Source organism: Heterodontus francisci, chromosome 4 (genome assembly GCF_036365525.1).
Source record: "Heterodontus francisci isolate sHetFra1 chromosome 4, sHetFra1.hap1, whole genome shotgun sequence".
NCBI lineage: Eukaryota > Metazoa > Chordata > Chondrichthyes > Heterodontiformes > Heterodontidae > Heterodontus > Heterodontus francisci.
Window position 1 is genome coordinate 186,817,672 of NC_090374.1, and position 288,358 is coordinate 187,106,029.

Genomic DNA, 288,358 nt, shown 5'->3' on the forward strand with positions numbered 1-288,358 from the left:
ATATATATATATTTTTTTAACCATGTGCCTGTTTTTCACATAGATAGAGCTGCTCATTATTCTGCTATTAACACTCTCTCTGGACTAATGCTATTCCAGGACAGCTTTGTTACTTAATCTCTCCTGCCCACTGCCCTATCACACACCTCTCCTTTTGTTCTCTTCCCCACCATCACCCCCCCACTCCACCCCACCCCACCAACCCCCTCACTTGCTTAAAACCTAATTCATTTCTAACCTTTGCCAGTTCTGATGAAAGGTCACAGACCTGAAATGTTAACTCTGCTTTTTGGGGTGGCACAGTGGCGCAGTGGTTAGCACCACAGTCTCACAGCTCCAGCGACCCGGGTTCGATTCTGGGTACTCCTGTGTGGAGTTTGCAAGTTCTCCCTGTGACCGTGTGGGTTTTCCACCGGGTGCTCCGGTTTCCTTCCACAGCCAAAGACTTACAGGTCGATAGGTAAATTGGCCATTATAAATTGTCCGTAGTATAGGTAGGTGGTAGGGAATTGAGGGAAGGTGGGGATATGGTATGAATATGGGATTAATGTAGGATTAGTATAAATGGAAAGTTGATGGTTGGCATGGACTCGGTGGGCCGAAGATGCGGCCTGCCCTGCTGAGTATTTCCAGCATGTTCTGTTTTTATTTCAGATTTCCAGAAGCTGCAGTATTTTGCTTTTATTTCAGTGAAAATTTTAAGTTGTTGCACGTGCCTAAAGGCATGAAAGATACTGGGAGAGAAGGCAAAGCTGAAAAAGCAACTCAGTAGTAGTAACTGGGTAATGATTCGTGGGATGTATGCAATGCTGCTCCCACAACCCCCATATGCCCCCAATGTCAAAGGGGCATTCTGAGGACAGTCTGAGCTTTTACCATAGGTGCACAGACTGCTGTCATAAAGGCCCGGGATGCCATAATTCTTCAGGATGGAATTGGATAGAGGGAAGCCTGGAGAAGGGCTTTACTAATCTCACAGCTGTCAACCTATGCCCAGTAGCAGTGGCATGGCTGGAATAGGGATAGATAATGGTGCTATTTCTCAGGATAGGAATATATTGAGACCCTTCTGATGCCACATGACCTAGAATGCTGAGGGAAGTCAGGGAGGAAATAGCAGAGGCTGTGACCACAACCTTTTACATACCCTTGGATAGGGAAGTTTTGTCAGATGAATGGAGGATTGTCATTGTGATACATCTTACACCTTTAAACTGATTTCAGTGTGGAGCACAACAACCAGCAATCCTGAACATCATTAATTGGAGTGGGAATGGAGAAAATTCATACGTATAATCCCATATATTAAGATATAATAGTTACATATAACTGTGCACATATTGCAAGATACTACTGGAAAACATAATCAAAGTGTGGGGGCAATGGAGGCGACCAGCAGAGATCCGGCCTTCTGGATCTACATTCAATTTTTTGATTGGAAGCACTTACCTTATGCTAAAATAATGGACATTCTTAGTTGTGATTTGGTTCTCTTGGGTGAGGTTTACATTAAGTGGATTTCTAGGAAAGAGCGCAGCCTCTTTAATAGCATTTGCAATTTTCACACTTATTAGAATTAGAGCACTCAAATAAGAACAATTTTCTTAAGTGCAGAGTAGTAAATATTTACACAGTTATAAACTGACAGCTATAGTTTGTACTCCATAAAAATGAAACCTGGTGTGCCATAAACACCAGAGTATGCCAAAATCCTCAGAGCATTCCATTGCTGTCTCAGATCAAGAGACAATACTGACAATGTCATCACTATCTAAAAGCATTAACTTCTACCAAATTGCAGGTACTTGCAAACAGCCTGACAATGCATCTCCTTAGACTTCAAAGCAGCATTATAAATAATTCATGTATAATACTGAAATCTGCTTTAAGTCAAATATATTAAAGGTAGAACCAACATTATAAGGGGCTTTTACCCCAGTTCACATTGTGCAAAGCTTTAGGGGCTGGAAAGGGCTTTGATGATCCTTCCAAAATGAAGCTGTCAAAGTTACAGGTTTTAAAGGATATGCTTGACTTATAAGCAGCATTATGCTTTCAATACTATAGATTAAGACAGCAGTAAATGTAATTTGATCATTGAAAATCCCTAAAATCTAAAAAATTCTCATGAACTCAGCACACCAGTTCACCAAATGTCTGATCTTTACATAATCAATGTTAAATATTGTACATTTTGTTTTCAGCTATTTAGAGCAAACTTCCAAACAGTAATGGATCAATCCAGTAATTAGAAAATGGATGTAGAACATGCATCTTAGTAGTACTTTAATTACGGGACTCATTGCAGTTGACAGAGGAATCTTTATGTGTTTTAAATGGCTTTGAGATGTTAAGCAAAACATATTTTCACCCTTTTGTTCATCAAGCTCTCAATGGTTGTACAAACTTATTCAAATTCAAATCAGTCCCAATAACTGTAAGATGGAACTAATTCACTGAATCATCTAATTATCTTTTTAAAAATTCTTTTATAGTTATGTACATTATCAGGAGGAGAATAGGAGACACGTCAAAGTGATTGCAAGACTGTAACCCAATTAAAGGGTTCAGAAACCACAGGAGTGAAGACTGTCCAGTGTATATCCATCATTTGAGCTTTCAGTAAATTGCCTCCTTCAAATTCTTCCATGGATGTCTATTGTTTACAAATATCTTACAAATAAGTCATTCACATGGGCTGGATTTTATGAGCTCGCAGTACTCCAAAAATGGCGGCCCACACCAAAGACCCACCACCATCTCAAGCGTGGCAGCTTATTTAAGTAGCCGGGATGGGCGCCAAGCACGTGGAGGGGGTGGACTGTCCGTCCTCAGCAATGGCGTCACCTGCGCAGGTGTTGACGCCATTTTTAAAGGGCAGTCAGCCCTACCGGCTTATTTAAATAATTACAGACATATTGAACGAAATTAAATAAATACATTTCTTTTGCCCCTTTCCCTTCCCCAATAACAATTACATTAACTATTTGCCCTTCCTCCCCCAAAGCTGCACCTTCCCACCATCCCCGACACCCATGACATTTATTTGACCCCATCCCCCCACATTTGATAAACCCTATGTTACAGCTCTCACTTTGTCAGACCACTTCATCCTGAGTTCCATGTTACAGTCTCCATTCAACTGCTCTTCTCTCTTCCTTTTATCCATTTGCCACCTGACTGCTTTGCCCTTAGGCCCATACCTGTGAGCAACACGATAAGGGTACAATCTTGTGGCAAGATCTTTTTCAATTTTGAATCTCTTTGTGTTTGAACAATGGTAATCAATGTTGATGCAAACTGCCAGCTGAAAGTCAATAATCCTTGATGACTATTATATTGCAGGACTTTTACATCTTTGGGCAGGATTTGCAAAGCCTGCTGACAGCAGGATTGGCAGTGAGCTTGATTTGAAGATCGCGTTCTCGGAGGTAGGGATTAGGTCCCGCCGTCTCTGGACAGTGATGCAACTTTCAAAGCGACGACAGCAGGGAGGAAACGGGTCGGGTGGTCGTCTCCAATTAAGTGTCTGTTAAGCTAATTAAAGAGCTCATTAAGAGACTTGTCAGGAGCAGGAAGCTTTTTTAAAGGCTGGGAATGAGGAAAACGCCATGAGGGGAACATGGCAGTGTTGAGGAGACGTGAGCCCTGTGGAGGGACATGTAAACTATGGAAATGTGAGGGCTATGGAAATGGTTGTTTAATTTAAAGCAGATGCAGCAAATAAAGCTTAGCTGCTTCAAATGGACAGAAATTTATAGCCTTCCCCCCCCCAAGGACGGGAACAGAGGCAGGGGGCCATAAATTATGTCGAAAGGCGAGGGGCGGAATGCTCGTCACCTTCCTGATGCCTTCTAATTTAATCCAGGAAGGGCAAGGCCAAGAACATCCTTCCCATCCCAGGCCAATTGAGGCCCATTAAGTGGCAAATTAGTGGACATTAAAGGTCTCTTCCCACTTCCACTTCAATTTAATTGAAGGTGGAAGCTCCCGCCGCCATATAGAGACACTGCCAGGTAAAACCTGATGGCCTCCTAGCAGGGTTGGGGTGTTCATCTTTTGGGGCAATCCTGGGCTCCTGAAGAAGGGCCCCACCCCCCCAGAATCAATTGCCATTCTCTTCCCCTGCCAGGAAGACCCCCCCCCACTCTCACCAACCCCAACCCCTACCCTGTTGCCAGGGCCTGCCTGAATGGCCCCGGTGACCCCAACCCCACCCACCAGTCCCAGGGACCTCATCAATATTCTACTCTTTTTGTACTGCAGAGCCTCCTGCAGTACTGGCAGTGGCCACTGCTCCCAATGGCACTGCCAGTACTGCAGAGCTGCTGGCCTTCCGATTGGCTGGCAGCTCTGGAGGCAACAGCTTGTCCCTTAAAGGGACGGCATCCTTGCCCGCATGCAGTTAATTGCCCAGCAACAGTGGAGTAGCAGCGGGGGTCTAACGGAGGGCCGAGGTGGGGAACAGTAAAACAGAAAGACTCCAAGTCACAGACAGCTGAGCAAAAGGAAAACCTCCTGTGTCCCTCAGTGTCTTCCTCCATTATGTTTAGCCTATCCAATAATTTTGTATGAATTTGAAAATCAGCCAACAACATTCTAAAGCTGTGCCATTAATCATTTACTGGGATCGATTAATTCTGCACTTGCTTTTAAGGCTGACCAACACCATAATGGTTTCGTTTGCATTTCATCTTTGGGACCAAGGTGCTAATCTATCCAAAGTGACTGGTTAACAACCTCAACTTTTACCGACTAAGATATTCGAAGCCATTCGAAGGAAGCTTTTCCTTCCCCCACCACCCCACAAAATGTATAATAAGTTACTAACCCACAACTAGTAAAAATATTAATTTGTTGTTCAATGTTTAATCAAGTGAAAACAGAAAGGATTCACCTGACCTAAGCTGTGAAATTGCAGGCTTGTTGTATTGCCTCCTTTTCCAGGAAATGTTAGTCCTGTCTACAGTTTATCATCTGATTCTAGCCTTTTGGGTCCTACAGTTTTTCGATTGTTACATGAAATGAAGAGAAAAGGAATTGCATTTATATAGCATCTTTCATGACCTCAGGATGTCCCAAAGCACTTTGCAGCCAATTAGCTACTTTTTGAAGTGGAGTCACTGTTGTAATACAGGAAACATGGCAGCCACTTTGTGCACAGCAAGCTCCCACAAACAGGAATATGATAGTCACCTGTTTCAGTGATATTGGTTAAAGGATAAATGTGGCCAGGGCACCAAGGAGAATTCCCCTATTCTTTTTCAAAGTAGTGTCATGGGATCTTTTACGTCCACCTGAGAGGGCAGCTGTTAAAAAAATATTAGTCGAGAAAGTCCCACGTGCTGGCTGTATTTGTGCAAAGCCCAACAAATGTTCAGCTCCGACTTGAAACATGCTTTCAGTACACACTTGTATTGACGTAACAGGATTTCAGGGAGTAGTGGCCTTGAGTAATGAACCATTAAAGCTGAAATGCCGTGGATATTTTATTCTGGGCTGCAAAATGTATTTTTTTGGACACTTAGCTGACTGGGACCAGGCAACAGTATTTTTCATTCTTTATTGTCTTTAAATGTTACTTTTATTAGATAAAGTGTCAATTATCCACAGGCAAATTCAATATCACACTTCATGACAGCTCTAGCAGGCACGCTACCTTAAAAGTAACAGAATATACCCAATGGCACCTGGGTGTTGTGTTGCATCAATCTTTGTTGGCTGTTTGACATTACTCAAAAACAACAACTTGCACTTATATAGCATAGGTAAACATCCCAAAGCGTTAAACAGGAGTGTTATCAAACAAAGTTTGACACCATGCCACTAATGAGATATCAGAACAAGGGACCAAACGCTTGGTTAAAGAGGTAGGTTTCAAGAAGCGTATTAAAGGAGGAGAAAGAGGTAGAGAGACAGAGAGACTTAGGGAAGGAATTCCAAAGCTTAAGGCCTATGTATCTGAAGGTACGGCAACCAATGATGGAGCGATGAAAATTAGGAATGCTCAACAGGCCAGAATTGCAGGAGCGTAGATATGTCGGACGGCTATCGAGCTGGAGGAGGTTATGGAGATAGGGAGGGAGGGATTTGAAAACAAGGATGAAAATTTTAAAATCGAGGCACTGCTTAACCAGGAGTCAGTGTAGGTCTCGCAAATGTAATGAAAAATAAATGCACTGTGGCAAATGGAGTGGACTGTACAACTAATATGTTTTGCCTTGAGATTAAATGCATTTGCATTACAAAATGATGCAGCCCAGACACAGTCTATGCCTTGCAGCAATTGCAGCATTTTATTTTGCATTAAATGCCAGGGACCTGCTCATCGTAATTGTGTCGACATTAAAGGTCACACTGAGGTTTCAAATGGATGTAACTCTCAAGGTAAATGTGGTTTTATCTGATGCCACAGCTCAGTTGGCCAGCCCTTCACAGCAGCTGTTGTTTCAACCCATACTACATTAGCAGCTCCTTCCCAGTTAGCCGAGGCCTCATTAAATGAGTGGATTTTCCACTCATAACAGTGTTGAAAACAACTCAGATCTACTAAATCAAAATCCCTCTGCCCCCAGAAATTCAAGGAAAGCACTGTGACACATTAAGTAGCTTTATATTCACGATTGCCCGACACAGGTATGCAGATAAGGTCATGCCCCACAATGCTCAGCATATGAGCCTTCAAATTGGTCCTTTGTACTGGGATTATACAGATGTGTATTTACTACCTCTAAAAGCACTTAAGCGTGTTACATACGTTTTCATGTCAAGTGACCTGGATGTGTTCCAACTGCATCAATGAGGTTTGTGTACCAAAGTTATGTGATGCTGGCTTAAATCTGGATGCACACCATTCAAAATAACAGGTGATATTTTCCTCAAAGGCACATCTGGCTTCTGTTTAACAGTGCTAAGAATATTTTTATATGCTTCCAAACCTGAGTTGTGGAGGGTTTCGTTGCATCATATGTGTCTTTTAGAATGATATAAAGATATTGAGCTGTTAATGCTGTTGTACCATTCCTTCCTAGTGCAACAAATACACTTTCACCCCTTGTCTTGCTGGAGGGCTGTTGTTATCCTCTTGAAGGAATCGCCTTCTCCCCGATGGCAAAACTAAAAGAAGAACGTGTAGTGTAATGTAAGTAAATATCGGGCAGGGAAAGATTAGCCCCACATGATGGCTGGGGCATCATGACCAGATCCGTTCTACCCATCCACCCCACCACCTTCCCTCCCATTCCAACCTCTGCAACCATTTAGTCTCCTGGAAAGAGACAAAATGACTTCAAAAGGAAATTGGATGGCTACTTGAAGGAAATGGACTTGCAGGACTACAGGGATCAAGCAGGGAAGTGGGACTGACTGAATAGCTCTGTGGAGAGCAGGCATGGACTCGATGAGCCAAATGGCCTCCTTCTGTGCAGTAAATGACTCTATGACGAAAAAAATCATCCTCTCCGACACTGTCAGCTGATCAAAACCAGTTCAGGAGATCACATTGACCATTTGTTATCTGTGAAACCACTTACTTATTGTACGATGCGATCTCTGCCCCAGTCAAGAACCAGACCAGCCTTCTCATTTGAAGGAATGCAAAGAGTTAGCACCCACCTCACCAGCCAGCAATGTACTCCAGAGGCGCACTACACTCAGAGAAAAGGAGAACTGCCTAACAATCAGCTTATTCCTACTATTGCGTAGTTTAAATGCAGGTCCCCTGGTCCTCTCCAATATGTCAAACTGGAACAATCCATCAACAGGTACACTACCCAACCCATTCATTATTTTATAAATATCTATCAGGCCACCTTTAAGTCTACACTGCTCTTCAGTAAGTCCTGATGCAACTACATTCCATGACTGTGGTATATTTGTACAGGTTTGTAAAATAAATGAGTTCAGGCAGCCCCAGTTCATTTCTAAGTTCACCAATCTAACCTCGATTTGTGGATCATGTTGGGATACAGTAAAGGGGCTATATAAATGCAAGTTGTTGCTTATGAGGTAAAAGGTTCTACTGAAAGTGGATTTCACAGGACAGGACTTCAAGAAGAACAGCTTTGTCTTTTTGTTGGGGTGGCGCAGTGGTTAGCACCACAGCCTGACAGCTCCAGCGACCCAGGTTCGGTTCTGGGTACTGCCTGAGTGGAGTTTGCAAGTTCTCCCTGTGACTGTGTGGGTTTCTGCCGGGTGTTCCGGTTTCCTCCCACACCCAAGACTTGCAGGTTGATAGGTAAATTGGCCATTGTAAATTGTCCTTAGTGTAGGTAGGTGGTAGGATGTGATAGGAAATATGGGGTTAATGTAGGATTAGTATAAATGGGTGGTTGTTGGTTGGCACAGACTGAGTGGGCTGCAGGACCTGTTTCAGTCCTGTATCACTCTATGTATATTTCATACCAGATTTACAAGATAGGTCATAATGTACTCTTCAGAATATCATGCCTTGGATAAAGTGTCAACTTTTATTTCTGTAAGTTATGGGAAGATTTCAACATTCACCACCTAATACCAGAGGAAAGCTCAGAGATTTATTGAGCTATATGCCAATTGGAGACACAGAGCAGAGTCAAACTGACCTTTATTGTCTTTGTCACGCCAACTTGCTTTGATGAATGATAATTTTCTTTAATCCAATGACTGTAGATTTGAATTTATTGTCAGGCAAGGCCCCCACCGACCAAGACTGAAGCACACATTATTTCACCACATGAACAGTAAAAGAAGGCATATGGTGTGTTAGCCTTTATTAGTAGGGGGATCGAGTTTCAGAGCCACGGGGTCATGATGCAGCTGTACAAAACTCTGGTGAGGCCGCACCTGGAGTATTGCGTGCAGTTCTGGTCACCGCATTATAGGAAGGATGTCGAAGCTTTGGAAAGGGTGCAGAGGAGATTTACTAGGATGTTGCCTGGTATGGAAGGAAGGTCTTACGAGGAAAGGCTGAGGGACTTGGGGTTGTTTTCGTTAGAGAGAAGGAGGAGGAGAGGTGACTTAATAGAGACATATAAGATAATCAGAGGGTTAGATAGGGTGGATAGTGAGAGTCTTTTTCCTCGGATGGTGATGGCAAACACGAGGGGACATAGCTTTAAGTTGAGGGGTGAAAGATATAGGACAGATGTCAGAGGTAGTTTCTTTACGCAGAGAGTAGTAGGGGCGTGGAACGCCCTGCCTGCAACAGTAGTAGACTCGCCAACTTTAAGGGCATTTAAGTGGTCATTGGATAGACATATGGATGTAAATGGAATAGTGTAGGTCAGATGATCGGCGCAACATCGAGGGCCGAAGGGCCTGTACTGCGCTGTAATATTCTAATTCTAATTCTAAAAAACTTACAATGGCAAGCCCCTGACTGGGCAGAGTAACAGACAGTGTTGGAACAATGAGGAACCAGTCCCTGCCCCAAAACACAAAAGAGACCTGCTCAAACCAGTCAGTCACTTGACCATCTGCTGGCCAACTAGGGGGGTTTTAAATTGGAAAAACAGAATTTGAACTCAGAAAGCCATATGCTCCTGGTGGAATGGAACCTCCTCTCCAGTCCTGCCTGCCTCCATCTCTTTTCCACAAACTGAATCTTGTGAAAACACATGAACCTCAAAGAGAGAAAACTCTCCAACGTGAACAAGGTTTAAGAAGAACACTGGGCCCCAAGGAACAACAAGACTACCTAAAATCAAGTGAGCTCGAAGCACAGTAAACAAGAAGCTCTTCTGATATTTCTTCAAACCCCACTCTACTATATTTTCCTCTCCTCTTTTCTGCCCCTATTTGCAGGTGTGTATCACATGTGCATGCTAGCACAGGTGCGTCATATATCCATAGGCGTGAATCGTATTACAAAGAACAAAGAACAGTACAGCACAGGAACAGGTCATTCGGCCCTCCAAGCCTGTGCCGATCATGATGCCTTTCGAAACTAAAACCTTCTGCACTTCCGGGGTCCGTATCCCTCTATTCCCATCCTATTCATGTATTTGTAAAGATCCTTAAACGTCACTATCATACCTGCTTCCACCACCTCCCCCGGCAGCTAGTTCCAGGCACTCACCACCCTCTGTGTAAAGAACTTGCCTTGCACATCCCCTCTAAACTTTGCCCCTCGCACCTTAAACCTAAGTCCCCTAGTAACTGACTCTTCCATCCTGGGAAAAGGCATCTGACTATCCACTCTGTCCATGCCACTCATAACTTTGTAAACCTCCATCAGGTCACCCCTCCACCTCCGTCATTCCAGTGAAAACAATCCAAGTTTATCCAACCTCTCCACATAGCTAATACCCTCCAGACCAGGCAACATCCTGGTAAACCTCTTCTGTACCCTCTCCAAAGCCTCCACATCCTTCTGGTAGTGTGGTGACCAGAACTGCACGCAATATTCCAAGTGTGGCCGAACTAAAGTTCTGTACAGCTGCAGTATGAGTGGCAATTTTTATACTCAATGCCCCGACCGATGAAGGCAAGCATGCCGTATGCCTTCTTGGCTACCTTATCCACCTGCGTTGCCACTTTCAGTGATCTGTGGACCTGTACGCCCAGATCTCTCTGCCTGTCAATACTCCAAAGGGTTCTGCCATTTACTGTATACTTCCCACCTGTATTAGATATTCCAAAATGCATTACCTCACATTTGTCCGGATTAAACTCCATCTGCCATTTCGCCGCCCAAGTCTCCAACCGATCTATATCCTGCTGTATCCTCTGACAATCCTCATCACTATCCGCAACTCCACCAACTTTTGTGTCGTCTGCAAACTTACTAATCAGGCCAGCTACATTTTCCTCCAAATCATTTAAAGATACTACAAAGAGCAAAGGTCTCAGCACTAATCCCTGCGGAACAGCACTAGTCACATCCCTCCATTCAGAAAAGCACCTTTCCACTGCTACTCTCTGTCTTCTATGACTGAGCCAGTTCTGTATTCATCTTGCCAGCTCACCTCTGATCCCATGTGATGTCACCATTTGTACCATGAGGGACCTTGTCAAATGCTTTACTGTAGTCCATGTAGACAACATCCACTGCCCTTCCTTCATCAATCATCTTCGTCACTTCCTCAAAAAACTCGATTAAGTTAGTGAGACATGACCGCCCCTTCACAAAACCATGCTGCCTCTCGCTAATATGTCCATTTGTTTCCAAATGGGAGTAAATCCTGTCCCAAAGAATCCTCTCCAGTAATTTCCCTACCACTGACGTAAGGCTCACCTGCCTGTAATTTCCTGGATTATCCTTGCTACCCTTCTTAAACAAAGGAACAACATTGGCTATTCTCTAGTCCTCTGGGACATCACCTGTAGCCAATAGGATACAAAGATTTCTGTCAAGGCCCCAGCAATTTCCTCCCTTGCCTCCCTTAGTATTCTGGGGTAGATCCCATCAGGTCCTGGGGACTTATCTACCTTAATGTTTTTCAAGACACCCAACACCTCCTCCTTTTTGATATCGACATGACCCAGACTATCTACACACCCTTTCCTAGACTCATCATCTACCAACTCCTTCTCTTTGGTGAATACTGATGCAAAGTACCCATTTAGTACTTCGCCCATTTCCTCTGGCTCCACGTATAGATTCCCTCCTCTGTCCTTGAGTCGGCCAACCCTTTCCCTGGCTACCCTCTTGCTCTTTATATACGTATAAAAAGCCTTGGGATTGTCCTTAATCCTGTTTGTCAATGGCTTTTCATGAGTTTAAGTTTAAGAGTTTAAGTTTTAATAAAACTTCACTTTTCTCTTTTAAACCAAAGAAAGCCTGTTTATGCTCATTTCTTTGCCTTATTATTGGAAAGCTGTGAACAAGGTATCACAAAGGGGGAGCTCAAAACACAGTGTGTTTATATCCTACATTGCAAGGCTTGTGAGGTGGAGACGAAATGTCTGCTCATTCCCCAGCAAGAACCAAGACCAGGAAGTTTAAAGGAACCACCTGTTCCTTTCAGCAAGAAAGAAATACTGATAACTGCTATGTTTGATTCACTGAGTGGCTGTCATGTGACAAGCCCCACCCCATTTGTGGTTTTAAGCTTGTGTCCTCTGTAGCAAAGAAGAAACTTCTAGACTCTGACATGTGCAGACCCAAGTGGGGGGGGGGGGGGGTCCCCCGCTCTCTCTCTCTCCATTTCAGCTTACTAGCTTCGAACACTGCCTGTTGACTGACCATCTTTGCACACTCCGGCTACAATCAGAAACCCCTTTGGAGGAAATCATCCGCATCGCTCTCTCCAAGAGACCCACCGAACCAGCCATCTACCTCTTCAATCTAAAAGACTCAGCACCACCGAATTCAGCAAGAAGCTAATCAAATCATCAAATGCCACAGACTGTATAGCACTTTTATTCTATGGACTCTAACTCAACCAATCTCCCTTTTCCCACTCTGTAACCTATTTGTGTGTGTGTAAACCTCTAGTGTGTGTGTATGTGATTGAAAGTTGGCAGATAGTATATTATTTTTATTAGTTTGGTTTAGTACAATAAAGTTAACCTCTTTCTTTGTTAAACTCAAGAAAACTTGTCCAACTGGTTCTTATTATGATCATAGCAAGTAAGTAATCAAACACCTATTGAACTGGTCAGTATATTCACTTTAAAAAAGAATTAAACCTGTTGTGGTCAAACAAGGAGAGGGAAAAAAGAAAACCCTTCGACCCCTCCTCACTTGACCATAACATCTTCCATATATTGAATGCCAGTTGCCAGTTTTCTGCCCATCTGACCAGTCCATTGATGTATCCCCGTAGTCTACAACTTCCTTCTTCACTATCTCTTAATTAATCTTAATTCAGCTTTTGACTTCTGGCAGTTAATTTATTTAGTCCTCAGTGTGGAATTAGCATGAACAGGAACAGAATAAGTTAATTGTTATATTCTGCCTCAGTAGGGTAGCAATGGGAGTTGATTTACCGATTGCCAAGATAAAAAGAAAATAAACCAGCAAATGACAAGATCTTAAAAGGAGCAGAAATACTGGCAAGTCACAAATGGTCAACCAACATTTTTAAAGAGGAAAGATAGGTTAAAATGAGGGTGAAACCCTTTGTTCAACATATCAGAGATTCTCGATCATTTGTCCTTAGATATATACCTCAACTAATCCAAAGCACACATTAATACTTTGTGGTAATACTTAGAAAGCACATTTCATGACCTCAGGACCTCCCAAAGAACTTTCCAGCCACTGAAATACTTTTAAAATGTAGCCACTGTTGTAATGTAGGAAATGCAGCAGCCAATTTGCACACAGCAAACTCCCACAAACAGCAATATGTTAATGACCAGATAATTTGTTTTTAGTGATATTGATTGAGAGATAAATATTGGCCACAACACCAGCGTGAACTCCCCTTCTCTTCTTCGAATGAGTGCCATATGATTTTTTATCACCATCCGGGAGGGCAGATGGGGCCTTGCTTTCACTTCTCAGACTAACGAATATATGGCAGCGAGGAACTATAACGAAAAAGTCAGCTGCCATCAAGATCGATTTGTTGCTGTGAATTCTTTCCCTCCTATTCTATATGGTCACTCAACTTATGAAGCTGTCATAAGAACATTCAAAGTATTCCAGCAGTGCAGCTGCAAGTAGTTTTTTTCCAAAGTTCTGACCAAAGGTTAGAAGTTCAATCATGTTTCATTCACTTTTAGGGCACTACATTTGCTAAGTTCATACTGGGAAGTCCTGCCTCAGAAATGCAACAGCAGCCATATTGTTTAAACCATGCTTTAGGTGTTCCTGGCAGCTACCTGAAATGACCATTTGGATAGATGTAATTAAAACATTAAAATAGGGGTCCAGTCTGTGTATTAGCTCTCTTTTGGGAAATTGGTGTCCGGGTGATTTTGACTCGATTATTTTTAAGCTAACCCAGCAAACGATGGTGGGAACGCACAGGAAGCAGGAGGCTGCAGCAGTGGGATGAGTCTATGGATGGTCAAATTTAGGCTGATTTTCAGGCTTTGTTGGGCACTTTTGGCTGAGTTTAGGACGTTTATTGATCGACTTTTGGCTGCACCTGCACTGCTTTACTTGGTTGGCAGCAGGGAAGAATGGGGATATTGCTGGGATGGCCCTTGAGGTGGAAACACTGGGTGGAACAGCAGTAGCAACAAGCAAGGCAGTGCAAACCCGCAGAGGCTCAAAGAAGAGGCCAAAGGAGGGAAGGGAATTCTGGAAAAGAATTTCAAGCCTGAACATGTCAGAGGTGTGGTGTATGATGGGGCTCCTCTGCAGCAGGCAGGCAATCACTGACCTATGTTGCCTGGTTCAGCAGGAATTGGATCAAATGCCAGGGCACACATACAACACTGCCTGAGGCTTTGAATGTAATAGCGGCCCTCAACATCTATGCCACAGGCTGCTTCCAGGATACAAAGGTGTCGCCAGCAACTTCAGTCCATTTGCTGCCCATACAATCATTAGGCAAAAATGGTAATCCCAACTGTGCCAAATGTATCCTTTTTTCCCTAAGATAATCTGAAATTTGCACTAATTTAGATGAACATTATTTCTATGACTTCTGAATTGGGGTGGGGGGAGGGTGGTGGTACGGGGGGTTGGGGGGGGGAAGGCATATGCACAAGGGAGCAAATAGGTTGGTGTATTTCATTATTCTCCACTAACTGTAGGCTGTCGCTCAGTGGAAGCAACCTCTGGGTTAGTAGACTACGGGTTCAAGTCCCATTCCAGACACTTGAGAACATAATCTAGGATGATGCTCCACTGCAGGACAGAGACAATATCGGCAACAAAATTAGGCTCCATGGTGCCCATGTTTTCAGAGTTTTGGGTGCAGAATAAAATTTGCATTGTGTGTGTGCACTGTGACTCACATCGGACACCATTTTGGTGGGGGTGTAAAGAGCATGAACTCAAAGTATGGCAGAAGCAGGCAGGTCATGACGTCAGTCAGCACATAATGCTGGTTTGATGCCAGCAGTGCCATTTGTGACTTCAACTCTCCAGCTAATGCCCTCTCTTAAACACACACAGCTGAATTTGCATTCAGAGTAGCAGAGGAATGGGAGTAGGGCAGTTAGTCCGTTGAGCCTGTTCCACCATTCAATGAGATCATGGCTGATCTGCGGCCTAACTCCATATATATCACTTTGCCCTATATCCCTTAATACTTTTGGCTGGCAAAAATCTATTAATCTCAGCTTTGAAATTAACAATTGGTCTAGCATCAATTGCCGTTTGAGGAAGACACTTCCAAACTTCTACCACCCATTGTGTGAAGGAATGTTTCCTACATTCACGACTGAAATCTTCTAAATTCCAGAGAATACAATCCTGATTTGCTTAATCTCTCCTCATAGCTTAACCCTTGGAGTCCAGGTATCATTCTGGTAAATCTACTCTGCACTCCCTCCAAGGTCAATATATCCTTCCCAAGGTGTGATGCCAGCACTGCTCACAGTAACTCCAGGCGTGGTCTAACCAGGGTTTTGTACCCACTTGCATTCTAGTCCTCTCAGTATTATGGCCAGCATTCCATTAGCCTTTTTGATTTTTTTTCTGTACCTGTTCATAACATTTTAATGATCTGTGTACCTGGATCCCCAAGTCTCTTTAGACCTCCACCATTTCTAGCTTTTCACCATTTAGAAAGTACACTGTTCTGTCCTTTTTAGATCCAAAGTGCATGACCTTACATTTGCTTACATTGAGATCCATTTGTCAGTTTTCCCAATCGCTTAATCTATCAATATCTCTGTAATTTTACACAGCTAATGGTACCATCTATCTTTGTGTCATCAGCCAATTTAGATATGTGGCTTTCCATCCCATCATCTAAGTCATTAATCAATACAGTAAATAGCTGAGGCCCCAAACCAGATCCTTGTGGGACACCGTTGGTCATTTCCTAACATTTAGAGTACCTGCCAATTATTCCTACTCTCTGATTCCTTCCACTCAGGCAATTTACCAACCAGGTCAATAGTTTTCCTTCAATTCCATGAGCTTCAACTTTAACTAACAGTCTCTGAGGAGGAATTTCATCAAATGCATTCAGTAAGTCTAGATAAATAACATCCATAGACATTCCCGTTTCCACTACTTTGGTCACATTTTCAAAAAATTCAACTGGATTCACCATGCTGGCAACCTCTGACCCCCTGAAAATTTTCAAGGCTCAATCACCCTATCCTTAATGTTAGATAGAGCAACTTCCTGACAACAGGTGTTAAGCTAACTGATCTATAATTCTCTGCTTTCCCTCTCTCACCTTTCATTACAACTAGGAGCAGGAGTAGGCCATCCGGCCCCTCGAGCCTGCTCCGCCATTCAATAAGATCATGGCTGATCTTTTCGTGGACTCAGATCCACTTACCCGCGCTCTCACCATATCCCTTAATTCCTTTATTGTTCAAAAAGATATCTACCTTAGCTTTAAAAACGTTTACTGAAGAAGCGTCAACTACTTCACTGGGCAAGGAATTCCATAGATTAACAACCCTTTGGGTGAAGAAGTTCCTTCTTAATTCAGTCCTAAATCTGCTCCCTCTAATCTTGAGGCTATGTCCTCTTGTCCTAGCTTCACCTGCCAGTGGAAACATCCTCTCTACTTGTATCTTATCTATTCCCTTCAAAATTTTATATGTTTCTATAAGATCCCCCCTCATTATTCTGAATTCCAATGAATATAATCCCAATCTACTCAGTCTCTCCTCATAAGCCAACCCCCTCAACTCCGGAATCAACCTAGTGAACCTCCTCTGCACCCTCTCCAGTGCCAGTACATCCTTTCTCAAGTAAGGAGACCAAAACTGCACACAGTACTCCAGGTGTGGCCTCACCAGTACCTTATATAGCTGCAACATAAACTCTCTGCTTTTAAACTCAATCCCTTTAGCAATGAAGGACAAAATTACATTTGCCTTCCTAATTACTTGCTGTGCCTGCAGACCAACCTTCTGCGATTCATGCACAAGGACACCCAGGTCCCTCTGCATAGCAGCATGTTGCAACTTTTTACCATTCAAGTAATAATCCTTTTTACTGTTACTCCTACCGAAATGAATGATTTCACATTTATTAACATTGTATTCCATCTGCCAGACCTTTGCCCAGTCACTCAATGTATCTATGTTCCTCTGCAAAGTTTCACAGTCATCTGCACACTTTTCTCTGCCACTCATCTTAGTGTCATCTGCAAACTTTGACACCCTACATGTGGTTCCCAACTCCAAATCATCTATATAAATTGTAAATAATTGCGGTCCCAACACCGATCCCTGAGGCACATCACTAGTGACTGATTGCCAACCAGAATAGCACTCATTTATCACCACTCTGCTTCCCGTTAGTCAACCAATCCTCTATCCATGCTAATACTTTACCCCTAACGCCATGCATCCTTATCTTATGCAGCAGCCTCTTGTGCGGAACCTTGTCGAAGACCTTTTGGAAATCTAGGTACACCACATCCATTGGGTCTCCATTGTCCACCTTGCTCGTAACGTCATCATAGAATTCCAAAAGATTTGTCAAGCATGACCTGCCCTTCATGAACCCATGCTGCGTCTGCCCAACGGGACAATTTCTATCGAGATGCCCTGCTATTTCTTCCTTGATAATAGACTCAAGCATCTTCCCCACTACAGAGGTTAAGCTATAATTCCCCATCTTTTGTCTACCGCCCTTTTTAAACAGTGGCATCACATCTGCTGTTTTCCAATCTGTTGGGACTACCCCAGAGTCCAGCGAATTTTGGAAAATTACCGCCAGTGCACCTGCTATTTCTCCCGCCATCTCTTTTAGTACCCTGGGATGCATTCCATCAGGGCCAGGAGACTTATCAATCCTTAGCTCCATTAGTTTGCCCAACACTACCTCTTCCGTAATAATGATTGTTTCCATGTCCTCACCTACATTCGTCTCTTTGTCAATGACTGGCATGTTATTAATGTCCTCCACTGTGAAGACCGATACAAAATACCTGTTCAATGCCTCGGCCATTTCATCATATCCCATAGCTAAATTCCCCTTCGCATCCTCTGAAGGACCAACGTTTACTTTAGCCACTCTTTTTCATTTTATATATTTATAGAAACTTTTGCTATCTGTCTTTATACTCTGTGCTAGTTTTTTCTCATGTTCTATCTTACTTTTCTTTAGAGCTCTTTTTGTGGCTTTCTGTTGACCTTTAAAGTTTTCCCAATCTTCTAGTTTCATGCTGTTTTTGGCCACTTTGTATGCCTTCTCTTTTAATTTGATAGCCTCCCTTATTTCCTTCGACACCCATGGCAGATTACCCATTTTCTTCCAGTCCTTCCTTTTCACTGGAATATACTTTTGCTGAGCACTTTGAAAAATTGCTTTGAAAGTCCCCCACTGCTCGTCAACTGTCCCACCATAAAATCTTTGTTTCCAGTCTACTTTAGCCAAGTCCTCCCTCATTCTATTGTAGTCCCCCTTGTTCAAGTGCAGGACCCTGGTATCGGATTTTATCTTCACACTCTCCATCTGTATTCTAAATTCAACCATACTGTGATCACTCCTTCCAAGAGGATCCCTAACTATGAGGTCATTAATTATTCCTGTCTCATTACACAGGACTAGATCTAGGATAGCTTGCTCCCTCGTCGGTTCCATTACATAATGTTCAAGAAAACTATCACGGATACACTCAACGAACTCCTCCTCAAGGCTACCCTGACTGAGCTGGTTCGACCAATCTACATGTAGATTAAAATCCCCCATGATAATTGCCGTACCATTTTTACAGGCATTAGTTATTTCTTTGTTTATTGCCCGCCCCAATGTGATGTTATTATTTGGTGGCCTATAGACTACGCCTATCAATGACTTTTTCTTCTTAGAGTTTCTAATTTCCACCCAAATGGATTCAACCTCATTCTCCATAGAACCTATATCATCTCTCAGCACCGCCCTGATGTCATCCTTGAATATCAAAGCTACACCACCTCCCTTACCTTCCTGTCTGTCCTTCCGAATAGTCTGGTACCCCTGGATATTTAACTCCCAGTCGTGACCAACCTGTAACCATGTCTCCGTAATGGCTACCAAATCATATTCATTCGCGATGATTTGTGCCGTTAACTCATCAACCTTGTTACGAATGCAACGAGCATTCAGGTAAAGTGCCTTTATGCTAGCTTTCTTACCCTCATGATTTCCAACATCTCTAATAATAACTCCTGAGTTATCCTTCCATTCTGCTTCTTTCATAGTCTGCCTTGAACTTAAACCCTCCTGCACACATGTTAACCTGCTGCTTACCTTTTTATTTACCATCATACTCCCTGTCGTTTTCCCTTTCCCTTCCCCCCGACTCACTAGTTTAAAGTCCTAGAGACCACCCTATTCATCCGTTTCGCTAGAACACTGGTTCCAGATCGGTTCAGGTGGAAACCGTCCCATCGGTACAGATCCCCCCGGTTCCAAAACTGATGCCAATGCCCCATGAAATGGAACCCCTCTTTCCCACACCACTCCCTTAGCCACGTGTTTACTTCCCTAATATTCTTATCCCTAAGCCAATTTGCACGTGGCTCGGGCAGTAATCCGGAGATTATGACCCTCGAGGACCTGTTCCTTAATTTCATTCCTAGTGCTTTATAATCCCCAAACAGGTCCTCCATCCTAGCCTTGCCTATGTTGTTAGTCCCAACGTGGACCACAACAACTGGATCCTCCCCCTCCCGCTCCAATATCCTTTCAGAGATGTCCTGCACCCTGGCACCGGGCAGGCAACACACCATGCGGGTCTCCCGATCCGGCTTGCAAAGGATACTATCTATCCCCCTAATTATAGAATCCTCTATAACTACCACTTGTCTTTTTGCTCCCCCCTCTTCAATGGCCTTCTGCACCATGGTGCCATGGTCAGTTGGCTCATCCTCCCTGCAGCCCTTTTCCTCATCCACACAGGGAGCAAGTATCTCGTACCTGTTGGATAAGGTCAAAGGCTGAGGCTCCTCCACTCCTGAACTCAGGATCCCCCTACCTGCCTCACTTGCAATCACACCCTGTTGTCCCTGATCACTAACTGAATTTGAATTACTTAATCTACCAGGTGTGACTGCCTCCTGAAACAAAACGTCCAGGTAACTCTACCCCTCCCGGATGTGTCGCAGTGTTTGAAGCTCAGATTCCAGATCATCAACTCTGAGCCGGAGTTCTTCCAGCAACCAACACTTGCTGCAGATGTGGTCCCTGCTGTTCACAATGGGGTCAGGCAGCTCCCACATCATACAGCTACAGCACATCACCTGCCCAGCCATCTCTACTTAGTTAATTACTTTACTTACTTTATATAAATTTATGAGTTAAATACTTTCTGATACTTCTCTGCTGTGGTCTTTTTCAAATAACCAATTAATAGATAAATCAAAAAAGAAAGACAACATCTCCATTCTTAAATTGCAGAGTGGCATATGCATTTTACAATCTAAATTAATCGTTCCCAAGTTGAGGGAACTTTGAAGATCACAGGTAAGGCATCTACAATGTTCTCACCCACCTCCTTTAAAACCCTGGGATGGAAATCATCTGATCCTGGGGATTTGTCACTCTTTAGTGCCATTAATTTCTCTAATACTGTTGTCTTGCTTACATTAATATTGTTCATTCCATGTCACTAATAACAGTTTCCTTGGGATGTCTAACATGCTGACCTCTTCCTGTACTGTAAATACTGATGCAAAGTAATTATTGAGCATGTCCACTATTTCCTTACTATCATTGACAACATCTCCTTTATCAGTTTAAATGAGGCCACTTTGTTTCTGACCATCCTCTTTTCCCTAATGTAATTGTGAAAGACTTTTTGTGTTGATTTTGATATCCCTTGCAGGTTTCTTTTCATATTCCCTTCTTGTAGCTCTTACTATTTGTTTTGTCTCCCTTTGCTGCTTTTTGTATCTTTCCCACACACCAGGATCTGTGCTTTTTTTTTGCATTTTTGTATGTTTTTTTTCTTTTAGTTTTATATTGTTTCTTACCTCTTTAGTTGTCCATGGCAGTCTTTTTTGGCAAGTAGATCTCTTTAAGGGTATAAACTGGTTCTGTATCATGTTGAATTCTTTTTGAACACCTCCTACTGATATTCTGTTGTTTTACCCATTAATAGATTTGCCAGTTTACTGTAGACAATCTATCTCATCCCATTTAAATCAGCCTTACCTAAATCTAGAATCTGAGCAGCTGTTTCACATTTCTCCCTCTCAAACATTGAATTGAACTCAACCATATCATGATCGCTATTAAATAAATGTTCACACACAGTTAGACTGTTAACTAAGTCTGGCTCATTACTCATTACTAAATCTAATATAGCCTGCCTCCTTGTTGGTTCTAGGACATATGATTTCAAAAAACAATCCTGAACACAGTCTAGAAATTCATTACCTTTCTGCTATATGCTGGTCCACTTGTCCCAATCTATATCAAAGTTAAAATCCTCCAGAGAAACCTCTCTGCCTTTGCTAAACTCAGCATTTATGCAAGCTCCCACTTCACAGCTACTATCAGGGGGCAGTCCATAACTAACGCAGTAGTCTTAAATCCTTTTCTATTTGTTAATTATACCCATAAATTCTCCACTGCCTGCTACCTCTTTTTACATACTCTCTTATCATGAAAGTGATTTTATCCTTAATCATTAAGACTACTCCTCCCTCTCCACCATTTTCCCTAACCTTCCTGTAGACCTGGTATATATAGTTGCCAGTCCTAGCCATCATTCAGCAGCAGGAAGGACACCCCCCCACCCCCCACCCCCCACCCCCCCCCCCCCCCCCCCTCCCCCCTCCCCCCTCCCCCCTCCACCAAAGGGATCATCAACCACTTCGGTAAGTTGCTGATTGATTTCTACCGGCTTTTGCTGAGTTTGTAGAAGTGCTGTGAGTTTTCTACTGCTACTCAAAGTTGGTGAAGTCTATAAGTAATGGTGTTGCATGTGGTGAAGACCTTGACACTGACTTCAGGCACTCTGCTCACATCACGTGTTCCCAATCATGGGAGCTGCAGTCACTTTCACCCTTGGCCTGCAGCACGACAGGGGGATTGAGCAGAGGCAACACAGAGGAGGATAAACAGCTCACAGTGGGAGGAAGAGGAGGGGGCGAAATAGGCTTGATGCATCCAGGGTCTTCAGGGAGCAATTCTCTTACCTCAACCTCAGGGGTGAACAGTGTGTGCGACGTCATCATTTTATGAAGGAGTTGCTTACTGAAATCTGCCACCTCTTGCAGGAAGACCATCGGCCTCAGAGCAGGGCAAAAGCGACACTTCCAGTGGCTGTGAAGGTGACTGTGGCCATGAACTTCTTCATGTCAGGATCTTTTCAGGCTGCCGCAGGCGACATGTCTAACATTTCCCAGTTTTCCATGTACCGCTCCATAAGAGAGCTGACTTCCATTCTCCATGTCAGGAGAGGGAGGACATTGCATTCCCTCAGGATAACAAGCTTCCCCATGGTGCAGGGGGTGGCTACTAGGCAACAAGGGTGACCACCATAACTCTGCTGCATATCCCAAGCACATGTGGACAGCAAGCTTATAATGAGAGCCCTGCTGTCACAAAAAATATCATCAAGCAGACGATTTGGACGCTTAAGCAATGCTTCAGCTGCCTGTATCACCCTGAAGGAGCCCTGCAGGACTCGGCAGAGTGTTGCGATTCTTCATTATCTGCTGCATCCTGCACAGCTGTTCCATCATGAGGGCACAGCCCTTGTCACCAGATATGTAGCAGCCAGCTCAGGAGGAGGAGGAGGAGGAGGAAGAGGGAGAGGAAATGATAGAGGAGGAAGGGAGGAGGCAACCAACACAACTCCTTTCCAGCCGGGCTTTCCATGATTGACTCATCTGACTACAGCACCAGTGAAGACAACCCCAATTCTTCACTTAACAACAGTCCCACACATTACCTTCCCTTTGTTACTGACCATCAGTGTCCTCTTGACCACAGTGCAGAAATAAAAACCACTCCAAAACTAAATCAGCTTCATCAAAAAAAATAATTCAATATTCCATACAAAAGTCCATTAATTACCCTTGTGCATTCCCTTAAGTGACTGTCTTGTGGGTGCCTTTGCCTGTCCTAGTGCTCCTACACAGTGCTACCCCAGCATGGCTGGTGGAAGGCTGCTGACTTTCAGTGGAGTCATAGAGAGATACAGCACTGAAACAGGCCCTTTGGCCCACCAAGTCTGTGCTGACCAACAGCCACCCATTTATACTAATCCTACATTAATCCCATATCACCTACCACACCCCCAGAGTACCCAGCAGAAATCCACACAATCACAGGGAGAACTTGCAAACTCCACACAGGCAGTACCGAGAACCGAACCCAGGTTGCTGCAGCTGTGAGGCTGCGGTGCTACCCACTTCGCTGCTGTGTTACCCTGGAGGCAACTGCATATGACCTTTCGGGTCCACCTCATGCAGCTCTGGGCCTAGAAAGTCAGGCTTCAGACTGCATTATCTCAGCATGGGCAGCAGCAGTCCGGGTTGGCTGGCAGACAGGAACAGCAAATGCACTGGACAGAGTGGCATTAGTGTGAGGATGAATGCTGTCATCCTGATGATGGGCATCAGATTCATGCTTCACAGAGCCACTGCTACTCCCCCAGCATGGCACCTCAGCAATAGTAATAACCTGTTGAAGGACAGGTTGCTGGACTGCTGTAAGGCCCTGTAAGTTCCTTTCAGCACTGATATTACAGGCATGATAGCAACAATCTGAGCCTGCATGGCACTAAGTTGAACTTGCATGACTTCAGTCTGAGCTTCCAGTGCAGCACTCAAACAGTGGAGTTGGCCGCCACTTCCAGGTTGGAAAGGATGAAGATCTGGTTCTGTGCAAAGCCTGTGTCAAGTTGGTGCTGGACTCCTCCGTGCTCCTTGACAGTGACTGCAGGCTCTCTCACAGGCCTGCCAACACACCAAGCATTTCATTCTGCATACTCCCAGCCTTTTTCTGTGCACCTCCCCATCAAAGTCCGCATCTGAATTCTCTGCAATAAAACCTCATGTGCAACCTCGCCCTCAGGGGAGCTGGCACCTGAGAAACCCTTTCTCCTTCCTTGGCTACAGGTCGCTCATGCTGGTCAGTACATGCAGATCCCTCCTCTATGTTACCCTCTAAAGTATTTGCAGTGCCAGTATTTGAACTGGTGGCAGTGAGTGTGAGATAGAGTGACGGTGTTTCATCACCATTAGTCTCTTTTTTCCCTGTAGTTCACACTCCTGCATCACTGCCTAGCCAGGCGATAACTCTTAGGTATCTTAAAGGAGAAAGGCACAAGGGTAAGGTTTCATTGAGGGGACGGGTGGGGAGACACAAAATTCGCTACCTGTAGTTTGGGAATTGGAAATGGTTGTGGGATGGGAGAAGGAGGATTAGCTTTGAGGAAACTGTCATCTTCAAGCCTTTTAGCCCCGCTGCTGGCTATGGCCTCAACCATAGTTGTTCCAATGATGGCGAGCACTGTCTGTCCCAAGGGGGTGAAGACATGCAGCCATGCCCGTTGTCATGCAGGCTCCACCTGCCAAGAATCAGGCATATTAATTTTGCCATATGAACATTGATTTTAAACAGTTGCTGGAGTGAAGAAGTGACTTGTTTGAAGATCACCAGACACCTGGCTGGAAGAACATTTGCATACTAAGAGAGAGTGCTTGGAGAGACAAAAGAATTACTCCCTGATACAATTAACCCATGGATTTTGATCACCAGACATTGAAGGTGTAAGGAAGCGCACTCCAGGGACTGCTAAGATGATACAATCCACAAAACCAGGACGGTTAAACCAGCTGGTCACATGACTAACTGGCTGGTCCAGGTTTGTTGAACTTGCCACAGGACAACTTGAACTTAGAAGGCAGTTTGCAACTGAACCTGGAACAAGGAAGCCTTTCCCCTTGCTGCCTCTCTCTCTCTTTCTCCCAAAACACCGGACTCACGGAAGACACGTAAACCTCAAGAGAGAAACGACTCTGATATCGAAACAAGTTGAAGCATGAACTGGGCCCCAACGAATTGCAGGACCTACCAGCAACCAAAAACTCCACATTGAACTCAAAGGACTGTAATTATAATCCCAATATTGCCTCAAACTTTTCCCCTTTATTCTTTTTTAATTTTTCTGTCTCTAACTGCGTGTGTGTTTATCGATATGCATGCTAGCGTGGTCACATCACATATTCATAGTCGTTAACCGGATTAATAAATTTCCACCTTTCTTGTTTAAATCAAAGGAAACCTGTCTGATTTCTTTGCCTTACAATTGGAGTAGTGAACAAGAATTCATTGAGGGAGAGTTAAAAACACGGTGTTTCTAAAGTTAAACCCTGTTAGGGTTAAACCAGGCAAAGGCTGAGAGAGAACCCCGAGATTCCCTTCTCACCTGGTCGTAACTGAAATTTGGAGGCTAGCGTCCTGGATTTGACCCAGAGACAAATGAGAAATTGGAAGTGGGAAGCCAAATTGATCCCAAACAGAAAGAGAAAAGATTTCAATGCAAGTTTTCTTGTAGTTGTGTGTGCTAGAATACTGACATGTCTGCGACTGAAGCTAATAACTCCCCAAGCCAGGGTGTAGTAGCTTGGGATAAGTTAAAAGCACTGTCTATGGAGGAGTTGAGGAAAATGGCTGAGCACTGTGGGATCACTGTCCATGCTAAGGCTAGGAAGTCTGAACTCCTAAGACTAGTGATTCCTGGGATGGCGGGACTGACACATGAGAAGAGATTGAATCGGTTAGGATTATATTCGCTGAGGTTCAGAAGAGTGAGGGGGGGATCTCATAGAAACCTATAAAATTCTAACAGGACTTGACAGGGTAGATGCAGGAAGGATGTTCCCAATGGTGGGGGGAGTCCAGAACCGGGGGTCATAGTCTAAGGATACGGGGTAAACTTTTCAGGACTGAGGTGAGGAGAAATTTCTTCACCCAGAGAGTGGTGAGCCTGTAGAATTCGCTACCACAGAAAGCAGTTGAGGCCAAAACATTGAATATTTTCCAAAAGGAGTTAGATATAGCTCTTGGGTCTAAAGAGATCAAAGGGTATGGGGTGAAAGCCGGAACAGGCTACTGAGTTGGATGATCAGCCATGATCATAATGAATGGCGGAGCAGGCTCGAAGGGCCAAATGGTCCACTCCTGCTCCTATTTTCTATGTTTCTAGTGGCCAACCATTTTTCCCTTGAATCTGAAGAAGCAGAAACAGGGTTAGAAGCAGACTCCAACAGGGTATTGCTAACAAAGATACAATTGGAACAGAGGAAACTTGAATTTGAGGAAAGAGAGAGAGAGAGACAGGAGAAAGAAAAAGAGAGACAGGAGAGTGAGAAATCAGGAGCCTTCAAGAAGGAATACGAAGACAGAGAGCTGAGGTGGCTTGAGTTAACTGGGGGGCGACACATAAACCCAGTGAAAGCATGGCCAAAATGGAGGAACGTAATTCAGGACTGGATACAGAATTGTTAAAACTTTCCCAACTGATCCCAAAATTCAATGAGGGAGACATGGAAGCGTTTTTTGCGTCTTTTGAAAAACTGGCAAGGCGGTTAAAGTGGCCAGCTGAGGCTTGGACTCTGCTGATACAAAGAAAATTAGTAGGAAAAGCCCATGAGGTATATCCCATGTTGCCAGATGAGAGTTCATCAGATAATGAACTGACAAAAAATGCTATCCTCAGGGCATATAAGTACCCGAAGCCTATCGCCAAACGTTTAGACCCCTCAAGAAGCAAGCTGATCAAAATTACCTGGAGTTTGAGAGAAGTAAGTAGCCAGCCTTTTGACCAGTGGCTGAGGGCTATTAAAGTACAGTTCAGCTATGAGAATCTCAGAAGTAATTTTATTAGAGAAATTTAAAAACTCTCTCTCACTCTCCGTAAAGACACATGTAGAGGAACAAAAAGTGCATAGAGCCCGGCAGGCAGTAGTCCTGGCCGATGAGTTTACTCTCATTTACAAGTCGGTTTCCCAGGGGAAAACCTTTCCTAATCACCCCCACAAATCCAAAAAGGACAAAGGGTGGGAAGGTTATAGAAGCCCAAGCAGTCCTGAGAGGGAAAGAAAAGCAGGAGGCACAGGGGGCCCTCCTCCAGCCAAAATGCAAGGTGCTGTAAGTAGGAGTGAGACCCGGAGACCTGTGTGCATCCATTGTAATAAAGCAGGGCATCTACGAGCTGACTGCTGGAAACTAAAGGGAGAACCTGTCGGGTTAATCAGGGCGCACCCGTTCAGTGAAGGAGAAGAGATCCTGATGGAAAGCACAGCAGTACAAGCTGTGGCTTTAACTGCAGTAAGAGTAAGACCCAGGAAGCTTAATGCTGCAAGTGCTGGAAAATGTAATAAGATTCCGGAAGATAATAAGGGCTTTGTGTCTGAAGGAGAGTAACCCCAAACCCCTCGTGTGGGGCAAGCAAGCCCATAGTAATACTCAGGGACACAGGGGCCTCTAGATCCCTTTTACTGGGAAAAGGCCTGGCCTTTCCCCACAGAGAGTGCAGTGAACACCAGAATGGTGGTGAATGGTATCAGAGGGCAGCGTATGCCTGTACCTCTACACTGGGTGCACTCGGAGCGAGACCTAGTTTCAGGTCCAGTGACTGTAGGGATTGTCCCTAGTTTGTCTGTGGACGGGGTTACCCTGCTCCTAGGTAATGATCTGGCAGGGGTGAAGGTGGCAGCTTCCCCAGTAGTGAAAGAGAGACCGCAGGAGGTCAGAGAAACAGGGAGTAGCAGGAGACGGTCCCCTGCAGTTTCTCTGAATGTTTAGTGGATCAGGCTGTGGTCAAACCAGTTCCCCCAGAGGAGACTGCATTGGCACTGCAGACAGATGACCATGAGGTCTGTCTGTCCGAGACTTTCTTTGGAAAGTTAGCAGACACTGGGATTGAATTAAATGCATCTTCCCTAGCGGAGACTCAACGAGCTGACCCAGTATTGAGAAAGTTAGCACAGGCTGCCCAGTCTGAAATTGAAGCACAGAGAGTCCCTGATTGCTACTATTTGAAGAATGAGGTACTGATGAGGAAATGGAGTTCTCCTCATTGACCTGAGAACAAGGAGTGGACAGTAGTTCACCAGTTAGTGGTGCCGCAAAGGTACCAGAGAGTAACAGTAAGAATGGCCCATGAGATTGCAGTGGCTGTACAAGTCAGTATATGAAAAACCAAAGCCCGTATAAGACAGGAGTCTGAATGGCCAAAACTCCACAAAGATGTGGTGGAGTACTGTAGGAGTTATCACATGTGCCAGGTTGAGGGGAATCCCCAACTGACAGCGAAATCTGCACCCCTAAGTCCTGCATCGTGTTTGGAGGACACTCCAGCAGTGGGCTGGTGAACTGTAAGGGAGCCCTGCCGAGAATAAAAGGGGACAGGCTGGCAAAAGGTTAGAAAGGAAAGGGGAAAAAAGGATCAAGAGGGCAGGTTAAAGGAAGTCTGGGAGAAATCCCAAATGGAAGCCCCTACTGTCCAGTCAGCCAACCCCAAAATATTTGAAAAGTTAGACCCCACGTCCTCCTATGTGAAGGTAGACACTAGAAGTACCCCACCAGAGTGGCTAACAGCATTTACAGGAACCTGCAGAGACAAAGAAAGTCCTCAAGAGGGCAAAGAAACTGTGAAGGTGATGCCCCACCTATTTGAAGTGCCACAGGGGAGAGCAGCAGAATCTGGACAAATACCTGCAAGCAGGAGTGTCCAAGAGGACAAAGAGAAGGTTAGCAAAGAATCCACCCTACAGTCAGGAAAAAAGGGAACCAACCATCCCCTAAGGTGAAAAGCCCTTGCATGACTTATCAAAGCACTAAAGGCGAGTTCAGAGTGGAACCGCCCACTGCCGCCACCCCTAATCAGAACTCCAAGCTAGGGCTCATTAAAGCTAACACTCCCCCTGCAGAGCACAACAAGAACAAAGAGACCCTAGGCAGTCATGGAAATGTGCAAACTGAAAAAAAATCCCCAAAAAGCACATGTTTATTGGGATACTAAAAAGGGCCATTTAAAACAGCACTGCTACCAAGAAAAGACAGGCTGTAACAGTTGTTAGGTTTCTGAATGAATGAGAGAGATGCATGTGTGTTTGCCTGTCCTTATATTCTCTCGAGTCCCTTTTAATGAAATACCCTTTAAAAAAATCACATTTCATTCTGCTGGGTGTGGAGGTGTCATGCAGACCCCCACCTGCCAAGAATGAGAAATATTAATTTTGCCATATGATCATTGATTTTAAACTGTTGCTGGAGTGAAGAAATGACTTGTTTGAAGATCACCAGACACCTGGCTGGAAGAACATTTGCATACTAAGAGAGAGTGCTTGGAGAGACAAAAGAATTACTCCCTGATACAATTAACCCATGGATTTTGATCACCAGACATTGAAGGTGTAAGGAAGCGCACTCCAGGGACTGCTAAGATGATACAATCCACAAAACCAGGACTGGTTAAACCAGCTGGTCACATGACTAACTAGCTGGTCCAGGCTTTTTGAACTTGCCACAGGACAGTTTGAACTCAGAAGGCAGTTTTGCAACTTAAGCTGGAAAAAGGAAGCCTCTCTCCTAACTGTCTCTCTCTTGCTTTCTCCCCAAGCCACTGGACCCATGGAAGACACGTGAACCTCAAGAGAGAAAAGACTCCGACATTGAAACAAATTGAAGCGTGAACTCGGCCCCAACAAACAGCAGGACTTACCGGCAACCAAAGACTCCATGTTGAACTCAGAGGACTGTAATTATAATCCTGATATTACCTCAAACCTTTCCCCTTTATTTTTTTCGATTTTTTCTATCTCTATCTGCGTGTGAGTCTATCGCATATGCATGCTAGCATGGTTGCATTGCATATTCGTAGTCGTTAACCGGATTAGAGTTTAAAATTAATAAACTTCCACCTTTCTTGTTTAAATCTATGGAAACCTGTCTGATTTCTTTGCCTTACAATTGGAGCAGTGAACAAGGATTAACCGAGGGGGAGCTAAAAACACGGTGTTTCTAAAGTTAAAGCCTGTTATGGTTAAATCAGGGAAAGGCTGATAGGGAACTCCTAGACCTTCTCACCTGGTCGTAACACTGTTCTCAGCCGGTAAGCACTGCTGCCTTTGTTTGTTTGCCACCTTATCCTGCAAGAGAGAGGGAAGTATGTCAATGAGTGTGGTGCAACTTGTTTGGGTAATGTGGTTGTCATGAGTGAACAGTTGGTAGTGTTTGCAAACTGAGATGTGGATGTGAGTGTTAAGTGTTGGGGGTGAGGCAAAGCTATGAATCTAAGGTATGAGTCATAATTGATGAAGATTGTTTAGAGGTGAAATGATAAATGATGGAGGTGTGGTTCATTCAGCAGTGTGTGAGACTAGTAGTGTAGTTGGTGGAACGTGGCATTTGAAAATGCATTCTCTAACCTTGACCACTTGTGTGAGGTCATTGAAAGTCTTATAGCATTGCATCCAGTTCCTTGGAGTTAAACTCCTGGCACTGAACTACATGGCTATCTATTCTCATTGCCTTCTCTAAGTTTGTCTGAACGGCCTCCTAGCCCCCTTGGTTAGAGGACCTCTCTCCTCTGTCCACTCTTGCACCAAGGCCATCAATGCTCCATTGGTAATCCTTGGAGCCCACTCCAAGGTGCCAATTCAGTGTCGTTTCACAGCTCCAAGTCGCTTCCGCAATGAATTCCAGCACCTGCTCAAGACAAAATTCACCTCCTGTGTAAGAGGTGCAGGCTTGCTTTAAATATTGAAGACTAGCTTGAACTTGTGCTAGTCTCTCAAGATTTTCTGCCACCTATTCAGGTGTGTAGCCACTCAACAGTGTACTTAGCATTTGCTGCACAGAGCAATCATGTAAATGAGCAGGCAGCACACAAACTTCGTGCTGCCTGAATCTCAATGAGCGGACATGGGTGAATCGCGCATTGTGATCGCCGCGCCTGTTTTCAGGCCTTTTCTAATTTTTCTCTCACTGTCTTTCAGATGAGATGTTAAACTGAGATCCTTTCCGGAATTTTACGGTGGGCGTACGGGAGCCGGCCTCCAATGTAAAAGTCGGTGGCGAGCTCGCTTCCGCCTCGCCTGGGGATCCATTCTGTATTTTACGGGTCCCCAGGATTTAATTGTTCTGAAGCGGGACTCCCATCACCACCGGGAGTGGTGGCCACTTCTGGAACTGCAGCCTAACCAAAGATAGAAGAATTTGTGGAGCCAAGAGGAAAGGTAAGTTTTGGTTGCCTCGTCGCGGGTAATCGGTCGGGCCCCGGTGAGGCAAGGGTGGTCAATTAGGGGTAAGGGGCGCGTGTTGCGTGCTTGGGGTGGTTGTGGTAGTGGGGCGGCCCTCTATCGGGCATCCGTTTGCCACCCGTAAAATTCGCGTGGAGGCAGGCGAAGGTCCTTAAGTGGCCGTTAAGTGGCCGCTTAAGGGCCTTGATTGGCCTGGGGCGGCCATTGTTCGCCCCTCCCCACCCTACGTAAAGGGCGGCAGAGGCAGAAGCGGGTCGGGAAAGCCTCCCAGTGCCTCCTGCTCCATTTTACGCCATCACCACCGTCCCGCCATCACCATCCGGCGCGTTGGGGTGGCGTAAAATTCCAGCTCCTGTCTTTTCTCTCAGATGAATACGAAAGATATATTTCAAATAAGAGATGAGTTCTCCGCAGTGTCCTGGCTAATATTTATCCCTCAATCAAACATTACTGAACAACAAATTATCTGGTCATTATTCAATTGTTTGTGGGAGCTTGCTGTGCACAAGTTGGCTGCTGAATTTCATGATTTAACAACAATAGGAGGTACTTCATTGACTGTAAAATGTTTTGAAATGTCCTGAGTTTGTTGAAAGCATCGTAATTTTCTTTAAGGCTAAAACATAAGGTTAAAGGGAGAAGCTTATGATCAGTCTGAAAATGTACTCAAATACCCTTGGCACCAGTACTCTGAAATGGATGGTCTCCATGAGAATGTATCCACATGCAAGAAGCTTGTAAAATATTTATTATTATGTTCATAGTATTTTTATGCTGTGCAAATATCTTGCCATTCAAAATACCAATGTATCGGCTTAACTTCTTCAATTATTTCCAGGTCATTGAACCTTTCCTCCCAATTTCAGCAGCTCAAATGTGACTCACTCGTAAAGGAAACATTAACCTACCAAATAGATACTGCAACAAAGGTAACATATAGATAACATATAGACGTATGTGGAAAATTGAGGTTTTTCAATTAACTTAATATCTCATACCACAGTCTTGTACATTACCATAATAAATAGTCAATCAGCTTTTTAAAAAAAATCATAAAAAATTGGGTAAACCAAGTAACTGAACAAAGGGATAATAGAATCATGGGTTGACTCTGGAAGAAAATTAATTTAGCTAAAAATCTGAAATGTTTATTTTCATAGCCAAACTTTGAATGTGACATTTATTTTCTCAGTAGGAATATGCTGACTGGTTTGAAGGCAAAAAATTTCAGAAAACACACAAGAGCTGCAGTCTGAAATTGACTGAAGCCTTACTCAAAGCATCATTACTGGAAGGACTTAATCAATCTGCACCCAATCTAATAATGCAGAGAAAGTATAAACAGAAATTACAGAGTGTTTACTGTTTAGTTAACTATTCAAGACAACCTGTTCATCTGAGACTAATGCAATGTGCAGCCGACAGAGCATTTAAACAGGCAGCTCTATCAATAATGCACAAGACCAGGGCGAAGCATTGAGGACCGAGAATGAGAAAGAACCTATATCTTACAACCCCATCTAAAACACTGAAAAACAATGGTGAATTAAAACATTTATGAAAGGATGTGAGCTCCAGTAGTGCAAACCTACTTATTAAGGGAGCTCTGAGCTACCTTCTTGGGAAATATAGATTTTACAAATTCTCTAAGTTGTGAAAGGGACTCTATGAGCTGGGTTTTACAGCACCACCCCTCCCCCCAACCCCTGACATCGGGGGTTGTGGCAGGGGGCGGGGCAGAAAATGCCTCCAGAAGAGGCCTGTCACGTTCCCTGACACAGGGAAGGCCTAGCCCCGTATTGCTGGCGACAGCAAAGCTGTGTGGCAGCCCACCCGCAACTTGGCAATGGGAGCCAAATTTACATATTTAAAAAAATGCAAATGAAGGAATTAATTACTTACCTGCTCCCGTCATCCATTCCACTCCAATATTGTTGAATGTGGCTGGCACTTCCGTGCCTTCAGATCTTCGTCTGGAGATCTGAGGGGTAACACTGGTGGGGAGTGGGGAGCAGGTAAGTATTTCAGTGTGGGGGGGCGTGGGGGGCAGGGTCAAACTCTTCTGATTTGTGTAGGGGATGGTGGGAAGGGGTAAAATGCATAGTGTATGAACTTCGTTGGTGGGGGGAAGTTCAGGCGCACAAGGTAAGAATTTGGTTGGAAAGAGAGGGCAAGGAATGAATTATATGGTTATGGGGGGGTGGGGTGGGAATGGGGCTGGAAACATTTATTTGATTTTTTTCTAATATATTTTAACTCACTATCCCTTTAAAGATTTAAATTGAGATGAATGGCTCGAAAACCTTTGAAAATGCGCCTGACGCCGTTGTCAGGAACAGACCGCCTGCCCCTTTCACATCATTGGAGGGGAGGGGGCGGTCCACCCCAGCCATTTAAATCAGCCACCACGTTTAATATCTGGGCAGCTCCGCGAAGCTTGGCCCACACATGCGGGCCGTCATTGTTTACGACCGCCATTGATCATGGTGGCGGCAACATAAATTTCAGCCCTATGAATGCAAATTCTTTCACTTTTTTGCTTTTGAAGGACAACATATTTTGAAGAGCATAGAGGAACAGAGGTTGGCCAATTAACCCCTTAAGCCTGTCCAACCATTCAGTCATATCATGACCGATCTGCAACCTAACTCCATCTATCAGCGTTGTCCTATATCCTGAAATACTTTTGGCTAGCACAAATCTACTAATCTCAGATTTTAAATTAGCAATTGACACAGCATCGATTGCCATTTACGGAAGAGTGTTCCGAACCTCTACCATCCTTTCTCCTTGGAAGTGTTTCCTAACTTCACTCCAGAAAGGCCTGGCTCTAATTTTTAGGCTCTGCCCACTGGTCCCAGATTCCCAGCCAGTAGAAATAGTTTCTATCTACGCTATCAGTTCCCTTTAATATCTTGAAATCTTCGATCAAATGTGAAGTGATCCGTTTTGGTAGGACTAATGAGGAAAGGCAATATAAATTATAGGATACAATTCTAAGGGGCAGGAGCAGAGAGACTTGGGGGGTACATGTGTACAAATCATTGAAGGTGGCAGGGCAGGTTGAGAAAGCAGTTAATAAAGCATACAGGATTCTAGACTTTATGAATAGGGGCATAGAGTACGAAAGCAAGGCAGTTATAATGAACCTGTATAAAACACAGTTTCAGTATTGTGTCCAATTCAGGACACCACATTTTTGGAAGGATGTGAAGGCATTAGAAAGGCTGCAGAAAAGATTCACGAGAACGGTTCCAGGAATGAGGAACGTCAGTTACGTGGATTGGTTGGAGAAGTTGGGGCTGTTCTCTTGGGGGAAGAGAAGATTAACAGAAGATTTGACAGAGGTGTTCAAAATCATGAGGGTTCTGGAGAGAGTAGTTAGGGAGAAATTGTTCCCATTGGTGGAAGAGTCGAGAACCAGAGCACATTGATTTCAGGTGATAGGCAAAAGAGCCAATAGCGACATGAGGAAAAGCTTTTTTACGCAGTGAGTGCTTAGGATCTGGAGTGCATTGCCTGCGAGTGTGGTAGAGGTAGATTCAATCGAGGCTTTCAAAAGAGAATTGGATAATTATCTGAGGCGAAGAAATTTGCAGGGCTACCGGGAAAGGGTAGGGGTGTGGGACTAATGAGTTGCTCGTGCAGAGACACAGCACACACACAATGGGTCAAATAGCCTCCTTCTGTGCTGTAACATGACATGATTCTATATGATAACACTCTCAAATGTACATTACACAAAAAGGAGATCGAAAGACTGATTCGAGTGTAAAAAACTGAATGGTTGGTCATCTTAACTCTACCTTTTTTATGGGCAGCGTGCAGGGAGGAGAGAAAAGAATTGATTAAAACATTTGGTTGTACATGAGGGGCTTGATTGATAGGATAAGTGAAGAAGAACGAGATCATTCTGAATGCAGAAAATATCGGCCAGATGCTTGATACACAATTTAATTGAGAGACCAGCTAGCTGATTGAACCAGACAATGAACAAGGTCTTAAGTTAAACAATAATCAGAAATAGCATTACCTACAATGAGCTTGAAAGGATATATGCTTATCTTTATCCAATCATATCAAATATAAGTACGAAATACTGTCAACAGAACAAGCAATCATATTCTTCTGCAACCTCCAGAACTGATTCCTGATCAAGATTCAATACAATAATCAGCAGGACATAAGACTAAAATACCACACCCACGTATCTATGAATTGTACAATAAAGGAAATATTTTATAGAATATCTGCCAATCACATTTTTGCTAACAGGCCAATGGTCAATACTGAAAAAGTAAATTGATAAATGTTGACACCACTAAATTTTCCAGTTATTATTCAAAGATGGCATTATCTCAAAAATTCAATAAGGCCTTAAAATTCTCTAAGTCCCATGTCATATTAAATTAAATCATAACATAAGATTTATTCAACCACTACTCTCAAAAGCCATAGTTATCAAACCAGCTTAACATCATTTTCCAATTCACATGTAATTCAATAAAACAGTGACTTAAATATAGATGACTCGAAGTAAATGAAAATTAGTAAGTATCCTTTTCAGACAAACCAATGACTTACACTGTAACCACCATACTACTGTTTTTTTCAGAATGAGGTAACTGTGTCAGTACTGGTGAACTTGTGTGTAGCTATTTTCTATGCTGGCTTATGGGGGAAGTAAACGATATCTCAGGTGGGTTTAGATAACTAATTTTATTTGACAGCTTATTTCAAGGGGTGCAGCCTCAGATGGCTTAGTGCACATTTATTGTGCTGAATGGTTTGGTGAACAAAATGGGTCAAAAATTCAGAGTTTTTCTTGATGCAAAAGTGATGTCATGATCTGGTGAAGGGACTAGAATTTGGGATGTAAGTCAGATATGTCAGAGTTATAAATAAAACAGAAAATGCTGGAAATGCTCAGCAGTTCAGGCAGCATCTGTGGACAGAGAAGCAGTTAATTGACCTGGAACATTAGCTCTGTTTCTCTCCCCACAGATGCTGCCAGACCGGCTGAGTATTCCCAGCATTTTCCATTTTATTTGAGATTTCGACCATCCACAGTATTTTGCTTTTGTATGTCAGAGTTATACCCTCCCTTAAATACACACCAAGGGCTGAATTTTCTTGCAAGGGCACAGGTCATGGCGATGGCACCGGAAACGCGTGCGGTTTCCATTTGTGCGTTAGGTGACTGGCCGCATGCGTTCTCATGACAGCCAGTCAATTAAGGCACCCGAGGCGCTGAGGCTTTCCTATCCAGGGCCCTGAGATGGCAATGCAGGTGGCCAGGTTGGCATCAGCTGATGCTGCCCCAGGTGCTGGCACCATATTTAAAGGGCTGCCAGTCCTGCATTCATTGCTGCCTGAGAAAAGGAGTTCTTCTTTTCCTGCTGTCATGACTTGTTCTGTCCCTGCTGCCTTGAGTTGTGCTGTTGCTGCTGTCTTGAGTTCTCCTGCTACTGCTGCCTTGAGACATGTTGCTACTGCTGCTGCTCCCCTCACTGAAGATTCAAGGTAACCAAGGAGCTCAACAGAAGGCAACACCAACAATGGCAGACGGAAGTCCCCAGGTGATGTATGGTTCAGCGATGCCTCTCTGCAGGTTCTCCTCCAGGCTGAAAGGATATGGTGGGAGGTCGTCTTCCCCAGGGACAGGAGAAGGAGACCGGCCCACCTGACCAAGAAAGCCTGGATGGAGATTGCAGAGGAGGTCAGCAGTTGTGAGGTCACCTCACCAACCTGAATCCAGTGCGGCAAGCACGTCAATGACCTCATGCAATCCTCCATACCTCTTTTCCCTTTGGGGCTTGTATGTGGTAACGCGAGGGGGTACATTTGGTGCCGTGGGTGTGACCACCCAGTCAGTGGCAATAGGGGTGATGCAGTAGCATATCCTGTCAGAGGCATGGGTGCCCTTTGGTGAGAGGTGCTTGTCCTTCTTTGGTAACCCCCACAGGCTCCCTCAAGAGTTGCTGTATGAAGGTAGCATTCATTTGACTTCATCATGGGCCACGGGGCCACTACCAGAATAGGTGTGGTGCTTGTCTCCATGGGGAAACTAACAGTCCTCCTTCATGTGCTTGCAGGAGATGATGGCACACAACAACAAAGAGAACGCCGAGACCTGTGGAGGAGTGCCATATTTTCACATCCTGATCCCTATGGAAGAGGAGGAGGCCATGGAGTTGATAGGCCACCAGGGCAGCCGTGCAATTGCTAATGGTGAGACAGGAGTGCCAAGCCAACAGAGCGAGTTAACAAGTGCGTGAGCACAGGGGAGCATCTGGCGCACACAAGGCATAGTACCCTTGTGACCAACGAGGACACATGGCCCTTCACAGCAAGCATTGTGATGAGGAAATGGGAAGCCCTTAATCCTTACATGTTTATGTTTTCTCATGCAGATAAAGGGGCAAGCCAAGACAAAAAGAGGTCGAGAGACAGGGTGCCAGCCAGCCACCTCCGAAGAAGAGGAGGAATCCTCAGGGAGTGCGCTGTCACATCATTCCCCCACACCCTCCACCAGCACAGATAATCTCAAGTCGGTGTGTACATTCGCGATTAGATTCAGTGTCACAAACTGGTGAGCGTTGTGGGATGACCTTAAGAAGGGACCACCTTAAGAGAGGACCACCTTCAGAAGCTGTGAGCAAAGATCACCAGAGGAAGTCATGTCGCGTAACACATGACCAGGGAGTTTGTCCGTAGCCTGACAGAGTAAGATGTGTTTAGTTGTGGCTCATGCAGTAACTGTGTAAAGAAATATATATATACTCTAGTTCAGTTATAATAAAAACCCACATTTTCTTTGAATATTACTTGTACTCCTGTGAGTCTTAAAATAGCTCTCATATTAAAGAAACAAGTAATATTACAGTGAGCACACCACAAGTGTGCCCAAGCGACAGACGGAGGCTGTGACAGCCGAGGCCACTGAGAGTTGGAGAACTGTGGGAGTTCAGACCCATGCTGAGTCCCAGGTTGATGACATGCCTTTGGAGTTGGCCGCAACGCAGCAACTGCTGCAGCTGTAGCAAGAGATGATGGAACATCTGGTAGAGTTTCCAGAGACTATGCGCACCCCTGCACGGACAATGGAGGAGTTCATCCAGGCCATGAGTGCTGCCATGTCTCAGATGGGTGCATGCTTGTCTTCCTCCATTGAGAGACCAGCAAACCTCATGGAGACACTGATCCAGCAGACCAGTCAATGGATGCCAAAGATGCACACCGACCTCATGACATCGCCTTGTCCATGAGCCCAATGCAGCAGTGGCAAGGCGAGAGGGGGCCGAGGCACCTGGAGTCGCCACCAGGTCCTGGTCCTTTTCAGGTGAGCAAGGAGGTACCAGTCTGCCTTACAAGGAAGGGGAAGTGGCTGTCTTCTGCTTCTGGGGGCTCCTCTCAGGATGCTCCAAGTGTGGGCAGCGGCTCCTCAGCCCTTCTGCCAGTGTCACCATCACCTAAAAAAGCTGTATTGACAGAGGAGGGTCCTGCACCTGGGCAGGAGCACCGCAGAATACTGGGGCCCTCCGGGCCTCAGGCAGCCAAGGTCATCCCCAGCCACAGGTCAGCAAGGTTAGCAGCCTGCCTCCACCTCAGTCACAGGCACAGGGGTTGCACTTCTTAGGAGCACTCATAAGAGAGTTGAGAAGAGCACCGAATTGCACTTGGGGTTCACGGGTGATTTATATACCTAGATGTTGAGTTTCTTTTCTGTAGTGCACCTCAATAAATCTTTCACTCATTGTTGCTGCTTTCCATTCCAATTCCTGCTGCCCTGTGAAGTCGTATCTACAGTCTTGCTTGCTCAATGGGCTTGAAGCAATATACTAAGGAGTGTCCATTCTGCTCCTCAGCCTTGCACTGTACAACTGGGCGATGGGCGATGGAAGGTAAAATGAGCGGAGCAACAGCTAATTGAATTACCTAATTAAAGGTAAGGTTTTATTGCATTCTTTTTGAAAGGCAGAAGGGTCACAGGAAACGGCTATGTATCTCATTGCACCTTGCCTGTGGTCCAAGGAGTTCCCCATCTTGCATTGCCTGGTCAGCTGGCTGCTCCACTACACCTCATCATCGGAGAAGGCATCACGATCAGTGATATACTTATTATTCGATGCCTCCCCACTTTATAGCATTAGGTTGTGCAGTGCACAGCCAACCACCATGATACGCAAGACCCTCGCTGGGGCATATTGAAGGGTTCCACCAGATCGGTCTAGGCACCTGAATCACATCTTTAGAAATTGATTGGCCTGTTCAATGGCCACTCAAGTTGACCCATGGCAGGTGATGTACATCTCCTCTGCATCTGTGTGAGGGTTCCTCACAGGCGTGAGCAGCCATGTCATTAAAAGGTAGCCCTTGTCTCCAAGTATAAAGGGTCGCAGCGGGCAGGAAAAGCTGTGGGACTGAGGACTGCCAAAGTATCTGGGTGTCCTGGCTGCTTCCCCTTTTCAGTTAACATCTGGCACTTCCCTTTGTGCACCACCAAACTGCATCACACACTGGCTTTCTCTCTGGATTAGTTGAAATGCTCCTTGCCACCTCATTTCACCAGGGCACGGGTCCGAAGCCCTGTGTTCCCTTGTGACATTGATAAAATCCAAAATGCTCTGTAAGATGGGCCTTTGGAATACCTGAATTGATGTCCCGCCACCTCAATGTCAGAAGTCCACCCTGCATGTTTCCCACTGCTGGTAAAATCCGGAAGTGATGTTAAGATGTCAGACTTCTGACCAAACGCGGTCCACTCCCATTATGTCTGAAATTTGGCTTTACATATACCCCTGTTTTTATACTACCTCACCTGATAATTCCAATCACTTGTCCTCCTGCTCAACTTTGCCTCTCTGAACGTACACTTTTCACACCTCCCCAATTCCGAAGGCACATCTTACACAGGCATCCTGTTCTTCTGTCTCTTTTGGCTTTGTGGTTTCACTGCCTGGTCTGTCAGTCACTCATCGTGAGGGTTATCAGTTCAATTTAGCAGTTCATCAGAAGCAATGGCAGCTGTTTATGCAGTTCAAAAGTTTAAATCAATCATGGATCACCAGCACTTCGTTAAAAATCACAAAAGTGTCTGCACAGTGGGTTTTTAATGGTTTATCTCCAGGCATGCAGTTTATATTGTAAAAAGGTCACTCAAGCAGCTGCACTTCTAACATCATGTAGGTCAGATACTGAATAAACAGAATCACTTGTAAGTTCATTAAGTACAAGTAATAAGGCAAATATTAATGAAAAGAATAAAAGGATTATTTGTAAGCAAATCAATTCATGATAATCTTACATTACTGAGGACCCAAATTCCAGCATTTACACAGATATTGCACCTGTCTTAAACTAAACCTGTAGAAAAGAAAGGTAAGTCACCTTGATGCAGTCAAGTGAGGAGGAGTCAAAGGGCTTCTTTTTTCCCCTCTCCTTGTTTGACCACGCAGGTTTCATTCTTTCTTAAAGTGGATACATTGACCAATTCAGTGGGTGCTTGGTTATTTACTTGCTCTGTTCATAACAAGACCCAATTGGACAGGTTTGCTTGAGTTAACAAAGAAAGAGGTGAACTTTATTGTATCTAAACCGAACTAATGACAATGATAAACAATGTGCCAACTTTCACTCACACACAGGTTTACACACACATACAAATAGGTTACAGAGTGGGGAAAGGTAGATTGGTTGAGTTATAGTCCATAGAAAAAAAGGGGTATACTGTCTGTGGTAATTGGTGATTTGGTTGACTTCTGGCTGAATTTGATGGTCATGAGGCTTTTCGTTTAGAGAGGTAGATGACTGGTTCAGTGGGTCTCTTGGAGACAGCGATGCAGATGATTTCCTCCAATGGGATTTCTGATTGTAGATGGAGTATGCAGAGTTGGTCAATCAACAGGCCGGATTTGAAAGCTTTCAAGCTGTACTGGAGAGAGAGAGAGAGAGAGAGACCCCCACTTGGGTCTGCAAATTTTAGAGTCCAGTTGCTTCTCCTCTCTCTGTTACAGAAAGACACAAACTTAAAAGCACAGATGGGAAAGGGCTTGTCAAATGACAGTCACTCAGTCATTCAAACATAGCAGTTAGCAGTATTTCTCGCTTGCTAAAAAGAACAGGTAGTTCCTTTGAACTTTCTGGGTCTTGGTTCTTGCTGGGAGATGAGCAGACATTTCCTCTCCCTCCTCACAAGCACTGCAGTGTAGGATACAGTATTGCAAATTAGGTAACCACCGTAAACTGCCAGCAAAGTCATCCTTTAGCTGGTCTTTTAAAAATGTATTTTAAAAGAAATATAAATTCAGATCTCCAGTCAGTGGATTAAAGAAAATTATCATTAAACAAAGAAAATTGGCATAACACACTTGCACAATGTGTCAAACCATAAATGATTGACTTCACAGTCCTTAGATGATCACAAAGTTTGAAATATGAGCTTTGATTGAAACAAATAGAAAAATCTTGTCTTAGTTGTGTACATAAGAAAGGATTCTGCACACTGCCTTTCAGCAGGAACAGACAGGGGAATCTTTTTCTTCCCAATCATCCATCATGGACGTATATACCTCTAAGGCAGGGAGAGCAGGAGCAGGAGCAGGAGGGAATAAGAACATAAGACATAGGAGTTGGAGAAGGCCATTTGGCACATCAAGTCTGCTCTGCTATTCAATATGATCATGACTGATCCTCTACCTCAACTCCACTTTCTTTCTATTCCGATATCCCTTAGTACCCAAAACTCTATCAACCTGTCTTGAATATACTCAGGAACTGGGCATCCACAGCTCTATAGGTTCGAGAATTCCGAAGATTTGGAATCTTTGTGCGAAAGAATTTGTCCTTATTTGAGTCCTAAATGGCCGACTGATTATTCTGCGACTGTGACCCATGTTCTAGATTCCCTGTAATATTACTTGTTCCTTTGATGTGCAAACTATTTTAAGATTTACAGGACTACAAGTAACGGCCAAAGAAAATGTGGATTTTTATGATAACCTAACTAGAACATACATGTGCAAATAATTACTGCATGAGCCATATCTAAACACATCTCACTCTGTCGGGCTGCACCCACAACTCCCTGGTCGTGTGTGATGTGACATAATTTCCTCTGGTGATCTTCACTTATAGCTTCTTAAGGTGGTCCACTCTTAAGGTCGTCCCACAATACTCCCCAGCCAGGAGAAGCATTTTCTCAGCATCTTTCAATGATATCCCCTCTCATTCTTCAACTCCAGGAAATAAATACCTAGTTTATTCAATCTCCCCTCACAGGATAATCGCTCTTCCCAGGAAACAGCAAAGTTAACCTTCGTTGCATTTCCTCCAAGGCACGTATGTTGTCATGCTCATGAAAGGAACAGTTATGAACTAAAGTGAACTGAAACAATTATGGCCTGTAAAAATGAACTGGTAAATTAAACTCCAAAAAAAGGACACATTTTGCTGCAGACAAGATGGACTAAGAGGACGGGTGACCCTCCCCTGTACTGCAAATATACATCATGACTGTTGGAGACTAAACTCATCATCACACCTCTACTATTTATGGGGAAGACACATTAAAATGTTAAATAGGTCACTCAATGCTAAATGGCTCTGACCTTCAAGAATTGGGCTAACAAAGACTTCCACAGACAGGGTGACTCTGGATGCCAAGTGAGGATAATAGCTGGGAAATAATGCCACTTTATCAAGGTAAACTACATTCCAACCCCATTGTGTAACAATGGCATCACGTTCAAAGGCATTGAATGGACACACCCTAGGAGAACATCAGGACAGCACCTAAGCAAAAACCAGCCTGATAAGGGTTTCTCTTAAAAAATAGATTACTCAGAGAAAGAGAAATAGAGAAAGCCAGCCAGCGAGGAAGCTGAGACATCCCATTCCAGCCAAGAATAAGACCCTGCCAGTACATCTGTTAACCACTGAGGCAGAGACTCCAAAGGTGACCTTGAAAACTCGCCATCTGAGAAATTTTAACAAGATTGTCCATCGATTTTGACTGAATCTGAGACAAAGGAGTCTGCAATACTTCAGTGAGCTAAGGGAAAAAACATCAGGCCTGCAATGAAGTGATTTATGACTATAACCCTTTATAGGGGCTAAACCAAATCAGGAATAGATCCCTATGAATCTCCTTTAATCAAGTTGAACCCAGACAAATTCTCATAGACACTTATTTGGGTCAAAAGAATTGTACTAGTTTTCTCTCAAAGAAAGAAAACCAACAGAGAACATTACCATCTTCCGGATAGCCTATTTTTAATAATTATGGCTGTCATAAATATCCCAGATATTATAAGGGTCTGGGACCTCTCTTCAATATGTATCTCTCCACTTAAAGAGACACAGAGAAGGGGTTCTTGGTAGTTGTATACAGACTGCTACAGGAGATGATTTATTAACTTATATAGATTTATTAAAGAATTTAATGTGCAATGCACGTCTAAGTGGATAAGTATATCACAATATCAAATATTACTGAGAGGTATAACACATAATCTTATTTCTAACATAGAATACAAAAGTTTAACCTTGCTAATGTTACAGCAAAAATATCTTAGAATATCCATCAAAATTTAAGGTAAACTTTTTACCTTAAATTCCCCTTAGTTGAGAAGCATTGTTTGAAGTTTCAACACTTCTAATTTTTTGCTTCAAAACCTCTCATGTTTATACTGTTTCTGAAATGTCATCTGTCTCTTAGCATATAGATGCGACCTTCCAGTGTGTGTTTATCTTCCTTTTAAAATCCATATCTTTAATTACCATTTCCACTTAATGTATTACTGGAATTCTTTTGCTGTTGAAGTTGTGAGCATGTATCTGGTCAAAATGTTTACAATTGTGTTTACTTAACCTGTCTTGTTCCTGTAAGTCCATTCCATTTATTGTTTCTTTATCAATAATTGCCTTTTTCATGGCATCCCAAAGCGACCTCCAGAGCCGACCTGTCTGCACAAACCAATTAAGTTTATTGCTACCTCTTACTGACAGGATATTTCAATGTATTTGTTTATCTTCCAAGCCCCTGACAACAGAGACACAAATGGATTTCCCAACTTGTTTCTGGTTCATAACACGGACCTTGAAATTTTCTAACTCTACCTTCTGAAAGGGGAATGTCAGTGAGTCTTAAAAACCTGACCATTTATTCAATCTTTAATTCTAAAAGGTATAATATTTTAACTATTTCTAAATTTTACTTAATTAAGCCTATTATATCTATATTCCATCACAGAAAGACTGTTAAAAAATCAGCCGGGAAAACTAAGGAAGTTTTAACAACAATCTGACTTAAATACCCGCTATCCTCTAATCTCTGTCTTTTCTTGTGTGTGTGCACGTGTTTGCCTTTGTGAGTAGGTGAGGTTGCAAACATTTTCATGTCATGTTTCAATACATAGTTATCTTTCTTTTTAAACCTATGAGAAAACCTGCCATTTTTCTGTTTTTTGACTCTTAAAACACTCAGGGACTAAAAGACTATTTTTCTAAAACTATCTGTGGTCAGTATAAAGGTGAAAAGTGGAAGTCACCCACACCATTTCCCACCTTCTGTAACTATCTCCTTCCATAGGTAAGGAGACCAAAACTGCACACAGTACTCCAGGTGTGGCCTCACCAATGTCCTGTATAACTTTAATAATTTTACTCTTATACTCTAAACCTTTTGTGACAAAAGCTAACATACCACTTCAACAGCAAAATACTGCATGAAAGGATCAAAAGGAGTAGGGAGCTTACCTTAGCTGCTCTGGTGAGGTGGTTAAACATCTTCGTACAATGGAGTCCTGGGGGTTCAAAAAGGTGGCACTCACTGCCAAGAGTGCATATTACATTTTGGCAGATCTCTAGCCCCTGACTCAAACAACCATCCCTCCTGCTTCGTTGTTATGTTAGCTCCTTGAAACTTGCTGCTTGTTATTTCAATTTGTCTGCCACCCTTGTTGTCCAGGTTGCCTGTTTTCTCCAGTAGTACTATGGCAGCTTTAACCAGCAGCAGTGGTTTATATTCTGCTGCCACACCAGGACTCTGCCTCTCCTCCAAGTTTTTTTCTTGTCAACATTGCCACTCCCTCACCACACCTCCCAGCCCCTACCACATCCACCTCCTCCATAGTGGCTGCATTGTGTCCCACCTACTGGATGTACTGCAGCAGTGTTGCCAAGGCATCTTTGGCAGCACCTCCCACAACCACAACCTCCACCACTAGAAGGGCAGGGGCAGCAGGTACAAAGGAACATCATCACCTCCATCTCACACACCATTCTCACTTGGAAATATATAATCGTTCCTTCATCATCGCTGGGTCAAAATCCTGGCACACCCTATCTAATGGCACAGTGGAAGCACCTTCAAGACACAGACTGCAGCAATTTAAGAAGAAGGCCCACCATCACCACCTTCTCAGAGGCAACTTGTGATGGGCAATAAGTGTCAGTCTGGCCAGCGATACTCACATCATGAGAATGAGTAGTATTTGAAGCCTAACTCCTGCCCTTTGTGCTATTTTCGACCCTACTGCCTCCATCCTCACCCCTGACTCCAGCAAAGGACACACTGTAGACTGTATTTTACATACCCTGTATACCTCTGTTTATTTAAATTAGCTAACACTGCAATTTACGACAGTGTCAGTGCCTTGATCTGAAGGTGGGTGAAAATTGGAACTGTAGGCCCGGTGCATCCAATTTATCAGAGACGTTGACTAGCTGATTAATGAAGAAGTGAAAACCTTGCTGAGTAGAGAGGTGAGTGCACATCCATTTCCTCAGATTGTAAGTGAGAAAATTTCTTCATATCCTTGGCTGATGATGGAAGTTTTGAAAGCAATACAAAATATCTTTCTTTTGATTCATAATTCCTTCTGTAAAATGAAAATGTACTTCAATATTTAAGTTCTGGATAATACACTCTTACATCATTGGGATGTACTACATCTGTAGTTTCGCCAGAAATGCAAAGGGAGTGCACCATATGCCCTTGTCTAACAAGGGAATCAGGTAATACAATTCCAAAGAGAAACTGTGAAGGACAATTTATCTTGACTTAAAAGTACAGGTATTTACCAGCTCTGATTTCCTCCCAAATCTTCCAGGCAAAGCTGGAGGGTGACAGGATCCAGTAAATGTTTATTTTCCTTTATCAACTTCTACAAAAATATGGTATCTTTGGGAATTCCAGTTATTTTTTCTTTTTATCCTTTTCACAGGGAATATAAATCTATATAGGTTTGAACAAAATCCTGAAGAGCAACACTAACCTGGATTTAGGTTTGTAATACAACATAGAGCCAGTTTTCAGAATGTGTGCTGCTGGTGGGCAACTTATTCATAAAATTGTCTGTTATATGTCACTGATCAAACTTGACATCTCACAACATAGACTTCAATGAAAAATGGTCGCATCCGTCCAGAATAAGAATCCAACCTTTTTCCCAATACAGCTTTAAAGTTCATTGGAACTAGCAAAACCTTAGCTTGACATTTGAGATGAAGGTCAGCCCATCCAACAGTGCAAAACTCCTTCAGTGTAGCACTGTCAGCTTCAATTGTGCATTCAAATCCTGGCCTGGCTCAAACCCGCAAACTTGTAATACTGAGCCAACATTACTTTCAGAAGCAGAATGTCTATGGGCAACAGATTAAATAAATGGAGTTCAGTAAGAATGAATCTGGGTTATTTTACAAATCCAATTGAATGGTCAGAAAGAGAATGCAGCTTCACATCATTTAAACCTTGGTGGCGGGCCAAGAACAGCTCCATTAAATGAAATAACCACTGAAGGGGTTAAATGTATTTTTAGACAAATTGGAGCATAGAATAATTGCTTCTTCTTTATGTATAAGCAGATAAAAGATTAAGGTGCTCTCTGGCGGTCCATCACCAGCTTTATCAGCTGGCTGGTAATCGGGTAGAGTGGATGCTGTAGATGCCTTCAATAGGATTAAGATCAGGTGAGTTTACCACTAGGCAGGTGTTGTGCTGCACTAAACTACTGCCCAGGTGGTGAAGGTGACAGTTATTCTATCAGAGACTTGATGAAAAACTTCATTAATAGACTGTGGCTATTTTCCACCTATCCTAATGTGTTCAGAAGACTCAGGAGTTTCAAGAAAAGAAGAAATAAAATGGAGTCCAATTAATCACAAATGTGGAAGCCTTTTCTGCCTGTCGGAAATGTCTTATACCAGAACAGTGCGTCATGGAATGTTTGAGTAATAAGAAAGGACAGCCTACAGACCGAAGATGCATGGCAACTTATTTCTGCAAGATTAGCAACCTTTTTCTTACTGCTTCATTAAATGCTTTCAGGTTTTAAATATTTACTGCAGAATAGCACATCACCTTCAACTTGTGTAGCACAAGGGAGTAACTTTAAGAATTCTCTCTCCCAGCCCTGGGCTTCAGTTGCCGGGAGTACATATCAGATTATGGGATGCACACCCCTTCAATTTTCCATCCATAATGATCATCGAATTTATGAACATCTGGAGCCAGACATACCACATGTCATGACCTGTGTCTCAAGAATTCTGTATTGTAGTTTTCAGTGCCTGCTACAGCTCAGTTAGTGGCACTCTTGTCTGAGTCAAAATCCCGCCCCAGCGACAAAATTCTGGTTGACACTCCAGTATTGACAGCGCAGTATTGAGCAAGTGCTGCATTGTTTAAGGTGATTTTTTTGGATGAGATGTTAAACTGAGGTCCTGTCTGCCTGTAAAAGATTCCATGACAGTATTTCAAAGAGGAGCAGAGGAGTTCTCCCTGGTGTACTGGCCAATGTTTATCCCTCAACCAACATCATTTAATGTGGTCATTATTACACGTGCTGCTTGTGGGACCTTGCTGTGCGCTAATTGGCTGCCACATTTCCTTCACTTCAAAAGCACGTCAGTGGCTGTAAAGCACTTTGGAACGTTGTAAAAGATCCTACATAGATGCAACTCTTTCTTTTGTTGACTTACAACATTTTTTTTCTGCTACTGCATTCTAAATAGAGTACTGCAAAGTATGCTTTGTAATTATTGATTTTGGGTGGCTAAACTTGTCTTTCGAAAGTTATGACATGATAGCCCTGTTATAGCATATCAGTATTTGCAGGAGTCTCTGGGAGTGCCACAATCCTTTAAGGAGCCAAGGAACAAAAAATATGAAATGCACCAGTGTAAATTTGAAGAGGAAATGTACGTTATTTCTTTACATGCTTGAATTGGTTTGGGTGTTCCACAGAATTTGCATGTTCCCTCATGTCAACTGGTATTTTATGAGAGATAATTTTTCAAAAATAAAGGATATAATGCACCAGTGTTCATAATACGATTGAGGGAGGGGGGGGGGGGGGGGGTCACTTGAAGCCCATCTCCCCTTTACCTGTGGCCCTTGGCAGAACATGCTACCCAATGGTGTTGATTTTCCCAGGTAGTGGGATCTGTATGTGGGACGGAAGGCCTGGGGCAGGTGATGGATCTAAATGGCATCACCAGTGTGAGGCCCAGCTTATTTTTAAGTACTGGGCCTCATCATCACATGCTTGGTGATTTTGGCTGGTTGATTGCGTGAGCAGCAGGACAACCATCCACCTGACTTGTATAATTTCCAGCAGAGATCCTGGGCCATCCTATTTAAAGGAACAATGCCACCTCTTAAAGGGAACTTGCATTCACTTATTTTTCGAGACTTTGACAGCATTGTGAGTCTGATGGAGCTTTCAGACAGCTGCAAGGAGAGGTGAGGTAGCAACCCTCCCCAAATTTTCTGACACCTGCTGGAGGTGTTCTTGTCTGAGGTGAGGACAAGAGTAATGTACTTTTCCCACAATGCAGGAAGAGGAAGCCCAACATTCTGGCCATAAAGTCAAAGCCGCAGGAGACACATCAAGTCAGCAGCCGGAACTGCATCCCAAGGCCTGGTTACAGTGCAGGAAGAGATTTAATGACTTCCCAAGGACAGCAAAGGTAAGTACGGCTTCCTTTCCACATCTCTGGCATTATACTTGGCCACAGTCTTTCTCCTCCTTCCTTCAGTATTCATAATATATCCGTCACCACCAACTACAAGGACACAATCTCTCATTCTCACTCCTAGCAAACATTCATCTTCCCTCTTTCCACGAGTGGCATGCTCTTCTCATCTGCTGTTAATTGCACAAATTGCAACTCCTCTCATGACTCGTTCTACAATTCATACTCAAGCCAGGTATTTCCCATTCAAAAGTTCCCCACTTTTCCTTGTATCTTGTTTCTTTTCCCTCTCAGTTTACAGACTACATGTAGAAGCCCACACGTATGCACTTGCAATCTCAGTAGTCACTCGTAACTCTCTCTTTCTCCTTCTGTGGAAGAAGACAGCGCCTAACAGAAAGGAGAGAGATAAGACCAAGAACATTAGAACACATGAATTAGGAGCAGGAATAGACCATATGGCCTATTAAGCCTGCTCTGCCATTCAAAACGATCATGGCTGATCTTAGAATTCAATAGGGAAGCACCAGTAATTGTGGCTCCTGTCCTTTTTTTTGTTTCTACACTACAGGTTCTGGGGACAATACTGAGTACTGGGGGGCTGGTGCTGGGGGGGGGGGGCATTGACATTTGTCTTGGCATCTTTTGCCCATCCATTGGGAAGTGGACCTCCTTCATGTTGATCACTTGTTCAATCAGCATCTTCACTGCTGCATCGGAGAACCTTGGACTCCATTGACAGTCATCTTGCCTTCTGCCATACAATATCACTGGTCTCTGTCCCCTGCAATAAAAAAACACCTCCCCTTTAAGATGTGCCTGAGGCCTTTAAGAAGTGTCTGCCTTGTTGGATTTCTTACCCTTCTAATTAGCATGCTGCCTATTGGGAGCATGCTATTGCTCTGGCAGCCAGTGGTGGGATTTAAATCAGAGCTGGCAATGAAAATTCCATGGGGCACATGCCAACTCCTCTGGGGGTGATTGCCACATATGCCCTGCCCACTGCCTGACTGATGTACAATCCACATGAAAATGCACCCTAGTTAACGTTGTTATGATCCCTGTGGAAACCACCAGCAAACGAGAAGATTCAAATCCACCGACTGACCCAAATTTGGAAAATCAAAATCCAAACGGACAAGATTTCACTTTTATAAATTTTACTTTAATACTCAAACACAAACCAACATAAATTAAACTAATGGTAAATTATAGTCGATATATATCGTAAAGGTTACACGTTAACTATCAGATTCAGCAAGATAGTCTTTACAGGTCTTCAGAACAGTTTTATCAGCAAGGTGGCACTGAACAGTCCCAAAGTCCTTCAGGTCTTTAAACTTTTCAAGTAGATCTCCAGATCCCATCTCCCCACGATGCGAATGCCGGCTTCCATTCAAAGACAGTTTCTCTGCAATCGGAACCTCACCAAAACTGCACACCCATCCCGAACTTCTGTGGTTTCTCTCACAATAGTCCTGGTGGTGTAGATTCACAGATAACTCCTTTGGTTCACCGAAGACAATGGTAGCAACTTGTATCTTCCAAGGGTCAGCTACCAAAAAAGAGGTTCCAATTCAAACAGCTTGTCATTTTAAAAGAAACAGCTCCCAGCTTTTTCCAGTTCAGCAGCCCCGAAAGACTCTTTCAAAATAATACCCAGCTTTTCAGTCTCTTTACACAACCACCCCATACACCACCACCCCCACCCTGTTAGCTTTTCCAGCTGCCTTCTTGTGAAACTCACGCAACTTTTATTTTCCTGGCTTAACACTCTGTAAAGTTTTCTTGAAACTGAAACCTAAGCCCCAAATCACATGCTTCTGGTAAAAAAAAACTGCTCTTTGTTTTTCCTCAATCACGAATCTTGTTTGTCTATCCGGGGTCTGACTGCCAACCTGGAAAACTCCAGCTCCAAATCAGGGACCATCTCAAAAACACAAACACAGGCTGTACTGCATCATAACAAAGCAATATATTCTGTGTTGTGCACCTGCAGAAGACAGACTGACTCTGTTTTAATGTTTGCTGGAGGGAAGAAGCGAGAAAGAATAATAAATAAAGCAAGGCACTAGTGCTGAGCTGGGGGACATCTCCAACCTCCAAGTTTCTTGTTCCTCTGCTCCCTGAACATCCAGAAATTCCAGGCCCCTCTCTTCATAAGGTGTCGACGGTCACAAGTTAAATGGCTCATCCCTTCCTGTCTCTGTGCACTGGTGCCGGTTACATGCTTCTGCAAGCAAAGAGAAAAGGGATGCATTTTAGAAAGAGGATGGTGCATTACCAAGTACACAGATGAAGTCCTAAGTGAGTATGCATGCTTGCAGCATGCTGGTATACTGATGTGGGTAATGAACTGTTTGCTGCTTGGCTTGTTCCTTGTGCCAGCAGACAAGCCAGTTGTGATAGCAGCAATGCAGACTACTCTGCACAGACAGTTTCCAAGTGCTATTCATCTTCACTTTGTGATGCTCCACTCAGATTGCAATGAAGTACTGTTGACATAAATTGTACAGTAAGATTGTAAGATGAAGCTGAATATGAGGACACTTACATTGGTAATTTTCTTGAGACCAGCTATTTTTTTCCCTTACTTACTCCTAAGTCAATACACTGTTGTCCTAGCACATATTCCTTCTGTCCGTTCCATCCAGGTTGTTCTGGAATGACCTCTACTGGCCATCAGCTCCAAAAAGGGACACCATCCTTTGCACAAGGGACAGGAGGGCAGGTGACATGTAACTGTGATGTTTGACTCCTGGAGCTAGAACTCCAAAGTTACTTTACAGAACGGGAGCACTTCTGATCGCACTCTTACCCCCTCCCTTTCAGTAGCAGCATAGATTTAATACAACCTGCAGCTCTTTAAGAACTGCTGATGCAAATTGCCTATCCCTGACGTTGTACGCTCCAGGCACATCATGCACTCTATGCAAGAAGTGCCAACTTTTACTGAAATGCGCCAGTAAGACTTTATTGCATGCTGTCAGCTGACTGTTACAGAGGTGCAAAGCAGTCAGACAGCTGCAACTCCCAGAGCCCAGAATTGCGGACAGCCCAATATAAATGCACGCTACACCCATGGTTTTTTCTCAAGAAGCCATTGTACACAGCGTGCAGAATCCTGATGGTTAAAAATATTTCAATACACAAATGTAATCCTTGCAGTATTCCATTCCTGTACATAAAAGGTAACATTTATGACAATGTTAATTAACTGATGTTGAGGAGAATGAATCATGGCAGGAACTCAAGTAGTTTCCAATTCATCAGGGCTAACACAGATTAAATTGTTTCCATCTAAATCCACTCTGTAATACTATCTGTTAACAGTAAAACAAAGATGGTGAATGACAGAAAGGTGGGAGACGCTCGACCTGTAGTTAGTGTCTGCCATCTGCTGCCAGCGTTATTCAATGTTTGCTTTTTAAATGGCTTTACCATGGCAGAATTGAAGTGCAGTAGCAGGACCTGTTATTAGTGTTTGTCAAGAACTTTTGGAGAGCTTTTACACCCTAAAGAAATTTGAGAGCGAGAGAGAGAGCAAGAGGTGGCCTGGTGTTCTAATAAAACAAGTTTAAATAACAAACTTAACAGGAGTGAGGAGGCAGACTGCAGGATCAGTGTGTGAGTCTAAGCGACTACAGCCTATCTCAGCTCCACTGGCTATATAAAGCAATTCAGTCACTTTTTTCCACTTAATAAACATAACGAAAGGTGAAGTTAAAAATTCCCTGTCTGGCAATTGGATTCCCATCCTGATGATAAGAATTAAGCAGTACACATAATGGTAACAGTACCTAGATCTGACCGCATCACCTCCAACAGAGGGCTGCCCCTCTGAACAACAACAATTTGCATTATATAGCACCTTTAACATAGCAGAATGTTGCAAGGTACTTTACAAGAGTGTTATTAGGCAAGATTTGACATTGAGTCACAGAAGGAGACATCAGGTCAGATGAGCAAAAGCTTAGTCAGAGGTAGATTTAAAGAGCATCATGAGGGAAGAAAGAGAGGTAGAGAGACAGAGATTTTGGGAATTCCAGTGCTTAGGACCTAAACAGCTGAAGGCACAGCCAACCGTGGTGGAGCAATTAAAATTGGGATTCTTTTTTTCTTATTCGTTCCTGGGATATGTGCATCACTGGCAAGGCCAGCATTTGTTGCCCATTTCGATTTGCCCTCGAGAAGATGGTGCTGAGACACCTTCTTGAAATGCTGCAGTCCATGTCACAGAACCACAGATTCATAGAATTGTTACAGAACAGAAGGGGGCCATTTGGCCCATGGTGTCTGCACTGGCTCTCCAAATGAGCAATTTACCTAGTGCCATTCCCCCACCATGTGGTGTAGGTACACCCACAGAGCTGTTAGGAAGGGAGTTCCAGGTTTTTGATCCTTCAACAGCGAAGGAACGGCGATATAGTTTCAAGTCAGGATGGTGAGTGGTTGGAGGGAAATTTGCAGGTGGTGGTGTTCCAATGCATCTGCTGCCCTTGTCCTTCTAGGTGGTAGAGGTCATGGGTTTGGAAGCTGCTGTCGAAGGGACCTTGGTAATTTGCTGCAGTCCATCTTGTAGATCGTATACACTGCTGCCACTTGCACCAGTGATGGAGGGAGTGCATTTTCAGGTGGTGAATGGTGTACCAATCAAGCGGGCTGCTTTGTCTTGGATGGTGTCGAGCTTCTTGAGTTTTTGGAGCTGCACCCATTCAGGCAAGTGCAGAGTCAGAAGCTTTTTCCCAGGGTGGAAGAGTCAGTTACTAGGGGACATAGGTTTAAGGTGAGAGGGGCAAAGTTTAAAGGGGATGTGCGAGGCAAGTTCTTTATCCAGAGGGTGGTGAGTGCCTGGAACTTGTTGCCGGGGGAGGTGGTGGAAGCAGGTACCATAGAGACGTTTAAGAGGCATCTTGACAAATATATGAATAGGATGGGAATAGAGGGATATGGACCCCGGAAGTGCAGAAGGTTTTAGTTTAGGCAGGCATCAAGATCGGCGCAGGCTTGGAGGGCCGAATAGCCTGTTCCTGTGCTGTACTGTTCTTTGTTCTTTATTCTTTGTATTCCATCACACTCCTGACTTGTGCTTGTAGCTGGTGGACAGTCTTTGGAGAATCAGGAGATGAGTTACTCACCTCAGAATTTTCAGCCTCTGACCTGCTCTTGTAGCCATCGTATTTATATGCTGGTCCAGTTAAGTTTCTGGTCAATGGTAACCTCCAGGAAGTTAATGTGCAGGATTCAGTGATGGCAATGCAGTTGAACATCAAAGGGAGATGGTCAAATTCTCTCTTGTTGGAGATGGTTATTGCCTGGCATTTCTGTGGTGTGAATGTGCAAGTGGCCAGAATTGAGGGGATGCAGAGAACTCAGAGGGCTGTAGGGCTGGAGGAGAATACAAAGATAGGAGGGAGCAATAGATTTGAAAACAAGGATGAGAATTTTATAATTGTAGCATTGTTGGACCAGGAGCCAATATAGGTCAGTGAGCACAGGGATAATAGGTGTACTGGACTTGGTGCGAGATTGGACATGAGCAGCAGAGTTTTACATGACCTCAAGTTTATGGAGCATGCGAGATGGTGGCTGGCCAGGAGAGCATTGGAATAGTCAAGTCTAGAGGTAACAAAGGTATGGATGAAGGTTTCAGCAGCAGATGAACTGAGGTAGAGGCAGAGTCAGACAATGTTATGGAGGTGGAAGTGGGCAGTCTGAGTCTATTTATATCCAGAGGGAACCCTTGTGGTCATTCATCCAACTGCCAGTGAACTCGTGTTCTTAGGCTAAGGGTCTCCCAGTATGTGGGGATAAAGGCTGCTACCCGACCCGAACCTGACGGGATCCGACAACGTGTGTCGGGTTCGGGTCGGGTCGGGTCGCACTTCCGGGTCTGGCATTCAGGCTCGGGTCAGGCCGGGCCGGATCGGACACGCTCTATCACCACCTCAGGTAAGTGACTTTAATGTTAATTTACTTTTTGGACTTTAAAGGTGGTTTTGTTACAGTTATTTTAAGCTTGTGCAGGTAAGGAACAAAGTGACAAACGGAAGGTAAGTGGTCGGGTCGGGTCGGGCTCGGATGGGTTTCTGTCGGGCTTGGGTTGGGTTTCATTTGCAGACCCGAGCAGGCCTTTATGTGAGGACTACCCTTCCCTCTCCATCCCTCCCCTCCCTGTCCCCTTTCCTCCTTCCCTTCTCCTTCCCAATCCTCCCCTTCTCCCCTTCCTTCCCCATCTCTCCTACAGCAAGCTATCCTTCCTTCCTCTCCCTTTCCCTAGCTCTCCCCTTCCCCTCCATTCGCCCTCTCCTCTTTCCTAACCCTCCCCATTCCGTGCTCAGAGAGCCCGCCGGTTCGCATTGATTTGGACTCTCACTTTCTGTCTCAGCCTGACTGCGTGTAGATCACAGGAGGCGGATGCGGTGAAGTATCCCTCTCCATTTCAGTCTCTTAACTGCAGCCTGCCCTCGCTGCTGATGGTCTGCGTGGGAAGGACATCGAAGCAAGATGATGATGGCATTTACGCTGACAGTCTCCTTTCTATTTCTCATCTGCAAAAGTAAGTGCAAAACCAGCTTCTATTCCATTGTTATGCATCAGATTCTGCCGAACAGATGTGAGAGAAATCTTGACCCAAAGAAATAAACAAGGGATGTGTGGAAGGAGAGGGAACCTCAGGAGCTGCGGTCTGTGCGTGTGTGGCTTTCTGGTTTAAGTGCAGAGTTCACACTGGATGTTGTACAATATTTATAGTATGTTTTGCAATGAAAGTGAGTGGGTTAGTGAAGAGCGCAGATACAGACAGTTTATGTTCTTCTGGCTATTTATTTTAGAGGAACTGCTCGGTGCTTACCAAGAGTCCAGGTCAGTTTTGATGAATGCGTATGTGTTGTTATTGGCGTCCCCGGTCTTCGGTTTAGTGGACGATGCATCAATGAATTCCTCAAACGGGAAAGTTATGACAGGAGCTTCAGAGAGAAAAACCTGGACAAAGCGATGGATTTGGAAGTGGTGCACGTGTTTTGTTGGAATACTGCCTCACTCCTTCATACTGCAGGACTGGCCTTTTCAGTGTGACTTTCTGGAACCTATACAAAACGACCAGTGCCAGCAAGAATTTTACAATTGAGTCGTTTTCAAACTGTTCCAAGCGGGAGAACCAGCTGAAAGTATTGACACGTTCCCGGGAAATTCCTGAATAAGTTGGCAAATTCCCAGGAACCTCCCACACTTCCATCGAACTCCTGTATATATTAACACACAGTCAGAAACCCCCAGCATATATTAACACACTCTCAGGAAAGTCCTGCATATATTCAAAAGAAAAATACAGTGGATGCTGGAAATCCGAAACAAAAACAGAAAATGCTGGAATATAAATATAGTGATATAATCCCCAGTACCCCTACACATATTGATCCATTTGCCAGAACCTCCTGCATGTGTTGATACACATCCCAACTACTTCCCACACTCCCAGGATCCTCCTGTATATAACAACACACACCCATGATAGTGTCAGTTACTCAGAGATATATTATAACATTATAACTGCAGAAAAAATTGTGTATAAAGTAACTAAAACTACCTGGTAAGAAACCAAACAATAAGGATAAATAGAAAGTATAGAATTCCCAGGTACAATGGAGCAGACTAACAGAAGTTTGATAAGCTCAAGGCCCTGGGCAACCTATGATGATCACATGGATTCCCATCATAGACTGGCTAGCGTCAGTGGACCTCACTTTGAAAATTTACCGGACAAAAGCCATTGTTGGCTCTTCGCACAAATAAGTATATATTGTGTAAAATTCTTATCTGCACCTCTTCAGCTTGATGATTTCAGAAAATGCCTTTTACTGAATACTTTGCCACAATGATATTTTCACTATCAGCTGCTACTTTACATTGTCAGTGATTCATCTTGACAAATGAGTTTGCAGGTGTTATTCTCACAAATGTAGTAACATTGTATATCCCAGGGTTTTTATTCCCCCCCTTTCTCGTAAGGATAGGTTACAGGTTGCTACAGAGATGTATGTTAGATGCAAAATTAAATTGCTTTCGAGGTCCAACTGTCATAGAATCAAACATCACAAAAGGAGGTCATTCGGCCCATTGTGCCTGTGCCAGCTCTTTGGAAGAGCTTTTCAATTTGTCCAACTCACCTGCTCTTTCCCCACCGCCCTGTAATTTGTCTTTCCTTTCAAGTATTTATCCAATTCCCTTTTGAATGTTGTCAGACAAGCCCCCACCTGCCAAGACTGACACATTATTTTGCCACATGATCATTAAGATTTAAAATTGCAAGCCCCTGACTGGAAAGACATTGGCATAGTAGCAGACAGTGTTGGAACAAGGGACAAAGGATCATGCCCTGACACATTCAACCAACAGTGGACTTTTGATTACCAGATGTTGAAGCATTCCAGGTTAAATACTAAGATGGCTGAATACACAGAAGAAGTGGTCAGACAAGTTTTGGGCACATGACTGACTGACTGTTGGAGTTTTTAAATTTCAACTTCCAATAGGGAAAGAAATCAGAAAGCTCCTGGCTCCTGGTTTGAGAACATCTCTCTCCTGTCTGCTCTCGTCTCACTTTCACCATCTTCTGAAACCATTGAAGACATAGGAACACTAAAAGAGAAAAGTCTCGTACAGTGAACAAGGTTTAAGGAGAATACTGGGCCCCAATGAAAAGTAAGAGCTGTCTACAATCAAGGACTGTATGGTGAGCTGGAAACAGTAAACATAAACTCTTCTGAAATTGCCTCAAACCTCTCCATTTTATTTTTCTTCTCTTTTCTGTCCCTATTTGCATGTGTGTATCACCTGTGCATGCTAGCGTGGGCGCGTCATGTATCCGTAGGCGTGAACCCTATTAGAGTTTAAGTTTAAGTAACTAATAAATTCCACTTTTCTTCTTAAAACCTAAGAAAAAACTGGTGTGCTCATTTCTTTGCCTTATAATTGGAAAGCTGTGAACAAGGATTCACAAAGGGGGAGCTCAAAACACAATGTGTTTAAAATTAAACCCTGTTACAATAAGACCCCAGACACCCTTCTCACCTGGTCGGAACAATGTTATGGCTGAATCTGCTTCCACCACCCTTTCATTCAGTGCATTCCAGATTATAACAAATTGCTGTGCAAAAACCATAGGCTGAATTTTATATTGGTGACTGGGATCCCAGCGACAGGCTGGAATGTGTGGGGGGGGGTACCCCATTGAACCCTGGCCAAATTCAAAGGTGGGCAGCCGATTAACAGCCTGCCGTCTGGGATGCCATCCCTTTCAGAGTCAAAATACCACCTCTAAGAGCTGCTGCCCAATCAGCGGGCCAGCAGCTCAGCAGCACTCATATATCCGTAGGCGTGAACCATATTAGAGTTTAAATTTAAGTAAGCTCAACAGTGGCCACTGCTGCTATGGCAGGAGGCCCGGAGCAGTGAAGATGGTGGAGGTCCTGGGACCAAGGTAAGTGGAGTCAGGGTCGCTGGGGCCATTCAGGAAGGCCCCAGAGAAGAGGTGGGGGGTGGTTCAGCTGAGGGCAGGGTGGGGGGTGGGCTTGCTGCAGAGGCAGCCTTCACCGCTTGGGGGGGCCCTCCGTGGGCCATGGATTGCCCCCAGAGGAGGGACCGCACCCTCATAGCCCACAAGGAGGCCAGTAGGTCTCACCACATGGCAGCGAGTCCACTTAATGGGCCACTTAAATGGCTTAATTGGCCTCTCAATGGATTTCCTGTCCACCACGGTGTCTGCTGCAGGCAAAATGGCATGGGGGCACGATGGGCATGCCACCTGACAACACCCCATGCCATTTTGTGTGCCCCCCCTACCCCCCAGCCCCTCTCCAAGGGCTGGATTTTTCTCATATCGCCTCTGGTATGTTTGCCAATCACCTTAAATCTGTGTTCTCTGGTTATCGACCCTCCTACCACTGGAAACAGTTTCTCCTTATTTACTCTATCAAAACCATTCATAATTTGGAACACCTCTATCAAATCTCTTAATCTACTCTTCTCTAAGGAGAGCAGCCCCAGCTTCTCCAGTCGCTCCACATAACTGAAAACCCTCATCCCTGGTACCAATCTAGTAAATCTCTTCCACACCCTCTGCAAGGCCTCGACATCCTTCCTAAATTGTGTTGCCCAGAATTGAACACAATCCTCCAGCTACACAAAAGTAAAATGCTGCAGATGCTGGAAATCTGAGATAATAACAGAAAATACTGGAAATACTCAGCAGGTCAAGCAGCATCTGTGGAGGGAGAAACAGAATTAACGGCCGGAATTTTACACTGGGCGGATGGGAGCCGGACTCCGACGTAAATGTCGGTGCCGCTCCCGCCCAGCCTGGGGATCTGTCCCATATTTTACGGATCCCCAGGCTTCAATTGGCCCGAGGCGGAACTTACACCCGCTTGAGGGAGGAGGTCCCGCCTCAGTGAGCTGCTGACCAATCAGCGAGCCAGCAGATCTTAGTCTCAGCAGCGCCACCGGGAGCGGTGGCCACTGCTGGGACTTCAGTCCAGCCGACTGAGGAGGACGCAATGGAACCGGGACAGAAGGTAAGTTTGGGCAACCTCACCAGGGGAATCGGTCATGCCCTGATGAGGCTAGGGTGGTCGTTTGGGGGGAGGGGGGATGTCTTGGATCCCGGGGTTGGGTTGGGAGACGTGGGGGGGGGGGCCTCAATCGGGCACTCTGTGCCGGATTGCCAGCCACCCCCCCAGGGTGCGGAAAGGCCTTTCGCATCCCCGGCACACCTGCTTGCCACGGGTAAAATACCCGTGGAGGCGGACGAGGGCCCTTAAGTGGCCGTTGAGTGGCCACTTAAGGGTCTTGATTGGCCTTGGGCGGGCGGGCCGCTTCTCACCCTCCCACCCCCCGCCGGACCTTCGTAAAGTTGGTCGGAGGTGGAATCGGGGCGGTTAGGCCTCCCGGAGCCTGCCGCTCAATTTTATACTGCCCCCACGCCACCATCTGACCCGCTGGGACGGCGTAAAATTCCGGCCAACGTTTCAGGTCGATGACCTGGGTTCTGATGAAAGGTCCTGCTGAGTATTTCCAGAATTCTCTCACTTAATTGGTGTTTTATAAAGGTTTAGCGTAACTTCCTTGTTTTATTTATTCTGTTCCTCTGTTAATAAAACCAAGGATCCCATATGATTTATTAGCAGCCTTCTCAACTTGGCCTGTTACCTTCAAAGACTTGTATGCATATATCCCCAGATCTCTAAGTTCCTGAATTGCCTTAAAATTGTACCATTGAGTTCATATTGCCTCTCCTCTTTCTTCCTACCAAAAATGTAGCAATTCACACTTCCCAACATTAAATCTCAACTGCCATGTGTCTGCCTATTTTACCGGTCTATATCATCCTGAAGTCCATTACTATCCTCATTTTTTACTGTATTTCCAAGTTTCGTATCATCTGCAATCTTATTATGCTCTTATTATAGTCATGTCCAGGTCATTAATATAGATCAAAAACAGCAGTGGACCTGATACTGATCCCTAGGGAACACCACTCTTTACTTCCCCCCAGTCTGAAAAGCATCTGTTCACCACTACTCCCTGCTTTCTGTGCCTTAGCCAATTTTGTGTCCAAGCTTCCTGCCACTGTTTCTTTAATCACACGGGTTTTAATTTTGCTAATAAGTCTATTATGGGGTACTTTGTCAAATGCCTTTTGAAAATCCATATACACATCAGCCGCACTACCGTCATCAACACTCTCCATTACTACATCAAAAAACTCGATCAAGTTAGTTAAACAGGATTTTTCTTTTTCAAATCTGTGCTGACTTTCATTTATGAGCCCATGCTTTTCCAAATGCCAATAAATTTTGTCCCAAGTTATTGTCTCTAAAAGTTTCCACACCTCTGACGTGAGGCTGAATAGCCTGCAGTTTCCAATTTTATTCATCTCCACTGTTTGAAAAAGGGGTGCAACATTTGAAATCCTCCAGTCATCTGGCACCACTCTCCTTTTTAAGGAGGATTGCAAGGTCATAGCCAGAACCTTTGTAATTCCCACTCTTACTTTCCTCAGTAATTTAGACTGCATTGCATCTGGACTGGGTGACTTTTCTACTTTGATAATTACCAGCATTTAAGTGCCTCCTCTTTATCTATTTCTATTCTATTCAATATTGCTACTGCCTCCTCCTTTACTGCTACATTGGCAGCATCCTCTTCTCTCATGAAGATAGATGCAAAGTACTCTTTTAGTCATTCAGGCATGCCTTGTGTCTCCACAAGAGATCTCCAAATTTTGTCTCTAATCAGCCCCACCATACCTTTACTACCTTTTACTATTTATGTGTTTATGAAAGACTTAGGGGTTCCTTTTTGTTGTGTTATTGATTTCTCAATACAAATGTACCAAACAATCTGAGGCTGAATGATAAGTTGAATGAAGGGTACTCTATTACAAAATAACAGACTTACAAGTGAGTTTTGAAATACATATGCTGACTGTTGACTAACACTGTTTCAGCTACTATATCACTTATTGGCGTACATCACTTCCTGTGATGATGTATACTGAACTATTTACATATTCAACAGTATGTTAACTAATACTCAGTTAAAGCAATATCACAACATCTCCCTTTCCTTAAATGGAAATGTCATAAATTATAAACTATGTACATAATGAAAAAGGATGGTTGTGAGCAATATTTACACATGTATTGACTTTCATGTTCATTAAATAAGTGTCTCTGAAATGTACAGGTGGCCTGCTGACTTGAACTGATCTCTGCACTGTGAAACTTTGCTGAGATCTGGAATTGTTAATTCTTTTCTCTTGACTTGTAGGTTTGGATGGACAATCATCCTGAACTTGAGTGTTGTATGTGTCATTTTTTCTTAGTTCCATTCTTAGGACTCAAATGTGAATGTGTTCTCAATGCTATAGGAATGTCAGGCATGAAGTTGTTAGTTAACTCTCTTAGCTGATGTCTGTTCCTTCTCAACGTCGCTCCATTCGGGTTGGTCACTTTGCATGACAGTGGCTCGTTACAGATTTTTGACATTTCTGCAGAGAGCCATGTCTTCTCTTGCGGATGGATCATTCTGACCTTCTGTCCAATCCGTGGAGGAGGTAACTACACGCCTGCATGCTTGTCATTTTGACTTCAATTTTTTTTTGTCTTGCCAGTAATTTGTCTTGGATTGATGATGATCTCATTAAGTGATGAATTGGAAGAGTTGTCTTGACTTGCCTTCTGAACATGATCTCTGCTGGGGATAGTAATGCTGTAGCTCAGGGTTTTGCCCGTAAGTGCATCATTACTATTTGGAGATCTTGATTGGTTTCCCTGCATTTCAGAATTAATGACTTTTTTGTATGTGTTATCCTTTCTGCCTGGATAATGCAGAGATGATGTGACATGATTTACAGCCCACTTTGCATGCATGTCCTGAAATGGCTTACTGGTGTGCTGTGGACCATTATCCGACACATTCTCCTCCGGGGAACCAAAAAAATTCCACTCGTGTTTGCTATCACTGCGTTTAATGTATCTCTCAATTGGCAGATGATCGGGAATTTAGAGAAGTAGTTGGTGATGAGTATAAAGTTGTCACCTTTGACAGTAAATAGGCCAGTGGCTACTCTTGACCATGAATATGATGGAACATCATGAGGATGAAGTGACTCTCTGTGTTGGCTAGGTTGATGCTCTTGACATGCATCACACCTCCTCACTGCTCACTCTATCTGACTATTGATTCCTGGCCAATAAACTGTCTCATGTGCAAGTTGTCTGGACATTTCAATGCCCATGTGACCTTAACACAATTATGTAAGGATATCTTGACAAACCGTTTTACCAACACTTGTCTTCCTTTAATAATAATGCCACTGGATAGTCCTAACTCATTACAATATGGCCAAAATGTTCTGAAGTCTGTGGGTGCCTCTTGTATCGTGTCAGGCCATCCTCTGATAATAACCTGCCATAACGCCTTTAGAACAGGATCTTTGGAAGTCTCTTCTTGAATCTGCTCATGTTTCTTCTGTCCAAATTGCATTAGGTCAATATTGTACACATATTCAACCTCAACATCGATTTAATCTACTTGGACATTCAGCTGTATGTCTTCTCATGTCTTGGGGTTGGGTGAGCTGCTCAGTGTGTCAGATATAACCATGAGGTTTCCAGGCTTATATCGAACCTCACAGTCATACCTTTGTACCTTAATTAATAGCCTTTGTAGTTGAGGTGTCATGCTGGAGAGTGATTTTTGCCAAATCATTGCCAATGGCTTATGATTTATCTAGCCAACAAAGCATTTGCCAAAGAGGTATGCATGAAATCTTGTAACACCAAATGCTAATGTTTCTCGTTTTACGTTTTAATAACTCACCTAACTGGGTGACAAACCTTTAGAACCAAACACAATTGGTCTACCTGCCTGTAACAGACATGCTCCAAGACCCTTTCACAAAGCATTTACTTCAAGTGTTGTTTCTTTTCTTGGGTCATAATATTGTAAACATGCTTTTGTAGAAAATGACTGCTTCAATGAATCAGGTGTATGCCGATGATCTTTGTGCCACAAGAATGGTGCATCTTTCCTGAGAAGTTCACACAGTGATGATGCTTTCTCAGAAAAATTTGAGATACGGGACACTAAAAAGTTAAACAAACCCAAACATCTCAGTAAACATCCTTGTCCTGAGGAGTAAGCATTGATCGTATATCCTCAACCTTACTGGGATCTGGTCTTATTCCTGCATCAGAGTAGATTGAACCAAAAAAGTTGATGTGGCTCACAGTAATAGCACACTTTTTTTGCTATTAAATACGAGACCTTTTTTTCTGGCTGTTTCCATTAAGTTATGAAGATTCTTGTCATTCTCTTCTCGAGTACTTCCCATGACTGCTGTGTCATCTGCTGTGCAAACACATCCAGGAACATTTTCAGTGATGCGATCCATGTGCTGTTGGACTAAGTCTTGACTTACTGACAGACCAAATGGTAAGCACAAAAAGCAATATCTTCCAAATAGTGTCCTGAAAATTGTTAGTTCCTGTGAATCTTCAGAAAGGTGGACCGACCAGTATGCATGCTTTGCGCCTAACTTCAAGAAAAACTTGTCTTTCGCAAATCTTGGATTTAACTGTTCCGAAGTAGGAATTTTGTAAGGACATCTTTTGAGTGCTCGGTTTAACCTTCTAGGATCTAGACATACTCTGATGGTACTGTCCTTCTTGATCACAGCAGTTATAGAGCTGCACCAGTTAGTGTGTTGCTGAACACAGCGAATAATCCGTTGCTGTCAAGCTCAGCTTTCAGCTTGTCCTTGATGTGGACAACTGCACTTATGTGGTGAATCTATGGAGGGAAATGTGTCAACTTTCAAATGAAGAACAGCATCTCCTCTAAAACTGCCCATTGTGTCAAATCTGTCCGTGCACTTCTGTTACAAATCCTGAATGGACTCAGTGGGGTCACATTTACCTTGATTGTGCACATTACAGATCTCATGAATCATCACAATCCATATTTCACTGCATGCTGGTAGTCCAGCTACCATTGGACCATTGGTGTCAACAGCAGAAAAGACTTGTGGTGACCATGCAGTATTTTCATATCTGCATTCCAATGTCAGTGCTCCCACGCAGCATTTGGTGAACCATTATATGCAGTGAGTCTAGCTCTTGTCGCCAGGTACATATCCTTTAGTAGATGCATTGGTGGCACTTGCCCCAGTAACAACATTTTGATGTAGCTTGTGCTTGCCACTCTTGTTTGGGCAATTGCAGTGAAGGCTTCCAGCTGTGTAAGTGCATCCATGTGGTGAGCAACTGGCATGTGGAAGGTTTGTTCATATTCAGTGCCTTCTTTGTTGTCCGGGTCCTTGCCTACTTCATGGACATGCTTGTGTTTGAAATAGCATTTGATTACCTCTTTTATGTTTTTGCCACTAGGCAGTGTCTGTTTCTTATTGAGCTGTGGCTTCCTGTGGTTTCGGACTGCTGCTTCATTGCCAGACCTTCTGCACAGTCTTGCCCAATGTGTGCCCTTTAGTCCACACAACTTGCAGATATCCCTGAATGCAAAACAATTTCTTGGGTGGTGCATTAGACTGCACTTGCTGCATGCCTTGCCCTGTTGAGGTGTCTTGGCTACCTTGCCTTTGGTTGTTGCTGCTCCAAGTGTGTGCATGCACTGCTTGCTTGCAGCTCTGGCTTCATACTTCCTGCCTTCCTTTAGGAGACTTTCAGTGTCATATCCTTTTTCTTTATCTGACAGATCTTTTTAGAATGCCTTTATTGGGGTTCATGCAATCACTAGCTCCATTATCCTCTCTGACAATTTTGCATCTGAAAAGTCATTCACTTTCCCTTTCTCATGCCATCTGCTGACAAACTGATGGATGGTTTCTATGGCTGTTCTCTATATGCCATCAGTTCCAATTGATGGATCCTGAAATTAACATTGACCATTAGTTGGTCTTCTAACATTTTCCAGAGTTTTGATGGGTCTTTCTTGACTGCTTACGACAGTCCAGAAGTGGTGATGTGATAGAGTCCCTCGTTACCAATCACAATTTGAATCTTAATTGCTTGCTTGCTGAGTTTTGTGACTGCAAGATCCAAAAAGCACAACTCCTTGTGCTGTTTGAACAGTTGGAACTCGTGGAGGAGGTCTTGAACCTTCCAGTTGATTGCTGGGTATTTTGTGGACATAGTGCCAAACTTCCTGTTCACAAGAAATGTCTGCTTTTCCATTTAATTGACTCTTTTTAATAGCTTTCCTTGAAGGAAAAAGCAGTGCAGGTCTGCTCTGCCTGTAACATTGGACCTCTGCCACAGCCTGAGCTCTGTGTCTGCAGCGTGGGCTCTTAGTCTGCGATCAGGGAGACTCTACCTATGATGCTCCTTTCGCAGGAAAACCACAATGCATAATGGTGATGCTGTATCGCAGCCCCAATTTGAAATGACACTCTTGTCATTTTGCGGACCTAATTCTGCCCAATTACTGCCTTTCCTGCTGGCTACCATTTAAACAAACAACCCCCTTTGTTTATTCAGTCTCTCCTGGAGCACCAATTTTTGAGGATAGTCTTCAAATCTGACCAATGTCGTGCCACCATGCTTCCTCCAACAATTTGCAGTGTTGTCCCAGGCTTAATGACTTTCAACGGTAGGGACTGTCAGCCTCAATATTGCACTAGAGATCACTGTCCCACATTACACACCATTACTGGCACATTGCATCACTGCTACTCTGTTGTGTACTGCTGCCACCATATTGTGTTATTGATTACTCAACATAAACGTACCAATCTGAGGCTGAATGGTAAGTTGAATGAATGGTTTGTTATTACAAAACGGATCGGATCTAAGCTCTGCAGCCCTGCCACATCCACTTGTGAATGGTGGTGGACAATTAAACAACTAACTGGCTTCACAAATATCTGCATCCTCAATGATGGGGGAGGCCAGCACATCAGTGCAAAAGATAAGGCGAAGCATTTGCAACAATCTTCAGCCAGAAGTGCTGAGTGGATGATCCATCTCGGCCTCCTCCTGAAGTCCCCAGCATCACAGATGCCAGAATTCAGCCAATTCAGTTCACTCCACGTCAGATCAAGAAACGACTGAAGGCACTGGATACTGCAAAGGCTATGGGCCCTGACAACATTCCAGCAATAGTATTGAAGACCTGTGCTCCAGAACTTGCCATGCCTCTAGCCAAGCTGAACCAGTACAGCTACAACAGTGGCATCTACCTGGCAATGTGGAAAATTGCTCAGATATATCCTGTACACAAAACGCAGGACAAATCCAACCTGGCCAATTACCTCCCATCAGTCTACTCTTGATCATCAGTAAAGTGATGGAAGGTGTCGTCGACAGTGCTATCAAGTGGCACTTGATTAGCAATACCATGCTCAGTGACACTCAGTTTGGGTTTTGCCAGGGTCGCTCAGCTCCTGACCTCATTATAGCCTTGGTTCAAACATGGACAAAAGAGCTGAACTCAAGAGGTGAGGTGAGAATGACTGCCGTTGAAATCAAGGCAGCATTTGACATTTGATGCAAAACTGGAGTCAATGGGAATCATGGGAAAAACTCTATTCTGATTGGAGTCATACCTAGCACAAAGGAATATGGTTGCAGTTGTTGAAGGTCAATCATCTGAGCTCCAGGATATCATTGCAAGATTTCCTCAGGATAATTTCCTAGGCCTAACCATCTTCAGCTGCTTCATCAATGACCTTCCTTCAATCATAAGATAAGAAGTGGGGATGTTCGCTGATGATTGCATAATATTTAGCACCATTTGCCACTCCTCAGATACTGAAGTCGCCCGTGTAGAAATGCAGCAAGACCTGGACAATATCCAGGCTTGGGCTGATAAGTGGCAAGTAACATTCGCGCCACACAAGTGCCAGGCCATGACTATCTCAAACAAGAGAAAATCTAACCATGTCCCCTTGACATTCAATGGCATTATGATCGCTGAATCCCCCACTGTCAACATCCTGAGGGTTAGCATTGACCAGAAACTGAACTGGAGTAGCCGCATAAATACCACGGTTACAAGAGCAGGTCAGAGGCGAGGAATCCTGCGGCAAGTAATTCATTTCCCGACTCCCCAAAGCCTGTCCACCATCTACAAGGCACAAGTCAGGAGTGTGATAGAATACTCTCTACTTGCCCGGATGCGTGCAGCTCCAACAACACTCAAGAAGCACGACATCATTCAGCACAAAGCAGCCCGTTTGATTGGCACCCCATCCACCATCTTCAATATTCACTCCCTCCACCACTGACACACAGTGGCTGCAGTGTGGACCAAGGTGCACTGCAGCAACGCACCAAGGCTCCTTCGCCAGCACCTTCCAAACCCGCAACCTCTACCACCTAGAAAGACAAGGGCAGCAGATGCACGGGAACACCATCACCTGCAAGTTCCCCTCCAAGTCACGCACCATCCTGACTTGGAACTATATTGCCGTTCCTTCACTGTCGCTGGGTCAGAATCCTGGAATGTCCTTCCGAACAGCACTGTGGATGTACCTACCTGACACAGACTGCAGCAGCTCAAGAAGGTGACACACCACCACCTTCTCAAGGGAAATTAGGGAAGGGCAATAAATGCTGTCATAGCCATCATGCCCACATCCCATGAACGAATAAAAAAAAACAGACTTACAGGAGAGCTCTAAGATACATGTGCTGACTGTTGACTAACACTGTTCCAACTGCTATATCATATGTTGGCTTACATCACTTGCTGTGATGATGTATACTGAACTATTTACATATTCAACAGTATTTAACCACTACTGAAGCAGTTAAAGCAATATTACCACACCTTTAACATTAGCCACTAATCTATTCTCATTCTGTCTCTCTTTGTCCCTCTTATTTCCTTTCATATATCAATCTGCACTTGGTTTATTCAGCATGGGGGTTTGTACTGTATTATGACCTGTACAATTATCATAAGCCTCCTTTGTCTGTATCGTTTCAACTTCTGTATCTTTTGTTATCCAGGAAGCTCTAGCCAAGGATGCACTTCCTTTCCCTCTCTTGGAAATGTGTCTGGTCTATACCCGAACCATCTCCTCTTTAAAGGTCTCCCATTGTTCAATTACTGTTTTGCCAAACATTTTTTGATTCCAGTCCATTCGGGTAAGATCCTTTTTCATTCATTGAAATTATCCCTCTTCCAGTTAAGTATTTATATGCTTGCTTTTCCTTGTCCTTTTCCATAACTATTCTAAACTTTATGATCATTGTTCCCCAAGTGCTCCCCCTCTGAAAGATGCTTCAGTTTCCTTATTTTGTTTCTGGGAACTACATCCAGCCTGCTTCTTTCCTCATTGGGCTGGAAATAACTGGTGAAGAAAGTCGTCCTGTACACATTTCAGGAATTCGTCCACTCTTTGCTTTTTAAAATGTTACTATCCCAGTCTATATTGCGATAATTGAAGTCCCCCAATATCACAACGCAGTAGTTCTTGCATCTTTCTGTAACTTGCCAGAAAATTTGCTCCTCTATCTCCTCCCTACCACTTGGTAACCTGCAGAATACAACCAGCCATGTAACAGCTCCTCAATTGTTCCTTAATTCTAACATATAGACTCTGCCTTTGGTCCCTCAAATACATCATCCCTTTACAATACTATAATAGTTTCTTTGATCAATACTGCCAACCAAGAGGGGGGGCGGCTATGCAGATATTGTTGTTAAGGAGGAGGAGGGTGAAGTATTGGATTGTTGGAGGTGATAAACAGAGGGAGAGAGGAAGTATTAATGGGACTGGCATCCTTGAAAGTTGATAAATCACCAGGACCAGATGAAATTTACCCCAAGCTGTTAAAAGAAGGAAGAGAGGAAATAGCGGAAGGTCTGAGCATCATTTTCCAGTCCTCACTGGATACAGGTGTGGTGCTGGAGGATTGGAGAATGCTAACATTGAACCTCTGTTTAAAAAGGGAGCAAGGGATAGACCGAATAATTACAGGTCAGTCAGTCTAACCTCAGTAGTGGGCAAATTATTGGAATCTATTCTGAGACAGGATAAACTGTCACTTAGAAAGGCACAAGTAATCAAGGATAGTCAGCATGGATTTGTTAAGGGAAGATCTTGTTTGACAAACTTGATCGAATTTTTTGAAGAAGTAACGAGGAAGATATATGAAGGTAGTGCAGTTGATGTAGTCCACATGGATTTTAGCAAGGCTTTTGACAAGGCCCCCATGCAGACTGGTTAAAAAATAAAATCCCATGGGATCCAGGGAAATGCAGCAAGTTGGATACAAAATTTGCTCAGTAGCAGGAAACAAAGGGTAATTTTTGACGGCTGTTATTGTGACTGGAGGGCTGTTTTCAGTGGTGTTCCGCAGGGCTCAGTACTGGGTCCCCTGCTTTTTGTGGTATATATTAACGATTTGGACGTAAATGTAGGGGGCATGGTTAAGAAGTTTGCAGACGACATAAAGATTGGTCGTGTGGTAGATAACGAGGAGGATAGCTGTAGGCTGCAGGAAGATATTGATGTTCTGGTCAGATGGGCAGAAAAGTGGCAGATGGAATTCAACCCAGAAAAGTGTGAGATGATGCATTTGAGGAGGTCAAACAAGGCAAAGGAATACCCGATTGATGGGAAAATACTGAGAAGTGTGAGGAAGTGAGAGAGCTTGGAGTGAATGTCCACAGATCCCTGAAGGTAGCAAGACAGGTCAATAAGCTGGTTACGAAGGCATATGGAATCCTTTCCATTATTACTCGAGGTATAGAATATAAGAGCAGGGATGTGCTGGAACCTGTATAACTCACTTTTTAGGCCACAATTTGAGTACTGTGTGCAGTTCTGGTCATCTCATTACAGAAAGGATATAATTGCACTAGAGATGGTACAGAGGAGATTTACGAGGATGTTACCAGGACTGGAAAAATGCAGCTATGAGAAAAGATTGGATAGGCTCGGGTTGTTCTCCTTGGAACAGAGAAGGCGGAGGGGAGATCTGATTGAAATGTACAAAATTTTTAGGGGCCTGGATAGAGTGAAGGTGAAGGGCCTCTTCACCTTAGTATGAGGTCAGTGAATAAGGGGCATAGATTTAAAGTGATTGGTAGAAAAATTAGAGGGCAGATGAGGAAAAAACTTCTCACCCAGAAGCTGGTGGGGGTCTGGAACTCACTGTCTGAAATGGTAGTTGAGGCAGAAACCCTCAACTCATTCAAAAGGAGTCTGGATGTGCACCTCAAGTGCCGAAATCTGCAGGGCTATGGACCAAATGCTGAAACGTGGGATTAGAATGGGTAGATCATTTTTCGGCCCACGCAGACACGATGGGCCAAGTGGCCTCTTACTGCGCCTTAAACTTTCTATGATTCTATGAACCTTCCCCCACCTTTTCTTCACTCCCTATCTTTCCCGAATACCTTGTAGCCAAGAATGTTAAGTTCCTAATCCACCCCTTCTTTGAGCCTGGCAACTTGTGCCTGCAGGTCACCAACCTTATTTACTACGCTTTGTGCATTTACTTACATGCACTTCAAATTTCTCTTAGGCTGCTTCATATGCCCGTCTGATCATTCTCATTTCTGAACTGTTCTTTACTCTGGTGCAATTTGCTTCTCCTAGTCCGATGTGCAAATTGTTTCGCCTCAAGGATATTCCTATCCTTGGCCCCCTTCTATTTCTCATCTATATTGTTACGACCAGGCGAGAAAGGTGTCTAGGGGTCCCTCTCAGCCTTCACCTGATCTTACTGTAACAGAGATTGATTTTTAAACACACTGTGTTTTGAGCTCCCCCTTGGTGAATGGTTGTTCACCACTTTACAATTATAAGGCAAAAACAGGCTTTTTTATGTTTAAAGAAAATTGAAATTTATTAAAACTTAAACTTAAACTCTAATTTGGTTAATGCCTATGGATACACACTGCGCCCCATGCTAGCATGCATACGTGGTATGCACATGCAAATAGAGACAGAAAAGAGCAGAAGAAAAATAAAGTGGAGAGGTTTGAGGCAATCTCTGAAGAGGGTTTCTTGTTACTGTGCTTCAAGCTCGCTGTTGTCCTTGCTTATAGGTAGATCTTGCTTATCGTTGGGGCGCAGGATTCTTCTTAAATCTTGTTCACATTAGGAGACTTTTCTCCTTGGGGTTCCTGTGTCTTCAATGGATTCCAAAGCTGGGGAGAATGAGATGAGAATAGACAGGAGAGGCTGTGGCGAGCCACCCACGAGAGGTCTTTTCAGTTCAGAAGACAGTGGATCAATTTTAATTTACTGCTGTATAAATGTAGATGTAGAATTCTAAAGCAGGGCGCATCCCTTCTGGCTTGCTGGAATTCTTCCAGCCCCTTTAGCTGGAAAAGAATCTTGGATGCTTCTTTCTGGGTGTCTCCCTCTCTCTCTCTCACACTCTCTCTCTCAAGGGCTAACTTTTAAGGTAGAAATTTGTTACATCTTGCCTCTGCTGGGGGACAGGTCTTTTCTTCCATGTGGTGACTGACAATGGCCTAGGATGTGGCTACTTCACAGCTACTTTGTTTCAGAAGAACCCATTCAATTCAAAAGTGACTCTTGATGGGTTCACGATGAGAATAATCTGTTTATGATGTTTCCACTTCACACCTTCTTTATTTCAGAAGAAGCCATTCAATTCAGGAATATTTCAGGATGGGTGTAGGAAGGGTGCAATTGGCACCTCTTAGATTTGAAGTTTTTCCTTTGCCCCTATCAGACAGTTTGAATATACAAAGACCAAGTCTTTTACCTTTGATGGCCATTTTGGAGCACCTTGTTCACTTTTTAAAAGAAAGGTTCATTTTTAAAAAGTCAATTTTTACAACTCTTCAGTTTTAGTCCGTAGTTTTTCATTGTCAAACTTCTTGCACGCATGCAAAGTGTGAGAGGTTGGTGGATTGGTGGGGAGGAAATGTCATGTGAAGATTCATTCACTGACCTTGACAATTCACGTGAGGTCATTAGCCATCTTGTGGTATTGTTGCCAGGTCCTCGAGGCCAGAACCCCGGAATTGACCCCCCCCCCGGCGATCTTGTCCCGATTCCTTCTGAGGATGGACCTAGAGGGCCTCCTGGCCCCTCTCCACATAACCATGGCATCTCTGTTCCTGTCCACTATTAAGCCCCCAGCACTGCATCCATGAACCTGGAGCCCTCTCTCTGTCCTGCTGTCCCATTTTTCTTGTTTACAATTGCAACAATAGTATGTAGCAGCAGCCTCCTGTAATTCAGTGCAGTTTCCTTTAAGAGGGACAGACTGCCTTTAAGAAGAGAAGGCTGCCTGCACCATGTGCTATTAACACATGTTGCTCAACTCCCTGCTGAACGCGCAGGCAACCAGCAGCACAAGACACGCTCAGACTAGGTAATATCAGGTAATTGAGGAGACAACATCAAATTTGTGTGTTGCTTTCCTCCAGGTCAACAGACATAGGCAGGTCGTGAATCACAATCCCTCCATCCAAAAAACGGCACAGACCAATATTTAGCCCTTCGGGGTTACAGATTCTGTCAGAAACAAGTATAGAATCATAGAATCATTCAACACAGAAGAAAGCCATTTGGCGCATTGTGCATGTGCCAGCTCTCTGAAAGAACTACCCTGCTCTTTCCCCATAGCCCTGCATTTTTCCTTTTTAAGAATATAACCAATTTCCTTTTGAACATTATTGCTGCAACAGCCTTCACCGCCCTTTCAAACAGTGCAGTCCATTATATTGATAAGTCTGCACTGGTAAATGCTTCTCTGTGTCCTTGTCATTTATCCCTTGTCATTTAAACCTGTGGACATTTTGATGGTTGTATTGTTGAGTGGGAATAAAATGAATTCAGAGCTCTTGTTCAGGAATTCAGCAATATTTTGACTTCTCCACAACATTTTCTATCTACAATTGAAACACCACTGGAGCAGCCACCAAATGGTGACCATTTGACAGGTTTTCCAAGACTACAGTTTATTGTAATTAGAATCTATATACAGACGAACATATGAATTAGGAGGTGTAGGCCCCTCGAGCCTGCTCTGCCATTCAATAAGATCATGGTTGATTTGATTGTAACTTCAACTCCACATTCCCGCCTACCCCCAATAACCTTTCACTTCCTTACTTATCAAGAATCTATCTACCTCTTCTGTAAAAATATCCAAAGTCTCTGCTTCCACCGCCTTTTGAGGAAGAGAGTTCCAAAGACTCATGACCCTCTGAGAGAAAACATTTCTCTTCATCTCTGTCTTAAGTCGGTAACTCCATATTTTTAAACAGTGACCCCTAGTTCTAAATTTCTGTCACAAGAGGAAACATCCCTTCCATATCCAAACTGTCAAGACCCGTCAGTCAAGTCGCCTCTTCCTCTTCCAAACTCCAGCAAATGCCAGCCTAGTCTGCCCAACCTTTCCTCATAAGACAACTCGCCCATTCCAGGTATTAGTCTAGTAAACCTTCTCTGAACTTCTTCCAACGCATTTACATCCTTCCTTAAAAAAGCTGACCAATACTGTACACAGTACTCTAGATGTGGTCTCACCATTGCCCTATCTAGCTGAAGCTTAACCTCCCTATTTTTGTATTTGATTCCCCTCTCAATAAATGGTAGCATTCCATTAGCTTTCCTAATTATTTGCTGAACCTGCATACTAACCTTTTGCGATTCATGCACAAGGACACCCAGATCCTGCTGCATCTCAGAGCTCTGCAATCTCTCACCATTTAGATAATATGCTTCTTTTTTATTCTTCCTGCCAAAATGGACAATTTCCCATTTTCCCACTTTATTCTCCATTTGCCAGATCTTTGCCCATTCACTTAACCTATCTATATTCCTTTGTAGCTTCCTTATGTCCTCTTCACAAGTTACTTTCCTACCTATTTTGGTGTCATCAGCAAATTTAGCAACCATACCTTCATCCAAGTCATTTATATAAATTGTAAAATTTTGAGGGCCCAGCACTGATTCCTGTGGCACACCACTCGTTACATCTTGCCAGCCAGAAAATTATCCATTTATACCTACTCTCTATTTCCTGTTAGCCAATCTTCTATCCATACCAAAATGTTACCCGCTGCACCACGAGCTTTTATTTGCTGAAATAACCTTTGATGTGGCACCTTATCAAATGCCTCTGGAAATCCAGTACATCCATTGGTTCCCCTTTTCCACAGCACATGTTAGTTCTTCAAAGAACTCCAATAAGTTGGTTAAACATGATTTCCCTTTCACAAAACCATGTTGACTCTGCCTGATTACCTTGAATTTTTCCAAGTGCCCTGTTATAAGGTCCTTAATAATATCTTCTAACATTTCCCCTCTGCCAGATGTTGGGTCAACAAGTCTGTAGTTTCCTGCTCTCTGTCTCCCTCCCTTTTTGAATAAAGGAGTTACATTGGCTATTTTCCAACCTAATGGAACCTTCCCCGAATCTAGGGAATTTTGGAAAATCAAAACCAATGCATCAACTATCTCACTAGCTGCTTCTTTTAAGACTCTAGGATGAAGTCCATCAGGACCCAGGGACTTATCAGCCTGCAGCTCCAATAATTTGCTCAGGACCACTTCCCTGGTGATTGCAATTTACTTGAGTTCCTTCCTCCCTTCCATTTCCTGATTTACAGATTTACTTGTATCCTCTGTGGTGAAGACCGATGCAAAGTAGCTGTTCAATTCATCTACCATCCCCTTATTTTCCCTTATTAATTCCCAGACTCACTTTCTATAGGACCAACGCTCACTTTGTTAGCTCTTTTGTTTTTGAAGTATCTATAGAAACTCTTACTATCTGTCTTTATATTTCTCACCAGCTTTCTCTTGCACTCTAATTTTTTCCCTCCTTATTAATCTTTTGGTCGTTCTTTGCTGCTTTTTATATTCTGTCCTATCTTCTGACCTGCCACCCATCTTTGTACAATTATATGCTTTCTCTTTAAGTGTGATACTATCCTTAACTTTTTTAGTTAACCACGGATGGTGGATCCACCCCTTGATTTTTTTTCTTTATCATTGGAATGTATTTATTAGGTGTATTCTGAAATATGCCCTTAAATGTCTGCCGCTGCATCTCTATTGACCTATCCCTTAACCTACTTTGCCAATTCACTTTTGCTAGCTCTGCTTTCATGCCCTCATAATTGCCCTTGTTTAAGTTTAACCTACTAGTCTTAGACTAGTAATTTCTCCCATCAAGGCTGAAAAAGAAAGGGTGCCACTTTATAAACTGCAGGTGAGTACAGAGTACAGAAATGTCATCCTACCTGTTTATGCCTGTTGTCCAAGGGCCAGCCATGATGCGTTCATTACACTTCAGATGAACATTTACATTGATTTAAGTCTTTTATGAAGGCAAAATATGCCCACACATGCTCTGTCACCTCTTTTGGTGCAAATTAACTTTTCTAATCCTTTATTCTGAGGTCCTGCAGAACTGGGACACTGCATTGTCGCACTTTGCGACCTGCATCTGTGCAGTTTACACCTGGGCTTTTACAGGAGTGGTGGGGGAGGGGTGCCATTCAGAATCAAAAAAATTCAAACTTCTTTGCTGCACATCTTGTCGCAACACCCACAAGGAGTGAGTGTTAAATATGAGTCTTTAGTGATGCACTCATTGCCCACAAGAGCATAAGAACCTAAGAAGCAGGAGTAGGCCACATGACCCCCTCGAGCTTTAATATCTCAATTCGTATATAGATTTACTTCATTATTCGTTAAGACACGGTTTTATAATAAACGGTTAATTTTGTTGTTGATTAAAGAAGCCTGGTTGGTGTGCTTTATTCTGGGGACAAATAGAGTATTTAAGTGGGAAAATTTATTGATATGCTGTGGCCTGTGGAGAAGTGGAACTGAATTAACAGTGCACGCCTCCCACCTCATTCGTAACACCTGCATGAACAGCAGTGTGATAATAACCAGATAAGCTGTTTGCGTGCTGTTGATACCAGGGATAATTTCCCTGGTCTTCTTCAAAACAATGCCATAGGATCTTTTATGTCCCCCTGAGAGAGCAAATGTGGCCTCAGTTTAACACTCACCTGAAAGGCAGCACCTCCAACAGTGTAACACTCCCTCAGTATTGCACCAGAGCAAGAGCGTAGATTGTGGCACTTAAATCCTGAAGTAGGTCTTGAACCCACAATATTCCAGTACAGAGGCAAGAGGGGTAACAACTAAGTCACAGCTGACACACAGGATAATGTTTTCCGAAAGTGTTTATATGCAAAAAAAACTTAGTTATTTGAATCATCTTCTTTGGGTGACCCTTACTTCTATTTCTAATCTGAGCTGTTTTCCTGTCCATATAATGGTGTAGCTTACAGGTGCAGTTTAATGAGTCTGAAGCCTCTTTGTGTATGGTTAGACATGTTCTGAGTATAAGTTTCTGGAAAGCTTTAATCCCAATCTGTTTTTGTTGTCAACAAATAAATTTCTTTATTAGTTGGCAGAGGATAATAAATTTATAAATAACTGTCAGAATTTAGCAATCATAACATTGTCAGAATTTCTAGGGACCATGTTCTATACATTGCTGCAGGCAACCAATTATACAGCTGATGCACATGCATTTCCTGTGTATTTATAGGGCTGAATTTTATTGGGGCACTGCGCTTTGCAGTGGCGCCCTTTAAACTCAGCGTGGCACTTGCATTCGCCGGCTGCCACTGAGCCCCCGCCATATTAATACAGAGGCCGTGCGACGCCCACCCCCCCTCCCCATATTATGTGGGGAGAGGTGGGACATTCAGCGCAGCAAGAGTTTTGACAGCTGGGTAGCAGGTGCTGGGGCCCTATTTTAAGCGCCCCAGCACCTGCTGCACAGCTGTCAAAGAATACTTACCCGACTGCTGAAGAGTGGGGCTGCTGTCAATCTGGCAGCAAAGCAGAAAGTGCTGCAAAAATCCAGCAGGTCAGGGAGCATCTGTGGAGAGAGAAGCAGAGTTAACTTTCAGGTCTGTGAACTTGGAGAAGTTAACTCTGCTTCTTTCTCCACAGATGCTTCCTGACCTGCTGAGTGACCCCAGCACTTTCCGCTTTGCCGACACATACTTACCCTGCTGTGTCCCAGTGTCCTGTGAAGTTGCGATCCTCTTCTCCCACTCAAATGTAACATTCCTTCTTGTTGGCGTGCCACACCTGGGTGAATAATCTTAAATTTGCACATTCCAGGATGTGAGACTTAAATAGACCATAAAAAGTATTACAGAGGTTTACAGAGAACACACTGACACAAATGGGAATGCACGGGTGTCACAGCAATGTAAATACGTCTTTCAGTAAATGTTCCTCACCAACATGTGTGTCCTTTTCTCTGTTTGAATGATGTAGCACCAATGTCACATCCCTTTGCACCGTTGGCCTTTCAGGAGAGTCAACTTATGCAATAACATCATTGCCATGCCACCATTACTCATGAGCATCTCCACAGATGCAGTGACATGGACATTGGCTCAGTCAGCTGCTGCCTCTAATGGTTTACACAGGGATGCTGCAGATGTGGACTGGTGCACAGCAGGTGAGCGAGGGTGATGTTTGGCTTGCAAAGCTCATGGCGGTTGCGATGGTGCAGACAGCCTTTGTCTGATAAGCCACTTCTGTACATCCCACCTCACAGCTAGCCCTGCATGCAGAGCCTAGGTGCCGTCAGCCCTCTCATGCGTCTTTCATGTTGTAGGTCCTCAGTGTCCTCATAGTCTGTGGAGGAATCCTGTTGACGTCTCTCCTCATCATGCCAGGACTGGCCCCGATTGGGTGCGTAGGTGTGCAGAGTAGCAAAGAAAGGAGCTCACCTTTTCGGCCCTTGGTGCAGAGCATCACCCTATCCATCCAGGCATTGGAGGTGCTCTTTCAGCATGCCTATCTCCTGCTCAATGGGGTGGCTCATGTAACTCAGTGGCTGGCATTGTATCCTCTGCAGCAGCGGTGGTGTTTCTCACTGGTGCCGGGAGCCATGTCTGCAAAGGATAGCCCTTATCTCCAAGAAGCCACCCCTCCATCTGAGCCAGTTCAATGAACAGCGGTGGCAGCCGGGACTGGCGCAAGACCCAAGTGTCATGGGAACTGCCTGAGAAGTGGTCACAGATTCGCTTCAAGCATCTGCAGTGTTCACATATCAGCTTCACCTAGATTGAGCGGGCTCCTTTAATGGTGATGTCTGCAGGTGGTAGCCTGGCAGTAGGCCTGATGGCCACATGAGTGCAGTCTATGAACGTTACAACCTATGATTCTCCGGCAATGGTGCCAGAATCAATGGCCCTCTGGGCCTGGCTGTGAGAGTCCGTCCTGAAGCGGACATACTCACTGGCCCTGCGGTGCAAAGCATTGGTGACCTCTCTGAAGCAGTGGTTCACTGCTGATTGTGTGACCCCACAAAGGTCTCTGGTGAGCCACTAAAAGGCTGCAGAGACGTCAGGCTTGAGAACCACTGCCTCTATGAGGAACAAAGGCATGGGATGTCCACCGGAGCCCATGGGCTGCAGGTCATCCTTGAACAGGGCACATAGATGTGTCACTACCCTCTCGATATGCACAATCTCCTCTGACATCTGATGGCTTGTCATGTGGGGCCTGTAGATGCACGGCCACCGTAATGGCAAGCTCCCCTTGGGGGCTGTTGCTCACGACCGAGGGTCTCTACGTGGATCGTAGCTGCCTGTTGGTATTGCCTCTGGCGCATACAGATCCTCACATGCAGAGGAGCACACAATGTAGGATGAGCCATACCTATTTCCATGTGATAAATAAAGTTGAATCCTGCATGTATTTGAAGATTCCTAACAGGACAGGGATTGGATTTGATGGGCACATCAGCTGCTTTCCTGGATCAACTATGTGACGTGCCATGGCATTGCCCATCTTGGCCAACACTCAGAGTGGCACAGCATGACCACATCAAGATCCTACCAGCTGAATCGATTGCCCCCACCATCCATAAAACTTTAATGCTCCTGCCCTTTCTGGCATCCTCCCCACACACAGAGTGTACACCGTTAATGGAGGGATGGTACATGGTATCTCACTTCATGCCAGCACAGTTTTCCCTCCAGTAATCCCAGACCTTTAAGAATGCAGAGTGAGACCCCTGAATAACAGAACTTGCCTTCGCTGGCAACAACCTGTGCCTCTGAGAACCCGCCGGCTTTTCAAATCGTGAACGGGATGGCACGTGACAGCTGCCGTTCAGTGAAAAATCCGGCAGTGTCAGTGAAGAGGCGGTGAGCTATATAATCAGCAAAGGTAAGTACTCTATATCATATGTTCATTGTGGTGCCGCTGCTGTGTGGCCGGGTGGCTGGACTGTGGTCCCGCCGCCGCCGGTAATATGCGGTGGGCCCTTCTCAACATCACGGGGAGAGGCGGGCCTCTACCCATAGCATTTTACCGCCCCCTGCGCCGCAACCCGCAGCGTCGAGGGGCCAGTAACATTCAGCCTATAATTGTGTGCATATCAGTTAGTCAACTGCTTATAATGAAATGTTGAATATGTTCTCAAAAACTGCAGACAATGAGATGGTCATTGAAGTATTATTGGATGATTCACTGTGCAATGCAGTAATGCCCTGTGCCTCTATGCATTGCCTTGCTGGAAAAGTTTACATCATTAGCGTGTGGTGTTCATTCACATTTGACTGTTGTTCCCAAGATTTAAGTTGTCTATTTTAAATACCCACAATTACTATACATTCAGTTGTGCCATAAGTCATGGATGGTGTTGGCCCATTTCCTTTCCTATCCTTATAAAGCTGTTAGCTTTTCAAATGCAACCAGGACTAGTGCATTGAGATCCTTTGCACCCAGTTGAACCACCGGAATAGGCAAACAGCCTTGGAAATTCTATACAAATGAACTTTATTAATACACTTCTACAGCAGTACATTTCAGTACTTGGCTGGATTATACACGAAGACTCCTCAAGCCCACAACATTCAAATTCTGAGGGGAGTGCGCTACGAGCTGAGATACACAGCCTCTGCATCTATGGCCATTCCTTAAATTAATGGTAATTCAGCCTGCATGCAAAAATCTACTCCAAACTAATCAGGAGCCCCAAAACAAAAGTTCTGCACAGTTATGATGGAAGTAAAGTGAATTTACCACAAGATTATCTGCCTTCTGCTTATCCCTACTCAAAGCAAAAACCTTTGGATTTTTTCTTCCTGAATGTAACATCGGTGAGAGAATGGTTAGCACAGTGAGTCAATACATTTACCATTACCTGTAGAATCTGAAAGGATAATGGTTTGTGATCTCTGCTGACTGTGAAGATTTTACTTGAAGTAAACTTGAGTACCTTTAACCTGGTTACCAGTGTGCACAGTCCTATAGCAAACTGGCAGTCTCACACAGAGTGGCCATAAAGATGATTGGTGTGAGAAATAGGATGTTCTCACTGGTGCTTTGAGGGTCGCATTGAACGTTGCTGGGAGTCAGAGGAAATTGTTTGGGAAATCTCAGAAACCTTAACGCTGTGGTTACCCTGCTGAATTAGGAATGAAAATACCGAAACTGGAATTATATTCTAATCCCTAATATTGAAATCCTGCACTATAATTGACATTAAAAATGAAAATAAATAAAAAATATTGTTAAAATTTAATATAAAGTTAACTTTTTCTTATTTTTATAGGTGCCCTACCTCCAAATGCAGAAGAGCGACTATCTAACTACCTTTTACATGCAGATCGGTACAATAAACTCATCAGACCTGCAAAGAACAGCAGTGAGGTAGTGACCATCGCAATAAAAGTATCCCTCTCGCAGCTAATAAGTGTGGTGAGTACATGATGCTTTAGTTGAAACACTCCTACTGAGATGTTTAAATCAACAATAAACTTTGTAAGAATTCATTGCTAAATGTAATACTGATCAAGAAGATTGATGCAATGTTCAATATATATGAGGTCAATGCATACACATGTGCCAAATCCACAGAGTGCAACAGAGAAAATGGTATCTGAGCCTTTATTGCAAGGGGTGTGAAGTATAAAAGTAAGGAAATCTTGCTGCAATAACATAGTGCTTTGTCAAGACCACACCTGGAGTACAGTGTACAGTTTTGGTCTCCTTACCTAAGGAAGAATATACTTGCCTAAGAATGGCTGCAATGAAGGTTCACTAGATTGATTGACAGGGTTGACCTTTGAGGAGAGATTGAGTAGAATGGGCCTCTGTATTTTCTGGAGTTTAGAAGAATGAGAGGTGATCTAATTGAAAGATTAAGTGGGATAATTTCAGTGTAAAGGTTATAGAGGGCACAGAATTCTTAAACTGCATTCAGGAGAACTATTTTAGGCAATTGGGCGGCACAGTGGCGTAGTGGTTAGCACCGCAGCCTCACAGCTCCAGGGACCCGGGTTCGATTCTGGGTACTGCCTGTGCGGAGATTGCAAGTTCTCCCTGTGTCTGCGTGGGTTTTCGCCGGGTGCTCCAGTTTCCTCCCACATCCAAAAACTTGCAGGTGATAGGTAAATTGGCCATTGTAAATTGCCCCTAGTGTAGGTAGGTGATAGGGAATATGGGATTACTGTAGGGTTAGTATAAATGGGTGGTTGTTGGTCAGCACAGACTCGGTGGGCCGAAGGGCCTGTTTCAGTGCTGTATCTCTAAATAAAATAAATAAATAAAAAATATGTAGCAAACCCAACAATAGAAGGGGCAGTTCTGGACTTAGTTTTAGGGAATGAAACTGGGCAGTTGGAAGGGGTATTAGTGGGAGAGAATTTTAATAGTGATCATTATGCAATTTGATTTAGAGCAGTTAAGGAATAGGATAAAGATAGACCAAGAGTAAAAGTTCCCAATTGGAGAAGGGCCAATTTTACGACACGCAGGAACACAAGAACACAAGAAATAGGAGCAGAAGTAGATCATATGGCCCATCGAGCCTGCTCCGCCATTCAATACGATCATGGCTGATCTTGGGCTTCAATTCCACTTTCCTGCCAGCTACCCATATCCCTTGATTCCCTGCAAGACCAAAAATCTATCTATTCCGGCCTTAACTGGAATTCAATGATGGAGCATCCTGAACCCTCTGGGGTAGACAATTCCAAAGATTCACAACCCTTTGAGTGAAGAGATGTCATTTGGCAAAAGTGGACTGGAAACAGCTACTTGAAGGTAACTCAGTGTTAGAGCAGCGGAGGCATTCAAGGTGGAGTGAAAGAAGTTTCAGAACAAATACGTTCCCACAAAGAAAATGGGTGGGACTAACAAATCTAGATCTCACACCACCCCTTCCAGATGCCAAATAGCACACAGAGTAGGATAAGACCAAAAAAGGGAAGCTTATGTCAGATGCCAAAAGCTCAATACGACAGAGAGCCAAGAGGAGTATAGAAATTGCAGTGGCAAAATTAAGAAGGAAATTAGAAAGCAACGAGAGGTCATAAAAAAATATTGGCATGTAAAATCAAGGAAAACCCAAAGATGTTTTATAAATACATCAGGAGTAAGAGGATAACTAGTGAAAGAAAACCAAAAAAGTAACTTGTGTAGGGAGGCGGAAGACGCGAGCATTTTTCGTAATGAGTATTTTACAGCCGTTTTCATAAAAGGGAGGGACAAAGCAGATATTGTAGTTACAGAGAAGGAGTGTGAAATATTGGATGGGATAAACATAGTAAGGGAGGAAATATTAAGATGTTTAGCATCCTTGAAAGTGGATATATCACCAGGCCCAGATGAAATGTATCCCCGGCTGCTAAGGGAAGAAATAGCAAAAGCTCTGACCATCATTTTTCAATCATCTCTGGCCACAGCCATTGTACTGAAAAACTGGAGGGCTGCTAACATTATACCATTGTTTAAAAAAGGAGGAATGGATAGCCCTGGTACGTACAAGCCAGTCAACCTAACCTCAGTAGTGGGCAAATTATTGGAAAAATTCTGAGGGATAGTATAAATCATCATTTAGAAAGACACTGATTAATCAAGGACAGGCAGTGTGGATTTGTTGAAGGCAGGTCGTATCTGACTAACTTGATTGAATTTTTTGAGGTGGTACAAGGAGCGTTGGTGAGGGTAGGACATTTGATGTGGTCTACATGGATTTTAGCAAGGCTTTTGACAAGGTCCCACATGGTAGACTGGCTAGAAAATTTAAAGCTCATGGGATCCAAGGGAAAGTGCCAAGTAAGATCCAAAATTAGCTCAGTGACAGGAAGCAAAGGGTAATGGTTGGCGGGTATTTTTTTGACTTGAAGGCTATTTGCCATGCAGTTCCACAGGGCTCAGTACTGGGTCCATTGCTGTTTGTGGTATATATCAATGACTTAGACTTAAATTCAGGAGGCATGATTAAGAAGTTTGCAGACGGTACAAGAATCAGTTTCTGGCTGAGACTGAAGAAGGAAGCTGTAGACTACAGGGAGGTATCAATGTTCAGGTGGACAGCAAAATGACAAATGGAATTGGATATCGAGAAGTGTGAAGTAATGCATTTAGGAAGAACAAACAAGGCAAGAGAATACACAACAAATAGTAGGATTCTGAGTAGTATAGAGGAACAGAGGGACCTTGGAGTGCATGTCCACAGACCCCTGAAGGTAGCAGGACAAATAGAAAAGGTGGTTAAGAAGGCTTGTGGGATGCTTGCCTTTATTGGCCAAAGCCTAGAGTGTAAGAGCAGGGAGGTTATACGAGAACTGTATAAAACATGAGTTCAACCACAGATAATATACTATGTATAGTTCTGGTCACCACATTACAGGAAGCATGTGATTGCATTAGAGAGGGTACAGAGGAGATTTATGAGGATGTTGCTACACTGGTGTAGTTTGCTGGTTGAGTCAGTCGGAAACATGCTTTCTCCTCTTGACCCACAAGCAGTGCTGGAAAGTCACTTAGTTGTTCCATCTGATACCTCGGCCGGAATTTTACGCTGTCCCAGCGGTTCGGATGGCGGCAAGGGGGCAATGTAAAATTGAGCGCCAGACTCCGGGAGGCCTACCTGCCCCAATTCCACCTCCGGGGGGGGTGGGGTGTGGGAAATGACCTGCTCGCCTGAGGCCAATCAAGATCCTTAAGTAGCCACTTACCGGCCACTTAAGAGCCCTTGCCCACCTCCACGGGTATTTTACCCATGGCAAGCGGGTGTGCTGGGGACGTGAAAGGCTGCCCAGCAATAGCTGCCGGCCTTTCCGTGCCATGACGGGGGCATGGCAGTCGGGCACATTGAGTGCCACCCACGCCGCCCAACCCACCCCTGGGACCCAAGACACCTCCCTCCCCCCAAGGGACCACTCCAGCCTCACCAGGGAAGGACCGAACCCCCTGGTGAGGCATGCCTCTACTTACCTTCCCTCATCGATCCATGGCATTGGCTGGCTGCAGTCCCAGCAGTGGCCACCTTTCCCGGTGGCGCTGCTGGGACTAAGAGCTGCCGGCCCGCTGATTGGCCAGCAGCTCACTGAGGCGGGACCTCCTCGCTCAAGTGGGTGGATGTCCCGTCTCCGGACAATTAAAGCCTGGGGACCCATAAAATACGGGACGGATCCCCGGGCTAGGCGGAAGCGGGTTCGCCTCCGACTTTTTCCCATCCACCTAGGGTAAAATCCAGCCCCTCATGTCTGCCTTCATCCGTTGAGTTTCCCAAAGCCCAGGAAGGCCAGCTTACTGGTGTCAAAAATAAAAGTGATATTAAAATGGTGGGACACAGCCTCCTGAGTACAAAACAGTCGCCCTCTGACCCGTTTCTGTTAAAACTGCAAGTGGGCAGGTTGGGGTCGGGTTGTCCACTTTTTTTTACTTTAAGCCACCCAGGGTTAAAATGACTTCCCTCGATCCCTGGCTCTAAGAATGATCACCGTCTCTGCATGGCTTGTATTTTCATAACTTCATATCACCATGATACAAATTTTATCTCCCCACCCCCCCACCCCGGCTTTATGCCTGTGAAATTGCCTCCTTCGCTCTGTCTTTGAAGCCTCATCTCTATCTCAGTTGGATATCATATTCAACAGCACACTTCCTTCCCTACCTCACTAACTACTACAGCCCAGTGTCCTCTCATCGTGTTTCATGGCTCCCTACTTGTAATGTGGATGAATCCTACTCCATCACTGAGATACATGGCCATGAAGTAATGCCTAATCTCACAAAGCAGCCCATGTGAGATATTGGCCATATAAGATATTCCATAACTATTCCATAATAAATTGTCATTTTGTGATAGATTTTGCAATTCCTCTCCTGTGCTCTGTGTGTAAATCAAATGGAGAAGGTGCGTTGAGAGGGAGAGAAATTATATCTTCCAGAATGATAAAGACTAGGGGCTGAATTTTTCTGGCCCCTTGATGCCATGGGTCGCAGTGCAGGGGCCGGTAAAATCCTGCAGGGAGAGGCTCACCACGACCCGTGAGGTTGAGAAGGGCCTGCCACATATTACTGGTGGGAGCGGGACCTTGGTGCGGACTCCCGCTGCATGGCGGCAGCACCACAATTAGCATATGGTAAAGAGTACTTACCGTTGCTGATTATGCAGCCCACTGCCTCTCCACTGACACTTCCGGATTTTTTGCCAAACGGGGCGGCCGTCACTCTGCATTCTTAAAGGAAGGATAGAGGGGGAATATTCAGGGTTCTCACTCTGCATTATCGAAGGGAGCCACTGCGATTCCGCCCTCCGTAATGGTCGGCAGCTCTGTGCCATTGACTGCCTCTGTCATTGAAGGAGCAATGGCACTCCAGTCACCCTGTATGTGTGGAGAGTACCACAGACAGTAGGCGTGTGAAGCTTATATGTCTTGTGGGTCAATCTATGCAGCATGTTCAATCTTTATGTGGTCATGTGGTGCCAATGTTGGCAATGCAGCGAGAATATCAACATTTTCCCTGTTTTTTCTAACAAAGATGGTATAATTGCAGTTACATTTATTTTCACGTAACAGTTAGCAGAGAAATGAATGCAGATTCTAAATGCATATTAGACTGCGGCTTTTCACAGTCAGATGATTAGATACTCATAGTAGGTAATTATTCAGTTATGGTTTTATTTCTGTTGTGTATTTGCTTTTTATGGTATAGTTCAGTCTCACTTCATGGAATGTGCAAAATTAAGATTGTTCACCCAGGTGCGGCACGCCTACAAGAAGGAATGTTACACTTGAGTGCAAGAAGAGGATCACAACTTCACAGGACATTGGGACACAGCAGGGTAAGTATGTGACAGCAAAGCAGAAAGTGCTGGGGTCACTCAGCAGGTCAAGCAACATCTGTGAAGAGAGAAGCAGAGTTAACTTGCAGGTCTGTGAACTTGGACAAGTTAACCCTGCTTCTCTCTCCACAGATGTTGCCTGACCTGCTGGGTTTCTGCAGCACTTTCTGCTTTGCTGCCAGATTGACAGCAGCCCCACTCTTCAACAGTCAGGTAAGTATTTCTTTGACATCTGTCAGGAAGCAGATTCTGGGGCGCTTAAAATAGGGTCCCAGCACCTGCTGCACAACTGTCAAAAACTCTCTCGCTGTGCCGAATGTTCCGCTTCACCCCATGTAATATGAGGGAGAGGGGGAGCGGCGCGCAGCATCTATGGAAATGAGCCCCAAGATTAATATCGCGGGGGTTTGGCGACAGCTGGCAAGTGCAGGTACCGCCGAGTTCAAAGGGCAGTGCCGCGGAGGGCAGTGCAGCAGAGCGCGGCGTCCCATTAAAATTCAGGCCCAGGGATCAGTTCTGCTTTGGGCGCAATTGGTGATTCTGGCGCAAATTCTGTCCAAAATTACATCCGTTTTGAAAAGTGCATTCCCCTCCGCACCCACTCCTCTCCCCACCCCTCAAGTGCCTGCTCAAACTGATTTGCATATCACCAAATGCAAAATCTTTGTGAACCAGTGCAATCAGGCAGTGTTTTAAAATGTAGTTTTAAAAAACTACATATTTTGCTTTAAAAACTGTTCCTTGACACATTTAAGAATGGTAACTTGGTGCAGTTTAATGAAGACAGCTGGCAATGGGCTTATCACAAAATATTCAGCATTTTAAATCACAATGTCAATCCACCACCTGTGAATAACTTGTTTTAAATTGCTGAAAATGACTTTAAAAAATATTCAAAACTATTTTCTAGCTACATAGTTTCCTCAAAGGCCTGCAAATGAGTGCAATTAGTGGAAACTCCCAGTGATGATGAATTCACTCTGGGGGGTGTGGTAAGTTTTGTGGGCGGGGCCTGCTGCTAGTGTGGGATGTTTTTCAAACTAATGCAAATGATCAAAGAAACTCAATTGGCGCCAAATGCAACTTGAGCTTAAAATTCCCAATCTATGGTCTGGTTACACTGACATTAGGCATATTGTGCCGGAAAGAGCTCTGCAATCGAGCAGAAACTCCAGGCCGAGCTGGGTTTTTATTGCTGATGAAACACTTTAGATTATCACATTTTGTTAATTCGTTTAAGTAAGATTATTGATGTTCTCAGTTCGAATTAATCATAACAATTTGCCGATGTGCATGAACATGTCTTCATGTATATGATTCAGAATAATTTATTAAGATATAATTGTATGATGTTTTTTATTTTTCTCCAGAATGAGAGAGAACAGATAATGACCACAAATGCCTGGCTCACCCAGGTTTGTATAATTTATTCACATATATTAAATCATCGATGTAAAACTTTGGATCCATAAGAAAACCTGTCCTAGATTTGAGTATGTACCTAATTGTGAATTTCGTCATTCTAGACCAATTCTATGGAATTAATTGTACAACATCAAGCATTTCAGTTCTGAAAATGACTGTTAGTTCTCTTCTTCTTCTTCTTCTTTGGCCTCCTTGTCTCGGGAGATAATGGGTAAGCTCCTGCAGGTGGTCAGTGGTGTGTGGAGCAGTGCCTGGAGTGGCTATAAAGGCCAATACTAGAGTGACAGACTCTTCCACAGGTGCTACAGAAAAAATTGGTTGGCGGGGCTGGTACACAGTTGGCTCTCCCCTTGCACTTCTGTCTTTTTTCTTGCCAACGGCTAAGTTTCTTCGACTCGCCACACTTTAGCCCCACCTTTATGGCTGCCCGCCAGCTCTGGAGATCGCTGGCAACTGACTCCCACGACTTGTGATCAATGTCACAGGACTTCATGTCGCGTTTGCAGACGTCTTTAAAGCGGAGACATGGACGGCCGGTAGGTCTGATACCAGTGGCGAGCTTGCTGTACAATGTGTCTTTGGGGATCCTGCCATCTTACATGCGGCTCACATGGCGAAGCCAACTCAAGCGCCACTGACTCAGTAGGGTGTATAAGCTGGGGATGTTGGCTGCCTCAAGGACTACTGTGTTGGAGATACGGTCCTGCCACCTGATGCCAAGGATTCTCCGGAGGCAGCGAAGATGGAATGAATTGAGACGTCGCTCTTGGCTGACATACGTTGTCCAGGCCTCGCTGCCGTAGAGCAAGGTACTGAGGACACAGGCTTGATACACTCGGACTTCTGTATTCCATGTCAGTGCGCCATTTTCCCACACTCTCTTGGCCAGTCTGGACATAGCAGTGGAAGCCTTTCCCATGCGCTTGTTGATTTCTGCATCGAGAGACAGGTTACTGGTGATAGTTGAGCCTAGGTAGGTGAACCACTTCCAGAGCTTGGTCACCAATATTGATGGATGGAGTATTTCTGACATCCTGTCCCATGATGTTCGTTTTCTTGAGGCTGATGGTTAGGCCAAATTGGTTGTAGGCAGCCGCAAACCTGACTGTTAGTTAATCTAAACATATATCCTGAATATTTTGTTGAAATTAAGCACATCTGATTAATGAGCTAGAACACAAGAAACAAATAACTAATACTGTTTCCTACCTTATGATGAAGTGATATGACTTTAACCCCTTATAGGGACGAAACTAAATCAGGCATACATCCTTATGAAGCTCCTTTAATTAAGTTCAAACCTGACAAATTCTTACAGACACTTATTTGGGTCCAAATATTGAACTAGTCTTTCCTCAAAGAAAGAAAACTAACAGAGAATATTACCATCTTTTTGATAGCCTATTTTTATATAGTTATGGTGAAGTCATAAATATCCCAGATATCATAAGGGGTCTGGGAAACTCACTTCAATACATATCTCTCCACTTAAAGAAACACAGAGAGGGGGTTCTTGTAGTTGTATACAGAATACTACATAAGACAATTTATTAACGTTTATATATTTATTGAAGAATTGAACATGCAATACACTTTAAGTGGATAAGTATATCACAATATCAAATATTACTAAAAGATGTAATATATAATCTTATTTCTACAATGGAATCCAAAAGTTCAACCTTGATATTGATACAGCAAAATATCTTAGAATATCCTTCAAAATTTAAAGTAAACTTTTACCTTAAATTTCCGGGTAAGCCATAGGTTGAGATGCATTGATGAGGAATTCAATACTTCTAGTTTTTTGCTTCAAAAACCTTCATGGTTATACTGTTTCTGAACTATCGTCTGACCTTTTAGAATATAGGTGTTACCTTTCTGTGTTTGTTTTTGCTGCTTGTGAGATCCATATATGATAATATCATATATTAGGGCGGCACAGTGGCGCAGTGGTTAGCACCGCAGCCTCACAGCTCCAGGGACCCGGGTTCGATTCCGGGTACTGCCTGTGTGGAGTTTGCAAGTTCTCCCTGTGTCTGCGTGGGTTTTCTCCGGGTGCTCCGGTTTCCTCCCACAAGCCAAAAGACTTGCAGGTTGATAGGTAAATTGGCCATTATAAATTGTCACTAGTATAGGTAGGTGGTAGGGAAATATAGGGACAGGTGGGGATGTTTGGTAGGAATATGGGATTAGTGTAGGATTGGTATAAATGGGTGGTTGATGTTCGGCACAGACTCGGTGGGCCGAAGGGCCTGTTTCAGTGCTGTATCTCTAATCTAATCATCAGCTAGCAGCTAGAATTTGTTGAAATTCCCCTGCTCTTGAAGCTGTGAGCATTTATCTGGTCAAAATGTTTATAATTGGGCTTTCTTGGCATCTGTTTTTGTAAGTACCATTCCATTTTATTATCTATAATTGTGTTTTTATGCTACCTTGAACACTTCTTTTGAGTCAATTTGTCCACTTTTTACTAACACCATCAACTAATTAAGTTTATAGCTACCTCTTACTGATGTCACACAGGATGTTTCAATGTGTGTTTATCCTCCAATTCCCTGGCAACAGAAATCTGAAAAGGATTTTCCAACTTAAAAGGTGTTTCTGGTTGACATTCTATTGTAACAGGGACCTTGGAAGACCTTGAAATTTTTAACTCTACCTTCTTAAAGGGGAATTTCAGTGAGTCTTGAAAACTGATCATTTATTCAATTTTTAATTCTAAAATGTATAATATATTAACTATATCTAAATTCTACCTAATTAAGCCTATTATACCTATGTTTCATCACAATAATAATAGCATGCAAAAATGTCTTCAATTAATGTCACACCAGCTGTCATGAGGTGAATTGTTGATATGAGCAAGCCAGCTTAGTTACTGATACAGAGCTAGCGACAGCACAGGCTGAACAATCAGCTTTACAAATGTATGTATAAAGTGACACCTGGCCTCTTTTCTCCACCAACAATCACCTCTTTAAATCATTCTTCTCTGCCTTCACTTTTAACAAGTGCCAGAAGCGCATGAGCTTCTTTGTCATTGAGACTGAGATTGTCCGTTCAGCTGCCTCTGCTGCATCCCCACTTTCTGCCAACCAAGCCAAACCTCCTCCAAGGTCCCATTGTGGCCAAACCCTGAATCTGTGTCCTCCACTCATTCTGTCCTGCCTCCTCTCATTCACCTCTGCCATTTCCGAGCTCATTTTGTCCATGAGACCCACCCAATGCTAGCTTGACTCCATCGCCACCAAACTGCTGATAACCCAACTTTCTTTCCTGGTTCCCATGCTAGCTGATATTGCAAATGTTTCTTTCTCCTCAGGTAATAACCGCTTCCTTTCAACACTGCAACCCCCTCTCCCCCTTTTCAAAATACCCATTCTCAACCTCTTTGTACTTGCAAATTACCACCCCGTCTCTAACCTCCCTTTCCTTGGTAGGGGGATGGATACCAACATATAGAAGTAGAAAAGAAGAATAAATTGCATAAAGAAATGAGAGTGTTAGATAGTACGAGAGAAGGAAGTAGTGCCATATTAGATAGGAGCAGAATAAGAAGGACGATGAGGAATACAAATACAGCTTTATAATGCATGTATGTAAACACACAAAGGACTGGATTTTAAGAGCCCGCCAGCGATCTCGGCTGCGTGCTCAATAACCAAAGACCTGCCGTGATCTTAAGCGGTGCGGCTCATTTAAATAGGCGGGGTGGCTTGCCCCCACCCACCAATCACTTGGAGGAGATGGGCTGTCCGTCCCTGGCAATAGCGTCAGCTGCCTGTGCACATGCCCCTTTTCCACCCCCCTCCCCCAATAACAATTGCAATAACTATTTGCCCTTCCCCCCCAAAACACTTAACTTTTACATCTGACCTTTGATCTGAAGGCGCCAGAGTGGCAGCCACCACACCGAAGATTGTGGTGGGCCCTTAAGATTGGAGGTAAGTGTATTTAAATTTATTTATTTTATTGATTTGCGTATTTAAATTGTGGTCCTGTTGCCCAGCAGCGGGGGGGTGGGGGGGTTGCTGCCACGGAGCCTCAATGCTGCCGGGAGGTTTGGGCCAGGCCCCGCCGTCATCAAGGTCTAAAGCCCGTCCCGCCCCCTCCACCCCCCCCCACCACAGATCACAACATCGATGGCTTGTTAAAATCCAGCCCAAAGTGTGGTGAATAAAATTGGTGAGGTACAAGCACCAATAGCTGTGTGGGAATATGATGTAGTGGCAATAATGGAAATGTGGCTTAAAATTGGTGAGAACTGGGCACTTAATACTCAAGGATACAAAGTGTTCAGAAAAGATTGGGGAAAAAAGGGGAGGTTGGATGGCAGCACTGGTTAGGAAAGACATTGTAGTGCTGGAAAGAGAGGATGTCCTTGAGGGGGCAAAGAGAGAATCCATTTGGTTAGAATTGAGAAGTAAAAAGGAGATGGTCACACTACTGGGGGAGTTCTATAGGTCTCCAAATGGTGAGAGAGAGAAATAGAGGAGCAAATCTGCAGGGAAATGACAGAGATGTGGAAGAACTATAAAGTGATAATATTAGGGGGCTTTAATTACCCAACCATCTGTTGGAATAATATTAGAGTAAAGCAAAAGGAGGGGAGGAATTTCTGAAATGTGTTCCTGAGAACTTCTTTAATTAGTATGTTCTCAGTCCAACTTGGTAGGAGACATTGCTTGATCTGGTGTTAGGAAGTGAGGTGGGCCAAGTGGAAGTGGGGGAACACTTGGGTAAGAGTGATCGTTATATCATAAGGTTTAGATTAGTAACGGAGAAGGGCAAGGAATAATCAAAACTAAAATTTCTAAATCAGAGGAGGGCTAACTTCAATGGAATGAGGGGTCTAGCCAAGGTAAAATGAACCAAAGATTGATAGAAAAATGTGTAACGGAGCAATGGGTGATCTTTCAGGAGGAGTTGTTTAAGGTACAGGCTAGATCCATTCCAAAGAGGGTGAAAAGTAGGGGAACCAAAGCCAAGGCTCCTTGGATGACAAGGGAGATAGAGAATATGATGAAACAAAAAAGAGGGTGTATGATGCATGTCAGGCGAATTTTTTAAGCAAGAACCAAGCCAAATACAATAAATTGAGAGAGGAAGAGAAGAGGAAAATACGACTGGCAAAGATAAAATATGAGAATAGAATGGCAGTTAACATAAAATGGAACTCAAAAATCATCTACCGCCATGTAAATAGTAATTGAGGAGTAAGAGTTGAGATAGGCCTATTAGGGATATCTGCTTAGAGACGCAGGGCAAGGCTAGGATACTTAATGAGCACTTTGTATCAGTGTTTACTAAGGAAGAGGATGCTGACAAAATATCGGTAGAAGCGGGCCCGGTAGAGGTAATGGATGGGGTGAAAATTGATAGGCAGGATTTACTGGAAAGGCTGGCTATGCTGAGAGTGGATAAGTCACCTGGTCCAGATGGCTTGCACCCCTGGTTGCTAAAGAAAGTGGGGATGGAGATAACGGAAGGGCTTTCCATAGTCTTCCAATCTTCCCTACATATGGGGGAGGTGCCATAAGATTAGAGAGTGGCAAATGTGACACCCTAATTCTAATCCTAGTAGAAAGAGTGTAAGGGCATTCCTAGTAACTACAGGCTGTTCAGTTTAACATCGTGGTAGGTAAGGTTTTAGAAACAATAATGAGGGAAAAAAATCAACAGCACTTGAAGAGGTTTGAATTAATTGGGGAGAGCCAGCACGGATTGTAAAAGGTATGTCATGCTTGACTAATCTAATTGATTTTATTGAAGTAAGAAGAGAAGGTTGATGAAGGGAAAGCAATGAATGTTGTCCATATGGATTTTAAGGAAGCCTTTGACAAAGTACCAGATAAAGACTGTTACTCAAATTGAGGTTCATTGAATAGAAAGGTCAGTGTCAGCTTGGATAAAAAACTGGCTTAAGAACAGAAAACAGTGAGTCGTGATAAATGGTTGTTTTTCAGACTGGAGGATGGTAGACAGCAGTGTTCCCAAAGGTTCAGTGCTAGGAACACAGCTTTTTTTGATATTGTTACAGTCAAGTGAGGAGAGGTTGAAGGGCTTCCCTCTTTTCCCTCTCCTTAACATGGAGATACTGGCCAATTCAGTAGGTGTTTAATTACTTACTTACTATGATCCTAACAAGAACCAATCAGACTGGTTTTCTTGAGCTTAACAAGGAAAGAGGTTAACTTTATTGTATCTAAACTGAACAAATTAAAATAATAAACAATGCACCAACTTTCACTTATACACACACACTAGAGGTTTACACACAGATGAATAAGTTACAGAGTGGGGAAAGGTAGATTGGATGAGTTAGAGTCCATTAAAAGGTATACAGTCTGTGGGGTTTGGTGATTCAGCCAACTTCTAGCTGAATTCGGTCCTTCTGAGGCTTTTAGTTTGAAGAGGTAGATGACTGGTTTGGTGAGTCTCTTGGAGATAGCGATGCAGATGATTTCCTCCAACGGGGTTTCTGATTGTAGCCGGAGTATGCAAAGGTGGTCAGTCAACAAACAGGATTTGAAAGCCTTCAAGCTGGAATGGAGAGAGAGAGAGGGACCCCCACTTAGTGTCAGAGTCCAGTTGCTTCTCCTCTGCTGCAGAGAAAACACCAGCATAAAACCACAGATGGGGAGGGGCTCGTCACATGACAGTCACTCAGTGATTCAAACATAGCAGTTAGCAGCATTTCTTCTTCTTGCTAAAAGAAAGAGAACAAATAGTTCCCTTAAACTTCCTAGGGGTCTTGGTTATGGTTGGAGAATTAGCAGACATTACGTCTTCCCTCCTCACAGTCCTTGCATGTAGGATACACTGTTGCAAATTAGGTAGCCATCTTAAACTGCCAGCAAAATCATCCTTTTCGCTGGTCTTTTAAAAATATAAATTCAGATCTCCAGTCAGTGGATTAAAGAAAATTGTCATTCAACAAAGCACATTGGTGTAACAATATACATATAGCACAGTTCTAAAGAGTCTACAGAGACAGAGAAACCTGGGGTTTCATGTGCACTGATCTTTGAAGGTAACAGGACGTATTGAGAGAGTGGTTAGCAAAGCATATGGGATCCTGGGCTTCATAAGCAGGGAGGTTATGGTGAATCTTTATAAAGCTCTGGTTAGGCCACAACTTGAGAATTATGTCCAGTTCTGGTCACCATACTTTAGGAAGGATGTGAGGGTCCTTGAGATGGTGCAAAAATTTACCTGAATGGTTCCAGGGATGGGGGATTTTAGCTACAAGGTTAGGTTGGAGAAGCTGGGGTTGTTCTCCTTGGAGCAAAGGAGATTGAGGGGAGATGTGATAGAAATATACAAGATTCTGACTCGTTTAGATAATGTAGACAAAGAAAAGCTGTTCCCATTACCTGATGGTTCAATGACGAGAGGAGACAAATTTAAGGTTTTGGGTAAGAGATGCAGGGGGGATGTGAGGAAGAACTTTTTTATGCAGAGAGTGGTAATGATTTGGAACCTGCTGACCATAAGAGTGGTGGAAACGGAGACAATGAATGATTTCAAAAGAAAATTGGGGGAAATGAGCTTACAGGGCTACAGAGATAGAGCCGGGAATGGGATTGATTGAATTGCTCTAAAGAGAACCAACATGGACTGGGTGGGCTAAATGGCCTCCTTCTATGCTGTTATTACGAGTGTAGATACAAGTTAGGACAAGAGGGAGAACTGCATGGAATACGACTAACAAATCTTCACCCGAAAGGCGCTCAATTATTCAACATTTTTCAAGGAGGTATGACCGAAATGACTTTACTGCATCACCAGTTACTCCTCATTCAGAAGATCCCACAAGTGACTTTTCAGTCAGCATGTTGATGACAGATGGCATAACTTTCATTGCGGATAACTTCCTCATTCAAACTTCCAACCATTATTAAAATAGGTGCTTGTAGAATCTCAATCTTTAAATTGGGACTTAAATTGACCGAAGTTTATTATAATCGCTGGACTTGGTAACATGATTATGTTTCAAAAATTGTGATTTTTAAAAGTTTAAGATGGAGTCTGGAAGGTCAGGTGACCTCACATCCACTTTGCTAAATGACAGGACAGATCAAGGGCTGAATTTTGTTCAGCTTCTGACGTTGGGCTCTGTGGCGTGGGGGTGCCAGAAAATCGGAACGGCAGCAGTCCGCCACAGAGCCCGACGCCAGATCTTCCCAGCGGTGGCAAGGCTCTGGGACAATCCCTCCGCCGCTCGGCGATGGGACCCGATTTTAAATATTTAAATAAACTCTATGAATACATTTAAATTGAATTACCCGCAATCCGGGTCTTCCGTGCGACGGGCGGCACTCACACTCCTTCACTTTCTCATCCATGGAAAACTGGTGTCACTGAGGTGGGAAAGGGGGGAACTTAGGATTTTTAGTGTAGTGGGTGGGAGCGGTGGGGAGGGGGGGCAACTCTGCATTTGTAGTTTAGTGGGGAGTGGAAGGGGTGACCTCTGTATTTTGTCCCGTTTGGGGGAGAAGAAATCAACAATTTCAGTGTATCAGTGGGCCGGAACGTGGCCAACATTTATTTTCGGTATAGTGGATGGGAATGGGGTTCAACTCAGCATTCTCTGAGCAGGGCTGGTACCCTTTAAAAGTAGTGCCAGTGTCTGTGCAGAATCAGCTGATGCCGTTCACGGTGTTGCTGAGAGCACCCGCACCACATGATTAGGGGGTGGCCGCCCTGCATATTTAAATGAGCTGCTACGCTGAAGATCGTGGTCCATGCGTGCCGGCCGCCATTTATTTTCGCTCGGAGGAAACAAAATTCAGCCCAAATACTTTTTTTTTTAAAAGAGTCTGCAGAGGCAATACCTGATGTCCAGACTTTCGAGTTGTAAAACAAGGGGTCAGTGATTCTGAAGATGCAAATGTACCAAGCATCTGTTAACACCTGGGAACAATTAAAGACCGTCTGGCTCTGTGAAACCAAACTTCTGGACTTTGCATATTGTAACAAGATAATAAGCTGTTGTCTTTTGAGTCCAGATAAGTTTAACAGGTTTTCTGAAGGCATACAGGCTGTGAGAGAAGAAACCAGTGGCTGTGGCCTTGAGCGTGAGGGGATACCTGCTCTCGGAATCCTGAGATAATGAAAGGCTGTGAAGATTTGAACCTATTTTGAATGTTGAAGCTTGTAGCGAAGCAGAAGACCAGCAGGATCACCAAGAATTGCCTTATTCATGAACGTCCATGTCGGAAGTGCTCGGAGAAGTGAGTGAAGAGGACATTGATTTTTGAAAAGATCTGGGAGATCCAACTCATTGCCCCTGGAAGAAGTTTGGGATTTTTAACCGCAAAGGACTTCACCATCAAAGAAAGACTGTGTAATGTATAAGTGTGGTGTAAAGTTTTCAAGTATTTTCATAAGTGAAGAAAATATCTTTCTTTTTAATTTGGGGTATCAGATACTCACAAAGTACTAAAATAAAAACAGAAAGTGCTGGAAATACTCAGCAGGTCAGGCAGCATCTGTTGAGAGAGAAGCGGAGTTAACATTTCAGGTCTGTGACCTTTCATCAGATGGCCAATGTCACAGGAATTCATGTCACGTTTGCAGACGTCTTTAAAGTGGAGACATAAAGCAGATGTATAATGGAGATAACATAATTCACACATGGCAAAATATGAAGAACCTGACCCTTGAAGGAGAGGAATCAGATCCCCAGTTTGCTTGCTAAGTGCAGTTTGATACTAAAGCTTTTTAGTTGACTACAAATCTTCAATTAAATGTTTCTGGTTAAAATCTAATGAGGAGAGCAATGAGTAATACATGTGGTGAGAATGCAGCAATAAGTCCCAATTTTTCAATGTTATAGAGACTGCTGCGTCACTTGCCTTTGATTAAGGCCAACTCTACAACTCTTTTATTGAGCTCTTACCTAATTTACTGCTGTACTGGCATCAACAAAAATGTAAAAATTACCTTTTAATAATCCATGCTGTATGACTGATTTTATTCAAATAGGAATGGTATGATTATCGGCTAAGGTGGGACCCAGAAAAATATGAAGGAATTGATAAACTCAGAATATCTTCTCGGCATATTTGGCTCCCCGATATAGTCTTATATAACAAGTAAGTTATTCATTCATCATATTGCTCCTCTTCATTTTAAGGGAACTTTGGTACCACCAGGAATTATGTGTTCAACTTGTAGTCCGTAAGACCTGTTTGGATGAGTGTGTGGATGAAACACATCTTATTCATGCTAAAAAAGAATAACTGTGGATGCTAGGAATCTAAAAGTTCTTGCTTGAATTGTCAAGGGTAATTCTACAATTTGGTGCTGTGCGCGGGGAGTGCCATTCACCGGGAGTGTATCTCGGGAAATCGTCGGTACATAGCCCATAATTTCCCAAGATGCGCTGCTCGATGAGAGCTCCAATTTACAAAATTGCCCTGTTGACCCGGCTTCAGATGCTGATCGATTTTAAGCATTCACCTTAAACATTCAGTCCCTCCACCACTGGCACAGTATGGCTGCAGTGCATTCCATCTACAAGATGCATTGCAGCAACTCACCAAAGCTTCTTCAAAAGCGCCTCCTAAACTCACAATCTCTACCACCTAGAAGGACAAGGGCAGCAGGTGCATGGGTACACCAGCAAGTTCCCCTCTAAGTCACACACCATCCTGACTGAGAAATATATTGCTGTTCTTTCATTTTTGCTGGGTCAAAATCCTGGAATTCCTTACTTAACAGCACTGTGGGTGTACCTACACACACAGACTGCAGTGGATTAAGAAGGCAGCTCACCATCACCACCCTCTGAAGGGCAAATTCGGGATGGTCAATAAATGCTGGCCTTGCCAGTGATGCCCACACCCTGCAAATGAATAAAGGAAAAATCTGCTGTGTACTTCCAGCATTTACTGGCTTTAGTTTAGTGCTTTTTTTCTTTTGTAGATATTTAATGAATTTTTAACCCTTACTTATCTGCACTGTTGAACTATATTGCTAAAACTGTACTGATATGAATAGCTACTGTACACAATTCAGGAATTTAAATAATTTCAATATGTTGCCTGAGTTACTTAGCATTCTTAAATCTCGTATTGTCGAATGCTGCCAGCTGACAATGGGAGGGAGGCAATAGCCTTCACCTCTCCAAATCCCAAATGTATGGGGGGATTCTGAGCAGCTATTCCTATATATCTAATTACTTCAGTTCTTTATGGGGGTGGGGGGAAGAGGTGAGGGGAAGGAAGGAAGTTGGGAAACTATTCTCTTCTTTCCCCATCAGTTGACTCCAGGCGGTGGGAAATCTTAATGGGAATCAAGCAATTTAGGTGCTGTTCGTGATCTCATGCTCCTTGCCAAATATTCAAGTGTTGAACGCAGTGCAGAAAAGAGCCACAAGGCTAATCCTCAGTGTGTGTGGTCTGAGTTATGAGAAAATACTGCAGAAACTTGGGATTTTCAGCCTAGAAAAAAGGCCTCTGAGTGATCTGAGAGGCATATAAGATTGGTAAAGTTTATCAGGAATATTACTTTAAATTAAATGGTGGAGTCGAACAAGACATCACAGCTACAAATTTAACTACAAAGTTACTTTTAGGACACATATCAGTAAATTCTTCCTCATACAACGTGTGGAATAAATTTCTAGATAGGTGAAAACCCTGGAATTTGATGCCATAATGGAGGTGTGGGGAAGGCATTAAGATCTATGGCTGAATCACAAGGGCTAACACTTCCTTTTGAATTAGTTGACTCAAAGGCTTTTAGAAACAATGAAAGAGTAGCTCAGGGCAATTAGAGTGGATCTGTCATGTAATGCTCGGTGGACTACACTACCCTTAATGGGTCACATAATGTGACCTCCCCTCCCCCAACAGTGCCACTCAGAAGGGAAATACCAATGAAAGGTGGCAGCCAAATTATGTGAGGAATTGATGCATCTCCCAAATTATTTTAGGAAATTAGTCCTAAATGGTTCTTTTGCTTTTTTTTTTCTTTCAGTGCTGATGGAACCTATGAAGTGTCTCTCTATACTAATGCAGTCGTATACAGCACTGGAGATGTATTCTGGCTGCCTCCTGCCATCTACAAGAGCGCCTGCAGAATTGAAGTGAAACACTTCCCCTTCGACCAGCAAAATTGTACCCTGAAATTTCGATCATGGACATATGATCGCACTGAAATTGATTTAGTTCTAAGCAGTGATGTTGCGAGCAGGGACGACTTCAAACCCAGTGGAGAATGGGATATTGTTGCTCTTCCAGGGAGAAGGAATGAGATTCCAACAGACCCAACGTACGTTGATATCACCTATGATTTTATTATCAAGAGGAAACCACTATTTTATACCATTAACCTGATCATCCCCTGTGTGCTGATCACTTCTCTTGCAATTCTAGTGTTCTACTTACCCTCTGATTGTGGCGAGAAAATAACACTGTGCATTTCAGTTCTGCTGGCGTTAACTGTCTTTTTACTGCTTATCTCAAAGATTGTTCCACCGACCTCCCTGGATGTGCCCCTGATAGGCAAGTACCTGATGTTTACCATGGTCCTGGTTACCTTTTCAATAGTTACCAGCGTCTGTGTATTGAACGTTCACCATCGGTCGCCCAGTACCCACACCATGCCCGAGTGGGTGAAGCAAATGTTTCTCAAAAAGTTGCCCGCCCTTTTATTCATGAAGCGCCCAGAGAACCGAAGTATGAAGGACAGAATTGGAAAGGAGCAGTCTTATACAGATGGCAAGGCAGACCAAGTTGATGTTCAAACATGCTATACGAATAAAGAGTCAGCAAAACAATATGGCTGGCGGTTAGGAGATGTGTCTGACCATCAAGATTTAAGGAAAAAGGAGTCAACAAAGATCAATTCCAGCATACAAGAGGCAGTTCATGGTGTTCGATTCATAGCGGAACATATGAAGAGTGAAGATGATGATCAGAGTGTGAGTTCGCCCTTTTCTACCTCTTAATTTAACACCTAATGAAACTAAAATTAATGAACAGTGAAAAAGAGTCAATTTAGTGTGTCAGTTTATGGGGCTTTTAATTAATGATTAATTTTTTGCATCATGGCCAAAAGAAGTCCTGCTGAATATGCAATTTAATTTTGCCCAGAAACTTGGCGCAAATAGAACACCAGCTTGGACCGGAAAAAAAGGTAATTTAGCTCAGTCTGTTTGTACCAGCTCTTTGCTGCATTAATCCAGAACTAATGCTGTTGTTCCACTCAATCTCCGTGGCTCTGCTTGCAATATGCATCAACTTCCCTTTAATAGATGCAATGGTCTATGCATCAGCAACTTCCTACAGCAAAACATTTCATGCACCAATCACCCTCTGCATATAAAAATGTCCTCTAAATTTTCTCCTTGCTCTCTTATTGACAGTTTTAAATTGACAACCTCTCAAAACTGACTCTCCAACCAATTGGCCTCAGTTGGGACTTCTGCCTCTCTGAGGCAGGAAATCCCGGCTCTAAGAACTGTCGGCCATTCAGAGGGCTGGCAGCACTTCAGTCTCAGCAGCGCCTCCAGGAGCAATGGCCACTGCTGGGACTGCACTCAGCAAGAAAAGGATGATGGGCGCTGCCCTTCAAAAAGGTAAGTGGGGTTTGGACCTCGCCAGGTCAATCAGCTGGGACCCGGCGAGGGGGTTGGGAGTCAGAGAGCAGGGCAGGTGGGGGGGGGTGTGTTAGTTTAGCGGAGGTGGCCCGTGCTGCTGGGAGGCCCTCCATGGGGCACAGGATGCCCTATCAGGAGGAGCCCCCCCAACCCAGCAGCCCACAAGGAGCCCGCCAAGTGGCCTCCTTGAGTACTGAAGTACCCGTCCGCTGCTGATAAAATACCAGTGGTGGCAGGAGGACGCCCTTCAGTGGCAATTAATTGGCAACTTAAGGGCCTCAATTGGCCTGTGGCGAGCGGGTCATTTTCACCTCCTTGGCGGCTGATAAAATAGCAGCAGGGGGTCAGTAGGTGATAGGAACGGGGCCCTCTGCCTCCCATTCTATTTTATGCACCACCCTCACCGCACCTGCCTGCTATCCTGCTCCTGGGGTGGTGTGGGGGGTGGGGGCGTAGGGATCGTAAAATTCTGGCTCATGTAATTTTTTTATTATTCGTTCATGGTATGTGGTCATTGCCAGCTAGACCAGCATTTATTCCCCATTCCAAATTGCCCTTGACAAGGTGGTGGTGAGCTGCCTTCTTAAACCGCTGCAGTCCTTGGGGTGTAGGTACACCCACAGTACTGTTAGGAAGGAAGCTCCAGGATTTTGACCCAGCGACAGTGAAGGAACGGCGATATATTTCCTCATCAGAATAGTGTGTGGCTTGGAGGAGAACTTGCTGGTGGTGTTCCCATGTATTTGCTGCCCTTGTCCTTCTGGGTGGTAGAGATGGTGGGTTTGGAAGGTGCTATCGAAGGAGCCTTGGTGAGTTGTTACAATACATCTTGTAGATGGTATACACTGCTGCCACTGTGCGTCAGTGGTGGAGGGAGTGAATGGTGATGGTGGTGGATAAGGTGCCGATCAAGAGGACTGCTTTCACTTGGATGGTTTCAAGAGTCTTGAGTGTTGCTGGAGATGCACCCATCCAGGCAAGTGGAGAGTACTCCATCACACTCCTGACTTTTTTCCTTGTAGTTGGTGGACAGGCATTGGGCAGACAGGAGGTGAGTTACTCGCTGCAGAATTCCCAGCTTCTGATCTGCTTGTGTAGCCACAGCATTTATGTGGCTGGTCCAGTACAGTTTCTGGTCAATGGTAACCCCCAGGATGTTGATAGAGGTGGGGGAGGGGATTCAGTAATGGTAATACCATTGAATATCAAGGGGAGATGGTTAGATCCTCTCTTGTTTGAGATGGTCATTGCCTGGCACTTGTGTGGCATGAATGTTACTTGCCACTTATCAGCTCAAGCCTGGATGTTGTCCAGATCTTGCTGCATATGGACACGGACTGCTTCAGTATCTGAGGAGTCGCGAATGGTGTTGAACATTGTGCAAACATCAGCGAACATCCCCACTTCTGACCTTATGATGGAGGGAAGGTCATTGATGAAGCAGCTGAAGATGGTTGGGCCTAAGACATTAAACTGAGGAATTCCTGCAGTGATGTCCTGGAGCTGAGATGATTGACCTCCAACAACCACAACCATCTTCCTTTGCACTAGGTATGACTCCAACCAGCGAAGAATTTTCCCCCTGATTCCCATTGACTCCGGTTTTGCTCGGGCTTGATGACATAGTCAAATGCTGCCTTGAAGTCAAGGGCAGTCACTCTCATCTCACCTCTGGAGTTCAGCTCTTTAGTCCATGTTTGGACACAAGGCTGTAATCACCCAACTGAACAGAAATGCACCAGCTAACCCTCCCTACATGTTCCGCCAAAGAAATGAATTCTGCTACTGACTCCCATTTCTCTCACAGTGTAAATTTGACCAAATCACCCACCTCCTACTGAGGGAAAAATCAGCCTTCCCTTGTGCCCTACTGAGACCACAGAGCTCCCACCACCCTAGTGAAAACATAGGGCTGTAAGAACAGGAGTAGGCCATTTATGTCCTCAATCCAGCTCTGCTATTTGTGGCTGATCTGTGACCTAGCTCCATATACCTGCTTTTACCCCATATCCCTTAATACCTTTGACTAACAAAAATCTATCAATCTCAGGTTTTAAATTGATTGATTAGTAATTGATTTAGCATCAATGGCCATTTGCGAAATAGTGTTCCAAACTTCTACCCCCTTTGCATGAAGAAGTGTTTCTTAATTTCACTCTTGAAATGTCTGACTTTAATACTTTGAACATACTCCCTAGTCCTAGACTCTTCAACTAGCAAAAATAGTTTCTGTCAATCTACTCTATCTGTCCCCCTTAATACCTTAAAAGCTTCAATCAAATCACCACTTAACCTTTTCAATTCCAGGCAATACAAGCCTAGTTTGTTTAATCTGTCCTCATAACTTAACCCTTGGAGTCCAGGTATCATTCTGGTAATCTACACTGCACTCCTTCCAAGGCCAATAGATCCTTTCTAAGGTATGGTGCCCAGAACTGCTCACAGTACTCCCAAGTATGATCTAACCAGAGCTCTGTACAGCTGAAGCATGACTATTTTATTCCTCTAGATATAAAGGTCAGCATTCCAGTAGCTTTTTTGATTATTTTCTTGTAGCTGTCTGTGACATTTTAATGGTCTATGTACCTGGACCCCAAAGACTCTCTGGACCTCCACTGTTGCTAGTTTTTCACCATTTACCATCATTCCATCCTTTTCACATCCAAAGTGGAGGACTTTAGATTTGCTTACACTGAAATCCATTTGCCATAGTTTTTCCCATTCACTTGCTCTAGAATTAGAATTTTAGAATATTACAGCGCAGTACAGGCCCTTCGGCCCTCGATGTTGCGCCGATCATCTGACCTACACTATTCCATTTACATCCATATGTCTATCCAATGACCACTTAAATGCCCTTAAAGTTGGCGAGTCTACTACTGTTGCAGGCAGGGCGTTCCACGCCCCTACTACTCTCTGCGTAAAGAAACTACCTCTGACATCTGTCCTATATCTTTCACCCCTCAACTTAAAGCTATGTCCCCTCGTGTTTGCCATCCTCATCCGAGGAAAAAGACTCTCACTATCCACCCTATCTAACCCTCTGATTATCTTGTATGTCTCTATTAAGTCACCTCTCCTCCTCCTTCTCTCTAACGAAAACAACCCCAAGTCCCTCAGCCTTTCCTCGTAAGACCTTCCTTCCATACCAGGCAACATCCTAGTAAATCTCCTCTGCACCCTTTCCAAAGCTTCGACATCCTTCCTATAATGCGGTGACCAGAACTGCACGCAATACTCCAGGTGCGGCCTCACCAGAGTTTTGTACAGCTGCATCATGACCCCGTGGCTCTGAAACTCGATCCCCCTACTAATAAAGGCTAACACACCATATGCCTTCTTAACAGCCCTATTAACCTGGGTAGCAACTTTCAGGGATTTATGTACCTGGATACCAAGATCTCTCTGCTCATCTACACTACCAAGAATCTTCCCATTAGCCCAGTACTCTGCATTGCTGTTACTCCTTCCAAAGTGAATCACCTCACACTTCTCCGCATTAAACTCCATTTGCCATCTCTCAGCCCAGCTCTGCAGCTCTATCAATGTCTCTTTGTAATTTTACACTTCCATCCACACTGCTTGCAATGCCACCTATCTTTGTGTTATTGGCAAATGTAGGTATGTGGCTTTCTAACCCATCATCTAAGATGTTAATGAATACAGTGAACACGGATCTCTGCAGGACACCACTCGCCACATCCTGTCAATTAGTGTACCTGTCCATTCTCCCTACTCTCTGCCTCATTCAGCTCAGCCAATTTCCTAACCAGGTCAATAATCTGCCTTCAATTCCATGAGCCTCAACTTTAGCTAACAGTCTCTCATGAGGGACTTTATCAATTGCCTTTTGGAAGCCCATATAAATAACATCCATAGACATTCCCTTGTCCACTAATTTAGTTACCTCTTCAAAAAATTCAATCAGTTTCATCAGGCGTGACATTTAAAATCCATGCGGGGTCTCTCTGATCAGCACAAAACTTAAGGTTTTCAGCCACCCTATCCTTAATGATAAACTCTAGCAATTTCCCAACAACAGGCGTTAGGCTAACTGCTCTATAACTCCTTGGTTTTCTTCTCTCATCGTTCTTAAATAGCAGAGTGAGATATGCAATTTTCTAATCGAAGGGAATAGTTCACAAATCAAGAGAATTATAGAAGATTATACCTAGGCCATTTACAATGTACTCATCAACTTCTTTTAAAACCCTGGGATGGAAACCATCTAGTCCTGGGGATTTGTCACTCTTTAGTGCCACTAATTTCTCCATTACTGTTATCTTGCTTATGATAATTCTGTTGAGTCCCAGTCATTGATTCAATGATAGTTTCCTTGGGATGTCTAGCATGCTGATCTCTTCCACTATAAATACTGATGCAAAATAATTATTCAGCACCTCCGCCATTTCCTTACTTTCACTGACAACATCACTGTTCTCAGTTTTCAAGCAGTACACATTGCTTCTGACCACCCTCATTTTACTTAATGTTACTGTAAAAATGTTTATGTTGATTTTGATATCCCTTGCAAGTTTCTTTTTACACTCTTTTTCTGTAGTTCTTACTATCTACTTTCTCACCCGTTGTAGCTCTTTATCATTCCCATTTGCCAGGATCTGTGCTATTCTTTACACTTTTGTATGCTTTTTTCTTTTAGTTTTATGCTGTCCCTTGTCTCTTTGGTTGTCCATGGCTGTCTTTTTTGACAAGTAGAACCCTTGTCCTTTTGGGTTATAAATTGGTTCTGTGTCACACTAAATTCTTTTTTGAACATCTCCCACTGATCTTCTGTCATTTCACCCATTAATAGGTTTGCCCAGTTTCCTGTGGAGAATCTGTTTTATGCATTGAAGTTAGCCTTACCTAGACAAGATTGGTCTTCCACCCTGTACCCACTGAGAACTAAGATAATGTTGTTTCCCCACCACCCAAGAGAAACTCAATAAGCATTCAGCAATGAGGGCAAACCTGGCCTTCCCCTTTCCTCCACTGAGAAAAGATTTCTAACCATTGAGCTGAAATTTGATCCTCACCACGACATAGAACAAATTTGAGACCATTCCTGCCACTGAGAAGAAAACTGGAGCGGCTCAGTGCCATCCAACCCTTTCCCATTTAAATGTTGTCCTTCCTCTTCATTCTTCTCACTCTCCTCATCCACTTCCTGACCCTCTCCTTTCCCGCTCCACCTGCATTATGAAGAATCAGGCCATGGCTGAGTGTCATGCACCCTCACACTGCCCTCAGTTGCTCCCTCTCCTCCACCCTTCTCCTGGCCTGTGCCTGTCCTTTTCCTCCTCCCTGTCACTCCCACTACTCTATCTCTCCATGCTCTTCCCATCTGCCTCATCTCTCATTTTCCATTTAATTCCAGTAAACATACAGTGGGAGTCCAATGGAAACTGAAGGGAAATTTGGGGCCATTTTTTCTCCAGATAGCCCTTTTATTTTTTTTTTCCAAATGCTTTCAGTGGAAATGTACTTCCTTCCTAACTTGCATCCCCACTTTGTAACAATTTAGGCTCTGACTTACAATGAGTAACAACACAGGAAATTTGCCTATATAATTAATGAATCCAATTAAACAACTTGTTCTGTAGATCTAGGTAGTGGAAGTGCAGTTCATTAATCTGTGGACGTACTTGCTTCAAGGCATCACTTAAGGTTCCACTTAAATTTCTCTAACTTGTATCCAATTTACAGAGCCTAAAGTCCAAAGATATGAAGAGTTCCCTTATGGTTTCCACATATCATAAATGTGCAAAATGATACAAACATAAGAACATACAAAACAGGAGCAGGAATAGGCCAGACAACCCTCCAACCTGCTCTGCCATTCAATAAATCATGGCTGCTCTTCTACATCATCTCCACTTTCCTGCCCTGTCCCCTTGATTCCCTGAGTGCCCAAAAATCTATCAATCTCAGTCTTGAATGTACTCATCAACTGACCATTCACAGCCCCTGGGGTAGAGAATTCCACAACCCTCTGAGGCAAGAAAATTCTCCTCATCCCAGTCCAAAATGGATGACTCCTTATCCAGTTACAAAGGCTCCTTATTCTAAACTCTCCAGCCGGAGAAACAGACTTTCAGGCCGGGATATTATCTTGGAGATGGGGGCCTCGACCAAAGCGCCTGCAGAGCCCCGCTTTGCCTCCTCTGGGGAAGGCCCATCAAATAAATTGTCAATTAGGCACCTAAGTCGATAGCAGCAGGCCTTCGCCGGGATCAGGGGACCCGGGGACGGAGGCCCCGCCTTCTGAGAGCTGCCGGCCTCTGATTGGCCAGCAGCTCTTCTACTTTTTTTAAATTTCCAAAATATACTTTATTCCTAAAATCTGTAAAAAAAATACATTACAAAACAGTTTCAAAAAGCACAAAGTCAAACAATACAAAGAGTGCAAAGGAGATCAGTTTCCTTCAATACAGGAGTGAGTTACCTCACAACCCTTTCATTTCATTTTACACGCTATGTACATTTTACAGCAAAACAAATATTTTCTGGATACAGTTGAGGGGTTTCCCATGGATCCAGTCCCTCAGTTCACCTTGGTGGGAGGAAACTTACACAGTGGCCTTTCCCCATTGAGCCTTTGCCGAAGCTTGTCCCAAGCTTTAGTGCGTCCCTCAGCACGTAGTCCTGGACCTTGGAATGTGCCAGTCTGCATGGACAACTTTTTGCGCTGGAAGATCAGCACGTTTCGGGCAAACCAAAGGGCGTCTTTCACCAAATTGATAGTCCTCCAGCAGCAGCTGATGTTTATCTCGGTGTGCGTCCCTGGGAACAGCCCGGAGAGCACAGACTCCTGTGTTACAGAGCTGCTTGGGATGAACCTCGACAAAAACCACTGCATCTCTTTCCATACCTGCTTTGCAAAGACACATTCCAGAAAGAGGTGGGCGACCGTCTCTTCCCCACCACAGCCACCTCGAGGGCATTGTGCGGAGGGGGTGAGACTTCGGGCGTGCAGGAAGGATCTGATGGGGAGGGCTCTTCTCACCACCAGCCAAGCTATATCTTGGTGCTAGTTTGAAAGTTCTGGTGATGAGGCATTCCGCCAAATGAGTTCCCTGCTCAGGGAACCATCCAACCGGATCCACCATCTCCTTTTCCCGTAGGGCCTTGAGGACGTTCCGTGCAGACCACTGCCTGATGGTTTGGTGATCAAAGGTGTTTTTCCATAGAATCTTTTCCACGAAGGAAAGGTGGTATGGCACGGACCAACTGGATGGAGAATTCCGCGGCAATGTGACCAGACCCATCCTTCGCAACACTGGGGACAGATAGAAACTCAGCACGTAGTGACACTTGGAGTTTGTGTACTGGGGGTCTACGCAAAGCTTGATGCAGCCGCGCAAGAAGGTGGTCATCAGGATGAGGGTAGCGTTGGGTACATTTTTCCCGCCCTTATCAAGGGGTTTGAACATCCTGTCTCTCTGGACCCGGTCCATTTTGGATCCCCATATGAAACGGAAAATGGCTCGGGTGACCGCCACGGCGCAAGAGTGGGGTACGGGCCAGACCTGCGCCACATACAACAACAACGTGAGCGCGTCGCATCTGATGACCAGGTTCTAAGGCACAATGGAAAGAGATCGCTGCTCCCACATGCTCAGCTTATGGTGTATCCTGGCTATTCTCTCCTTCCAGGATTTGGTGCACGCCCTGGCCCGTCCGAACCATATCCCCAACACCTTCAGGAAGTCTGACCTGACGGTGAAGGGGCCAAAGGACCGGTCAGCCCAGTTCCCAAAAACATGGCCTCACTCTTGCTGTGGTTAACTTTCGCTCCTGAGGCCAGTTCGAACTGGTCGCAGATGCTCATCAGTCTGCGAACGGACAGCAGATCCAAGCAGAAGACGGCGACGTCATCCATGTACAGGGAAGTTTTAACCTGAGTGCCTCCACTGCCTGGGATTGTCACGTCTCTGATGCTCGCATCCTTCCTAATAGACTCAGCAAACGGTTCATTACAGCAAACAAACAAGACAGGGGAGAGAGGACAGCCCTGTCTGACTCCAGATTGGATCGGGAAACTTTCCGATTCCCACCCATTGATTGAGACTGCGCTACTGATGGTCGTGTAGAGCAGTTTGATCCAATTGCAGATTCCCTCCCCAAACCGTATTTTGGAAAGCACGTCCATCATGTTCTTCTTTGGCCTCCTTATCTCGAGAGACAATGGGTAAGCGCCTGGAGGTGGTCAGTGGTGTGTGGAGCAGCGCCTGGAGTGGCTATCAAGGCCAATTCTGGAGTGACAGGCTCTTCCACAGGTGCTGCAGAAAAATTTGTTTGTCGGGGCTGTTACACAGTTGGCTCTCCCCTTGCGCTTTTGTCTTTTTTCCTGCCAACTGCTAAGTCTCTTCGACTCGCCACAATTTAGCCCCGCCTTTATGGCTGCCCGCCAGCTCTGGCGAGCGCTGGCAACTGACTCCCACGACTTTTGATCAATGTCACAGGACTTCATGTCGCGTTTGCAGACGTCTTTAAAGCGGAGACATGGACAGCCGGTGGGTCTGATACCAGTGGCGAGCTCGCTGTACAATGTGTCTTTGGGGATCCTGCCATCTTCCATGCGGCTCACATGGCCAAGCCATCTCAAGCGCCGCTGACTCAGTAGTGTGTATCAGCTGGGGATGTTGGCCGCCACGAGGACTTCTGTGTTGGAGATACGGGCCTGCCACCTGATGCCAAGTATTCTCCGGAGGCAGCGAAGATGGAATGAATTGAGACATCGCTCTTGGTTGACATACGTTGTCCAGGCCTCGCTGCCACAGAGCAAGGTACTGAGGACACAGGCTTGATACACTCGGACTTTTGTGTACCGTGTCAGTGCGCCATTTTCCCACACTGTCTTGGGCAGTCTGGACAAAGCAGTGGAAGCCTTTCCCATGCGCTTGTTGATTTCTGCATCGAGAGACAGGTTACCGGTGATAGTTGAGCCTAGGTAGGTGAACTCTTGAACCACCTCCAGAGCGTGGTCGCCAATATTGATGGATGGAGTATTTCTGACGTCCTGCCCCATGATGTTCATTTTCTTGAGGCTGATGGTTAGGCCAAATTCATTGCAGGCAGCCGCAATCCTGTCGATGAGACTCTGCAGGCTCTCTTCAGTGTGAGATGTTAAAGCAGCATTGTCAGCAAAGAGGAGTTCCCTGATGAGGACTTTCCGTACTTTGGACTTGGCTCTTAGACGGGCAAGGTTGAACAACCTGCCCCTGATCTTGTGTGGAGGAAATTTCCTTTTTCAGAGGACTTGAACGCATGTGAAAGCAGCAGGGAGAAGAAAATCCCAAAAAGTGTGGGTGCGAGAACACAGCCCTGTTTCACGCCACTCAGGATAGGAAAGGGGTCTGATGAGTTGCTGCCATGTTGAATTGTGCCTTTCCTATTGTCATGGAATGAGGTGATGATACTTAGTAGCTTTGGTGGATATCCAATCTTTTCTAGTAGTCTGAAGAGACCACGTCTGCTGATGAGGTCAAAGGCTTTGGTGAGATCAATGAAAGCAATGTAGAGGGGCATCTATTGTTCGCGGCATTTCTCCTGTATCTGATGAAGGGAGAACAGCATGTCAATGGTCGATCTATCTGCACGAAAGCCACACTGTGCCTCAGGGTAGACGCGCTCAGCCAGCTTCTGGAGTGTGTTTAGAGCGACTCAAGCAAAGACTTTCCCCACTATGCTGAGCAGGGAGATTCCACGATAGTTGTTGCAGTCACCGCGGTCACCTTTTTTTTTATAGAGGGTGATGATATTGGCATCGCGCATGCCCTGAGGTGCAGCTCCCTCGTCCCAGCACAGGCATAGCAGTTCATGTAGTGCTGAGAGTATAGCAGGCTTGGTACTCTTGATTATTTCAGGAGTAATGCTGTCCTTCCCAGGGGCTTTTCCGCTGGCTAGAGAATCAATGGCATCACTGAGTTCCGATTTGGTTGGCTGTATGTCCAGCTCATCCATGACTGGTAGAGGCTGGGCTGCATTGAGGGCAGTCTCAGTGACAACATTCTCCCTGGAGTACAGTTCTAGGTAGTGCTCAACCCAGCGGTCCATTTGCTTGTGTTGGTCAGTGATTGTGTCCCCTGATTTAGATTTGAGGGGGGCGATCTTCTTGATGGTTGGCCCAAGAGCTGTCTTAATGCCATCATACATTCCTCTGATGTTTCCGGTGTCTGAGGCCAGCTGAATATGACTGCATAGGTGTTGCCAGTAGTCATTTGCGCAGCGCCTGGCTGTTCTTTGTGCAGTGCTTCTGGCAGCTTTAAGTGCTACGGATGTTAACTCGCCAGGGGCTTTCTTGTAGTTCAGCAGTGCAATGCGCTTAGCGGCTATGACAGGTTCCAGCTCTTCATTATTGAAACCAGTCTGCATTTCTCTTCGCACTTTTGCCGTAGGTGGTCAAAGCTGACTCATAGATGGTGTCTCTGATGTGGGCCCACTTGGTCTCAGCATCCCCTGTGGGAGTATTTTGAAGGGCTATTACAAGTGAATTTAGAAATTTTTGTAACAGCTGTGGATGAGAAATTCTGCTCGTGTTGATGCGCGGGTGGCCCTTCTGCTTGGAATGATGCAACTTCTTTGGTCTGAGTCTAACCTTGACGCACACCAGGGAGTGGTCGGTGTCGCAGTCCACACTGTGGAAGCTGCGTGTGATTTGAACACTGTTTAAGGAGGCTCGCCTTGTGACGATGAGGTCTAGCTGGTGCCAACGACGCGATCTTGGGTGCCTCCATGAAACCTGGTGACAGGGTTTAGTGTGAAAGAACGAGTTGGTGATGCAGAGGTTATGATAGGTACACAACTCAAGCAGTCTCTGCCCATTCTCATTCATCCTTCCAACGCCATAGCGCCCAAGGCAGGAGGGCCATGAGTCATGGTCGGCCCCAACCCTGGCATTAAAGTCCCCCAGCAGGAATAGGTGTTCGGTGTTGGGGATGCTGCTAATGATGTTATGGAGTTCCTCGTAGAACTGGTCTTTAGCTTCAGGTGGGGAGCAGAGTGTTGGAGCATAGATGCTGAGTAGGTGCACTGGACCAGAGGTGGTGAGCAGTCAGATGGACAGTATGCGTTCCAAGCCATTTGAGGGAGGCTCTATCATGCTGAGCAAGGAGTTTCTGATGGCGAAGCCCACTCCGTGCTGTCTTGGTTCTTCAGGATCCCTGCCCTGCCAGAAGAAGGTGTAGTCTTGCTCTGCTAGAGATCCACTCGTGTGTGATATCCTGTCAAAAGCCTTCTCTTGGTCCAGGCTGATGAGGCAGGTGTCCATCCTCCTGTCCCGTACATAGGCGATCGTATCCTTGAGTAGCGCGAGACTATCAGAGATCTTCCTGCCGGGTACAGTGCAGGTCTGGTCAGGGTGAATCACCAACTCCAGAGCAGACTTGACTCGACTGGCTATGACTTTTGACAGAATCTTGTCGTCAACATTAAGCAGTGAGATGGGCCGCCAATTTATGATTTCTGCCCTCTCCCCTTCCGCTTGTAGATGAGGGTGATGATGCCTTTCCTCATGGATTCTGACATGCTGCCGGCCAGGAGCATACTTTCGTACACTTCCAGTAGGTCCGGGCCGACCCAGTCCCACAGGGCCTAGTACAACCCGACCGGTAAGCCGTCGCTTCCGGGAGTTTTACTCGTCTCGAAGGACTCGACGGCCTTTGTCAGCTCGTCCAGAGTTAGCAGCTTGTCCAATCTCTCCCTCCTGCTGTCATCTAAGACCTCTGTGATAGATGACAGGAAGGACTGGGAGGCTCTGCTGTCTGTGGGCTTCGCATCATACAGCCCAGCATAAAAGGATTTGCTGATCCTTAGTATGTCGGACTGCGAAGACGTTACCGAGCCATCCTCTTCTTTCAGGCTGCTGATCACAGAGCTCTCTCTGTGTACCTTTTGGAAAAAATAACGCGAGCACGTCTCATCCTGCTGAATGGAGCGGACACCAGAAGATGATCTTGGAGGCCTCTGTGGCAAAGAGCGAGGCCTGCTGGCTCTTCACCTCTTGGCGATCCTCCTTGACCTCGACCCCCATCGACTGCAGCCGGAGCAGATTTTGCATACTTTTCTGGAGTCGGGACATTTCCCTCTGTCTCTCTCTCGCCCTCTGAACACCTTTGAAGATAAAGAACCTCTTGATGTTCTCCTTGATCGCCTCCCACCAGTGAACTGGAGACTCAAAGAGGGGTTTCACGGTTCTCCAACCTTTGTAATCCCTTTTGAGTTCCTCAATGTTCTCTGGGGTTAGCAGTATAGCATTGAGCTTCCATATCCCCCTGCCAGCCCGCTGGTCATCCTGCAAGTGACAGTCGGCCAGTAAGAGGCAATGGTCAAACAAGAACACCGGCCTGACATCGGTGGATCTGACCCTGACAGTACGGGACACAAACAGGAAGTCAATCCTGGAACAGGCAGACCCATCTGATCTTGACCAGGTGTATCTATGCTGCGCTCCGTCAGCAGGTTTGCTGAAGTCATTGTGCAGTTTGGTTCGTTTACTGTATCTAGAACATAGAACATAGAACAGTACAGCACAGTACAGGCCCTTCGGCCCACGATGTTGTGCCGAACCTTTAACCTACTCTAATATCAAACTAACTACCTACCCTTCATTCTACAATCATCCATGTACCTATCCAAGAGTCGCTTAAATGTCCCTAATGTATCTGCTTCTACTACCACCGCTGGCGGCGCTTTCCACGCACCCACCACTCTCTGTGTAAAGAACCTACCTCTGACATCTCCCCGAAACCTTCCTCCAATCACCTTAAAATTATGCCCCCTGGTGATAGCCCTTTCCACCCTGGGAAAAAGTCTCTGGCTATCCACTCTATCTATGCCTCTAATCATCTTGTACCCCTCTATCAAGTCACCTTTCATCCTTCTTCGCTCCAATGAGAAAAGCCCTAGCTCCCTCAATCTTTCTTCGTAAGACATGCGCTCCAGTCCAGGCAGCATCCTGGTAAATCTCGTCTGCACCCTCTCTAAAGCTTCCACATCCTTCCTATAATGAGGCGACCAGAACTGAACACAATATTCCAAGTGTGGTCGAACCAGGGCCTTATAGAGCTGCAGCATAACCTCGCGGCTCTTAAACTCAATCCCCGTGTTAATGAAAGCCAACACACCATACGCCTTCTTAACAACCCTATCAACTTGGGTGGCAACTTTGAGCGATCTATGGACATGGACCCCAAGATCCCTCTGTTCCTCCACACTACCAAGAATCCTGTCTTTAAGCCTGTATTCTGCATTCAAATTCGACCTTCCAAAATGAATCACTTCACACTTTTCCAGGTTGAACTCCATCTGCCACTTCTCAGCCCAGCTCTGCATCCTGTCAATGTCCCGTTGCAACCTACAACAGCCTTCTACACTATCCACAACTCCAGCAACCTTCGTGTCATTGGCAAACTTGCTAACCCAGCCTTCCACTTCCTCATCCAAGTCATTTATAAAAATCACAAAGAGCAGAGGTCCCAGAACAGATCCCTGCGGAACACCACTGGTCACCGAGCTCCATGCTGAATACTTTCCATCTACTAACACCCTCTGTCTTCTATGGGCCAGCCAAGTTTGTATCCAGACAGCCAACTTTCCCTGTATCCCATGCCTCCTCACTTTCTGAATGAGCCTACCATGGGGAACCTTATCAAACGCCTTGCTAAAATCCATATACACCACATCCACTGCTCTTCCTTCATCAATGTGTTTTGTCACATCTTCAAAGAATTCAATAAGGCTTGTGAGGCATGACCTGCCCCTCACAAAGCCATGCTGACTGTCTCTAATCAAACCACGCTTTTCCAAATAATCATAAATCCTGTCTCTCAGAATCCTCTCCAATAATTTGCCCACTACCGACGTAAGACTGACTGGTCTATAATTCCCAGGGTTATCCCTATTCCCTTTCTTGAACAAGGGAACAACATTTGCCACCCTCCAATCATCCGGTACTACTCCAGTGGACAGTGAGGATGCAAAGATCATCGCCAAAGGCACGGCAATCTCTTCCCTCGCTTCCCGTAATATCCTTGGGTATATCCCGTCTGGCCCCGGGGACTTATCTGTCTTCATATCATTCAAAATTTCCAGCACATCCTCCCTCTTAACCTCAACCTGTTCAAGCATATCAGCCTGTTCCACGCTGTCCTCACAAACGACCAGGTCCCTCTCACTAGTGAATACTGAAGTAAAGTATTCATTTAGGACCTCCCCTACCTCCTCCAACTCCAGGCACAAGTTCCCTCCACTATCCCTGATCGGCCCTACCCTCACTCTGGCCATCCTCTTGTTCCTCAAGTAAGTGTCGAACACCTTGGGATTTTCCTTCATCCTACCCGCCAAGACTTTTTCATGTCCCCTTCTAGCTCTCCTAAGTCCATTCTTCAGTTCCTTCCTGGATACCTTGTAACCTTCAGGAGACCTGTCTGATCCTTGCTTCCTCAACCTTAAGTAAGCTTCCGTCTTCCTCTTGACTAGCTGTTCCACATCTCTTGTCATCCAAGGTTCCTTCACCCTACCATCCCTTCCTTGCCTCATCGGGACAAACCTATCCAGCAGTCGCAGCAAGTGCTCCCTAAACAACCTCCACATTTCTGTCGTGCATTTCCCTGAGAACATCTGTTCCCAGTTTATGCTCCCCAGTTCCTGCCTAATAGCAATGTAATTCCCCCTCCCCCAATTAAATATTTTCCCATCCCGTCTGCTCCTGTCCCTCTCCATGACTATAGTAAAGGTCAGGGAGTTGTGATCACTATCACCGAAATGCTCTCCCACCGAGAGATCTGCCACCTGGCCTGGTTCGTTGCCAAGCACCAAGCACCTAACAGTATCTGTTAGGAATCTGGACGTAGTGTCCAGTTTGCTGTCGTCACAGCTGCATCGATGATGCAGTTGAAGTCACCGCCTCGGATGACCAGCCTGGACATCGCCAGCAGCAGTGGGAGCTGTTGGAAAACGGTCAGCCGCTCGCTGCATTGAACCGGGGCGTAAACGTTGATCAACCAGAGCAGAGCATTGTTGTACATCACATCTGCTACAAGGAGGCGACTGTCCACCACCTCCTTTACCTCAGAGATGGTGAAATTACCTCCCCGCAGCAGAATACCCAGGCTGGAGGAACGGGAATCATTTCCCCCTGACCAGATCGATGGCCTGTGGGACCACCATCGCAACCATTGCCTGTAGGTGCTAAGGTGTGGTATTCCACACGCCTGCAGAAACAGTAGGTTGGCTTTGACCTTGGTGAGGTAGTCCAAGATTGAAACACATTGTGTCGTGGATTTAATGCTACACACGTTAATTGAAGCAACCCTTATACCCATTTTTTTAAGTTAGTTGTTGCTTCCCACACCATTTGTCCTTGCTAGACCCAGTCCTTTGGTGTGTTCCTGCATACCCATGGTGTACACAAGCTGTTTCACGTTCGTTGGGCTCAGAAACTCCTCCTGGTTTCTCTTGCAGGGTTTGTTCCGCTGGGGTGAGATCGGGGGGGGGGGGGGGTCTTGAAGACAACAAGGATTGGGCTGTCCTCTGCTGTTGTTTCCTCCTCAAAAACATCACTGCTCCCGGCTTCCCGTAGCTGGGGTGCACCAGACGTGTCGTTGCCTCAGTGTTCCGGAGCTGGGATGCGCTGGGTGTGTCGCTGTGTTCGGCACCTTGGGTTTGGGGCGCGCTGGGCCCATCACAACTTTCAGGGGCTGGAGGGCTTAATCTTCTCCCTTGAGTTCTGTCACTTTTTTTGTAGGTGCCATCGTTCCGACACTTCCTCGTCCAATGAAGAGGAGCTGCTATAGTCTATCTCAGACGGTAGCCTCCTCTTGCCACTGGTTTGGGTGGTGACCTGTTCCGCTTTAGGCAGATTTTTCCTTGTGGTTTTCTTTTGTACCACTTGCCACTGACCTGTTTCACCATCAGCTGCCCCCTCCTCCTTTGACTCTTGCTGTGGAGGAGGGATTTCCGGGCATGGGGAAGGTGTTGGGTCGCTGCTTTCAGTTGCCTCCCCTTTCCTCTGCTCAGGTAGGCTTTCCTTGCTGCGGGGAGGGTTGTTTGTCTGCTTCCCAGCACCCAGCGCATTCGTTGTTCTTTCTCCCGGCCTTCCCTTGGACCTTGCATCCTGAGCATAGCTGAGGCAATGTTTGGGGCAGGTTTTGTAGAGGTGGCCTGCCTCACCGCAAAGGTTGCAATACTTACTTTGATTACAGCCCTTGGTCTGATGGCCTTCCTTCTTGCAGTTCTCGCTGACAACTGAACTGCAGTTAGCTGCCATGTGACCAGATTTGCCACAGGTGCGGCAAACTCTGGGCTGCCCCGCATAGACTAAGAAGCCTCAATTTCCCCTGATAGCGAAGCTGGAGGGAGGGTGGATGATATCTCCGTTGGCATCGACCTTCAAGGTCACCTTGACCTGCAGCTTGCTGGTCCAAATCCCACATGGGTCCTTGACATCAGTGCTGCTGCCGGCCACCTCGACGTACCTGGTGAGGAAGGTGAGTACATCCACCACGGGAACATGGGGTTTATAGAGGTGAATTGTCACCACCCGGTCACGTTGTGACGACAGCGTAAAGAGCGGCTCTGCTGTGAGGATGGACAGCAGCGCCTGGTTTCCCTTCTCTTTGAAGACCGTTAGGAACTTGATGCAACCCACCACATTCTTAAATGTCACATCGAAATATCCACTGCTGGGGAAGTCCTGCAGGCAGTAGATGTCTGCAGCTTGGAATCCACAGCAATCGATGAGGATTCTCCTGATGAAAAAGGAGCGGTCAAACGGTGCACCTCTTTCCTTATCCTTCACAACCACCCGAATGGTTTTGCGCACTCCTTGGCCCGAAGTTCTAGAATTGGTTATAGCCATTTACTCAGAAGTACCCACAATCAGGATCAAAAGACACTGATCATGGTTTCTCGCCTGCCAGGTAATTATTGCTCTTTTACTGAGCAGCACCACTGCAGAGGTGGTGGCTGCTGCTGATAATGCACCCACCAGTAGCTGTAGATTGCTAAGGGACCCAAGCCACAGATAAGTCAGGGTGGGAGGGCTTTTATGGGGTGGGGATCACAGTGGAGGGGCATCTAGGGGGGTCACTAGCAACGGCTGGTGGGGTGCTCTCAACAGGCACCCCCCCTTCCCGATGCTGGGTACCTCGGTCCCTCGTTCAGGCACTAAGTGCCTTTTAATGAGGGACACCACCTCCCCCGCCCCCCCCCCCCCCCCCCGCCTTCCCAGAGCCGGTAAGCAACCCGCAGGGGTTTGCTTGCTGTGCTCCTCGTGCGGTGACAAGCCCGTGCGCCGCTGGGCTAATACCAGCAGAGGCAGATGAGGCCCTTAATTGGGCATTAATTGTTTACTTAATGTCTTTTAAGAAAGGAAATTTGCTGTCCTTACTTGGTCTGGTCTATAAGTGACTCCAGGCCCACAGCAATGTGGTTGACTTTTAACTGCGCTCTAAAATGGCCTAGAAAGCCTCTCAGTTGTATTTGAGAAGGTGGCTCACAATCACCTTCTCAAGGACAATTAGGGATGAGCAATAAATGTTCGCCTTGCCAGCAATACCCACATCTTATGAAGGATATTTGTTTCAATAAGATCATCTCTCATTCTTCTAAACTCCAGAGACTATAGGCACATTCAACTTAACTTCTCCTCATAGTACACCTGTTTCATCCCAAGAATGAACCCAGTGAACCCTTATTATATACCCTCTAAGGCAAATATATCCTTCCTTAAGTAAGGAGACCAAAACTGTACACAGTACTCCAGCAGTGATCTATCCAAAGCCCTATATAATTACATCAAGACTTCCTTTTTGTTGTAGTGCAAACACACCCTCTTCCCCCCACCCCACAAAAAAGGCTAACACATCATTTGCCTTCCTAATTACTTACTGTACTTGCGTGTTACTTTCTGCGATTTGTATACAAGAACTAAATCCCTCTGAATGACAAAGTGGATCATTTCACTCTTCCCCCACATGGTACTCCACCTACCACCTGTTTGCCCAATCACTTAACCAGTCTAGATCCATTTGCAGCCTTTTTGTGACCTCCTCACAGGTTACTTTCTCACCTAGCTTTGTATCAGCAGAAAACATGGCTATTTTACACTTGGACTCCTTATTTAAGTCATTGATTATAGATATAAACATTGATATAAATAGCTAAGGCCAAGCAGTGCTGTTTGTGGTATTCCACGAGCTACAGCCTGCCAACTTGAAAATGACCCGTTTATTTTCTGTCTGTTAACCAAAATTCAATCTCTGCTAATATATTATTCCCAATATCATGAGCCCTAATCTTGTATAAAGTTCTTTTGTGACACCTTATCAAATGCCTTCTGAAATTTCAAATATTCTACATCTACTGGTTCCACCTTATCTACAGTGCTAATTATACCATCAAAAAACTCTAATATATTTGTCAAACACAATATTCCTTTCATAAAACTGTGTTGACTCTGCCTAATCACATAATAGGACACTTAGAAAATCATGACCACATTATTAATATATGTACAGGAGATTTGACAGTCCCGTGATGTTTTTCTGTTTACGTTTAATTGGACACATTGCTTTATTCGTGGCAAGGTTAGGTAATAACCTGAGTTTTATTTCTAGTTTTCAGACAAGCACCTCCTGCTATAATGGTTGATGTGCAGTGACATTCATATTCTTCAAAGATGTTGGCTCTGCTGGAGCTTTCACTTGTGGTTAAGACTATAAGATTTCTTTACTCATTTATGTGACATTTTTAACTTTCTAATTCAATGCAATGTGCTACTGGGGTAAACATTTACTCTTGGTGCTTGAGGGAGTTTGGGATTATTACAGAAATCTGTTTAATCTCCCTGTAAATGTTTACAGGCCGGAGTTACACCTGGATCAATGCACATGCTTTTTTTTTTGAACCATCAGAGTTAGCCAGTGATGTGAAAGTTACTCACTTCTAAAATGTTCAAAAAGTAAAAATCAGCAAAATAAAATGACATTTGTTACTTCTAAATCCAGGTTTTGGTTGGTATAATCATGTATCTTCTTTATGGGAGTGCTTATCCCAATGTGATTTGTAAAATAATTTGTGTAAACACCGTGGAAACCAAAACACGTTCCACACTCAGTGAAGGGGCTGTTCATTATAAACACTAATAATTACAAAATGAATTGGTCCAGCTTTTCTTCCCATTTACTGCTTGTATCAGGAGAGTATGACTGTGAGTGAGGCAGGTCAGGATATCAAGAAGGCAGAAGTGGAGGAGCCTCAGCCCTTGCAATTGTCGAACAGGTTTGAAGTTCTTTCAGCTTCCTTGCAATTGTCGAACAGGTTTGAAGTTCTTTCAGCTTGTATGGATGAGAGTGAGGGCTGTAGGGTGGATGAGCAAACTGACCATGGCATCGTGGTACAGGAAGCCATTCAAGCGTGGGGAGTAAATAGGAATGTAGTGGTAGTAGGGGACAGTACAGTCAAGGGGATTGACACTGTCCTCTGCAGCCAAGAGTGAGAGTCCAGAAGGTTGTGTTGCCTGTCTGGTGCTACAGTTCGGGATATCTGCTCAGGGCTGGAAAGGAACTTGCAGTGGGAGTGGGATGATCCAGTTATCATGGCCCAGATTGGTACCAATGACATAAATGGGACCAGGAAAGAGGTTCTGCATACAGAGTATGAGCAGCTTGGGGCTAAATTAAAAAAGCAGAACCTCAAAGGCAATAATCTATTATTACCTGAGCCACGAGCTAATTGGAGTAGGGTAAATAAGATTAGAGAGTTAAATGTGTGACTCAAAGATTGGCGTGGGAGAAATGGGTCTTGATTCATGGGGCACTGGCATCAGTACTGCGGAAAGTGAGAGCTGTACTGTTGGGACGGTCTTCACCTGAACAGTGCTGGGAGCAGTGTTCTGGCGAGTCCTATAACGAGGGCGGTAGGGCTTTAAACTAAAAGGTGGGAGTGAGGGATCAAGTGAGGGAAGATGTAATAATTTAGAGATGGAGGAGAAGGCAAGAGAGCAAGTTAGCAATAAGGGAATTGATAATCTGAGTGTGGCAGGAAGGGAAGGTTGGAGCAAAACTGGTAACAGGAAGTATAAAGGTAGTAAGCAAAATTAGAAGACAGATGAAACAAAGGCAAGCATCAAATAGGATCAGAATGCGAAATAATGTAAAAAAAGACAAAGTTAGGGGCATTCTATCTGAGTGCATGCAGTATTCACAACAAGGTAGACGATTTGAAGGCACAAATAGAGGTAAATGGGTATGATATAATTGCCATTACAGAGATGTGGTTACAGGGTGACCAAGACTGGGAATTAAATATTCAAGAATATTTGTCATTTAGGAAGGATAGACAAAAAGGAAAAGGAAGTGGGAGCGCTCTTAATAAGGGACAAGATCAGTACATTAGTGAGAGAGGATTTAAAATTAAAGCACATGGGATTGGGGGTAGTGTATTGTGATGGATAGAAAATTGGTTGGCAGACAGGAAACAAAGAGTAGGAATAAATGGGTCTTTTTCTGAATGGCAGGCAGTGACTAGTGGGGTACCGCAGGGATCGGTGCTAGGACCCCAGCTATTCACAATACATATTAATGATTTAAATGAGAGAACTAAATGTAATATCTCCAAATTTGCAGATGACACAAAACTGGGTGGGAGGGTGAGTTGCAAAGAGCATGCAGAGAGGCTTCAGGGTGATTTGGACAAGTTGAGTGAGTGGGCAAATGCATAGCAGATGCAGTATAATGTGGATAAATGTGAGGTTATCCACTTTGGTAGCAAAAACAGGAAGGCAGATTATTATCTGAATGTCTATAAACTGAGAGAGGGGAATATGCAACAAGACCTGGGTGTTCTCAAACACCAGTCGCTGAAGGTAAGCTTGCAGGTGCAAAAGGCAGTAAAAAAGGCAAATGGTATATTGACCTTCATAGCGCGAGGATTGAGTACAGGAGCAGGGATGTTTGCTGCAATTATACAGGGCCTTGGTGAGGCCACACCTGGAATATTGGGTGCAGTTTTGGTCTCCTTATCTGGGAAGGATGTTCTTGCTATAGAGAGAGTGCAGCGAAGGTTTACCAGACTGATTCCTGGGATGGCGGGACTGACGTATGAGGAGAGATTGAGTTGGTTTGGATTATATTCGCTGGAGTTCAGAAGAGTGAGGGGGGATCTCATAGAAACCTATAAAATTCTAATAGGACTTGACAGGGTAGATGCAGGAAGGATGTTCCCGATGGTGGGGTGTCCAGAACCAGGGGTCATAGTCTAAGGATACGGTGTAAACCTTTCAGGACTGAGATGAGGAGAAATGTCTTCACCCAGAGAGTGGTGAGCCTGTGGAATTCGCTACCACAGACAGCAGTTGAGGCCAAAACATTGTATGTTTTCAAGAAGGAGTTAAATATAGCTCTTGGGTCTAAAGGGATCAAAGGATATGGGGGGAAAGCAGGAACAGGTTACTGAGTTGGATGATCAGCCATGATTATAATGAATGGCGGAGCAGGCTCGAAGGGCCGAATGGCCTACTCCTGCTGCTATTTTCTATGTTTCTATGATCTTTGATCGAAAGATCAAGATGTAGGATCAATTTGGGTGGAGCTAAGAAACAGCAAGGGGCAGCAAACATTGGTGGGAGTTGTTTATAGGCCACCAAGCGGTAGTGGTAATGTTGGGCATGGTATAAATCAGGGAATTAGAAGCGCATGTAACATGGTTAACACAGTAATAATGGGTGAGTTCAATTTACATCTAGACTGGGTAAACTTAATCAGCAGTATTGCTGTGGAGGATGAATTTCTGGAGTGTGTATGAGATGGGTTTCTGGAGCAGTATGTTGAAGAACCAACTCGGGATCACGCTATTTTAGATTAAGTATTAGGTAATGAGAAAGGGCTAATTAATAACCTTGCTGTAAAGGAGCCTTTGGCAAATAGTGACCATTATATAATATAATAATAGATAAACATTAAGTTTGAAAGTGTTATAGTTCATTCTGAAACTAGGGTCTTAAATCTGAACAAAGGAAACTATGAAGGCATGAGAGGCAAGTTGGCTATGGTGGATTGGGAAAATACACTAAAAGATGTGACGTTAGGCAGGCAATGGCTAGTATTTAAAGAAATATTACATGGTCTACAACATTCCTCTAAGACACAAAAATCCACAGGATAGATGAATCAGCTGTGGCTAACAAAAGAAGTTAAAGATTGTATTAGATCAAAGGAAGTGGTTTACAAGGTTGCCAGAAAAAGTGGTAAGCCCGAAGATTGGGAGCAACTAAGAATCCAGCAAAGAGGATGACCAAGAAACTGATAAAGAAAGGGAAATGAGAATTTGAATGCAAGCTAGTGCGAAACATTAATGCGGACTGTAAAAGCTTCCTTCGGTATTTGAAAAGGAGAAGATTAGCAAGGACAACTGTGGGTCCGTTACAGGCGGAGACAGGAGTATTTAGAATGGAGAATAGGAAATGGCAGAGAAACTAAACAATTACTTTGTGTCTGTCTTCATGGAGGTAGATGCAGAAAATCTCCCAGAAATACTCGGGAACCTAGGGACTTGTGAAAATGAGGAGCTGAAAGAAATTAGTATTAACAGAGGTGAAGGTTGATAAATCCCCTGGATCAGATGAGCTACATCCCAGAGTATTGAAGGAGGTGGCTATAGAGATAGTGGATGCATTGGTGGGCATCTTTCAAAATTCTATGGATTCTGGAAAGGTTCCTGCAGACTGGAAGGTAGCAAATGTAACGCCACTATTTAAGAAAGGAGGCCGAAAGAAAACAGGGAACTACAGACCTGTTAGCCTGACATCAGTAGTAGGGAAAATGCTAGAATTTATAATGAAAGATGTGATAACACGACACTTAGAAAATAATGATATGAATGGGCAAAGTCAACATGGATTTATGAAAGGGAAATCATGTTTGACAAACCTGTTGGTGCTTTTTGAGGATGTTATTTGTGGCATAGAGCAAGGAGAAACAGTGGATGTGATGTATTTGGATTTTCAGAAGGCTTTTGATAAGGTCCTACACAGGAGGTTAGTAAACAAAAGTAGAGCACATGGGATTGGAAGTAATATATTGGCATGGATTGAGAATTTGTTCACTGACAAAAAACAGAGAGTAGGAATAAACAGGTCATTCTCAGGCTCGCAGGCTGCTACTAGTGGGGTACCTCATGGATGAGTGCTAGGGCCACAGCTGTTCACATGATTTGGATATGGGGACCAAATGTAATACTTCCAAATTTGCTGATGACACAAAACTAAGTGGGAATGTATGTTATGAGGAGGATGCAAGGAGGCTTCAAGGGGACTGGGACAGGCTAATTGAATGGGCAAGAGCATGGCAGATGGAATATAATGTGAAGAAGTGTGAAGCTATCCACTTTGATAGAAAAGGCAGAAAGACAGAGTATTTCTTAAATGGTGAGAGGTTGGGAAGTGTTGATGTCCAAAGGAACCTGGGTGTTTTTGTTCATAGAACATAGAACATAGAACATTACAGCGCAGTACAGGCCCTTCAGCCCTCGATGTTGCGCCGACCTGTGAAACCATCTGACCTACACTATTCCATTTTCATCCATATGTCTATCCAATGACCACTTAAATGCCCTTAAAGTTGGCGAGTCTACTACTGTTGCAGGCAGGGCGTTCCACGCCCCTACTACTCTCTGTGTAAAGAAACTACCTCTGACATCTGTCCTATATCTATCACCCCTCAACTTAAAGCTATGTCCCCTCGTGTTTGCCATCACCATCCGAGGAATGGGAATACACCCCAGCTCTTCTTTGAACAGTGCCACAGAAACACTTACATCCACCCGAGAGGGCAGATGGGACCCCACTTTAACATCTCATCTGAAAGACGACACCTCGGAGAGTGTAGCACTCCTTCTGTACTAGATCCAAGTTTCAGCCTAGATGTGCTCAAATTCTAGAATGGGGCTGGAACCTATGATTTTGATTCAGGAGGTCAGAGTGCTGCTGTTCAGCTAAAAATTACAACTGTAAGTTAATAAACATTTCAGATGTAACTACCTTATACAAATGATGCATGAGTCACTAAGTTGAGAAATGGGTGCAGGAGAAGGCCATTTGGCCCCTCAAGCCTGCCCCGCCATTCAATAAGATCATGGCATGCAGGTGCAACAAGCAATTAGGAAGGCAAATGGTATGTTGGCCTCCATCACAAGGGGTTTTGAGTACAGGAGTAAAGCAGTCTTGCTGCAATTGTATAAAGCCTTGGTGAGGCTGCACCTGGAGTATTGTTTACAGTTTTGGTCTCCTCATCTAAGGAAGGATATACTTGCCATAGCGGGAGTGCAAAGGAGGTTCACCAGACTAATCTCTGGGATGGCGGGATTGTCTTATGAGAAGGGATTGAGGAAACTGCGCCTGTATTATCTAGAGTTTCGAAGAATGAGAGATCTCAATGAAAATTACAAAATTTTTACAAGGCATGACAGGGTGGATGTAGATAGGATGTTTCCCCTGGCTGGTGAGTCTAGAACCGGGGACATAGTCTCAGAATAAAGGGTAGGCCATTTAAGACTGAGATGAGGAGGAATTTCTTCACTTAGAAGGTGGTGAATCTTTGCAATTCCCTATCCCAAAGGCCTATGGAAGCTCAATCATAGAGCATGTTTAAGACAGAAATCGATAGATATCTGCACACTAATGACATCAAGGGATATGGGGATAGCGCGGGAAAGTGGTGTTGAGGTAGGTGATCAGCTATGATCTAATTGACTGACGGAGCAGGCTCGACTGGTTGAATGGCCTACTCCTGTTCCAATGTTCCTATTTTCCTAAGTCTCATGAGAGATTCATTCTGGTGATGTAGGAAAATGTGTCAGTGCTCATTCCCGTTGAGAATTTTCTCCACCTGAGCTGTGGATGGTCACCTGCACTCACAGCAATCCTGACCTCATCATGCATGCAATATTTAAGTGTCCCTTTAATGAAGCCCGTTCCATCTCCCTCCCCTGCTGTGTGCAAATTTGCTGCCGTGTTTCCCTGCAAAATATTAACTACACTTCAAATGTAATTAATTCATTGTAATGTGCTTTACGATGCTCTGAGGATTTGAAAGGCATTTTATTAATGCAAATTCGTTCTTCTTTCCTACCTAACATCTGTTGCCAACCTCTAAGAATCAACCACTAATACAAAAGCAAAATGCTGTGGATGCTGGAAATCTGAAATAAAAAACAGAACAGGTAGAAATACTCAGTAGGTCTGGCAGCATCTGTGGAGCGAGAAACAGAGTTAATGTTTCACGTCTGTGACTTTTCAGCGGAACTGGGAAAAGTTAGAATGTAATCGGTTTTAAGCAAGTGAAAGAGGGAAGGGTGGAACAAAAACAAAAGGGAAGGTCTGTGATAGAGTGGAAGATGGAGAGATTAAATTACAAAAGAGTTGGTAGTGCAGGGCCAAAGGGAGTGGTAATGGGGCAAATGAAGAAACAAAGAGATGTGTAGAAGAGACCTGAATGGCAGACCAATGAATAGCTGCTGTCCGAAAGTATTAAGAAGGGGAAAACGAGTGTAAAAGTGAAACCTGCAGAGGTAAAGGAAACAAAATGGGGGCAGAGAAATTGTTGAACTCAATGTTGAGTCCGGAAGGCTGTAGAGTGCCTAATCAAAAGATGAATTGCTGTTCCTCGGGCTTATGTTGAACTTCATTGGAACACTGCAGGAGGCCAACAACAGAGAGGTCAGCATGAGAGTCAGGGAGAGAATTAAAATGACATGCGACTGGAGGCTCGGCTCATGCTTGTGGACTAAATGGAGGTGTTCCGCAAAGCAGTCTCCCAATCTGTACAGCAGAGCACATTGTGAACACCGGATACAGTATGCTAAATTGAAAGAAGTACATGTAAATTGCTGTTTCACTTGGAATGAATGTTTGGAGGCCTTGTATGGTGAGGAGAGAGGCGGTGAAAGGACAGGTGTTGCATTTCCTGCACTTGCATGAATAGTGGCCATGGGAAGGGGAGGGGGCATTGGGGGTGGTTGAGGAGTGGAGGGTGTCGCAGAGGGAACAGTCCCTTCAGAATTCTGGAAGGGGAGGGGAGGCGAAGATGTGTTTGGTGGTGGCATCACATTGGAGGTGGCGGAAATGGCAGAGAATGATCCTTTGAATACGGAGAATGGTGGGGTGGAAGGTGAGGACAAGGGGAACCGTATCATGGTCCTGGGAGGGAGAGGAAGGTGTATGAGCAGAAATGCGGGAAATGGGTTAGACATGATTGAGGGCCCTGTCAACCACAGTGGGGGGGAGTCTTCACTTTAGGAAAAAGGAAGCTATGTCAGAAGCCCTAACATGGAAAGTTGCATCAACAGAACAAAGCGACAGAGACGGAGAAACTGGCAGAATGTAATTGAGTTCTTACAGGAAGCAGGGTGTGAGGAAGTTTAGTCGAGGTAGCTGTGCAGGTCCATGGGCTTATAGTGAATATCTGTTGATAGGCTATCCGCAGAAAAGGAGTCAGAGAAGCTGAGGAAGGGAAGGGAAGAGTCGGAGATGGACCGCGTGAAGGTGAGAGATGGATGGAAATTGGAAGCAAAGTTGATGAAATTTTCCAGTTCAGGAAACAACACAGATACAGTCATCAGTGTACTGGAAAAAGAGGTGAGGAAGGGGGGCCAAGTAGGTCGGGAACAGGGGATGTCCCATGTATCCGACAAAAAGGCTGCTAGAGAGAGGACCCTTGCGGCTACCCACAGCAACACCTTTTATTTGGAGAAAGTGAATAGAGTTAAAGGAGAAGTTTCCCACACCTTTTTATCATTCTAAACACTTCTATAAACTGTGTTATTTTATTTATTTAGAGATACAGCACTGAAACAGGCCCTTCGGCCCACCGAGTCTGTGCCGACCAACAACCACCCATTTATACTAACCCTACAGTAATCCCATATTCCCTATCACCTCCCTACACTAGGGGCAATTTACAACGGCCAATTTACCTATCACCTGCAAGTCTTTGGATGTGGGAGGAAACCTGAGCACCCGACGAAAACCCACGTAGACACAGGGAGAACTTGCAAAATCCGCACAGGCAGTACCCAGAATCGAACCCGGGTCCCTGGAGCTGTGAGGCTGCGGTGCTAACCACTGCGCCACTGTGCTGCCCATATCAAAATAGACACAGGGCTAAAAATTCGATAAGGTCCTTTCATGGACATGGGGATGCTAGATTACCCCGCGCCCAATGATATTGATGCAGATCAGAACTTCCTTTTCTTTCTGCACAGGACAGATTCCTTGGGGAAGTGGGTCTGACTTACATTCCAGCCCTCTGGTGGACAAGGCGCCCGCTTTCTGTCCTCTTCAGACCCACTGGAATTGGGAGCCAATATATTACCAACCTAACATTTTTTTTAAAGCGTATTCTGAAAGGAACTGCTGCTGACTACTTGATAAATAACATAGATTCAAAACACTAGGAGGCTGCAGAAGCCCCATCTTTCAACTCCAGTGAAAAGAGATTAGGACAAGATTCCATAGCAACATTATGGGCTTTCTGCTTTATTGCACTGTGAGAGAAATAAAAGGTTATGATGATGAAGGAGAAATAAAAAGAGAGCTAATAAAATATTAATGTAATGCTGCCTGTGGACTGCTGGAAATTTGCATCTTAAGCATGAATTCAAAAGGTTACCTAAATACGGGTGATTAGCTGAATCATTATTTATACAGACAAATTAACCCTTACAGTGTCAGTATCTCCAGGAAATTCCACAGCCACCGAACTGACTTTGCTTTCACCTCACCCACCTTGAGGCTGAAAATTACCTCATACTCCAGTAACAATGCTGCAGAGATGTCAGGAACAACTTGAGTATTGAGGATCGAGGCCCAATCCGGACCAATTGAAAAAAATTGCTGCAGAACTCTTAGGAAGCAAGAAATAGGAAACCACAATGACAAAAAAAAACAGAAATAGAATCGCCAAAATAGAAGGTGTTCGACCATTCAGCTACCACTATCATTTTAAAAAACACATTTGTCTGCTCATTATCTCATTACTGTTTGTGGGACTTAATTGTACAGAAATTGTTTGCTGTGATTCCAGGGTGACCACCTAAAACAGCCATGAATACGCTAGTGAGGTGCCAATGGCCTGTTTTAGGACCCCACAAGGAAATTGACTTGCCCTGAGTAGAGAAAGCATCCGCCACCAGATAGATTTCTTTCTTCTTGAGTTTGATGTGCAGCTAGGAGGAGAAGGAGTGCTCGTCTTGGATCCACAGCACTCCTGAGGGTCACTGCCATATTTGGGCGAGCTGGCTGTGGAGGAGCTCACCCAAATAATGTTTGTAAGGCGTGAGGCCAAATTTTCGCCCTCATAGATGGGCTGTGCTCTTTGTGTTGCCCATTTCAGGCCTAAAACGGGCCTCCAACTCATTGCTGAGAAAGTGTAAAGGCTGTTGAGCAACTCACCTCCCCTGTGAACCTCCCTTCTTTTGTTGCTCTCCCAGATGTCACACAACAATGAGTGAAGGAGGAACACCAAGAGGAACCTGGTCCCTCAGTTTCTCTATCACTCCATCTATCATCATAACCTTGCAAGTACCATTGCAGGGACATGTGACCCTAAGGGCTTAGTTAGCAAGATAAGAGGGGTGGTCAGATGATGATGCACAGAGAACAGATGGCTGGGAGCTTGGGGCGGAGGATGAGAATACAGCAGTAATTAAATTCTGAATGTAACTCGGCTCAGTGCTATGGAAAAGCAGAGCGATTTACAGATACTGGTTCACAGGACTTTAAAGGCAGTACCTCAAATACATGAGGTGGTTAAAACAAAGACTTGGAAGAATTATAGGCTTTATCTCGAGCTAATGATGAATCTACATAAAATAATTTGACTGCTGTGTGCAGTATTGGGTTCCACACCATAGAAAGGATATTTGAGAGGCTTTAGAGAGGTTACAATGCAGGTTCATTTGGATGCTGCTTGGATGAGGAAAAACAAATGCAAAAAGTAACTTTAAAAATAGAGCTGCAAAATTCGGCTTTGTCGCACCTCTGGTTTCGGCAATATGGGAATTGGGTGACAAAAAATATGGTGCGAGGATCCGCTGCCGACAACTTCCAGCACGGCACATGCCGACTGCCATATTTTGAAGGGTGATAGTGTGGGCATCCCAGGCCGGAAGCATGCAGAGTGGTCAGTCAGTATCAAAAACTGATTTGGCACCCAACCTACCATTTTTGATTTTGCCAGCTCTGTTAATGCCCTCTCTTAAACATACACAGCCAACGCACCAGCAACCCGCACCAGTGGTATTTAAAGACAACACCATTCAACATATAGATGAAGTGCTTTCGACTACTTTTTGCTGCTGCAGTGTTAGTGGAAGTACTGTGTTGCTCCCAGGCATGGGGGCTTATAGTTGCAGTTCCTCTTGGGCTGCAGCATCACAGAGAGATGGAGGGAGACACAGCAAAAGGGGAGAAGCTGTTCACAGAGGGAGGAGGAGGATAAGGATGGTTAGGAGGAAGAGGAGGAGGAAAGGAAGCATTTGGCACATTATTGCTCCAGATGGGTTGACCATGAGTGTCTCATCAGACTCGGGTTCCCCTTAAAAATCCCTAGATCACTTTTGTTTCACACTTCCCCAACTTTCAGTCCCTCTCTGATGGATCATCACAGCATCCTCTTGGTCAAAGCCCTGAAATTAAACACACCACAAAACAACTATTCCATAACAACTTTAACCAACATTTCCAATAATACATACAATACTCAACTATTCACCCTTGTGCTTCCCCTTAGTGCCTGTCTTGCGGGGGCCTTTGCCTGTCCCAGTGCTCCGAGGCTGCGCTACTCCAGTGGCTGCACCATGGCTGGCGGAAGGCTGCTGGTTTTCACTCAGGGGGACTGCAGATGGTCTTGTAGGATGTCCTTGAGCAGCTCTGGGTCTTGAGGGCTGGCTTCAGACTGTACCAAGTTGGTGTGGGTGGCAGCAGTCTGGACTGGCTAGCTGACAGGCAACAACACTTACAGAGTGGCAATGGTGGGAGGACAAATGCTGTCATCCTGATAGAGGACAGCTGGTTCGTGCAGCAGGGAGCCACTGTTGCTCACCCAGGATGGTTGGAGGACAGATTGCTGGACTGCTGTGACACCCAGCAAGCCCCTTTGAGCACTGGTATCCACAGCCATGATGGCAGCTGTCAGAGTCTGCACGGCACCAAGTTTGGGCTTGCATGCCAACAAGCAGAGATCTTATGACATCAGTCTGAGCTTCTGCTGCAGCACTCAGACATTGGGTGCCTTCTGTCATTGCTGCAATGGAAGCTGAGACATCGGCATCAGATGCTGCACAATGGCTGGGTCCGCAAGTGCTGTCATGGAGCTGGCCACCATTTCCACACCGGAATGGATGAGCTCCAAGCTCTGCACGAAGCCCTGTGCCAAACTGGACTCCTCCATTGCTCCTTGACAGTGACAACAGACTCTCCGGCAGGTCTGCCAATGCACCAAGCATTTCAGTGTGCATGCCCCATCAGCCTTTTCCTGTATGCTGCCCCATCGAGGTCCTCATCTGAATCCCATGTAGCAGAACTCACCTGCAACCTCACTCTCCAGGGAGCTGGCACACATGCTATCCTCTCCCCCTAGCCTTGCTGCAGCCCATTTGTGCCCAATGACTCACCACATGCAGATCCTGCCTCTCTACCACCCTCTAATTTTCATGCACTGCCAGTATATGATCTGGTGGCTGTGAATGTCAGATCAAGTGATGATGCTTCTTCCTCCGAGGTTTGCTCTTTCTCTGGGCCTTCATCTTCAGATAATACTGGCTGGCCAGGCAGCAGGTTTTGGCTATCTGAAAGTATAAATTCACCAGGAGAGGGCTGGAGTGAACAAATGAGCAAATTGTGTGTGCGGGCTGGGGGTGTTGGGGGGTGGAAATAGGAGGTGCATGTTTATACATGTTTGCAGCTTATATACCATAGCAGATTGCCGGATGAGAGTGAAGTGGAATTTCAGAAGGTGCGTGAGGCAGGAGCATACCATTTTCCACAATGGTTTCAGTGATGCCAATTGCCATGGATTCAGTGCTAGCCATGCCAATAATACCAAGGACCATCTCTTCCAAGGGGGTGAGGACATGCAACCGTGCCGGTCCCCCACTGGTTCTTTGCTATTCCCTCCTGTTATGCGCCAACTTGTCCTACAGGAGAGAGGAGTGCCAGTGAGTTTGTTGCAATGTGTTCAGGTGATATGCCAGTCATAGCTGAATAGCTGGAAGTATGTGGAAGCTGCAAGATGTGAGTGTGAGCCTTGCAGCAGTGGTAAATATTTGAGGGTCAGGTGAAGCCTATGAATGTTAGGCATAAGTCCTTATTGCTAGAGATTGCTGATGGGTATGTGAAAGGGGTGTGGTGCACTGAGCAGAGTGTGAGAGTGGTTTGATTGGTAGGAGATGGCATTTGAAGATGCATTCACTGACTTTGACCACTCGTGTGAGGTCATTGAACTTTTTACAGCACTGTATCCAGGTTCCTCAGAGCCAGCCTCCTGGCATTGACCTCTGTGGCTATCTGCTTCCACTGCCTTTGTAGCCTATTTCTGGAGGGCCTCCTGCCCCCATCCCTCCCACTCCCACAGAAAGATGACCGCTCTCCTTTCCATATCCTGCACTAAGGCCTCCAGTACTTCATCTAAGAACCTAGACGCCCTCTCTCTCGCCTGCTGCTCCATTGCTCCAGTTTCTTCCTGCTCTTTCCCTTCCACTTCCAGCACCCGCTGCAGCGAGAATGCACCTCCCCTTTAAGAAGCACAAGCTAGCTTTAATTGGTGCTAGCCTCACACGAACCTAAGCCGTTTGCTGTGCATACAGCCACTCAGCAGTGCGTTTAGCACTGGGTTGCACGCCACACTCATAGAGACGAGCAGACAGGACAATGTTTGCATGCTGCCTGCATCAATACCAGTGGGTGCAGGGTAATCGAGCATCACAATCCCCATGTCCATTAAAGGACCTGATTGAATTTTTAGCCGTGTGTCTATTTTGCTCTTTCTGCCTATTTTGCCCAACGTCCCGTGGACCCCTCCCGTCACCTTCCAAAGTCGTGCCGGATCATCTGGAGACATTCCCAGGCTACACAGACTGCTGAGATTCGGCATGCATTCAGTCAGGGGCCATGGAAAGGCCCCCATAACTTGCCAAGACTGTAATAATCAATGGCAAGAATGTTCCATAGCTACAGGAGCATTGAACCATTTTGAAGAGTGTTTGTTTCCAGCCCTTCCCAGGCCTTCATCCTGCCTTAGGAAAAATCTGACAGCATTCTGGTTTTCCTAGCTGGTGTCAGTGCAGAGTGCAATCTGTACCAGTCGCATTTGGGGGCGGCACAGTGGCGCAGTGGTTAGCACCGCAGCCTCACAGCTCCAGGGACCCGGGTTCGATTCCGGGTACTGCCTGTGTGGAGTTTGCAAGTTCTCCCTGTGTCTGCGTGGGTTTTCTCCGGGTACTCCGGTTTCCTCCCACAAGCCAAAAGACTTGCAGGTTGATAGGTAAATTGGCCGTTATAAATTGTCACTAGTATAGGTAGGTGGTAGGGAAATATAGGGACAGGTGGGGATGTTTGGTAGGAATATGGGATTAGTATAGGATTAGTATAAATGGGTGGTTGATGTTCGGCACAGACTCGGTGGGCCGAAGGGCCTGTTTCAGTGCTGTATCTCTAATCTAATCTAAAAAAAATTACTGATCTCACCCCTACAGTGGAATGGGGCCTAGAGTGGGCTGTGAGAGGCAGCTGAGAGTTCTGGAGAACTTTCACTGGCAGAGCTTTAGTCAAGAAAAAGAATGTCCTGTTATCTCACCACATTTTCAAGGGAGAACTTGAGATGTGTCTCCTGAATCAGGATCCTTTTTTTAAACTGGTATCCATGTGCACCTGAAACAATGCGCCCTTAACCTGTCCAGCAAATAATGTCGGGAAGAATCAGCAAGCAGCACTTAAAGGGATTCTCACCTCCATGAAAGTAAGTCTCTGGTTAGTCATGTTAGACTGCTAGAATGGTTTTGACTATTTTGGCAAGTATTTCTCTGTTTAATGCTTTTGCAGAGTACTTCCTGTTCTGTAAAATTCTATGAGTCTATTCTATGTTAAACCTGCAAGCAAGTCTTTCGTTGTGTAATATTCCTTATGTTACTCAAGTTGAGTGGTGCGAAGGAATACTTGATTTTACTCATTTGGTGAGACATGCTAAAACATCTGTTTGGACCTGCACAATGGGATCATGCAATGGGAAGCTAAATTGATTAAAGTCAAGCAGTGCTTGTTAATTGTACTGAAAATCCATGCAGCAGAGATCAGTACAGCTTGTTGAAGCAGTCATTTTCATCAGCATTGCTTGCACCCAAGTACAAGAAGGCATCATTTACTGGTGAGACTATGGAAGCCCTGCTAAAAGGAGAGCAGTTACATAGGGATAGGCTGTCTGTGAATGATAACCGTGCCCCTTCCCTTCCCCCTCCCCACCACCCCCTCCAAACCTAAGTATCTAGCGGTTTGTGCAATGAATGGCGAAAAGAAAGCAATTACCAAATACATATCCAACCTTCTGAAGCAGTTAATCTGACATGCTATCCTAGTGTGCTGGAAACTATGGCCTCAATATTAACTCCCACCCACCACCTCTGCCCCACCTGCACAGAACAGGTGACAGAGAATCGAGGTGGGCGTTAAATCATTAAATATGGGGAATGAAACCCCAGCATACCCATTGCTTTTTTTACGTTGGCAGATATTGTGACATCCGAGTGTCCCAAAGTGTCCCAAATCCCAAGGCGGACACTTCATTAATACATTTAAATCGGGCTCCCACAGTGTAGTTGGGAGGTTGACTTAAAATTTCACGGTTGCCGTGTATGTTTCCCAGGGGTCGGGAAGTCCGGCAGTAAAAGGTAGGCTGAAGTTGGCACACCCCAAGTCTTTTGCAACACACTTTTTGGACGAGGAGGAGGAGTGCTCCTCCCAGCCCCTCAAGGAGCTTTCAGCCTCCCCACTCCTGATCATGGCCTCTCTCTCTCGTAATTACCAAGGAACATCCCAAAGGGCCCCTGGCTGTGGCCTCCAGATGCTGGTGTATGCTCCCCACCCCCCCAACCCTATGTCCACTAGCCAGGGCAGGTAGCATAGCTACAAAATGCTAATGAGGCCCTGTCGTTAAGTTCAGCAGGACCTCTGTGTCCTAAGCTTGCCAGGTTCTTCAGCCATTTCTGGTTTCACCTGCATCCTCCCCGCCACCCCTTAAGTGTGCTGGAAAATTGGAGTGGCAGCAGCCGCCACAAAACCCAACACCAGGATTGCCAGGCCCGATCTTCCTGGGGGTGGGATAGGCCAATGTTATCCTTCCCACCCAGAGGCCAATTGAGGCCTTTAAGTGGCCTATTGACAGCCAATTAAGGGCCTGTTCCCGCCGCCGCTGGGATCTCACCAGGCAGCTCTTAGAGGCTTGCTAAGTCATTTCAGAGGGCAGTTAAGAGTCAATCACATTGCTGTGGGTCTGGAATCACATTTGGCCATGTAATGAGTTTCTTTGTGTTAGCTTAAGCAACACAATGAGGTATGTGGATTCCAGTTCCTTGAAGATCTCTAGGAGGTCTATGAACAGCTAAACTAGTACATACAATACAGAGCAAACTATATACAGAACCTTTGTCCAGGGTGTTACAGTGCAGAGTAACTATGGCTTCTAGTCACATGACTACATCCTGGTACTTAGCTCGTTAGCATACTGAGTTCTTAAAGGGACATCACTTTTAAAGCAATCATACAACAGGCCGAGCCAGGTACGGACGGCAAATCTCATTCCCTAAAGGACATTAGTGAATCGGGTGGGTTTTTACGTAAATCGATAATAGTTTCATTGCACTATTACTAAGACTATCTTTCAATTCCAGATTTTTGTTAATTAACTGAATGTATTAATTAATTGAATTTAAATTGCACGAGCTGCTATGGTGGGATTTGAACCCATACCCCCAGGAAATTAGCCAGGGCCTCAGGATTACTAGTTCAATGACAGTACCACTACGCCACTGTCGCCCTCCCATGATTTAAATTGCAGTGGCATAGCTTTCCAAAGTTAAATGACTTTGAGTAGTCTACATGTAACTTTATCTTTAGATGATAGTGGTATGATAGCACAGTGTTTTAGTTACTGGGCCTAATAATCCACAGGCCTGGACTAACAATTTGAAGACAGGCATTCAAATCCCATCAGGGCAGTTATGGAATTTAAATTCAATTAATCAAATAAATCTTGAATTAATAAGCTAAAATCAATAATGGTGACCACGAAGCTACCAGATTGTTCTAAAAACCCATCTGGTTCATTGATTTCCTTTAGGGAAGGAAATCTGCCATCCTTACCCAATATGGCCGACATGTGACCCCAGACCCATAGCAATGTGAGTTCAAGGCCTGCTACCCAACCCGAACCCGACGGGACTCGACGACATGTGTCGGGTTGGGCCCCACTTCCAGGTTTGGTTTTCGGGCTCGGGTTGGATTGGGCCGAGTCCGGGTCGGACATGGGTCGGGTCGGACCGGACACACATGGTAAGTGCTCTGTTGGTAAGTATTGAAGTTAAAACACTTACCTGAGCTGGGAGTCCAGGACGAAACTGAGTCTGCGCAGTGAGCGAGTGACATCACTATGACGTCATCACGCATGCGCTGCAGCTTCATGGAGCTTCCCAGTCGGAAGGTAAGTAAAGGGATGGTCGGGTCGGGTCGGGTCGGGCTCGGCTCAGGTCGGGCTCGGAGCGAAATTGGGGACACCCAGGCCGGCTCGGGCTCGGGTCCACTGTGGATCGGTCGGGTTCGGGTCAGGTTCTTTTTCCCGACTTGAGCAGGCCTTTAATGTGAGTGACTTTTAACTACTCTCTAAAATGGCCTCACAAACCATTGAGATGTATTCAAGAAGGTACCTTACCATCACCTTCTCCAGGCAATTAGGTAGGAGCAATAAATGCTGGCTTTGCCAGCAATGCCCACATCCCATGAATGCATAAATAAAAATTATAATGTAAAACAAACAAAATCAGCAACCCATTAAACAACATTCCCCATTTCCATTCTGTTGGAATGAAAATGGAAAAGATGTTTAATGAGTGGCTGAGTCAGTACAGTCCATTTTGGTTTATTGTCCAAAGTCAAAAAGGCCCCTGGTATGATTTAAGCCATGCAATTTAAAGGAAGCTGATTGATACAGATTGGGATCATCAGTGGAAAAGTCTGGATGATGTAGTGGACATCATTGTTAATGAAAAGGATCAAGGAAGAATGTAGATACCAATACATTCTTTATAGTGTTTCTGTGTTAACATTCTAATGAACTACATTTATCAATCTTTGTTTTTCAGGTCATTGAAGACTGGAAGTATGTTGCCATGGTCATCGACCGTCTGTTTTTGTGGATATTCGTGCTCGTGTGTGTGGTTGGCACAATGGGCCTCTACCTTCAACCTTTATTTCAAAACCATGCCTCACCAAATACATTTTCTGATGCAGAATAATTGTTCATTTGTTCTTACATGTGTGATTTTCCAGATTTAAAAGAAAATTAATATGAGACATCAAATAAGCATGAGAAGTTTACAGATACACAGCAAAAGTGAACGACAACTTAGGGGCACATGTGAAGCTACTGATCATTTAAATTAAACCCTGCTGCATGTTCATCTGAAAAAAGAAAAGTTAACACAGTAGGTATAGTTTCCATCTCTATTATTATCTTATTTCTCTCAATTACTTAGGATAAACAAAATACACAGCAGGTCCAACAGCAGCTGGACCATCTGATTCTTGTTTAAAATTTTTCAATGTTATTGGAATGTAGCACTTAGCAGCTTGGGTGCTCATTGTAACCTGATTAGCGCAATGTTTGATTCAAATATTACCATATTAACAGGGAAACATATGGCCAAAAAAAAAGCAAAAAGAAAAAGATGATGGCAAATGTTGTGGAAATTGTCATCCCTCCCTGATCCATACTGCACCTTCTACATAAAGAATTTTCATTTCAACCTAATAACTTCTTCAGTACTTGAACTTTTATTGGGGTACTTTCTTCATGGAAATCTAGTTGACACATCTTTGGGGCGGAAGATAAGCCTGAAGATTTGTCAGTCCCTTTGATCCAGACATCATGTGTAATTCATGCTACGCTGCTTTGTAACTTCATTGGCGCCATTACATTGCTTGTTTGTGAGCATTTTGTATGAACATGGTGGTGCTTTTCAATGACTTTGAATTCAACTTGCCAAGGAAATCACATTAGAAGCCAGTTTGGTCCAAGTTATGAGGTGTCTTTACAAATCTGAGCTATTGTAACCATGAGAGTAACAGATGTTTGCTGTAAAGAAAATTTAACAGAAGAAAATCTTTAAAAATGTGTAGAATATATTGTGACTCACTGAGACATTGGACATTAAACATCAATAAAAGCTTCTGCTTTCAAATCTCATGTGTAGATGGGCTTGCTCAGCTCCTTCCCCTGAACTGTCAAATCATTCTGCTCTGATTACCTGTCATGTTTCAAGGCACATTAGAATTCCTGTTTAAAAGGACCTCATTCATACAAACTCAGTAACGGCTAGAGATCAAACCTGGGGGTTTCCTGATCTGCATGTTACAATACAAGACAGGGCTGAGCAAGTACCTATGAAGCTATTTGGGTTCCACATTTACCTGCTTATTATTCTCAATCCATCTTCAGACCTTTTCAACTACACACCTCAGGCTGCACAATATGCTCTGTACAAATTCACCAAAGCCAGCATTTGCATAGCAAAATATCTTTGCTTTGTCAGTATCTAATGCAGGATTAATATCTGAGTACATAGTACTGTTGATGGCAAAAATAATATACTTAGCTAAATGAATCGATGATATTAAAGAGCCACAACATTTACTCTTAGACATTTTTTAAAAATCAAGATAATTGTCAGCTTTGATAAAATTATCTGAAGGCCTCATTTTGTAGAATAGTCACACTTGTACTTGCACCTACAAAATCAATGGTTATAAAAAGCACCACAATATTTGAGTAATTTGCCACACCAAACCCTTCCTTCAACTAGAAAGAATGTTAGTTCCAGCTGGCCCTGCCAGCACTCTTCTATTTCACAGTTGCTATTCAGATTTGATCTATAGTGGGCCGGGAAATGGCAAAAGCCCCATATTTTGTTGGCTCCCCATTGCATTCATAAATCATGTGATTTCTCAAGGGGCCTTGAATGTGAGAACTTAATTAGCACACACAATCTCATCCAATTCAACCCACGTATGATTTCACACTGCTAACACCTGTTTCACATGGTCTACTCATCCCAGTTATATAACACGGTCATTAAGAGCCAATCATGTTCTGCCATTTCAGGAAGAATGCTCTTAAAGGCAAACTTTTCAATTTGAATTGTTGAAACCAAAATTGTCCAAATGCTGTCCCAAACCCATATTTTTGGAAGTCAAAGAGCAGAATAAACAAAGGTTAAGAACATAAGAAATCGGGAGTAGGCCATACAGCCATCGAGCCTACTCCACCATTCAATGCAATCATGGCTGATCTGCTGCCTTTACTCTACTTTCCTGCCCACTTCCCAAATTCCTTGATTTCCGAGAGACCAAAAACCGAATATCTCAGCCTTGAATATACTCAACGATGAAGCCTCCACAATCCTCTGGGGTAGAGAATTCCAAAGATTCACAACCCTCGAAGTGAAGTATTTCTCCTCATCATAGTCCTAAATGATTGACCCATTATCCTGAGATGGTGCCCCCGTGTTCTCGTTCCCCAGCCAGGGGTAACAACTTCTCAGTGTCTACCCTATTAAGCCCCTTCAGAATCTTGTATGTTTCAATGAAATCACGTTTCATTCTTCTAAACTCAAGAGAATATAGGTCTGCTCTATTCAATCTCCCCTCATAGGACAACCCTCTCATCCCAAGAACCAATCTGTGAACCTTCACGGTACCAGCTCCAAGACAAGTATATGCTTCCTCAGGTATGGAGACCAAAACTGCACACAGTATTCCAGGCATGGTTTCACCAAAGCCCTGTACAATTGAAGCAAGGCTTCCTTATTATTGTACTCCAATCCCTTTGCAATAAAGGTCAACATGACATTTTGTCTTCCTAATTGCTTGTTGTACCTGCATTCTAACCTTTTGAGTTTCTGGTACGATTACACCCAAGTTTCTCTGAACATCAAGAATTACCAGTTTCATGCCTTTAAAAAAATGTTCTGCTTTTCTATTCTTACTACAAAAGTGAATAACCTCAGACTTCCCCACATTATACTCCATTTACCACCTTGTTGCCTACTTATTTAACCTGTCTATATCTCTTTGCAGCATTTTTATGTTCTAATAGTTTATGTTCCCAGGTAGTTTTGTCAGCAAACTTTGATACATTACCCTCGATCTCTTTGTCTAAGTCTTTAATATAGATTGTAAATAGCTGAGGCCCCAGCACTGATCCTTCCGGCACTCCACTAGTTTCAGCCTGCCAACTTGAAAATGTCTGTTTATCCCTACTGTTTGTTTCCTGTTCATTAACCAATCTTCCACTCATACTAATATATTTCCCCAAATCCATGAACCCTTTTCCTGCAAATTGGAAGGAGTTTCATCTGTATAAGAGATGGTTTGCCTGACCCTATCTTTACCTGCAGAATTGTGTTCACAGACACATGTGCAGCTAATATCTAGCTATCTAACCTGTACATTTCACTAAAGGACGTGTGGAACATGAACACTATGCAGTGACTGGAAATGTTTCCCTTTGCATTACTTAAACTACCATGGAAGGTCATCTTTGTATTTGCTGCTATCCTATTCTGTAAGGGAAGGCAGGTTTGGGTACATGCAGGGAGCTAAATCCCTTAAAAGTGACATCGGGTCGGGATCTCGACATCATGCCGCCCTCTTCTGGGTTTCATCCAGGCAGGTTTGCAGGCGAGCAGGGAGCTCCCGAGGAGCTGTCGGGAAAGTAATTAGATTATGCAAACAGGCAATTACGTGTCTCTTTAATCAACCATTCTGGTTTTAACAGCCAGTGGACCTACCTCCTGAGCTGTCAGCACCTCACCAGGTTCCCAGGCAAGTGCACGACGACGACAGCTTCTTCAGTGAAACTGACAGACTGGGAAGGCTTTGATCAGTGAAACTGAAGAAGTTTAGGCCATGGCCAAGTGAAAGCCTGGTGCTCACAGCACTTCTTCTCTGAGAGAGTTTTCACTGCTTGACTGCTGATTGCCTACTTCTTGGAAGTTACTTCACCTGTCCTGCATTTCACTCACCTTCAGCTGCACTTCCCTGCTGTCAGCCTTCAATGCTTGTGTGGCTAGGAGGAAAGAACAATATTTCTGCAGGGTGACTGTAAGAATTGGGTGCAAGCGGGCAATGGCATGAGGGTAAGTGCATGTGTGTTGGGTGTTCTGATGGGGTTGTGAGGTGCCTGGAGAGAGAAGAATGAGTGGACCTGCAAGGTATGTTGTCCTGAGAAGTACTGTGCAGGAGAATGCTGGAAAAGTCAGGGTGTGGGGCTTGGCACATGAAAGTGCTACCCCACTCACCTTAACCCCCCTTGATCCTCCTGGTCCACTGTCTCCAGGTTGGAGGGACAACACCCCTGCATTCGCACTTCCTTGGCCTCTTCCAGAAGTCCTACACGGTTGGACAGGCTGGCCTCTTCCTCCCATCCTTGGCAAACATCACCTCACTGCAGTCCCACAGATTCCACAGCAGGACCTCCAAGTAAGAGTGAGGAACCTGGGGAACAGCATTCCCGAGTCTTCTTTCCATTCCTGTGGTTGCGGCAGCCTCAGGAATCCATGTGCCGTCGAGCCTTACTGACTCATGTCAAGGTCCCTTTAACTAGAAATCCCTCCTTTGAAGATTTAACATCCTGCCTGCCCTCTCTGATTGGTTGGGAAACCCACAAGCTAATGCCATAGCTAAAGTTAAAGAGCCACAGCAAAGCCCATTCCAGCAGCAGCTCCTGACCTGCTACTGGTCCTGCCCTTTCTGCTGGGATTATGTTTTCAAAATTGAGCCCTTTAAACTTTCTGGCTAAAATTGAAGTAGCTCCCAATTTACTTCCCCAAACATGATCGGTACATGTCCACTCAACAGGCACAAAAAGGATGAATTTCAGGGGGCAACGTCATGTGCATAGGATGCCTGAAAAATGTAAAAATGCAGGAGGCTTCTTCCATTTGCTAATCAGGGGCCTAATGCCCATCCAGAAACTGGGCCACTGAACAAAGCAGGTTTCAGGACTGTTCCACTCTGGTTTTGTGAAAGTGGATGTGGCTTAGCTGATGACACCACCAAAAATTAAATCTTCTTTTACATTTTATATGAAGCTGGGAGGAGAAGGATCTTCCTGAATCTATTGCACTCCTGACAGAATTGCTGCCCCCACCACCCCACCATCCTTCCCTGCACTCCGCCCCCCCCATCCCTCTCTGGATTTACATGATAACATCTGGCAGCTCGCCTTGTATATGGAGATGAGGCCCAAGGACCAATTTCTACCAATCCACAGGCCTCTGTCTTAGACGCCCACTACCTCTGCACAAGAGGACAGTATTCCCCGATGAAAATCCATCTCAATGCTTTTTGCCCTGGTGCTTCCTCTTGCTGATAGTTTATTGTGTGCATCTTCTCAAATCTATTCTGCTACTGATTCTGCCACATCCACTACCACATGAGCTGCCTCGATGGAGGGCTGTATAGGCCAGTTGTGTTGCCTTGAGAGGCAGCAGCCTCAATCATAGCTACAGCAACTGCAACCCTACTGCTGAGCATCCCTCAGCGTACATATGTCATCTGCCCAGATTTCTGGACAGCAACAAGGGCAGTGCAGCCCTCCAAATCGGCCAATCTTCAAGCCAGAAAAAGAGAGCTCAATATAAATTGAAGACCAATGTCTTTCTGGCACAGCCTGAGCATTTCAGAAAGATATTTCCATGGTGTTTAGGCCCTCTCACACTGTGCCTCTGCTGCAGATGCTTGAGAATTGCCATAAGACCCACAGTGGACAACAACATCAATAAGCCTCCTGCTTTACCACACAGATGTAGTGACTAAATTCCACAATTGTCACTACACCTTGCACAGTGATTTAAACAGTCTCAAATTATTCCATTAATATGATCGTGCTCCGATGGGAACATTTTCTTATGAGCAGGCTTGAGATCTAAATGCCTAATCTCCAAAGTTCAGCGAGGATGTGAGTTGGCCCTCCAGCCAGCAAGTGTTTCTTACCCCTTACTAATGCTCACTGCTTCATTTTGCTCATGTTCACTAACTATAAATGTCTAAGGATGCAATTGTGCTGGCAACTAGTAGAGTGATGCTAATTGCTGTGAGATGTTGTGGTCGTTATAGATTCTGCGAGCTGCGGATGGTTTCTGAAGAATGCCTAAAGAAAGAGAAGAGGAAGATACGTCAGAATTCTGACCAAATGATCATCCTTTCATTATTGTATACATGGCAATAAGCTGTGCAGGATGATGTTGTGCCTGGAGTGAATGCCTGGGTGTAAATGAGCGACGAGGCAGTAGGCAGAGAGAAAGCACATGTGAAAGATGGTACGAGCTTTATCTTAGGGGAAATCTCTGGCTTCATTCTGGAATTCCTCCCTGCAGCTCTCCGGATCTTCTGCTCTCTTTCCACCTTTAAATTGCTCCTTAAAACTGACTGCTTTGGCCAACCTTCCAGTATTCTGACCAAATATCTCCTGATGTGTCTCGGTGTCAAATTTTGTTTTATAATAATCCTGTGAAGCGCCTTGGGATGTTTTATTACATTAAATGAGCTATGTAAATATAAGTTGCTGTTGTTCCATTTCTTCTATGTTCTCAATTCTTGAATTTCCAATGTAACTACCTCAAAGGTTTATAACTTTTGGGGTGTTCTCCAATTCAGGTCTGTTTCTGCTATCCTTTCTCCACTAGAACACAAACCAGAGGATGTTGTGCTGCACTTTGGAAGACAATGTCATCTATGGAATTGCCACTTACAGGAAGAAAAGGGGAGAGAACTGGAGAAACAAAAACTCTTCTCCATACTTGCTATTCATCTTTTATTTTCCTATGATAGGAGCAAAGGAACAGGAGTAGGTCATTCAGTCCTTCGAGTCTGTTCAGCCATTCAATTAGTCATGGTTAATCTATGTCAGCAGAGACTAGCTGTGGCTCAAATAGTAACACTCTTACCTGTGAGTCACAAGATTCAGGATTCAAATTTCACTTGAGGGCTTGAGCACAGGAATAAAGGCTGACACCCCAGTGCAAAACTAAGGAGTGCTGCACTATTGGAGATGTTGTCTTTCAGATGAAATGCTAAACTGAAGCCCTGTCTGTTCTCTCAGGTGGATGTAAAAAAAATTCCTATGGCACTATTTTGAAGTACAGCAGGGGAGTTATCCCTGGTGTCTTGGCCAATATTTACCCCTCAATCAACATCACTGAAACAAATTATCTGGTCATTGTTGTTTGTGGGAGTTTGTTGTGTGCACATTGGCTGCTGCTTGCCCTACATTACAACAGTGACTATACTTCAAAGGTACTTCATTGGCTGTAAAACACTTTGAGGTACTCTGGTGGTCGGGAAAAGCGTTATATAAGGCACTGAAGAGGACAGAGATTAATAGATTAGAGAAGCTGGGCCTGTTCTCCTTGGAGAAGAGATGATTAAGAGGAAGTTTGATAGAGGTGCTCAAAATCATGAGGAGACTGGACAGCATATATAGGGAGAAACTGTTCTCATTGGCTGAATGATGCAGAACTAGATATCTTCGAGTTAAGGTGATTGGCAAAAAAAACAGAGGCAACATGAGGAATAACTCTTTTATATGGCAAGTGGTTAGGATCTGGAATGCTCTGCCTGAAAGTGTGGTGGAGGCAGAGTCAATCGAGGCCTTCAAAAGAGACTTGGACAATTATCTGAAGAGAGAAAATTTGCAGGGCGACAAGGAAAAGGTTGGGGAGTGGGACGGAGTGAGTTGCTCCTGCAGAGAGCCAGCACAGACACGATGGGCCACAGGGCCTCCTTCTATGCTGTAACCATTCTATGATTATATAAATGCATATTTTTTTCCTTTTCCAATCTGTCATGTTTATATCTTGTCTGCAAAAATAGCCCTTTCAGCGTTTCCTTTGTTGAATTCTGTGGCACAAAAACATATGCATTTTGCCCATCTAGTCTGTGCCAGTGTTTGCTCCACATGAGCCAGAAAAGATATAGGGAGAGCTAAATTAATAGGGCAAAGTAGAACAAGCCTCACAGGATTACTGAGCAGTCAGAATGCTGCGCCATAACATTTATCTGAAAAGCTGTCACCTCTTTTTCTCTGCATAGTAATCAAAATGACTATAACTGATTTGGATGCTTATCTATCACACTCGGTTGTGATTTGTACACATACATCTCATTGCTCCAGAGGTGCAACATAAATTTTGGTATCTGGAATACAGCAATAGTACATTTCTCTCATTTCTTGTCTCTGCATAGCTCTCCACAATAAATAGAATGAACCAGGGGATTGCAATTCCTTTCACTTTGAATGAATTTATGACTGCTGAATTAGTACGTGTAAGAATTTGATACAAACAGCACATGGGGCCTTTCAATGCTTGAATACTTTTGCATGTTAAAAGAAAACTTTCTTTTTTTCTGATATATTTTACTGTTCTTAAGGTCGACTAATCACTAGGATTCCCAATTCAGATGTAAAAACAGAAAATACTGGAAATACTGGCCTGGCAGCATCTGTGGAGAGAGAAAAAAGTTAATGGGCTGAATTTTAACTGAGAAAATCAGGTGGGCCTTGGTAGGGTGGGAGAGGTTTAAAGTGTCAGAAATCTGTTTCCCAACCTGCTTCTAACTCGCCAATTTCTGGCTTTATCTGAGGCTGGAAGGTGAGTGGGCGACCAACACAATCCAAGCAGCAGGTTGAAACTTTAAATATGATAATGAGGCTGCACTGTCATTCTATTTTTGAAATACAACAGCTGTCGGATGGGTTTCTGGACTGTCAGGGAACCTGGGAGCTTCCTTGAGGTGAGGACTTGGTGGATCCAGGAAATAAGTGCCTTCATACTTATTCATTGGGCTGAATTTTCATTCCAGGGTCAGGAACCCAACGTTTGGAGCATTTCAGGGTCCTGAACCCACACTTCAGCAGCATCGCTCTCGCAACACGGTATTGGAATGCAAATGCCCTAATTGGGCAGGAGGTGAGCTCAGCGCCCAATTAGAGGTGCCAAGCACGTCCAGGCAGCTACCTGCCTGGGCCCAGTTGTAAAGGCAGGAAGCAGCCATGTTGGGGGCTGCCACTACCTTGCTGAGAAGTGCGGGCAGCTCATGAAAGGGCCAGGATGGGGATAAGAACGGAAAGTGGCCATGGAGACCGTGACGGTACAGTGCTCAACCCAGCACTAGTCACACTTTCTAATAAAGTTTATTTGACCACATGGCAACCCCGACAGCTATGCACTAACGTGCACTGGACTAGTCGGGATTGCCAAAATCAGAATTGAAAATTGCCTTCCCGAACGCCCTATCCCTTTAAAAAATTCCTAAAGGAGATTAATGAGCCCTTACTTGGAGGCAAGCAACTTCCCCATTCCCTCCCACCGCCACCCCACTGCACCCCCACTCTCACATTGGAAATCGCAGACTGTCCTGGAGGTGCGGGTTACAGAGACGACCTCCGGGACCACGATTTTCAAATTGCTTTTGCTCCGGTTCCTGACCCTGCGGCCCTTTGAAAATCCAAAGGTCACAAAGACCTTAAATGTTAACTCTGTTTCTCTCTCCACAGATGCTGCCTGACCTACTTAGTATCTCCAGCATTTTCTGTTTTTGTTACCATTAGCTACATGGCTGATGCTCCCTTAGCACAATGCAAGTAAACAAATAAAGATTTGCATTTATATAGGGCCTTTCACAACCTCAGGATGTCTCAAAGCACTTTACAGCCCATGAAGTTCTTTTGAAGTGTCGTTACTGTCGTAATGTAGGAACCGTAAGTAAGACCCTCAGTCAGCAGAGAGCAGAGACTTTCAGTTGCACCAATTTGGGTTGGATTTGAACCAGATTCTAGCAGGGAAAGGCCATTTGCTGGATGGTTGAAACACCAATAATTTAAAAAAAAATCATCTATGTGCTTTTAAAACAATTCAATAAATGTGCTGATTTGGTAATTTGTTCATTGATTAATTACGTCTACGATTAATCAAATAACAAGTGATTGATGATTTATACTGCTTTGCCAATGAGATTGCCTGGAGACTACCAAGTAGGCGTGGCTACTGAACTCCACCATAAATTATATTTTCCCTTTTTGGAATACGAGGTGATAAACAGGCAGGAAATATTTCCTTTGTAAATAGATCAATTGTTTCCACTTATTGATGACACCAATGTTTCAATGATAATTGTGTGCCATGATTTAGTATTAAATAATGTGCACAATGGGATCAGTTAACAATATGAATATTGATGAAGGGAATCCATTTGCAGCCCATCCATCTGAAAAGACCTACAGTGGTCCCATGATACCCTCAAACAGAAACTCTGGCTCTGCTCCCGATATGGAGTCTTGCTCTGTGTGTGGACCTTCAATTGGGGAATCTGGCACACATCAATTCTGCTGAGTTCTGGAAAACCAAGAACACCTCAAATGCTGACCTCCTCATCCTATTTCCCAATCTGCATTCCGATGGAGCAAGGTGCCATGACAGGAGTAAAGATTTGCAAAGTCAGCTCAGCCCTTTTGTGTTGAAATGACCTTTGTCCTTTTTCTTTTCTATGATTTAAGAGGATTTGATAGAAAGAACTGATTAAGAATTTACTTCCTCTTGCTACAGAATTTGATTGGGCTTGGCCTGAAAATTGGCCTCGAATGCAGAATGCTGGAAACTTAATCTCAGCCTACTGCTTGATGGTATTGTTTGCACAAAGCTGTCACAAAACTGTCAAAAATGGACACGTCCAAGCTTTGGGGTTTTTAATCATGAGTGATATACCCAAGGCATCACCTCATTGCCAAAAGCATATATATGTCTAAATGTAGTATCTATTGCATGGGCCACAGGAGGAAACCGAGCAATATTAAAGTATTTACCACTACCAAACACATCTTCCCCTCCCTTCCCCTATCAACATTCCGAAGGGATCATTCCTTCCGCGACACCCTCGTCCACTCCTCCATTATCCCCACCACCTTATCCCCTTCCCACGGCACCTTCCCCTGCAATTGCAGGAGGTGTAATAACTACCCATTTACCTCCACTTTCCTCACTATCCAAGGTCCCAAGCACTCCTTTCAGATGAAGCAGCGATTTACTTGTACTTCTTTCAATTTAGTATACTGTATTCATTGCTTACAATGTGGTCTCCTCTACACTGGGGAGACCAAACACAAATTGGGTGACCGCTTTATGAAACACCTCTGCTCAGTCCGTAAGGATGACCCTGAGCTTCCGGTTGCTGGCCATTTCAACAGCACCCCCCACCCCACCCGCCGCGCCCCGCTCTCATGTTCACATCTCGGTCCTGGGATTGCTGCAGTCTTCCAGTGAACGCAAGCTCGAGGAACAGCATCTCATTTATCGATTAGGCACACTACGGCCTGCAGACGGAACATTGATTTCAATAATTTCAGAGCATGACCGGGCCCCCCTTTTTTATGTTTAGTTATTTTTTTATTCTTTTCTCTTTTCTTTTTTATTTGGATTTTTTATTTTAGGTTTTTTAGTGTGTTTCGTTTGTTTCTACTGTGCCTACCAACTGTTTCTGTTTTTTTTAAAAATGCTTTAATGTTTGTGCTTGGAGTGCTATGTGCTTTACAGTCTATTCATACTAGAAGCCTACTTTAGGTTGGGAAAATGAACCCAACCCGAACCCAACAGAACCACTATGAACCCGAGCCCGACCCCGGCCCGCTCCGAATTGACCCGACCTGGCCATCCCTTCACTTACCTCCCGACTCGGAACCTCCACGAAGCTGCCGCGCCTGCGTGATGAGGTCATGGTGACATCACTTGCTCACTGCGCAGACTCAATTTTGTCCCGGACTCCCGGCTCAGGTAAGTATTTTATTTTTAATACTTACCGGCACAGCACTGACCCTGCGTGTCCAGCCCAAACCGACCTGACTTGACTTGGACTCGGCCTGACGTGACCCGAGCCCGAAAGCCGGAGCCTGAAGATGGGCCCGACCCGACCCAACCCGAACCTGACACATGTTGTCAGTTCCCATCGGGTTCGGGTCGGGTAGCAGATCTCAAATTCACACCCTCTCTGTACAACGTTTTGTCTTTCAGCACACCATTAACATACTGTTTGCCTTTGTTCCATGACCTTCTGGTCAGTTATTCTGTGACCTTGTCCTATCAACACCCTCTCTTTTGTTATCTCTTGCCCCACCACCCCCCTTTCCCCCAACGTTTTACTTGCTTAAAATGTTTTACATTTCAAAGATTTGTCAGTTCTGAAGAGTCACTGACCTGAAACGTTAACTCTGCTTCTCTCTCCACAGATGCTGCCAGACCTGCTGAGTATTTCCAGCACTTTCTTGCTTTTATTTCAGATTTCCAGCATCTGCAGTACTTTGCTTTAGGTCTTTATCGTTTTGCTGTCTTTCTCACCTTTAACTCCCTCTGTCTCATTTATTTGTGTGTTCCTTTTTTTCCAGTATTTTTCCTTTCTTCATTTGGCTGTGAGATTTGTGAGTTTTCCTGTTGCTCCTATTGTGGCAAACACACAGAAATCAGCCCTAAAGTAATTAGGAATTCATTAAGGCATTTTCACCACTGTCAAACAAATGCTTGTGCAGAATATTGCCTAACCTTCGACCTTCAGAAAAGGTCATCAAACAAAATTTTGATTTTGATGCTGTTGTGATTTCAAAGTTGCTGAGATAATGTTATAGAAATGCAACCGCATATATAAAATGTTGAGGACAATTCTGGGATTTGGAATGGGCATTTCTCCAGCTAATCGGTCCTGGTAATTTGATGCTGGCAAGTCGTGCAATTCTTGCAGAATTCTTATGCACCCAATTTTTATTTGTAAAGAATACATCTAAAACAGTATCAGATGCTGACCTGCACCATTCGGAAGTACTACAATCAGTTTTGGGCACTGTTTACTCCAGACCCCATAAAATCTCATGACATCAGCTCAAAACCTGGGCAAGAAAATATCCTACTGATTCTCACCGTCTGCCCTTCCTCAACTGTTGAACCAGTACTCCTTCATGTTGAACACTATTTGGAAGAAGCAAGGGCTTAGAATGTACACTGGGTGGGGGACTTCAATGTCCATCACCAAGACTGGCTCGATAACACCACTACTAACTAAGCTGGCTGAGTCCTGAAGGATATATCTGCCAAACTGGGCCTATGGCAGGTAATGAGAGAACCAACGAGAGGAAATAATCAACTTGACTTTGTCCTCACCAATCTACCTGTCGCAGATGCATCTGTCTGTGACAGTATTGATAGGTGTGACCACCGCACAGTCCTTTTGGAGATGAAGTCCCATCTTTACATTGAGGATACCCTCCATCATGTTGTGTGGCTCAACCATCGTGCTAAATCAGATAGATTCAGAAATGATCTAGCAGTTCAAAACCTGGCATCCATGAGGCGCTGTGAGCCATCAGCAGCAGAATTGTATTCATCCACTATCTGTTCATGGCCTAGCATATCCCTCACTCTACCATTACCATCAAGCCAGTGGACCAACCCTGGTTCATTGAAGAGTGTAGGAGAGCCTGCCAGAAGTAGCACCAGGCATACCTAAAAATGAGGTGTCAACTGGGTGAAATTACAACACAGGACTACATACATGCTAAACAGTGGAAACAGCATGTTATAGACAAAGCTAAGTGAGCCCGCAATCAATGGATCAGATCAAAGCGCTGTACTCCTGCCACATCCAGTTGTGAATGGTGATGGACAATTAAACAACTAATTGGAGGAGAAGGCTCCACAAACATCCCATCTTCAATGATGAGGGAGTCCAGCATATCAGTGCAAAAGACAAGGTTGAAGCATTTGCAACCATCTGCAGCCAGAAGTGCCGAATGGATGATCAATCTCTGCCTCCTCCTGAGGTTCTCATCATCACAGGTGCCAGTCTCCAGCCAATTCGATTCACTACACATGATATCAAAAAAAGGCTGAAGGCACTGGATACTGTGAAGGCTATGGGTCCTGACAACATACCGGCTGTAGTACTGAAGATGTGTGCTCCAGAATTAGCCGCACCCCTAGCCAAGCTGTTCCAGTACAGCTATAATACTGGCATCTACCGATAATGTGGAAAATTGCCAGTTATGTCCCGAATACAAAGAGCAGGGCAAATCTATCTGGCCAATTACCGCTCTATCAGTCTACTCTCAGTCATCAGCAAAGTGATGGAAGGTGTCATCGACAGTGCTATCAAGCGGCACTTATTCAGCAATAACCTGCTCGCTGATGCTCAGTTTCGGTTTCACCAGGGGACCCTGGTAAGTGTGGCTGGGTTGCCGGGGCCAATCCAGCAGGCTCCAACGAGGTGGGTTATCGAGCCAGTGGGTGGATGGTCATTTGGATTAGGGGGAGGTTAGCGGAGGGGCAGCCTTTGCTGCCGGGGACCCTCTGTGGGTCACAGATTGCCCATGGAGGAGACTCCCCTCCACAAACCCCGCAGGGAGGCCTCTTTGTTTTACTGGGCAACTGCCCTGCATGGTGGAGTCCCCCATCCACCCGCCCACCCCCCACACCCCGCCGCTGGTGTAATTCCAGTGGTGGTGGGAAAAGGTCAGTAAGTGGCTATTAATTGGCCACTTAAGGGCCTCAGTTGGCCTCAGGGCAGGAAGGCAGTCTTCAGCCTTTTCCACCCCAACAATTGCAGGGCGACAGCTAGGCCACGGGCCCTCTGCCCCCAGCCTTCCATTGCTATTCTGTGGGCCCCTTCCATCTCTCAACCCATCTCCTGGGGGCCCGTTAAATTCCACCCTTAATATGCAAATACAACAACTTCAAGAAGATCACAGGGAAGTTAAGTGTGAGATGCTGTTTTTGCAAAGCAACATGTGGCAATTCACACTTCACAGGGTATCTTTTCCTCACAGTTTGCCAACTAATTTGTGCATTAATAACAGCATGCATCATTCACACGTCATTACTGTTTCAGAAATATCTGGGTCAATGACTCGTAGCACTTGCAAGATGCCAATTGGAGTACAACAGAAAAAGTAAAATTACACCATCTAAGACTTCTGCAAAAGCTGATAGTTGATAAAATGATTTCCATATCGGAATGTTGGCAGGGATGAAAGTTTATAGTTACATGTGTCTGTAATATTACCAATTAATCCTAATCGTGAGCCATGAAGGAAACTTTCCATCCAATAAGCTATAAATCTTGATTCATTAAAACACAGAAGAGTCGTTCCCTCACAAGTTGATTCAATATATCATCAATACATTTACTTAGTTTAGTAAAACCTCCCCTTGAAGGTGCAAGGGTGGTTTAATAAACGAAGTAAATTGAACTTTTAGTTCACTGGAACTGTGAAGGTTAAAGGCTGACCTGATAGAAGTCATCAATATTGTGAAGGGTCATGTTAAGGTCAACTGTGATCAATTTGTCCCTGTGGTTGGTGAGGCAGTAATGAGAGAGGATAAATTTAAGATAAGGTAATCAATAAAAGAATTTAAAGAGAAGGATTTCTTTATGCAGTAGGTGGCTGAAGTGTGGAATTCCCTGCACAAATTATGTTAAACACAGCTTTTAAAATCATTGGGCAATTAAATAGTTTCTTATAAAAGAAACAGATGAAAGGGCATTTGGAGCTAATAACAGTGTGATTAGACTAGGTAGCTGATGTGGAGTAAAACATGGGAACAGATTTAATACCAGAATGGCCTGTTTCTACACTGTAACATTCTGTGATGTTGTCTGCAACGGTTAATCCATAACCTCATTGTAAGTGCCCGGCCAGTTATAGAAAAGTGGTCCTACAAGTCCTCAGATAATGTCCTTCATAGCTTGCTGCATGCCAAAGAAATAATTCAAATCACTGCTTTCTGTCTTCCAGCAGCAGTATCACTGCGGAGCCATCAGAAGTCTAATTATATAAACTGTCTCTTGTGCCTCCATAGTTGACCCCAGCATGTCCACCACTGAAGCACAATTTCAGACATGCATCTAGAGGTCAAAGTCTTACACCAGAGAAAGGACCATATTTATATAGCACGTTATCATGTCTCAAGAAACATCTCAAAGTGCTTCACATACTTTGGACTATGGTTACCATTGTGATGTGGACAATACAATCAACTTGCTCACTGCACTGGTGACAAACCACTAAGAAGTTCAGGAGCAAAGGAAAGAAGTGGTCCTCATTATGAAATCTTACAGAGGATTAATTAATTTTTTGATGCTTGCATACACATTTAAAATCTCAGGCAACAGTGTTCAGTGAATTACAGGTACATATTTTCTGCTGTAATACAGATCAGCAGCTTTCAGTAAATTGCTTATTTTATTGCTGTGCCGAGTGTCTGTTTTATTGTGCCTCCTTTATATTGGCAGGAAGACCATTCTGTCAATACTTTGTTCCCTCACTGATAAAGATGGCAGCAGAAGAGCTCAAATGAGCCCTCTTACAGTCTTTTGCTTGGTCAGTGCAATAATTAAAGGTGTACTTGACAGAAGCTTTGTCTAGTTTTAATTTAGTGGCTGTTCTTTTTAAGTACACTCACACTACATCAGCAGCTGAAAATAAAACGACTGCAGTTCAGATCCCCACACCAAGCTTATTTCAGCACAACATTGCATGTTTCATTGGTCACCAGCTGAAGGAAGGGATAATTCAAACTGAATTTGAACGTGAACCTAATTTAAATTTAAATAATTCAGTTTGTATATGGCTGATGGTTTCTTTTTAAGTTTGACTGGTGGGATATTCAAAATTCAGGAATTCCAGTAACTCTTTACCAGGATATAAAAAGAGCTTTTCTGTGCAAATCGAAGAGTTTGGGGAAAACTTTCAAAGGAGACAGAGCTAATCAGTCTGAAACTCTTGAGGGAGGGAAAAATAAATTTGAATTCCCAAGAAACAGTGCAGATTAACTAACCTCACACAGTGGTAAGAAATATAAGCACAATAAACTCTATATTATTGAAAAGCTATTTACAAAGAGTTAGTTTAGGTTTAAAGAGTTGTGATTGTTGTATTATTTTTCCCATTGGAGCAATTAGATGGAAGAATGTCTACTGTAAATATGTAACTGTTTTATATAGCTGTTACTTATGCATTTGCTCATTTTTTTTTGTTTAAATTAAAATCACATCACACTTTTAACTCAAAATAAGATCTGGCATGATGTTCAACCATCTCAAAGACTACAGATTTATGGAGACAACCTGGATGCTAAAAACAATTACTAGTCAGGGTTTGTGGTTTGTTTTCACAGACGTGTTTCTGAAAGCTTAATTCGATCTTAAGGAAAGTACAGACATTCTTGAAGTTGGAGGGAGTTGGGACTTACCTATCAGTGAGATTTGAGATGTAAGAACTAAAATAATCTTGGATAAGAAGGTTAGAAAAAACAAATGTAACATTAAATCACGGCAATGGGCTACATGCATGAGCTAGGGCTTTCTGCCCATTGACTCTAAAAAGAACATTGTGACAGGTGCAGACACAGAAAATTTCATTGCAACCTCTATGTTGCAGAAGTGGTTCTTAAGCTGCAAACTAATTTCTCTACGTCAAACTGATATAATGATGAGAGACCCAGAAGAAACAATAGAGGCCTCTCATCTGGTGAAAATGGATATGGTTGTACCCTGTAAATAGTGGGGTATGACTTGTTGCCCCATTCCCCCTGACAGTGAGGACATCCCTATCTTCTCAAGGGCTTACTACTAGGCAGCTGGAGCCCGGAGTCAGGTGATAGGCCCTTTAAGTATGCAAATTGGGGAGCCATGACATATATGAGACCCTGGTCACCCATTTAGGACTCAACTCGTGCCATACACGCTCTGCACAGTTTCAGCAGCCAAAGATGAGCCTAAAGGTAAGGGTATATTTATCAAAAACAAAATACTGCAGATGCTGGAAATCCGAAATTAAAACAAGAAATGCTGGAAATACTCAGCAGGTCTGGCAGCATCTGTGGAGTGAGAAGCAGAGTTAACGTTTCAGGTCAGTGATCCTTCATCAGAAGACTCCAGTGCAGCAGTGGATAACACCTACCCCACTGCGCCCCCCCTTTCCAAGTACAGACCAGCCCCTCTCCCAACTGAAATTGGGCAAGCTGCTCAATATTGAGATGGTCTGGAACTGGCATGATCGATTGTTAACAAGGCCCAGCCCTCAAAATGGACCCGGCCTCCCAGCAACACTGTTGGGTGTCAGTGTGTCCTGAGGCCATTCAATAACCACAGCATTTGTTCAAAAAATGTACCATATCTCACACTAAATTCAAACCAGAATCTCACAATATGATTCGTAAGTGTGATACCCTGTCTGTCATGGAAACAATAAAATTCCAATTCATTTTTATTTTCCCAAATATTTTCACATATAGAATGTCATTTTAGCAAGTTATAATGATAGGTTTGTTTGATTTCTGTTTATTCTTCTTTTTATTAGAAAGTTTATACTTGGACAAGAGACAACAGCAGTGTGATAGCTGGTCATGTGATTGATCTCTGACTCACAGAAACAGCTGGACAGTATAGGTGTGGCTACAATTCGAAGTGTGATGTGACAACATGAGGAAATTGGTCTATTTCCCCCTTTAACTGCTGTTAATAACATTTTGTTGAAATGCAAATTGCTTACTACATTGCTCCGGCGGCTACATTTGTTGTATAATGTTGACATTTAATGACAGTGCACTTCTCGGGTCATCTTGGTGCAGGATATTAATTCTAAGCATCTTTGTGGCTTTTCCTCTTCAGATAGTGCAAACTGCCATTACATCTTGTCAAATTTATCACAGCCTGCCAAAGCATGCATGATTGATAGCTTCAAGGCTGACATTTACAAGGGATCATCCACGTTCCCCTTCCTTCGATATTTGTTTAGATCCCATAATCTAGAAAATGCTGTTTACAATATTAGTTTATCAACACTTTGACACCTTCACATGACATTTGTTTGGGGGAGAAATGCAATACTGTACAAATGTGCCTCCTGGCTTGCTGTAGTCATGTGACCTCTACTATGAGGCACTCACTGCAGACATCCATCAGAAGCAATTCAATAAAGACACTGTACCAGCAAGACTGTTGTCCTGTGAGATTGTAACATGGTGCAAGCCTAAAGCTTGGACTGGTCACCCTCAACGTGCAAAAAGAGATTTGCAATGTGTTGCAGCACACTAAACCAATGACCACTGAACAGATCTTAGAGGAGTACAACAACGTGTTTACAGGTTTCAGATGTCTTCCTGGAGAATATCATCTCCAAATAGATGAGAGGGTAGAACCAATTCAGCATCTGCCCAGGAAAGTTCCAACAGTGCTCAAGGCCAGCCCTAAAGACAAAATAGAAGAGCTGCAAAAGAAGGGACTAATCAGGAAAATAACAACTCCAAAGAATTTGTTAGCAGTATGGTAGCAGTGAAACAACCTGGAAAACTGAGAGTATGCATCGACCCAAAGGATCTAAATAAAGTTCTGAAGAGATCTTACTACCCCATGTCAACCACTGAAGGAATTTTGCAACAAATTACAAAGGCAAAAATCTTCACTACTCTAGATACGAAGGATGGTTACTGGCCAGTGAAGCTGGATGAAAGCAGCAGTTTTCTAACTACATTCTGGACGCCATTCGGGAGATACAGATGGTTGCGCATGCTGTTTGGCATTTCCACGGCTCCAGAGGAGTATCAAAGCAGACAGCATGAGATAGTTAGTGATCTTCCTGGAGTGGAAGCTATAGTCGATGATCTGCTAGTTTATGGATGTGGAGACTCAATGGAAGAAGCCATGACTGACCATGATCAAGACCTAGTGCGACTGCCAGAAGCTGAAGAAAAAAAAAATTGCAATTAAAGATGCCCAAAGTCAAGTAAATAGGTCGTGTACTGGCAGCAAAAGGTCTTCACTCAGATCCTGAAAAGGTGAGAGCGATAGCAGCGATCAACAGATGTAAAAACAGTGCAACAATTTGTTGGTTTCATCAACTATGTAGCAAAATTCTTGCGCAATTTGATGTCGGAGCATAAATATTCAAATAAATTAACTCACCTGCATTAATGACGTTCCCCGTCACCTCCTGAAGTGCCGCCACATTCTTCATCCTGGCGGCCGACACTGCCGCATCTTCGAATCCCCATCCAGGGAAACGAGGCGCAACACCTCTGGGGACAGGGGGAGGTTTCTCAGTGCAGGAGGGGGAGAGCGGGTTCAAACTCTTTGGATAGGTCGGGGGAATGGTGGGTAGCGGTTGAGGGGTAAAGTTATTAAAGGCCAGGGGGAAAAGGCACGATCTGAATCAAAGTCTTTTTGGGAGGGAATGGGCTATTAATGACTCGATTGGGGATGTGGTGCGGGGAGTACAGATTTAATGTAACGTGTAAATTAAATTTTAACACTTCGGTCCCTTTAAAAATTTAAATTTCTTCTAAGTGCTTGAAGCCTTTTAAAAATAGTGCCAGCACCTGCACAGTGGCACTGGACGCTATTGCTGGGGATGGCTTGCCTGCCCCTCCATGTCATCGGGGGGTGGGGGGGGGGCAGTCTGGCTGGCCATGCTAATGAGCCGCCACATATAAGATCGCGGCGGCTCCGTGGAGTAAAGCCCCCGCGTGTGGGCCGCCATCTTTTATGGTCGGCACTGAGTACCAGCCCTATGTGCACAATGTCTGTGTAGAGACTGACGAGAATAATGAACTGCTACTGTATGAGAACAGTTGTGTGCATAGTGGGTAATTTGGGCAACTCACAGTGTAAATGATAATGCATGCTATTTTTTTGGGGGGTTTTTTGTATGAAAAGGGGGATGTTTGGGAGAGAGATGCAATACTGTACTCATGTGCCTCCTGGCTTGCTCTAGTCATGTGACCTCTGGCATGAGGCACTCACTGCAGGTAGCCATCACAAGACTGTTCAATGAAGACCCAGTACAAGCAAAACAGTTATCCTGTGATCTTGTAACAACATTCCTGTTATTTTAACTTGAACATTAACTCTTTTGCTTTAAGCAGGTTGTTCTATTTCTGACCATTTTTTCATGCAAAGAATTCCGCTAGAAGTTACATAGAGGTGTTATTTTTATTCAGAGAAAGTTTTAGAAGGATTAAAATTCTTCTTACTGGCACATACTGGAGCTGTTGGATAAAAGAGCTGATTGCTAATGAGTTCGTCTGAGATAAGATACAGCTACTGAATCTGTAGCCTATAATAATCTTGGAAAAAGAGGATTTGTTACCTTGTTTCAGATGCCTGATGAAGGCATTTACAGTTGAGGTTTGGAAATATTGAAGTCATCAACGGCTAAATCTCCATTCAGTGACGGGGTGGGGGAAAGGTGGGGGCAGTAGCTGGTTAACTTGTCAGCTCTACTGACCAAGCCTTGGGCAGCCGAGGGGTTTGAAGTCTAATCACACTCACACACAACCCCATCAACCGCCGGGATACAGGTAACAAAGAAGAGTGAAACACATATTCAAAATCAGTTCCAAAAAAAGGCTGCTGAGTAGGATAGGGTGGAGGCAAGTCCCCTTTGAGAAAAATGCTGGTCTAAGCTCAGTTAGCTGGTCAGCTTTCCATGAAAAGGGAAAATGAATGGTCTGGAGTTACTGTTCAATCGCCTTGTTTTCTTCGATGCAATAGGGCTGAAATCGGAGTGACTAGCACATCGTGGAACATTAAGTGCAATTTGCGTTCAGAGCATTCCTCAATTTTTGCTATATGTGTTGGAAGAACTGTATAGACGCTGAATCATAATGTCTAATTATATATCATGCACATTCAGCAGCTATAATAACACATAGGAGAGCATTTCAATATAATGACCTCAACGTAAGGATACACAAGGGAAATTCAGGAACAATAAAGAAAGAAAATGCAGGGAACTGGAATTAATGTCTCGGATTGTAGTCATATATACCTGATCCAGAGCAGAGCTCCACATGCCATCACTATAATAAGCTAGCATGAAGAAAAGATATACATTAAAGCTGTTGTTACCAATACAATAGAATATTAGGACATTGTACCAAGGCTATTTTAAGAATATAACTACAGGACATTGAATGGCAATACTGGATAGATTCATCTTAACTGTGGTTATTTTGTACTTAGACGATACCACACTACTGCTAGCATGACATAATTGTTAAACAGCAAATTTAATTAACTGCGTAACATATTATTCAGACAGTGACCCTTGTTGGACTAAATCAACACGTTCTTACACAATTGGATTGGAAATAAATAATCCCATTTGGATACTTAGTGGTGGCAGAGAGGCCAAAACCACACATTGCAATAATTTACTTTTCCCCAGCCATCTTCTGGATTCTTCAACAGGAATTTACATGGCAAACAAGATCAGGAAGGCAACCATCAGACAGAAGTTATGAGTTTTTTTTTATTCACAGGATGTGGACATCACTGGTAAGGTCAGCATTTATTGAGAAGTTGCCCTTCTCAACTACCTTCTCAACTGAGAATACAACCTTGGCTTGCTAGGCCACTTCAGAGGGCAGGTAAAAGACAACCACATTGCTGCAGATCTGGAGTCACATATAGACTAGCCCGGGTAAGATGGCAGATTCCCTTCCCTAAAGGACATTAATAAACCAGTAAAATAACCACTATGCTACTGTACCCCATGTTATAAGTATCAACAGAACCTGGGAACAGATGCAGAAGAAGATGGCACAACTGAAGACAGATTGGTCAATAAGTTGTTTAAAGATTACATCATACTAGCAACTGTGTTGTATTCTATTTGTAATTGAGGATTTTTTTTTTAAATGAAGAATATGCTCAATAAAACTAACTGGAAAATGGGAGGAGCCAACTTGAGGAACAGCATGACAGCTGAATCCTGTGATTCAGTTACCAATATGACCTTACAAGAAAACCCATGTTGGCAAGTTATAAGTGCATGGCAGAAAAACGTAAAGAAGGGAAGTGAAGCTAAAGGAATAAGGACAAAAAGCAGGAGACAAAGAAAAAGACAGGATGAAAGGCTAAAAGGAGAAACAGAGAAAAGCAAGGAACAAGAGATGGTGGGAAGAGAAACGTGATGCAAGAAACTGGACAGAAACAGATGTCGAAAGATGGAACAAAAATTTTGAATTAATTTTCATTTTTGATCAGCTCCATTCCCAGACTATTCTTGGACTTCCTTCATCTCATAGCAGATTGGTTAATGTTTAATTATAGCTTCAATTCTTCTCAGTCACTGCTCAATGAATAAAAATGCATCTGCTTCTCTTATTGATAAATCATTTATTCCATTTTCCTGGGCTAATTTTACCACTAAAATATAGTGCTGGAATTATGTAGCACTGAGTCAATGTAAACATTGGGGTGCAAGGGTGAACTCATACAATCTGGATGGTGCGCTCATGGGCTTCACACCCACCTGCATTTCACAAGCCTTCTAGGTCCTTTCCATTGCAAGCTGTTGGCCTGCCACTGCTGGGTTTGATTGGGAGAAACAATTTCCTCTAGTTCGGGAGTCTAGGATGAGGGGACATAGTCAAAAAATTAGAGCCAGACCTTTTAGGAGTGAAAATAGGAAATATTTCTTCACACAAAGGATGGTAAAAGTTGGGGACTCACTTCCACAAGCTAAAGCCGAAGGTATTAAGGGATATGGGACAAAGGCGGGTATATGGAGTCAGGTTGCAGATCAGCCACGATCTTATTGAATGGCGGAACAGACTCAAGGAGCTAAATGGCCTTCTCCTATTCCTATGTTCCTATGCTCCTAATTCCACTTTCCTGCCATATCCCCATATTCCTTACTTCCTTTAATGCCCATGAATCTATTGATCTCAGTCTAAAACGTACTCAGAGACTGAGCATTCACAGACCTTTATCTTCCAGAGCTGCCAATCAGAATAGAGTTTGAAGGCATCAGTCAGTCTGCCTGATAGATTTCTCTGATATGTTTACAACGTGAAACAAAGCAATGCCCAAGGCCGAAAGTAATAGCTTTTCCAAAGAATGGGCCAGGCAGTGATTCCTAAATGATAAGCTCTGTCTCCTACTAGCGGTCCAGCAATCAATATTAATTGTTTCTGACACCTGAATGAATTTTGCATCTATAATTCGCTAAGCAATCCACATAGATAAGATGACTCATCCAGCCTTTTACACATGAGACAAATAATGTGTATCTTGAGTAGACACAAACAGACTGTTTCCAGCTAGGAGTAATCAAATATAAGTGTTCACCAGCTGGTCAGCTACCAAAATCTCCTAAAGAATTATTAAAATTACAGTCTTTTATAATTTGAAAAAAGACATCTCTGATCTGTCACAATATTCACATCCTTTAGTCCATGCTACCATTTCTTGAACGCAAATACTGAGTGTTGTAAGGGTTTGTTGTGTTAAATCTATATTAATGTGCTTAATTATCAAAAACAAGTGTCCTTGTGTAGACCAGTATCCTCTGATTTTTATAGGCTAGCTCTATACCTGGATGGTTCAGAGGTTGAGGGCTATAAATGCTATCATGTATAATTTGCAGTGTAACTGCCTTTCAACATGTAAGGAGAGGAAGTGCCTGTGTATTTGCACTCAGAGATACATGTAATTGAGGCATAAAGCAAATATATAGCGTAAAAAATAGAGGAAAATTGGACTCAAATGAACTACATCTATTAACTATGTTACATCTGAGTTTCCTAGGTCTTTTATGCCCACCCATTGCTCCCTAACGCCAAACACATCACAGCTTATTATAATGGCATCGCCCCCAAGCTAAAGAGCTGTACACACAAATCTCTGGCTTTTATGTTGTTCAGAATGGATTTAATTTTACTCCAAGAATTTTAGGCACAGCAGGAAACAAAGTCATGTTTCTGGTGATTTATGGTGATTATTGAAGTATTTTAAAATATTTATCCTCACAGAGACCTGCACTGTATTTTATGTTATTTGAATGAATTTGTATGGGATCAATATGAATGACATTAATAATTGGAAAGCTTCCACAATTACATTTTCTTAAACAAAAGTGCTGTGCCTAATGAATGATGAATAGATGGCTTCAAACTTTAATTTTCTTATTGAAAGGAGGCCTGGGATTTCCTGCATATTTGCACGTACACACACGGCCTTAAAAGATTGTGGAATTTTGGGTGTAAGTCAGTTACTTGGATGAGTACAATGAGCACAAAACACCTAGACTTTTTTATAATCGTCTATTGCAGTCATGCTCAGACTTGGGTACATGGACCCGTGGGGTTCGTAGAGACTTGCAAAGTGCTTACTGAGCAGGAGTAGCCTTACAGGTGGGCGATGTATGTGACCGGTACCAGGGTGCTGTGGTCAGGGCTTGCCACCACATAGTGCTCAGGACCACCTGCTGTTAATATGGCAAAACACAAGCACACAAACCAACATGACAAATGTTAACCGAGTCTCAGTTTCTTGCATTGGCACACTTTCACTCAAGGAGATGCATAAAGCTGTCAAACTATTCTCAGACCATCCTTTAACCGCTCCCCAATGCTCTGCACGTCCACTGCTTCTATTTTTAATTACATAGGATTTTTACCGGTGTTTTGGGAACTGCATTCTCAGCCACTTTTCCCTGAAAAAAAGAAACGCTAACTTTTATATAAAATGATTTACAAGCGTCATTGTTAAACATCACACCAAGAACAGGCACAGACTCTGCATTGAGAAGCAGGCACAACCATCTTACTGATATCTGTTAGTAAAGACCTGTTATCATAAAAGCAGTATTAAATTATTCTTTGCATGCAACACTTTCATATTATGAGTATTATATAGTGTTATACTTTAGATAGGGGCATCTGATTACTAATCCATTTGAAAAGGGGCCTTTCAGCCAAAAAGGTTTGGAAACCACTGGTCTGTCAGTCCCTCTGCCTGAACGCCTCTCAGTTCAAAATAATTGGCCCCACCTCAAGTTACAGACTCTTGTACGTGAGTCTCCACCTCGCTTTCCTCCTTTGAGACCCTCCTTAAAATCTACCTCTTTGACCAACCTATGGTCATCTGACCAAATATCTCCTTTTGTGGCTTGGTGTCATATTTTATTTTATAATGTCCCTGTGAAGCACCTTGGGATGCTATATTATGTTAAAGGCGCTATTTCAAAATAAGTTGTTGTTGCTGTTGAAGTGAAGGTGACTGCAGCTCTCAACTCTTACAGGTCTGGATCCACCCAGGCATCCATGGGGGCCGGGGGGGGGGTGGTGAGAGGTGGGGGATGGGGGGACGTTGGGGGTGGGGATCAGAGAGCAGAGGTTTTGGATTCCTTCCCCTAACACTTTGCCCTCTCCCAGGCATTGTGCACATTTTTGCCCCACAAAGACAAAAATAGAGAGAGAATAATCTTGTAGTTGTGTGTGGAACAATTGGTGGAACTACTAGTCTGCATCTTCCTAGTGCTTTCATTGAAAGGTCACTGATCAACTTGTTCCACCTCAGATCCTTGAGTGTGATGACCACAATGGGCAGGGGGAAAAGGTAGAGCATGGTGAGTGTCTTACCTTTTCTATTCTGGTCAGATCATTGAATTTCTTGAGGCACTGCTCTGCCATCCTGGGCATTATGGATGAGGCATTCTGTGCTTCTGCCACCTCCATCCACACCTGCCACCTAACTGCACATGAGGGCTGTAATTTCAACGTGTAATTTCAAGCGTAATTTGACAGTGGCAGAATGGGCATATATCGGGTGCAACTTCCAGATGGTGCGTCCGCAGGAATTCCCAGTCTGGAATATATGGTGTGAGTTCCACAGTATTCCTGAAAATGTAGGAGTAATACACTCCCACAGGAAATCCTACCCCACATCTGTCCAGGCAGAATAGTGAGATGCTGATCCAAAAGGGGGATAACCTTGTGAGTGTTTGTTGGTGTGAAGCTCTTTCTCCCCAAGGGGACGCCCCGTTCAGCCCTGCCGCCTGCAGTACTGGCGCTGGGGGAGGAGCGCGGGCGGGGTAGCTTGAGCGTGACTGACAGGAGGCGAGGAGCCCCAAACTGAACTCAAACCTGAAGGAGGGAGCACAGCCTGGAGCTAGTGGCCGGCATAGTCCAGCTGGAGAGTCCGTGTGAACGTCCCTTCCGACCTGAACTACCTTCAGCAGCTCAACTTCTTGCAGCCGCTTCCGCACGCAAGGGAGAGACAGATGACAAGTGTTAGGAAACCGCATCCATTAATCCTTATTGTTTTGCCCTTATTTATACACGGTAAGGACACGATTTAATTATCCACAACATAAAATATAGATTGCAAGCATAATGACTGCTTATTATGGGTATAAAACCGAATTATTACGTGAATTGTTGATATAGTTTGCAAATTACAGATTTAATTAAGTGGGATCCGGTGCATTTCCGTTCTGCACCCTTTACTTGTAAACGGATTTTGTTTTGTTATTGGTGTGTATGTGCAGGTTGCTTTTCCTCCAGAGCGGAAGAACGGCTGTACCGGAGGATATTCCGCCGATATAACCAGTACACCAGGCCGGTAGAGAATGTTTCTGACCCGGTCACAGTACAGTTTGAGATTTCCATCTCTCAGCTGGTCAAAGTGGTAAGGGAGAGACTGCAGAAGTGCGCCTTATATTAGAACTTACTGTACGTGTGTTTTTGGACAGTGCTGTTATTTTTAAGTGTAATTCGTTTCATTTCAATTACCTCTTTGGCAGGACGAAGTCAACCAAATAATGGAGACAAATCTTTGGCTGCGACATGTAAGTTGTCCCAGATGCGCTGTACATCAGAGTACTAAATGCTTACTGCAACAACTGTAACATTCGGGCCCGTGTACTTTCATCTAATCTAGTTGCTCATTTACGCGAACCAGGGGCGATTTCAGCTATTCACTTACTCCCAGAGTCTGAGAACTTGATTCCCTTCTAGCCCTTAATTTCATCACAGCCCACTTCAATCAGCAAAAGCAAAAGATTGCATTTTGAGATTAGTACTGACAGAGTCGCAGCAGAAAACCAGATTCTCTTCGACTGTTTGAAGAACCGTGTGGATAAAAGCATTGTGTGTGGTTCACTGCATTTTAATAGTTCAAGATGAGGACACTGCACACAGTACCAGAACATGCAGTATTTGTTTTGGGGACACGGCTGTTTGAAAGGAACCAGTTTTGAAAGCTGCAACAGATGATACAGAGCTAATATGAGTAAAGATTTGCAGAGTTATAGAGAAAGAGCAGGGGAGTGGGACTAATTGGTCAGCTCTTGGTACAATAGGCCTCCTTCTACGCTGTATAATTCTATGAAGAGCGTTCGAAGGAAAGAGGGAAAAAAGTCAAAGATAGTAAAGATCATTCCATCCATTAAATCTTATCCCTCTGGGGCATCAACTCTCCCAACATTATTTGAATTGTACTCAAATAAGCACAGTGCTTTCTACAAAAGCAAAATACTGCAGATGCTGGAAATATGAAATAAAAAGAGAAAATGCTGGGAATGCTCAGCGAGTCTGGCAGCATCTGCGGAGAGAGAAACTGAGTTAATGTTTCAGGACAATGATCACTTCTGATGAAAGTTCATCGACCTGAAACGTTTACTCTGATTCTCCCTCCACAATGTTTTCTACATCTGCTACCTTCACTGGTAGACTATTATAAATTTCTCTCTGTGAAAGAATACAATAACAACATCTTGCATTTATATAATGCCTTTAACATAGTAATACGTCCCCAGGTATTTCACAGGAGTGTTATCAAGCAGAATTTGACACTGAGCCATCTTAAGAGATATTAGGACAGATGGCTGGCCAAAGATGTGGGTTTTAAGGAGCATCTTAAAGAAGAAAAGGTTTTCAGATGCAATTCCAGAGTTTAGCATGGCCGCCAGTGGTGGAGGGATTACAGTCGGGAATGCACAAGAAGCCAGAATTGGAGGAGCGCAGATAACCTGGAGGATTATAGGTCTGGAGGAGATTCCAGAGATAGGGAGGGGCAAGACCGTGGAGGGATTTGAAAACCAGGATGAGAATTTTAAAATTGAGACGTTGCCTAACAGGGAGCTAAAGTTGGTCCCAATGTCTGTTCGAAATATACTTTTCAATAATTTCCAATAAACTAGTAATTATTGTTGGCAATATTAGTGGACCAATGCTTAATCCAATGACATGTCATTCCTCTGTATTATATTAAGTCTGGTGTTAAACTGTTTCAGCAGGTTAAAGGCTCCATCAGTATAGAAATAAGATAATGTCATATGAATGTATTTAGTGCTCATCTGCTGATATTTCACCAGTAATTTGTAGGCTTATGTGCTTCCAAGAAATTCTTAGTTGTTTAGACATGTGTTAGGATGTAGCTATAACATCACGATTACATTGAAGCAAGGTAATTTCAGGTGCCCACTGATGTGAGAGTATGTCTCAGACGTCAAGCCCCAATCTGATCGCTGACCATCAAACCCAAGCAGTGTGAGATTCACCCATTTCCTACACTACATCACAGCACTCAGCCTCCAGTCCAGTGTGGAGCTGGCCTTGTACAGTGCTCAGATGGCCAGTTAGATTCCCTGATCATTGCAGAAACTTGGTGCTGGACCTTGTTTTAAATTTTCTGGGAAAGCCGACAAAGCCTTCAGCTTCCTCTCAACGTGAAACAGGAAAGCTAGATCTATGCGTGCTTGTCAGTACCCATCTGCCGTGCTCCCTGATGGTGAGAGGAGGCAAGCAATCGCCCGCAGTCTGATTTGGGTCATCTTTGTGCTTCAGACTCTGCAACTACTGGTTTTGGATTGGCAGTGCAGTATAAGGGATGTGTTTACACACTAGTTTTAGCATTGCAACAACCCAGTCTGCTGTGCTATGTTGAAGTTGATATGTGCTGTACAAAGACTGAGACCAGCTATCACACTGCTTTTGTAGAGTGTCTACCATAAAAATAGAAACCCGAGGCAGCTGCTTGTTTCACACCTGAACTGCAGATTCCAACTCGGTCTTCTGCAGTATGGGTTCCAGAATTCAAACTGGAAAAGGAGCACGACTGATAAAATTGCCTAATGTAGGAAATTTGTTCCATCGTTCATAAATGCAATGCTCTTCCATATATGCATATGATCCAGGATTCCGTAATCAATCCAACTGACTTTGGGATAATTTAAACCCATAAAGTGAGATCAAGTTTTGGAAGCATCAGTGTAAATCGGTTCTGCAAACCTAACACAACTACAGAGCAATTCGCCATCAGTTTGTTTGGTGCAGTATAAATCCACACTAAAAGTAGTATCTACAATAATAAAACATTCAAGACATTTTATATTATAGTAAATGATTACTGAATGCAGGTCTTTAAAGTTTGATCCAGCTGAAAGACCTTGAGCAGCTATCATTGTTATATTATGGTTAACGGTAGAGATTTATACTGAGAATCAGAACATCACGTGTACAGTGAGGAAATGAACATTATTTGACTTTACTCATCTGACATTTGCTCATCTCCCACCCGACCACCTCCTTCACATTCAAAGGGACAAGTGCTATCGTAGATAATATGAGACCTATGGGATTGTCCCATTTAGTTGAACTTTTTCAATTGTGTGGAAACTGTTTCAGTTAGACAAGCTAATGATTTAAATATCTCAAACCTATTGTTGTATATTCTATGCTCAACTACCTAGAAGCGTGAAGTACTATCACCTCCCCAGCTGCAAGTGGTGTCATTAAAAGATGCTGAACTATGATTCTGCAGATGCAAGGTTTAGCTTTTCTCCCCTTTGGGAGCATAACTCTTTTACTGATCATTACAATATTTACCATCACAACTTTATTAATATTCTACTTAGAACCATCTATAAAACTGGATTATGATTTCATTATTTTCAGATTATTGTCTTTTTTTGGGTGAATGACTATTGCATGTGTTGTGAAGTAAATCAAGTATTTAAACATTCCTGTAAATTAATGGTGGGTTGTGCCTAGTAAATACTCTTGCTGCTGATAAACAGACTTGCATATATTTACAATGAACACAATGTTTCCAATTCTTCCCTGGGTGCTTCTAACAGATCTGGAATGATTACAAACTGCGATGGAACCCAGTCGACTATGATGGGATCAAATCCATCAGAGTTCCTTCTGATCAAATATGGAAACCAGATATTGTGCTGTACAACAAGTGAGTTTCACATGACCATTAAATGGGAACTAGTGCTTTAATTTGATGCAAGTATTTAATCACTGTTTCTCTAGATATTTTCTAGGTGCACTGACCACTTTTGGACCTTTTTCCTTTGCAGTGCAGTAGGGGATTTCCAGGTTGAAGACAAAACCAAAGCGCTACTCAAATATGATGGCACAGTTACCTGGATACCTCCTGCTATTTTTAAAAGCTCCTGTCCAATGGACATCACCTATTTTCCTTTCGACTATCAGAACTGTTCAATGAAATTTGGATCCTGGTCCCATGATAAAGCCAAGATTGACCTAGCGATCATAGGGTCCAAAGTAAATCTGAAAGACTTTTGGGAGAGTGGTGAATGGGAGATCATCGACGCTCCTGGATATAAACATGACATTAAGTATAATTGTTGTGAAGCAATTTATGTGGACATTACGTACTCCTTCTACATACGAAGACTGCCCTTGTTTTACACCATCAACCTGATTATTCCCTGCCTGTTGATCTCCTTTCTGACTGTTCTGGTTTTTTATCTGCCCTCTGACTGTGGGGAGAAGGTTACTTTGTGTATATCCGTCCTCCTCTCCTTGACGGTATTTCTGCTGGTTATCACTGAAACTATCCCTTCCACCTCCTTGGTGATTCCTCTGATTGGCGAGTACCTCTTATTTACAATGATTTTCGTAACTCTGTCTATCGTTATAACAGTCTTTGTCCTAAATGTCCACTATCGAACTCCAACTACTCACATCATGCCAGGGTGGGTGCGGAGGGTCTTCCTGCACTTCTTGCCCAGAGTGATGTTGATGAGAAGACCTTTAGATGAAAAGCAAGCTGAAACCTCAAGGAGCAGGCAAAGGAAAGCTAACTGTCCCCAAACAAACTGCACCAATTATCTGGAACATGATGACTTCGGGTTCAACAAAGACCAGCCAAAATACCCCTGCCAGTATTGCAAAGAGCCCAGTGATGCTGCTTCCTGTAACATTGGCAGACACATCAGTCCTCAGTCACTTGAGACTCTGTTGGGTGTCTCGCTTCTTTCTGATGAAATTCGACAGGCTATAGAGAGTGTCAAGTACATTGCAGAAAACACGAGGAGCCAGAATGCAGCCAAAGAGGTAGGTAGAGATCCCAGGTGTGACTGTGCTTAATGGCAAGCAATAAAGCTAGGTACTGTAATTTCAATAGTCCTACTGCTTTGCTTCTTTCTTTCAAATTACATAGAATTCGCAGCATAGAAACAGGCCATTCAACCCAACTGATTCACGTCAGTGTTTATGCTCCACTTAAATACATCTATGCTATTCATCTCAACTACTCCCTGTGGTAGCGAGTTCCACATTCTAATCATTCACTGCATAAAGGAGGTTCTGTTGAATTCCCTACTGTATTTTTAAGTGACTAACTTATATCTATGGCCCCTGGTTTTGATCTCCCCCATCATGAAAACATTTTCTCAATCAAGCCCTTTTATAACATTAACGACCTCTATCAGGCCACCAATGAGCCTTCTCTTTTCTAGAGAAAAGTGCCTCAGCCTATTCAGTCCTTCTTGATAGGTATAACCTCTCAGTTTTGGTACAATCTTGTAAATTTTATTTGCACCTTTTCCAGTGCATGTATACACTTTTTATAACATGGAGGCCAACTTACATATCCCAGCTAGCATATGTTCTATAATGAAGAATAAATAAACATAAATTTGATCCCAAGCAGGAAGGCAATCACACACCACCCACCCCAGTTTCTATTATTCCAATGGGAAGTGCCAGTCACATAAGTGCCTGTAAATGGGTCCATTCACCCAAGACAAAATTCAACCTAAATGGCAGAAAAAATACAGATTACTTGAAAGAAAAAGAACTGTGTGTCACAATAATGTCACCAAGTGGTGAGTAATTTTAGGATTGTTGATGGATAATAGAAATACCACCTTGCAGATGGTCTTTTGCAATCTGCCCTTAGTCCCAAAACCAACCTAAAATACGCGCAGATAACTGTAACCCACTGCTATTTTACTTTTGTTCATCAGAACAGAGGAATTGAACTGCAGTTGTATTAATCATCCCCAAACATTCACAGTCCTTCTCTGTATTTACATCGTTATATCTTAATGTGTTTATATTTTTATGTGTATATGTATTTTATACTTTTATTGTATTACATTAATAACTTTATATTTGTGTATTTATACCTTATTTTTGGCAACCTTCAATACTAAACCAGGTCATTTTCTGTGTGTTTCTGTAAGTCCTGATATTGATATACCTCTTTGTGAAATGTCCTGATTGTTTGTTTGTTTCTAAATCAAATAATGGGAAGCTCAGTGCTTGCAGGGTAAATGTGGGTGAGCTAGCTCTTTTTGTAGCAAATGCTATGAGATCTGTTTATTTATTGGATGTCACCGAGAAAATCAAAAAGTTATAACCACTCTTAGCTTAGACCTCGGGGTGTGGTGTCTGTTGCAGATGGGAGTGTCACGGTCCAATGATTAATGAACAGCGTCAATCAGATGAGCAATGAAGTGAACAGTGAAACTGGCACAAAAGGCAAACATTTCACTATCCATCTCTACTTTTAAAAACATACTAGTTATATAAACATATTGGCCCATTAACCTTGATTAAATGAATTACTGTACTTCAATCTGATTGCATTATACACATTTTCTGTACCTTTTAAAGAAAGAACTTGGATTCACATAGTTCCTTTCGTGACCTCAGGATGTCCCAAAGCACTTTACACCCAATCAATTACTTTTGAAGTGTAATCACTGTTGTAAAGTAGGGAAACACAGCAGCAATTTACACACAGCAAGATCCTACAAACAGCAGTGAGATAAATGATCGGATAATCTGTTTTATTGATGTTGGCTGAGGGATAAATATTGCCAGAACAGTGGGGAAAACTCCTTTGGTCTTCTTCAAATAGTGCTGTGGGATCTGTCATATTCACCTGAGAGAGCAGACAGGGTTTAAGTACCCCCATGCAGGGCTTAAAGGCACCTCCGAAAGTGTAGCACTCCCTCAGCACTGCATTGACTTGCCAGCCTAGATTAGGCACTCAAGACTCTGGTGTGATTTTTGAACCTACAACCCACTGACTCAGGTGAGAATGCGCCACTGAGCCAAGGCTGTCCTCTTTCAGAGCAAGGCAGTATAAAAGGCCTTCAGTAGCTAACATATTTCTGCACATTTTTTTCAGGCAATGGGAATTAATGGGCACTTGGGTTTAAAATAGAAAAATAAATGTGGGCAATTGTTTTCCTTCTTGTATTTTTCATCTAAACGCTGGCCGGGATTTTATGCTGGCGACGGGGTTCGCGACGTCCAGAAAAGGTGATACCGAGAACCCCGTGTCATCTCTTCTGTGGAAGGCCCTCCGAATCTAGTGCCAATTAGGCATTTAACTGGACAGCGGCGAACCTTCCACGGGATCAAGGACCCTGGCGCTGAGCCCCGCCCTCAGAGCTGCCAGCCAATCAGAGGCTAGCAGCTAGTCCACTGAGCAGTGCCACTGCAGAGGTGGTGGCTGCTGCCAATGGAGCACCTACCTGAGACCCAGGAGCGTTGTTGGACTTAGGCCACAGGTAGGTCAGGTTGCGAGGAGTCTCACAGGGTAGAGGATGCAGAGGAGGGGGGGGGGACATAGGGGGTTATTAGCAAGGGCAGAGAGGTGGCTCTCAGCCACACCCCTTCCCGATGCCAGGTCCCTGTTTCAGGCACTGTGCCTTTTAACGAGGGATCTCCCACCCACGAGCCGGGAGGCAGCCTACATGTTTTTTTTGTCCTGTGCTTCCTGTGCAGTAACAGGGCTCCCCGCTGCATGGCTAATTGCGGCGGCAGCGGGAAGAGGCCCTTAATTGGGCATTAATTGTCCAGTTAAGGGCCTCAACTGGCAGCGGGGTGGGAAGGCCATTCACAGGCCTTCCTGCCCCAAAATTAACTTAGGCAGAGGTGGGAAGGTGGCCACCATCCCACCAGATTTTATGCTCTCCCCGTCTCCAAACCCACCATGGAAGAGACCATAAAATTTCCCATTGGGTATATCTGGTGCTCTATATTTAGTAGGAATCTGTTGACAATAAGAAAAGAGCCTTGGTCTAATTGGAGAACTGAACTGCTTTCTTTGGTTCACTTGATAAAGTTTCCAGTTAAACGTAGCTCAATGCTATCATTCGAGTCACTTTGCAGTTCATTGCGAACAGTGGTACATGTGAATAAGTCTGACCAAACCAAGAGATAGCATAATTAATCAGCTGAATTACTTCTTGTCAGAACTGCACAAACAGACCAGTAAATCACAATGCAACTTTGAGTGCACCGACTTTAGAAACAGCAGCTGACAAAGATTTTTCACAGTCAGCAGGGAAGGATTGATGGAGTTATTTTTCAGATCCTTCAACAAATTAAATCCCATTTTCGAAAAGTTAGTCGTGCAGTCACAGCACACGATTATTTTAAAGTTAGCCGTGGAGCTGTGCTACATGTTTGTTTTAGCGCAAATCGTTTTATGCCGCTCAGTTGCAGCTGAACCAGCATCACTTCAACAATGTGTTTGGACTCTGTGAACCCCAGAAAAGGTACCCACTCCCATCACTTTAGCTTGGTGCTATTTGCAGTGTAACTGCAGAGGGGAAAGCCAACCCTTAAGCTTTAAAAAAACACATCTTATACATTCGTAATGACCAACTAGATCTCCCTTAAGTTTGTAATGATAAAAGGGTGGTCTTTCCCTTTGCGATCCCACTGTTTTTTTTTCTAGCATTACCAGCTAGAGACTAGTCAGAAGAACTCTGGATATGAATTTAAGAACACATGCTCAGCACCTTGCTTTCGCCCTGACTACAGAATAATATAATTCACTTTGGTCACTATTCTTAACACTGATATGAGTGTCAAACTGCACCTGAAGTATAAGAACATAAGAAATGGGTGCAGGAGTAGGCCATTTGGCCCCTCAAGCCTGCCCCGCCATTCAATAAGATCATGGCCAATCTGCCCCAGACCTCAACTCCTCTTTCGTGCCAGCTCCTCATAGCCCTCAACTCTCCGATATTTCAAAAATCTATCTACCTCCTCTTTAAATACTTTCAGTGATCTAGCCTCCACAACTTTCCGGGGTAGAGAATTCCAGACAGTCACTAAACTCTTCGCATCTCAGTTTTATATGAGTGACCCCCTTATTCTGTAACTATGTCCCCTAGTTTGAGATTCCCCCACCAGTGGAAACATATTCTCAACATCTACCCTGTCAAGCTCCCTCAAAATCTTGTACGTTTCAATAAGATCACACCTCATTCTTCTAAACTCTAATGAATAAAGACTTAACCTGTTTAGCCGTTCTTGATAAGACAACCCCTTCATCCCAGGAATCAGCCTAGTAACTGCAGCAGAGGTCCCTATCCCAGAGTATAACTTACACTTTTGTAAGACAAACTAATAGGAAGCGTGTGAGGCAAGTCAAACTCCCAAAAATTTGAGTATGGGGCAGAGACAGCTCTGGGGATTTATGTTGCAGATCAGTCATGATCTCATGGAATGACTGAACAGACTCAAGAGGTTAAATGGCCTACTTCTGTTCCTATGTACCCATGCCTTAGATAAATGAACAGAAATAGTCTGCTTTTGTGGCAGTGGTTGAGAAGTAAATAGTGGCTGACACTTCTAGTACAGTACTGAGGGTATGCTGCACTGCAAGAGGTGCTGTCTTTCAGATGAAATGTTAAAATGGTGTCCCATCTGTTCTCTCAGATATTTCTCTCTCAATCAACTCCACCAAAAACAGATTATTTCTGGTCATTTATCTCATTGCTGCAGTGACATCTTGCTGTGTTTCTCTACATTACAATAGTGGCTACACTTTAAAATACATATTGATGTTGATTTGTTTGCTATTTAGTAACTCATTTGTTTAATTTCATGTCTTTGTATTAAAGTTATATCTTGGAAAATGTCACAGGATAAGACTTTGGATATAGAGCTTCAGGCAAATTGGGTTATTTTCAGTAATAAAACGACACAAAAGATGCTCCCTTTATATGTTGCTGCTTTTGTTTCTTCCCTATCTCTATAAATCAACTTTTCCTGTTCCATTTCTAAAGCTCAAAAGCTAAGCATGGCAGGGTTCTGGGAGCTATGAACTATCCCATTTGTGAAATAAGTGGGTAGGTAATAATGTGCTCTGTTTGTGTTTTGCAGGTGGAAGATGATTGGAAATATGTGGCTCTGGTGATTGACAGAATATTCCTGTGGGTTTTTGTGTTGGTTTGTGTTCTAGGAACTGCGGGATTGTTTCTGCAGCCATTGATGGCTGCAGAGTAAATCTAATGCTGTATTTGAAATCTATGAAAATCATTGGTGTTAAGAATCAATGTATATAATGCCAGTGTCACCTGTCGCACCAGAACATACAGGTAGCCAAATATAGCATGACAGCATTAAAAAAACTCCACTGAAATCTTTGCCCTTGTTACCATGTAAATACTGATTGTCAGCTAAACACTGTTCCTGTGACCATTTTTGATGAAATAATACATCATCTGTAATACTGTTCATCATACTGTATCATAATACAAGTAGATAATGTCCAGTCCTCCTATATTGTGAGTGATGAAATGATCACTTCATTAAAAATGCACCCTGTTAACTTTTCAAACTATATCAATGATGAAATCATATTGTCGGTTGTATCTCCATCTTGTAGTTAACTACTTTTAAAGACTTGCTTTTAGTTCTAGCTCTTGTTACGACCAGGTGAGAAAGAGGTCTAGGGTTCACTTTCAGCCTTCACCAAGTCTTACTGTAACAGGGTTTTATTTTTAATAACACTGGGCTGAACTTTACCGGCCCCTCGACACCATGAGACGCGGCACAGGAGCCGGTAAAATGCTGCCGGGAGAGGCCCGCCTCGACCCGCGACGTTGAGAAGGGCATGTCGCATATTATCAGACCTCGGTGGAGCCCCTCCGCTGCCTAATGGTGGGCCCTTCATCTAAATATTCAAATGAACCTAAATTACATCCTAATATACTTACCTGCAGGCGGTGGACATTGCACGCCGATTTTACCAACTCCGAACGCTGCTCGCGCGCCTTCGGAACTCCATACAGAGTTCCGAGGCGAGAACCTGGTGGGGAGGAGGGAAGAATAGAATTTTCAGGGCGGGAGGGATGGAGGAGCAGGGAAATCAATTATTATTGGTTGTGTGAATGGTGGGAAGGGGCTGAAGGGCAAATGATTGAAGGCTGGGGGGAAAGTTTGGGTAGGGAATAAAGTGTTTTTTGTCAATGAGGGCCAGTTAAATGACCATTGGGGTGGTTGGGGAAGGGCCTCCATAACGTAAGTGTTTATTTAATAACGATCTGCACTTATGTTCCTTTAAAAAGTTAAATTTTTGCTAAGGGCCTAAAGCACTTTAAAAATGGTGCCTGCACGGTGGCGCGGGACGCCATTGTCAGGGACGCAGCGGCAGCCCCCTCTACGTCATCGGGGGCGGCCACTCCGCCCCCTCTATTTTAATGAGCCCCCGTGCGTAATATCATAGGGCTCAGGGACAGTACATCCGCGCGGGATGTATGCCGTTTTTAGAGTGCGCTGCCGCGAACTGCAGTGCACTCATAAAATTCAGTCCACCATGTTTGTAGCTCCGCCTTGGTGAATCCTTGTTACCGTTTTCCAATTATAAGGAAAAGAAACCAGCACAAACAAGCATTCTTTGGTTTAAAGAAGAAACGTTGAAATTTATTAAACGTAAACCTAAACTCTAATTTGGTTAACGCCTACGGATGCACGATATATACATGCAGATAGAGACTGAAAGAAAACGGAAGAAATAAAGTGGAAAAGTTTGAGGCAATATATGAGGAGGTTTTTTTGTGTTATAGTTCTTCGAGCTCACCGTAGAGTCTTTGATTGTAGGTAGATCTTGCTTTTCATTGGGGCCCAGTATTCTTCTTAAACCTTGTTCGCTGTAGGAGCTTTTTCTGTCTTGGGTTCATGTGTCTTCAGTCGATTCAGAGGCTTGTGAGAAAAAGATGGGAGCAAACAGACAGATGAGGCTGTGACGAGCCAACCAGGAGAGATCTTCTCAGTCCAGGAGCATTCTGCTTTCTGATTAAACTGTTTGTACAAATTGAAAAAACTCAGGTTGCCCAGCTGGTTAGTCATGTGACGAGCTGGTTTGACCATGTCCGTTTGTGTATTCAGCCATCTTAGCAGTCAACCTGGAATGTGAGCTCCCTCACCTTCAATGTCTGGTGATCAAAAGTCCATCGTGGGTTGAATGTGTCATAGAATGGCTGCTTTGTCCTTCCAAACACTATCTCTTAATATGCATATGTCTTTCGAGCCACGGCTGATCTGTTTAACAAGTCCTTTCTTCACTCCAGTAATAGTTTAAAATCAATGTTCATGAAAAAATTCTTGTGCCTCATTCTTGGCAAGTGGGGGCCGACCATGACACCTCCACACCCAGCAGAATGACATGCAATTTGAGAAAAGCATATTTCGTTAAAAGGGTGGAGAGAAAAATATACAGGGAAAAAAAACATGGATTTCTCTCATTCATTCGCAAATCCTTAAATTTATTAAAATCACTCTTTTTTGGCATTCCAATAAACGTAATTCTTTTTTGGAGAAATCTCTCTTCCGTTTGCCCATTGCCATGACTGCCTAGGTTTATTCCTGTTGAGGTAATGTTTTTTTCAGGAGCGTCAGTAATGGGTGGGGCTATCCGGAACACACTTTCACTGCTTTGCTGAGTCATGCAAAGGCTTTTGATTTTAGGGGGATGGGTGGTTCTCTGTTTTTCTCTGACTGTGGGGAGGATTCTTTGCTAATCTCCCCTTTGCCCCAGAGGACACGCCCGCCTGCAGGTATTTGTGCAGACTCTACTGCACTCCCCTGTGGCACTTCGACTCGGTGAGGCATCACCCTCACAGTTTCTCTGCCCCATAGAGGTCTTACTTTGTCTCTGCAGGTTCCTGTAAATGTTAGCAAGTCTGGTGGAGTGCTTCTAGTGTCTGCATTTATATAGGAGGATGTGGGGTATGACTTTACACATTTTTCGGGGTTGGCCGACTGGACCGTAGGGGTTTTCATCCGGGATTCCTGCTGGACTTCCTTTAACCTGCCCTCTTGGACACTTTTTCCCCTTCTCTTTCTAACCTTTTGCCAGCCTTGTGCCTGCCTGTCCCATTTTGTTCTCAGCAGGGGTCCCTTACAGTTCACCAGCTCTCTGCTGGAGGCTCCTCCAAACACCGGTACAGGACTGAGGGGTGCAAGTTTCACTGTAGGTTGGGGTTTCACCTCAACCTGGCAGATGTAGCAACTCCTGCAGTATTCCACCACATTCTTGTACCATTTTGGCCAGTCAAACTGCTGTCTAATGCGGCTTTGGTCTTTCGTAAACCGGCACGTACAGCTGTAGTCTCGTGGGCCCTTCTTAATATTTCTCTCCAGTATCTCTGCAGCACCACTAACTGGTGAACTACTGTCCACTCCTTGCTCTCAGGTCTGTGAGGAGAATTCCATTTCCTCATCAGTATCTCATTCTTTAAATAGTAGCAATCAGGAACTCCCTCTGCTTCACTTTCAGACTGGGCAGCCTGTGCTAACTCTTGCAATACTGGTTCGGCTTGCTGAGTCTCAGCTCGGGAAAATCTATTTAATTCATTCCCTGAGTCTCCTAACTTTCCAAAGAAAGTCTCGGACAGGCAGACCTCATGGTCATCTGCCTGCAGTGTTAATTCCTCCTCTGGGGGAGCTGGTTTGATCATGGCCTGATCCACTGCACATTCAGGGAAACTGCAGGGGATCGTCTCCTGCCATTGCCCTGTCTCTCTGACCTCCTGCGGTATTTCTGTCACTTCTGGAGGGGCTACCACTTTCATCCCTGCCAGATCATTAACTAGGAGCAGGGCATCCCCGCCCACAGGCAAACTAGGGACAATCCCTATGGTCACAGGTCCAGAAACTAGGTTGCACTCCAAGTGCACCCGGTGTACAGGTACAGGCATACACTGCCCTCCAATACCATTCACCACCATTTTAGTGTCCACTGCACTCTCTGGGGGAAAGGTCAGGCCTTTTCCCAGTAAAAGGGATCTAGTGGCCCGTGTCCCTGTGAATTACTATGGGCTTGCTAGCCCCACTTGAGGGGTATGGGGTTACTTTCCCTTCAGACATAAAACCCTGATAATCTTCAGGAATCCTACTAACTATTCCTGCACTTGCAGCCGTAAGCTTCCTGGGTCTCACTCTTACTGCAGTTAAAGCCGCAGCTGGTTCTGGGCTTTCCATCAGGTTCCCTTCTTCACTGAGCGGGTGTGCCCTGATTAACCCTACCGGTTTTCCCTTTATTTTCCAGCAGTCAGCTTTTAAATGCCCTGCTTTATTACAATGGAAGAACACAGGTCTTCGGGCCTTGTTCCTGCTCATAGCACCTTCCTTTTTGGCTGGAGGAGAGACCCCTGTGTCTCCTGCTTTCATTTCTCTCCCAGGACTGTTTGGGCTCCTATTACCTTCCCACCCTTTGTCCCTTTCAGATTTGTGGGGGTCACTAGAAAAGGTTCTTCCCTGGGAAACCGACTTATAAATTAAAGCAAACTCATCGGCCAGAACGGCCACTTGCCAGGCTCTCTGGACCCACTACTCCTCTACATGGGTCTTTATGAAGAGTGGGAGAGAGTTGTTTTAAATTCCTCTAACAGAATTACTTCTCAGCCTCTCATAGCTGAGCTGTACTTTAAGAGCCCTCAGCCACTGGGCAAAAGCCAGCTGATTACTTCTTTTAAACTCCAGATAAGTTTGATTAGCTTGCTTCTTGAGGGTTCTAAACTTTTGGTGATGGGCTTCAGGTACTAATTCATATGTCCCAAGGATAGCATTTTTGGTCAGTTCATAATTTGATTAACTCTCCTCTGGCAACAGGGAATAAACCTCTTGGGCATTTCCAGTTAGCTTGCTTTGTAGTAAAAGAAACCAAGTCTCAGCTGGCCATTTTATCTGCCTTTCCAGTTTCTCAAAGGAGACACAAAATACTTCTACATCCTCCTCATTGAACTTGGGAATTAATTGAGCTCGTTATAACAATTTTGTACCCAGCCCTGAATTATGCTCCTCTATATTGGCCATGCTTTTACTGGGGTTACTCTGTCGCCCCGGGTTAACTCAAGCCGCTTCAACTGTCTTCACATTCCTTCTGGACTATTCTTTCTCTCTCCTTCTCCTGTCTTTCTCTCTCTCGCTCCTCAAATTCAAGTTTCCTCTGTTCCAATTGTATCTTTGCTGACAATACCCTGTCAGAGTCTGCTTCTAATCCTGTTTCTGCTTCTTCAGATTCAAGGGAAAAATGCTTGGCCACTAGCCTTTGGAGTTCAGACTTCCTAGCCTTGCCACGTACAGTGATCCCACACGGCTCAGCCATTTTCCTCAACTCCTCCATAGACAGTGCTTTTAACTTATCCCACGTCACTTCACCCTGGCTTGGAGAGCTACTCGCTTCAGTTGCAGACAAGCTAGTATTCAATCACACACAACCACAAGAAAACCTGAATTGAACTCTTGCTCTTTTTTGATTGGGAACAATTTGGCTTCCCACTTCCAATTTCTCGTTTGTCTGTCGGTCAGTTCTGGACGCTAGCACCCAAATTTCTGTTATGACCCGGTGAGAAATGTGTCTAGGGTTCCCTCTCAGCCTTCACCTGGTCTTATCATAACAGCGTTTAATTTTAAACACACCATGAATCCTTGTTCACCGCTTTCCAATTAAAAGGCTTTCTTGTGGTTGTGTGTGATTGAATACTAACATGACTGCAACTGACACATGTAGAGGAGCAGTGGGTTCAGGGAGCTCGGCAAGCAGCCATTCTGGCCAATGAGTTTGCTTTAATTTATAAGTTGGTTTCCCAGGGGAGAACCTTTCCTAATCACCCCCACAAATCCTAAAAGGACAAAAGGTGGGAAGGTGATATCTGCCCAGGCAGTCCTGGGAGAGAAAGGAAAGCAGAAGAAACAGGGGGCCCTCCTCCAGGCAAAAAGGAAGGTGTTATAAGCAAGAGTGAGACCCAGAGACCCGTGTGCTTCCATTAAAGCAGGGCATTTAAAAGCTGACTGCTGGAAAATAAAGGAGAAACCAGTAGGGTTAATCAGGGCACACCCGCTCAGTGAAGACGGGAACCTGATGCAAAGCAAAGCAGGAAAAAGCTATGGCTTTAACTGCAGTGAGAGTGTGCCCTGGAAGCTTACTACTGCCAGTGCAAGAAATGTTAGTAGGATTCCTGAAGGTTATCAGGTTTTGTGTCTGAAGGGAAAGTAACCCCATATCCCTCAAGTGGGGCAAGCAAGCCCATAGAGATTCTCAGAAACACAGGGGCCACCAGATCCCTTTTACTGGGAAATGGCCTGACCTTTCCCCCAGAGAGTGCAGTGAACACCAGAATGGTGGTGAATGGTATTGGAGGGCAGTGTATGCCTGTACCTGTGCACCAGGTGCACCTGGAGTGCGACCTAGTTTCTGGACCGACCGTAGGGATTGTTCTTAGATTGCCTGTGGACGATGTTGATCTGCTCCTAGGGAATGATCTGGTGCAGGGTGAAAGTGGTCGCTACGCCCCCCCAGTAGTGAAAGAAATACCACAGGAGGCCAGAGAGAAAGGGCAGTGGCAGCAGACGATCCCCTGCAGTGTCCTTGAATGTGTAGTGGGTCAGGCCATGATCAAACCAGCTCCCCCAGCAGTGACTGAATTGGCACTGCAGACGGTTGACCATGAGGTCTGTCTGTCTGAAACTTTCTTTGGAAAGTTAGGCGATCCAGGGAATGGATTTTCCCTAGGTGAGGCTCAGCGAGCCGACCCAGTATTGTGAGAGTTAGCACAGGCTGCCCAGTCTGAAAGTGAAGCAGAGGGAGTCCCTGATTGCTACTATTTAAAGAATGAGGTACTGATGAGGAAATGGAGTTCTCCTCACAGACCTGAGGGCAAGGAGTGGACAGTAGTTTACCAGTTAGTGGTGCCACAGAGGAACTGGAGAGGGATATTAAGAAGGGCCCACGAGACTACAGTGGCTGTACATGCCGGTATATGAAAGACCAAAGCCCGCATGTGCCAGGTTGAGGGGAAAACCCCAATCTACATTGAAACCTGCACCCCTCAGTCCTGTACCAGTGTTAGGAGGAGCCTCCAGCAGAGGGCTGGTGAACTGTAAGGGACCCCCGCTGAGAACAAAAAGGGACAGACAGGCACATTGCTTGCAAAAGTTTAGAAAGTGAAGGGGAAAAAGTGACGAAGAGGGCAGGTTAAAGGAAGTCTGGGAGGAATCCCGGATGAAAACCCTACTGACTGGTCAGCCAACCCTGAAAAATGTGAAAAGTTAGACCCCACATCCTCCTATGTAAATGTAGACTCTAGAAACACCCCCACCAGTGTTGCTAACAGCATTTACAGGAACCTGCAGAGACAAAGAGAGACCTCTAGGGGTCACAGAAGCTGTGCGAGTGATGCCTCATCTAGTTGAAGTGCCACAGGGGAGTGCAGTCAAGTCTGAACACATACCTGCAGCTAAGAGTGTCCTAGAGGAAAAAAGGGGAGATTAACAAAGATTCCTCCTCCACAGTCAGGGAAAAAGGGAACTACCCAACACCTGAAGTCAAATGTTTTTGCATGACCCAGCAAAACAGTGAAAGAGAGTTCAGGATAGACCCACTCAGTACTAACTCTCCTGAAAAAAAAAATGACCTCAACAGGAACAAACCCTAGGCAGCCATGGCAATGGGCAAACTGAAGAAAAGCTTCCCCAAAGAATCACATGGTTACCGGAATGCCAAAAAGGGGAAATTAAAGCAGCACCGGCACCCAGAAAAGACAATTTTAATATGCTTTAAGATTAATAAATGAATAGAAATGAATGAGAGAAATGCATGATTTTTCTTTCTGTATCTCATATTTCTCTCAAACCTTGTGATGAAGTGCGCCTTTTTTTTTCAAATCGCATTTCATTCCCCTGGGTGGGGAGGTATCATGCAGGCCCCCACCTGCCAAGAATAAGGCACACATTATTTCACTACATGAACGTTAAAACTTAAAATTGATGCTGGGAAGAAAAGAGAGCCTATCACAAGGAATTGCCAGGCCCCTCGCCGGAAAGACCTTTATTGCATACGAGCAGACAGTGTTGGAACAAAAGAACCAGTCCCTGCTTCCCCAATACACAGAAGATCTGGTCAGACCAGTTTAGTCACATGACTAACTGGCGGTTGGAGTTTTTTGAATTTGAACTTCCCACAGAGTTTTAAAACTCAGAAAGCTCTTTGCTCCTGGACTGAGAACATCTCTCTCCTGTCTGTCTGCTCCCATCTCTTTCTCACGGATCTGAAGACCCATTGAAGACACATGAACCCCAAGAGAGAAAAGTCTCCAACAGTGAACAAGGTTTAAGAAGAATACTGAGCCCCAACGAAAAGCAAGAACTACCTACAAAAGAACTACAGTGAGCTTGAAGCACAGTAACTTGAAACTCTTCTGATATTGCCTCAAACCTCTCTACTTTACTTTTTTCTTCTGCTTTTTTCTGTCTCTATTTGCATGTGCATATCGCGTATGAATGCTTGCATAGGGTGCAGCCTAGGCGTTAACCAAATTAGAGTTTAAATTTAAGTTTTAATAAATTTCACTTTTCTTCTTTAAACCTAAGAAGGCCTAGTTGTGCTAATTTCTTTGCCTTATAATTGGAAAGCAGTGAACAAGGATTCACCAAGGGGGAGCTCAAAACACAGTGTGTTTAAAATTAAATCCTGTTACAATAAGACCAGGTGAAGGCTAAAAGGGACACCTAGGCACCTTTCTCACCTGGTCATAACACTATATCGAATGCATCAGATTTGAAATACAAATGTTAGCTAGTCTACTTTATTTTCAAAAAATGTTTTACAACCTTTTCTCCTCCTCTTTAGTCATCACAAAGACATGATTCTATGAGTACTGGAAGCTCTCCTGTATATTGTCCAAGTGATCATTCTTCATACATGCACCTAGACAATGAGGTTCAGTAGTCTATTTGATTCTGGAAGGCTTCACAGTCAAACATGTCCTTACCTGACACATGCATTTTCTAACTTGAGCTGCTGGACAGTGATCAGGTTACGGGAAGCCCGATAGTTTTCCCCTCTCCTTAGTTGGGGGGCTAAGGTCAAATGTAACCTCCTAAAAGCAGCCGACTGAGATTAGCCTTTGTAAAAAATGACTCCTGTATTGATAATTGACCTAAGACATCAGCACCATCTTCAACCCAAAGTGAACTGCCAGGGGACTGCAACAGCCCAACAATAACCAAACAACCAGCAAACACGGCTGCAACTTTAAAATTCATCTTCCGAGGAGGATCCCACAGGTTATTCTTGAAACAACAGACTTTTACAACCTGAAATCTGAACACCTCTTGCCCTGTACTTTTCCATCTATCTTGTCTTGAGAGTGCATCTGAGAGTGAATACGCGCATGAGTGGTGTTGAGAACATTTTTGAGGAATGAGTATTGCTTAATAAATATTTAATCTGTTGTTTTAAACCTACAAGAAAACCTGTCATTGCCTGTTTATTTGGCAAATAAAACGCAAGGAATTAAAACACTAGTAACAAAAACACATGTTGTGGTCAGTTGGGAGGTGAACAGTAGAAACAAGCCACACCATTACCCACCGGGCCATAACAAATTGTATTGGTTTGACGAATGCACCAACTAATGTTGGACTGAAGCCATAGAAACTCAAGCAACAGTTGGAGGATGCAACTGGAGCTGATATACTTTTTTCAGACAATTCATATTACCTGTTGAGCTTCAAAATATTTCTTTTAAAATTGTGGGGGGGGAATGATTTTTTTAAAACTGTGAGTCAGAATAATATGAATGTGACGTGCTGCCAATAGAGAGAACTTTAAAAATAGCTTTATTACTTTAAATATGTGCATGTGGAGAAAAGGCTGGCTTTCAAACAAGGAGAATAAAATGTTGGACAAAGAAACTATTCTGAAAGTATTGTTTCAGAACTAAGCAGTGTCAAGAAAACCCTATATGCCAAATGGGAAATATTCTCAGACAGATCAGTGGCAGTCATGACCAGTGGCACGATATTGAGACTCATACTAGTCGCTTGATCCTGATAGCATACATCTCGACTCACATTTCCCGTGGTGACACACTGAAAGTCAGAGAACCTTCCATAGAACATGCTTAAGGCATTCCTTGGCCTGGATTCTACAGAGTGATCGGGGGCAGGGGTGGGTGTTAATGATAAACTGTCAGCTTTCGCCATCATTACCCCTCTGCAACTGACTGCAAATTCAGGATGTGCAGATTAGTGCGGAAATCCTGGAGTTGAGGTTTGTCACTGGGTGTTCTGTCTCAGACTGCACAGTGAGCCCCCGACTCGGAGCCACCAATCATAAAGCCAGCGAGGATTTCAACTCGCTCGCTTCCACATCGCTCTGAGAAACCCCATAAAAAGTTACTCCTTGTTCAGTCAGGTGTAACTGGGTTTTTAACAGCGATGTGATAAATAAAATTTGATGAACAACAGAACTGGCCTTGAAAAAAAAATAATTTTATGCTCGGGGAGTGCTGGTAAATGATAAATTAGTAGATTTTTATTATAATTGTTCTGTCTTATGGTTCACAGAGCTCCGAAATAATCACACTTTTTAACACTTCTTTCTTTTTTTCTTTTTCTTTTCTTTTGGGCCTCCTTATCTCGAGAGACAATGGATACGCGCCTGGAGGTGGTCAGTGGTTTGTGAAGCAGCGCCTGGAGTGGCTATAAAGGCCAATTCTGGAGTGACAGGCTCTTCCACAGGTGCTGCAGAGAAATTTGTTTGTTGGGGCTGTTGCACAGTTGGCTCTCCCCTTGCGCCTCTGTCTTTTTTCCTGCCAACTACTAAGTCTCTTCGACTCGCCACAATTTAGCCCTGTCTTTATGGCTGCCCTTTTTAACACATACTGGAGCTTACATCTCATGTTACACATCTCTATTTTGGATATACATGTGTACATATGCATGAACAATACAGATCTTCAATCATTTTGGGATAATATAACAATATATTTTTTGAAGTTTTTCAGAATATTTATCTTCTGCCTTCACCCCATGTGTGTCCCAATCTTTAATTTGCTCCATGTAAAAAATTTTAGAAGTGATTTTATTTTACCGTTTTTTGTTTCCTGGTTTTGGTGTCTGTGAAAATCCTTTAATGTGATTGGCTGCTTGATGCCAACACTCCAGCTCCCCGCTGGGAATGCCCAGTAAAGAACGTTGCAGTACCACTGCAGGGTGATGGAGGTGAAATTCTCACCAGAGAGATTGCTAAACCTCTCAGTGAGGTTTACTTCAACGTCAGCAGTGAGATCTTGCATCGCCACTGACTGCAAACTCCAGGCCCTTTTCTTGATTCTTGCCTATCAAAGAGTGGTACTGAGTTCATTTATTTGTTTTATTTAGAGATACAGCACTGAAACAGGCCCTTCGGCCCACTGAGTCTGTGCTGACCAACAACCACCCATTTATACTAACCCTACAGTAATCCCATATTCTCTACCACCTACCTACACTAGGGGCAATTTTACAACAGCCAATTTACCTATCAACCTGCAAGTCTTTGGCTGTGGGAGGAAAACAGAGCACCCGGTGAAAACCCACACAGTCACAGGGAGAACTTGCAATCTCCACACAGGCAGTACCCAGAATCGAACCCAGGTCCCTAGAGCTGTGAGGCTGCAGTGCTAACCACTGCGCCACCGTGCCACAACGTTCCTTATAAACATTGAAAACCATTAGGCCACCTTCCAATACTGACACTGTTACCAGATGTGAAGCACAGAAGAAACATTGTAGACATTCTCTCACATGCATATAAGCACATGGCACACATATGAGGAGATGAAGAAATATACTCCCAAAAATAACTTAGTATCAGTGTCTTTGCTTGTGCATCCTCCATGTATTTCTGATTTGATAAAAAACAACAATAACTTTATATAATAGGATTGATCTGGATAGAGATAGGATTACCAAGGATCATTTTGTGAGGAGCTTACACCTCGTCAAGGGAGCCATAGATGGATTGTGTGATCTCCTGAAGCAGATCTGCAACAATGCAGTAGCATCTACAGTATGTTGCCAGCTAAAGTAAAAGTAATAATGGCTCTCAATTATTTTGCTATTGGTTCTTTTCAGAGAATGGCAGGAGACTTGAAAAAGGTGGGTCAGTTTTCGATTCATTACTGCATTACACAGGCCCTGCTTCAGGGGTCGGCAACATGTCTGTACACAGACAACAGTGTCCATGGTAAAAGAGTTTGAGCTCTGTGACTGGTAACTTCAGGGATGAGAAATTTCTCATTGGCTTCTTCTTTCCAGACCAGTCCAACCTAAACAAAAAAATCACAGATGTCAATTTCACAGCTGACAGGTTCTGGGAGCTGGAACAAAGGTTTCCAAATTCAGGACAAGTTTGGGTTTTTCCTGTGGGTTCCGAGTTTTTTTTTAATAAAAGACTGTGAAAACCACAAACTTGTCCTGAGTTCCCGCTCCTGTCAGCTGTGAATTTATTTTTAAAAACTGACCAATCACAAAGCAGATCAGAGGAGATCCTGCTCTCAGCAATTGTCAGAGAGAGAGAGAGGGACAGAGAGAGAGGGGGTGAAGGGGGTGGACAGACAGAGAGATCGAGAGAGGGATAGAGAGAGAGGGCAGAGAGAGAGTGAAATGAGAAATTTCTTTATGTTGTCTGATGCAACATAAATGAGATGCATGGAGTTCAAGTTGATTGAAGATCTCAAAACAGGTTTATTAAACAGCTAACAACTATATACAGTACAGAGCTATCTTGGTACTCGTCTCATTAGCATACTAAGATCTTAAAAGGTACATTACTCTTAAAAGCAATCACACAACCGAGAAAGAGAGGGGCAGAGAGAGAGAGGGAGGGGGAGAGAGAGGGAGGAGGAGAGAGGGGCGAAAAGAGAGGGAGAGAGTGAGGGTGGAGAGAACGAGAGGGGGAGAGAGCAAGGGGGAGAGAGTGAGGGGGGAGAGAGCAGTGGAGAGAGAGAGCAGAGGAGAGAGAGAGGGGAGAGAGAGAGAGGGGAAGTGAGGTGGGGTAAGAGAGAGAGGGAGGAGACAGAGAGGGGGAGAGAGAGAGAGGGTGGGAGAGGGGGAGAGAGAGAGGGGAGGGCAAGAAGCGGATGGGAAAGAGAGAGGAGGGAGAGAGACGGGGGAGAGAAAGGGAGGGAGAGAGAGGTGGGGGGAGAGAGAGGGGAGAGGGGGAGAGAGAGAGGGAGGGAGAGACAGGTGGGGGAGAGAGAGAGAGAGAGAGGGGAGAAGGAAGAGAGAGAGAGGGGAGAAGGAAGAGAGAGAGAGAGAGAGAAATCATGGATTCTCCATTTATTTCAGGAAGACAAATTGAATGGTTGACTCCTTGGATTGCTGAAGCTACCCTTTGAAAGTTATCTCATGGCACCAGGATACAACCTCCATGCCTTCCATTATACAGCATACAATGACATACATTTGAGAGGCAGGAACTTTCTTGAGAATACATTTGCATATCTGTTTCCCATGCTTTGATTTTACATTCATGCACTTACATTGTCGTCACAGTGATCTACTCTAGATTGAGGAGACCAAATACAGACTGGATGACCACTTTGCATAATATTTCCATTCAATCCACAAGCAGAACTCCAAGCTTTCAATCACCTGTATCTTCTTCCATTTTCATTAGCTTGACTTTTGCTCTCTCAGCATCTCAGGTTGTGTAAACCCTGAACTTTGACTTTGACTACCAACTCCACTTAATGGTCGGGACTGTGAAATGGATTGATTAGTCTTAATCAAAGATCCTGATTCACTTTGCTCTACTGATGGATTCTATGATACCAGCAAGCTTTCAGTTTCTTTGTGATGTTACGACCAGGTGAGAAAGAGGTCTAGGATAGATCTTGCTTTTTATTAGGGCCCAGTATTCTTCTTAAACCTTGTTTGCTATAGGAGACTTTTCTCTCTTGGGATTCATGTTTCTTCAGTGGATTCAGAGACTTGTGAGAAAGAGATGGGAGCAGACAAGAGAGATCTTCTCAGTTCAGGAGCAAACAGTCTTTCTCTCTGAGTTCAAACTGTTTGTACAAATTCAAAAATCTCAGGTTACCCAGAGGTTAGTCATTTGTGTATTCGGCCATCTTAGTAGTCAACCTGGAATGCGAGCTCCCCCACCTTCAATGTCTGGTGATCAAAAGTCCATTGTGGGTTGAATATCAGGGAATGGCTGCTTTGTCTTTCCAAACACTGTCTGTTAATATGCAAATATCTTTTCCAGCCATGGCTGATCTGCTTAATAAATAGGCAGCGGGCACATAAAATTCAGCCCCTCTTCAAAATTTGTACACTTCTTTCTGAAGCACCATTCAATGCTGGGTGCTATGGTGGTAGAGTGTGTTTGACTCCATTCTTACTCAGAAATATTTCAAACTCTTCTGACATAAACTGTGGACCACTGTCTGACACCAACACTTCTGGCAATTGATAAATTACAAACCAACTTCTCAAAACCTCAATAGTTTTGGCACTTGTGGAATTGAGCATAATTTCAACATTTATCCACTTGCTTTAGTTATTGACCAAAACAAAATACTCTTTACCTTCCACTTCAAAGAAATCGAGATGTACTTGTTCCCGTGGTTTTCTTGTGTTTGAACATGGAATAAAAGGAACTTTGGTTGGATCATTTCTCATTCCGAGAGACACCACAACTTTTCACCAACTCTCCAATATCTCTAATTACCTTTGGATAGCAAAAATAGCTTCTTGCTACTGCTTTCAATCGGACTATCCCTGTGTGCTCTTGATGAGGTTCCTCTAACAGTCTCTCTATAAATATTGGCGCAATAAATCCCATAGGAGACAACCTTGATCTACACATAGAAATGAACTACATGTGAAATACTCCTGCAATTTCTCATCATCACGCTCTTTAGACCAGCCATTCATGACATAACTGAGTACTTTACTGAGCACCAACACTCTTGCGAGTTTTTTCAGAAAGTTCTCTGGTAGACACTGGCATATTATTTGTGTATGTAACATGATTTATAGGAAATTTATTTGCTAAAATTGTATCATTCTGTGCTGCTTTTCTTGCTTTCGGATTAAGTACAACTCTTGATCTTCCTGTTCGATAACATCAACTTCTGTTTCCCTATCTATTATGCGCGCATTTAAGGACATCCAGGAGCCTGATCTAGCTTATGTCTACCATGACCTCGACCTGGTGCATTGCTCTGAGCTGGACCTTTTCTGTGACCTGGAGCATTACTGTTTCCTCTAATCCTGCAAGCCGTCTGCATGTGATTGACTTTCCCACAGGCATAGCACTTTGACTGGAAATGGGTATTTATATGGTTGGTGGCTACCATGGCAATGGTAGCAACTAAATTTCTGTCTCTGAGTCTGTGAACTCGGCTGTCCTGGCCTGGTTCCCATTGAAATCCAGTAGATCTCCCCTGCCGGCTCAGGAAAAGAGCTTCCTTGCAATCTGCAACTATCACTTACTGCCATTTCCATGGCTGTAGCCTCATCACAGGCCTCCTTCCACATCAGCTGATTGCCTTTACTCAAAAGCTTGGCCTAGATTTTACTATTCTTTAGACCTCCAACGAACGTGTCTCTAAGGTTGATATTTAAGTTGGCACCATAAGCACAGTGATGAATATAATCTGCAATAGACTCACTTGGCAACTGCTTCCTTTCATGAAACACAACATGGAGTGCAATTTTGTTCTTCGTCGAGTCATAATATGAGTCCAGAATCTCATTTATTTCAACATAGGCTAAAGTACTGGGGTCTCGTGGGCAACATTGGTTAAACATCACCTCAAACACATTCAGCCCAATCATGATGAGAAAAATTCACTTTATCCTGATCTCCGATTTTGTTTGCTTTCAGCCAAATGTGTAACTTTCATTCATAATTACACCAGTCCGCTTCGTTAGGGTTGAATTTCCCCTTTGTCCCAAAATATGTCTTCAGTGCCATATTTTAAAAATTACGTACTCACTGATTTATAGCTGAACATGAATTGTAGCAATCTTTCAAATTGCTCAAACTTCCTCAAAATTGACTTTGGGAGTTCCAAAAAGTGTGGCATGATGTTCTTCACACTGTACTCTCGCGAATGAAATGCAAAAAAAAATCAATCCCATCCTTTCATTGTTATGTTTCTGTTGTGTATTCAGAGTAAAACCAACATGAGGTCTTAACTGGGAGCAGCCATCTTCGAAATTTTTTATTTACACCTCCCAACAGAGAAGGCAGCAGAGAGGACAGTATGCCAAGTATTTTACAATATACTACACTCCCCTTCTCTACTTCTCTTTGTTCTCCTCCAATTACTGCTCCGCACTTCACTCCACCTTCTTCAAGTCCTACTTAAGCACTCTGCACCTCCTACTCTCAAAACTCTCAGAGAGTGACCAGCTCCATAAGACAACAGTGGACCCCACCATATTGGAGCCTCTGGAGATAGTTCATACTGCTCACCGTCCTGATGCAGCAGTGAACTGTTGAGATGTTGCTTCTGTCACCTACTGCAGCCCATAATTACTTTGTGATGTAAAGGTTAAGGGCCACAGTGACCTTGTCAGCCACTGGTAGTGATGTCACTGGTCTGGTAGTGATGTCCTGCAGCAGGTGACAGCTATGTTACAGCCCTCTTGGTGAAACACAGATTCCTGACACACTGGTCCTCAGCCAGGGCGAGATTTTAAAATTATTCCCTGAACATGCACTGTGGTTAGCATCCCCTGCAAAGTGCCCTGTTCCTCCTCCTTCTCCCAGCTGCTCCTGTCAGCTGCTGTCTTCTTTGGTGCTCCTCCTCCTTCCAACTGCAATGGAAGATCTACCAGATCGCCCATGAATGAAATAAAGTATTTGCAAGGCAGACAAGCAGTCCAACACGAACATCAAATTGTTTCCAGAATCCACAAAGTCAGTCGTGGAACAGAGGATATAATCAAGAAAAGACCCAAAGGTTAGCCAACAATCTAAGAGGACAAGCCAGCAATTAATCAGTATGGAGTATGTGAGCCCTTTAAATAGCGCTCCTGCATGATCCTAGTTGACTCTTAATGCCCTACTTTGCTGGACAGGTTTATCACATTCTGATGCTCAACCTGAATGCCTATAGAGAAGCCTGAGCCAATATGGTGGACAGCGTACTTCGAGTGTAAGACAGTGCATGCTGCCCACCATATTGGATTTGTTTCACACCTAAAAAATGGGCATGGCCCCATGCAATTTCTGGGCCAGAATCTCTCCTTCACCCAAACACAATCTTATGAACATGGATTTCAATATATGATCCAAATTCTCTGTGACTCAAATGCCGTTCCTAGAAAATTGCCCAGCAGTTTTCAATTTCCTTCATGTGATGAATTGTGCTATTTTCAAGTGCAAAAATGAAGGCACCCTCTCCAACAAGAGACTTGAATGATTATATGCAGCAGGTCAGAATAATTTCTACTTGAGTGAGGGTAGAAGTTTTCTGCTTACTGCTTTTTATCAACCCAGTCGCATTCCATTTCCAAATAGAGTCTGGTTTTTGTTCAATAAATGAATTTATTCTATATAAAATAAATCAGTAATGAATCCATTAAGGAATGCAATAGAAACTCAGAGAACCATCGAGTGGCTGAGACAATTCGCACAGATGCACTTAAGGGGAATCTAGATAGGGACATGAGGAAGAAAGAAATAAAAGGAGATGTGACATGAAGTGAATAGAGTGGGTGGAGGCCCATGTGGAGCTTAAACACTGTCAATGGGTAAATGGACTGTTTTTGTGCTGTAAATTTTATGTAGTTCACTGAATTCATTTTTTAATGGTATATATGGGAGCACTGACAGGTGGGGGCTGAATTTTTCCTCCGACCCCAGCTGCAGACATGGGCTTGGAAGCAGGAGGCCTCCTTCATGTATGGGCGCCAGCCAATTAACCGCTGGTAGGTGTGACAGCTGGCATTCCTAGTGGCGTGTGTGGTGTCAGGTCACATGGCAGGAAGTGTTGGTGCCACCTTTAAAGATCTGCCAGCACTTCCTGAAAATATGAATGAACAACTGGAGGGGCAAGCAAGAGGTTCCAGCCACAGCAGCAGCACCAAGGATAGCTGACCAGTGTCCACCTGCTCAGGCATTGTGCTCATCTACACCAGGCATCTAACTATGCTCTTTCTCAATTGTTGCAGGAGAAACCTACACATTACTCCCGTGAAAAGGCAAAGACAGGTGGGGGTGTCCCCTTTCTGCAGATCCTGATGCCAATTGGAGGGTGATGGTGGGGGGAGGGGGCAGGTACAGTTCCATTGCCGATGTGGAAACTGGAGTCAGGAGTCGGGAGAGTGAGTGGCCCAAGGGCTCTGAATTAGGGGAGGAATGGTGCTCCTCCATCCACCAATAGTGGTACTGAGCACCACAAAAGGGGCAGTCTCAAGAGCATGTTGGCATTCCTGTAACACTAATTACTCTTCTTTTTCATGCAGGTAAAAGTCAGAAGCAGCTACCAGCTGTGACCGGGGGACAGACATCTGCCTCTGGGGAGGAGGAAGGCAACTCAGAGAGTGCATCATCACACCATTCTCCCTCAACCTCCACCAACGTAAATACTTTCACCTCGGTGGGTATGTGCTTGCATTTAGATGTGGGCTCACAACTTTGTGAGCGCAGCACACGTGCGCCAGAGTAACTGACAGGTTGTGACAGCCCAGGAGACTGAGACTCAGAGGACTGCAGGAAGCCAGGGTGATGTTGACCCTCAGGTTAATGATATGCCCTCTGGAGTCATCTGCAAGGTGCCAGCTGCTGGATCTGCAGCATGAAGTCAGGGGACATCTTGCAGAGCTGCCAGATGCTATGCACACCCTGGCATGGACTGTGGAGGAGTCCATCCAGGCCATGAGTGGAGCCTTGACTCTGGCATTCGCAAGCTCGGCTTCTTCCAGTCAGAGCTTGGCGACTCTGTGGGAGAGCCAAATGCAGCAGGTCACTCAGTGGATGCAGGAGACGCACTTGGAGCTGCCACCTCCATTCATTCCATGGAACAATGGGTGGGCAAGAGGGGGGAGAGGTACCTGGACTCACTGCCAGCCCATCAGGTGAGCAGGGAGGTCCAGTGCCTTCAAAGGAGAAGCAGGCTGATGCGTCTGGAGGCTCCTCTCAGGGTGCTTCTGGCCTGGCCACTGATCCCTCAGCCCCTCAAGTGACACTTGAGCCTCAAGTGTCACCAACGATGGAGGAGACCCCTGCAGCAATGCAGGAGGCCTTCCCTATGCTGGAGCCCTCCAAGCCTCAGGCCTCCTAAAGTCATTGAAGACAAAGGGCAGCAGGATCAGCAGCCTGCCTCCACCTCAGCTGGCAGTGCAGGGAGAGAACCTGATTAGAGCACCTGTAACAGGTTTAAGCACAGCACCTGGCACTCAGAGTTCACAGGTGATTATTTTTTATTGCAAAGGGGGCATTCAGCTTAGAATGGCCCCAAATAAAAATGGAATGTCTTGTGGCAAGGCAAGTGTTAGGTCGATACATATCTTGAGTTCTCTAGCCTTCAAGACACCCTGGCTCTGTCAAAGGGAATGCTGGAAGGCACGATAGCGCATGAGATCAGTGCCATCCCCATGCTGCTGAGTTGTGATTTGCTGATTGCAGGCACGCTTTGAGTACAATGAAGCAGTATAGGCATCAGGACTGCAGAAACCTGGCACTTTATTGGCTTGCTCAGGTGATACAAGCAGCTGCAAATGAAATGTCTCTGTATAAGCACCTCCCTAGCCACCTTGCACGTCTTGCCTCTCCACTTGTTAGTGGTTGTTGATGTGCCTCTTGATTTTGCGCTTGATCATCATCATCTTCCAGCTCCTTTTCATCGGACAAGGCAGCACTCTCATGGTTCTCCTCACTGGAGGTCCAGCCCGACTGGATGAGGTGCATGGCATGTACTGCACAGAGTTTCCAAGGCCTCCTGTCCCCCGACCCTCCTTGCGTCCCCAACCTTCCTACAGTCCCTGGTGTGCCACTTGAAGGTTGACACTGTGCCAGCCAATTCTGACACCCAAACTTATTTCCAACCTGCTCCTGGTATCAAAGGCAGTGCCCATGCTGTCCCACCCTCCCTTGGTACAAGGCTTTCAATACCGATGGCTGCCATCTCAGCCAGCCTTGACCTCTAGTCCCTCATCGTCTCCATATAACCGCAAAGCTCCAAAGCCCCTTGATCCCCATGTACCCCTTATAAAATTCCATTTGCTCAGTAACATTTTGATCGATTGCCTGATTAACGGGCTTAATTACCTTGCCGCTGCAAAGAAGCGCCATGCCACTTGCCCTTCAGAAAATCCGAAACCGACGTCAAGGCATTAGACTTCAGTTCTGATGTCTTCCATCATCATTTTACTGGACATCCCCACCTCCTTACCGCTTCCCACTCACTCAGAAAATTCAGTCCATGGTAATTTGGGGAATTTGTTCAAAACTGAAAAATTTATTACCTTCAGGCAGGAAAATAATACTGGTTCCTGGAAGAGCATCTGTTCTACTCCATATATTCATTATGAATCCATTGCTGCCATTATCACATTGCTGGTTGTGGTAGCTTCCTGATGTAAATTTGCTGCAGCATTTCCTATATTACAAAAGTAACAACTTTTCAAAAGTACTTCATTGGATGTAGAGTGGTTTGGGTTGTACTGAGGTTGTGAAAGGTTATGGTCAAGTAAGGAGGGGCTGAAGGACATTCCTCTTTTCCCTCTCCTTGTTTGACCACAACAGGTTTAATTCTTTCTTAAAGTGGATGTACTGGCCAATTCAGTAGGTGTTTGATTACTTACTTGCTGTGATCATAAGAACCAGCGGGACAGGTTTTCTTGAGTTTAACAAAGAAAGAGGTTAATTTTATTGTACCTAAACCGAACTAATGAAAATAATTAATTACGTGCCAACTTTAACTCACATACACACACGCTAGAGGTTTACACATACACAAATAGATTACAGAGTCAGGAAACATAATTCAGTTGTGTTAGAGTCCAAACAAAAAGGGATATACTGTCTGTGGCCTTTGGTGATTTGGCTGGCTTCTAGCTGAATTCGGTGGTCCTGAGGATTTTAGTTTGAAGAGATAGATGACTGGTTCAGTGGGTCTCTTGGCGACAGAGATGCAGATGATTTCCTTCAACAGGGTTTCTGATTGTAGCCGGAGTATGCAAAGGTGGTTCGTCAACAGGCAGAGTTCGAAACTTGAAAGCTGAAATGGAGAGAGAGAGAGAGAGAGAGAGATCCCCACTCGGTCTGCAAGTGTCAGAGTCCAGAAGCTTCTCCTCTCTCTGCTGCAGAAAGACACAAGCTGAAAACCACAGATGGCGAGGGGCCAGTCACTCAGTGGTTCAAACATAGCAGTTAGCAGTATTTCTCTCTTCCTAAAAAGAACAGATAGTTCCCTTAAACTTCCTGGGTCTTGGTTCTTGCTGGGAAATGAGCAGACATTTGGTCTCCACCTCACAAACCTTGCAATGTAGGAAACAGTGTTGCAAATTAGGTGAGCATCCTCAGCTGCCAGCAAAGTCATCTTTTTTAGTCTGTTCGTTATCAAATTTCTTCAAAAAATATAAATTCAGATCTCCAGTCAGTGGATTAAAGAAAATTATCATTCAACAAAGCAAGTTGGCATGACAATATAATTGAACTCTTTCTTTCAGTATTTATCATGCCAGTTTGGATCGCATTCGAACCCACAGGAACAGGACTAGGCTATTTAGCCCCTCAAGCCTGTTCTGCCATTCAATGAGATTATGACTGATCTGTGACTTAACTTCATGTACCCATTGCCCATTATCCCTCAATACCTTTGGTTCACAAAAATCTGTCAATATTAGATTAATATTAACAATTGATCTAGAATCAGCTGCCATTTGTAAAAGAGAGTTCCAAACTTCTTTCACCCTTTGCGTGTAGATGTGTTTCCTAACTTCACTCCTGAAAGACCTGCCTCTAATTTTTAGGTTATGTCCCCTAGTCCTATACTCCCCTAGCAGCAGAAATAGTTTCTCTCTACACTATCAATTCTGTTAATATCTTGAAAACTTCAATCAAATCACCCCTTAACCTTCTAAATTCCAGAGAATAGAACCCTAGATTGTGTAATCTCTCCTCATAATTTAAACCTTGGAGTCCAAATCTCATTCTGCCAAATCTACACTACACTTCCTATAAGGTCAATATATCCTTCCTAAGGTGTGGTCTCAGCAGCACTTTGTGTAGCTGAAGCATGACTTCTACCCCCTTGTATTCTGTTCCTCTGGATTATAAAGGCCAGCATTCCATTAGCCTTTTTGATTATTTCCTGTACTGTCCATGGCATTTTAATTATCAGTGTACCTGGACCCCCAAGTCTCTTTAGGCTTCCACTGCTTCTAGTCTTTCACCATTTAGAAAATCTACCCTCTTCTGGTCAAAAGTGGATGACCTTAAACTCACCTCCATTGAAATCCATTTGTCACAGTTTTCCCCATTCACTTACTCATCTCTTTGTAATTTTATGCTTCTAGCTACACTGATTACAATTCCTCCTAGCTTTGTGGCGTTGGTAAAGTTGAATATGTGGCTCTCGCTTCATCATCTAAGTCACTAATAAGTACGTGAATAGTTGAAGCTCCACCACAGATCTTTGCGGGACGCCACCAGTTACATCCTGCTATTTAGAGTACCTGCCCATTATTCCTACTCTATGTCTCCTGCTGCTCAGCCAATCTCCTAAACAAATCAATACTTCAATTCCATGATCTGCAACTTTAGCCAACTGTCTTTTATGAGGGATTTAATTGAATGCCTTCCGGAAGTCCATATAAATAACATCCATAGACATTTCCCTGTCCACTACTTTAGTCACCTCTTCAAAAACCTAGGTAACAGAGATAAAAACACAGTGTCCTGACCCAATACAGTTCTCAGCCTGATCTCTCTTGTTTCTTTTGAAACACATATCTTCCATGGTGTGCTTTTATTCACCAGTATCTGATTATTTCCCACCATCCAATTTTTCAAATGTGCTAATGGCCATCAGTCTGCTTTGCTCTTGAGACTGGATTTGATTACTGAGCTGCAGTTAATTGTAACCTTCAATCAATATTTGATTGCACCACTGCAGTGAGTTTTATTAGAAAGGTAGACTGTAATTTCTGCATTGTGGGTAGTATATTGAACTGTATACACACATCAATCCCATTCCAATTTGACTTCTTAGACTTTACCATAATAATGTATTTCTCAATATAACAATTTCAGATCATGGTTCCCTATTCACTCAGCTCTTTCTTTCAACTTATTCAAGTTTAAACATAGGTGAACACTTGGTGAAGGAGACTGAGAGACATCTAACTGGACTCAATGGCACCACACATCATTGCTACGGAATGACTGGCACTTCTGCTCTAGTATAGCAAATGTCAGTAAACTTGTATTAAGCCAGCTGACTTAAAAAGCTATTTATTATGTGACTTGTCAGCTAATTTTCTAACTTTAGCTGCGGCACAAAATCTGTTCAGCTTAAGTCATAAATCGTGTTCAAACTGTCAATCTCACTCTGTTAACCACAAGAATGGCTAATGTGGCAAGGAAAAATGTCACACTGGAGGGCGAAATTAAGGAAAATCATTGATGCAATGGCTGAAGTTTTACACAATAGCTCTGATTTTATAAAACTCCGTCAGTAGCATGGAGCATTATTATGATGGATGCGGATTGCAAACAGGGGCACCTGTTGAGCACATAACGCACTGAGTTTTGCAATGCACAATTTTTTGTGAGCCAAAGGAGACAGCTCTACAGGCATTTATGTTGAATTTGCTGGTGAAGGCAACCATTGAGCACATATCTAGCACTGTAATTAACACCATGCACAGTTCTTTTTTGCCAGTGCATTCCTGCACTTTGGCTAAAGCCTTCAGTTTGCATGGCAACGCTTTTCTGTCGAGTTTAATATTGCGGGTTGCAGCTAATAAAGTTGTGAGGATGAAAATCCTTTTGCATTGTGGAGTATGAATTTGAAGAGGGACAAAAATCTTCAGGTTCAATAATGCCTAAGATTGTTCACTCCCATCGATACTCAAGGACCCGTATTGATAGACCATCAAAGTCCATATTTGGGAATATCAGAGGAGACCCTTATTTGTGACCTCCGCTTCATTACAGCCACAGTGCTCAAGCTATGCCAGCTGTTATAAGATGACTTACAGACACCTTAACCCATAAGGTCAACTCTCCTCATTATTATGAAGGTCACAATAGATTAAGCATCTATGTAGTAGGTTGTATGAAGGCCATAACAGGGAACATCTACCAGAAAACCAAGTCTGCTGTTCACACATTAGTAAAACAGTTAATTGATGACAAGCCTGTGGGGAAACACCTTTGTTTTGGCAATTGAATGAAGGAACCAATTGGAAAGGGCACAGAGCTTTAAATGCGTGGCCGACTTACCAAGATTCCAGGACATTATGAATGGAACCGATCAGGACTCCGTGGACTGGATTTTACCAGTCCTCTGGAGACGGGCTAGGAGGTGGGAGGCCTCATAAAATAGAGGCGGAAAGCGTCGGGAGGTGAGCTCGCCATCTTCCCGCCACCACGGGATATTGCCAGCGGCAGGAACCTCAGCTGCCATGTGACCAGAGGAAGGCGGCCAATTAATTGGCCAATTATTGGCCACTTCAGCCCCCACTGGCATTTTACCAGCATCAGGAGGGGCCGCTTCCATGTGGGAAGACCTCCAGGTAAACCCTTGCGGCCTCCCGGTGCATTCCCGTAGGGGAGGCCCTCCTTTATGGCCACTCCATGGTCCATATAGGAGACCCTGGCGGCGAAGGCCACGCCCTCCCATGGCTACGGTGCTGCCATTGGAGGGTAGACTTCCCCTGATCGCCAGGGCCTGCCTGCCTGGCCCCAGCTCAGTAAAAAAAACTCACCTTGCTTTTGAGGGTGCCTCAGCATGGTGATGCTGCTGAGTCTGCCAAGCTGCCAGCCCTCTGATTGAACTGACAGCTCTGGGAGGCAGGCCGCCATCCTCAATTGTCCTGTCTCTTAATTGGCTGCTGCCAGTAAAATGCTTCCCAGGGTCCTTTCGCCTGCTTGCGCTCAGGTCCTGCTTTCAGTACCAGCTGCGAAAGTACTTATATTTTTGAAAAATTCCAGCCCACATGACAATTTGAATGCATATCTGAGCAGAAAGAGATTCCAGTCTGTAAATGCAGGTAACTATCGAATTCCCTTTTGAATGCCTCGATTGAATCTGCCTCCAGGGCACTCTCTGGCAGTGCATTCCAGATCCTAACCACTTGCTGCGTGATAAAGTTTTTCCTCACGTCACCATTGCTTCTTTTGCCAATTACCTTAAATCTGTGCCCTCTCTCTCATTCTTGATCCTTTCATGAGTCTGAACGGTTTCTCTCTATCTACTCTGTCCAGACCCCTCAAAATTTTGAATACCTCTATCAAATCTCTTCTCAGCCTTCTCTTCTCCAAGGAAAACAGTCCCAACTTCTCCAATCTATCTTCATAAATGAGTTTCTCATCCCTGGAACCATTCTCGTGAATCTTTTCTGCACTCTCTCCAATGCCTTCACATCTTTCCTTAAATACGGTGCCCCAACTGGATATAATACTCCAGCTGAAGCCGAACCAAGTGTTTTATATAAATACAATGGAACCTCCTTGCTCCCGCACTCAATGCCCTTATTAATAAAGCCTAAGATATTGCAAGCTTTATTGACCGCTCTCCCAACCTGTCCTACCACCTTCAATGTCATATGCACATATACACCCAAATCCCTCTGTTCCTGCACCCCCTTCAGAGTTGTATCTTTTATTTTATATTGTCTTACTACTAAAATGAAGCACATTTCCCCACATTGAACTTTATCTGCCACCTGTCTGCCCATTCCACCAACTTGCCTCTGACCTTTTGAATTTCTACACTATCCTCCTCACAGTTCATAATGCTTCCAAATTTCGTATCACCCTCAAATTTTGAAATTGTGCCCTATACACCAAGGTCTAGGTCATTAATATATATCAGGAAGAACAAGGGTCCCAACACTGATACCTGGGGAACTCCACTACAAACCTTCCTCCAGGCCGAAAAACATACATTAACCACTACTCTTTCAGCCAATACATTCAGCCAATTTCGTATCCATATTGCTCCTTTTATTCCATGAGCTAGAACTTTGCTCATAAGTCTATTGGGTGGCACTACATCAAATGCCTTTTGGATTGCCTTCATCAACCCTCTCAGTTACCCCTTCAAAAAACTCCAGCAAGTTAGTTAAACATGATTTTCCCTTAAGAAATCCAAACTGTCTTTCCTTAATTAACCCACATTTGTCCATGTGACTATTACTTTTGTCCTGAATTATTGTTTCTACAAGTTTCTTCATCACAAAAGTTAAACTGACTGGCCTGTAGTTGCTGGGCTTATCTTAACATCCTTTATTGACCAAGAGTTTAACATTTACAATTCTCCAGTCCTCTGGTACCACACCTGAGTATAAGGAAGACTGGAAAATTATGGCCAGTGCATCCGCAATTTCCGCTCTCACTTCCCTCTGTATCCTTGGATGCATCTCATCTGGTCCTGATGCTTTGTTACTGTTTTGAGACAAAACTTTATCAACTTTAATTATAGACAGCCTATCTAATACTTACTCCTTATCAATTTTAAATCCTTCTAGTATATTAATTACCACAGTGAAAGCACTGTGACCTGGGTAGTATCTTCTTCCTTGGTAAAGACAGAGGCAAAGTATTCATTTAATACCTCAGCTATTCCACCAGCCTCCATGTGTAAATCCCCCTTTTTGTCCCTAATCAGCCCCACTCCAACTTTTACCAACCTTTTTACTATTTCGGGATTCCCTTTTATGTTAGCTGCCAGTCTCTTTTCATACTGTCTCTTTGCTTCTCTTATTTGCTACTTCACTTCCCCTCAGAACCTTCTATATTAAGCCTGGTTCTCCAGTGTACTATCTATTTGACATCTGTCATAATCACACTTTTTCTTCTTCATCCTCAACTCTGCCTCTTTTGTCATCCAGGGAGCTCTGGATTTGTTTGCCCTACCTTTCCCCTTCAAGGGAATTTATCTTGACTGTGCCTGAACTATCTCTTCTTTGAAGGTAGCCCATTGTTTAGCTACTGTTTGTCCTTCCAACTTTTAATTCTAATTTATGCAGCCCAGATCCATTCTTACCCCATTGAAGTTGGCTTTCCCCAATTAATTATTGTTACTCTAGATTCTTCTTGGTCCTTTCCCATAGCCAACCTAAACTTTATGACACAATGATCACTGTCACCTAAATGTTCTCCTACTGATGATATTTGATCCACTTGGCCCACCTCATTCCCAAAAACCAGGTCCAGCAGAGCCTCCCCTCTCGTTGGACTGGAAACATATTGCTGTGGAAAATTTTTCTGAACACACTCTAGGAACTCTTGCCCCTTTCTACCCTTTACACAACTGCCATCTCAGTCCCCCATTATAACTACTCCATAATTCTTGCACGTCTCTGTAATTTCCTTGAAAATTCGTTCCTCTACATCCTTTTCACTAATTGGTGGCCTATAGACTACACCGAGCAATGTAATTGCAACCTTTTTATTCCTTAGCTCTAGCCAAATAGATTCTGTCCTTGACCGCGCTGGGATATCCTTTCTCTCAAGCACAGTAATGCTTTCTTTAATCAATACCGCCACTCCTTCCCACTTTCTTCCTTTCCTATCTTTCCTGAACACCTTGCATCCAGGAATATTTAACATCCAGTTCTGTCCTTCTTTGAGCCAGGTCTCTGTTATAGCCACAATATAGTATTCCCACATGTCAATCTGCACCTGTAGTCCACCAATCTTATTCATTACACTCCATGCATTCACATACATGCACATTAACCCTGACTTAGCTTTATTACTTTTTCCCCTATCTGCCCCTACCTAATAACTTACTATTCCCTACTCTAGTGTCATTCCACAAATTAACGTCCATTATCCAAGGAAGACCTCTGGTACGTTTATGCTGCAGCAGTTTATACTGTGCATTATTTGATGGTCTGAAGAACTGATGACAGTTGTGAAACGAGGGCACCCCTTTGGGCTGAATTTTACCAGCCGCTTGATGCCATGGGTCATGGCGGGGGCCCCGTAAAATTCAGCGGGGAGAATGCTGCTTCAATCCCCGAGGTAGAGAAGGGCCCGCCGCATATCACCGGTGGCGGGGGGACCTCGGTGCGGACACTAAATATTTAACTGAACAACAATGAGATTTAGATTAACTTACCTGTGGGTGGCAGCCATCCCACGCCAATTTTACAGCCGCAGAATGCATACCTCCATACGGAGTTCCGAGGTGAGAACCTGGGGGGGAGGAGGGAGGAATAAAATTTTCAGGGCAGGAGGGGTGGGGGAGTGGGGAAACCAATTTTTATTAGCTGTGGGGATGGTGGGAAGGTGTTGACGGTCAAAGGCAACAAATTCTGGGGGGGTAGTTCGGGATACAAATAAAACATTTATTATGGGGGGAGAGGGCAATTAATATATAAATTACCCATTGGGACGTGGGAAACGGGATTTAAAGTTGAAATTAAAATGTATTTCCATTTCCCGTAGATTGGGACCTTTAAATTTTAAAATGTTACTGAAGGGCTTGACGCCATTTAAAAATGGCACGTGCCTGCATGCTGGTGATAGGGCATGGTGGTCGCTCCCTCTATGTCATCAGGGGAAGCCTCTCCACCCCCTCTATTTAAATTAGTCCCCGCGTGTAATATCGCGTAGCTGTGTGGCAGCACTTCCGTGTCGGAAGGCCGCCGAGTTCAAAGCACGCCGCCATGGTGCGCGGCGCGTGAATAAAATCCAGCCCTTTGCATCAATGGCTTCCAAGACGAATTAGAAACCTCCACTCAGTAACATAGTCCAAATACAACATGCCACCCACCTGAGCTGCTTTCTGCATGTGCTGCCACAACCATCAGACTCACCCTGCAACCTCCACTCATGAAGCTTGAACATCCAATTTAATTAGAGAATGGCCTTTGATTATGCCTGTTGCAACATGACTTGCAATGACTAGACCAAAAGGGAAGAAGTCTTCCCCATCCCCTCCTGAAAAGATGCTCACCTCCTCATAACAAAGAGACCAATCCTACAGCCAAAAAATAAAACTGTCCACTCCCATTAATGGCAAGCACAAGTCCTTTAACAGTTGGATCCTTGTGCAATTTTGCATTTCCCCAGAAAATTACATCAGCAGCCTACCCCTTTCTGCATGCTTTTGCTCAGAAGAGAACAAATGGAAATTAAAGAGAGGAGCCTGCAATACCAATCTGACAATCAGTATCTCATCCCTCCTCCCCCACACCCATCAGTAACATGCATGTGCCCACACCACCTACAAGCATAGCTTTGATTTTTCTGGACTTACAAAATCGAGGTGAATGAGTCTGTCATGCAGACCCCCACCTGCCAAGAATGAGGCATATTAATTTCGTCATATAAACATTGATTTTAAACTGCTGCTGGAGTGAAGAAATGACTTGTTTGAAGATCACCAGACAGTTGGCTGGAAGAACATTTGGATACTAACAGACAGTGCTTGGAGAGACAAAAGAATTGCTCACTGATTCAATTAACAGAGACAGCCCTACACTGCCCCCCCCGCCCCCCCACCCACCCACCACCACTGAGAGCTTTGAAATCCATGAAGGTAGGACTGGTTAAACCAGCTGGTCACATGACTGATCAGCTGATCCAGGCTTTTGAATGAGCCACAGGGCAGTTTTGAATTCAGAAGCAGTTTGCAACTGAAGGTGGAAAAGGTAAGCTTCTCTCCTGGCTGTCTCTCTATCGCTTTCTCCCAAGCCACTGGACCCAAGGAAGACTTGTTAACCTCAAGAGAGAAAAGACTCCGACATTGAAACAGGTTGAAGTGTGTACTGGGCCCCAACGAATTGCAGAATTTATCGGCAACCAAAGACTCCACATTCAACTTAAAGGACTGTAATTATAATCCTGATAATGCCTCAAACTTTTCTCCTTTATTTTCCTCTACTTTTTGTGTCTCTATCTGCGTATGCATGCTAGCGTGGTTGCATTGCATATTCATATTCGTTAACCGGATTCTTCCACCTTTCTTTAAATCTACGGAAACCTGTCTGATTTCTTTGCCTTACAATTGGAGCAGTGAACAAGGATTCACTGAAGGGGAGCTAAAAACACAGTGTTTTAAAAATTAAACCCTGTTACGGTTAAACCAGGCAAAGACTGAGAGGGAGCCCCAAGACCCCTTCTCAACTGGTTGTAACAGAAATTTGGAGGCTAGCGTCCTGGATTCGACCCACAGACAAACGAAGAAATTAGAAGTGAGAAGCCAAATTGATCCCAAACAAAAAGAGTGCAAGATTTCAACACAGGTTTTCTTGTGGTTGGTTGTGCTAGAATACTAACATGTCTGTGACTGTAGCTAGTAGCTCTCCAAGCCAGGGTGAAGTAACTTGGTTAAAGTTAAAAGCACTTTTTATGGAGGAGTTGAGGGAAATGTCTGAGCAATGTGGGACCACTGTACATGGCAAGGCTCGGAAGTCTGAACTCCTAAAGCTAGTGGCCAATCATTTTTCCCTTGAATCTGAAGAAGCAGAAACAGGGTTAGAAGTAAACCCCGATAAGGTATTGCTAGCAAAGCTACAATTGGAATAGAGGAAACTTGAGTTAGAAGACAGGGAAAGAGAAAGAGAGAGACACGTGAAAGAAAAAGAGAGACAGGAGAGAGAAAAAGAAAGAGCCTTCCAGAAGGAATGTGAAGACGAGAAAGGAGAGAGAGAAAGCAAGAGAGGAGAGAGAAGAGAAAGAACCTTACAGAAAGAATGCGAAGAGAGAGAGCTAAGGCAGCTTGAGTTAACTAGGGGGCGACAGAGTAACCACAGTGAAAGTATGGCCAATATGGAGGAGCGTAATTCAGGGCTGGGTACAGGATTGTTAAAACTTTCCCAACTGATCCCAAAATTCAATGAGGGAGATGTGGAAGTATTTCTTGTGTCTTTTGAAGCTGAGGCTCGGACTCTGCTGATACAGAACAAATTAGTAGGAATAGCCCATGAGGTTTATTCCGTGTGGCCAGATGAGAGTTCATCAGATCATGAACTGAAGAAAAATGCTATCCTCAGGGCATATGAGTTAGTACCCGAAGCCTACCGCCAAAAGTTTAGAACCCTCAAGAAGCAAGCTGATTAAACTTACCTGGAGTTTGAGAGAAATAAGCAGCTGGCTTTTGACCAGTGGCTGAGGGCTCTTAAAATACAGTTCAGCTATGAAAATCTCAGAGAAGTAATTTTTTTTAGAGGAATTTAAAAACTCTCTCCCACTTTCCGTAAAGACACATGTAGAGAAACAGTAGGCTCGTAGAGCCCGGCAGGCAGCAGTCCTGGCCGATAAGTTTGCTTTCATTTATAAGTAGGTTTCCCAGGGGAAAACCTTTCTTAGTCACCCCCACAAATCCGAAAAGGACAAAGGGTGGGAAGGTGATAGAAGCCCAAGCAGTCCTGGGAGGGAAAGAAAAGCAGGAGACACAGGGGACTCTCCTCCAGCCAAAAAGGAAGGTGCTGTAAGCAGGAGTGAGACCCGGACAGCTGTGTGCTTCCATTGTAATAAAGCAGGGCATCTAAGAGCTGACTACCGGAAACTAAAGTGAAAACCAATAGGGTTAATCAGGGCATACCCACCCAGTGCAGAAAGGACTCTGATGCAAAGCACAGCAGAACAAGTTGCGGCTTTAACTGCAGTAAGAGTGAGACCCAGTAAGCCTACGGCTACAAATGCAGGAACATTTAATAGGATTCCTGAAAGTTATAAGGGTTTTGTGTCTGAAGGGAGAGTAACCCCATACGCCTCGTGTGGGGCAAGCAAGCCCATAGTAATTCTCAGGGACACAGGGGCCAGTAGATCCCTTTTACTGGAAAACAGCCTGACCTTTCCCCCAGAGAGTGCAGTGAACACCAAAATGGTGGTGAATGGTATTAGAGGGCAGTGTATGCCTATCTCTGTACACCAGGTTTACTTGGAGTGCAACCTAGTTTTGGGACCGGTTACCGTAGGGGATTGTCCCTAGCTTGCCTGTAGATGGGGTTCACCTGCTCCTAAGTAGTGATCTGATAGGGACGACTGTGGTAGCTTCCCCAGTAGAGACAGGGAGACTGCAGGAGGTCAGAGAAGCAGGACAGTGGCAGGCAACGGTCCCTTGCAGTTCACTTGAATGTGCAGTGGATCAGGCCATGATCAAACCAGCTCTCCCAGAGGAGATTCAATTGGCACTGTAGGCAGATGACCATGGGGTCTGTCTGTCTGAGCCTTTTTTTGGAAAGCTAGAAGACCCAGCGATTGAGTTAAATGGATCTTCCCTAGCTGAGGCTCAGCGAGCCGACCCAGTACTCAGAGAGTTAGCACAGGCTGCCCAGTCTGAAATTGAAGCAGAGGGAGTCCCTGATTGCTACGATTTAAAGAATGAGGTATTGATGAGGAGATGGAGTTCTTCTCACAGACCTGAGAGCAAGTAGTGCACAGTGGGTCACCAGTTAGTGATGCCGCAGAGGTACCGGAGAGAAATATTAAGAATGGCCCATGAGACCACAGTGGCTGTACATGTCGGTATGCAAAAAGCCAAAGCCCGCATAAGACATCAGGTTGACTGGCCAAAACTCCACAAAGATGTGGTGGAGCACTGTAGGGGTTGCCACACATGCCAGTTTGAGGGGAAACCCCAACCGACAGTGAAATCTGTACCCCTAAGTCATGTATCAGTGTTTGGAGGATCCTCCAGCAGAGGGCTGGTGAACTGTAAGGGAGCACTGCTGAGAACAAAAGGGGACAGGCAGGCACAAGGCTGGCAACAGGTTAGAAAGGACCAGGGACAAAGGACCATGAGGGCAGGTTAAAGGAAGTCTTGGAAGAATCCCAGATGAAAACCCTTACTGTCCGGTCAGCCAACCCTGAAATATTTGAAAAGTTAGACCCCACATCCTCCTATGTAATTGCAGACAGTGGAAGCACCCCGCCAGAGTTGCTAACAGCATTTACAGGAACATGCAGAGACAAAGAAAGTCCACAAGAGGGCAGAGAAACCGTGAGGGTGATTCCTCACCTAGCCAAAGTGCCACAGGGGAGTGCAGCAGAATCTGGACAAATACCTGCAAGCAGAAGTGTCCCAGAGGACAAAGGGAATATTAGCAAAGGATCTACTCCCACAATCAGGAAAAAAGGGAACCAACCAGCCCCTAAGGTGAAAGCCATTGCAGGACTCACCAAAGCACTGAAAGAGAGTTCAGAGTGGAACCGCCCACTGCCGCCACCCCTGAGCAGGACTCCAACCTAGGGCTAATTAAATCTAACCCTCCGCCTGCAGACCTCAACAAGAATAAAGAGATCCTAGTCAGTCATGGAAATGTGCATACTGAAAAAAACTTCCCCAAATACCTATTGGGATGCCAAAAATAGCCGTTTAAAGCATCACTGCTACCAAGAAAAGACAGACAATAACAGTTTTTAGGATTTCTGGATGAATGAGAGAGATGCATGTGTGTTTTCTTGTACCTACTCTTCTCTCTGGTCCCTTTTAATGAAATGCTCTTTTAAAAAAATGCATTTCATTCCTTTGGGTGTGCAGTTGTCATGCAAACCCTCACCTGCCATGAATGAGACATATTAATTTTGTCATATGAACATTAATTTTAAACTGCTGCTGCAGTGAAGAAATGACCTTTTTGAAGATCACCAGACACTTGGCTGGAAGAACATTTGCATATTAACAGACAGTGCTTGGAGAGACAAAAGAATTGCTCACTGATTCAATTAACAGAGATAGGTCTGGACGATGGTTCCACACCTTGTTGGTAGGAGACAGCCCTGTACCACTACCACCCCCTCCCACCCTGCTGCCCCCCAACACTGAGAGCTTTGAAATCCACAAAGGTAGGTCTGGTTAAACCAGCTGGTCACATGTTTGACTGGCTGATCCAGGCTTTTGAATGAGCCACAGGGCAGTTTTGAATTCAAAAGGAGCTATATAAACCTCAAGAGAGAAAAGACTCCGACATCGAAACAAGTTGAAGCGTGCACTGTGCCCCAGTGAATTGCAGGACTTACCGGAAACCAAAGACTCCACATTGACCTTCAAGGACTGTAATCCCGATATTGCCTCAAATGTTTCCCCTTTATCCTTCTCTACTTTTTCTGTCTCTATCTACGTGTGTGTTTATTGCGTATGCATGCTAGTGTAGTCCCGTCGCATATTCGCAGTCGTTAGCTGGATTAGAGTTAAGATTATTAAACTTCCACCTTTCTTGTTTAAATCTAAGGAAACCTGTTTGATTTCTTTGCCTTACAATTGGAGCAGTGAACAAGGATTCACTGAGGGGGAGTTAAAACCACAGCATTTTAAAAATTAAACCCTGTTACGGTTAAACCAGGCAAAAGCTGAGAGGGCACCCCCTAGACCCCTTCTCACCTGGTCGTAACAAGTCTAAACGCTGATTGTGTCCAGTAACCCATACAGTAATTTCATTTGCCAATGAACTCACAAGTGACTCATTGTGTATTAAACTGTGCTAATTTCCTTCCCTGCACCCAAGGATGAAGTTTAATCAACAATAGGTGTCAACTGTAGCTCAATTGGTAGCTCACTCGCCTCGAAAGATTGTAGGTTGAATTCCACTTGAGCTGGGTAAAAATTGGCTGCTGTGTTTCCTGCATTACAATAGTAACAGCACTTCTAAAAGTTCTTCATTGGCTATAAAATGCTTTCGATGTTGTGAAAGGTACTGCATAAATACAAGCTCTTTCTTTAACAGGGTTGTGAATATCAGAGTGTAATATCCTGTAGTGTCACATGAAATGAGTCTTTTAACTCACGCAAAATCTAAATTATCATGAGTGCAGATATACTAACCCCCAAACTTTAGAGCTATGATGGATGTATTTTTAGTGATGTGGAGGCAAATTTAATTTTGCAAGAGATACTGATCAGGAGAAAACAATGTTTAGTTCTGACTCCAGTGCTGCTTTCTATCACATCTATGTGCAAGACAGCAAGCCTGTGAATACGTCATCAGCTGGGTCGATGCCTTGCCCAACACTTGTGACAAATGGCAGCAGATCAGGAAAAGTTTCCAAAATATCATGTAGGAGCTAACCGTTAATCACATGGCACAAAGGTTATGGTGATGACTTACACAAGATCAAAATGTTGACACCAACAATTAATTTGTTGTGAAATTGTTCAGACTAGAAAGTCTGGAAAGGAGACAAAACCACAAATGGGTACCTCAGTCAAGTATTTACACACCAACATATGTAATGCCTCCCTTAGAGACTAGATAAATACATATTGCTTAATAGCAGCTAGACCGCCACTGTAGAAAGTTACTAGTAAAACAGGAAAATCTAAATTAAGACTTAAAATTCAGAGATCATGGTGAAAGTATCCTTATGTGACCACTTGTACACTGTAGTCTTCAGAAGCTGTCAACATTTTTCTGAATTGGCTCAAAAGCTAAACAGCAGTTTTCACTATTTGCTGATTAGCAGTGCATGGCTGTGGACCCCATCAGTGACTTCTGACAATAATAGAAGATTTCTCACTGACACCACAAAGACTATTGCCCTCTCATTATTGTCGTTAAAATCTGTTCTTACCAATAAAGTAAAACATTAATGATATTGCTTAAAATTTACAGGTTGGAAATGACAAAATATTATTTCCTAAAACTAAATATTTTGGCATGGGCGAGTAGACAATAAGGCACCATTAGTCATCACTTGAGCAATATTTTACTACTGCAGCCCTTAAATGCAGTAAAACAGGCTTGTATATTGCATTATCTTTCCCCCAATGTTTATGTTATTGGTGCAGATGATACCCAGTGTCACAGTGCCATCTCCATGTGCACCCTGTCCAACCCAATGAGAAAGGATTGTTTATGCCTCACACAGGAATTGTTTTTGGAATATTCTGTCGGTAAGTCGCCTGTCCGTTCCTTCCTTATCAATGTGCTTAGTACAAAAGTAATTAACCCTAAACATGCCTCAGCATAACTGGTCTGGACCTTATCCCATTGGCTGCTTGCAGCAGGGCATTCCTAAAACCTACCAACATGAAAATGCTGCAAACACAATGCAGTGTCCTTCCTGATCCTCATTAACCATGCACGGTGGTTTGGATACCAGAAAAATGCCCTTCACTGGCTTACCACTGCTGAGCAAAAGTAACAGTTAAAATCCTGTCCCAAAGCACTAAAACTATCACTGTGTCCAGCAAAGAAACACAAAATGGCCTCCTCGCTGTTGTATCCGCCTCAGGAATACCTTGCAGCACACCTTCCATGTTTTAGAGCATCATCAAACAACTATACTAAAATAACACTTCAATGCATTCCATGAATAGATGTTGAACAGTGTGCTGCCACAAAATTAAAATGCTAAGAAGGTAATATTGACTTTGCACAATAGTGCAAAATGGATGATAGAAAATCGGTAGCCCATTTTACATCTCTCCCTATTTGTATTTCCATTGAAGTCAATGCTAAAAGTGCATTGAATGTTCAAAGTTACTGTTCCGGGAATCCTATTTGAAACTCAAAGCATTTTCAACTTCCCGTCCGTCAACCAACCTGCAGCACATGCAACTGAATCACTATAGCAGCCTGAAATAAACTTCTTTAATAAGCTAAGTCATTCCCTGCAGGAATAGCAAAAAATGTCAACAGAAAATTTAATTAGGCAGATGTAAGAAGCATAAGCAAGTACCACATCGACGGTTTTCATGGATGTAACTCTTAAGCATCGCAATTACATTTTTCAGATTATCTAAAGCAAAGTGATATTTTAATGTATTAATGAAGCAAATAATAATAGTGTCCCACAGTCCATGAACAGCTCGACTACTGCAGGTACAGATTGATGGTGTGCAAGCTGACAGCACTGGCTCTGCATCACTCCCTGGTCAGGAGAAATCGAGACTCTGCATGCATAATGAAATACATGCACAGAATTCTGGTAACTTAACTGCCATCTAAATGCTGGTGAAATTTCTAATGTTAGACAAAGTATTTTACTGTTAGAAGTGCGGATGCAATCCAGCGGATCCCAGCTGACATAACTTAAAACAATGCAATCTTAATGTTTAATGTTATGAAGAAGGAGCTGAATCTGAAAATCGATGCCAGTTCGGTTTCAGTGATGCAAAATATGGAGCAAGCATGCCCTAAAATTCTATCTGTAATATATCACATTGTATAAATATGTGTGTAGAGAGTTAAATCTACAATTATATTCAGTATTGCTCCTTGTCAACCTTTTGAACCAAAATGCTTTGGGGTGAATTTTAACCCTGATAAAACTAGAATTTTCCAGTTGGCCTCCAGGTTCCTGCAGGCAGCAGGGGCAGTTTAGATTCCTGGAGGTGGGCACCCAGTGTCAGGCTGGAGAGCCAGCGCTCCAGGTAGGCTTAGAGGCCTTCCCTGCCTGCCTGAGTGCAGCAGCAGCCACAGGCTGCCCTGTAGAAGGGCTCCCCCACTCCCACAGTGGTGGCCTGGCCTGTAAATAAAGATTTACAAAAGTTGGAGAGAGGGCGCCTCCATATTGAAGCACCCTCTCTCTTACTTATCTACCATTACAGCCTGCTGCGCCTCTCAAGCTAGAAGGCCTCTGATTAATCCTCCAGCTTCAAAAGCCCACTGCCGTGCTTAATTGGATGGTGAACCTGCCCTCTGGCCCTTAATTGCTGGTTTTGGTGGAAATCACAGGCAAATGACTGTTTCCCAGGGAACAGATTTGGCACCGGGAATCAGTCCCAACCTCTGTTTCCTTCTGCTGGAGGGAAAATCCACCCTTTTGTTTCCATTAACAGAGCTCCATTAACAAAATGTGGCAATAACAATACAAACCCATTGCGAGGCTGAAGACATAAGTGATAAAACAAGTAGGGATTGTGCTCACAGTTCATTTAGGCACAAGTAGATAGAATTTTCTGAAAATGTCTTCCTCTTTCACTTTATTAGGCCTGTGTCCTAGAGTGAATGGGTAAAATCTTAGCGGTAAATGATGGTTGGAAGGACTGCCGGACAGATTGAAAGAATAACATCGCGTTTAGCTGAAAATTGCTGTAGGGTGTAGTTTGGATGTTTGGTTCACTGAAGCATTTGCACATATCAAATTATCTCTCTCTTCAGAGAATACTCAGTAAACATACCACATCCAGATGGAATCTTACAATTTCTTTCTATTACCTGGAAACACTTCAAATGATTCAGGATTGCTGTCTCTTCAGAATTGTGCTTTCTGCAATGCTTTCATAGTTAATCTGATTAAGATAGAAAGGTGGTTCAACATTTACAAAAGCTGTTAGTGGGGAAGAAATGCCAAATAAAACTTTCATATAATGTTCAAGGCCAGATAGACATTCAATTGTATTTTTTAACCAAGCCTTTGTTGCAACATCGTAATTACGCCCTGAGATAAGAGCTAATTTAAAAAAAAGCCTTGTTTAAACAAAACAGTATAGTACAAATGTCTGAATTTTAAAAAAAGAAATTCTTGGGATGTGGGTGTTTTAGGGCAGGATGGCCATTATTGCACATCCTTAATTGCCCTGACAAGGTAGTTGTGGAACTTCTTGAACCACGACCGCCTTTGCAATGATGATGAAGGAGCACTGTTATATGTTCACGTCAGCATGCTATGTAACCATTGGGAACTTGGAGGTAGTGGTTTTCCCATGTACTTGCTGCTCTTGTCATTCTAGGTGGTGGAAATCTCAGGTTTGGGAGATGCTGCCACAGAAGACTTGGCGTGTTGCTGCTGTGCATTCTGTAGATAGGACACACCATGTTTCACTATTGGTGGAGGGGGTGAATGTTTAGGCTGGTGGATGGGGTGCTGATCAAGCAGACTTCTTCATCCTGGATGGTGTCGAGCCTCTTGAGTGTTGTTGTAGCTGCAGCACTGTCAATCCTTCCTTTTCCCACTTCAAGTGGACAGACAGCACTTCACCACAACTCCTTTCTGCTTGCACTCTCAACTGAAAAAGCTAAAACTGGCCTCACAACTACTTCTCTCTCTTAGGCGCACTTGCTGCTTCTTCCTGTCATCAGGCACACTATGCTAAGCTACCTAATACATGGGGAAAATCCTTAAACAAGGCACATATTAACCCACTTCCACTCTTTTGCAGGACATTCCATCACACAAGAATCAGATCACCAGACCAGGAGGAGGCCCAGCCACTCGACAGATACTGACACCAATGAAAGAGTCTGGAACCCACGTTTGGGAATATAGGAAATAGGAGCAGGAGGAGGCCATTCGGCCCCTCGAGCCTGCTCCGCCATTTAACTAAATCCATGATCTTCTACCTCAATGCCATTTTCCTGCACTATCCCCATATCCCTTGATATCTTCAATATCTAGAAATCTATAGATCTTTGTCTTGAATATACTCAATGACTGAGCCTCCACAGCCCTCTGGGGTAGAGAATTCCAAAGATTCACCACCCTCTGAGTGAAGAAATTCCTCCTCATCTCAGTCCTAAACCTCTTATTCTGAGACTGGGTTCCCTGGTTCGAGACCACCCCCACCCCCGGCCAGGGGAAACTTGCTTCCTGTATCAACCCTGCCGAGCCCTGTCAGATAATGGCAATGCTGCAATGGAGATGACCAGACTGGATGCCAGACACAGCGGAGTGTTTAGGCATCTACCTTTCCTTTTATCTTTCTACTTAACTTTCCCAGTAACAAACACAACGCAGTTATCATGATAATCTGGTGGTGCATTGTACTACTGTTCAATTGCTCAGCTGCTGCACCTATCCGTGTCAATGCATGTTAACCTTTGTCCTCTCCTCTTTTTCTCGGTTCATGAAATGAATTGGGTGTTCCAGCCAAACACACTGCGGATGCTAACCCTCCAGAAGATGCACCTTCACTCAGTCTTACAATTTCAAGCACCAGCTCAGAAACCAGCACCCCGCAGGCCATGGATGGTGAGTTAGAGGGATCTGAATTGAGTGATTCTCTGAGCACAACTGAGCAGGAGTAGGTAGCATGGTAAGGAAATCATTGGAAGGAGCAAAGCAGACGGCCAACTCACATCCTGGTTCTGCTGAAGGGAACAGAGATGCAGACTTTAGGTACTCAACCTTTAAAAGAAAAGTGATGGGGTAGAAATTGGCATGTGTTGCCCCAATTGTCAGGCCTGTACCCAATCGGAACAGGTATTTGTCTCACTGCTAAATTTGTGGGGCTCCTCTTTTAGGAAGTCTAAACTGGCACTGGACCCCTTAAGTATGTAAATTTGATGCCTGATGCCCATTGAAGGACCCCATCCAAACATTAGTTGTCACTGAGTAGGACAGGTGTTGGGCCTATCCCGCTTATGATTCTTCAGTGGTCTCTGTTGCATATGAAAAATAAGGTTACTTTTCTATTTCTTAAAAAAAATCCTGAGGAAGCATGAGAAGAAGATATGCTCTTCCATGATGCCACAAGGGTCACAATTGTCTTTCGCTCCAAAACCCCCCTTTCCAGAACTTATCTAAGGGCCACTGCTAGCGAGGTAGGCAGCCTGACATTGTTCTTAGCTTGGCAAGCTGCCTGAGAAGGTCTGACTTGTGCTGGTGACTCATGCTGAATTGATGAGGATCAATTTCTATCGATCTTCAGTCCTCTCAGTTCAGGCTGTGCTAATTACACAGCACCAAGTCTGGGCCCAGAATAAAATCTAACCCAATGTCTGTGCACCAATAATTGCTGAACATCTTTGATGACCTTCTGGGAGCTTCCAGAACATGACCTATAGTATGGTGGAGTCCATTACCAACTTGTGTAAGGTTCTGGTGTAAGAGTTTGACACACGACAGTCAATCATGTAGAAAGTGAGCACCCCAGATGATACTTTTGGACCCCTCTTGCTTCCTCACCATCCTGCACTTCATCAGCGTCCTCTGCATCACACTAAAGATCCTCCTCCAGTGGCCCCTTGTTTTATTCTGCTGCAGAGCAAAATGATGCAGCCTACAGCAAACCACAAGGCATTCTCTGTGGGTTATTTTTCAGGATGGTAGTTCCAAGCAAGTTGAAAATATATTGCAGTATTTTGAAAGATTTGAGGGATTGGTTAGTAGGAAGGAGAGTCCTCTAATTTTCTCTTTGATTTTCTCTTCCACCAATGGTATATAGTTCAATTCTATGAACCTTTGTAATTGATTAAAACGGATGAGAGGGGATGTGAGCATAGTGGTTACATCACTGGACTAGTTTTTTTTAATTCATTCATGGGATGTGGGCGTCGCGGGCCAGGTCAGCATTTATTGCCCATCCCTAATTGCCCTTGAGAAGGTGGTGGTGAGCTGCATTCTTGAACCGCTGCAGTCCATTTGGAGTAGGTACACCCACAGTGCTGTTAGGAAGGGAGTTCCAGGATTTTGACCCAGTGACCGTGAAGGCGACATGGTTGGGTGTGCCGTTGTCGTTTCCGGTGCCTAGGTCGATGCCAGGTGGTCCATCTGGTTTCATTCCTTTTTATTGACTTCGTAACAGTTAGATACAACTGAGTGGCTTGCTAGGCCATTTCAGAGGGCATGAAAGAGTTAACCACATTGCTGTGGGTCTGGAGTCACATGTAGGCCAGACCAGGTAAGGACAGCAGATTTCCGTCCCTAAAGGACATTAGTGAACCAGATGGGTTTTTACAACAATCAACAATGGTTTCGTGGCCATCATTCGACTAGCTTTTTTTTTAAATTCCAGATTTATTAATTGAATTCAAATTCCACCTTCTACTGTGGTGGGACTTGAACCCATGGCCCCAGAGCAATACCCTGGGTCTCTGGGTTACTAGTCCAGTGACAATACCACTATCTAATATCTGCTAGTTCTGAAGAAGGGTCACTGACCTGAAAGGTTAACTCTGCTTCTCTCTCCACAGATGCTGCCAGACCTGCTGAGTGTTTCCAGCATTTCTTGATTTTATTTCAGATTTCCAACATCTGCAGTATTTTGCTTTTATTGTATTCGACCACAATCTGTAACCTCATGGACTTGCATATTCCTTAATTTACGTTACCATCAAGCCAGAGGACCAAGTCTGGTTCAATGAAGTGTTTAGGAGAGCATGCCAAGAGGAGCAACAGGCTTACCTGAAAATGAGATGCCAACCTGGTGAAACTACATGCATGAAAATCAGCAGAAACAGCATACAATAGTAAGAGCCAGGTGATTCCAGAACCAACAGATCAGATCAAAGCTCTGCAGTCCTGCCACATCGGGTCATGAATGATGATGGTCAATTAAGCTACTAATAGGAGGAGGAGACTCCACATATATCCCCATCCTCAACAATGGCAGAGCCCAAGACAAGGCTGAAGCATTTGCAACCTTCTTCAGTCAGAAGTGCAGAGTGGATGATCCATCTTGGCCTCCTCCTGAGGTCCTCACCATCCCAGAGGACAATCTTCAGTCAATAGATTAAGCCCACATGATATCATGCTGAGTGCATGAGACGCAGCAAAGGCTATGGGCCCTGTCAAAAGCCGGACTGTGGTGCTGAAGACTTGTGCTCCAGAACTAGCCGCACCCCAAGCCAAGCCATTCCAACCGGACAAAGTGTAAAATTGTCCAGGCATGTCCTGTCCAGAAAAACACGGGGCAAATCCAATCCGGCCAATTATCATCCCACCAGTTTTCTCTCAATCATTAGCAAAGTGATGAAAGGAGTAATTGACAGTGCTATCAAGCGGCACTTACTCACCAATAACCTGTTCACCGAGGATCAGTTTAGGTTGTGCCAGGATCACTCAGCTCCAGACTTCATTACAGCCTTGGTCTAAACATGGGCAAAAGAGCTGAATTTCAGAGGGAAGGTGAGAGTGACTGCCCTTGACATCAAGGCAGCATTTGACTGAGTTTGGCATTAAGGAGCCCTGGTAAAACTGAAGTTGATGCAAATTTGGAGGAAAATGTTCCACTGGTTGGAGTCATACCTAGCACAAAGGACGATGGTTGTGGTTGTTGGAGGCCAATTATCTAGCACCAGGACATCGCCGCAGGAGTTCCTTAGGGCAGTGCCGTAGGCCTCTCCATCTTCATCTGCCTTGTCAATGATCTATCCTCCATCATAATGCTTCTGTCCATGACAGTATTGGTAGGAGTGACCACCGCACAGTACTTGTGGAGACGAAGTCCCACCTTCACATTGAGGATACCCTCCATCGTGTTGTGTGGCACTATCACCGGGCTAAAGGGGATAGATTTCGAACAGATCTAGCAATGCAAAACTGGGCATCCATGAGGCGCTGTGGGCCATCAGCAGCAGCAGAATTGTACTCATCCATAATCTGTAACCTCATGGCCCGGCATATCCCCCACTCTACCACTACCATCAAGCCAGGAGACCAACCCTGGTTCAATGAAGAGTGCAGGAGGGCATGCCAGGAGCAACACCAGGCATACCTCAAAATGAGGTGTCAACCTGGTGAAGCTACAACCCAGGACTACTTGTATGCCAAACAGCATAAGCAGCATGTGACAGACAGAGCTAAGCGATCCCATAACCAACGGATCAGATCTAAGCTCTGCAGTCCTGCCACATCCAGCCGTGAATGGTGATGGACAATTAAACAACTAACTGGAGGAGGTGGCTCCACAAATATCCCCATCCTCAATGATGGGGGAGCCCAGCACATCAGTGCGAAAGATAAGGCAGAAGCATTTGCAACAATCTTCAGCCAGATGTGCTGAGTTGATGATCCATCTCGGCCTCCTCCTGAAGTCCCCAGCATCACAGGTGCCAGACGTCAGCCAATTCGATTCACTCCGCATGATATCAAGAAACGACTGAAGGCACTGGATACTGCAAAAGCTATGGGCCCTGACAATATTCCGGCAATAGTACTGAAGACCTGTGCTCCAGAACTTGCCGCGCCCTGAGCCAAGCTGTTCCAGTACAGCTACAACACTGGCATCTACCCTGCATTGTGGAAAATTGCCCAGGTATGTACTGTACACAAAAAGCAGGACAAGTCCAACCCGGCCAATTACCGCCCCATCAGCCTACTCTCTATCATCAGTAAAGTGATGGAAGGTGTCATCAACAGTGCCATCAAGCGGCACTTGCTTAGCAATAACCTGCTCAGTGATACCCAGTTTGGGTTCCGCCAGGGCCACTCAGCTCCTGACCTCATTACAGCCTTGGTTCAAACATGGACTAAAAAGCTGAACTCAAGAGGTGAGGTGAGAGTGACTGCCCTTGACATCAAGGCAGCATTTGACTGAGTATGGCATCAAGGAGCCCTAGCAAAACTGAGGTCAATGGGAATCAGGGGGAAAACCCTCTGCTTGCTGGAGTCATACCTAGCGCAAAGGAAGATGGTTGTGGTTGTTGGAGGTGATTCATCTGAGCTCCAGGACATCACTGCAGGAGTTCCTCAGGGTAGTGTCCCAGGCCCAACCATCTTCAGCTGCTTCATCAATGACCTTCCTTCAACCATAAGGTCAGAAGTGGGGATGTTCGCTGATGATTGCACAATGTTCAGCACCATTCGTGACTCCTCAGATACTGAAGCAGTCCGTGTATAAATGCAGCAAGACCTGGACAATATCCAGGCTTGGGCTGATAAGTGGCAAGTAACATTCACGCCACACAAGTGCCAGGCAATGACCATCTCCAACAAGAGAGAATCTAACCTTCTCCCCTTGACATTCAATGGCATTACCATCGCTGAATCCCCCACTATCAACATCCTCGGGGCTACCATTGACCAGAAGCTGAACTGGAGTCGCCATATAAATACCTTGGATACAAGAGCAGGTCAGAGGCTAGGAATCCTGAGGCGAGTAACTCACCTCCTGACTCCACAAAGCCTGTCCACCATCAACAAGGCACAAGTCAGGAATGTGATGGAATACTCTCCACTTGCCTGGATGGGTGCAGCTCCAACAACACTCAAGAAGCTCGACACCATCCAAGACAAAGCAGCCCGCTTGATTGGCACACCATCTACAAACCTTCACTCCCTCCACCACCGACGCACAGTGGCAGCAGTGTGCACCATCTACAAGACGCACTGCAGCAATGTACCAAGGCTCCTTAGACAGCACCTTCCAAACCTGCGACCTCTACCAACTAGAAGGACAAGGACAGCAAATACATGGGAACACCACCACCTGCAAGTTCCCCTCCAAGTCACACACCATCCTGACTTGGAACTATATCGCCGTTCCTTCACTATCGCTGGGTCAAAATCCTGGAACTCCCTTCCTAACAGCACTGTGGGTATACCTATCCCAAATGGACTGCAGCGGTTCAAGAAGGCAGCTCACCACCACCTTCTCAAGGGCAATTAGGGATGGGCAATAAATGCTGGCATAGCCAGTGCCGCCCACATCCCATGAATGAATAAAAAAAAATAAAGTCAGAGGTGGGGATGTTTTCTGATGATTGCACAGTGTTCAGTTCCATTTGCAGCTCTTCAGATAATGCTGCAGTCTGTGCGCAGAGGCAACAATACCTGGACAACATTCAGGCTTGGGCTGATAAGTGGCAAATAGCATTCATACTGCGCAAGTGCTAAGTAATGACTGTCTCCAACAAGAGAGAGCCTAATGACCTTCCCTTGACATTCAATGCACTGAAAAAAAAAGAATCCCCCACCAGAAACAACTTGGGCATCACCATTGACCAGAAACTTAATTGGATGAGCCACCATACTGTGGCTACAAGAGTAGGTCATAGGCTGGGTATTCTGCAGTGAGTGACTCACCTCCTGACTCTCCAAAGCCTTTCCACCATCTACAAGGCACAAGTCAAGAGTGTGATGAAACACTCTCCAATTTCTTGGATGAGTGTAGCTGCAATAAACTCAAAAAACTCAAAAAATAACTCGACAACATCCAAGACAAAGCAACCCACTTAATTGGAAGCCCATCCACAACCTTAAGCATTCACTCCCTCCACCATTAGAACACCATGGCTGCAGAGTGTACCATATGCAAGATGCAGTGCAGCAAATTGCCAAGACTTCTGTGACAACAGGTGATCTCTACCACCTAGAAGAACAAGGGCAGCATGTGCATGGGAACACCACCTGCAAGTTCCCCTTCAAGTCACACACCATCTTGACTTGGAAATATGTCATCATTCCTTCATGGTCGCTGCATCAAAAGCCTGGAGCTCCTGAACTAATGGTACTGTGGGTGTACCTACACCATATGGTCTGCATCGATTCTAGAAGGTGGTGCACCATCACCTTCTCAAGGACAATTACTGATGGGCAATAAAAGAAAAATATGCTAGCCTTGCCTGTGCTACTCACATCCCATAAACAGATAAAAAAAACTCCTATATTGAAACACAAGAAACAATTTTCTGTGTGTAATAGTATGGAGATGTGTTTTAGAAAAGAAAATTGTAACTTATCAGTAACATATGGTAGAAATTAAAAATATTTAAATCAGTACTTAGGAGTAGAGCTGAGATTTCTGCTATGCATAAAATGTATTGATCTCAACCATATTTAGTCGACAGGATTCCACGATGAGATGCAAGGTGTTTGCCTTTGTAATTTATAAGGCTCTATAGTGGGATTGCAGAATGAGATCCTTAGTGATATGCAATACTGCAGGCAACTCATACCATATTCAGGATGCTAATCTTTGTAATTTTTAGTGGTGCCAGTCAAACTTAGTGAAAACACATAGCATTAACCTCAGTAATGTGGAATATTGTTGAAATAGATAGTATAAATTCAGAGTATTAGTTTTAGTAATTTATTAGTCATATAGTGAACTAAGAAACAGAGGGAAATCTGATAAAAGTTCACTGACCTGAAACATTAGCTCTGTTTCTCTCTCCACAGATGCTGGCTGACTGCTGAATATCTCCAGAATTTTATATATATGAAATAGAGGGTATTGATCACAATCCATGTAAGATTTCATAGCTCACTGATATGTAATTGTGCATGGGCCGCCAGTACAAGGGCAGGTTATCAGTCATATTAAGTGGTAATATTGCATGCAACCAAGTTGAAATGCAGAGTATTAATAAAAGTAATGTGGACAAGCATGTGAAATTCTAACACAAATGATATACTTTCATTTCATGAATTCAGTGTTTGTAACAGCAATATAGGGCAGTAACCTTAGTAATGTGTGATCGCATGGAACTCTCTTGTGACAGTGATAAGCTTTAATATGTCGTAGTGCAAGGACCTCTAAAGTCATTATTATAGTAGAGTTGGGCTGGCAAGAAAATATGTGGTAATGTACATTAGAATTAAAATTTTGTGATGCATTAATTGCAGTTAGATCACAGAATTGTTACAGTGCAGAAGGAAACCATTCGGCCCATCATGTCCGCACTGGCTCTCTGAAAGAGCAACTCCCTCAATTCCATTCCCCTGCCTTCTCCCCGTAACCCTGCACATTCTTCCTTTTCATATAAGTCTAATTCCCTTTTAAATGCTTCAATTGAACCTGCCTCCACCACATTCTCAGGCACCTTAACCAATCGGTGCATGAAAAAGATTTTCCTCATGTCACTTTTGCTTCTCTTACCAACTACTTTAAATCTGTGCCCTCTCGTTCTCGATTCTTTCACGAGTGGGAACAGTTACTCTGTCCAGACCCCTCATGATTTTGAATACCTCTATCAAATCACCTCTCAGCCTTCTCTTCTCCAAGGAAAATAGTCCTAACATCTCCAATCTGTCCTCATAACTGAAATTCCGCATCCCTGAAACCATTCTCGTGAATCTTTTCTGTACTGTCTCCAATGCCCTCATGTCTTTCCTCAAGTGTGGTGCCCAGAATTGGACGTAATACTCCAGCTGAGGCCGAACTAGTGTCTTATACAAGTTCAACATAACTTTCTTTCTCTTGTACTCTATGCCCCTATTAATAAAGCCCAGGATACTGTAGGCTTTATTAACCACTCTCTTAACCTGCCCTGGCTCATTCAATGATTTATGCGCATTTACACCTAGGTCCCTCTGCTCCTGCACCCCCTTTAGAATTGTACTCTTTATTCTATATTGTCTCTCCATGTTCTTCCTACCAAAATGAATCACTTCACAGTTCTCTGAATTGAACTTCATCTGCCTCTTGTCTGCCCATTCCACCAACTTGTCTATGTCCTTGTGAAATTCTACACTATCCTCACAGTTCACAATGCTTCCAAGTTTCATATCATCTGCAAACTTTGAAATTGTTCCCTGTACACCAAGGTCTAGGTCATTAATATATATCAGGAAAAGCAAGGGTTCCAACACTGATCCCTGGGGAACTCCACTACAAACTTTCCTCCAGCCTGAAAGACATCCATTAACCATGACTCTTTGTTTCCTGTCACTCAGCCAATTCTGTATCCATGTTGCTATTGTCCCTTTTATTCCATGAGCTATGCATTTGCTCACAAGTCTTTGTGTGGTACTGTATCAATCGCCTTTTGAAAGTCCATATGCACCACATCAACAGCATTGCCATCATCAACCCTCTCTGTTACCTCCTCAAAAAACCCCAGCAAGTTAGTTAAACATGATTTTCCCTTAAGAAATCCATGCTGGTTTTCCTTAATTAACTCAAATTTGTCCATGTGACTATTGATTTTGTCCTGAATTATTTTTTCTAGAAGTTTTCCCAGCACCAAAGTTAAACAAACTGGTCTGTAGTTGCTGGGCTTTTCTTTACACCTTTTTTTGAACAAGGGTGTAACATTTGCAATTCTCCAATCCTCTGGCACCACCCCTGAGTCTAAGGAAGACTGAAAAATTATGGCCAGTGCCTCTGCGATTTCCACCCTCACTTCCCTCAGTATCCTTGGATGCATCTCATCTGGCCCTGGTGCTTTATTTACTTTAAGTACAGACAGCCTACTTACTCTTTATCAATTTTAAACCCCTCCAGTGTCTGCCGTACCTCCTCTTTAAAAAATTCCTGGGTTGCATCTTCTTCCTTGGTAAAGACAGATGCAAAGTATTCATTTAATATCTCAGCTATGCCCTCTGCCTCCATGTGTAAATCCCCTTTCTGGTCCCTCATCGCCCCCACTCTTCCTTTTACCACCCTTTAACCATTCTCTGCCTATGGAAAACTTTGGGATTTCCTTTAATGCTCTCTGCAGTCTCTTTTCATGCTCTCTCTTTGCTTTTCTTATTTGCTTTTTCACTTCCCCTCTGGACTTTCAATATTCAGCCTGATTCTCAATAGTATTTTCTACCTGGCATCTGTCATAAGCACACTTTTTCTTCTTTATCTTAATCTCTACCTCTTTTGTTATCCAGGGAGCTCTGGTTTTGTTGGCTCTACTTTTCCCCTTCGAGGGAACATACTTTGTGCCCGAACTATCTCTTCTTTAAAGGTAGTTCATTGTTCATCTACTGGTTTTCCTGCCAACTTTTGACTCCAATTTATTTGCCCCAGCTCCATTCTTACCCTATTGAATTTAGCCTTCCTCCAGTTAATTATTCTTACCCTGGATTGCTCTTTGTCCTTTTCCATAGTTAGCCTAAACCTTATGATACAATGATCACTATCCCCTAAATGCTCTCCTACTGACACTTGATCCACTTGGCCCACCTCATTCCCAAGAACCAGGTCTAGCAGTGCCTCCTTTCTCGTTGGACTAGCCACATACTGTTGTAGAAAATTTTCCTGAACTCACTCTGGGAACTCTTGCCCCTCACTGCCCTTTACACTACTATTATCTGAATATATGTTTGGATAATTAAAGTCCCCCATTATAACTGCCCTATAATCTTTGCACCTCTTTCCTTGAAAATTTCTTTCTCCATGTCCTTCCCACTAGCTGGTGGCCTAAAGACAACACCGAGCAATGTAACCGTACCTTTTTTGTTCTTTAGCTCTAGCCAAGTTGATTCTGCCCTTGGCCCCTCTGGGACATCCTTTTTCTCCAGCACTGCAATGCTCTCCTTAATCACTACCGCCACCCCTCCCCCTTTTTTCTCTTTCCTATCTTTCCTGAACACCTTGTATCCAGGAATATTTAACACCCAGTCCTGCCCTTCTTTAAGCCAGGCCTCTGTTATAGCCACAACATCATATTTCCATAATTTGCACCTCTACCTTACCAGTCTTATTAACCACACTCTGTGCATTCACATACATGCAAATTAACCCTGATTCAGACTTTATTACTTTCTCCCTTACTCTGACCCCATCCAATAACGTACTACTCCCTATTCTGTGCATCTTGGTATTCCTCTCTAATACTTGCTCCTTGTTCCCACACCCCAGACAAGTTACCAGTTTTACTTCCATCCAATCTGAGCTCCCTCACAGGTTCCCATCCAACAATTTAGTTTAATACCTCCCCAACAGCACTAGCAAATCTCCCTGCGAGGATATTTGTCCCAGTCCTGCTAAGATGCAGCCCGTCTTGCACAGGTCCCACCTGCCCCAGAACCGGTCCCAATGTCTCAGAAATCTGATGCCCTCCCTCCTACACCAGTTCTCCAGCCACGTGTTCAATCATTCAATTCTCCTATTCCTGTGCTCACTTGCACATGGGACTGGAAGCAATCCTGTGATTACTGCTTTTGAGGTCCTGCTTTTTAATATTCTTCTTAGCTCCCTAAAATCTGCTTTCAAGACCTCATCCCCCTTCTTACCTACGTCATTGGTACCGATGTGGACCACGACCTCCGGCTGTTCACCCTCCCCCAGAAGAATGTCCGTGACATCCTTGGCCCTGGCACCAGGGAGGCAACACACCATCCTGAAGTCACGTTTACTGCCGCGGAAACGCCTGTCTATTCCCTAACTAACGAATCCCCTATTACGATTGCTCTATATATAATAGATATAATAGCATAGGATACTCAGGCAGAAACGTGGGGTGATAACCACTAAATATTGTACTAATAATAGTCTCTGTAATAGATAATTCAGGAATTATTCTCAATATTGGATAACAATACTGGTAGAAGGCTAAGCAGTTAATCAGAGTAGCACATAGTAGGGCACATCTCTCATACAGATGTAGGATACGGTAGAATATTAACAACTGATTTTAGTAATGTTAGAAGGGCAGCAATAACAATACTGTGCACAGGGACAGCTTGCACCTATATCGTGCTCTCTGTGCAGAAGGCATCTCAGAGTACTTCACCAAAAAATGAAGGATATGATGGGTGCTGGGAACGGGAAAAAAATCATAGAATCATAGAATAGTTCCAGCACAGATGGAGGCCATTTGGTCAGTCATGCCTTTGCTGGCTATTTGTAAGAGCAACTCACCTGGTACCACTCTCCTGCCTTTTTCCCGTAGCCCTGCAATTTTTTTCCCTTCAGATAATTATCTGGTTCTCTTTTGAAGGCCTCGATTGAATCTGCCTCCACAATCTCAGGCAGTGCATTCCAGATCCTAAGCACACGCTGTGCAAAATTTTTCTTCATGTCGTTGTTGCTTCTTTTGCTAATCGCCTTAAATCAGTGTCCTCTGGTTCTGGATTCTTCCACCAATGGGAACAGTTTCTCCCTATCCTCTCTGTCCAGACCCCTCATGATTTTGAACACCTCTATCAAAACTCTCCTTAATCATCTCGTCTCCAAGAAGAGCAGCCCCAGCTTCTGCAACCTATCCACATAACTGAAGTTCCTCATCTCTGGAACCATTCTTGTGAATCTTTTCTGCACCCTCCCTAATGTTTTAACATCCTTCTTAAAGTGTGGTTCCCAGAACTAGACATAATACTCCAGTTGATGCTGAACCAGTGTTTTATATTGGTTTATCATAATTTCCTTGTTTTTGTATCCTATGCCCCTATTTATAAAGCCCTGGATCCTGTATGCTTTATTAACCACTTTCTCAACCAGTCCTGCAACCTTCAATGATTTCTGCACATATACCCCCACGTCCCTCTACTCCTTCACCCCTTTTAGAATTGTGCCCTTTAATTTATATTGTCTCTCATCATTCTTCCTACCAATATGAATCACTTCACACTTTTAGAACATAGAACATTACAGCGCAGTACAGGCCCTTCGGCCCTCGATGTTGCGCCGACCTGTGAAACCATCTGACCTACACTATTCCATTTTCATCCATATGTCTATCCAATGACCACTTAAATGCCCTTAAAGTTGGCGAGTCTACTACTGTTGCAGGCAGGGCGTTCCACGCCCCTACTACTCTCTGAGTAAAGAAACTACCTCTGACATCTGTCCTATATCTATCACCCCTCAACTTAAAGCTATGTCCCCTCGTGTTTGCCATCACCATCCGAGGAAAAAGACTCTCACTATCCACCCTATCTAACCCTCTGATTATCTTATATGTCTCTATTAAGTCACCTCTCCTCCTCCTTCTCTCGAACGAAAACAACCCCAAGTCCCTCAGCCTTTCCTCGTAAGACCTTCCCTCCATACCAGGCAACATCCTAGTAAATCTCCTCTGCACCCTTTCCAAAGCTTCCACATCCTTCCGATAATGCGGTGACCAGAACTGCACGCAATACTCCAGATGCGGCCGCACCAGAGTTTTGTACAGCTGCGGCATGACCTCGTGGCTCCGAAACTCGATCCCCCTACTAATAAAAGCTAACACAGCATATGCCTTCTTAACAGCCCTATTAACCTGGGTGGCAACTTTCAGGGATTTATGTACCTGGACACCAAGATCTCTCTGCTCATCTACACTACCAAGAATCTTCCCATTAGCCCAGTACTCTGTATTCCTGTTACTCCTTCCAAAGTGAATCACCTCACACTTTTCCGCATTAAACTCCATTTGCCATCTCTCAGCCCAGCTCTGCAGCCTATCTATGTCCCTCTGTAACCTACAACATCCTTCGGCACTATCCACAACTCCACCGACCTTCGTGTCATCCGCAAATTTACTAACCCACCCTTCTACACCCTCATCCAGGTCATTTATAAAAATGACAAACAGCAGTGGCCCCAAAACAGATCCTTGCGGTACACTACTAGTAACTAAACTCCAGGATGAACATTTGCCATCAACCACCACCCTCTGTCTTCTTTCAGCGAGCCAATTTCTGATCCAAAGCTCTAAATCACCTTCAACCCCATACTTCCGTATTTTCTGCAATAGCCTACCGTGGGGAACCTTATCAAACGCCTTACTGAAATCCATATACACCACATCCACGGCTTTACCCTCATCCACCTGTTTGGTCACCTTCTCAAAAAACTCAATAAGGTTTGTGAAGCACGACCTACCCTTCACAAAACCGTGCTGACTATCGCTAATGAACGTATTCTTTTCAAGATGATTATAAATCCTGTCTCTTATAAACTTTTCCAACATTTTACCCACAACCGAAGTAAGGCTCACAGGTCTATAATTACCAGGGCTGTCTCTACTCCCCTTCTTGAACAAGGGGACAACATTTGCTATCCTCCAGTCTTCTGGCACTATTCCTGTCGACAATGACGACATAAAGATCAAGGACAAAGGCTCTGCAATCTCCTCCCTGGCTTCCCAGAGAATCCTAGGATAAATCCCATCTGGCCCAGGGGACTTATCTATTTTCACACTTTCCAAAATTGATAACACCTCCTCCTTGTGAACCTCAATCCCATCTAGCCTAGTAGTCTGTATCTCAGTATTCTCCTCGACAACATTTTCTTTCTCTACTGTAAATACTGACAAAAAATATTCATTTAACGCTTCCCCTATCTCCTCTGATTCCACACACAACTTCCCACTACTATCCTTGATTGGCCCTAATCTAACTCTAATCATTCTTTTATTCCTGATATACCTATAGAAAGCCTTAGGGTTTTCCTTGATCCTATCCGCCAATGACTTCTCGTGTCCTCTCCTCGCTCTTCTAAGCTCTCCCTTTAGATCATTCCTGGTTAGCTTGTAACTCTCAAGCGCCCTAACTGAGCCTTCACGTCTCATCCTAACATAAGCCTTCTTCTTCCTCTTGACAAGCGCTTCAACTTCTTTAGTAAACCACGGCTCCCTCGCTCGACAACTTCCTCCCTGCCTGACAGGTACATACTTATCAAGGACACGCATTAGCTGCTCCTTGAATAAGCTCCACATTTCGTTTGTGCCCATCCCCTGCAGTTTCCTTCCCCATCCTACGCATCCTAAATCTTGCCTAATCGCATCATAATTTCCTTTCCCCCAGCTATAATTCTTGCCCTGCGGTATATACCTGTCCCTGCCCATCGCTAAGGTAAACCTAACCGAATTGTGATCACTATCACCAAAGTGCTCACCTACATCTAAATCTAACACCTGGCCGGGTTCATTACCCAGTACCAAATCCAATGTGGCATCGCCCCTCGTTGGCCTGTCTACATACTGTGTCAGAAAACCCTCCTGCACACACTGGACAAAAACTGAGTCATCTAAAGTACTCGAACTAAAGTATTTCCAGTCAATATTTGGAAAGTTAAAGTCCCCCATAACAACTACCCTGTTACTCTCGCTCCTGTCGAGAATCATCTTTGCTATCCTTTCCTCTACATCTCTGGAACTATTCGGAGGTCTATAGAAAACTCCCAACAGGGTGACCTCTCCTCTCCTGTTTCTAACCTCGGCCCATACTACCTCAGTAGACGAGTCCTCAAACGTCCTTTCTGCCGCTGTAATACTCTCCTTGATTAACAATGTCACACCACCCCCACCCCCCCCCCCCACTCTTTTACCATCTTCTCTGTTCTTACTGAAACATCTAAATCCCAGAACCTGCAACATCCATTCCTGTCCCCGCTCTACCCATGTCTCCGAAATGGCCACAACATCGAGATCCCAGGTACCAACCCATGCTGCAAGCTCACCCACCTTATTCCGGATGCTCCTGGCATTGAAGTAGACACACTTTAAACCAAGTTCTTGCTTACCAGTGCCCTCTTGCGTCCTTGTATCCTTATCCCTGACCTCACTACTCTCAACATCCTGTACACTGGAACTACAATTTAGGTTCCCATTCCCCTGCTGATTTAGTTTAAACCCCCCCGAAGAGCACTGGCAAATCTCCTCCCCAGGATATTGGTACCCCTCTGGTTGATGTGAAGACCATCCTGTTTGTAGAGGTCCCACCTACCCCAGAAAGAGCCCCAATTATCCAGGAAACCAAAACCCTCCCTCCTACACCATCCCTGCAGCCACGTGTTCAACTCCTCTCTCTCCCTATTCCTCGCTTCGCTAGCACGTGGCACGGGCAACAACCCAGAGATAACAACTCTGTTTGTTCTCGCTCTAAGCTTCCACCCTAGCTCCCTGAATTTCTGCCTTAAATCCCCATCTCTCTTCCTACCTATGTCGTTGATGCCTATGTGGACCACGACTTGGGGCTGCTCCCCCTCCCCCTTAAGGATCCCAAAAACACGATCCGAGACATCACGAACCCTGGCACCTGGGAGGCAACACACCAACCGTGAGTCTCTCTCGTTCCCACAGAACCTCCTATCTGTTCCCCTAACTATGGAGTCCCCAATGACTAATGCTCTGCTCCTCTTCCCCCTTCCCTTCTGAGCAACTTTTCTGCATTAAATTTCATCTGCCACTGGTCTGTCCATTCCACCAACCTGTCTATGGCCTCTTGGAGTTTATCATGACGCTCCTCACAGTTCATAAAGTTTTGCGTCATCCGCACATTTTGAAATTTTGCCCTGTGCACCCAAGTCTAGGTCATTAATATATATCAAGAAAAGCAAGCGTCCTAACACTGACCCCTAGGGAACACTACTTTGTACCTTCCTCCTGTCTGAAAAACAACCATTCATAACTATTCTTGGTTTCCTATCATTCAGCCAATTTCATATCCATGCTGCCATTGTCCCTTTTATTCCATGGGCTTTAACTTTGCTGACAAGCCTGTTATGTGGCACTTTATCAAATGCCTTTTGGAAGTCCATGTACACCATATCAACTGCATTACCCTTATCAACCCTCTCTGTTATCTCATCGTAAACTCAAGCAAGATGGTTAAATACGATTTTCCCTTAACAAACCTGTGCTGGCTTTCCTTAACTAATCCACATTTGTCCAAGTAACTATTAATTTTGCCCCGAGTTATCATTTCTGAAAGCTTTCCCACCACTGAGGTTAAACTGGCTTGCCTGTAGTTGCTGGGCGTGTTCATTTTTGAGCAATTCTCCAGTCCTCTGGTACCACAGCTATATCTAAGGAGGATTGGAAGATTATGGCAAGTGCCTCCATAATTTCCTACCTTACTTCCCCAAGCCTTGGATGCATTTCATCTGATCCTGGTGACTTATCAACTTTAAGTATAGCCAGCCAACCTAATACCTCCTTGTTATCAACTTATGAGGTGAAAGAAAGGAAGACACCAGGCTGCAGAATGTAAGGCACAATCAAAGAGGCTTGAGGATATTTTTGAAATCAGGAAGGTAACAAGATGGAAAAAAAATGAGCAATAAATCACAGAAGGCAGAAAAAGTGACTGAATGAGTGGATACAATTTTAAAGAATGTTTCCATTTATAGTGCACGTGTCACAACCGAGGACATTCCAAAGCACTTTACAGCTAATGAAGTACTTGTGAAGTGTAATCACAATTATAATGTAGGAAATGTGGCAGTCAGTTTGCACACAGCAAGCTCCCACAAACAGCAATATGTTAATTGTCTGATAATCTGTTTTGTGATGTTGATTGAGGGACGAATATTGACCAGCTCACCTTCAAAACAGTACTATGGGATCTTTTATACCCATCTGATAGGCATATAGAACCTCAATTAAACATCACATCTCGGTATTGCACTGGCATGCTAGCCTCCTTTACACTCAAGTCCTGGAATGGGACTTGAACCTGTAACTTTTTGGTTTTAAAGGCAAGAATTCTACCAACTGAAGCACAGTTGATACATGGCCTTTGGTGAAATGGAAATTGTGAATCTTAAAAATTCGACTCACAGGTACATATACAAGTTCTTAATCTCAATAATTTTAGAGCAAGAATCTACAATAGAAGCATGGGATGTTAATTCTAATGGGTATTAGTACATAGCTCTGGATTGCTTTTTTGTTCCTAGTGCTGAAATTTGAAGAACTGCATGGACCTAAACTCCAAATGAGTAAGATTTCAATGCTCTTTGTTAAAAATAAAGGGCGCTAATATTATGAATGTATACTAATGCTGGACTCCTGATTGGAATGACATGTTAAAAATCCTATTCATTTTTATATTACAGGGCTCTATTAGAGTGGCAATAATAATTCACAGTAATTTTAGAGCTACAGGACTCAATGTTACAAATGCAGGTTATAAATGTAAATCAATTCTAAAAAAAACTAGCAAAGCACATCACAAATCCCCATAATTTAGAATACTTCTGAGCCAACTGTTAGAAAAGTAAGGTATTAATCATAGCACTGAATTGTGTATTAACCCAGAGGCCTCAATGTAAATAAAATGGAGTGACATGCAATTAAATGAAGTGTCTACAGAAACACAAGAAGAGAATCGATAAGGGAAAACCAGTGGATGTGGGTATTTGGATTTTCAGAAGGCTTTTGATAAGGTCCCACATCACAGGTTAGTGTGCAAAATTAAAGCACATGGGATTGGGGGTAATATACTGCAATGGATTGAGAATTGGTTGACAGACAGGAAACAGAGAGTAGCAATAAACAGATCTTTTTCCAGGTGGCAGGCAGTGACTAGTGGGATACTGCAGGGATCAGTGCTTGGGCCCCAGCTATTCACAATATATATTAATGACTTGCATGAGGGAACTAAATGTAACATTTCCAAGTTTGCAGAAAACACAAAGCTGGGGAGAATGTGAGCTGTGAGGAGGATGCAAAGAGTCTCCAATGTGATTTGGACAAGTTGGGTGAGTGGACAAATACATGGCAGATGCAGTATAACATGGATAAACAGAAAGGCAGATTATTATCTGAATGGTGATAGATTGGGAAAGGGGGAGGTACAACGAGACCTGGGTGCCCTTGTACACCAGTCGCTGAAAGCAAGCATTCAGGTGCAGCAAGCAGTTAGGAAGATGAATGGTATGTTGGCCTTCATTGTAAGAGGATTTGAGTACAGGAGCAAACATGTCTTAGTGTAGTTATACAGGGCCTTGTGAAACCACATCTGGAGTATTGTGTGCAGTTTTGATCTTCTTATTTGAGGAAGGATGTTCTTGCCATGGAGGGAGTGCAAAGAAAATTTACTAGGCTGATTACTGGGATGGCAAGATTGACATATGAGGAGAGATTGGGTCAACTAGGCCTATATTCACTAGAGTTTAGAAGAATGAGAGGGGATTTCATAGAAACCTATAAAATTCTAACAGGACTAGACAGGCTAGATGCATGGAGGATATTCCCGATGGCTGGGGAGTCCAGAACCAGGGGTCACAGTCTCAGGAGACAGGGTATGCCATTTAAAACCGAGATGAGGAGAAATGACTTCACTCAGAGGGTGGTGAACCTGTGGAATACTCTACTGCAGAAGGCAGTGGAGGCCAAGTCATTAAATATGTTCAAGAAGGAGAGAGATATATTTCTTAATGCCAAAGGGATCAAGGGATATGGGGAGAAAGTGGAAACAGGGAACAGAATTAGATGATCAGCCATGATCTTTTTTGAATGGCGGAGCAGGCCCAAAGGGCTGAATGGCCTACTCCTGCTCCTATTTTCTCTGTTTCTATGACAATTAAGTAATTTTCAATAGTAATTCTCTTGCGCAAACCAATAGGATTCATCTCAGTAATTTGTAATTAAGATTTATAATATGAATAAGACTTTTTATTTGAAATGCAAGCTACTAATCACTGTAGGTTTTGTTAGTTGAGGGCTGTGATCGAAATTTTCAGTGATATGTAGCAAAGGCTATTTGAAATGTCAGGTATTAAGATTTTGTAATAGTACCCAAATGCAGAGGGTATTGGCCTCAGTAAGGTATGATTATATAAGGCTATCTGGTGGAAATTTAACGTGGACATTTCAGAGAGTCGCGCCAGTGCTCGTTAATCTATCAAAATCAAGAAATTAAAAAGAATTTGCGTTAGTCCTGACAGTAATGCACGGTTCTGAACCAGTATACTGGTCTTGGTAGGCGTACTCTGTGTTCAGTTCTGGGATTTGCAGGAAGATAGAGGTGTCTGAGAGAAGTCATGCATGGGCGAAGTGAGAAATTCCCTGTGTGGTAGCTTGTCAAAAGTCAAGAATTGGATTTCGCTCCATCTGCTGCTGAGGGATTTCTCTCTCCGCCCCTTATACAGCCTTATTGTTAATAGTTTGCAGTTCTGCAAGCCTCTATCTAAACGCCAGGGACTGACATTAAAAAATTGTTTTGGCTTTCCAACTGAAGAGGCAATTATTGTCAATAGCATATCGGACTATCAGTTCGAAATGTAAACTGTTGATTATTTTGTCATAATGAACGAAGTAAAGGGCTTTGTTTTCAGGAACAGGGATCTCCAATTGAAATGCAGGGTCATTATCACTTTTACATAAACGTGTTCAGTTGAGCGCAATCGGGTCACAAATGTCTTCAGATCCCTGGGCCCTTAAAAGCCTCCTTGAATCGTTAATATCTGTGTCCTTTTTTTGTACCTATTCCTCGCTATTTTTGAGCCAACCGCAGCCGAAAATATTTGCGAAACAGGTTAAGGGAAAATCTGACAATCTCAGCGTCGGGTTGACGGGGAAATATGCATACATTTGATACTGACCGTCGGAGGAAAATGCTTTTCCAATATCTTTGCAGTTACAAGATTGTTATTAAATGTGGCAAGGTTAATTGTAGTGAAGGGGAGAGGGGGAGGTGGAGGTACAGATCAGAGATGTATTCACAGACTTGACCCCAGGTCTTCCATCACAGCGGGAGGCAGCAAACGAACTCTGGGTCTGAAGAGATGTGCGTTTGTTGGGGATTAGATCCGAACTAATACATTGTCCACAATTCAGCCTTTATCAGAGCGCATTAAGCCTTTCAATCGGGATTCTTGTACGGTTCGTTAATCTCATCTGATGAGGTCATCTCTGGGACAGGCCACATCTGAACTCTTGCGCTGTCCACAGTGCTGATCACAGGAACCACCAAATCGGAACTGCAGTGATACAATGGTTCACAGTTCAGGTGGGTAAGGGATGTTGGAACCTGCTGCTCTTTATCAGGTTTTCCCTCCCCCACCCCCTGTTTCAGTTTCCACCTGCCTTACTCCACTATCTTTCCTAGTCACAAGGTGTATCTTTTAAATGTCTCTCTATTCTTCCTATGGCCCCGCGCCCAGACGATTTCAGCCATTCGCCCTCTGCTGTTTTCAACTTAAGCACATTACAATTCACGCTGCTTCCTCTGACTCATGTGTGTGTGCTTTTCCCTGGTTTCGGTTCCTTTTGAATACTGCCCGTCAGTAATGTTTCTCGTTCTGATGAAAAGTCTATACCTGAAACGTTGTCTGCACAGACACTGGCTGACTTGCTTGGGTGCTTTTCCAGCATGTTCTGTTTTTATTTTACACATTTGCTATTATTACAGTACCGACTTCCATCCACACTATTCTGTAAAATAATCATTAGTAATTATTGTAACACCTCTCCTACACAGAGACATGGCGTTCAATTTTATGACATTAAGAAATTTATTCTTATCTGAACAAGAGTGTATGTGGTCTCATTACTTACATTTGTGATTCAAGTAGAACCATTGGCTAAAGACTATATATTTCCCGTGCTATAAATGATGCTCAACACTTAACCATGTGCACGGGGGAAACGGCCCATGAATGATTTCCCCAATTTTAAGATTAGATTTCCATGATCAGAACACGACGGCAATTAGGACCCAGGGTATTGCTCCTGTCGTCCATCGTGGCTGAAAGCCTGGGGAAATCGATGGAGTGCAATTTGCTCTCTCGCTCTGAGACTGGAGGTTTCTTTTTTTTAAAAAAAAGACAAACATTATAGCCAGCCGCGCCAACGCGATCAGTCGTGCAATGTAACCCCATGGGATGCTCTTCGACCCATTTGTTCCGCATGCTGTGATCTGTTTTGTGACCTACATGGGGGGCTCAGAGAAGTTGAGTCTAGTCTCGAGCTGAGGGAGGATTCAGTCATTGTATCTCAAGGCTGAGCGTTCGGAGTCTCAGCCCTTCAGGAGGTGACATGCAGCTGCTACTAGCCCTGATAATGTGCGTTCTGTCCCTGCCTGGCTCCACAGGTAAGTGTCCGTGTCTCTGTTGTCCAGGGTCCAGACTGGAATCTGCATTTTGAAAACAAATTAGATGGGGAAAAATAGAATGTTCCAATAGGCCTTTTGGTCTTCATAATTGGTGTCTGAGCAGGAACCAGCGACAAAAGATGGAGAATTCTGTCAGAGGTTGTTTGGGAAATATTTACCTGACTCCACACTCCAATAAATCGGCAGAATTTACTCGCGTATTTTTTATTTCTGTGCCCGATTTACCTCCCAATCTTTTAAATGCTGGGGTGAGATTTTAATATTTAGAATCAATGCGTCGGAATTTGGAGTTAATGTCAGGCGAGATTGCCTCAGGACAACGCCAGATTTCCGAGGTGGATGAGGGTAAAGGACGTCCGAAAGAGAAATTTTAGGGAACTCATCGTTCTGGATGAAGGGAAGGCAGTGGTTATAGGTTATGACAAAGAGTGATTGCAAACAAGAAAGAGCAGGCTTTTTTTAAAAAAAGAAATCGGATTATAAAACCAAGCAAGGCAAGGGCACAAGGACTGTGGAGCAAAATTGTTTCAGCTGGCTCCGTGCTCCACCATCTGGGTGATTATTAATCTGAAGATATAAGAGGCAATTTCGCCAAGAACGACTTGCTTCATATGTTGTACTCAGAGTTATCCCATAAAAAGAAAAAAACATATGTGCCACATATGCTAGAAGGATAGTTCTAAAGCATTATGGAAGTATCCAGTACAATTAAACATCTCAATTAATGAGTAGAATTGATGGAATAGAAATCTTTTGTTTCAAGTTGTCAGTGGTAACTTAAGTAAATAGTAGCACATGATGTGATTTGTAGTATCTAATTCCATTTCTGCTTTATAATCACAAAACTCGTGATTTTTTTTCAGTTTTGAAATCTATTGAAGTTTCGAAAATTAAAGAATTTCAATGCAATCATTCTGTTACTGAAATTAGAGGATATTCAAACGGAACTGATATAATAAATGAACTAATGCTGCATAGTAAATAAAATGTCTATTTAAAAGTAGATGACATCCATTTTATATGTAGATCAGATCTGAAAAAAATGGAATATTCATGATAAAATCAACTCCATTACTGTAACAATTTGTTAATTTAATTTGTTAATACTGTTATGACCCAGCAAGATACTTTTTTATTTACCTGTCTTCAGTTAATGCTTGTAACAAATTTATATCATAGTTATTACACAGCTGTACAATAATTTGACAATTGCGCAGGTGTGCAGGTCCAGGTGAAATACACTTAAATGTGAAAAGTTGATGAGAAAGGTTTTAAAAATTATTTCATATTTTCCCTTTTCACTTTGAACTCTCCACATGTATGCAACTTCCTTAGCTTGTAGAATGGGCTGGAACCTTGTTCCTAAACATCAACAATGATGCACAGATATGGCATAATTTCATTTTTCTTTCCTTTATCAACAGTTAAACCCTATCCCATCTTGTGCTGTTCCACCACTAATAGCTCATATATTATTTGTTGTCGCATGGCTTCATTGGTTCAGTATTTTTCACTGTCTGATTGCACTATCCCAACCAAAGCCAGTAATGGATACCTAAAAAAATGCCCAAATTCATAATGTACCACTACAAAATAGTTGATATTCAATACAAAACATATGAAATCCAGCATAACATTTTCAAAGAAATGGTTAATCAATATTTTGTGATTACTGTGTTGTTTTGAATGTTTCAGTTTCTGTGCTTGTGAGATTTTCTAATTTAGGCATTGTACTATAATAATATATACTGCTTGATTTGAATTCAGGAAACATAATCTAATCCTCTCTGATGCAATCTAATATGAGGTTTAACTTGAGCATGTCAGACAAGAACAGGAAAAACAAGAAAGACTTGCATTTATATCATGCCCTTCATAACCACTGGACATTTCCAAAGTGCTTTATAGCCAATTGAGTTCTTTTGAAGTGTTGACACTATTGCAATGCAGGCAACTTAAATAAAGTTAGTATTTTATTAATTCTTCTTTTGGGCCTCCTTATCTCGAGAGACAATGGATATGCGCCTGGAGGTGGTCAGTGGTTTGTGAAGCAGCGCCTGGAGTGGCTATAAAGGCCAATTCTGGAGTGACAGGCTCTTCCACAGGTGCTGCAGAGAAATTTGTTTGTTGGGGCTGTTGCACAGTTGGCTCTCCCCTTGCGCCTCTGTCTTTTTTCCTGCCAACTACTAAGTCTCTTCGACTCGCCACAATTTAGCCCTGTCTTTATGGCTGCCCGCCAGCTCTGGCGAATGCTGGCAACTGACTCCCACGACTTGTGATCAATGTCACACGATTTCATGTCGCGTTTGCAGACGTCTTTATAACGGAGACATGGACGGCCGGTGGGTCTGATACCAGTGGCGAGCTCGCTGTACAATGTGTCTTTGGGGATCCTGCCATCTTCCATGCGGCTCACATGGCCAAGCCATCTCAAGCGCCGCTGACTCAGTAGTGTGTATAAGCTGGGGATGTTGGCCGCTTCAAGGACTTCTGTGTTGGAGATATAGTCCTGCCACCTGATGCCAAGTATTCTCCGAAGGCAGCGAAGATGGAATGAATTGAGACGTCGCTCTTGGCTGGCATACGTTGTCCAGGCCTCGCTGCCGTAGAGCAAGGTACTGAGGACACAGGCCTGATACACTCGGACTTTTGTGTTCCGTGTCAGTGCGCCATTTTCCCACACTCTCTTGGCCAGTCTGAACATAGCAGTGGAAGCCTTACCCATGCGCTTGTTGATTTCTGCATCTAGAGACAGGTTACTGGTGATAGTTGAGCCTAGGTAGGTGAACTCTTGAACCACTTCCAGAGCGTGGTCGCCAATATTGATGGATGGAGCATTTCTGACATCCTGCCCCATGTTAATAGAACACTGAAATCATTAGGAAGATAACAAATTCTAATTTTCTAACTCTCCAAATGTTTCAGGTTTTAAGTATAGTTAGACAGCATTGGTTTTACAGCAGGCAGTCAGCAGTTGTGCCAGCACCATAAACCTTAAAAGTTACTGATTAATAATTGTCAGTAAAACAGAGAATTTTCAGGGTAATGGGATGTTCTTTTCTGAGGAAGGACTTCTATGATAATCGCTATGTAATTGTAAGGTTCTTTTGTTGGCCCATTAGAAAGAGCAACTGATATCAAGGGTAAAAGTATATGCTTCATATAGATTGCAATTATGCAAATCATTGGACTTCACAATGTTTCTCTTTCCACTTGACATCTCATAAACAGTAATCCACATTACCAAATCTAGATCAATGTTGAGCAACATCACACACTTGGTGCCAGAGTTATGCTTAAACTTTGCAGATCTGAAAGCTGAGGATATTGTAAACTGGCTTTCATCATCTATTAAGATAACCTTGGACAGATGTCACTTCAAGAATACTAGATGGTAATAGAAGACACTTCACTTGCTGACCAAATAGTTCTGATGCTGGCTACAGTGCATATGATACTAAATGCTATTGTTTTAATGTACTTATGGTCCACTATCTATTTCCCTAGAGTAATTGTTTATGATTACTACCATAAACATTGTAGGTAGTGTTTATTTTATTAGATAAAAACATTTTCACATCAGAAAGTAATATATCATTAACCTAGGGATAAGGAGAAACTGTTACCAGTGGCAGAAGGGTCACTAACTAAAGGACACAGATTTAAGGTAATTGGCAAAAGAACAAGAGACAACATGAGGAAAGAAATTGACGCAGTGAATTGCTATGATCTGAAAGGGTGGTGGAAGTAGGTTCAATAATAACTTTTAAAAGGGAATCAGATAAGAACTTGATGGAACAACATTGCAGGATTATGGGAAAGCAGTAGGGGAGTGGGACAAATTGGATACCTCTGTCAAACAGCTGGTACCAGCACAATGGGCTGAATGGCATCTTTCTGTGATGTATCATTCTATGATTCTATGATCATTTCTGCTAACCCTAGATGTATCTCACTGATTATTGACATATTAATAGGTGATTGTCTAAAATATTTTCTACTAATGTAATACATATTGTTTTGTGTAATGAAATCAGGATAATTACTGAATATTATAGTACTGATTGTGCCACAATCATTAATACTCCAAAATGGACATGCATCAGCAGCACACAGCATCCTTACTATGATGTCCGTCATAATAATTCCCACTGGCCAAAAAAGCTTAACATCACTAACTCAACAATATATATTATTTTAAAATAACAAAGACATTGAATAACTTAAACCTGCCTTAGGGTTCAAATGGGTTCATTACAGATTACTGCCACAGTTCATGGATAATTTATGATGTCATCAGAGATTATTGCTTACAAGCACTTAATTGGCTAACTTTAAAATATTAGCTAAAGAATTTAACTCCCTGATAATTCCACTTTAAACCTGTGCCGTGAGTCCTCTATTACGCACTTTTGTCAGTCATATGATTATGTCTGTATTCATGGTATCAACGTGTCACAGCCTTTGATCATTGTCACTTCATCTTTGCTTCTGTCCTGTGCATTTTTGTTGAAACTACAGAAAAATATTAAAAATTATAGGCAGCAAAAAGTGAATATAAATCTGCAAAGTTATACATAATACAACGCTAATAAGTAGTACTAACAATTTTGAAAAAAAAAACAGACTCAGACCAATTATATTTCCAATAGTCTCACTTCAGAATCTGGTAATATTATGGTGTTGCTCATCATGAGTAAACAATGATTAACTCTATTCACATTCTAGCAAATAACAGCCAACATAGATTCAGAAGGGGGAAATCCTGGTTGTGAATCCTGTTGGTAACTCAAGCCTTACAATGATGTACTTAGACTGTCTTCTTCGACTTCCAAAAGTCCTTTGATAAAGTTCAAAGCAATGCCATGCCAATTTCTCCATTGCCAAATCCTGCTAAAGCTATGGGATTACAGTGAAGGACTCTCCTCATCTTCATAATAAACTGCCTCACTGACCCCTTTCCTTCAATAGCCTCCTTTTTAGCACTAAGTGGAAGGAATACAGACAGTTTCATCTCAGAGACTAAGATTATCTGTACAATTGTTAAGTCATCAACTCTTCTATCCCTCTATCCCCACTCCCTCCACAATTCATGATTAATTCCTTAGCAGTTTCACTACCATCTACCCCACCACCTCACTGCACCCCTCAACCCCTGCAACCATCAGCAGACTCATCTCCTCCATTAGATCCATTTCCTGCCCCCTCCCCTTCTAACTCATGACTACACAATTTCCATAATAAAAACAGAAAATGCTGGAAATAATCAGCAGGTCAGGCAGCATCTGTATTTTCAGCAGTTTCTGTTTTTATTTCAGATTTCGAGTATCTGCAGCCTTTTGCTTTTGTACATAAAGTCCATTCCTTGCCCTGATGTGTCCCACCATCTTAAATGTCTTAAATAAAAGCAAAATACTATGGATGCTGAAAATCCAAAATAAAAACCAAGTGCTGGAGATATTCAGTGGGTCTGTGAGCATCTGTGGAGAGAGAAACAGAGTTAATGGCTGGGATTTTATGCCCGACAAAAGACTGGGCTGGTGGCGGGGTGGGGGTTGGGGGTTGCGTAAAATGGAGTGGAAGGCTGGGGGAACCTTCCCGACCTGCTTCTGCCTCCGCTGCCAATTTATGCGGGGCAGCAGCAGTGAGAAACGGCCTGCCTGCCCCAGGCCACCAAGGCCCTTAAGTGGTCAATTAACTGCCACTTAAGGGCATCCACCCACCGCCACGGGTGTTTTGCGCTTGGCAGGTGGGTGGCTGAGGCCTCATAAAACCTGCCTGATAAAATTAGGTGGCCTTCGTGTGGGCTGGTGGGGGAGCCCTCCTGATCTGGCACCCTGTGCCTTATGGAGGGCCGCCCCGAAGTCCCAATACATAACATGCCCCCGCCCCCTTAACAGATTTACCTTGCCTTGCCGGGGCCTGACTGATTGCCCCCGAGGAGGCCCTGAAAATCTGGTCTGGATCCTCCGGCCCGGTGGAGGCAGGCTCACCACCAACTTTTCAGCTGGTGGATGGGGTCCCCTGCCCTCTGTAAATTTCTGGCCAATGTTTAAGGTAGATGACCTTTCATCAGAACTGGCAAAAGTTAGAAAAGTAATACATTTTGAGCAAGTGAAAGTGGGAAACAGGGGGAAGAAGAACAAAAGGGAAGTTCTGTGATAGGGCAGCTGGGGGTGCAGGAGAGATTAAATAACTTGGATGACATGGAACAAAACACAAAGAGATTGGTAATAGTTATAGTAAAAGACAATGCATTTGTCCAGAGAGAGTGTTAATGGCACAATAATGAACTGGGGGTAATATACTGGCATGGATTAAGAATTGGTTAATGGACAGAAAACAGTCATTCTCAGGTAGGTAGTCTGACTAGTGGGGTACCACAAGGATCAGTGCTTGCGCCACAGTTATTCACAATCTATATCAATGATTTGGATGTGGGGACCAAATGTAATATTTCCAAGTTTGTTGATGAAACACAACTAGGTGGGAATGTGAGTTGTGAGGAGGATGCAAAGAGGCTTCAAGGGGATTTAGACAGGCTAAGAGAGTGGGCAAGAACTTGGCAGATGGAATATAATGTGGAAAAATGTGAAGCCATCCACTTTGGTAAGAAAAACAGAAATGCAGAGTATTTCTTAAATGGTGAGAGATTGAGAAGTGTACATGTCCAAAGGGACCTGGGTGTCCTTGTTCATAAGTCACTGAAAGCTAACATGCAGCAAGCAATTAGGCAAATAGTATGTTGGTCTTTATTGCAAGAGGGTTTGAGTACAGGAGTAAAGAAGTCTTGCTGCAATTGTATAGAGCATTGGTGAGACTGCACCTCGAGCATTGTGTACAGTTTTGGTCTCCTTACCTAAAGAAGTATACCCTTCCTTTAAAGGGAGTGCAATGAAGGTTCACCAGACTGATTCCTGGAATGGTGGGATTGTTCTATGAGGAGAGATTGAGGAGACTGGGCCTGTATTCTCTAGAGTTTAGAAGAATGAGAGGTGATCTCATTGAAGCGTACAAAATTCTTACAGGGCTTGACAAAGTTGATGCAGGAAGGATGTATACCCTGGCTGGGGTGTCTAGGATCAGAGGACAGACTCAGAGTAAGAGATGAAGAAGAATTACTTCACTTGGAGGATGGTGAATCTATGTAATTCTCTACCCAGAGGGTTGTGGAGGCTCAGTCATTGTGTATGTTCAAGAGAGGGATCAATAGATTTCTAGACATTAAAGTTATCAAGGGATATGGGGATAGTGTGGGAAAATGGCATTGAGGTAGAGGATCAGCCATGGTCTACTGGAATGGCGGAGCAGCCTCGAGGGACCGAATGGCCTACTCCTGCTTCTGTTTCCCATGTTTCTAATCTTAAGTCTTGTATTTTGTTCCCAACCATTAGTCGTATTTTAGATGAACTTTGAAGGAAAAAAATGTATCAAAAGTTTACTTCTTGCTTTTTAAATTTGAAGTTTTAGTCTTTACAGGAATCTTTTAACCTTTAAGATAAGTTTCTGAAGTTGTCATAACTTCTCACAGAAGTCGCAGGACAAGAAGAAATTTTGAGAAATATGTTGACATTTGAGTGTTTTTAAAGGTGAGAAGTTACTTCTAGCGGCAATAGCGGAAATTTTTTTTTTACACAAACCTCTGTCTTCTATTTCACTAAAGACATTGAGGGTAGAATTCATCTTGTTCGGTAATGCAAAACAAATGATAGCGAAGCAGCTTTTCTTGCACACTGCCAAATTTTCTTTTTCATTGAGTAGAACCAGAAGTTCATTTTGAAAAATAGCTTTGTTTTTAATGTGAGCCAAACGACTGCAAGGCCTTAAGATCAGCCTCAGGGGTTAGGGGAGGAGGAGGAGAGAGGGTTGAAACAGGTTACATTATACATTATTGTTCCAACAATAGGTTCAACGCTATTCCTTGGGCACTGCTATGCTTGGGCATTTTAGCTTTGCTTCACCCTATCCCCAGAAACCCAGGGCCAGGTTAAAGGGGGCTGAGAGCCAGCAGAACTGGTGTCCGTCCTCTTTTTTCAGACTTTGTATGAGGGAAATGAATGTTTTCATGGGGCAAAAATCACAAAGCTTGGCCAGTTTTCTTTTTGTAGGATGCCTCATTTCTAGATGATGTTGTTTCAACCTTTTCGTACTTTGCCATTGAATTCTTTCTCTAACATGCACTATTACAGCTGCCAGAACAATTAAGTTGCTTGCAGAGATAGAGGGCACCCTGCTAAAAAACTTGTTTCGAGGATACCAGAAATGGGTGAGACCAGTTCGAAACTCCAGTGATACAATAAAAGTAAAGTTTGGACTTGAAATCTCCCAGCTAGTGGATGTGGTAAGTAAGTCTACGAGGTGGTATTCTCATTTTAACTGAAACTCAAAGAACTTTTTAAGAAGTATTTGCATTATGTTGACTTTAGTTGGCAAACTATGAGCCAGTTCAAATGTGACTGATAAGTTGTAATGATTACAAGTTTGCAACATGATTAAAGTTAATTGAAACCTACACATTAATTCATGAGTCTATCAGTGTAAAACATTTTTATCATTTATTACAGAATATAACTTTTATAACAAAGAACACCTACACTAGCCTCAATTTTGCAATCCAGGAAATACTGGGATTGAACACATTTGTGATGCAGGTGTATTCATGTTAGAGTGTGGGCTGTGTCAATTATTTGCAATTCTCATTTGCCCAGGCTCTGTACATATGAAGAACATGCACAGAGACAGGCCTACAAGATGACTAATTACCAGTCACAAAATCATTTTAGGGGAAGAAGTTTGGCTTTAAATGAAGAACACTCTTATTCTGTCAGGACCAACAGTTGTTAGAAAGTATAGCTCCAAGGACAACGCAGGCATTGCAGCAAAGGACAGTGGTTACTTTTGGGGGCAAAGGCAGCAAGCAAAATCTACATGTAAGGAGATGTCAGAGTAGGTCAACAAGCTTTTGCCGATCTGGAGTACCCAAGTAAAAATTTAGAAGAAGTTTTCAGGCATGCAGTGAAGTACAAAGGTAAGCGGACCCTCCTTTATGCACTTGCTACTCCTTTCTTCAAGGCACGTGTCAAATAGGATTTAGGTGCTGGTGTGAGTTCCCCTAATCTTCATTACCTTTCAGCTTAAGGGCAATCAGTAGAAAACCACATGGAACATTTCTGCCCTTTTTCCTATCTGCGTATGGAGCCATAGAGTCATAGAGTTATACAGCACAGAAACAGGCCCTTCGGACCATCGTGTCTGTGCCGGCCATCAGGCACCTATCTATTCTAATCCCATTTTCCAGCACTTGGCCCGTAGCCTTGTATGCTTTGGCGTTTCAAGTGCTCATCTAAATACTTCTTAAATGTTGTGAGGGTTCCTGCTTCTACCACCACTTCAGGCAGTGTGTTCCAGATTCCAACCACCGTCTGGGTGAAAATTTGTTTCCTCAAATCCCCTCTAAAGATCCTGCATCTATGTCCCCAGGTTATTGAACCCTCCGCTAAGGGAAAAAGTTTCTTCCTATCTAACCTATCAATGCCCCTCATAATTTTGTATACCTCAATCATATCTCCCCTCTAAGGAAAACAACCCCAGCCTTTTCAGTCTCTCTTCATAGCTGAAATGATCCAGCCCAGGCAACATCCTGGTGAATCTCCTCTGCACCCTCTCCAGTGTAATCACATCCTTCCTGTAGTGTGGTGCCCAGAACTGTACACAGTACTCAGCTGTGGCCTAACTAGTGTTTTATACAGCTCCATCATAACCTCCCTGCTCTTATATTCTATGCCTCGGCTAATAAAGGCAAGTATCCCATATGCTTTCCTAACCACCTTATCAACCTGTGCTGCTGCCTTCTATGATCCCTCTGACCCTCTGTACTTCCTAGGGTCCTACCATCCATTGTATATTCCCTGCCTTATTAGTCCTCCCAAAATGCATCACCTCACACTTCTCAGGATTAAATTCCATTTGCCACAGCTCCGCCCATCTTACCAGCCCATCTATATCATTCTGTAATCTAAGACTTTCCTCCTCACTATTTACAACACCACCAATTTTCGTGTCATCTGCGAACTTACTGATCATGACACCTATATTCATGTCTAAATCATTAATGTACACTACAAACAGCAAGGGTCCCAGCACCGATCCCTGCGGTACACCACTGGTCAACTTTTTCCAACTCGCAAAAACAACCCTCGACCATTACCCTCTGCCTCCTGCCACTAAGCCAATTTTGGATCCAATTTGCCAAATTGCCCTGGATCCCATGGGCTCTTACCTTCTTAACCAATCTCCATGTGGGATCTTATCAAAAGCCTTACTGAAGTCCATATAGACCACATCAACTGCTTTACCCTCATCTGCACATTTTGTCACCACCTCAAAAAATTCAATCAAGTTAGTCAGACATGATCTCCCCTTGACAAAGCCATACTGACTATCCTTGATTAATCCCTGCCTCTCCAAGTGGAGATTAATCCTGTCCCTCAGAATTTTTTCCAATATTTTCCCTGCCACTGATGTTAGATTCACCGGCCTGTAATTACCTGGTTTATCCCTGCTACCCTTCTTGAATAATGGTACCACATTCTCTGTCCTCCAGTCCTCTGGTACCTCTCCTGCGGCCAGAGAGGATTTGAAAATTCATGTCAGAGGCCTTGCAATCTCCTCCCTTGCCTCATATAACAGCCTGGGATACATTTCATCCAGGCCTAGGGATTTATCCACTTTTAAGCCCGCTAAAACAGCTAATACTTCCTCCCTTTCAATGCTAATATGTTCAAGTATATCACAATCCCCCTCCCTGATCTCTACACCTACATCGTCCTTCTCCATAGTGAACACAGTTGAAAAGTAATCATTTAAAATCTCACCTATGTCCTCCGGCTCCACACACAGATTGCCACCTTGGTCGCTAATGGGCCCTACTCTTTTCCGGGTTATCCTCTTGCCCTTAATATAATTATAAAACTCCTTAGGATTTTCCTTTATCTTGCCCGCCAGTGTTTTTTCATGTCCCCTCTTCACTCTCCTAATTACTTTTTTAAGTAGCTCCCTACACTTTCTCTACTCCTCTAGTGTCTCCACTGTTTTCAGCACTCTGAATCTGCCATAAGCCTCCTTTTTTTAATTGATCCAATCCTCTATATCCCTTGACATCCAGGGTTCCTTGGACTTGTTGGTCCTATCCTTCAGTTTAATGGGTGCATGTTGGCTCTGAACTCTCACTATTTCCTCTTTGAATGACTCCCACTGATCTGATGCCGACTTTCCTACAAGTAGCTGCTCCCAGTCCACTTTGGCCAGATTCTGTTTTATCATTTTAAAATCAGCCTTCCCCCAGTTCAGTACCTTTATTTTCGGTCCATCTTTGTCCTTTTCCATAACTACCTTAAATCTTAGAGTTATGGTCACTATCCCCAAAATGTTCCCTCACTGACACTTCTCCCACTTGTCCAGCTTCATTCCCTAGGATTAGGTCCAGTACTGCCCCATCTCTTGTAAGACTTTCTACGCACTGGCTCAAAAAGCTCTCCTTTTAAGCATTTTAAGAATTCCGCCCCCTTTAAGCCTTTTGCACTAAGACTATCCCAATTGATATTGGGGAAGTTGAAATCCCCTACTATTATTACCCTATTTTTGCACCTCTCTGAGATTTGCCTACATATCTGCTCCTCTATCTCTCCCTGACTGTTTGGCAGCCTGTAGTACACTCCCAGCCAAGTGATTGCCCCCTTTTTGCTTTTAAGTTCTACTCATATGGCCTCATGCGACACATGGATTAATTTCTGCAAGCTGAGCTAGAATCTGGTTGGAAAAGTCAAACTGATGCATGAATTTTTTATTAATTAATTCACGGGATATGGAGTTTCTGGCAAGGGCAAGCATTTATTGCCCTTGAGAAGGTGGTAGTGCTCTGCCTTCTTGAATAGAACTGAATAGCTTGCTAGTCCATTTCAGAGGGCAGTTAAGAGTCAAGCACATTGCTGTGGATTTGGAGTCACTCACAGGCCAGACTGGGTAAGGATGGCAGATTTCCTTCCCTAAAGGACATTAGTGAACCAGATGGGTTTTTACAACAATCTGGTGGTTTCACAGTCACCATTACGATACTAGCTTTTTAGTATGAACAATCCAAAAAAAGCATATGCAGCAATGTTGCTAAAATTTCACCGGATAAGAAAAATATGGGCACTGTTAAACAGCAGGTACCAGATCGAGAAACATACTCGTGCAATGTGATCTCAGCAGATCTGAGTTCTACTGCCAATCCACACTACTATCTAGTCAGGGAATGAAGTTGTGCAAGTGCATATTTGCAAAGCATACTCCATTTAACTCCAGGGACTTTTATAAATGTATCAGTATTTTTCAATAATTTACATGTTATGATGAAGAGTACATTTGTGCCTGTACTATCATAATATTAAAAAAAAATCAGCTGGGTGATGAATGGAGCTTTGTCTGTACATAGTGCTGCTTTGTCATTAACTTCAGTGTGACACATAGCGAGGATGCCTTGCACTATATTTTTCTTAGTTATTCACCTTTGGGATATAAGTCTTCTAGCAAAGCTGGCATTGATTGTCTATTTTGAGTTGTCTTCGAGAAGGTGATAGTGATCCTTCTTAAACCCCTCCAGTCCATGCGGCGAAGATGCTGTTAGGTTAGGAGTTTCAAGTTTTTTTACCCAGTGACAAAGCCCAAGTCAGGATGGTGCATGACTTGGAGGGGAACTTGGAGGTGATAGTGTTGCCATGCACCTGCTGCCCTTGAACCTCTAGGTGGTGAAGGTCATGGGTTTGGGAAGGTGCTGTGGAAGAATTTAGGCCTGTAAATGAAGAGTTCTTCAGGTGCCGACCTGAGATTATTTTTCCTGTATAACTGAGGCCTCTATGTTCAGCTGCTCATCCACTGAATGCACTTCCAAAAGGCGATGGGGATTTTGGAAAATCAACAGGCTGAAGCTACAGGAGCGGAAGTTGCTCAGATTTGGGAAAGGAAGCAGCAGTGACAGAAGAACAGTGCAGGAGCCAAGGCAGGACAATAGCAGATGGAACAATAAATGTATAATACACAAAGAGTTCTGCAAGAGCCTCAGCTGTCATGTAGGCTGCACAGTGAATACCTCTGTTCTGTGGTCAAAAGTGAAGAGTGGGCATTGGGATAAGTCCACAGAGGCACATTGTATAACTGTACCCCAGCTAGAATTGGCATCTTCAGGAGGGAAAGGGAGAAACATTTCTTTTGCAATATAAACTCTGTATTAAAACATCTTATAAAAATCCTTTTATTAAAAGCTTTGTGGATGTGAGAATGCAGTATTGTAGACCCCCTTCAGTCAGATTAAAGGAACAGAGATTAGGACAACCCCTTCAATCACTCATATCCTTGAATTTAGAGTAATCAGATCCCAGAATTTTTGGAGATAAACCTTGACTTAGTGTGCGAACATAAAACAGGAGACGACAAGCTGGCAGCCATTTTACATCACTCCATTTTTTTTTCATTGATGTGCCTATGCACCAAAAAAACGCTAAATTTGCAGACCCTCCTTGAAGGACTACAAATAGGCACGATTGGCAAAAACACACCATGGTAATCAATTTGATCTGGGGGGCATGGCCAGTTTTGTAGAGGGGAGGGCTTCCAGTGTGATTTTTTTTAAGTCAGTGTAAAAGATCGTGGAAACTTGATTCACACTGGTTGTAACTTGCACTTGAAATTCCCTGTTTTTTTTATGCTGATTAAGCCAATTTCCATTGAAGTGCAAACTAGCAGTAGCTACCTCCCTATACCTTGCTCCTTCTATTTTTCGATTAACTCCTCACATCCAAATTGCATTACACAAGTTGCATTGGAACAAAACCGAAAGAGATAATGCTCACCTTTTAAAGCTTTCTCTCAAGTTGCATTAAAGCTTTTTTAAAAGGAGTGTCTGGTTTATGCTGCATCCACTAGTGTGTGTCTCATTACAGGATGAAAAGAATCAATTGATGGCCACGAATGTATGGTTGAAGCAGGTAAGGACATCATTTCATGGCCTCCATGAGCATCATGCTAATACTGACACTAATGGGCAATTAGGTATGATTCAGTGAGACAGTTTATTCCTATTGTCAGGCTGGAGAATTAAGAACTTCTATTGCACATGCAGTCATTAACAAATAAATCAAATATTCTAGCTCCTGTTCTGAATGCAATAAAGCAGTGGAAGTAATAATCCTTCCCTGCAGCCACTCACCAGTGGTTTTTGGTGGATCCTCTGCACTATGTGCCTCTTCATCTCTACTTCCAGGGTGCTTGGCCAATGCTGGGATTTAATGTCATATGTTCTCTTCATTGTCCCATCCAGTGAAAGAAAATAATGTGTAATTAGGAATCAAAGCTACCATTGCATCCATAATGCAAGTGGAAGGCCTCTATTATAACCAAAGGACCTATAATTTTAATAGACCTAATATCCCTCTAGATTTCCCCCATTCCTGCAGCAAAAGCTTTCACCTCCATTTCACAGTTGTTTGGAATCTTACCCTAAAATCAAGTTTAACTTTGTTGTTAACATATTCACATATAATGGGAAGAATTTAAACTAAACTGGCAGGGGGATGGGCACCAGCATATAGAAGTAGAAAAGAGGAATAAGGTGCAAAAGGTGAGAGTGTTAGACAGTTCTAGAGAAGGGAGTACTTCGATATTAGATGGGAGTGGATTGAGAAGGGCTATGAGGAATGCAAAGACAGGATTACAATGCATGTATGCAAATACACACAGTATGGTGAATAAGGTTGGTGAACTACAAGCACAAGTAGCAATATGGGAATATGGTGTCGGGGCAAGAACGGAAATGTGACTTAAAAATGGCAGACTGGACACTTAATATACAAGGGTATAAAGAAAAGATAGAGAAGGTAAAAAGGAAGGTGGGGTGGTAGTATTGATTAGGGAAGACTTTGTAGTGTTGGAAAGGGAGGATGTTCTTGAAGGGACAAGGATAGAATCCATTTGCTTAAAGTTGAGAAGCAAAATGGGAATGATCACGGTACTAGGGATATTCTATAGGCCTCCAAATAGTGAGAGAGAGACAGAGAGAGAGAGAGGAACAAATTTGCATGGAAATCAGAGATGTGCAAGAACTATAGAGTGGTGATACTGGGGGACTTTAATTATCCAAGTACCGATTAGGATAATATTAGAGTAAAGGGTAAGGAGGAGGAGAAATTTCTGAAATGTGTTCAGGAGAACTTCCTTGATCAGTTTGTTCTCAGCCCAACTATAAAAGAGGCATTGCTGGATCTAGTGCTGGGAAATGAGGTGGGCCAAGTGGACCAAGTGTCTGGGGAAACTTGGGTTAGAATGATCATCGTATCGTAAGGTTTAGACTCGTAATGCATACAAGCAGGGAACAATATAAGGTGGAATAAAAACAAGAAATGCTGGAAATTCTCAGCAGGTCTGGCAGCATCTGTGGAGAGAGAAGCAGAGTTAACGTTTCAGGTCAGTGACCCTTCATCCAGCATTTCTTGTTTTTAGATTTCCAGCATCTGCAGTATTTGGCTTTTATAACAATATAAGATGGAATGTCGAGATCGGAAGAGGGCTAATGTCAATGCGATGAGAAGAGAGCTAGCCAAGGTAGAATGGAACCAAAGACTAATGGGAAGAGCTGTATCAGAACAATGGGTTATCTTATAAGGAAGAGAGGCTTCAGGTACAGGCTAGGTACATTCCAATGAGGGCTATAGGTAAAGGAACTAAAAACAGTGCACTTGGATAATGAGGAAGATACAGATTATGATAAAACAAAAAAAGGCTGTATGATGCATTGTCAGGTGAAATCCTCAAGTGAGAACCAGGCCATATACAATAAGTTGAGAGGGAAGCTGAAGAGGAAAATTAGACTGGCAAAGAGACAATGAGAGTAGAATGGCAGTCAACATAAAAGGACACCCAAAAATCATCATCTGGCATGTAAATAGTAAGTGGGTCGTAAGAGGCAGAGTGGAGCCTATTAGGGGCAAAGCGGGGACTATATGCTTAAACTATATGTGCAAGGCATGGCTAATATACTTAATGGGCACTTTGTATCAGTGTTCACTAAGGAAGTGGAATCTGACAAAATATCAGTAGAAGCAGAGAGGGAGTAGAGGCAATGGATAGGGTGACAATCAAGAATTGGGGGAGGCACTAAAACGGCTGGCTATGCTTAGAGTGGATAAGTCACCTAGTCTGGATAACTTACACCCCAGATTGCTAAAGGAAGTGGGGATGGAGATAGCGAAAGGGCTTGCCATAATCTTCCCTGGATATGGGGGAGGTTCCAGAGGATTGGAGTGACAAATATGACACCCTTATTGAAGAAAGGGTGTATGGACAGTCCTAGCAACTACAGTGTAACACCAGTGGTCGGTAAGGTTTTAGAAACAATAATCAGGGGAAAATAAATCAACACACACTTGGAGAGGTTCAAGTTAACCAAGGAAAGTGTGGATTTGCAAAACACAGATCATGCTTGACTAATGTAATTGAATTTTTTGATGAAGTTACAGAGAAGGTTGATAAAGGGAATGCAGTGGATATTGTTTATATGGATTTTAAGAAAGTGTTTGATAGGGTACTACATAAAAGTCTTGTTAACAATATTGAGGCTCATGGAATAGGAGGGTCAGTGTCCAATTGGTTAAAACACTTGCTTAAGGACAGAAAACAATGATTAGTAGTAAATGGTTGTTTTTCAAACTGGAGGATGGTACAGTGGTGTTCCCGAAGGGTCATTGCTGGGACCACTGCATTCTTTGCTATTTATAAATGACTTGGATCTTGGAATACAGAGTAGAATCTCAAAATTTGCTGATGACACCAAACCTGGAGGTATGACAAACAGTGAGGATGATATGAACTGCCTGTAACAGGACATATATAGGTAGCAGAATGGGCAGACAAGTGGCAGATGGAATTTAATACTGACAAGTGTAAGGTGATGCATTTTGGCAGAAGGAATAGGGAGAGGCAATATATACTTAATGGCACAGTTCTAAAGAGTATGCAGCAACAGAGTGACCCAGAGATGCATATACATTGATCTTTGAAGGTGGCAGGACTTATTGACAGAGTGTGGTTAGTAAAGCATATGGGATATTGGGCTTCATAAATAGAGGCATAGAGTACAAAAGCAGGGAAGTTATGCTGAATCTTTATAAAACTCTGGTTAGGCCCCAACTGGAGCATTGAATCCAGTTCTGGTCACCACACTTTAGGAAGGAGAGTGCAGAGGAGATTTACCAGAATTATTTTGTGGGATGGGGGATTTTAGTTACAAGGTTAGTTTGGAAAAACTGTGGTTGTTCTCCTTAGAACAAGGGATTTTGATGGGAGATTTAATACAAGTGTGCAAGATTAAGGCAGGCTTAGATAAGTTAGACAAGGAAAAACTGTCACCATTGATTAATGGTACATGGACAGGTTGAAGGTTTTGGGCAAGAGGTGCAGGAGGAATATGAGTAAGAACGTTTTTATACAGCTGGGGGTAAGGACCTGGAACTCGCTGCCCAGAAGGGTGGTGGAAGCGGAGACAATCAATGACTTCAAGGGGACATTTGAAGGAATTAGACTTGCAGGGCTATGGGGATTGAGCTATGTGGGACTGACTGAGAAGTTCCATGGCGAGCTGCCATGGACTCGATGGGCCGAATGGCCCCCTTCATTGCAGTAAATGACTGACTCTAATTTCCTTTAGCACCATTATATAGCAGACATAGCCCACTTAAAGTAATAAATGTTAACACTTATATTAAAATAGCTCACAAAATGATTTTATGCAAGCGCATTAATCAAGGCATCAGCAGAATAAAATGATGCATGAAAAATCGTAGGTGCCAATTTGTACCCCATCATTCTGTGGTGAAATGTGCTGGACTATCCCTCAGACTAGACTTCAAGCCTTGAGCTTTGGGTTATTCCTTTAACAAAAAAAAGTGACCAATATTGCTCCATCTGCTGATACACGGCACTTCAGTATCTTTGTCTATCAGCTGTTATATTGAATGTGTCATTAGGTATTTTTCAACGTTAATTTGCCTTTGTTAATTTCTGACACTCAACAAGCTAAAACTGTTCTCTGCGTAATCCTGTATTACTCTGTCATGTAGTAACATGATTACCGTTTTTATATTGTAGGAGTGGAATGACTACAAGCTGAGTTGGAATCCAGATGATTATGGTGGCATTAAGACAATAAGAGTTCCATCTGAGTCCATCTGGCTGCCTGATATTGTATTATATGAAAAGTAGGTGTTTGTAGTTCTACATTTCCTGATCTGCCAAGAAAAGAAAATATTGATAAATCTATTCTGGTAAGGTTAGGTGAAGTAGGTTGGGAGCAGGCTCAGGTGGTGCATGAACACCAGCATGGACTAGTTAGGCTGAATGCCTGTTTCTGTGTTATAAATTCTACATAATTCTATACAACCCACTTGGGTGGCATATTTTCGAAGTTTAGACACCACAGAAAGTGAGCCTTTTATATCTCCTCGCACTATAAATGCTCCTTATTCGACATTAATTTCACCCTAAATTGTCAATCTCACTTACAGGTAACAAGAATGTCACTTAAGATGTGAAAATGTCACATAGCGTAGTCAGGGTATTGTTTTGAAATCAGCTGAGCCGTATCATTGAGCCAGAGTAGAAGAGCATTAGTCCTTATCTGGGGACATATTGGATTCAACTTGGCAATGCCTCATGGTTACACTGCATGTGTGAAATGGAAAATGTTCCTCTCCCTAGCTCTAACACTTCATTTTAATGGGCACAAAACTATGTTCCATTTTTAAAAATGTAATCAATCTGTCAAATACAGTCACGTGCTCATATATATAATCTAATAATCAATTTTAGAGATATGTATTTCTCCAAGTTTCAACACACCAGAATCTACTTGAATACTTGACTTCCCCACTTCCAAAACAATCATTAAAAAATTCCTACAGAGAAAAGAACAGGGTTTAAAATAATGATTCAAGTGATGACATATGACATCACTGGGGTAGCAATATTTCTCTCAAACCCTCTCCATAAAGATATCTGTTGGAATTTTTCCATGCTTTACACTGTAATACATCTCAAACCTTTGTAGCCTATGCCACTGTGAGCTTTTAAACCCTCTGGGCTATTTGTTCTCAAACTCAATCAGTTTTTCTCTTTCAGCACATCATTTTAGCTACCATTCAAACAGTTTCTAGATTCACTGATGCCTCCTTCATTTCATGTATCCAGCTTCTCTAGTGGAAATGATTACACGTGCTAAAGTAAGAAGGCCCATTACAGACCCAGATCCAGACAGTAGTTCATTGCACTTTAAGTATCCTTATTCCTTTAACTCTTGCCCTACCCGCATGCCCCCAACCATACATACATGTGTATAAACACACTCTGGAAATGGTGTTTTATCATTGAAAATACTTCAGTTATACATGAATATTTCTATCAACTGGACATCCATGTTTGCTGTTATGTGGCATAGTAAGTAGTGCAGATGAGAATAGAAAGTTACAAAGGGATATCAATAGATTAAGTGAGTGGGCAAAACTGTGGCAGATGCAGTTCAATGTGTGGAAGTGAGAGATCATCCACTTTGAACCCAAGAAAGATAGTTCAGTGTATTTCTAAATGGTGAGAAGCTGGCAACTGCGGTGAAGCAGAGAAATTTAGGGGTCCAAATGCTGTAAGCCAGTGAGCAAGTACAAAAATAATTTAAAAGGCTAATGGAAAGCCAGACTTTATCTCAAGGATGTTGGAATACAAGTGAGTGGAAGTTATGTTACAGTTACATAAAGCTCTGGCAAGACCCCATTTAGAGTACTATGCTTGGTTCTGAGCACTACATCTCAGGCAGAATATATTGGCCCTGGAGCAGGTACAGTGCAGATTCACCAGAATGATACCAAGAGTAAAAGGGTTAAATTATGAGAACAGGTTGCATAGACTAGGTTTGTATTTCCTTGAATATACAGGATTAAGAGGCGATCTACTTGAGGCATTGAATATGATTCAAAGAGTGTAGAGCAGATAGAGAGAAATTATAAGACATTAATTCGGGCGTAAGACACTAGTTCAGCCTCAGCTGCAGTATTGCATCAACTTCTGGGCGCCGCACTTGAGGAAAGACGTGAGGGCATTGGAGAGAGTACAGAAAAGATTCACGAGAATGGTTCCGGGGATGAGGAATTTCAGTTATGAAGATAGATTGGAGAAGTTAGGACTGTTTTCCTTGGAGAAGAGAAGGCTGAGAGGTGATTTGATAGAGGTATTCAAAATTATGAGGGGTCTGGACAGAGTAGATAGAGAAAAACTGTTCCCACTCATGAAAGGATCGAGAACGAGAGGGCACAGATTTAAAGTATTTGGTAAGTGAAGCATGAGGAAAAACTTTTTCACGCAGCGAGTGGTTAAGGTCTGGAATGTTCTGCCTGAGAGTGTGCTGGAGACAGGTTGAATTGAAGCATTCAAAAGGAAATTAGACAGTAATATGGAAAGGAAGAATATTCAGGGTTACAGGGCGAAGGCAGGGGAATGGAACTGAGGGAATTGCTCATTCAGAGAACCAGTATGGACACGATGGGCCCAATGGCCTCCTTCTGCACTGTAATGATTCTGTGATTCTGTGATAGTGGGCGAGTCCAGATGGAGCAGCATAACTTTAAAATTAGAGCTTGGCTGTCAACTTTGTCCCTGCCAGAATGGCATTTTCGGATCGGGAACCCGATTTCCTAATGGGCAGCTTTTGCCGAGGCTCTTTCCCAAAGCAACGACATTAGCACCCTCCTCCGGGTTCCCCGATAATTAAGGAGGGCAGGTGGAATGATGTGACCATTCTGTCAAAGGAACGATTTCTAATTGAAAGGACCATGGTTTGGGTCACCAGCACTTGGATTATTGAGGCTGCAGGCCAAGTGCTGGAAAATGGGATTAGGATAGGTGCTTGATGGCCGGCACAGACACGATGGGCCAAAGGGCCTGTTTCTGTGCTGTATAACTCTATGACTACAGCAACCACAGGAATGGAGAGGAGACCTGGGAAGACTGCGCTCTGGGTACCTGACTCTTACCTGCAGTTCCTGGTGCAGAACCTGAGGGACTAAATGAGGTGATTCTCCAAAGCAGGCATGGATGGAAATGGCTGAGGAAGTCAGCAGCAAGAATGTGGCCCCTCTAAACTGGGACACTGCATGAAGATGATCCAGGACCTCAGGAGGACATGGCAGGTGAGTGGCGCAACACTTTCAGGTGCCAAGCTCCACACTCTGACATGCCCAGCATTCTCCTGCACAACATTACTCAGGTCAACACACCTTGCAGTCCACTAATTTCTCTTTCTGCAGACACCTCACAACCCAATTTGAACAGCCAAAACTCTCACTTGCCATCAGCCTCTTGTCCTCTCATAACCATGCCTCACAGTGTCCCTCCAATAATGGTGTCCTTTCCTCCATTCCTCATAGCCACACCTCTCTGCTTCCTCTCCTTGCAGGAGAAGACAGCACACTACTTGGTGAGAGGCAGAAAACCGGGGGTGGGATGGTGACCCTCCAGTGACAGGCACCATGTCAGCTAGTGCCAATGCGTGCCCACTTGCTCTGCTGGGAAGGAGATCTTTTTCTAGGAGGCTGCAGATGTCTGCAGCGACCTGTCATTGAAGCAGGAGTCTCCTGATCCACTGTTACTCAAACATGTTGGGAGAGCTGATCCTCTGCCAGTAGACCCTGTGCTGGGGATCTTGTTTCCTTCCAGCTGGATCTTGGTGTTCATCCCATATCTCCTGTGGAGGGACATGTGGCTGAGGAAAACGCAGCTGGTAGTTCTGCTGGTATTGCTTCTGCTGCTGATAGAGCTGTTGGCTGCTCTTGCCCCTCAGTGGAAATCTGGAACTCACTCCCAAAAAAGCTGTTGAGCCTTGGTCAGTTGAAAATTTCTAAACTGAGATTCATAGACTTTTGTTAGGTAAGGCCATTTTGCGATATGGAAACAAATGTGGTTAAATGGGGTGGGGTACAGATCTACTCTGATCTAATTGAATGGTAGACCACGCTTGAGGGGCTGAATGGCCTACTCTTGTTCCTAGGTTCTTATATGTTTAATTATATTACATTTTGAAACATTTTACACACAATTAGGGCGGCACAGTGGCGCAGTGGTTAGCACCGCAGCCTCACAGCTCTAGCGACCCGGGTTCAATTCTGGGTACTGCCTGTGTGGAGTTTGCAAGTTCTCCCTGTGTCTGCGTGGATTTCCTCCGGGTGCTCCGGTTTCCTCCCACATGCCAAAGACTTGCTGGTTGATAGGTTAATTGGACATTATAAATTGCCCCTAGTATAGGTAGGTGGTAGGGAAATATAGGGACAGGTGGGGATGTGGTAGGAATATGGAATTAGTGTAGGATTAGTATAAACGGGTGGTGGATGGTCGGCACAGACTCGGTGGGCCGAAGGGCCTGTTTCAGTGCTGTATCTCTAAACTAAACTAAACAATTGACAAATTATTAATTCTGACTGACTTAAACATAGCAACAATAGTAATCTCAGTGTTTCAAAGTTATATGTTTCTTTACTTTGGCTCATTTTAACATCAGCAAAACCTTGTATTCAAACCACTGCTGTTTCTGATCATCTAATCTATGACAGCTATTATGTTTCACTGCTTGCCTTTAGATAAGGCCTGTACAAAGTGAGGATGTATATGGTGGTAACAGTAATTCCATAAAACCATCAACATTGACCACTGCATGGAGTAACATGTCACCTTGTGCCTCTGGAAAATTCACAGTCATTCTAGTGACCTTGCAGTTAGGTTGTCAGCTTGTCCTTCCTGATTCGTCTTAGAACGAGATGGCAACATGCATGCAGAAGAAAAATACAATCGACAGTGGATCTGTCTGCAGGGCTGTATCCTGCGCATGAATACAGACCACCAGTTGAAGGACACAAGGATTGTATAGAATTATACAGAATGTACAGCACAGAAACAGGCCAATTGGCCCAACTGGTCCATATCCGTTGTTTATGCTCCACTTGAACCTCCTTCCACCTGTGTTTGCTATTTGCAGCAAAATCATAAATCTATCATTTCTTATGCATTAACAAGTTTACTTTAACAGAAAAAGTTCTCATCAGAATGTCAGGTTTGATCACCCCATCCATCCTTTACACCACCTTTTGATTTTCTAGTACAGCAGCCGCAGGACCCCAGTCACTGAATCACCCATCCCGACTGCCTCGTGTCCTTCAAAGTTCTGATTTACTCTGGATAGAAATGCAAGCAGACAGCTGCAAGTATGTTTGATTTAATAGGTATTGCTGTGTTATATTTTAAAATGAAGATTTGGTGCATGCCCAAGTTGGCTGCAATTATGATACTGTGGTTCAGTGGTACTGTTCTTGATATCCAAGTTAAAAGGTTATGGGTTCAACTCTGCAGACTTTAACCAATGATTTAGACTGACACTTTAGTGCTGTACTGTGAGAGTGCTACACTGATGAAACTGCTGTCTTTTGGATAAGACTTTACACTGAGATCCCGTCTGCTCTCTCAGATGGACTTAAAATATTCCACGACACTCTTTTGAAGAAGAGAGTTCTTGGCTAAACATATATCTGTCAGACACCTAAAACAGATCATCTGGTCATCAATCTCATTGCTGTTTGTGGGAGCTTACTCTGCATAAATTGGCTGCTGTGTTTCCCACATTACTTAAGAGACTTCACTCCAAAAATACTTAATTGGCTATAAAGCATCTTACAATGTCCTAAGGTAGTGAAAGGCACCATATAAACGTAAGTTCTTTGTTTAATATTTTTGAGAATTGTAAACTATATCAAATTCCTTTATTATTCAATGGACATAGTTTGATAGGTTCATGCTTTTGTTAAAACATGTTAATATGTTTGTTACTAATATACACTGCAATTTCAACCCATTAATTTTTCTGCAGTATGGACGCATCTAAGACCCAGCACTAAGTTGGTATGACTAACAGTCAACATTAAATTATATTTAATAAACATCAGATTTTAATGTTGCTTTAATACTGGGCAAGGTTCTATAGATCTAGTAACTAGTAGATCTCCTGTGGCATCACTCATGGGGAATCAGGTTTAAAACAACCAGAAGGATCTTTTGAGATACAGGATTAAATCAGTAGCTGAAGCAGTTTAGAGAAGAGTTTTATGTTCATTATCCTGAGCACATTCCAATGTCACCTAGATATTGGGGCAAGCGTAAACACTCTGAAGGACATAGGATATCCTTCATGATAGTCTGAAACACAGAATGTGAAAATATATCTTGGTAACAAAAGTAGAGGTTCAAAATGCAGCCAAAGGTTCCCCATTTTCACACTTGCAGGGTTGCACCTGTTTTGTGCATGTACACAGCATTGTATTGTATGCCCAGTGCCTTCCTGGCTGGGCAATGAGAAAAGGGTGAGGTCCCTAAGTAATGGTTAAGATGGAAATACCAATCCAAATTTAGAAAACAGGGAGCCAACAGCCTATTCAACCATTTTGGATTCTTGGTATTTGAATTTTTGATTTGACATCTCCAGTAGCTGCTATCTCTTCAATGAATAAACATCAGGGTTGTCTTCCTGGCAGGAGGAGAGGCAAGGGGAGCAGAGAGAAATGCGAACCCAGTATGGACCTGTTGGTGAGCCAGCAGAGGGGTTAAGGAGTGGGGGGGGGGGCTGTTATGAAGGAGGGTGGTAGATCACAATGACAACTGAGGTGGAGAATCAGATGAGGCCAAATGGGGGCAAGAAGCAGCAGAATGGATTGGCAGTAGCAGCTAGCTGCATACACAGTGTAAGGTATTTTGTGTAACTCTCTCTTAACTCTTTATGGCAATCAGAGGTAAGAATCAACTAAGGCTTATTACTTTTCCAACTATTGGTTTTCGTAAATTAAAATACAAGAAGTTTTGCAAATTGAAATATAGAAAATAGAAACATAGAAAGATTTATGGCACAGAATGAGGCATATTGGCCAATCGTGTCCGTTCTGGCCAAAAACGAGCTATGCAGTCAGATCTCACCTACCAGCTCTTGGTCCGTAGCCTTGTAGGTTACGGCAGCTGAAGTGCATATTCATGTTTTTTTTTAATGCAATGAGGGTTTATGCCTCTAACCCCCTTTCAGGCAGTGAGTTGCAGGCCACTTTTGGGTGAAAATATTTTCTCTCCAACTCTCCACTAATCCTTCCATCTATTTACTTTAAATCTATGCCCCTGGTTATTGGCCTCTTGGCGAATGAAAATAGGTCCTTCCTATCCACTCTATCTAGGCTCCTCATAATTTTATTAGGCTTAATTAAATCCCCCCTCAGTCTCCGCTGTTCCAAAGTAACCAAACCCAGACTATCCAATCTTTCATCATAGCTAAAATTCTCCATTCCTGGCAACATTCTCGTAAATCTCTTTTGTATCCTCTCCAGTGCGATCACATCCTCCCTGTAATGCAGTGACTGGAACTGCATGCAGTGTTTTAGTTGCGGTCTAACTAGTGTTTTCTACAGTTCTAGCATGACCTCCCTGCTCTTATACTCTAGGCCTCCGTCAATAATCCTGTATGCCTTCTTAACCACCTTTTCTACCTATCCTGCTACCTTCAGGGAACTATGGACACAAAGTCCAAGGTCCCACTGTTCCTCTACACTTTTCAGAATCCTGTTATTTATTATGCATTCCGTTGTCTTCTTTGTCCTCCCCAAATGCATTACCTCACACTTCTCCAGAAGAAGTTCCATTTGCCACTTTTCTGTCTATCTGACCAGTCGATTGACATCTACCTGCAGGCTACAGCTTTTTTCCTCTCTATCAACAACACAACCAATCGTCATATCATCGGTAAACTTCTTAATCATGCCCCCTACATTTAAGTCTAAATCATTGACTTTTACCATGAACAGCAAGGGACCCAGTACTGATCCCTGCGGAATCCCACTGGAAACAGCCTTCCAGTCACACAAACACCCGTTGACCGTAACCCTTTGCCTCCTACCACTGAGCCAATTTTGGATCCAATTTGCCACTTTCTCTGGGATCCTACTAGCTTTTAATCTTCTGACCAGTCTGCTATATGAGACCTTGTCAAAAGCCTTGCTAAAATCCCTGTAGGCTACATTAAATGCACTACCCTCATTGACCTTCCTTGTTACCTCCTTAAAAATTTCAATTCAGTTAGTCAGACACAGCCATTCCTTAACAAATCCATGCTGACTCTCCTTGATTAATCTGTTCCTCTCTAAATGACTCCTAATACTGGGTCTCAATTTTTCCAATAATTTTTTCCACCACCAGGCTGACTAGCCTGTAATTACTTGGTCTACCCTTCCTCCCTTTTAAAACCACAGTACAATATTAGTAGTCCTCCGGCACCATGATTGTAACCAGAGAGGACTGGAAAATGGTCAGAGCTCCTGCTAATTCTTCCCTTGCTTCCCTTAACAGCCTGGAATACATTTCATCCAGGCCTGGCAATTTATCCATTTACAAGGATGCTAAACACTTTAATAGTTCCTCCCTCACTATGTTTATCCCATCCAATATTTCACACTCCTCCTTAACTACAATATCTGCTTTGTCCCTCTCTTTCTGTGAAAACAGATGTATAGTATTCATTAAGAACCATGCTCACATCTTCCGCCTCCACACACACATTACCTTTTTGGTCTCTAACTGGCTGTATTCTTTCCTTAGTTCTTTTCTTGCTCTTTATGTATTTATTATTACATCTTTAGGTTTTCTTTGATTTTAGTCATCAAGATTTTTTATGGCCTCTGTCTGTTTTCCTCTTTAATTCACCCCTGCACTTTATACTCCTCTATACTTTCTGCAGTAAGATAGAGATTAAAAGAACCTTTACATCTGTAGTAAAACTTGAAACTCAGAATGGCCAATTCTTCTGCTTCAGGAGACTAAGAGGTTAATAATCCATTGGCATGATGCATGGTGTTCTCCTGGGCAGTCTCTGGGTGGTTTCTGGTCAGTGTATGGACCGTCTTCTCGAACTTACTAAAATGGCTGGTGTTATAGCATTCTTGCTGATGCTAAACAAGCTTCTAGTACTTTCCTACTCTTTCTTTCCCATGGTTTAAAACAAGTGGACAATACAACATCTGATATTTACAACAGCTTTTCACAGGCTTTCAAGGCTTCACAGCTGTCTTATCTTTTAACCTTCTCGTCAGTTCATTGAAGAAGAATTTTTGAATGTGGCCAACCTTTGCAGCATGCCGTCTTGAATAGCCAATTAACAGATTCAGCTCCTTTGGCAGATAATTCATCCAGATTTTCAGCCAATGCTTTTAGTTTCCTTAAAACTGATATTGAAAAAGCTAAAAATCCTTCAATAGAGAGCAAGGCCTGAGGAGTAAAAGGAACATGGCCCTGACTGGGAGCCACACTATTCATTAAACAGCAGTGGGGGTGGGCTGTGGTGGTGGTGGTGGTGGGGGGGCGGGGGGGGGGGGTGGTGGTGGAGGTGCAGGAAATGAATAACCTGGTCAAAGACTGTGCAGGGGTGAGGCAGGATCCCAAACAGAAGCCCTGCTATTGACAAGAAAACAGCAAGGGGACAGGAAAAGATAGTTTTTTATCATGAAGCACTTAGAGCTTTAATTTATGTTTTAAAACTTATGCACTGGAGCAGAACATTGCACTTTAAGAAACCCTAACATGGCAGCCAATGTCTCTGAAAGTTTCTATGAAGTTGCTGCGCTCAAGATTTGAAGTTCCTTCTAGTGATAGAAATGTGCAGCTGTGGGTATGACTGAGGGCTGTGACACCAGAAGCTGCTGCCTTAATAATGGCAATCCTATCAAGCTGCCATCTAGAGCTATGACACAATGGTGATCGATCAATGAGAAGTGTATGAAACACCTGGCAAACTTCATATATTAGCCCATCAGGCTTGCCTGCACAGTCATAATGACTGAAGTAGCATGACTGGACAACCTGATCCACCACCAGCCACTCCAGTAATTACCCAGACGAGGCAAAAGCCAGAGATAAATCCAAGGCCAATTAAAGAAATTCCTTTTTGACCACCTTATGCAAGCAAAAACTAGTCTAAAAGGCCACATTGAGGATGCTTATGTTACATGGTATTTCACCTACGTTTTATAAGACATAGGGTAGAATTTACCCTCCGGGGGTGGGAAACAAGTCAGGACTGTTTCCAGGTGCCAAATCCGCCCGGGGGGAAACAGTCACTCATTGTGATTTTCACGGTGGTGCGCCCTTAAATGGCCTGGAGCCAGGTTTGCCAATCAGGCCTTCCAGCTTGAAAGGAGCTGCAGGCTGCAATGGAAGGTAAGTACGAGAGAGGATGCTTCAAGATAGAGGTGACTTCTCTCCAACTTCTTCAAATTTAAATTATAAAGTGGCTTTGTAACCAGGCTATAGGACCACCTGTGGCTGCTCCTGCATCCAGGCAGTCAGGGAGGGCCTCTAGGCCTGCTGGGAGCACTGCCTCGCACCCCACCTCCACCCACCCCCGCCCGCACCCCCCACCCCACTACCACCCCCACCCCCGCCCGCGCCTCCCAGCTGACTGGGAAAATCCCAGTCAGCCTCCTTTAATTAATTGGCCTTATGTGGCTTTTAATGAGCCTGAACAGCTACCCACTGCATGCAGGCAGGTATATCTGTCACCGTTCCCCTCACCACGCCCCCATCCCCGATCCTGCCTGTGTAAAAATGGCCTGGAGGTGGGATGGAGTAAGGGAACTGGAATGCCGGACAGTGGGCTCCCGCACACCCCCCCCCTCCAATTTCAACGGGGGCTGAAAATTCAGCTCATGATCTCCGAACCCCATTGGTAAACCTGGCCAGTCAGGGTTAAGTCTGCAAGACAGGTTAAATGTGAGGCTCCCAGCCTCATTATAACATTCAAATAACCAAGCTATCTCCTGGGAGTGGCTTAGCTGCCCATTCCTGTCTCGCAGCCATTCAACCCAGTAGTGGAGAGGCTGGAGTCGGGTTGGGGTCAGGTTTGAGATTTTTTAAATTTTTACATCTCATCTAACCCAAACCTCTTTTTGGGGCTTAAATGTGCCCCCATTGTTGCAGTAATTTAAAAACCAATACCTTTTACACAGTAATTAATCGTCCTTTTATATACTCACATCTTATAATGTTTAATTTTGTTTCAAACAAGATATCTATACTGATCTCCCATGATGTTGTTCTCAAGAATGTTGGTAATGGGTTGTGTACATCTCTCCACATTTGTAACTTTAGGGGGGACTGAACTTAAAATGTCACTGGCAGTGGAATTGTTCAATAGTAGTTTCTAGTCTGCAATGTTAATGCATCTGTACACACATAGAACCTGATGTTAACAAAGATACTGTAAATGCAGTGTCCATAAAAGAACAAGGCAGCCCATCTCATGCAGGTGAACCTCCAGTTACCTCACCATAACACAGGGTCTCAGTTCCTCACTACTCGGTCAGCCACTGGTGTTAAATCTGCCGCTGCTTGGAGACTTCACTGTAGCATCTGAAAGATGGCACCTGTTGAAGAAGAGCACAGAAGTTTCTGGTCTCTTGGCCAAAATTTAGCCCTCAGCCAATATCATGAAATTAGACTTACTACATTGCTGTTTGTGAGACCTTCCTGTGTGCTTATTGGCTGCCATGTTTCCCTACATTAAAACAGTGACCACACTTAAAAAAGTACTTCATTGGCTATGATGTACTTTGGGGGAGATCCTGAAGTTGGGAAAGGTGCTATAGCAATGCAAGTTTTTCAAGTCCTTTCTTTAATACATTTAATAATGCAAACTCAATGATGATGAATTTTTGACATTCGGACCCAGTGAATCTGAAAGAGCAATATTCTGCTGGAGGTAAATTCAGAATTAAGTGACTAGCAGTATGCAAGTTTTTGTTGCAGCATTTTGCCCTCTTACACTTGTGTGTATCTTTGTGCCTTTAGTGCAGATGGACGTTTTGAAGTTTCCCTGATGACTAAAGCTATTGTGAAGTACAATGGTACAGTGAGATGGAAACCTCCTGCGAGTTACAAAAGCTCCTGTACAATAGACGTCACATTTTTCCCATTTGACAAACAAAACTGTTCAATGAAATTTGGATCCTGGACCTACAATGGTAACCTGGTCGACCTCATTCTGGTGGATGAAGATGTGGACCGGAAGGATTTCTTTGACAATGGAGAGTGGGAAATTTTAAGTGCCACAGGAATGAAAGGGACAAGAAGGGATGGCTATTATTCATATCCATTTATCACCTTTTCTTTTGTACTGAGGCGCTTGCCTCTATTCTACACATTATTCCTGATTGTCCCTTGCCTTGGTCTATCTCTTCTAACTGTAGTGGTATTCTACTCACCGTCAGACGAAGGGGAGAAGCTATCGCTATCCACATCAGTTCTGGTTTCCCTGACCGTGTTCCTTTTGCTTATTGAAGAAATAATCCCTTCTTCCTCAAGGGTCATTCCATTGATTGGCGAGTACTTGCTATTTATTATGATCTTTGTCACCCTTTCGATCATTGTCACTGTCTTCGTTATAAACATCCACCATCGATCCTCAACCACCTACCACCCCATGGCCCCGTGGGTCAAAAAGCTCTTCCTTCAAACCCTTCCCAAACTACTGTGCATGAGGGGCCACACTGATCGCTACCACTGTTCGGAAAGTGCTGCTGCCAGTCCGAAGGTAAAGCAAAAAAAGTTTGAGAAACGTCGGCACAACATGGCAAAGAACAATGAAAATGCGGCTATGATCACAATCTTAGAAAAGGCTGCTGAATCGGTGAGATACATCTCAAGCCACATAAAGAAAGAGCATTCCATTCGAGAGGTAAGGGCATTAGGACAGGAACAAGGCTGCAAAGTGCAGGTCAGTGGTTTCCAAAATAAAGTAATGTCCTAAAGATGTATAAATTGCAGCTTCATTGCTGTTTCTAATGACTCTGAATACCAGGATGTAACTTACAACCATAAAAATAAAGGAGCATTTAATAAGCGTGATCGTTTTTTTCCTCTCAAGAACCGCCCTCTTGATTTTCTTTCTCATTCCAACATTTTAAAAGAATTCCTCTCTCTTCTATATCTCATAAATATCGCTTATTAGAGCAAGGGGAACAAAGTAAGCTGCTAACACTCCTTTGCAGTGTTGGTCTACAATTGACTGGTCTGAGGTATGCTCGTGTGGCTTAGAGCCCATTTCTCCATAGCTTTGCATTGCCACTCTTCACCACTTCAGCCATCTTCCGGATGACCCTATTCCTTTATTCTATTTGTCCTTGCATCTCCTTTTCTGCATTTTGTTTTGGTTACCATGCATCTTTATGTCTTCAGCTTTAACTGTCTCTTGGTTTAGTTTTCACTTTCACCTTTTATTTAGCAAGTGTCTCATATTTTTTTTAAAATAAGAAATGAAGCTGAGAACTCAACAGAGGTGGCCTGTGGTTGTTCAAAGACTATGCACGGGATCGCCTTCTAACGTTATGAGCTTGTGTCCCAAGAAATCAGTCATTTGAACTTAGCTCTGTTATCGCCAGCTTTACTACTAACTAGAATATTTGTGGATGTGACCTGCACCATCTTGGGAGGTAGATTGAGGATAATTTATGGTGGATGCCTTTTTCCTGCTTGAAACAAAAATATTAACTGACGAATTCTGTTTGAAAGTATTTGCATAGAGTCCAATGATCCAGGTCATCTTGAAAGCAAGAAGCTACATGGCAGGGATTAGTCCCAGGAGGGAATATAATGAGAAACCATCAGTATTTTTCAAAGTGGCCTCTAGGTGTGTGCATTGTCCAAGAGTCCATCAATGTATCCTTTCCACTCATTCAATGATAGTACCATTCATCAATCTATCCTTCAAACTACCATCCTTTGATACACCAATTCGCCATCAACCAACCTACACATCCCTTTATGCATCAGGCTTGCTCTACTTCCATCTTTGTATTTCACCATCTCTTTATTAATCTAATTTTCTTTTCATTTTTTCCATTTATAAATCCCAGTTTTTCCTCAGGTAAATTAATAATACTCAGAATGCATTTTTAAACATTCTTTCTCTCTGTTTAGGTTGTGGAAGACTGGAAATTTGTAGCTCAAGTTCTGGATCGGATATTCTTATGGCTGTTTCTGCTGGTGGCCATTCTAGGATCGGTATTGATGTTTGCTCCAGCACTTCGAATGTGGGCAAGCATCGTAATAATGCCCAGCGTAAACCATCACAATTAATCTGAGATGTGGCACATTGACATTTTGGATCTGTTTCACTAATATGTCACTTACTATTAGATTTAACTATATTTTATAGAAGGAAAATGATTTGGTAAGTAATCATTTGGAAGCCATGGCAAAACACTTCCATTTATATCTCATAGGCAAGTTTCCATTCGGTTGTGCTGACTTTTTCAGTGCAATTTGCCCCAAGTCAGCAAAAAACTGCACAAAAGATCAAGGAATTTCAAGCACAAATTCCAGAACAAATTGAGTTTCTGCGAGCTTTTGCGCTGGTATAAAAAAGCATCAGACTGGAAGCTGGATCCACGCACTAAACTGGTCATGCTTCCAGATCAAATTAATCACCATGGTGAGTTTCCACTAATTGTGCCAATTTGCAGGCCTTCAAAATGGCTCTTTAAAGTAAGTTTACTTTTCGGCATGAGGCAACACATAGACACATTTAAAAGGTATTTTTAGTTTACTAAGAAACTGACTACAGTACCCCAATATAACTAGTAAATCATTCTGTATAGTCTTTTAAGTCATTTTCAGTTACTTAAGTGAGTTATTCACAGCTGGTGATTAAAAAAATTTGATAAGCCCATTTTCAGCGTATTTATCAAGCTGCAGGAAGTTGCCACTCTGAAATATATCAAAGAATAGTTTTGATGCATTTTCTGAAAAAAATGTTCTAAAATGCTGCCCGAATACACTGGTTCAGGGCAGATTTTATGTTCGGTGATAAACGAATGAGTTTGAGCCTCTGTAAACTAGTGCAATTTGCGCCCAGATCGCTGATTATGCCCAAAACGGAACCTCTTGGCCCATTGTATAGGTTGCACAATAAAAATTACAATAAAAATATTTTAATTGAACAATAGAATGTAAAAGCATCAGTACATGCTGTATTTCATCACCTATCAGCAATACTTGTCCCATGTCATGCTAGTTTATTTATCTGTTGTGATCACATTTAATTTGATTGCTTTTTTGATTATGAAAGGAAAGATTTTCCAGCATGAAAACAGGCATTAATCAGTCCTTGAAAACTGGAGAACTGCTTAGATATTCAGAATTTCAAACACTTGCACATATTTATTAAATGAACTGTTCAATATATTTTCGCTTAAAGGAGCAATACAGTCTTGAATATTTTGTGGAACAAAGAAATTGTATTAAAAATGTCATTGAGACATTATGAATGACATAGAACTTGCCTACAATATAGTGTATATTGATTGAGGAGCGTTATGCCTCAAACACAAGCAAGAAATGCTGGAAATACTCAGCAGGTCTGGCAGCATCTGTGGAGAGAGGAGCAGAGTTAACGTTTCAGGTCAGTGACCCTTCATCAGAACTGGCAGATATTAGAAATACAAAAGGTTTTAAGCAAGTAAAGCGGGAGTGGGGCAAGAGATAACAAAAGAGGTGTTGATAGGACGAAGTCACAGAGAATAACTGACCAGACGGTCATGGAACAAAGGCAAATGGTATGTTAATGGTGTGCTGAAAAACAAAGCATTAGTACAGAAAGGGTGTTAATGGACAGAAAACTAAGCAGCCTGGCCCCAAGCACAAACATGAAAAAAACTGTGGGTAGGCACTGTAGAAACAAACTAAACAAACTAAAATAAAATGAACACATAAAAAAGAAAATTTAAAAAAAACTAAAAATAAAAAGGGGGGCCCGTCATGCTCTGAAATTATTGAACTCAATGTTCAGTCCGGCAGGCTGTAGTGTGCCTAATTGGTAAATGAGATGCTGTTCCTCAAGCTTGCGTTGATGTTCACTGGAACACTGCAGCAATCCCAGGACAGAGATGTGTTTATTTTATACACAGATGCTGCCAGACCTGCTGAGTATTTCCAGCATTCCTTGTTTGTGTTTCAGATTTCCTGCATCTGCAGTATTTTGCTTTTATTTTAGCATTATGCCTCAATATTTTAACAATTAGGTACTAATGATGGTCGCCTTGTTAAAAATGAATCATCAGATTAGTTCAATTTAGCGATGTCTCAATGATATCTTGGCTATTTTATTGCTCTGTTAAACAGATGGTGAAGCTGATATAACTCTTGAGAATCACAGCATTATTCTTTACATGTTTCTCTACCTTTCAAAGAATAAAAAATTGAGGAACTTTTGATGTATTGCCAGTGACTCTTGAGCAGCCTCATCATTCCTATATTCAAAACAAAGTGCTACATTGATCCAGCTACAAGCTGCTAGTCTGAGTTACAGTCAGGATTTCAGTGTCTTGATATGCACGTAGGAATTATGCTATGTTAGAGTACGAGCTTGATTCCTCACAGCTATATTCACCCATGACAGCCTCCCACCTTCAACCTCCACTAATTTGTATATCAGTGTACTTCCATAAAATAAAGTGTTTTCTTGTTATGAACATATTCTAGTTTGTTTCCTATTTCCACAACATAAAATAACAATGAGATTTAACATTATTTATATCGTAATCAAGTTCCTCAGCAATTATTGCATACATTTGGTTTTTCTTTGCTCTTCCTGTGTAGTTACAGGCAAGATGGGCCAAATGGCCTCTTACTGTGCTGTAAAATCTATGACTTGCTGATTTCACTTCTTCCCATGCAGTCCTACTGTACTGAAAAACCCCAGCAATCTCAGTCTCCTACTGTTTCACAGGAACTGAAAACTTTGGGCTGGATTTTTATAAGCTCACGATGTTGTGATTCGTGGCAGGGTGGGGAGGTGGGTGGTGCCTGAAGATAGCTCCAGATGAGGCCCACCACGGACCTCGTCGCCAGCAGGGCCTGGCCCGATCTTTCCAGCAGCGACGAGGTTCCGTGGTGGCCCCCCTGCTGCTGGGCTATAAGACCATAATTTAAATATGCAAATCTATAAAAGTAATAAATTTAAATATACTTACCTTCAATATTGTGGGTCCACAGTGATCGTCAGCACAGTGGCCGGTGCTCCCTCGTCTTTAGATCCGGGGAAACATGGCACACACTGGTTGCAAGAGGGGAGGAGCTAAGTTTGTCAGTGTGGCGGGGTGGGGGGAGGGGACAGGGTCAAATAAATGTAATGGGTGTAGGGGATGGTGGGAAGGGTTGTACTTTAAACTTTGTGCAGTTTAAGGGGTGAAGGTCAGATGCTAAAGGTAAGTGTTTTGGGGGGAAGGGCAAATAGTTACTGTAATTGTGATTGGGGGCTGGGAGAGGGGCAAAAGAAATGTATTTATTTGATTTTGTTGAATATGACTTTAAATATTTAAATAAGCTGGCAGGGCTGACTGCCCTTTAAAAATGGCATCAGCGCCTGCGCACCGGCAGCTGATGGCATTGCCGGGGACGGACAGCCCGCTCCCTCCACAGGATTGGGGGGCGGGCCACCCCGGCCATTTAAGTGAGCCACTGCACTTAAGGTTGCGGTGGTTCTTTGGCTTGCAGCCTGCACGGGGGTGCCGCCGGTTTTTGAGCTCGCCACTGATCTTAGCGGTGAACTCTTAAAATCCAGACCAGAAGATGCATTGGTGGGTATCTTTCAACATTCTATAGATAGAGAAAATGGGAAACTACAGACCTGTTAATATAACATCAATCGTAGGGAAAATGTGAGAGTCTATAATAAAGAATGTTATAACAGGGCACTTAGAAAATAATGGTCGGATTGGACAGAGTCAGAATGGATTTATGAAAGGAAAATCATGTTTAACAAACCTGTTGGAGTTTTTTGAGGATGTAACCAGCAGAATAGATAAGGGGGAACCAGTGGATGTGGTATATTTAGATTTTCAGAAAGCTTTTGATAAGCTCCCACACAAGAGGTTCGTAAACAAAATTAGAGCACATGGGATTGGGGGGATTATACTGGCATGGATTGTGAACTGGTTAACAGACAAAAAACAGAGAGTAGAAATAAATGGGTCATTTTCATGTTGGCAGACTGTGACTCGTGGGGTACTGCAAGGATCAGTGCTTGGGCTCCAGCTATTCATAATCTATATCACTGATTTGGAAGTGCCGATTTAATGTAATATTTCCAAGTTTGCAAATGACACAAAACTAGGTGGAAGTGTGAGTTGTGAGGAGGATGCAAAGACATTTCAAGGGAATTTGGAGAAGTTAGGCAAGTGGGCAAAAATTTGGCAGATGGAATACAACCAGGAGACACAGTCTCAGAATAAGGGGCAGATCATTTAGGACTGAGATGAGGAGGAATTTCTTCACTCAGAGCCTGGTGAATCTTTGGAATTCTCTGCCTCAGAGGGCTGTGGAGACTCAGTCGTTGAGTATGTTCAGGACTGAGATTGACAGATTTCTACATATTAAAAAAATCAAGGGATATAGGGATATTGCAGGAGAACGGTGTTGATGTAGAAGATCATCCATATTCTCATTGAATGGCGGAGCGGGCTCGAAGGGCTGAACGGCCTACGCCTGCTCCTATTTCATATGTTCTTATGTTCTTAAACTTGAGGCCATCCAAAACTCTGCTCCCTGAGCCCTTACTCACACCAGACCTGTTCACCTACTCACTGACCTGCATTGACTCCCGGTTAAGCAATACCTTGATTTTAAAATTCTCATCCTTGTTAACAATCACTCCATGGCCTGAACACTCCCTTTCTCTGAAATCTCCTCCAGCCCCAAACCCTCCAAGAGATCTGCGTTCCTCGAATTCTGGCCTCTTGATTATTCCTGATTTTAATCGCTCTGTTATAAAAATTGGCAAGTCATGTTGCAGCTGTACAGAACCTTAGTTAGGCCACACTTAGAATATTGCGTGCAATTCTGGTTGCCACACTACCAGAAGGATGTGGAGGCTTTGGAGAGGGTACAGAAGAGGTTTACCAGGATGTTGCCTGGTCTGGAGGGCATTAGGTATGAGGAGAGGTTGGAAAAACTCGGATTGTTTTCACTGGAACGACGGAGGTGGAGGGGTGACATGATTGAGGTTTACAAAGTTATGAGCGGCATGGACAGAGTGGATAGTCAGAAGCTTTTTCCCAGGGTGAAAGAGTCAGTTACGAGGGGACATAGGTTTAAGGTGCGAGGGGCAAAGTTTAGAGGGGATGTGCGAGGCAAGTTCTTTACACAGAGGGTGGTGAGTGCCTGGAACTTGCTGCCAGGGGAGGTGGTGGAAGCAGATACAATAGCGACATTTGAGAGACATCTTGACAAATACATGAATAGGAAGGGAATAGAGGGATATGGGCCCCGGAAGTGCAGAAGGTGTTAGTTCAGGCAGGCATCAAGATCGGCGCAGGCTTGGAGGGCCGAATGACCTGTTCCTGTGCTGTACTGTTCTTTGTTCTTTGTTCTTTGCTCTACCATTGGCGATTGTGCCTTCAGCTGTCTACGCCCTAAGCTCTGGAATTTCCTCCCTAAACTTCTCCGCCTCCCTACCTCACTTTCCTCCTTTAAGAGGCTCCTTAAAACCTCCCTTTTTGACAAAGCTTCTGGTCGTCTGCCATAATATCGTCTTATGTGGCTTGATGTCAAAATTTGCTTCATAATGCTCCTGTGAAGTTCCTTGTGGCATGTTATTTTGTTAAAAGTGCTATATAAATTCAGGTTCCTGTTGCTTTAACTAGAAATCTGGTGAAGCTATGGCTATTAAAGGACTGTTGTTTACCCTTAAAGGAGTGATATAAGTGATATATTTTTGTCCCTGGAATTACTAGTGATTGTTGGTTCCAGAATATGACACAAATATAAGGGGTTCCTTGTGTTGACTCATGTATTTCTAGCGTTATCTAATAATTCATAATTCCAAAAGACACATCGGATCTATTTCATATCCCACAAGCTGTACTAATGTATTCTTTTTGTACAAAATGTTAGAAATCTATCACGTAAAGCTAATTGTTAGCCTGTGGCACACAAACCCATTTATCTCATGTATAATGTTGGTTCTTAGAAAATGCACGTCTGCATATGGAAATTGCTTAATCAGCTTGACTGAACCCTCTTGCCTCTGGATCAGAGGAATATGGGCTCAAGCCCCATCCCAAGACTCGAACAGTGCCACTTCAGTGCGCTACTATACTCTGTGATGAGATGCCAGTTTTCAAATGAGATGTTAAACTGAGACATCTATTTGACTGTTCAGGTGCAAGTCAAAGAGTTAATATTATTCAAATTTTATCAGACAATTTTCTTGTTGTGTTGATCTATATTCCTCCCCCAATCAACAGTTGTTTTGGAATCTTCTTTAGCCTCTTCATAAACCATAAATATTAACAAGACAACAGTTATCTTTTCCCAAAGTATGTCATTTTCATGGCCCCTATTACAGAGATCTTGCCACAAAAAAAATAAAATAATTTACACATAAAACTTGTTACTTCTTATCTCTACGCTATTATTTTTTTCATTATTTGTTCATGAGATGTGGGCCTCACTGGCAAGGCCAGTATTTATAGCCCATCACTAATTGTCCTTGAGACGATGGTGCTGAGCCACTTTCGTGAACCACTGCAGACAATGTGGTGCAGGTACACCCACCGCGCTTTTGGGGAGGAAATTCCAAGATTTTGGTCCAGTAACAGTGAAGGAATGATGATATATTTCCAAGTCACAATGGTGTATGACTTGGAGGGGGATGTTCAGGTAGAGGTGATCCTATGCATCTGCTGCCCTTGTCCTTGTAGGTGGTAGAGTTTGGGAGTTTGGGAGGTGCTGTCGAAGGAGCCTTGCTGAGTTGCTGCAGTGCATCTTGTAGATGGTACACACTGCTGCTACTGTGCGCTGACGGTGGAGGGTGTGAATACTTGAGGTGGTGGATGGGGTGCCGATCAAGTGGGCTGCTTTATCCTGGATGTTGTCAAGCTTCTTGAGTGCTGTTGGAGCTGCAGTCATCCAGGCAAGTGGAGAGTATTCCATCACATTCCTGACTTGTGCCTTGTAGATAATGGACAAGATTTGGGAAGTCAGGAAGTGAGTTACTTACTGCAGAAATCCCAGCCTCTGACCTGCTCTTGTAGCCATAGTAGTTGCTCGGCTGATCTAGTTAAGCTTCTGGTCAATTGTAAACTGCAGAATGTTGATGGTGGAGGATTCAATGATAGTAATGCCATTGAACATCAAGAGGAGATGGTTAGATTCTTTTCTTGGAGAAAATCATTGCCTAGCACTTATGTGGCGCAAATGTTACTTGTCACTTATCAGCCCAAGCCTGAATGTTGTCCCGATCTTACTGCATTTGGGCATGGATTTACTATTTGAGGAATTGCGAATGGTACTGAACACTGGGCAATCATCAGCAGACATCCCTACTTCTGATCTTAAGATGGAGGGAATGTCATTAATGAAACAGCTGAAGATGATTGGGCGTAGGAAAGTACCCTGAGCAACTCCTGCAGTGAGTTCCTGGGACTGCGATGATTGGTCTCCAACGGCCACAACCATCTTCCTTTGTGCTAGGTATAGCTCCAACCAATGGAACATTTTTCCCCTGATTTCCATTGACTTCAGTTTGGCTAGGGCTCCTTGATGCCACACTTGGTCAAATGCTGCCTTGATATTAAGGGCAGTCACTGTCATCTTGTCAGTCGTATTGTCTGCTCTAGTTCATGTTCGCAGCTGATTGATATAGGAACATGGGAATTGCTAGACGAAAGAAGACAAAGGTCCATCTAGTTTACCTTCTATCATCCTGGTAGCCACATGATACATTGATAATGGAGTTGTTGATTAAACATAGCAATCAATCTTTATCAATTAGTGTACAAGACACGACGTAAAGAAAACCACGAAGGTCGAAAACTTTGGAAACTATAGGTCCAAAGTCACCATTCCTCCACTACACAACTGAACCATTTAAATTTCATTGTGATCAGTATGATAGTTTCCTTGTGCTGGAAATCTTTGAACATAATGATGCTGTTATAGAAACTCTGACACATGCAAAGATAAGTTCTTCCCATGGCTTAGTGAGATTATCCATTGCATGGCTGAGTCTTAAAAATCAGGAAGAATTGTGGGCTTGTTACCAGACCAATGGCAATCTCAATCGGGATAGGCAAATTACAATTGGTCTCAGCAATCTTGGGTTTTGAGGTGAAAGTTTACCAAGGTTCTTGCTCCTCAGCACAATACATCGACCAGTGCTGGACATGCATATTTTGGCAGGATCACAAATTTAAAAAAGCAGAAATGCAGAGTATTTCTTAAATGGTGAGTGGTTGGGAAGTGTTGATGTCCAAAGGGACTTGGCTGTCCTTGTTCATGAGTCACTAAAAGTTAGTATGCAGGTGCAGCAAGCTATTAGGAAGGCAAATGGTGTGTTGGCCTTCATTGCAAGGGGTTTTGAGTACAGGAGTAAAGATGTATAAAGCCTTAGTGAGATCACAGCTGGAGTATTGTGTACAGTTTTGGTCTCCTTATCTGAGAAAGGATATATATTTGCCATACAGGGAGTGCAATGGAGGTTCATCAGACTAATCCCTGGGATGACGGGATTTTCTTATGAGGAGAGGTTGCAAAAACTGGGCCTGTATTCTCTAGAGTTTCGAAGAATGAGAGGTGAGCTCATTGAAACTTACAAAATTCTTACAGGGTTGACAGGGTAGATGTGTATAGGATGTTTCCTCTGGCTGGTGAGTCTAGAACCAGGGGACACAAACTCAGATTAAGGGGCAGGTCATTTAAGACTGAGATAAGGAGGAATTTCTTCACTCAGAGGGTGGTGTATCTGTGGAATTCTCTACCCCAGAGAGCTGTGGAAGCTCAGTCATTGAGCATGTTCAAGACAGAAATCAATAGATTTCTAGATACTCATGACATCAAGGGATATGGGGATAGTGGGGGAAAATGGTGTAAAGTTAGATGGTTAGCCATGATCTGTTTAAATGACAGAGCAGGCTCGGTGGGCTAATTGGCCTACTCCTGCTCCTATTTCCTATGATCCTATGATCAGGTTTTAAGGTCTCCCTGAACCACCCACCTCCCCGCAGTAAAATAACTTGCAAAGTCTCATTTGTACCCCATAAATAATGGAGAATTATGCAAGGTAGTGGAGGGTTCCTGGCACTTGTGGAACCATAATTTAACATGAATTATTGCACCAAATCTTACTGGAGCAGGACATGGTGTGGTGTATGCCATTTATTAGACTTTCTGTAACACGCCCTTCAGCTCAAAATTATTTTGTGCCATAACTTGCTGGATGTGCAAGTTATGCAGTGAGGGAAACAGGGCATCTGGGATTTTATTAAATGGAGGGACCAAGTGCCGATCTCCCTAACCAATGAGATGTAAGCATTGAGAATGAAAACGAGGAAGTACAGAGAAGGGCTTAGAGTCAAATCAGGTACAGAAAGAGCAATAAAGAGAGTGTCATGCAGGCCTCCACCTGCCAAGGATGAGGCATTATTAATTTTGCCACATGGGCATGAAATTTCAAATTGTTGCTGGGAAGAAGAGAAGGCCTGTTACAAGGACTGCAAGACCTTGGCTGGAAAAAAGACATTTGCATATTAACAAACAGTGCTTGGAAAGGACAAAGGACCATTCCCGGACATACAATACACAGAGCCAAGACATGGTCAGACCAGTTAGTCACATAAGGATGCATGGCGTTAGGGGTAAAGTATTAGCATGGATAGAGGATTGGTTGACTGACAGGAAGCAGAGAGTGGTGATAAATGAGTGCTATTCTGGTTGGCAATCAGTCACTAGTGATGTGCCTCAGGGATCGGTGTTGGGTCCGCAATTATTTACAATTTATATAGATGATTTGGAGTTGGGGACCACTTGTAGGGTGTCCAAGTTTGCAGATGACACAAAGATGAGTGGCAGAGCAAAGTGTGCAGATGACTGTGAAACTTTGCAGAGGAACATAGATACATTGAGTGAGTGGGCAAAGGACTGGCAGATGGAATACAATGTTAATAAATGTGAAGTCATTCATTTCGGTAGGAGTAACAGTAAAAAGGATTATTACTTGAATGGTAAAAAGTTGCAGCATGCTGCTATGCAGAGGGACCTGGGTGTCCTTGTGCATGAATCGCAGAAGGTTGGTCTGCAGGTACAGCAAGTAATTAGGAAGGCAAATGGAATTTTGTCCTTCATTGCTAAAGGGATTGAGTTTAAAAGCAGAGAGGTTATGTTGCAGCTGTATAAGGTACTGGTGAGGCCGCACCTGGAGTACTGTGTGCAGTTTTAGTCTCCTTACTTGAGAAAGGATGTACTGGCACTGGAGAGGGTGCAGAGGAGGTTCACTAGGTTGATTCCGGAGTTGAGGGGGTTGGCTTTTGAGGAGAGACTGAGTAGATTGGGATTATATTCATTGGAATTCAGAAGAATGAGGAGGGATCTTATAGAAACATATAAAATCATGAAGGGAATAGATAAGATACAAGTGGAGAGTATGTTTCCACTGGCAGGTGAAGCTAGAACAAGAGGGCATAGCCTCAAGATTAGAGGGAGCAGATTTAGGACTGAATTAAGAAGGAACTTCTTCACCCAGAGGGTTGTTAATCTATGGAATTCCTTGCCCAGTGAAGTAGTTGACACTTCTTCAGTAAACGTTTTTAAAGCTAAGGTAGATATCTTTTTGAAAAATAAAGGAATTAAGGGATACGGTGAGAACGCGGGTAAGTGGATCTGAGTCCATGAAAAGATCAGCCATGATCTTATTGAATGGCGGAGCAGGCTCGAGGGGCCGGACGGCCTACTCCTGCTCCTACTTCTTATGATCTTATGATCTTATGACTAACCTGCTTGGCAACCTGTGGGTTTCTGAATTGCACAGTTTGAAATGAGAGCCTGCAGAAAGCAGAATGCTCCTGGACTGAAGAAGACCTCCTGTCTGCCTGTCTGCTCCCATCTCTTTTTCACAAGCCTCTGAATCATGTGAAGACACATGAACCCCAAGAGAGAAAGTCTCCTACAGCGAACAAGGTTTAAGAAGAACATAGGGCCCCAACGAAAAGCAAGATCTACCTACAATCAAGGACTCTACAGCAAGTTTGAATCACAGTAACAAAAAACCCTCTTCAGGTATTGTCTCAAACTTTTCCACTTTATTTTTCTTCTGCTCTTTTCTGTCTCTATCTGCATGTGTATCTTGCAAATGCATGCTAGCATGGGCACGTCGTATATCCATAGGCATCAATCGAATTAGAGTTTAAGCTTAAGTTTAATAAATTTCAATCTTTCTTCTTAAAACCTAAGAAAGCTTGTGTGTGCTGGTTTCATTGCCTTATAATTGGAAATCGGTGAACAAGAATTCACCAAGGGGGAGTTAAAAACACGGTGTGTTTAAATTAAACCCTGGTACAGTAAAACCAGGTGAAGGCTGAAAGGGAACTGTGGACCTCTTTCTCACCTGGTCGTAACAAGAGGGAAAGAAAGATTGGATTCATGAGAGAGAGAAAAGAGACAGAAAACAAAAGTAAGGCAAAAGCAGAGAAGGAGGGTGGATTAGAAGGAGTGAATTAGATTCAAATCAGGTACAGAAAGAGAAATAGAGTGGTCCAGAGGTTAATTGGCATTTCACTAACAATTAACATATTAAAAAGGCACATAAACTCTTAACGCTAACTTACTGTGGAAATTTTAATGAGAAATTATTGTGCAAATCCAGCTAGGTCTCAAAAATAATTCTACATACAAATAGTCCAGTATAAATCAACTAGCAAATTTTGGAGATTCGCAACTCATGGCATATCTATTAATCTCCTGAACCTGCTGGCCGATTTGTGCATTTACAACGCCATGTGTCGTTAACATACCATTATTTTTCCAGCAGAATTTTTAAAAATTCGTTCTTGAGATGCGTCACTGACAAAGTGAGTATTTATTGCCCATCCCAAATTGTCCTTGAGAAGGTAGTGGTGAGCCACCTTCTTTATCCGTTACAGTCCATCTGGTGTAGGTACCGCCACAGTGGTGTTAGGGAGGGATTTCCACGTTTTTGATCCAATGAAAGTGAACGAGCAGCGATATAACTCCAAGTAAGACCGGTATGTGACTTAGAGGAGAACTTGCAGGTGGTGCTGATTCCATTTGTCTGCCACCCTTGCTCATCTAGGTGGCAGAGGTCGCAGGTTTGGAAGGTGCTGTCAAAGGAGGCTTGGCGAGTTGCTGCCTTGCATCTTGTAGATGGTACACTGATGCCACTGTGCGTCAGTGGTGGAGGGACCGAATGTTTAAGGTGGTGGATTGGGTATCAATCAAAGCGGGCTGTTTTATCTTGGTTAGTATTGTGTTCTGGAGTGTTGTGGGAGCTGCACTCAACCAAACAAGCGGAGAATATCTCATCACACTCCTGGCTTGTGCCTTGTAGAGGCTTTGGGAGTTAATAGGCGAGTTAATAACCGCAGAATTCCCAGCTTCTGACATGGCCTTGTAGCAAAGGTATTTATATGGCTGGTCCACGTCAGTTTCTGGACAATGCTAACCCCCAGGATTTTGATGGTGGAGAATTCAGCGATGGTATTGCCATTGAATGTCAAGGGGTGATTGTTAGATTCTCTCTTGTTGGAAATGGTCATTAGCTGGCACTTGTGTGGTGCAAATGTTACTTACTACTCATCAGCCCAAGCCTGAATGTTGTCCACACTGCATACTGAAATGCAGACGCATTGATACCTTTAGCAGACAGAGGGAGGGAGGGGCGCAATTTCGTGAGGAATAATTGTTATTAATTACAAAATACTGAATTCAATTCACTCACCCAGGCCAAGGTGCAGAAGATCATTCAGTCAGGAAATTATTATTCCTCACATCCTTTCTTCAACAAATCACTGCAGCCAACTCTGCTCACTCGGCTGAATGCCATTGTATGCACAAATGAATCAAGAGCAAATGAAGACCACTTACCGTACAGATCCTGGAGCCTATCACTACAGTGACAATAGTTAATGTTAGCTTTATTCCACTAAAAGCAGCTATCAATGATAACACCTGTAATTAAGCAGCTGTGGCCAGTGAATTTCCCCTCACAAATCAACCTGCAACTGTTGCTATTTATCACATTCATTTGTGGACATTGACATAGACATTATCAATAGAATGTCTAATTTCGTGCATGTAAGATTCAACTTTAATATAAATTAAGGGTACAATTCAAGGAAATTAGTGCTGACTTAAAGGGGCAGTATCCTCATGAAAAGAGATTTGACAAGCATTTTTGTTATGATAAACTGACATCCTAACAATATTGTGGAAGCACCTACACTATATGGACTGCAGTGCTTCAAGAAAGAAGCCCATGACCAATTCTGCATGTGCAACTACGGATGGAAAACAAATGCCAATTTTTCCAGTGATACACACAGCCCAAGAATAAATAAAAACATAATCTTTTTCATTGTGAATTGAATTCTTGCTATGTCAGTAAGTAAATGAGAAAAAGCTTGACAAACACTTTTCCATGAGTTCTGTTCCTTTTTAACCATAGGCAATGAATGGCAATTTGTAGATGATGACATGTTTGTGTTAAAAAAATAAATAATTATTAGATTGTGGCCACGGTAAATTCTGTTTTTTTTTTAAAAAACCCAGCCAGATTTTCTTGTCTGCTCTGCATCTGAGCACCAATAGCCGGTATCATCTGTGCATTTTCTTAGGATACCTTCTGAACATCACTACAAGGTCTAGTCAATCCCAAGAATCATCATGGGAATCCTATTGGAATTCTGAAGGAATAAATCAAGTGTGTGGATTGGTCAGGGAGGTGCTCAACAATATCTTCCAGCTGGTGCGCTGAGAATCATCTCAGGACAGCTGAACGCTGAAAGGGACCTGCTTTTGGCTACGTTTCCTCACGTATTACAAGGGCAACCTGCCTGTGCTTGTTTCCTTAACGGGTTGAAAACTAGGCAGCCTCTATTACTGGTGTGCATCTTCCTTTTCTGATTTTACTCCATGCCCTTTGACCAGGTGACGCTTAACACCCATACGCTAAAGAGCAATATCTGTCCTGATTGATCAAGTGTGCTAGTGCTGATGCAAACATAGTGGGCCAAATGGCCTCATTCTATGCCATGGCTGTATTTAAAACTTGCCCTTTTTCTGAATTAACTTATTTCTTACTTTCAAATATTAAAAACAACACAGAACATGCAGCACTAATGCATTTCCAATATAATGTAGAAATAAAGAATAGTTCAGAAACACAAAAATTCTACAAGAGAACATTAGACTGGAAAAGACCAGTGAGTCTATTTAGCCTGTTCCATGCAGTTGTGATGCCTGATGCCTCATGTCAAGAAACTCCTTACCGTCTAGATTCCATGTAGTCTTTTGCAAAAGGCAAAAAACAGATCAAAAACCCAAGGCCAGTTCGGGGAAAAAATGTGGGAAATTAATTTCTGATAGTTCTAGGCTACTGAAGGTAGCCCAGAGGACCACAGTGAATTTCTTTCAATCAACATGTCCCAAATATTTTACTTATTGTTAAGGTAAACTCCCCTCCATAATCAAATGAAGGTGATTGATTCCCATGTTAGAAACAGCAGCATCTTCACTCTAGGGAGCATCTTTGCAAGAGGGCAAAGAAACAGATGCTTATCTTCATTGGTGACTTTACTGTCATCATTAAGAATTTATTTTGTACTTATTCAGGGGAATATGCCAAGCTGAATCTTGCTGAAAGGAGTTTCATGTTCTTATGACAATATCCTAGATATCCTTGGAACGTCATTGCCTTTCATGCTGAAATGACCAGGATATACGTGTGATGCTTTCATGCAGAATATTACTGAAATCAAATAGGCTGTATAGCGATTCTGGAAGTGGCTGTTAAGAAGGTGATCTTATTCTTCTCTGTGATCTTGGTTTCATACCAACATATTTATGCTCTTTTACAAGTAATGCATGATACTTCGAATGCCCGACATTTGAAATTTGATAGCCCTGATTTCACAAGACTGGCAAACTCTGTTCATTTCAACAACTAGTATAAGCACCCAGCAGAACTTTGGCCTTGCTTTGGTACCTGGGTCTGATGGGATTTATGCAAAATCGGGGTAGCAGCTCAAGTTTAAAGGTATGTTCACCCTTCAGGATAAATGACGATAGTCACGAAAACGTGCGAGATCAAATGGTGATCTTTTAATCCACCAGCTGGAAACCTCAATATTAAACTGGCAGAGATGAACCACTCAAACCTTGCAAGCTTCAAACTCTGTCTGCTGACTGTGAGCACTGAGGCATATTCCCTGCTGCAGACTGTAGTGTTCACTGGTTTAATTGATCTGTGTTTGATTGTGCTCACCTGTTCACCGATCGATGCTCACTGTGCTGAATGACTTTAACCTGATGGGGGAACTACTGAGAGTTGGGAATTTTCTGGAAAGAACAGAGATCCCCCTTGAAGGAGTTCAGCCGCATTGCTGTCTCCCAGAGAACCACCGAATTAGCATCCACATCTTCAAACTGGAACCTCTGGACCACCAGAGGAAAGTCGCGTGGTCATCGAATTCAGCCTGAAGCCAACCTCCACAGACTGTATACCCCTTTTATTTTCCTGGACTCTCATTCAACCAATCTATCCTTCCCCACTTTGTTGTGTGTGTGTGTGTGTGTGTGTGTGTGTGTGTGTGTGTGTGTGTGTGTGTGTGTGTGTGTGTGTGTGTGTGTGTGTGTGTGTGTGTGTGTGTGTGTGTGTGTGTGTGTGTGTGTGTGTGAGAAATTTGGAGTGTATTTTATTATCTTTACTTAGATCGGTTTAAGTATAATAAAGTTAACCTCTTTCTTTGTTAAACTTTAGAAAAGCCATCTGATTGGTTCTTTTTATGATCACAATGTGTAAACAGTTAAACACTCGTTGAATTGGCAAGTATATCCACTTCAAAAAGAAATAAACCTGTTGTGGTCAAACAAGGAAAGGGAAAACAGCGAAGCCCTTTGACCCCTTCTCACCTGATCTATTTATATACACACACTATATATGGGATAAATACTTTTTCAGCCTGTATAAAGTTTCAAAATCAATTTTAAATGTTTCTAAGCCTTTGCTAAGGTTTGAGAGAGTAGGAGAGGTGGTAGGAAGAATTATTGAGCAAAGGTGAAGGGAAAGGAAACCTAGTGTAGAGGTATGTACCAAAGGCTGTGGACAAGTGATAGAGCAGAGCATGCAACTGATCCTCTGTTTCATGAATGTCAAAGTAGACATGCTGCTGCATAAGGTGAGTGCAAGGAGGACTACTCTTTCCGCCACTGCAGGATACCCTCTCCAGAGGACAGAAGCCTTGCCGTAAGGATGTGTGAGCCATGCTTAATGGTCTGTACAGAACATGGATGTCATCTGTGATGCTCTGTGCTGCTGAATGTCCTGCCACTCAGGAAATATTTTGTCCCCTGTTGAGCTGATGCTCCTTTCCTTGTGGAAAGTGCTTAACATGTTGCTCTTGCAAATAAAGCCTCTGTAACTTGCTTGACGGGTCTAATGGACCCCAAACTGATTGGTTTATCACTGGTGGTGGCTTGGAAGGATGGGATGGCATAAATGCTTAATGCAATGGTGACATTCAAACCCAAAGGATAGTCTATGTGGTATTCCAGGAGATATTACCATTACATCTGCTGCATGGATGTCACTTTCACCACATGGGCTGCAGCGCTTCAAGAAAACACCAACAACCTTTGCAAGGACAACTTAGGATGGGCAACAAATGTCAGCCTTACCAGCAATGCCAACATCCTGAGCATGAATGAAAAAGTACTGAAGACAGGTCTCACCAGAGAACACCAGCAAGGATTGTCTGAGCCAGTACACTTTGGTCATGGAGTATGAATGAGTGCATACTCATACTCCTGTGTATTGGAGTAAAAGATAAGTACAGTTACCTTTCTTATACCTTCAGAAGTTGCTTAGCTTCCTCTCAATCCAATAGAATCCCCAAAAGCTAGTCCCATCCTGCTCATTTTGGATGGTGGAACAAAAACATAGCCACTGGAAGCAAGACAATTGGTTGTAAGAAATATAGTTGGAACCAGAACTCTTCCAATACAAAGATGTCAGGCCAAACAGTAACAACAATTAATGCATCAATAAGATTGCAGATAAAACAATCTAATAAGCAAAAGAAAAGATATCCTTCCATTAAAAAGTGATATCTTTAGGAAGCCTATTTCTCCAGGCCAGAATGCAGCTGAGAAAACAGCCAAAAGTCACAAGTTCCAGCATGGGAGGCATTTTTCAAAATATAAGGCAATCATCCGGCTTACATAGGTCATGAAGATGGTCTTCCAGAAAGCTGACTTATTCCTTGCAACACAATGTGGCCCTCACTCAAGTCGCCTTCATCCATATGTAACCCTAGTCACTGAATGTCTAAGGAGGATATTTGTCAATAGGATGCATCACAATGTCGCCTTATTCTGTTCTTGCCCAGTATTCACCCTCATGTGCTTTACAGCAACAGTCACTGGATTACGAATAGAAATGAGAACCTTGGCTGATTCACCCCATCCTACCTACCTGATTGTAGCCCACAGAGGTAACCCCAGTATGACTCACTGCTATCAAGATAACAGGAGTAAGAAAAGACACACTAGGGGAAACTGGGGAGATTGGGAATCAGAGTCCAAAAGCAAAATCTTGCTTCTGCTTTAGATGATTTTTATTGCAAAGCAAACAATGACATTAATAACCATTTTATGTTGTTTGGCAAATTATGGCCTGGAGCTCCAACTTGAAATGTTTTCATAGAATCATAGAACAATACAGCACAGACAGAGGTCATTCAATCCACTGTGTCTGACACTATGAAAGTGCTATCTAATTGTTCCCACTTCCCTGCCATTTCCCCGTAGCACTGCAAATTTCTCCTTTTCAAGTATATACCCAATTTGCTTTGAAAGTTACAATTGAATATGCTTCCACACCCTTTCAGGTATTGCATTCCAGATCAGAACAACTCTGCATATTTTTTTCTTCAATTCGCCCTGGATATTTTGCCTATTATCTGAAATCTGTGTCCTACGGTTTCTATGCCTCCTACCACAGGAAGCAGTTTCTCTCCCTATCAACTCCATCAAAAACCCTCATAGTTTTCAGCAACCCCTGATAACCTCTCGGCTGTAAGGAAACAATCCAGATTTTTGCTTTTTCTTTATAAATTATTATAGAGACTAAGTGCACGTCAAAAAATATAAGATGCTAGAGTTGGAAGAACACAGTGTTCTTAGAGAATTGCTGGGCTGAAGAAATTACAGAAATCAGGAAAGCTAAGGCCATAGAGGGACCTGAACATGAGGATGAGAATTTTAAATCTGTAGACATCAAGTCTTAATATAAGTGAGCAAGGATTGGGTGTTGGAAGAGCAGGACTTGGCACCAAATCAAATATGAGCAGCAGAGCTTTAGATGAGCTGTAGTTTATTAAGGGTTGAGGATGGGATGCCAGCCAGCAGACTACTGGAATAGTCAAGCCTGAAGTTGACAAAACTATAGGTGAGGGTTTGGGCAGGAGATGTGCTGAGGCACAGGAAAGAAACAGGCAATGGTTTAAGGTGGAAATATGTGGTCTTTTGCTGGACATGATATGGGGTTGGAAATCAGCTCAGGTTAGAACAGAAGAAAGAAAGACTTGCATTTGTATAACACTTTTCATGACGACTGGACGTCTCAAAGTGCTTTACAGCGGTTGAAGTACCTTTGAAGTGTAGTAACTATTGTAATGTAGGAAATACAGCCAACAATTTGCGCACAGCAAACCCCCACCAACAGCAATGTGATAATTACCAGACAATCTGTTTTTGTTATTTTGATTGAGGGATAAATATTGAACAGTGCACTGGGGATAACTCCCCTGCTCTTCTTCAAAATAGTGCCCATGGGATCTTTTACATTCACCCAAGTAGGCTGACCAGCATCAGTTTAAAGTCACATCCAAAAGGCAACACCTCCAACAATACAGCATTCCCTCAATGCTATATTGGAGTGTTAGCCTTGATTTTTGTACTGAAATCCTGAAGTAGGACTTGAACCCAGAACCTTCTGACTCAGAGGCAACAAAAGCTCTACCAACTGAGCCAATGGCATATTGGTAATGTCACTGAACTAGTAATCCAGGAGCCCATGCTAATGTCCTGAGGGAATTAAATTCAATTAATTCATTAAAACAATCTGAAATTGAAAGCTAGTCTTATTAATGATGCCATTATCATTGATTGTTGTAAAAACCCATCTGGTTCACTAATGTCTTTTCGGGACTGGTCTGGCCGACATGTGACTTCAGACCCACAGCAATGTGATTGACTCTTAACTGCAAGCCACTCAGTTGTCAAGGGCAACAAATGCTAGCCTTGCTAGTGATGCCCACATTCCATGAAAGAATAAAAAATAGTTTGACATCACAGAGTCACTGGAGGGGTCAAGAGAGATGGCGGAGAGTTAGAGCTGGATATACCTGACCGAATTATCTTTCGATGATATTGACAAAGAAGGGCAGGGGAGGTCGCAAAGATAGGTCCTTGGGTGATTACAGAGATAAAAGCAGATGGGAAAAGAAGCAA

At 43.6% G+C, this 288,358-nt stretch overlaps 3 protein-coding genes across 3 annotated transcripts; all 3 read left to right on the forward strand.

Moving 5' to 3' along the window:
* Positions 1 to 73,038: 73,038 nt before the first annotated feature.
* Positions 73,039 to 138,477, forward strand: LOC137368856 (neuronal acetylcholine receptor subunit beta-4-like). The gene is made up of 8 exons (XM_068029062.1): positions 73,039 to 73,100; positions 75,887 to 75,950; positions 78,399 to 78,495; positions 81,372 to 81,496; positions 88,250 to 88,294; positions 98,298 to 98,407; positions 100,296 to 101,241; positions 138,325 to 138,477. The coding sequence occupies exons 1-8, from the start codon at positions 73,039 to 73,041 to the stop codon at positions 138,475 to 138,477; spliced, it is 1,602 nt and encodes a 533-aa protein (XP_067885163.1).
* A 26,745-nt stretch (positions 138,478 to 165,222) lies between these two features.
* On the forward strand, positions 165,223 to 175,872 carry chrna6 (cholinergic receptor, nicotinic, alpha 6). The gene is made up of 6 exons (XM_068028959.1): positions 165,223 to 165,405; positions 165,612 to 165,751; positions 165,867 to 165,911; positions 169,203 to 169,312; positions 169,434 to 170,436; positions 175,519 to 175,872. Exons 1-6 carry the CDS (start codon positions 165,345 to 165,347, stop codon positions 175,639 to 175,641), a joined length of 1,482 nt encoding a protein of 493 aa, XP_067885060.1. The 5' UTR covers positions 165,223 to 165,344; the 3' UTR covers positions 175,642 to 175,872.
* Positions 175,873 to 236,565: 60,693 nt separating this feature from the next.
* On the forward strand, positions 236,566 to 268,915 carry LOC137368763 (neuronal acetylcholine receptor subunit beta-3-like). Its single transcript, XM_068028960.1, has 6 exons — positions 236,566 to 236,620; positions 244,831 to 244,982; positions 250,621 to 250,665; positions 254,819 to 254,928; positions 266,630 to 267,515; positions 268,757 to 268,915. The coding sequence occupies exons 1-6, from the start codon at positions 236,566 to 236,568 to the stop codon at positions 268,913 to 268,915; spliced, it is 1,407 nt and encodes a 468-aa protein (XP_067885061.1).
* Positions 268,916 to 288,358: the final 19,443 nt, after the last annotated feature.

Excerpts from the sequence above, each read along its gene's own strand:
- LOC137368763 (XM_068028960.1), top strand. The coding sequence starts at position 236,566 with ATGCAGCTGCTACTAGCCCTGATAATGTGCGTTCTGTCCCTGCCTGGC. Across the intron at positions 244,983-250,620 it reads TCTCCCAGCTAGTGGATGTG|GATGAAAAGAATCAATTGAT; the intron begins GTAAGTAAGTCT and ends GTCTCATTACAG. Across the intron at positions 250,666-254,818 it reads CGAATGTATGGTTGAAGCAG|GAGTGGAATGACTACAAGCT; the intron begins GTAAGGACATCA and ends TTTATATTGTAG.
- chrna6 (XM_068028959.1), top strand. The coding sequence starts at position 165,345 with ATGACAAGTGTTAGGAAACCGCATCCATTAATCCTTATTGTTTTGCCC. Across the intron at positions 165,406-165,611 it reads TTTGCCCTTATTTATACACG|GTTGCTTTTCCTCCAGAGCG; the intron begins GTAAGGACACGA and ends GTGTATGTGCAG. Across the intron at positions 165,752-165,866 it reads TCTCTCAGCTGGTCAAAGTG|GACGAAGTCAACCAAATAAT; the intron begins GTAAGGGAGAGA and ends CCTCTTTGGCAG.
- LOC137368856 (XM_068029062.1), top strand. The coding sequence starts at position 73,039 with ATGTTGCTCAACTCCCTGCTGAACGCGCAGGCAACCAGCAGCACAAGA. Across the intron at positions 75,951-78,398 it reads TGCCACTTTATAAACTGCAG|GTCCTCAGTGTCCTCATAGT; the intron begins GTGAGTACAGAG and ends TTCATGTTGTAG. Across the intron at positions 78,496-81,371 it reads GTGCGTAGGTGTGCAGAGTA|AAGAGCGACTATCTAACTAC; the intron begins GCAAAGAAAGGA and ends CTCCAAATGCAG.